General features: G+C 42.9%; 8 protein-coding genes, 2 long non-coding RNA genes and 2 other non-coding genes across 32 annotated transcripts; 8 read left to right on the top strand and 4 right to left on the bottom strand.

Moving 5' to 3' along the window:
• Positions 1-2,333: 2,333 nt before the first annotated feature.
• On the top strand, positions 2,334-28,270 carry LOC117752248 (B-cell scaffold protein with ankyrin repeats-like). 3 transcript variants are annotated; one of them, XR_004612012.1, is made up of 17 exons: positions 2,334-2,434; positions 2,884-3,279; positions 4,918-5,051; positions 5,150-5,288; positions 5,365-5,507; positions 6,364-6,478; positions 7,565-7,761; positions 12,823-12,886; positions 13,114-13,329; positions 15,115-15,177; positions 16,267-16,451; positions 17,080-17,143; positions 17,310-17,339; positions 17,537-17,616; positions 17,764-17,798; positions 17,890-18,012; positions 28,259-28,270. XR_004612012.1 is itself a non-coding variant. In XM_034569489.1 (15 exons), exons 1-15 carry the CDS (start codon positions 2,422-2,424, stop codon positions 17,794-17,796), a joined length of 1,872 nt encoding a protein of 623 aa, XP_034425380.1. In that variant the 5' UTR covers positions 2,334-2,421; the 3' UTR covers positions 17,797-18,020. The 3 variants fall into 3 exon arrangements, 1 of the variants encoding a protein (XP_034425380.1); XR_004612011.1 differs by having other exon boundaries at positions 17,764-18,012; XM_034569489.1 differs by lacking the exon at positions 28,259-28,270 and having other exon boundaries at positions 17,764-18,020.
• LOC117752279 lies at positions 3,085-49,602 on the bottom strand. 2 transcript variants are annotated; one of them, XR_004612022.1, is made up of 3 exons: positions 49,415-49,602; positions 46,581-48,141; positions 3,085-3,212 (listed from the first exon to the last, which is right to left on the bottom strand). It is a non-coding gene; the product is annotated as an uncharacterized LOC117752279 (long non-coding RNA). The 2 variants fall into 2 exon arrangements; XR_004612023.1 differs by lacking the exon at positions 3,085-3,212 and adding an exon at positions 40,452-40,649.
• A 1,247-nt stretch (positions 49,603-50,849) lies between these two features.
• On the bottom strand, positions 50,850-117,991 carry LOC117752251 (nuclear factor 1 B-type-like). Of its 11 annotated transcripts, none has more exons than XM_034569517.1 (12): positions 116,022-116,729; positions 112,899-113,430; positions 79,065-79,121; positions 77,159-77,227; positions 72,784-72,904; positions 72,173-72,294; positions 69,346-69,477; positions 68,951-69,135; positions 66,245-66,380; positions 65,687-65,769; positions 60,872-60,960; positions 50,850-56,983 (listed from the first exon to the last, which is right to left on the bottom strand). In XM_034569517.1, the coding sequence occupies exons 1-12, from the start codon at positions 116,046-116,048 to the stop codon at positions 56,851-56,853; spliced, it is 1,686 nt and encodes a 561-aa protein (XP_034425408.1). In that variant the 5' UTR covers positions 116,049-116,729; the 3' UTR covers positions 50,850-56,850. The 11 variants fall into 11 exon arrangements, with proteins under 11 accessions (XP_034425408.1, XP_034425397.1, XP_034425400.1 ...); XM_034569506.1 differs by having other exon boundaries at positions 69,346-69,480; positions 116,022-116,647; XM_034569507.1 differs by lacking the exon at positions 116,022-116,729 and adding an exon at positions 117,612-117,991 and having other exon boundaries at positions 56,597-56,983; positions 69,346-69,480.
• On the top strand, positions 92,277-111,700 carry LOC117752282. The gene is made up of 3 exons (XR_004612026.1): positions 92,277-92,444; positions 92,593-92,753; positions 110,547-111,700. It is a non-coding gene; the product is annotated as an uncharacterized LOC117752282 (long non-coding RNA).
• Positions 117,992-128,024: 10,033 nt separating the features above from the next.
• On the bottom strand, positions 128,025-135,572 carry zdhhc21 (zinc finger DHHC-type palmitoyltransferase 21). Of its 2 annotated transcripts, none has more exons than XM_034569550.1 (8): positions 134,509-134,646; positions 133,408-133,585; positions 133,129-133,227; positions 132,748-132,859; positions 132,316-132,454; positions 131,956-132,072; positions 131,471-131,514; positions 128,025-130,918 (listed from the first exon to the last, which is right to left on the bottom strand). In XM_034569550.1, exons 2-8 carry the CDS (start codon positions 133,559-133,561, stop codon positions 130,786-130,788), a joined length of 798 nt encoding a protein of 265 aa, XP_034425441.1. In that variant the 5' UTR covers positions 133,562-133,585; positions 134,509-134,646; the 3' UTR covers positions 128,025-130,785. The 2 variants fall into 2 exon arrangements, with proteins under 2 accessions (XP_034425441.1, XP_034425443.1); XM_034569552.1 differs by lacking the exon at positions 134,509-134,646 and adding an exon at positions 135,568-135,572 and having other exon boundaries at positions 130,780-130,918.
• Positions 135,573-136,597: 1,025 nt separating this feature from the next.
• On the top strand, positions 136,598-142,085 carry plaa (phospholipase A2-activating protein). The gene is made up of 14 exons (XM_034569467.1): positions 136,598-136,819; positions 137,227-137,420; positions 137,520-137,620; positions 137,767-137,887; positions 138,135-138,302; positions 138,415-138,550; positions 138,768-138,937; positions 139,556-139,707; positions 139,786-140,005; positions 140,136-140,201; positions 140,294-140,365; positions 140,622-140,729; positions 141,061-141,231; positions 141,388-142,085. Exons 1-14 carry the CDS (start codon positions 136,677-136,679, stop codon positions 141,954-141,956), a joined length of 2,391 nt encoding a protein of 796 aa, XP_034425358.1. The 5' UTR covers positions 136,598-136,676; the 3' UTR covers positions 141,957-142,085.
• Positions 142,086-142,670: 585 nt separating this feature from the next.
• haus6 (HAUS augmin-like complex, subunit 6) lies at positions 142,671-149,923 on the top strand. 2 transcript variants are annotated; one of them, XM_034569465.1, is made up of 16 exons: positions 142,671-143,161; positions 143,330-143,425; positions 143,651-143,729; positions 144,212-144,344; positions 144,533-144,677; positions 145,274-145,336; positions 145,422-145,479; positions 145,767-145,940; positions 146,429-146,625; positions 146,855-146,984; positions 147,157-147,259; positions 147,336-147,399; positions 148,004-148,145; positions 148,279-148,377; positions 148,521-148,656; positions 148,759-149,923. In XM_034569465.1, exons 1-16 carry the CDS (start codon positions 143,022-143,024, stop codon positions 149,445-149,447), a joined length of 2,448 nt encoding a protein of 815 aa, XP_034425356.1. In that variant the 5' UTR covers positions 142,671-143,021; the 3' UTR covers positions 149,448-149,923. The 2 variants fall into 2 exon arrangements, with proteins under 2 accessions (XP_034425356.1, XP_034425357.1); XM_034569466.1 differs by having other exon boundaries at positions 142,695-143,161; positions 148,521-148,653.
• On the top strand, positions 146,002-146,132 carry LOC117752325. Its single transcript, XR_004612065.1, has one exon.
• On the top strand, positions 147,441-147,571 carry LOC117752324. The gene has a single exon (XR_004612064.1).
• A 1,254-nt stretch (positions 149,924-151,177) lies between the features above and the next one.
• On the top strand, positions 151,178-184,037 carry dennd4c (DENN/MADD domain containing 4C). Of its 4 annotated transcripts, none has more exons than XM_034569440.1 (34): positions 151,178-151,490; positions 164,425-164,735; positions 167,937-168,189; positions 168,281-168,350; positions 169,925-170,094; positions 170,268-170,509; positions 170,625-170,691; positions 170,781-170,839; positions 171,811-171,955; positions 173,195-173,370; positions 173,544-173,644; positions 173,741-173,965; positions 174,483-174,628; positions 174,820-174,858; positions 175,170-175,300; positions 175,434-175,566; positions 175,682-175,888; positions 176,048-176,176; positions 176,833-176,980; positions 177,108-177,257; positions 177,815-177,934; positions 178,038-178,163; positions 178,324-179,414; positions 179,549-179,744; positions 179,867-179,964; positions 180,061-180,236; positions 180,409-180,561; positions 180,676-180,874; positions 180,981-181,091; positions 181,190-181,327; positions 181,425-181,542; positions 181,737-181,893; positions 181,997-182,061; positions 182,244-184,037. In XM_034569440.1, the coding sequence occupies exons 2-34, from the start codon at positions 164,437-164,439 to the stop codon at positions 182,378-182,380; spliced, it is 5,775 nt and encodes a 1,924-aa protein (XP_034425331.1). In that variant the 5' UTR covers positions 151,178-151,490; positions 164,425-164,436; the 3' UTR covers positions 182,381-184,037. The 4 variants fall into 4 exon arrangements, with proteins under 4 accessions (XP_034425331.1, XP_034425332.1, XP_034425333.1 ...); XM_034569441.1 differs by having other exon boundaries at positions 180,409-180,555; positions 180,673-180,874; XM_034569442.1 differs by having other exon boundaries at positions 180,409-180,550; positions 180,668-180,874.
• Positions 184,038-184,846: 809 nt separating this feature from the next.
• Positions 184,847-187,752, top strand: cdca9 (cell division cycle associated 9). The gene is made up of 10 exons (XM_034569553.1): positions 184,847-185,073; positions 185,152-185,283; positions 185,880-185,920; positions 186,009-186,060; positions 186,159-186,226; positions 186,563-186,624; positions 186,712-186,795; positions 186,908-186,989; positions 187,382-187,468; positions 187,616-187,752. The coding sequence occupies exons 1-10, from the start codon at positions 184,974-184,976 to the stop codon at positions 187,658-187,660; spliced, it is 753 nt and encodes a 250-aa protein (XP_034425444.1). The 5' UTR covers positions 184,847-184,973; the 3' UTR covers positions 187,661-187,752.
• A 113-nt stretch (positions 187,753-187,865) lies between these two features.
• On the bottom strand, positions 187,866-191,873 carry plin2 (perilipin 2). Of its 3 annotated transcripts, none has more exons than XM_034569534.1 (8): positions 191,823-191,873; positions 191,671-191,702; positions 190,925-191,120; positions 190,538-190,620; positions 190,147-190,399; positions 188,905-189,083; positions 188,694-188,828; positions 187,866-188,334 (listed from the first exon to the last, which is right to left on the bottom strand). In XM_034569534.1, the coding sequence occupies exons 2-8, from the start codon at positions 191,698-191,700 to the stop codon at positions 187,918-187,920; spliced, it is 1,293 nt and encodes a 430-aa protein (XP_034425425.1). In that variant the 5' UTR covers positions 191,701-191,702; positions 191,823-191,873; the 3' UTR covers positions 187,866-187,917. The 3 variants fall into 3 exon arrangements, with proteins under 3 accessions (XP_034425425.1, XP_034425426.1, XP_034425424.1); XM_034569535.1 differs by having other exon boundaries at positions 188,694-188,810; positions 191,671-191,705; positions 191,823-191,863; XM_034569533.1 differs by having other exon boundaries at positions 191,671-191,705; positions 191,823-191,863.
• Between the last annotated feature and the right edge of the window lie 10,735 nt (positions 191,874-202,608).

Here is a 202,608-nt window from a genome sequence, read left to right on the forward strand (position 1 = left end):
TTTGTATAATTTGACGTGGGTAATAAAACAATATCAATTATTATTGGAATATAATTTTCATCAAAATAACACATCTTATAACAAGATAAAAAAAGTCCCAAAATATTGCTATAAATTAAGTACACATTCATTCTGTCTGTGGAATACGATGGTTCATATGCAATCCTTTCACTGAACATATTCTCACACTGCACATATGTTTTTGTTTTTACACTGTATATATTAGTTTTTATTCCATTCATATATTTTTTATATTTCCTTACACTTAGGTATTGCATGTGACTTATTACATATTAATACATATTCTTGACTTTTGCTAATATTATTAATAAAGGATTATCTTATATTATCTTAAGTATTTGTCATTCGCAAATTTGCTTGATTTTATTTCTTAATTTATAAGGACAGTGCAGACTAAACTACATTTCTGTAAATTTACTAGTGTTAGACATTTGGCAGATGATAAGATGTTCTAAAAAACCTACCAACATCAATGGCTTTCCTTACTATGAGATAAACAGTTACATTTTTAAGATGGGAACTCAAAATGTATATATTTTGAGGTAGTAACTCAAAATGAATACACGTAAAGCACAAATAATGAGATAATTAATAGTTAACCCTAATTAATAGCTAACCCTAACCCTTGTGAGACAATAAGTAATAATTATGAGACAAAAACTTTAATTCTGGGTTTAATCAAAATTATAACTAAATATCTCGTCGTTTTAATTTTCCTCCTGACTAACCTCTAAATTATTTTACTGGCAAACATGAACTTCAATATCTCAGGGCCAGATTTTGCTCTGGATATTGTTTGCTCCCTCAGGGTGAATCCTGATACTTTTATGACCCCCTGACCTTTTCATGTTGAAATTTCCAAGAGCTCTTCTCAAGCGCCACCCTCAGGACAAAGCCATGGCACTGCACACATGATATTTCACACTTTAACAGGCATATCTCCATAAACTCTGCAGAGAATGTTCATGCTCCCATGGAGATAAACCACTGTACATTAATAGCCCTCGTCCTTTACTCCAGCACCACCCTCAGGACAAATTTAGCAGTTTCAGTTCTTTTGGGTTACTCTTATGATCAAATTGTCAATGTTGTATTTGAGGCCATGGTTAACCCCTCACCTAATGTATCGCCGCGTCACTTGATATGTTAAAGTAGCTTGTTTTGACGGCTCTGGTGTCTGCTGCAGACGACTTTCAGCTTTGTTGAACTCACAGCAGATCCACAGGATATCATGTCCTGTCTTTGGAGGCAAAGTGTGTGGATCTGCATGCATGATCTATCACTGGTGAGTCACCAGGTACACAGCGGCGGCAATTTGCAAGAAGACGACTGCAGCTTTCACCCACTCATTTTTTCTCAACGCTTGTGCATTTCAGTTACCCCCGCCACTGCTGCTCAAAGCAAGCAAATTAATAAACGACGGCAAACTGCTATTTGCGAGACAGGGGGTATGGTTAAGAGTCAGTTGTTTGGCAGGGGGAGGCAGTTAATGAAGGCCTGAGTTTCACATTTCTCTCAATGTGTGTGGTTATGGGTGAGGTTGTGTGTGGTTATGTGTGTGGTTGTGTGTGTGTGTGTGCCTGTGGTAGGTCAGACAATCAGACATTCACACCAGATCATTAGTTTCTGGCTCCAGCCTCAGGCTCCGGCGCTTTGCTTTACACTGATGGCTCTGCATACTTCATTAAACTCTGGTCAAATCTGCGACTCAGGTTTTTCACTTTCCATTCACCTGTTGTCTGCTTGACAGTGACCTTTACGTGTCTTATTTGCTTACACATAGAGCCACCGTGTCTTTATATAATACAGTACTAAGTTATGGCCATGAAAGGAATGGTGTGGGATATATATTCTTTTCTTCTTCTGTACATGTGGTTGTTTTTAAACTCCATAAAAACACGAGAAAAGATGGAAACCTTTCCTCTCAAAATGATGTTTTCAAACTGGAAATCCTTAGTTACACTGTGACCTTTTTCATCTTTCCTCTTCGCTACATAAACATTAGCGAGACATCAGCTTTTTATAACTTCATGTTTTATTGCTTCACGTTTATAAACCCCCATTTATTTTTTCATGAGGTTTGGTGGTCTCAGCACCAGTGAAATATTGACAGCGAACTAAATCAGTTTTGTGAATTTCCATGACATTCAGTTTGCACAAATTACTTTTAATTCTGATCAAATTACTTGGAATTGCTGCTTTAATTTTTGAATAACAAACCGTCACATCCAGGCTTGTTCCTTATCACCGGGTTAGCGGACAGGCCTTTTTGTTCCATCGAATTATTTCTTTATTCATTGTGACGTAGCAGGAAACTCTCTTATCTGAGGTCCTCTATATAATAGGCGTGCTGTTTGAAATAGTTAGTGTGAAGACCTGCAGGCACACCACACTGTAGCCATGAGCCACACAGGTAAGCTTTACTTTGCTTGAATTTTTCAGCGAGTTATTACAATTTTTCTGGGATAATGAAAATGATGAATTGGTTTAATTTTGTATATGATGCCTCAGAGCAACATATATATAAATAATATTAGTGCAATATAGCTTGGATTTAAGTATTAAATGTATTTAAATAGTTTTGCATTTAATGATAAAGCAGCATCAAGAGCAAGATTTACTCTGGTAGTGAAGTTATGTCACTGCATCCTATTCATTCAGTATTTTACATATTAATATGCTGCACTGACAGTGAGAGCAGAATCATTTTTAAACTACTTGGGTAAGTTTCAGATTTGTCTTGAAACTGTTTCACTGTGGGTATGTGTTTGCAGACTAAATATGTTTAAACGCAATAGGAGGAATGTGATGTTTTTCCATAGAATATTAAAAACTGCACTCACAGATGCCTTTTCCTTGTAGCGGAGGAGCTGCTGATCATCTATCAGACTGAGGCAGAGCAATGGGCAACGTACCTGAAGTCAGTCTTCACCGGTCCCATCCCAGAGGCTGGCATCTGCTGCTACGACATCGCCACGGCGTCTAGTCGACAGGACGACTTCCTCAGGCTCACCGGCTACAGCTGCAAACTCCTGATCCTCTCCAAAGGCATGCTGGACGGCCTCAGCCAGATGTGGCGCTTCTTCCTGGCCCGCGTGTTGAGCCCCGCCGCTCAGGTGGTGGTGCTGCTGTGTGGCGTGGAGAGTCTGACCCCGCTGCTGGAGCTGGTGCCCCTGAATGGTGACGAGTGCCTGCAGATTTCCAGCGAACAAGACCTTCATGAGTACCTATCCACTGTCACTGATATTGTGAGAAAAGGTATCATATTTTTTACTTTTCTGAGGACCCAGAAAAACTGTATAATTTCTGATAAAGACACAGTGTCACCATCTTAAATACCCATAAACCAATTTGAATAGAATATATGAACGAATATATCTGCGTGGTAGTTTTAAAGTCTTGATACCCACATTACTAAGTGTAGATACGATGCAGATGACAAGATATTAACTTTGTGCTGATAAAACGTCACTGGCAAATAAATCGTTTAAAGGGAGTTCTAAGTGTGCAGATCTTCTCTTTTTCAAGCGTTTTGTGATGTTTTGTTGATCCAGCACCCATCAAAAGATATTTTTACTGGATGTGTGTGTTGTTCCTATTTTTGGGGGGTTAAAAGAAACAAAGCATTGCTTCAGTGGCCACCTATTTAACACTATATACAAATCTTCTAAAACATAAGGAGTAAAACAGACTGAAATTTGGACACAGTCTGCATCCCAGTGTTGAAAATCCAGAACACAATCTGTACATCTTTAGCATAACAAGTTCACATGGCCTTGCTGTTCATCTGCCATGAAAAAAATGCTCATGATTTTTGAGAATCCTCTTGGAAACCTGTTTACAGACTTTTTCCTTCTCCCTGAGAATTATGTGTGCTGAAGATCGACATCCAATATTTTTTAGCACCGGCTGCAATGAGATCTTTAGTCTGACTGTGTATATCTGGCATGTCCACATCTTCCTTGCCTATTACTCACTGCCATCCCTGCTTTTCCTAATTGTGCTATTGTATGAAGTAGTAAAATAAAAAAGCAGAGGAGATGATTTGAACAGGTGTGTGTGTGTGTGGGTGTGTGTGTGTGTGTGTGTGTGTAACATGTGATGCAAATGGCTAGTCTTTTCCTCTTCAGCCCCCGCCACTGAACGCAAGCCATGTAAATTCGAGTGCACTCTGCATCACTTCGTTGAAGTGAAGTGGTTGAGGCCCGGACACCACAAACAGTTATATTTTAACCCAGAGGTGGTTTTGCTGTTCATACCGAGTGATGGTGTTTGTTTGTCAGCACACGTACCAGACATGTAGGAGTTGAGGAAAAGAACGTACACTTCATGACTCAGCCACTACTCGTTTAAATAGAAATTACAAGAGCTGACAATATAAAAACTAATGTGAAGTGTTTAATTTAAATAATAAGGCCTAAATTAGAGTCATGCTAGCTGCTCTGAGGTTCGAGGTAAAGCTAAAACATAATTTATCCTTCTCACTATGTTACTTTAATGTAAAAATCTCACATGGGCTTACTCAGATATTTCACGAGGAGGCAGGGGGAAAAGAAAAGCTCCAGAAAAAGTCAGGAGCTTTCTGGAAATGACTCAGACATTTGCATTCTCACATACAGCCCTTCTGGAAAATTTCAGGAAAATGTCCGGAGTTCAGTGGATGTCTTCGAGCAGCTCAAGTGATTTGAATTGTTTTACCAAATTCTTTTAACAGTGATTGAGACATTTCACTTGAAAGAAAAGATTCATCCTCTGGGGAGCATGAATGCCTGTAGATAAATTCTTGGCAAAGCATCTGATAGTTAGTGGTGGATCAACATTGCCCCTGGGTAGTTGATGCTGTCCAAAACCCACATCACTGGTGCATAATTCAGTGCAATGTCTCGTTTCTCATAGGTGTGTCAGCCACAGCAGCAAATGTCAACCCACTGACACATAAACCCTCTGGATCAGAGCAGAAGGTGCAGTCAACTACAGTCCACAGCGTCGGTTGCAGAGCTGTGGTCGTTCCTTCCAGGGTTCCCTGCGGGGTGAGACACCCGTCTGGTCAGAGGCCATTTCTTATTTCTTCCACAAAGCACCACTAACATTGGCTACACTGCAGTGCACTGTACTGTCTCCCTGGCAGACCTCTATGGAAGTGTTCATCCTTTTGGAAAATGAGGCTCCTGGCGGCGACACTGAGGTTGAGTTTGCTGGTGAAAATCAGACACTGCGAGTGAAGCCTGTCCACTGGAACGACAGAACCCTGTGTGTCAATGCACCAGGTGAGCAGCATGATAGCAAAAATAATCAATGTATCTGCTCTGCCTGTGTTTAGCTACTGTGTGTTTTCTGTTGCAGATTTTCCTGCTGGAAACGTCGGAGTGACCGTGTATATCAACGGAGTGCCACTGAGCAAGGCACAGCTGCAGTACTACAGCAGCATGGAGGAAATCGCTTGCCTTCTTTCCAGGGCTGCAGACCCTGTAGATTTCATGTGTCAGGTAGAGCTATTAAAGGGCTGTTTCAAACAATATCTACTTTTTAGTTGTCTCGGTCAGGCTGCTCAGATTGGAGGGGGAATTAGAAATTTGGGGTGGGCACCTTTTCACACAGTGGATTTAGTGTTAGGCGTTTTTCCAAGTTTTAAAAACAATAGGAAATTCAACCAAACCGTATAATATATCATAGTAACGGTAATAATAATCAGTATTATTAGTAAATTATAATTTTTTATACGTTCCACACACAGACTAGCGCCACCAGACTTTTTTACGCCAGCGCGGAAGCGAATATGCAGGTCATGAGTTCCAATAAGGAAGCTGTGAACGGACGACGCTGCAATTAAACACAACACTGATGATTATTTTTAATGATACAGGTGTCATTCATTTAAAAAACAAGTTCAACAGCCCACTTTGCTTTGGTAAAAAAAATAAACTGTGAACACCTGGAGACTTTAGCTTGGTTGTCCTCTGTGAGAGTTTTGTTTTTTTGACAGCACCTGCAGGCAGCACCAACAACAAAACGTAGTTTCCCCCCGGGGGACCCGAGTGTGATCGATCCGTTCTTTTTATGAATCGATATGGGAACATTCACATTAAAATCAATTTTAATCAGAGAATAGTTTTTTGAAACCCAGCACTATGTCCAACCAGCAATTCAGAAATTAAATAAATGTGATGTGGCAGATTCAATTGCCACAGAATAAAGTTGACCAATTAGATCTGGGCCACGGCTCGGTTAGACATTTGTCGGAAAAAAGGGTTTCCTAATTTGTCTGTGTATTCTTTTCTCAACAAATTATTCAATTCAATTAAATCTGCCTGTGGGTGAGCCGTGTGTCTGTCTGATTTTCAGGCTCTTCAGGTGCCGTCTGTGGACAAGCTGGACGACAAGTTGTCCTCCATGCTGCTGGAGGCGATGCCCGCTGGAGGCTTCCCTGCACTGCAGTGTGAAAACACGCCTGAAAGAGGTACAGCTTCATCTGAACTTCACTCTGAAAAGACATCTGCTGACCAATCACACTGAGGAAACAAAACAAACCTGGTTGAAGTATTTTAAAGTTTATTTAGATTTTCAAGGATATTTAACCACCTCAAACTGTTCTTTCTTCCTTCCTTTTTTTTGCTCCTCAAATTAGTTGTATACTTGACAGGAAATCGATTGAATATTTTTTTGATTACGGTATGAATGGATGCAAGGTGAAGCCAAAAGTGATCTCTATCAGCAGACTGTGTGTGAATATGCAAAATCTGTAGGTGAGGGACAGGATTTCGGGACTGGAAGCATCTGGTTTCCTGTTTAGATGGCCAATCATGTTTGAGCTAGACAATAATGATGGTAAAAATGTTATTGATATAGTACTTTTCTAGCAAATAAGCACCAAGTGCTCTCCAAGGAATAAAAATTACACAGAACATTAAAAGGTCATCACAAAACATATGCAACACTAACCAAGTGGCGTAAATAATGAAATGTATGCATTAAGAACATACATAAATACATGAACACACCAGAAGCCCCAAAATATTGTTTTCCCCCAGACGCAAATTCACCCTAAGACAATAACCAATCAGCTCCGAGATTGACCCAAAGAAATCACGTTATTTAAAATACAACACACTAGCAACATATATGCTAATGCCTGACCACAGACTGTGCATTTAATTTACTCCTTCAGCGTTCCAGCTCCATGATGCACATTATCCACTAGGAACAAAAAAGTCTTCCATTATTTCTTTGCTCATTATGTGGCAGATTGATGGCTTCATCAGCTACTGAGATTGATCCTTAACTCTGTTAAAAAGGGCACGGGGAAATCCATTTCCACGACAAATAGGTCAATAAGTGCCTCCGAGCTGTCTTTCTTCGACTCTCCTGAATGTGTTAAATTGCTCACATTGCACCGGGTCAGGTTATTACCTGGATAGGAAGTGGAGATATCTTCGCTGTGAAAGAAGTATTACATGCTCAAATACTGTTCATTTTCAGGCCTAAATGGACTTTTGTGAAAATGTCTGAAAATTGCTTTTCCTGCACTTTCAAATGTTCACATCAGAGCTCCACCACGCGGGTTCGCCAACCTTACTTCACTTTGCCGCCCAGTATGGACTCATGGGCGTGTCCAGCCTGCTCCTGCAGTGTCCTGGCGCCGACCGAGCGCTGCACACGGCCAATCAGCGCGGCCAGACTCCCGCAGAGATCGCAAGGAGTCACGGCCACGCAGAGCTGGACGTCTTACTGAGGGAAACACTGGTAAACACATCCTCATCTACAGTTTATTTAATATTCAATCTTTTTGACTGCTGCCTGTTGATTTTCACCTTCCTGCAGTTGACATTCATCCTTGCAACATGCTATATAATATTATTGATCCTCCGTACAATGAAGACGTTTCACAAAAATACCAATATCTGATGACAGCTTCTCATGTTCAGTGATTTGTGAGCCAATTAAAAGCAGCCAGTGACATTATTAGTGTGTATGGAGCTGGCTGGATGTAATATCGGCTCAGTGGAATCCTTTAGTTTTTAGTTACCTGCTGATGGCTAAAGAAAACAACACGGTGCACCTGGGCTCTTGAGGTTTTGCCGCCAGAGGATGTGGTGTAGCACTCAGGAGTGCTCTTGCTAACACCAACAATGCCTCAGCACTATGAGCGAGTGGGGCTTTATCAATAATGAACAGAATGGAGAGGATGGAAATGTGGAAAGCAGGGAGTGGGGGGACCTCACTCCCTCATAACCAGCGACGAGACATTGACCCTCCCTTCTCTCGCCCTGAATATGTTTGACCTGCGAGGTTCCTAATGGAACACCCCCACAGACACCAGAGAGGCCGTGTTTGTTCATGCATGCCCGATGGCTCACAGTGCAAGTCGTCTGCATACATTCAGACAATTAATGCAGCCTCTAATGTTTGAGATTTCCCCGCATAATAGCTGCCATTTTCTCATGTTAATATGGAGAGCCACTTCCCGTGCAACCTTCCATTTCACCGCGCGGGATGCAGTAACACAAGAGCAGCGTGTTGGCCACTCACTCGCTAATGAGTAGCAATCCAGATTTAATAGATCCCGAGCATGCATGCACATCCCTTTATCTGATAAAGCTGGAGGACACTGGCTTCATAATGTTCTTTCCGATGCTAATTTCATTAGGCAGTGAGGACATTATCATTAAAAAAAATGTGATGCACCAAGTGGCATGGCTAAGATGGTAGGTTGAAAACAGCACATGCATTTCTGTTGTGTTCAAAAACAAAACCAAACGTAACAGATGCATCTGCACATGGAGAGGATCCTTTTTTTTTTATTCATGTAGAACTGAATATTTATATATCAAGAGGTCACTCCAGAAGAACGCAGTAGTACGGTGATTTGCAGGGTGTTGTATGATTCTTTTGGAACCAGGTACGCAAAATATATTGAGAGGGAACCCAACGTAATTATCAAACAAATTCAAACTGTGACCCATAGGGGGCTCTGTAGCATATAATTATGAACTATACCTGCCAAAAGGAGTTCAAAAGTACAAAGTACAAAATATTATATGATGGAAATACTACAAAATTGTTTGTTTCCTACACTGGACACATCATCTGAAAAGAAATGCTGCTGGGTTTTTTTTAAGTATAATTTGTCACTGTACAAAGATGGATATCTCAAAACCTGTAGAAACAAAACTGTCTGAATGGATAAACAAGAGGCCATTTTTGCCTAAATTGGTAGGACAGGATAACCATGAAATGGAGAGAGACAGTGTGAAAGCACTGCAGCAAAAGGCAGTCAGAGCCAAACCTGCGGTCACTGCAGGAGGACTCAAGCCTCCAGATATGGAGCAACAAATGTTATTGTCATTATTATCAGAGTTATAATTATTATTTTGTAATTTGTGTGAACTAATCCTTTAAAGCTTGTATCAGGTGTTATAATCCTTGTATCACTTTCTAACAGATAACAGCATCATTCTCATTTAATATCCAATAAAAACCTCCATAATAGCGCCAACTTCTAACTTTTCTCTGATGCCTGGGACCAACCTATGGAGGATTCCCTCTCGAGGGAAATTTAGACACTCCAACAGCTGTCGCAAATGTATTTATCCTCCTAGCAACCCTGCTAATTGAGAGCGACTGCAGATGGAGCGAGGTCTGATCCGACTGCTCCAGTGAGTCGAAGTGCTCTCTGTGAACCCTCGGTGAGTTGGCTGAGCTGACAGGGAGCAGCGGAGTCACGCAGAGGTCTCCCCGCAGGGACGTCAACAAGACACAAAAGACAGATTCGACATGCACAAACAATTGCTGTTCTCCTGGAGTGTAGTTAATGTTAAAAGTTGAAACCTATGTACACACTGTGCTCGGGTGGGTTTTTGCTCCTGCTCCTTTTTTTGTGCATGGCGGTTTCATTAACTCATCGGCAGTGTCCCCCCCCCCCCCACCTCCAATTAATCAACCCATGATGCATCAGTGATTTGGGCGTCAGTGTAGCAGCTCTGTCAATAAACCCTGGATGGATCGGTCCCTTGCTTCATACACAGGCTGAATCACTCACAGGGCCTGCGTCAGATCCACCAGTCTGCCCTGGCAGCGCACTTCTTTGTTAATTAGCTGTGAACTGCTCCAGAGGGGGAAGCTGAATTATTCAGGGGGAGCATAACTAGAATACAAATATAGAAAACGCTCTGCTGTTAACTGCAATGTTTATGTCTTCAGACTGCAATATTGTGCTTGCTCATAATTACCAACACAAACACACATTGTCCTCATTGAATATTTTAATACTGGGTCACTTGGCATTAAGATGGACTCGCCGCTCCAACTAAGATTTAACCGTGTGCTCTCAGACGGAGAGGGAAGCTCGATAAATACAAATTAGCCTGCAACTGTACGAGACTCACCACAGACTACAAAGAGCTGTGTGTGCTGCACGCTGTGTTTGTGTACAGTGGAGTCCAATTCAAATCAGTTGACACCCTACCCTCCAGATGACGGATCCGCTGGTTCTCCACAACCTTGTTTTGCATGTTGTGTGTGTTTGGTCAGAAACTGTGCTTTATCAGTAGGATCCGGAGATTTGTTTATCATTTGAATGATTTAGTCATCCTTGTTTGAAAAGGGAAGCTGCTAGCTGCTAACTCTTATATAAGGCCTATATGCTAAAGACATTGGTGTTGACTGACTTCTCATCAGGGACGAGATGACGAATCATCAGTGTGTCTGTGATCCCTTGACTTTTCCCCCTAGCGCCAGCATGAGTTTGAGATTTGTGGTTATCTTTACATAGCATTTTTCTACTGTTGTCGGCCCCCAAAGCACAACACAGCACAGTCACATTTACCAACACACACATTCATACGACACTTCTAGACACAACAATTTTTCTGTCGCACATTCATACACTGCATCCAGGAGCAATTTAACGGTTCATGGACACTGGGAATCAAACCACCAATCTGCTCTACCTCCTGAACCACAGCCGCTCTGTTCCAGCAGTAGCTTATAGCATGCTGTTAGTCATAGTAAGAACATCATACATGCTAATTCAGTATGTTTGTGATCTTACACTGACATTAACATTTAGCTCAGAGCAGCAGCCAACTCAGTGTGGTTGTAAGAGCTTACTATAATAACACATGTTTGGTGTTAAAGAAAACTACGAAGATCACACTTTGCTGAGTAAATATAGTTTGAAGTGTGAAGTATTTCTTTCCCTGCTGAGCGGACCACCTCTTATTTTCCCATGCCAGATTAACAAGTTGGAAGGATTTTGACTGCCACTCAATCTGCCGTGTATCAAAGTCCTGAAACCATTAAAAGACACAGAGCATGGCGGCACTAAAGAGCCCAGACCTGCCAACCTGTGAACTGACCATCTCAGCAGCTGAAAACAGATTTATACTCCTTATCCCTCCCTAGATTCACTCGAGATTTTGTTCTCCCTCTAACAAAATCACGCCTACTGCTTTCGTCTGAGGCGCTGCTGCAATTTGAGCAGCGGCGAAAGCGAATTTGTCTGGAACGCCTGGGGGCTCCTGCCGTTTCAGACATCTGTAAAAATGATTTAGCGTTTCGTGGCTAGTAAATAAATACACCCTCCCTCATACGGGAACGACCTCTGAAAATACCACATAGGGCTTGAGTGCAGCATCTGACTATTTCGATTCAATGCTAAGGCTGCACGAGAATCAACCCATCCTTTCTACCTGTTGGGCATGTTATAAAACACCACTGTTCAGTAATGCATTCATGGCAGCCGGTAAGTAATTTACAGTAGGCTACTCGGAACAGTGCAATATTGTAATTGAGTCATGAGTGCTTGTGTTGCTTGGAAACTGCACACAGTGCGTGGCAGGTTATATGGAGGATATTTTGATCAAAGTGGGCTCTGTCTCATATATTCTGCAAAGACTTATTATTGTTATTGACTTTTCTCATTGAATTCAGAGTGTATGCTCTTAATATGACACTGGAATCTAATGTAATACTGAAGCATTATCATATGTATTATGTGTGGCTCCTGTGGGCCGTAGTTTGCTCATACAAAATCAGCAGCTGTACTCATACATTTTTTGTATCTTCTTTTTCCTTTTGTGTTGTTCTCAAAAGAAATACTGTTAAAAATGTCTGAGGCAACTCCAGTTCTTCAAATCTGTATCAGTTAGAAATATGGCAGTAAAGTAAAGTATGTATCCACATTCTAATTGTGGATCCAGTCTAAATATCTAGCCGAGGGTCTTGAGTTGCTCACTAAATGATATGTTTGGAGTGAAAGGGGAAGATTGTCTGATTTCATAATTACCCTGATCATACTCCCGTCCCTCAGCGTGCTATTAGTGAGTATAGGGCCTCAACTCGGCAGAAGCGTTGCAGTCACAGGGAAAGCTGCGTTCTTTCAGCCAGCAGGCAGGGTTGCAGCGCGCCTCTGTAATTCCTGGCATAGCCCTGAAATTGCTTTACCAAAAGTGAAATCCTAAGAGGTGCGTCTAGGAACCTAAAATAAATATTCTAAACATGACAACGCCACATTAAAGGCTGGCATGGAGGCGGACATCAGCCTCCATGCCAGCCCATCAACCAGGAAGTGGTCACCTCTGCTTTATCTTTCATTTTTATGCCTTGGATACAGGGGAGAATGAGAAAATGAGCCAAAAGAAAGGATGTAGTGAGCCAACCAATGAGCAAGCCATGTCCTTTACTAAATTACAAGTCTGCAATGCATCAAGAATTTTTCAAATGCATGAAAAATCTACTGTTGTGTATGAAACCATCAGCATAACAAATTAAACACTAAATGGTCTTCACGCTCTCCTGTTGCAGAATATTTCCAACCCCGGCGAGGAAAATGTAGATGCCGGTGTGCACGAAGTGATGTGCGCTGCAGGTGAGTGAGGGACTGGTGGGAAGTGGAAGGAGGCCAAAAGAGAACAATGGAATTGTTTTTTCCAGTGTATCATTAAGCTTGAATTGCTGTTCATTTCCAACCGCTGAATGTTTTTCCACGTGCTGATGGGCACACCATGTAGCCGTTGCTTCCGAGTAGCCGAGTAGCCAAACACAGCATGCAGAACTTCATCGTGACACTCAACCAGTAAACACTTTGGTCATTAGGGAGTCCTTCCACCGCAGACATGCAGAAAGAGGAGCGAGGAGAGGATGAATGGGAGGAGATGGAGGATCTCTATGCTTCGCTGGGGGGGGATGATGAATATGACACCATCCTGAACTCAACGAAGGCGGTGGTTATTGCCAATCGCCCACCAGCGCCCACTCCGCGGCCTGAGAGCACCGAGGAGGAGGAGGACAGAACCCCATACATCACTCAAGGTAGCTCCCTACTTTTCCCTCCAAATTATAGATATGATGGAGCTCATTTGGCGTAAAGACAACACTGAGTTAATGCACAGCATGTGAAGGGGAGTTTGGGAGCTCATGTGGGAGGGAGGAAGTGACTGGAATGTGCATTGCCTTTGTCAGTGGAGTGCTGCTGGATTGAGTGGAGAGGATTTTATTTTTTTGTGGTGCAGTTTTGTTTTGATCCTATAAACCACAAGGACACAGTCGCTCCCTGCTGCAAAACAAACAAAAGCGAGGGGAGAGAAAGAGCCATTTGCCTGCGTCAAGAGCCGACAGGCCCTAACTGTTCAATTTCAGCGGCGTGAATATTTCATGAAGATGAAACATCCAAAAGTGACTGGTATTATTAAGGCTTATAAATCATTAAATCGGCCGGGACTTCTCTTTTTCATCTCGCAAATGCAAACACGATCACATGCATCCATAATTAATTGTTATTCCCATTGAGAAAACAGTCAAAAATTGTAGTTGGGGAACAACGTCATTATGCAGCCTCTTATTGAGCTTGTTTGTATCCCGTGAGCCAGCTCCCTTCCCAATGGGCCTTACAAAGCAAAAAACTAAATTGAACGCACCACTGAACTCCCTGCATCCCGACCATCCCCTCAGCAACAGAGAGGGAACTTACTCGGCTGCCATCTGCAACCAATCTTGGCCAGACCAAGGCCAAGTCAGCCAAAATAAGTCATTACACGTGTTTTCCATCGTCCTTGTCCCCAGAGCGCACGAGAGAAAGGAGAGGGATTTCGAGGTTTCCATCTATCGAGACAGTGGAGCTTCAAACCACACAAGGATCACATTTTGCTCCTCACTCCCACTGCCGCAGTGAGAGATGTGAGAGGGGAGATGAGGCTTGGTGGAGGATTAGGCGAGGAGCCAGTTATTGGAGAGAACAGTGCACAAGTGGAAATAATGAGGAGTTTTCCTTTTGTTAGCAGCTCAATGAGACTGAAATGTGAATGAATTGTAGTCCTATAGGGAGGAATTGCTGGCCATGTAAATTGCACAGATAGCAACGCACCCGCTCTTCGGGGTAGGTAAAGTAATAGCAACAGAGAGAGACAGATCTGCAGCAGTGCTCTTCATTCTGAGTGTAAGCCATAGAGCCAGACCTGTGTTGTGAGCGAGGTTGAAAAAGAGAAGCTGTGTGTGAACGTGAAGTGGAAAAGAGAGATGCTGTCATGGAGGAAGTAGTCAGAGGCAGGATTATCTCGCAGGGTGGGGATGTTGAATTTTCATCCGGCGTTGGTCACACAGCCGCAGCTCCACCGCCTCTGACAAGCCCAACAGTGTAGCCTTTCATTCTGAACACTCACTACCAAACCAAAGGCATCATTCAGAGCGACTAATTTGATCCAGAGCTGAATGTGAGTCTTTTTCTCTGAGAGGAACTGAGAATTTAGCTCTGGATGATCACATGAAGATTCCTGCTATTTCACAGACATTCATTATATTCCATTATGTATAATATGTATTCTGGATGGAAAGTAACAGGTTTCAATCTGCAGGCAATTCACATTTGAGCAATGCACAACCCACACATAGTTAAATGCTCTTACATTTAGAGTATGGCTCCATCTTGTGGCGAAATAGTTGAAGTACAGGAACATTTTAGAACTAACTAACTCTTACGGCAGCTGTATATCAAGTGTTATGTAACTATATTAAAAAGGTTATATATTCAATTAAAATAAATCAATAATCTAGGCATGATATAATATACAATATTTACAGTTAGGTATTCTATATTTACAGTGTTCCAGAAGAAGAAAACACCACAAGGAAATGCTGAAATATATTCGCTTCCAACTAAACAAGGTAAGTGTGAGATCGTAAAGATGTTAACATGTCAACTCCACAAAAACAAGCTTTATCTTATATATTTGGAATCTATTACACTCAGATCAAACCTGATATTTGTGCTTGAAAAAGAAGTGGAAGTAAAATATTGTCAATTTAAATACATTTGTGGTTTGGTGTTCAGGTTTTTGCACTTCTTCATTAAATCTTTGGATCGCCTTTCTACAACTTTATCACTTGATTTAAACATGCTTATAAGAGTGCTATCTCAATAAACATGTGCAGTATGCTCAGATCCATGCAGAGATCCTTATAGCCACAGGAAAATGTTTTAAGTTTTACCGCTTATTTATAAATCTCCTAATGGAATTGGCAATAAATACATAACAGACATGATGGTGCTATATAACCCTGCAAGATCTCTGAGATCAGTGAGGAGTGGCCTGTTAGTGGTACCCAGGGCAAAGTATTCTGCATGAGTATACTTCAGGACACAAACTGAGAAAATCTTTTTTGCTGACTTCTCTCTTATGATTTCCTGTTGGAATTACCTGCTGGATGGTATTAGTCAATGGTGAACCTCTTAGTAAATAATTTATGGTGTTTTGTCAATTAAAATTAGAGCAATCACAACGGGGAAATGAGTATCACAGCAGCAAATTAATGGGCAAACACAGAGTAAAAAAAGCTATAAACAGAGCAGGTAGAAGATTTAAACACAGTCAGGTGCCGACAAGATGAATACAAAATCTTTAAAAATGTGTAGAAGAGAGAAGGAGCTGCTGCGTTGGCACTAACACAGATACAGAGCCATTTGTCTGCTTCGCCGTAGTGTTGGTGACACTGAATGACAGGTCCATAGATCATCCGTAAAATGACTTACCATCCCCATGACTCACTGACATTACAGATGTGCTGGGGAAAACCACATCTTATCCTCTGTGTCAGTGCCATCTGGACGAGGTTTAAACTCTGCCTCTTCTTATTTCTGCCTTACAGTTTAATTTGTGATATTAAATGTGAAATCCACCTTGTTAACTTGTCGTCCCCGTGTGTGGCGACTGTTTTCTGCTAAAAACGTCAGATTTCCCCGCTTGCTCTTTGCAGCACGTCGGCGAGAACACAGAATCTCTTCCACCTATGACAACTTGGTGCCAGAACAGATACATGGGCTCCAGCAGCTCGCCGAGCTCCAGCAGAGGGTGAAGGCCGGTTCGCTCACTGTGGACGAGGCCCTGGAGCGTTTCAGTGACTGGCAGCGGGCTCAGAAGGGCATGGACGCCACCCAGAAAGTAGGTCTATCACACATTGTCATCATCCCACACACTGGATTTGGAATGAATTAGCAGTCAGGACCAAACCCTAATAAAATGGTCTGTGTTATATGCCACCTGTTGCTTATGCCATGTCATAGACTGTAAACAAAGAAGGACGACACGCCTCCACTTCCTCTCATTGTAGAAAAAACAAAGCAAAAATACCCAGGATCTCCGTGTGCTGCCATCTTGAACTTTTGATATCTTTAGGAGGCTCACGCCCAGCTGTCAACCGCACGTTTCGCCTCAAAAAACGAACTTAATGGGAAAATGAAAACTTGATCATACGCCAGTGTGATGAGAATTACCTACAATGACAGAACATTTTTTGCACATTTACTTTAGTTTGGTCCATGTCACATCTGATAACATGGAGGATCCAGATGATTTGGCTTCACTTTTTGCGGAGCTGTCATGTCGTCCATCTGTCTATTTGTGTTACAACAGACATTTAATTTTTTACTGGACCTCCAAAAAGGCAACAAAATATTTATGACCCAACTTGTACAAACATAAAACAGATCATATATAGAAATCTCATTGTGTCAGTAACTGCATGTGGTGTCAGTGTGATATTGAAGTTAACTGATGTTTGTGTGTGCAGGAGAAGTTGAGTCAGCTGAGAGACATTATGATCAATAGCAGCGAGGACGATGACAGTGTCTATGGTAAATATTCCTGCAGCCTGGACATATGGACTAAACTTTGCTGCACAGAGACTATAACAATAATATGCAATGTTGTAAAAGTTAAACTGACACAAGCAGCAAACTCACAACTGACTGTATGAAACTGTATCGCTTAAAGGGCTTAGAAAGTCTTCTCTCTCCCCAGATAATTTCAACATCGTTCATCACGCTCCAAGTGAGTCTTTAAAAAAACTTGTCTCACTGTGCACAGAGAAATCCTTGTTTCAGTGGTGAGGATCTAATCCTCAGGGAAGGGTCTTTAAATCAAATCCCCACAGCTGAGGTTCACCTGAACTAAATGGGAGTTTTCATTATTGTCTTTCACTGAACAATTCTCTGTGTGACTGTGAATGTTGGATAATTTCCCCTCAGGTAATACGGTGAAGGAGAGTCGCAGAGTAAGCCAACCGGTGGAGTCTGAGGTTTACAGCAAGCCGCTCAAAGGGCAGCACGTCTTAAACAAAGTTAACGTGAGTGTACTAATATGAAGTTTACATGATACTGCACGCCACTGGAGTTGAAAGAGACATATACACATAAATATGCTGAAGTGGGACAAACAAAACCAATGACAAATATCCCTCTGAATTATTTTGCAGTCACATTTCTTTTGGAGAGCCAACAAGCGGTGAAGGTAAGTCTGAAAACAGAAGGAATATCAATACTAATACTTCATTTTAAGTTATTTAAGATCTTCTAATGTGTCACAATTTCCATATTTACAGGCTCCATCACTCCACAAAGATTCAGATCTTCCAGTAATTATTCTGATTTAATCTGAACACACTACTTGTTCAGCTGTCTCGCTCAAAATATATGCATGTTAATTCTCTGATAAAGTAGAAAAAGTTGATCTAACTATTTTTAACACCATTGTCTTTATTGTATTTTACTTTATTTAATTTTTTATACCTTTTGCTAGTTTTAGGATTGTTTTCATCCCAAGTCTTTGTTTTCTAACGTGTTCTTACGAATCTATCTTATTTCATGTCTTTGATTTTATTGTAAAGCACTTTGAGCTGCATTTTATGTATGAAAGGTGCTGTATAAATAAAATGTATCATTATTATTATTATTATTTGTGTAACTTGAACTAGAAGAAAAAACACATGCTAAATAAAAAAAAAATTAACTATGTGATATTTCAAGATGTTTAACTTTCATGAAGCTGTAATCCAGGTTGGGTCCTGGCCTGAAGAACCCTCCCCATCTTTGCCTCTAGAGGGCGATGTATCTCTAAATATTCATCCATCTGGGGAGCACAGACGCACCTGCTGACCTCCTGAGGGCTGGGAGGCAAGCCATGGTTAAAAAAATGAATCCATACATTTTTATGAATGTTACCAGAAAGTGAAAACACTCATTCAGCAGGTGACAACATGAATGACTAATGGCAAACTGCACCCAGACAAAAAAGGTGTTGAATCTTGCTTTGCATCAGCCAATACTTGTCAAACCGACTCTATGAATGAGGCACAGGGAAAATTTGTTGAAAGATTGCAGCTCAGCTCAGTGGGATGAATAGAACGTGGCCACAGAGTTGTTCTGTAACAGCAAGTGAGATTAAAAGTCAGAGGCTTATATTCCTTGGAAACTGAATAATAAACTTGTACTGTATAGATTTGTTAAAAAGCAGAAATTGCTGCGGTTCACAAAACTATCCAGGAGCTGGCACAAATGCACACACTCTTTCTCACATGTTCACACACATGCACAGATACCAGTTTGTTGGTACAGCCCAGCCTGTGCCTGAATGAATGAATAAGAGCTGCATGGGGAATTCAGTGAATGCATGGCTAAATCCAAGCTCAGTCTTGAAACCCAGGCAGAGGCTGAGCTGTGTGCCAACAAAGCAGCTGGGTACACGCCGGGCACATTTTTCTGTTCAATGATGCTCTTTGTGAATAATATGTATTAATGCCGTCCCTACTTAGACCTGCCAGTTAGCCTTTGGAGATGATCCGGCTTCGGGACCCCATGGCATTTGAGGCATATGGTTGCCTGTCACCTGCTGAGTATATTTCGGTCCGCGCGTCGGGCACAGCCACCGAGATAGGCCGCGATTCATCACGTATGCAGATATCCGAGCGCCGCCACAAGAAATGATTCCCCCTGTCACAGAGAGACGGATCGAGAACTTCAGTGGCATACGTCGCCCACGCCCGAACATGCTTCTATATGTGGGCAGCGCAGCATCAAAGACAAGGGATCAAAGATTCACTGGTTTTCAGAACCTCGTGCTGCAAATCCACAACGAGAGGGAAAAAATGATCTGAAATGTAAATGATCCAAACTGTCAATATTATATAACTTGATTGACCAAACTCTGTCAAACTCTGTCTTGACCAAACTCTGTCAAAGAACACTTGTTCAAATTTTGTATTTAGGTATAAGTTTATAATTACACCATGTGGGAACTAATTTGTACTTTTTTCTACACTTACTGTATTTATTGTGGCATTTTACAAATTATCTTAAAGCAATATTTCATGTTACCATGACATCAAAGAAATATATAATGTAGATGTACAGTGTTGCCATTCACCCACACACACACACATTCATACAGTGCATCTACGTGCAGCAGTTCCTCTATCGTACATCTCTCAAAGGCCATCAAGGGCACTTTAGGGTTCATGCACATGCATAGGGGGAGACTGGGATCGAACAGCCGACGCTCTGGTTAGTGGATGACCTGGTCTACCTCCTGAGCCACATATCGCCCCCAAAATGAAAAAAAATTCAATTGCAGAATATTCTTTACAGCAGCTATCATTAATCTTCGGGTCCCTGGAGGGCAGGGAGCAAAACACTGACATCCCATATTACAGATCTTAAGCCTATATAAAGTGGATATAACAAACAAAGTTGCCTCATTACACATCTGGAAATCATGAAGCAACCTTCTCATTCATTTAGTTTTTCTGCCCAATTGATGAATATAAGTCCAACATTCAACCCTCCTTTTATATTTAGTTTGTCTGCCTCCCACTTGGCTCCAGGCAGGAGGCCTGCAGTGTAATCGTCAGAGTTTTTTTCTTGGTTAAAACAGCTGTTTGCTGAAAATGTAAACAAGGTTAATGAGCGAGGTACTCATGAACGGTAAGTTGGGGTCAGACAACCTCAGCACATGACCTTAAAGACACGCTTTGTAGCAAAGAGAAAGTTATGTGATAATTCTCTGTGGGCAATAGTTATTTGTGCAAATCCAAGTTTGTTTTCAGCAGCGACTAGAAGACAAAGTTTTATGTACTAACTGTCTGTGGTGCATAATTTGAAGATTCTGTAAAGAAAATATGAAACGGACACACTTCCCAATTGGATGTCCTCCTCCTTTCTCTTCCAGCATCTGGCTTGGTGAGATCGTGGAGAGACAGGATTATACGGTCAACGCATCAATAATATCGTTATGACACAGCTCTTAACCGGCGATGGCCTCTTACCAACTGAAACATGAAAAGCCGAGCTGTTGCCGCAGTCGTGTGCCGAATCCTCCCTGCGACCCGGCGAGTTCCACGCTGCTGCGGAAACACTCATGAGTGCACAGACCCTGGGATAACTTATCAGGGATAACTAGTCTACTGAAGGGGGCATGCATAAACACAGCCACTCAGAACTCCTCCATTATACACCTTGGCATGTATGCAACACACACAGGGAGGCAAAGCGTGCACACACACACACACACACACACACACACACACACACACACACACACACACACACACACACACACACACACACACACACACACACACACACACACACACACACACACACACACACACCTCCTCTCCTTGCTCGGTCCTCTCTCCGGCCCCAGGATTAGGGCAGAGGATTGTGCACAGCTGCTCTCCAACATCCCTGATAAAAATCAGGCAATTTCACAGTCAGTGGCATTCTTTCATCCCCTAATCCACACCCCGCATACAGTAAAGATGAACCTCGCTGCGATGAGAACAAGCTGTTCTGAGCTGAACCCCCCACGCCACCCGGTCAATGCGGACACCTTCGATTGTATACAGAGACATCGAGCGTCCAAAATGTGGGGTGCCGCAGAAAGAAAGAAGTATCCGGTCCAATGCGGCATATTGACCTTCCCTTTTTTAGCCACTAATTAAGTTTGTTTGTGTCCGACCAACAGCCATTAGCCTTGTTAGCATGAATTACAATGACTTAGGTCTATTAAAGAAGAAAAATAAGAAAGAATTGTCTTTCAGTGAATGCTGAATTTTCAAAATATCAAATAAAACAAACTTTCGAATAATTTTAAACCACTTTCAGAAGAGCTGATAACTAAATTCCTAGTAGCCATCATTTGCGAACTTGTTTAATGCATTTCCTTAATCATTGCAATTATTCTTTTATAGTTTCCTCCCCCCCACTTCTCAACTCTCACTTTACCCATTTTGTCTGACCCCAACCTCCATTTGCGGAGCGATTCTTCACCCAAGTTCAAACAGGGGACAAGAAGGTACTTCAGAGCAAAGAAAAAAAAGAGAGGAGGAGAAAAAAAGAATGAATCAAAAGGCGAGGAAATGGAATTCACTGTACAAACGTCAGGGGAATTTCAATGTCCGCTGAGGCACAGTGGAGCTCTGTTCAGCCCTCGCAGGCTATCGGGTGAAAAGAGCAGCAGCCACAGCGGGGAACATCTATTCTGACAAGTCCTTACACACACACTGAAAATCCAGAGCAAGGTCTATTTGTTTAAGAGGCAACAGAGCCAGCAGAAGGATGCTGAAGCTTTAACCTGATAACAGCACTGTTTAATGATTTGGCTTTTTGGCATGATTTGATAGTAAATACATTTTTTCCCGTGTGCCGTTTGGGTATTTACAGTTCAGAAAGGTTTTTGATTTCCTCACTGACTAAAAAAAAAACATATCAAACACAACTTTTTGTAAAGACTATATAACTCAAGTTTAATCAGAGATAAATGTGATTCCATCAGAGTGCGGATGTGAATGAGTCTTCTGGAGAGAGGAGCGAGCGTCAGTTCACATGCTGTAAAATATTAAGCATGACAAAACCACCATTAAGACTTGTTAAATTACTTGAGAGCACCGAGTTGCCATCGTCTCCCTTCCTTTAATTATGATTTACGTTGAGAGTTTGAAAGTCTGTCTTGAAGAGGGCAGCACCTTTCCTATATTTTCAACAGCACCTCCTTTTTTACTTTGAAATGGTTGACTGATATACATAATGTTAATCATGTGATCTCTTTTCTTTTAATCTCTGTGATGTGAAATTCTGGTTTCTCTTCAACTCCTCCACAGAGGTCAAAGGTCAGTGATGGATTCAGAATCTCTCCCTTGGGACTAGAAGAGAACTGCTCTTACTCAAAGACACCTCATGAACATGTGTCAGTAGCAGAAATAATCAGATTACATTAATATTGTGTAACTTATTAAAAACTTCCCTACTTCTTAGCCTACTGGGTTTATGGAAAAAAATATATATTAAAAAGAAACATTTTCCACCATGTATATGGTAGATAGATGGTGATAGATGTACTGCATATAAGAAACAAGCCATTAAACTTTATTAGGATTTAGCGCAGCGGAGGATTTGTTGGTGTTGTGCGGGTAAAGTCCGGACCCAATTCTCCAGACTTGACCTGTAGGTCAAGTCTGACAACAGCTTTGGTTTAGGGTCATTTTCAGGACATATTTAGATGTTTTATCAAATAAAATAAAATTGTATTTGTATAGCACATAATCACAAATCAGTTTGCCTCATAGGGCTCAACAATTTGTACAAGGTGCAACATCCTCTTTCCTTAACGGTCAACAGGGATGAGGAAAAACTTCAACAAAAAAGGGACGTCAGAAACACAAAACATCAAAATTGGAATACTCGCAGGACTCCAAGAATTCAGGAAATTTATATTTCACCATTTTATTTCATTGTAAGAGGAGATTTTGAGCCTTATATTAGAAAGGAATTATTACTAAGAAACTAACCTGACCATGGTATTCTTCAATATGAACTCGGACCAAAAGCCCAGAATCTACACGTTGTGCAGTCACTTCATGTATCAAGAGATCAAACTGATACTAAATATATGTCCCTACGTGATAATTTGAACTACAAACGCAATGTTGAAGGCAACAGGTGCAGCTTACACAGTCAAGTTCCACACCGGGGAGAGCTACACTGCTTTCAGACGGATAACCTTCCATCTATCTCCTCTCTAATGATGGAGAATCCGCAGCTCCGTCCTGATTGATGTTGCTGAAGCCCAGCAGCACCAGGACTGATCCTCTCACCTCTCCCTGGAGCAACGCCTCAGCCTGGCATCTGTTAAAGGGCACAGGTACACCGTCCTGTGCCCTTGTCTCGCCCTCTCCTATTTGATCGGGGGCCAAGCGTGACCCCGCCGAGCCTGCCAAGGACCCCTGTCTGTGGGGGCCCCAGGCACCAGACTCAGGGGCCCACACTGACTCCTCTGCTTTTTTGAGGCTTTGGGAAGATTAATAGGCCTCCTCAGCAGAGCGCCTTTGTGAGGCAGCGCCCAGGCGTGTTCAAGCTGTTGGGTTTGCAGGAGACGAAAGCAGCAGCGGCTAATTCCTCTGCAGGTCAGTTTGTCTGTTGCTACTCTGCATTTTCAATGACTTGGATAGGTCACATCCTCACTGGATAAGCCAGAAGAGGAGCCCCACAAACAGCGCCAACTCAAGAAACACATCCTGAGATCAGAAGAGTAAACACTTCTGCCTTTTCCTGATAGAGCTAAACAGAATTCTACGTCAGGAAATGGCAGAAATTCTAAAATCCATCTTTATCGATGCTGCAATCTCCACCCTAAAGCCCACTGGATGATCCCGTGACTGCAGCTGAACAATCAAACACGCATCCGCACAATGCTGTTTACCAGCAGTTTAGTTTGGATTATGGATTAATGGTCAAATGAATGACAACAAACATGCAAATGTACATATCATATTTGCACAGCCGTTTTCAGCAGGGGGTGCTAATCATACGCAAATACACGGGTCACCACGGCGAGTTGTGAGCATCGCCGCGGCCTTATCTGCATCACCCAAAGTGTCTGCAGAGCCCTGCAGATTGCAGACTGGGGAGGTTTTTCTTCTCACATATTCCCTCACACACCTGCTGCAAAATACCACAACCCAAGCCAAGAATTTTCTTGAACGTACTTTTGAACTTTGGAGTTTAACACCGGCAGAAAATGCTTCTTAAACTAAAAGTTTTGGGATTTTATGCAAAGGCTTTTGGCCTGAAACCATTTTAATGATTTTCCTTCTCACTCGGTTGCAGGTGAGGGCCTTTGATTCTCGTCATGTCACGCCTCCAATAGTGCAGCCACCAATAACACCCTCTCCCTCTCTTACTCACCCACACACACACACACATGCGCATACACACAAACATACACACACTTCTGGCTGCTCCAGGTGCCAGGGTGTGAAGGGATCAGCCAATCCCAGTGCTCGTCTGAAACTGGATGGTGGCCATCATGTTATTAAAAGCTACGGGTGAGCTTTGCTGCTCGCCTCTCCTCTGCACTCTAAATACTTTTTGAAAAAAATACCTTACCATACCGAGCAACATTGGGTTGTGGGTAACCTTCCAACACGGAAAAAATAAATTTAAGTTTTACTTTAGTTGTTTAATAAGCCAATGCACTGAATCGCTCTCACCATCCATTTGAATGAGCTGATAAGGAATCAATTTATGGGATATCATGACGTGATTGATGTCTCCATCTCGCTGCTCTCTGTGTCCAACGATAATCTGCAGTGATATTATTTCCATAAACATCATTATCAGATCCGAGGCGCACTATCTCTTCACTCAGGACTACTGGTGGAGCTGAAGTGTCTTTGATGAGATGAGATCACTCTTTGCCTGTAGCCAAAAACAGCCTAATTGTGTTTTGTCCCATATGTGAATTATTATTAACGACGATTCATTTACCACACTTCCTTTGCCAATTTCCTAAATTAAAAAAATACCATGTTGAGATTTATAGCATACCCCCCCCTTTTTAGCGCTGGCTTCCAGCATCGCCATGGCAACTTCCAATCAGCGAGGATGCTAGAGCCTGCTGGCCGTGTGTTTGGCGCGAGGCTCTGAGAGGCGCAGGTGGAGCACATATGGAACAATGGCCTAGCAAAAAAAAAAAAGAGAAAAAAGAAGAAACACCCTGCCCGCCTGTATGTGCCAGCAGTGCCCAGTTTAATCCCACCGTTACCTTCTAGTGCTCTCTGATGGAGACGTTCTGCTGCAATCACAGCCTCAGATTGCTGCTGGGCCCATGCCAGCCTTCTCTTGACAAAGCCAGACCCTGTGTGCTTTTGTAAAAACAGTGTCTCCAAGACGTCGTCGATCCACCGTTCTCTTGATCATTTTGCGTAGCTGCTCCTCGCTGCTCTGCCCTGAAACATCGCTGACCTTGGCTGATCTTGATCTCTCCTCCGGATTCCAGCTTCACGAAGCTTGCTGGTGTTTTTGGGAGCTGACGTGCACCGTAATGGGTGTTTTACTGGATGTCGGTGCATTCATGTCCATACATACATTGAGGCTGGCTGTTAATGACTTTTGTGCCTCATATGGCTAGTAATTGGGGTAGTAATGTTATGGAAATCACTAGCATGTGCAGTAAATAAATCAATCATCCAAGGGGCCTTATCTATCACTGCACATTTAAGCAGTCAGCTCCTATGTAGGTTAATTAAAGCACAATGGCCGAGGAGAGGACCTGGCACCAGTCCTGCTCATGTTTAAGCCTCCTCTAGGCCTGCTGGGCTGGAGCTTTCTACAGCCAGATGAAATTTGCCCATTTTATCCACCCCCATCCCCAGCTGAATACATAAATCATCTGTACGGGCCTCCGCTTCGACCCTAAATTCCATGAACAATGACGTTTGTCCGCAAATACCAAACCTAATTGCTGGATACTCTTCAAAGCAGAAGCCATGTTTCTTTGCACTTATCTAGGGGCATATAGTGCAGTTTTTTTGCGAGTCACTTCATCTGGTTTTGGAACAAATCAATTAAGATGTTGTGCCACATCCAGCATGGTTATTGGGTAAACTGTGCCACCACTGATTCGCTTTTATGTTTGGTCTGAGCTGCGAGATAAGAATGAATGGCATCTGTGTGTAGGGGGGAAGGTTGGTCGGGTAACACAGAAATGTCAAAGTTGAAAGAAAAGGTATATTTCAGATCAAAACTTCTTATTCTCAGTGGTGCAAAAGAAAGGGAAAGGAAAAAGTAATCAAGGAAATATAATTAAAAATTCTGTATATTTATTACCCCCGGTAATGTTTCCGTTACGTGAGCTTATATTTTCCGTTACATGAGCTTATATTTTACTTATTAAACAGGACAGTTAACTGGTTCTATGAGTTTTGTTGTGGCCCCTTTAATTTGCAAACTAAACAAAAGTGAGAGACCCAGAGGATTCCGCACGTCCTCATTGACCAACTGATTAATTACAATCTAAAATTCATGTCATATCCCCTGTACAATTTTATATGTCACAGTCACAGAGTATGTGGTTTCTACTCAATTAGAAAAGCTTTCAAGTCAACACTGTCCTCACGTCATCCCAATCTCCTCTCTCACCCTGGGAGGATCAGATGGGAGGCACAGGGGCCGACGCGGCTCCTCGTGGCCCTCGGCTGTCACTGATAACAACTGTATCTAATTATCCTCCTTGTGGGGGCCACGAAGGTAGCGGCGACCGTAAACACCATCCTCCTATCCTTCCACAATGGGCCGCTCGCCGACAAAAGGGCGACTCTCATACGCTTGAACCCGAGCCAACAGCCCTATTCATGCTGCCATGAGCGGCAGATGTCTCGGAGAGCCTATGGAAGGTTCCAGATCTATGGCGCTCATACTGACAACTGCGACGCAAGTTGGCGTCTTGAGGCATCCGAAGGGTGAGGAGTAGAGGTATTTTAATTTTGCTATATGGACATGGTGGGTTTGTTAGTTTATTTAATTAGTTTAAATCTTTGTTGAGGAAGAGTTGGAAGAGACAATTTAGAGAAATCGATATGTCTTTCACTTTCCTTACAATTAATAGTATAAAATGTAGGGTATTACCCATACTAACATTGCACGTGATATTGCACTGTTGGGATATTATTGCACTTGTTTAAGTTCTCCTTGGACAAAAGCTTGTTAAGAGGAAGCGTCGCAGTACAAGTCTTACCCAACCACACACACACACACACATTCATACAGTGCCTCTACACACAGCACTTTTTCCAATACACCCCATACACTTTTGGCGCAGGCATCAGGGGCAATTTAGGGCTCAGTGTCTTGCCCAAGGACACTTTGGAAAGGCAGACTGAAGGTGCCAGCGATCGAAGCAGCGACATTCTGGTTAGTGGACGACCCTCTCTCCCTCCTGAGCCACAGCCAAGAGTTTGATGTCAGCGTTGCAACCAGATAACCAATACGCAGGCAGAAGGTAGCTGAGCTGTCTGTGGGATTGTAAAATAGAGTAAACGATCATGTGGCGCAAACTGTATGTTAAGAGGAGAGGGTTTGGTTGGAGTGCAAGGTCTTTGGGCTATCTTCCCAGCTTTAGGTGTGCATGTACTGTTGTAGCTGCAGTGTGCAGGCTAACGACAAACTATTGAGACGGTGAGAGTGACAGAGCAGCAGTGTGGCTGCTGTCCAGAATGTAACTTTACTGTTGTTGTCTCTGCACATAACATCCACTGTAAGCTTCTTCCTTCCTTTAAAGGGTATTGTTTGTAAAGAAAAGTGACTTGATTTGACTTGACAAGGTTTCAGTATAATCTAATATTTAATAGACTACTAGAATAGCACTCAGTATTCCCGCCCCACGCTTTCACAAATCTGTTGGAAATCCGTTGAGTAGATTTAGCGTAATCCTGATAACAAACTAAACAAATGCAAAAAAAAAGGTAATATAAGAAAAAAAACTTAATTCTCATGAATATAGGTGATATACTGTATCCATTCATTTTCTTTACCTGCTTATTTCTATTCAGGGGGGTTGAATGCATCCCAGCATGCATTGGGTGACAGAGAGGGAAACACAGTACCACCATACTGTATATTCTTCCAAACAATGTGGAGTTTGCATTTCACCTAACACGCATCTCCACTTTGAAAATGAACAAAGACAGATTATCTACCAACCATATCAAAACGTAAACTACAACAGTGGCATCACTTACAGTTTAATAAGAGCCTTTTTAATCCTCCATACAGTGTGTATGACTTCAGTCATAACTGCAGACAAACACTGCTGAGAAATATTAAGACGCAGCGCTGTATGAATTTCAGAAAACAATTGCATCACGATCAGCGCACAGTTAAATGTCTCCGTCAACAGCGCAAGCCATTATTAAAAATGCGAACAAATCAATCATTACTGAGTGTGGTAGCCCTGCTTTCATGAGAAAATCATATAGATTAAATGTTAATCACAGCTAACTCTAAACCAGTGGGCTTCTGCCAAGATGACAGATGGACAATTAATGAGAATAATGAGGGGATCTTAGTCTATACACGGATATGGGGATGCAACGACAAGCATAACACCACACTTGGCTTCTAAAAAACTGTTATTTTGACAGAAATAGAGGAGGATAATCAGTATGCACATGCAGAACTGCTTCTTTCCCAAAGTCAAAGAGTATGTGTTCAAAATGTGTGAGATCACTACAATGTGAGTGCACACATGTGTTTTAAGATGTTTTCATAGCGAGTGCTGCCACAGGAGACTGGGGGAAATTGGTGGTAACACCTGTCACACACATTCAGCATCAGATATTAGCATCCGTCTCTTTTACTGGTCTGTGAGCGATGAATAATTACTCTTGTTTAAAAATCTGCCTATTAGCACTAACCAGGTTATATTGGACATCTGTCTCAGAAAGCTGACGGATATAATTGGCTGCCATCATATCGCGCTTCGCTATAGCAAAGCACGCTGGCATGGCAGGCGCTCAGAAGTGACTCCGCCGCTTCTTCGTAGCTTCGTGACGTAGCTCCCACATGTCAGCTTCAGCAGTGAGTCAAATTAAATTGTACGAGATGAAAGTTTGGAGAAAACAGAACACATATGTCCATGTGTGGCGCTCAGTGGCATGTTATTGGCACTGTGTTTTCATCAGGTCTGATAACATATGTTTAGAACTCAGGAGGCTTTGGGCAGGAGGGAATTGCGTGGCGTTTGAAGTCAACTGCCGCATTAAGCAGGGACGCTGCGCAGTAGTGTGGAGATGCTCTCTTGTTCAAAGGGATGGAAGGAACCGCTCCGGGGAGCGTCCAACATCAAGAGCTGACCCCGGCACTGTTTCCCGCTACCTTCTGCCATGCGTGCCGCCGCCGTATGCTGTGATTCCCAAAGACCGACAGGCCTGTGCCATCTGGCCTCACTTCGGATTCCCCGGACCCATATTGGGAATCCAAACTATGCCACCTCCCCGTCTCTCCCTTCCCTCTGCACACTCTCCCTCTGGGTCGTCTCTGCGCCTACACTTCATCCCTGCTTGAGTGTTGGCTCAAGTGGAAGGGGTCTGCTCTCCAAGTGATCCTAGTTGCCCTTTTCCTCTTTAATCCCCTTCTGACGGGATCCAGTAGGAGCCCTTTAAATTCAGAGGGAAACGGTCGATAGTTTTTAAGATGAAGGAAAATCCCCTGAGGTTTATCCACCTAGTTTAGTCTGTCTCTGTTGCAGGGTGCTTGGTTCATCACATAACCTTCAGATGGCTTTTTACTGAACTGCTGCTCTCTAAAAAAGCCTAAAATGTCATTATGCCTTCGTAAAAAAAAACAGATTCATACACTTTCACACCTCAGATAAGAACCTATGTTATATATTGTATTACTGCCTCAAATATTTATACCAACTTTTGATTTCCGAGCACTGACTGTGGTGTAAACGTGTTCATAGACACACACAAAGAAAGAGGAGGCTCCAGGAAGAGAGCAGTGGTGGTCTGTACAGTATGTTCTGTAACGCTGCCACGGATTTCACACTCTTTTTGTGTGTCTCTTTCTCTTCCTCTCCTCTGGGCGTCGCCTCAGTGGGGAATTTGATTCCCTAATAACTGGGGAATCAAAGTTGGACAGCACCACTGCTGAGAGTCATAAAGGAAGCAGTGGAGTGGCTGGCCATTCATTCATCCGGGCCCTTCACAACATATACCAGATGGACGCTGCACGTCACCGGGTGACATCTCAAGACAGCCACGGCCGCCTGCCCAGCTTGGAGAAGATGAAAGTTACGAGGGAGATGGGAGGCAGGTTGCGTCAAACAGAGACAGATCTGATCAACAACTGCACGGAGACGAAATCAAAGTGGTTGAAGCATGTGGCGTGAGGCATCTGGTATTCTAGCAAACAGAAGCTAGCGTAGCTGCCAACGCTTTCGGGGGAGAGCGGCCCTCCCCCCACTCGGCGGCCTCAAGCCAGTAGAAATGCTACTGGCTTGTGCTTTAAATCCACAAGAGGTGTATTTTTTAGCTAGTTATATTTTTTTCGGAGGGGAAACGATTTTTTGTAGTGTAACAAAGTTCCTGGGCCGAATTCAAACCAGGAACAAACCAAGTCATGTTTGCATGGTACACACAATTTAGACCTCAATGCTGCCAGGATGCTCCATTTTCTAAATAACTCACTCATCAACTCTAAACAGGAGCCTGTGTTTTCAAAGTAAATCAGTAGTAAAGGTGACATTAGGAATCTGGCCCCCAAGAACATCTGGCTACTTTTCCAGTCTGGAGAGCAAGCCAAGATCTGATAACCCATTTTTATAATGCTCCTTGGGTTTCTTCCACAACAGCAAATATTGCATTTTCATTTGAGATAGTGGAGTCTTAAAAAAAGGTAATTAAGTATCCCCACACATTAAAACTGAGTTCATGTGGCGTGGGATTACGTGCTCTGTAACATCATTATAAATGGTGTATCTATGTACATCTGTACGTCAAGTGTAAAGAACCTGTCAAGCCCTTTTGGCATTGATTTTACATTTCATACTACTTCCTGCAAAGAGCACTGTGAGCATCTGATCCCCTAATCTCAGAATGCCAGCTTTCACTCAATGTCATCTGCCAATGAGCTGCAACCAGGCGCCCATCCTGCCTCTGGCACCAGAACTGCACCCATCCAGCTTGTGTGCGCTAATACCCACCGTTGCTAGGCTACGACGAGAGGAATCAAATTTAGGTGGCTTCCACAGCTGCGCTGTACTGTTGTGCACCAAGGGATATACATGGCAGCGTTCCCAGTATGCACCTGGATGGAATGAAACAGGAAGAAGTAGAGGAGTCTAATCTACTAAACACAGTGGTGGCTGTCTGTCCTGCGTTTGTCCCAAAAGTATGTCCGGAAACAAGAGGAAATCACATTTCACATTATGGATTTTCTGATTTTTTTAAGACGCTGTGCACCGTTGACTGGGTAAATGTGTGTTATTAGTATTACTGTCAGCAGGGGGGACTTAAAGTATTGAGAGAAGTGGGATTTTATCAGGAAATTGTTAGCTTCTAGTCTTAATGCAAGCACTTCCTTTAATGGTGCCATAAGGTGCTGAACTGAGCAATGTCATAAACAGCTTTTTGTGTTTTTTTAACAAAAGTTTGAGAAATCCTGTGATAACGCAGAAATCCAAAAGACTCAAGTTCCCTCTGTGGAGTCATAATTACGATTTTCAGGCTTTCACTTATCGAACTTAACAAACGCTGTGATCTCGGCCTCTTTGAATCACTTCATTGCATCACTGAACGCTCTTTACTCAGATCTGTGAAATTGAAAGTTTTTGAATATTTGGCTGCGAACACCCTCAACATGCCAAAACCCATAAAGGGCTTCTCCACAGCTGACTTCCCACATCTTAGTTACAATGTAATCAACGAGGCGCGCCGCTCCGACATTGTTAATTTCACAGGGTTCACGCAACTACAACAACATCTTAACAATCGCGTTTCTTGGATCACATGCCAGTCTGACATTAAGAAGACACTTAAGAAACAGTCATCAAAAAGACTGGCAACACTGGATCCAAACACATTATACACACATACACATATATATATTTATGTATAACTTGCACATTAAAGAAATCCTCTCCATTTTGGGGAACTGTTTTCTTGACAAGTGTGAAAATTGATACCACTGCCATGTCTGCATAATTCAATATGAAGCTATACAGCAGGTGAGCAAGTGGAAATTGTTACTTTTGGACAGCCAAAGATTCGATGATCAAACTGTGACAGTGTCAAGTCAACTGTACATACAGATACACAGACTAGAGTTTTTGAAAATCTGCACTTTCTAAGGTGTTTGGAAATAGTTTAGTGACTTAAAACAGCATTTGCATGCGGACGAGAGGATCAAATGCAGAGGAAAAAGTTTCTATTGCAAAATATCTGCATTAGTGTGGACAGGGCATAAAGTTAGGTAGTTTAACATAATTCAACTGGAGGTTACAGAAAACTAACTTCCATTTGATTCCTTTGTAAAGGCATCATTCAAGTTGCTTGTTTGACTTGACTTGTTTGAGCGAGAGTGCTCTGCCTTGACACGATTGCTAATCCTTCCACGTGTGACTTCAAAGCTGGACTTCACCAGTGGGTGGAGAACAATACGCAGCCTGTCAATGCACACTAATAATTACATAAATACACTGTTGTTTGAAAAAGGGCCAGGGCACTGGACTAGGATCCACCCACTCAGATGTGCGCCTCCTGCACTGCACATTCTGCACCCACACTCACACAGACCAAAAACTTGCTCTTGGAGATGCATTGTGGCACCAAACAAAGCATGAAAAATAGTCCATCATGTCTAAAAATCAGAATCCAATAGAAGCATCATATCTAACAGATATTTAGTGTCAAAAGTGCTAAGTACACTTCCCTCCTCCCATCTAACCCCTCCTTGATACTGCAAGCCAGAAACAGATGCTGGTTCCGCCATGTTGCCAATGGCAGAGGAGGTGACAGAAGCTGCCAAATATTCAGTCTCCTTCAGTAGAAGGAGGCTCAAGTGATGTTCAAGTGCATCCTCTCGAGGAATCGCCTCATGTGTTAAAGGACCGGGATATTAACGTGGACATACATGAAATAATACTACTGCGTTTTTGGCATTATCAACACATTAAGTCCCAATTTGAACAGAAGGCGCAGATGTGATTCATTTCCTGTCCTCACCTCCCTCCTGTCGCTGCTTCAGGTCCATGGAGGAGAAACTAAGAAAATATTTCTGACACGCTTGTGACTTTTCCTCTCATCCCCACTCATCATATGACTTGTTTTACTGTCGGTGTTTCGGGCTGTTAATGGGCAGGTGGACGAGAGCTGGTGATGTTAGCTCTATAGGCATGTGGCAAACAAAACTTAGTTATTAATGTCCATAACAAATCTCCTTCAAATACGGTAATACAATAACTGTGTGGATAGAAAACCACATATATAATAGCTGAGGAGACATAATAGGGAGTCATAAAATACTTTTACTCAAGAGATATGAATTATTTGACTACATTTTTTCCATTTTGTCCACTTTATGTTTATATTCCACAGAGTAAAATATTGAACTTTTACTAAACTACATTAACGTGACAGCTCTGGTTACTTCTAAGAACAACATTTTACATGAAGAAACATGATCAGCTCATAAGATATTGTGCATTATTATAGAAGAAAATCTATAGAAGATATGTAAACTATATAAATATATTTAAGAAAGTTCAAATTAAAATCACTTAATCAAGTTGAAGCTTAGAAATACATCTTAAGTGTTCAACCAGTACTAATAATCTAATATGCTGACAGCTATTGATTCTGAAACATTTGCTAATTATCAATGCAGGGTTTTTACTTGTAATTGAGGATTTCTGCATCTTGACACAGACGCAAAATGCATCCAGGAAAAGACCACATACAGTAGCTGTGTGCCCTGGATGCCAGCTGACAGCTGAGTCATTCCTGCCATTTTCCTTCTATTTTTTCCCTCTGCTGGAAAATCTACTGTTGAGGTTTATCTTTACATAAATAAAAACACCTTGTTGTTGTCTTTTAAATGAAACATGAACCACAGCTCAGCTTTTCATTAAATGTACTAAGAATTCAAATGTAGTGTTAAAAAATAATGAGTTCTTCTCAATGACTTAATGGATGAGGTTTATATTTTGGGGTTACTTTCCGGATTTAAGAAAATAACAAAAAAAATAATGTGTCTTAACTTTACTTTGAACAGGACTGAATATCTTTAAAGGGTGGAAGCATCACTAACATGTATACATTAACTGCTGTTGGAAGGCTTATGAAAACAAAAAGCTTTATATATTGCCTGTGGGAACCCGCATATCTGAAGTCCTACAAGCTTCTCTTTCTCACACAGACGCACGTATACACACACTCCGTCTCACGCCCCATGCGAACACTCATCTTTAACGAGGGGAGAGCTGAAACCGTGCGTGATTGTTTTAGAGAGGCTGCCCTAAAGGCACGTTATCGCTCAGTGTGGGACTGCTTCTCCCAGTCATACATCCCTCTCTTGTTGATTGTGCAGCGCAGATCAGCAGCAACAAAGACATCATTAGTGGGCCTTTGGTCCCCACCAGGCCCGGGCTAATTATGAATGGGGGGCCCGGTAATAATTCAAGGGCCCATCGGTGCAGATTGAAACTGAAGAGAGAACTTCACAGATTCAGCGGTGGCGCACACTCGGCCCATCTGCCTCCATTTCCCTGCCACCTGCCTGAAGATCTGACCCACGTCAACCACAAGGATGGAGAACCATTACACACAAGGGAGAGGCAGAGGAAGCATATGGGATTTATACGTCGCTTTCATGAATGATTTGCAGTAGTCATTAAAAGCGTGAGACAATTACCTGGTTAGAGCATGATGGCCTGCCTGGTAAACTGTCTGACAATTGTTAATTTTGCATATATTCCTCCCGCATCCCGCACGCTGGGGTGAGGAAAAATGGTCTCCACATTTCTTATAGTAGCTTGGCTCGTGAACACCCAGAAACTCTCACCCTTATGTGCATTCAAATGGATACATTTGTGGAAAATAATATTGATATTCGCTGAGAGGAGAGAGAAGTACATTTTCTGTATAAATCTATACGGCCTGTGTAAATTCTAGTCAGAACAAACCTATTAATTTCGTTTTGAGTTGCTCTGATTACTGTAGTAATTGTGTAATGGTTATGGATTCATATGGAGTGATCATTGTTTCTGCCAGAAGAGGGCAGTATCCATATTCTTAATCACATCAACACTCCAGTGATTTTTTTCCCCCTTGGCCAGAGCAAGCACAAACATTGCTCCAATTCCAAACCCACAAAAGAGGGAATTTGAAAGTAAACAAATGAGCCCGATGGGACGATCAGCAACTCTGGGAGTCGTAGCATAAACTCTTTTCCCATGGAGCTGCCTCGTAATTTCAACACAGGCCTTGGATTCATCTCTGAGTGCTTGATTCATTCAGTGATGAAGCTCTGATTTATAACAGCTCTCGGATTTGACATCTTCCAAAAGAAAAAAAAAAAGAGCCAAAGATGAGATGAGGCGGAGATTAAAATGCAACTTATAAATCGGCTGCAGAGCTGCAACGAGCCAGAGTCGCTCCCATTATTTATAGACACTGAAGTGTATGTTGTATCATTTTACTGTCTGGTCAGATACTGCAGTGAGTTCTACTAATTTGAAATGTGAGCCATTTGGACAAACTGGAGACATAAAGTATTCATGAAATCATGAGATGTAGCATAAAGTGGGACGGCTAGAAGGCAAATCAAGGATACGGTTTTCCTCCCAGATGCTGATGAATAACATGGTCAAGCAGACAGATGCATGCTGATACCAGACCTGATAAAGAGGAAAATGTAATTCTTATGATGTTATCATCCGAGAGTTAACTAGAGTGTTGTGGAGTTTGATGGAAAGTCGGTTTGAACAGTAAAATCTGAATTAAATGTGACTATGTCAAGTATTACCAGTTTGTCCAGGTCAGTCATTAATATGCAAGCTCTAATTTGGGCCTGCACATGAAGAAGTCCTTTCCTGAATAGAGCTGCTAATTTGAAAATAATCTAGAGTGGCACGCAGCTTTTGTCGGCGATGACATCACCCTGTGGATTATTCACGCAGCTTTCCAAAAAAGTTTCCCAACGATGGGTTCACAAGCAGTTTTAAGTGCTGCCTTAGGGTAATGTGTCCTTTTGTTTTCTATCTTTTTTTTTTCTCCCCCTCAAAATTCTTACACCGCAACCACACGGCCCAGGATTTTCTCTTAACTGCTCCTCCGTGCGTAAGAAACATTTTACAAGAACAACAAAATACTGTTACAAATAAAAATTTAAGACCCGAGCACGCAGGATGTCATGTTCTGAACGTGGCTGGCCGTGAGTCAACGGAGCCGGTCGTATTTGTGGCTTGTAATGCAGAGCTGCGGTGAGGATTCGCCTCCCGTCTCAGTTTCCAGGAGCAGTGAGGGTCTGATTGTGAAGAAAAAAGGGGGGAGCTGAGCACAGAGTCACAAAAACACAGGGGCTGGTTTTGATCTGGATTCAATGGCCTGGAATAACTGGCCCCTGAAGAGCTCTTGTGTCAAATGGTATCTGTGACAGGGAACAGAGATGGGGGATAAACATGCTGCATTTAACATGTGGACATAACACCTCCCCCCTCACACCATCTGGAGGAAAACAACCTCACCCACAACTACTAAAGAAGGTCTTGTTTTGGTTGCATTTCATAAACCTCGAATTGCCGCGGATCCCGGCGCTCGTGAATGAGCCGCATCTTCTGGAGGAATTGAAGGCAACGCTACGATACGAGCATCAAGATCTTCCCTTTAAACAGCAGACATGCTATAGCGGGGAAGATGCATCGACAAGTTGGCTGACTTCCCTCTCCCTTTGAATCGTCCTCTGCTTTGTAATGTGAGGGTGTTTGGAGGCAGGTCAAGAGGCCCTTTCAACCCAAGGCCTCACCTACTTCCTAATGAATTCCCAGGGTCCATCAACCTGCAGGCGCTCCCATACAAGCTAACCAATGATTACACCTTGAGGGGGAGAGGAGGCGGGTGTTCGGAGGAGGAGGAGGGGAAGAGGCTGGTGAGATCCCCAGTACACACAAACACACATGCACACGTGCATACACACACACAACCTCGGAGAAAACCACCACCACCACTACCATCACCCCCCAGATTGGAGGCAGGTGCAGCAGCAAATCAAGCCTCATTAGCTGCACCTTCTGCTAGCGTATACCGTGGACAGATGGAAGCTCGCCCTCACATGTTACCTCACATCAGATGGCAGTTGGAAGAGGGTGGCTAGGGGGTAACGGGGAGGTACTCTTGCCCCCTTCTGCCGGCACTACTTCCTCCGAGTTACACATTGCCCTGAAGCGCAGACGTAGCACCAGAATGCTCCTTAACCTTAATCCTGCTGGCAACTACTAGTTTACAGAGACTATCTGACATCCGATCAGTTGTAGCTCGTTCCCCCGTCAGGCATGGCCCTGGTTGGAGAGGTGCATTCCTGGCCCAAGGAGGAATCAAGGGCCCACAGAGGCCCCTGAGGCTGTGTTCCGGCTGAATCCATGTAAAAAGAGCCGCGAGCGTGTATGCATTAGCATGCCCCAGCATATGATATGCTAAGACACACCATGGGGCCGTCAGGTAAGCGACAGAGCCTCACCTGCAGGGTATCACATCACCCGCTTGTCCTCATGGCTCTGACATTAGATCCTGAGCAGCTAATTGAGGCAACAGTGCAATTCATTGGTGCTGGGCTGTGTGTCAACACCTTTTTCAAGGTAACAGCAGATTTATCCCGATTCCACTGGGGACATGGGGGAGAAAAAAAAGTGTAACGGGGAGGCCATGTGCAAATTGATGCTGTCTGTGTGATAACAAATATTGCACATGTGCTTCTCAGCAAAGAGGAGGGCTGTCGGAACTGGATAGATTTAGGATGCTGGAATTTCCTGTTGGGCCCCCGGAGGTGTGGGTCTAATTCAGAAACATCTGTATAGAAAGATGCCCCCATGACGACATAGAGCAACCCAATCTATCACCTGGTCTCCTCAATTATCAAGTGAGAGTTTCTGGTTGACAGATAAAAAAAAAAAAGCATCTAAAATCAACTTCATCAGCGGAAAGTTGAAGGAGAAATGAGTCATCGGAAAGTGATTGGAAAGTGCAGAGCATTAACACCACAGGTAACTTTTAAGTGCTTTATCAAGATAATGAGGTCAGGCACAATTTTATGACTCTGATAAGTGCTGTTTGCACAGCTCATTATGTACGATTAATCAAAAATATATATATTCTCAAACTTAAATGTAAATCCATTTGAGAACATGTAGGTTTGGCTTCAAAGGGGTGGGAATAGGGAGATGTGGTGTTGCAGGAAGAATAAGGGCAGTCGTACAATGGGTACTTTGTCTAGACTTGGTAGTAAGCAGAGGGAGGGGTTACTGCAGTGGGGAGGGAGCATTAATGGATTGAACTTAAATAGATGGCTTGGAAGTACATGTAATCCTAAGGTTTTGGGGTTTCTTGTCACAAACCACAGCAAGGTATTTATTCCTTTAAATCCAGGCAATTCTTTCGAGGGAAAATTGTAATTTTAAAATGCTCCATGTCCTGGAAGTTAATCCACTTTAAAGCTGCTCTAAGGAATATTTATACATAAACAATGGAAAGGTGTCACAGGTGATGGGGGACTGCAGGGGGACTGCAGAGTTGTCCCCCTGTACAGAGTGTATTTCAAGCTCATTTCCTCCGGCAAGGAGGTTACTTTTATGCAGATTACGCAAAAACTACTGAACGGATTTCCACGAAACTTGGTGGAAGTATGGGATATGGGCCAAGAAAGAACCCATTCAATTTGAGGGTAGAACCAGACAAAAGGAGTGGATCCAGGAACATTGCAATATGTCATTTTTGACATTATCCCCGATTCCCAGAGAATAATTAATTGATCTTGATGGAAAATCAAGAGGACTGATATCTATGAGAGTGTATGATTGGCAGAGGTGGCAAAAGTCCACACATTCTTTACTTGTAGTAGTAGGACAAATACTTGTGTTAAATATGACTCAAGTAAAAGTTTTACCTTGTTACTTAAGTAAAAGTATAAAAGCATAGGCTCAGAATGTACTCACACTGAGGGAAAGAGGGAAAGTTCCCCTCTGAAGGCCGTTTCTACCAGGTCCATCTGTGCAAAGCAAAATGAGACTCATGTCACATTAAGTTTGAAGACTATTTAACTTAAACCGCTTTCAACTCAAGTCAAATAAAAAAACAATCCACTAAAAACAGGGGTTAAGGCAAAAAAAGATTTATGAGCATGATAGATATACAACAAGGAATTGTCTTTTCTGTGTTAGTGTTCACCACATCAACTTTATAAGGTGATATGTCAGTGTTTTGTTCACAGGATATTGTACTGCTCCCAAATGACCAAAAATATTGACGAGCACAAGTTTTAAGTTTTAGTTTGCAATAATTCAGTCTCAAGGTCATGTTGGGGGTAGTTAAAGCCTTTCTTGTTGTTTGACAACACCTGTCTTCATATTTTAGCAACAGCAATGTTAGATAGGAAAGTGAACTCAAGTGAAGGTATATAAGACTGAAGGGGGAACTTGAAAATTACATAATTCATAAATTTAAGCCTTTTCTCTATACAATGTCAGAATCTCTGCGAACATTTGAGCTTGTGATGTCAAGTCCTTGTGTAAATGAGCTGTGTCCGTCTTGACATCAGCAGCGTTATTTCAATCGAGCTGCTGAGGAGGTACTTCTGCTTGGCTCGGAGCTAATAAGGAAAACAGACACACATATGGGACTTTCTTTTTTTTTTGTCTCATCCTTCGATCCACACCCAGATCCATATGCCATATGGGAAAGTGTGGATGAGAAGATCCGAGAGCTCGGTGCGTGTTCAGTCTGTCTCCAAATGCGGCTCAAAGAATCAAAAAGTCTCCCTCTCTTGTCTTGTCCGCTCCCCTGGGCACATGAAAGTGAAGGTTACACTTGCGAACCCTTTTTAATGATGGTCCTTTTTTTTCCGGGGTTTTGTTTCATTTAGAAGAAATCTTCGTTGTTAATCCGCTGCCTGTTGCCAGGTTTGAACGTGCAATGCCATATGTTGTGTGCTGTCTCGCTACCTTACTTCTAAACCAAAGATTTGTCATTTTGATATGCCCCAGCAGACACCCTGCTTCAGGTGGGCTGGTGGTTTTTGTTAATAACAGTCGCAAAACATTTTAAGACTAGGATTGAAACCCTGATTCAGCCTTAATCTTGAAGGTAAAACCCTTTAAAACAAGAGCACTCACACAGAATCAGCCTCACCTCGAACATGCAAAAATTTCTTAGCAGAGGTCGGACACGCTTTCCAGCTTCAGAGGAGGGTTCTCGCTCAATCACGGCAATGTGCTTCAGCCAAGATGAAGTCTGGAAGCCATTAACGGAGTACAGCGGCGCTTTAGCAGAAAAGTACAGTAAATGTTAAGCAGGTGAGGGATTCAAAGGCTATAATGACGTGAATATTACTCATCAATCTTACGTAAAAGATTTAGTAAAGTCTGCAACTTTTATTCTCAAAATTGGATCCATGAACTTTTTAATCTCACACATAGGAAAATATCTGGAGTGCAGGAGTGACATCTTTACAGAATACTGTGTACACACAGCAGCAGAAGCAGAAGTCTGTATGAGGGTATGTTTAGGCAGCTTTCATGAGGCAGATGTTTATGGATACCATACTTTAGATACTTATGCAGCACTGCCTGCATAAAGTAGCCTCCCCCCAACATAAACAATTATTCCAGCTAGTATTTTCACAGGTGGGTGTGCAATATTACGGTGCCAGAGCCTATACATCCCACCATTCATCACATAATTAGATTTTCATGAAGTAGATTGCCTCCTTATTGGCTGTCACTTTCCACTCTATGCTGTCAATGAGAGAAGCCCCTCCTGTGGTCCGTTCCGTCGGCCCATCTTTACTTTGCATACCTGCCAACACAGCTATAAAGAAATTACCCTAATCATCATGGTAATTAACATCAGTAATTATTGACAGTGCCACAGACGGCGGCGAGTGACGGACAAAAGAGTCGGTTCCTTTGTTGAAGCGCTTTGATGTCAGCTTCCAGGAAGAGAAGCGTCGCTTCCGCTGTTAAAGAGTCCCGCCGACGTGCCGTATACGGAGCGAGGTAAAGGGCCAGGTTGACATCATACACTCGCTAATGCAGAGTGCCAACCGGCAACAGCAGTTGATCCCCCCCCATCCGTCCACCCCACACACACACAAACACTCCAGTACTACCCCCCCCCCCCCCCCGCTGCATCTCCTCTCTGTTTGCCAGGAGTGCACCTGCAGCTTATTATCCAAGCCTTTAGGTTTATAATGTAGCGCAGGTGCCAAAGTGCCAAAGCACCATTGCAACACACACACACACAAACACACTAGTCAACAAACATAGCAGGCACCAAAATGGGCATACACACTTACAGATGTGCAATGATTAATTAATACTATGGCAGGAAAATCTGAAACATTGTTCCCTCCCAATGTTGGGAAACACATGGAGCACAGGAAGTAAAGTCAAATTGAAGTGGAAACGCTCGCTTTAAGAATTTATACATAAAATATCTCTCAACGCAAAAAACATAATGACAAGATTAAAGTCTCCAACATATTGATTTAGTCTTAAAAGGAGTTGAGTTGTTCCACAGATGGTGACCAGAATAATCAGATTTGTTTGTTTTGTGGTCCCAGATGTTGTTTTTTTCACTTGCATGACGCAGTTATGGATCCATCATGTAGAGAAAGTGGGACAGAGACATAAATGAAATGGATGTGTATATTTTTCAGACACACTCTGAGTAAAGTGTAGTGAGAAGTAATTAAAATAATAGTGTGACACGATTCGTCATGACGCAATCTGATGTGGTTTAAGGTGATAAGATATGATGTAAAAGGATGATGAGTGATGGGATAATGCACAATAGAGGTGGATAGGATGGTTCCTCTGCACTTTATGACTTTATGATGCTAAAGTTTTCCCCCCATGTGTTGACTGCATCATTTGTCCGATGGAGGAAAACCATAAATTATATAAATTATATAAAAGAAAATAACAAACTGGTGATTTGATGTGGTTTGACGTGATACATATTCATATTATATGGTGTGACATGATGACAAAATGAGGGAAAACACTGTTGTAATGAGGCACTGGCTCACAGGCAGGCATTCACTACTTTAACTAAACAATCAACATTTTGGAAAACAGGATATGGACAATAATCACCTGACCATCACTTATAAGTGTTACACAGCCAGTCAGTCAATTGGAGGCAAATAAAATAAATAAATGATCGTCAACATCAATCGTCAGATTAATTCTCGGGTTACACAACATTTTACGGCTTTTGAGCCCTGCAAGCTGTCCATGTTAATTCATCATGACCACACCAGGCATTCTATTGGTAAGGGAATTTTGACTGACATAAAAAAATTCAAGCACAGAAGAAAAATATCCAAGAGCAGACGTTTCATGTGTGAACAGAAGCAGTGTGAGCGCGAGGAGAAGAGCTAACGCTGGAGAGCAGGACATCTAAACACAAGCAGGGTATATGTGAGTGCCAGCGCAGGGTTTTGAGTGAAAGCGTTACAAAGTCAATTAATCAATAAGTCCTGCTCTAAAACTGAAAGACCACGCTCACCAATATAGAGAGGACAAAATATCCATGCAATCCTAAAGAGAAGTGCACAAGAGATTAAATCAACCACCACATGGTCATATACCAGGTTCACCAAGTTCACCAGCTGCCGCATGAAAAGTTGAGTTCTGCTCAACTTGCACCACATGCAGCGCGACGCAACGGAACCACAATGCAGTTCAGCTACACACGTGGTCATCCCGTTCAAAATGAATGAGCAGCATCTCCGTTGAAGACTCCTGCTTGAGAGGTCAAAGGTCAGATTCGTGTCCAGAGCAGCAGCACTCGAGCTGTTGGGGTTGCAATGTGTTGCTCAAGGACGCTTCAGCAGTTCAGGATGCTTGTACCAGCACACGTGCGTGACGGCTGGTTACCCGCCTCTCTGGGAGCATTCAGCAATAATAATTTGAACAATAATAAATTCTCCTTATTCCGAACTCGGTCTGGTGCAGCCCTTGGCATATGTACTTTACGGTGCTAAATTCAATAAATAAATTCGCTTTACTGTAAATTTTTCATGCCAGGCGACAGTATTGTGCAGCGGGGGAACATCTGCTTGAAGTCTTTTAATGCCTCGCACACTGTTTATTGATATTGTATATGTTCGGGGAAATAGAAACATACAGTGATTTAAAAAAATAAACCACAGGGAGCTACAGGCGGGCTGAGACACTGACCACAGGCACCCCCGATCCAGACGCAGTGACAGACCTTGTGGTGACATCTGCTTTTACTCAGGGAGAGCACTTCAGCACTTAATAAAGCATGTAATCACGCTGCTGTAACTTGGGAGCGGACAAAGCGACGCAGGAAAGCTTCATATGGCGACTCCCCCCCCCCGTCTTCAGAAATGTCTGTTTCTGCTTATCTGATTTTAGTTTATCAGCAATTTTACATTAAGACCCAAACAGCTAGTTGGCTCTTTATGATTGATTACAGGTCTTTAGTGCACGAGCAATAAAGCCATTAACAACAAAAGCAGCACTGAAAAAGGTGTTGGTCTCCTTTCCGACATACACCTGCATGCAATTTTCTACATGTATGTGGACAGGAAAGAGGAAGGACTTGTAGTTTTTAAGCGCAATGTAATTTAGGAGGGCGAGAGCTGCATGTCACGACCAACAAAGGGGGGGGGGGGGTTTCACGACAGCTGGGTTACAGTTCTTCATTGTTATCACCCAACAGGATATGCTGATGAGGCCATGCCACATTGCTGGAATATTTTGCAAATCGCCCAGGTCGTCTCTCAGGTTTTGCACAGACGAACATTTTTGCAGGCAGCTTCGCAGTGCACGGAGCAGGCCGAGCTGAAACTCACTTAGAGCGTGTTCTCTGCATCTCTTCTCATATTTCAGCTAAACTGCCTCCTTACCAGGGCCAAGGAATGCATCAAGCGCCATAAATCAGCCGCTTGATAGGAACTTGGCGTCCGGACAGCAGCGCGGAGAGCTGTGTTATGTAGCTACAGTACAGTAAAGATGTTTTAAGGTGAACATTACCATCTTGGAGGAAGAGAGGAGGAAAAAAACGAGGGGGAGGATACTTCGATACAGGGGAGTTTTGTCCAAATGACAGAGCATTGAAAGCCCGTCTCACCTCCTTCATCCAGCTGCATTCCTTTACTTGTGAATCACTATGATCACCCGGCGGAATACAGGCCTCAACCCCCACCCCCCCAGTCTGGCCCTGCCTTTAAATTTGTTTACACTGTACAGTTCGGATTCAGTAAATAGGTCATGTGTGGTGGAAAAACGTGTGCGCGCAGGTGGGTTCGCTCGGGCTCTGTATCGTGTCTCTTTTCCTCGTCGTGGCGACAGAGGGAGTTCATGTGAAGGAGGCAGCCGGCGCTGTGTGTGCCAGGTTTGTTTGTCACATCTCCGCCTGTCTGCGCCTTATGCAAATGGGCAGGGGGCTGGGAGGGGACGGCTCCATGGGAAACTGTTGGTGCTAATCCAGCATGTTGAACAGGGGAGGAGAGGAGTACTTTTCAATAAAGCACCCCCACCCCTCTGTCAAGTCACACACACACACACACACACACGAACGCTGTGTTCTCATCCTGTGCGTGTGCATGCTTTTGAACAAACAAACAAGGCACACACATGAATTCAGTCTCTCACACACACACACACACACACACACACACACACACACACACACACACACACACACACACACACACACACACACACACACACACACACACACAGAACACCTGTTTCTTTTCTGCGCATCCAAACAGACATGCTTTAATATGTGAACAAATCCCACGATCTTAAGACCCACTCTCAATCCACCGGGTGTAATACCAGGGTGCATTCAATGAGATAACAACAACCCTCAGTGTGATCGGCCTGTACTACCACCTAAAGATAGACTAATAACACGCTCCAACCACAGTCCATGACTTAGACTATGAAATTTATGCAAATGTGTGTGGGAATACACAGAGCCTGAGTGTACTATTTAAGACTAGTGCACTTTCAAAACAGCCCTCTTTTATTCCCCGGGCCCTTCTCAGCAACGTTTTTCCAAACAGACGCGGGCTGTTGTCTGAGATCCCGCACGTCCCTTTGCAACGTCCTTCATCCGAACAAAATTCTCTCCCATTGGAAATCTACAAAATATATTTTAGTAAAGCACCCTGCTGTCACTACTGCAATTAACAAGTTAAAAGACTTTTTCTTTTCACTTTCTTGCCAGGGGACGTGAAGATCAATATCCCTCTCATGTCTGTAAACTAAATATGAAGCTATAATCAGCAGCTGGTTATTTTAGCCTAGCATAAACACTGGAAAAAAGGGGGAAGAGCTAGCCGCAGCTTGTCTTGTTAAACTGTGGCTTTTGTACGGATTAAACAATTAAGACATCATGTGTTGATTAGCGATCTGTACAGGAGCTGGTTTGATACCAATAGGGCTGTCATTTTTTCTAAATATCAAACATCTTTGACATTAAAACACAATTACTTCAAATATATTCAAATAAGAGAATGAAAACTGGACGTTGTTCCATTTGTCTGTGGTTTCTCACTTGGGTGGAAACGTGAGCCCACGGATTGCATGGGACCAAAGTCGACATACAGCCTCTCCTACGTTCGTTGCTTTGCTGGAGTGATTGTCGGCTTTGCTTGCCAGCGGCCTCCATTTTCGTAGCAAAAACAGCGAAACATTACTTGCTTACTTCACTGATAGGTCAAGAGGACATGCAATAGGTCAAGCTGATAGTGAACGCCCTCTGCTGGATCAGGAAGCAAACTACTTGAGATGGTCTGATGGGATTTTTTCTAAATGAACCCGTCATTACAGTTCGAATATGAACTTTTCTGTGGACTATGGACATTGCCTGGTCTTTGGGTGATGTGAAACTTTTCATTGAACACTCAGAAAGAGAGCAAATGCACATATTAACCAAAATGCACAACTATTCCTTTAAAAGAGGACGTAGCCACTGGAACGTCTGCCCTTGCAAGATTTTATCGATTTCAAAAAAGACGTTTCCTTTTTGTATCAGAATCATGATCATTGTCTTGAGCACCAAACACTGTCAATATAAATCTTCCCCTTGGTCATAAACCAATGAAAAATCTGCACAAATTCTCCCTTAATGACTCCCTGCTTGATTAAGTGCATCACATTCATACTTTGATGCCAAAAGGTGAAAGAATCAGATTAATTCATTACCTTGATTCCAACCGCATATAAGATGAATATTATACTCCTGCCATAAAACCCGGAGGATGTGACAGAGGTCTTTGTGCCGGCATTGGCTCGTGTCCAACGGCCCAGTCCAGCCTCTGCACTCGCAGGTCTGTGTGAGAGTACTCGCCGTGCCCCCCCTCCCCTCTCCCCATCCTCTCTCTGGTGCACAGTCAGAGAACCGCAAGGCGCCGTTACCTCTCCTGGATCCATAAGGAGAAAAAGAGAGAAAAAAAAGGGGGGCGAAAGAACACAAAGGCAATCAACAAATCCCCTTTGCTTGAGCCCTGAGAAACATAATAGGGCCAAATCATCATCTATTTAGCTTCGTCAAATCACTGACAGCAGGCCTTGATAAAAGAGAGTGGAAAATATGTAGGGTGCAAGACGCTGCCAAGACCCTCAACGACTAGAGCCCCCCATTGAAGCCAGATGTTGACTCAACTGGCCAATTTTGATAAATGGCATAATGATTACCATTATAGATCTGGTAATTTTATATCAGCATGCCACATTGTTGGTCCGCTTTAATGATAGCCAAATGAACTCTGGTTTGTGCCTGAGGCCAGGTGGGCTTTTCTGTGCAGCATGCAGTGCCTCAACCGGCCATGAGGAGGGCACCCCCGCTGCGGACAGGGCACCTGGCCTCGTGCGCACCACTGATGCGGCCCGTTGTTGTCATCACATGTCCAGCAGAGCCCTGAGCCCATTACACAGGTCCATAATGAGACTTAATTGGCGCCTATGCCTGACTTTTGCCTCTTCCAATGTCCTCAATCCCATTAGAAAGGCTTTACTAGATCAGAGCTTCGTGTACTTGACACAGTGACCCAGATGGATGTTACCTTGCATGACCCTCCTTGGTCCCAGCAGACTGATTCCGCTGTGGTCCAAACACTGTGGACTATTCCTCTGGGATTGGGGTATTACAGTAGATTAGCTGGAGTATTACCACGATGGAGCACGGGTATGTGGGGTCATGGGATCGCTCCAGGACAAGAAAACTAATGTTTGCTTTCAGGGACAACTGTCACAGACACGCATGCGAGAATCAACGAAATCCAATTAGTTAAATGCTTAAAGTCAAATAGTTTCCTCTGCTCTGATCTGACGTTGTCCTCATTCCACCCCTACAGCAGTCCCTAACTTTGTTTTCCTCTTCCAGCCGGGTTTCCGAGAATCTCCTGAGCAAGGTGATCGTGGATGTTGCAACAGTTGTTTTGTACCGTAATACTTTATGTCCTCATGAGTCTAAGGTATTGAAAAAAGTTCAGCCTTATATATATTTTAGAAAAAAGAAAAAAGCAACACCCCCTCTTACTTTATTAATATCTTCTGTGGACTCTCGCTTTACACCCTTTTTACTATCAAGGGCCATTTTAATTTTTATAACATCCTTTGCAGACCGTACTAAATTATTGAACACATATATCACACTAACCTCTAATGGGATGGCTGGAACTGCTTCTCTTTGCCGACGAGCTGATGTCTGATGGTGGAGATGATGATGATGATGATGATGCGCTCAGCTGGTTTTAACCACAGACTGTGTATAAAGATAAATATACCTCATTCAGAAGGACAATTTGTGACCATAGACTGAGCATAGACAGAGACGACATGACAGCTCCCCAAAAGTGAAACAAAGCGCCAACTGATGGCTGGCTACCATATAGGTCATAAATCTAGCCTCCTTCATGTTAATGGATGGGACAACAACTAAAAAGTAAAATCATATGCTCTCAAAGATGATTTCTGTGATTTAGGTAAGTCTTTTTACACTTACATAAGTCCAAGTGATTATTTCCAGTAAGTACTTACATACTGATATAGAAACAGGTTGAAAGGTCATGATTGACAGCTGAGACTGACTCACAATCGTGACGTTTCAATAGCATCAATTAACGAATTAAAACCAAAATCACCAGAAAAATTAACACTTAGACATATGTATGTGCTTTTGTCTTTTTTTACCGTCTGGTCTATTGCAATCCACTTTATACAAACCCTTTGTAACTCGTTTGCAGCTTGTTCAAAATGCTGCTGCTCGTACTTTAACTAAAAGAAACGGGAAGGTCTCATGTCAGGCCAATCAATAGATCCCTTCACTGGTTGCCAGTTACATTCAGGATTGATTTTAAGATTCTTTTAATAACCTTCAGAGCTAAACGTGGTCTGGCCCCTACTTAGCAGCTCTTAACTCCCTACAATCCCAGTCGCAACCTGAGATCGGCCAGCCTGCCCTTGTTAGCTGTCAAGGCTGGCTACTCAGGGTGACCAGGCTTTCTCTGCCAGGGCCCCGAGGCTCTGGAACTCCTTGCCTGACGAACTACTTGTCTTTAAATCACTGCTCAAAACTTATTTTTACAGGAAAGCATATTTAACATGTGACTTGTAACTCGGTTGCTACTTTGTTGATTTAATTCCTTTTAATCCTTTTTAACTCCGCTGCCTATGACAGTAGGTGTTTAGTTTAAAAAATGCAGAGGTCATGAAGTCTGATCTACTAAGCGAGCCACATGGCTTTCATAGCCAGTAGATTTATAGTCAGATTTATCTTTAGCCGCAGCTTTATTTTTATTAATATTTTTACCATGTTTTTTGTGAAGCCCTTTGTAACCTTGTTTAGTGCTATATAAATAAAGTTATTATTTTAATTATTATTATGCAAGTGTGACAAGAACAATCTACGATGACAGAAAACCTCTCTGTGAATAATTTAATAATAATCCTAAACGTAATTTATACTGGCTTCAGTTTTGGGGGAGCTTTAAATACAGTTTATTATTGTGTTCACATTCTGAAGGAGGTTAACTCACCACAAAATTAGCCTCCATAGCATGAAGGCCGCTAACTTCCTCCATTTGATGCAGGAGTTTGGACTTTTGTCTTCACTGCTGTTTTAGTCCCATCAGGCCAGACAATGTATCTATTGTTTAACTTCCACAAAAACATGAACAGTTTGTCTAGTTCTCCTGAAAAGTCTCACATTCACTGCACCTGAGTTTCTTTTCTCATGAAAGCCGCCATTTTGCTTTTCAGTGATGACACGTGACAGAGACCCGTGAGTTTTCTTCACCCTGACCGTGACCTGACAGGTTCCCCCGAGGCACCAGCCTGCACAGGGCAAGGCACATCCTGCTCGACTCCACTGTTCCACAAGCCCTTCAATATCACCATCAGCTTTATTATTCCATATGTAAAGTGTTTAAATCCTAAAACAGACCTTTTCTAAATCAATTTTCATCTCATACCTTCAAACTTAAATCACCATTTCTGCTCTTAAATCTATTAGACAACAAAAAGAGCCTAAAACCCTTTCATACACATGTACCCCTACTTTTATTTCTGTGTATGTATTTTATTCGGATACTTCCATCCTATCTTTCTATTCTGTATGTTCCAATACTATGCTTTACCTGTGCTGTTAATGTTATACTTGAATTATTTGTATGTATATCAATAATAATAAAAAATCATACACTGTAGTTTTGGTATTTTAATTTTAACTGAAAAATGATTAGCTTTTCTGAGTTTTTATTTTTATATTCATGAATTGTAGAGCAGGCTGTAGAGGAGAAGGAGGCCCCTGCTTTAAGCTACATATTAAAATAAAGTTTCGAAATAATGTCCTATGAGCAAATGTAACAAATATTAACTATCCATTCTTTAAATGTTTTAAATAAAAAGCTCCTAAATAAATGTCCATGCAATGAACCAGCACAAGTGGCAGGTCTGTAACCATTGAGCACTGCAGTGTTTACCCCCCACCCATCCACTCCACTTTAAAAAACGTACATATAACTTATTTCAGATGATCTCATGATCAGATTAGTGACTGTATGTCAAAGCAATTGCATGATGCTTGATTTGTATAGTCATGTGTCTCAGCTTCCATTTTTGTGATGTAATCTCTGCAATCCCACTTTAGGAAAACTGTGGGAAAAGTTGAAGGACCCTCTCCTGCTCCAAACCCCCAAAATATTCAAACACTTCTCCCTTCAATGAAAAGAAAAAATACAAAACCCCCCCTCCTCTGTGACCCACCTGATAATTATCAAAGACACTAAATCCCAAAGTGCTTTTTTTTTGTTTCCCTTAAATTTCCAGTCCACGGGCTTCACTACAGAACCCAATCAGATGTGTCTTTTTCCCTGAGCGTCAGTAACAAGAAGATTCAATCTGAAATCAGACTTTAAACCGGAGGTCATACATAAGAAAGAAATCAACACAAGAACGAGCAGCACATAAAAGTCATTTTTTGTAGCATAGCTCATTTTATTGTTTAAACAGTTTTGCATAGGAAATATATCCACTTCCAGTAATTGACTGCAGAAAAACAGCTGCTAGCAGTATAGGCTGGATATAACAGTAACAATCACAAAAAAAGTTGAGCCTTTATTTACACTGATTTTAATCTTGTGGCAATTTTAGCCCCTGCACCAAATGTAACCAGCTTGAAGGCGTCGCCAAATGCTCGGCGTTTCTAAAAATCAATAAAAAGAAGGGATATCAAGGCCTTCGCTATACAGTTCACAATGGACACCTGTGACTCCTAAACTGTAAATGAAAAGATTAAAAAAAAAAAATTAAAAAAAAACAACAGAAAAGGTTTCCAAAATTCCTCTAAAACGTACATTCAGATACATACATAGACCTTTGCACACACTTGCAGTGTAACTACAATCACTACTGGAGACTGTTTACATATTGTTTTGTTGGTGTTGTTGTTGTTGTTCGCTATATAGTCATTCCAACACGATTCATAAAGTAGACATGTGTGCGCAGAGGGAAGTAAAAGTGCCACAAGACCCGAAAAAAATGAGAAAGAGAAAAAAATGAAAAACTAACTCAGCCCTGCAGAGAAAACTGGTGACGTATTTTTAAGAAAAGACATTTCATCAATTCACTGCGCTTAAAATGTAGCACTGAAACCCCCCCCACCCCACCCCTTCTCCAAGCAAAAGAAAAATAAGAAGGAACCTCAAACCTTTCCTCTCGCAAATTTAGAACAAGCTTGATGTGGGTATTGTGTGCTGACATAATTACAAAATTAATAAATCACAAAAAAAAACACCAAAGATAATAAAGAGCTTATTTCCGGATGAGTTTGCCACATTCTGTTTTGTGTGATGCCGGTTTTTTTTTTTCTCCCCCCTGTCACATATGAAAGTAAGTCTATCACATTTTACAATTATATACAACAGACACTTGGACAGCTTGAACAGGCACTGCATTGCTATCTTTTTGTCTTCTTTTGGTGAGTGTTACGTCCTGTAAAAATGCTGGTTTTCATGTGTTACGAACAACCTGATGCCAAGTGACTAGCAGCTAGCCAAAGTATGGAAGGTGTGTATTGCTCATGTAGGGTGAAAGGTTAAGTTTGAATGTCTCCTTTAGGTCTGCGTGTAAATATATATACATACAGTACATATCTATATATAAATACACGCCCGTTCAGTCCCTACAGGATGTATGATCAGGTAAAAAAGGAAAAATCACACATATTGCATGAGTGCCACAAGTTCTCCTTGCATAAAGTCGTCCTGCCTCTCAGTGATCGTGGTGATCAACGACATAATACTTTCTAAAATATACATGGGAGCGTCACAATCTGCAGATGGGTGGAACACAGATTCAGATTTCATTACGTTTTCTAGAGCTTTTCCGCAGGTGCCTGAAAACACTTATCAGCTGGAAGGTACAGTACCCTATTCTGGAGCACCTGTGAAGAAATGTTTGTTTCGTAGTGTACACCGAGGGTCTCCCTACATCGCATTAGGCATCGGACAGCATGTGGAAAGTGCAAAATGAGCGATGCCGTGATGATTTTACAGATTAAGTCCAAGAAGAACAAAAGCAAACGGCCCAACATTGGCTGGTCGATTCCAAAATATTGCGAGATCTAGCACCAGTCGTCTCGAAACGTTTCCTCTCCACAGAAAATAAAAAAAAAACTATATCTGATAGATCCATTGAGGACGTTTGTCACTGCAGATTCTACCCTGCTTCTCGTTTTAAGGTCAGGTGCATTCTGGGGCCTTTTTTTTTTACATTTTTTTTATACTGGATAAGTGACATCACCTCCCAGCTGCTACAAGAAACACGCTCACACCACGATCTTGTTGGACAAGAAATTCACACCCATTTCCAAAAAATAAAAACAAAAATTAAAAGAGATAAATCACATCACACTCGCTATGGCCACACTAATGAAAGAACAACAATTAAAAATATTCATGAAGTGTTTCCCAAATGGAAATATCTAAGCACTAACCAAGTTCAGAAATAATAATATTAATAATAAAAAAAACCTTCATTGCTGTTGTTTTTATATTTTCGACGTTACATACAACAACTGATGAAAACATTTTAGATTCTACTAATCGGGGAAACCTGGAGAGTTCTAACTCAAATCCAGCTTCCACAACAAATAAACAAAAACCCAAATAATTTTTTCCTAAAATGGAACTGACTCATTTTTTCCCCAGAATTGAAGATTAACAAATAAGGGCTTCAGAGAAGATCTCTCGACAAAGTTTACAGTGTACAAACTCCTGTCCTACCGCAGGCTTTTTTTTCTCAATAGAAAGACCCTCATCTTCTCTCATTGTGTAGTGTCAGAGGCACTCGATCACAGACTCTCACGCACACATGCACACGAACACTCGAGCTGCCAAAGCAGAGTTCAACCCCACGGACTGCTGCTATTGACGCCATCGGGATATTTACCTTTATGTACAGTCTCCTATTCAAATAAACACCAACAGCACAGTGACCCTGACACATTTTCTATCTCTCTTACACACACACCCATTCACACACTTGGGGACAATGCACTTCAGTGGGGTTTCCAATGGCCAAAGGCTGCAAAGCACTTATAGATATTCTTTTGAGATCGAGAAAAAAAGAACTAAATAAAATAACAGTGCACATAGAATGGGGTGACTTTTGAATTTTTTTCCCCCTGGATAAGAAATCTGGATGAAGACAGAGAGATTGAGCTTGACTTGAGGATTATTTTTCCTAAAAAACAACAACAACAAAAAAAAAAAATCTGCTTCTTGGCCCTCTGCTGGCGTCGGAACGTTTCCGCGCTAGTGCCGTCTCTCCGAGGGAAACGCGTCTTTCACGATTGTGGGGAAAGAGTGCAAAAGGTGTCGTAGCAGCATCGGAGGCGCTAATATTCGATTGTGATTGATATAAATAATGCCCTGTATACGCCTGAGAGATTTCATTTGAGACTATAGGGTCAAAACATCGTACGGGGGAAGAAGACGATTGCCTATGTGCTATTTAAGTGCTATTTTTTTTTTCTAGTGGATTCTATTTAAGCCTCTGCTGGACCACTGGACATGAAGTAGGAAAACACCACGCGTCTAATATTGACTTTAGCATTCTCTATGGGGGACGTATCTCAGGAATTGACATATGTGCATATCATATATACATTTATACAAATCTACTAGTTATAAAATACTTTCTAAAGGCTTGCTTGAGCCTGTCTGGAGCTGATTTGGACAGGTCTCGAGAGCATTAGTCGGTGTGTGATTGTTGCGCAGGTTACAGGCCACTTCACTGATGTGTTTAAGGCATCTACTTGGGAATTGCATTCGGTGATGTCTATAGAATAGTAGCGTTTCGATGAGAGCGCTCAGCGGTGATGCGTCCTCGGCTGCAGCTCCAGGGTGATCTACACGACGGGGGGGGGGGGGGGGGGGATTGTAGGCGAAAGGATTTCTTTTTTTAAATGATTGTCATACTCAAGTCAAGCCGTCTCTCCTGTGGAAAAAAAAATGAAGTTCCTTCAAGGTCACGCGCTAGCACCCCAAGTGGAAAGTTGAAAGTAAGAGTCACAGTAGACCAATCAGTGACTTTGCAGCCGTAGAAAGACCAAGGGTGCATTTCTTTTACAAGTACTTCTAGAAAAATACCGCCCCTCCCGCTAAAACTTCCAAATTAAAAAATACACTGAAACATGTCTTACTGTCGCTCGGTAGGCCTGTAAGCTTAAGAAAGGAGATTTTAAAATTAAAAAAAGACCTTGTCATACACTGCATAGAAAGCAGTCCCCACTTTGGTCAATAAAAAAAAGGAAAACACCCACAACAACAACAACATCATCAACAACAACAACGACAAACAACGATATCAACAAAATAAATGCATTACAATATTGTCTATCTCCAAACTAGCCTCTAATAATTGACGCATCTATAAGCACTACCTACATAGGCAAAACTTGGTATTGCATAATTTTCATAATTCTGACATCCACCCTCCACAATAGTAACTGGAAGATGAACACAAATGAGCATTGAGAAATAAAAGAAAACAACAAAATAAAAGATGACAGGTTATTTGAAAAACCACCAAAATACTGAGGAAAAAAACAAAACAAAAAACGCTGGTTGATTACAAACTTTAAAACGGCAACTATACACAGCCTTGATATGCAATGTAACTGTGAGATAGAGTAGTACATGAAGTTAAAAATCAACAATTTCATTCAGAGTACAAAACAATTCTTATCATAAAAATGTTAATTTTTTTTTTCTATAATGATAAATGCAGCAAAAACAAGTGTAGTGATGTCTCTATATTCAAAGGCAAGGCACGTAATGTGGACTATATGTCATCGTGCAAATTAAGAGTATTTGAGAATTTCTTTTTTCCTGGTATAAATACGTCTGGACTTGGAGAGGCAATGGCCGCGCGAACATGCCGTGCACAATTCTAGATTTCAGGGATCTGCCACCACCTGGAGTCGATAATTTCAGTTTCCAACCTCTTCCACTTGCAGAGTTAACCTTGCACAAACTGTAGCTTTGCACATAAGCCTCATGTACATCTCCATGGATTCAAACTTTGCATTCCATATTTTTTTTATATATTCTGTAAACATAAGCTTTAGAAGCTGATGGCCAAATGCATATGCTCTTGATCTTATCATGAACATTTAAAATAAAAACAAATAAAAAGAAATGCCATTTTTACACACTATGTGCGTCTCATTATTTATGTTCATTTTTTCTTCCTCTAAAAATAAATTAAAATTAGAAAAAAAACAACTCCCCATATTGACGGGAAGGGCTCAAGAGGAAGAAGTGCTGGTTTTGCTCATCAGCGCTGCACAGGTAGCTTAGTGCTTGCCTTCACATGTCTTTCATGCTCTATGTTTTTCTCGTGTGAGGAGACGGTTACGTGCCTGAAATCAAATTCCAATGTTTTCTAAAACATTTTTTTTTTTCCCATAAAACCATTTAATATTTATCCCCCTTCCTTTAGAGTCTTAGGGCTGACAGACTGATAGCTTCCCTTCAAAAATTCAATTGCACTTGCCTCTATTCGAGATTTTACTTAACTCTCCGTCTTTTCTTTTTAAGTCCTTTTGTAAAGGAGTTGCAAATTCTTTAATGAGGGGTCCAATCTCAAGCCAAACATTTAGTGTTTTTTGAAAACCACATAAAGAGTTCTCAACTCTTACTGTAAGTGTTTTTTTTTCTTATACATTAATTCTTGGAGTAAGTAGCAATAACAGAATAAACAAAGTCAACACATTTTCTGAACAAAGAGTCATATCACAGTAAACTGAACTCAAAACGGAAGAAGAAAAAACACTCTGAATTCACAATTTTTTTTGTTCCTATGGTGTACACAGTGAATCGTTTGACATGGGAACGCCTCTTTTCAAGAGGTCGCAGTTAAGAGAGCTTAGAGTCTCGGAGCCATCCACCAGGCAGAGGTTGTTTTTACACAGACCTCTTCACTCGTGTGTACGTGTGTGTCTATGCATCAAGATTTTACATCCTTCCCCCGACATGAAAAAATAGTGGGAATTGCCGCTAAGAGACTAGAGTGTCATGCAATGAAACATTAAGGCATCTATACATCACAGTATTTGAATGAACTGAAAAGTTCTGCAAACACAACAACTGACTGGTGGGTGCTGGGTGTGGGATGGGCCGGGCCGGGTCTTTCTCTTTTTTTTCTTCCTTTTTCCTCTGAACCAACCCTCGTCTTCACTTCACGGACAGGGTCCATCTCGGGGGGGGGGAGGGACGGGAGTCGAGGGGGGATGTGGGGGCACAGAAGGGGTGAGATCGAGGTTGTGCAGCTCGTGCTGCTTTGCTGGTTTCGTCCATGGGCTGCGGACACCTGTAGTGCGAGCTCTGCACCACCGACACCCCCCAACCTGCCCGTTCGCCCACGGGGGTGTCATCTGGCCTCTCGTGTGTGTGTGTGTGTGTGTGTTTCAGTTCCCTGTCTCAGCGGGGACCAGGGGCTCACCAATGATGTTTATGCTGTAGTTCTGGTGGACATTTGTTGGCAGAATCGGAGTCCCGTTCGACACTTGGAATGGAACTAAGCTCGCCCAGGTACCAGGACTGCGGAGAGAGAGAGAGAGAAAAAGAAAAGACACAGACGGAGAGATTAGTCATATGCCAATAATCTTGTTTGTGCAGCATGCAATCAAATTCTCTCTTTTAATTATCCTGAACGCCAATGACCGGCATCACTGCTCTGCTGACAGTCATCAAGATTCAAGGTCTTATTTTGATTATTTCCCCCCTTTTTTTTTGTCATTCAGACAGAGAGGAATAGCAGCACTCGCTCGTTAATCTGAGCCGAGGTGATGCCACTTGATTCCCAGTGAAGGACGTCGTGTGAGAGGGGCCGTGGCACAGGCCCTCGTCTTTGCACTGACGGCAGCATTGAAAAAGAACAAGGAGGGGGAGTGTGATCGGTGGTGGCTGCGGTGGAGGAGGGTGGGTTGTGGGTAAAAAGTGGAGGGGTGTGTGTGGAGGGTGGGGGGCCTACACAAAGCTGTCCCATCCCTATTCATCTCACGCTAATGGCAAAACAACACAGTGATTGTTCCTGGTGAGCAACGGTGCTAACTGAAAACGCGAAGCGGGGGAACAAACAGCGCGTTGTTCCCGAGGGGTGCCGTGCTACGTAGATGTCGGATAATTAGCCCCCACCCCCTGCGTTCCACCCCCCACCCACCATCACCACAGGTCCCCAGGGTGCGCTCATCTGACACCCTCTCCCACCTCTCGCACCACCCCGGCTCAGTCTATGAATACCTGTGTCGCACACGTTACAAACTTTTTACTCTGTCCTAAAAGTGTGTTGGATGGACGAAGAGGGCCGTGGGGAAGAGAGATGACTGAGGGACAAAGAGGAAGAGGACAAATGAGGAGGAGAGAGATGCAGAGGAGAAGATAAATGATGAGAAGAAGGGAAACAAAACCCAGACAAGGCTAAAGATTCTGGTTCGTAGAGTTGGAAAAAAACCAGACTCGATTCTGTGGAGCTTCAACAACAATGTCTGCGTCCATGAAAGCGACTCATCAACCAGTCTGAGTTTTCTACAAATCACCAGTCACTGCTCTTTTTACTGAAAACAATGGAAGTGCAAATTCAATTCAACTCATGGCCTAAATAGTGAAAGAAAGGAAGGACAGAGAAGAAGAGATGTGTTCAAAATAAAAATCATTCAGAGTTTTAGACTTCCGTGTGCAAAAAGGAAAAAAAGAGAAAAACCTCGAGGCTGAGCTTCTATATCAGTTTTTTTGTCCTCGTGCTATCCTCTCTCTCCTGCTTCCCTCCCTCCCTCGCTCTTTCACTCTGCCAAAAATCATCGGACAGGAAACGGGGGATTAAGTTTTTCCTACCTTGCTGAACAAAGAGCGCACAGAGTGGCCAAGTGCTGCAGCTTCTCTCTCTATTTCCCCCCGTTCACCCTCTTTCTTTCTGTCTTTCCTCCCTCTCTCCTTCCACCACTCGGTGCTTGAAACTCTGCTCAGGTAATGGTTCGCATTAGGGGGACCACACAGCCACAAAAGCAGACGCGCGGGCCTTTGTGAGCGCTAAACCGCCAGATCGGTTTTAATCTTGTTAGAATTGATGGCTGTCTGTCTGTATCTGCGTCTTATAACATAAAGCTGCGCTCAGGTGGAGTTAAATAAAAGTGTGTGTGTGTGTGTGTGGAGGGGGGGGGGACTGAAATCATCTGATCTTGTACATTAGTATGACTGAGGACCCTATTGAAAGAAAGTTAGACCCACCAAATATAAAGACTTGTACTTTTAAAATTAGTTGCATTAAGAAAGCACATACGTATAAACTTTTCAATATGCTATATTACAGGAATTCTGGGTAATGTAGTTCAAATATGTCAAACACTTGATCCTCAAAAGGCTTTAAAATCCCTCTATTCTTATGACTTTATGTTTTTGCACTCAAAGCAACTTCGGACGGGACTAAATCCTGACCTCCGTCGTTGCATTTCCTCAGGTAACCTTCAAGACGGCCTTCCCTCACCCTGTCCGGCTCCCAAACCTCACTAATTCTACTCCCCGCAAGCACAGCCCGGGCATACAGCGTGCTTCGTTTAAGGATTAGCTCCCTAAATTAGATTATCTAATGGCATCTTAATGGATTGCTGACCCATTTCCTGCACAATGGCAACATGCGAGTCTGGCAGCGTTTTAATTTGGGGGCTAGCACTGAAGAGGCATGGCAGAGCGCAGCGTTTAAAGGGCAAGCGAGATAAAGAAGAGAAATCGGCGCGATTTCATCTATACGTCTGACGGTTTTGTGAAGAGGAGGGTTCAAAAGAAATATAATAAAATTACCATCTCCATCCTTGTAACAAAATAAACTAAATTCAGTTGGAGTCTGTTTTATCTGCGCTCATTAGTGTACACCCACATGGAGAAAAGTGGAGGCGTTCGCTGCTGTGTGAGAGGAATAAGAGACTTGGAGCTGCTGCTGCTGCTGCTGCTGCTGCTGCAGGGGACATTTTTCTCTGCTACCTCCACTGGCCTATTAGGAGGCCTGTTGAAGGGGGCTCTGCTGTGTGCATGTGTGTTTGTAAAAAAAAAAAAAGTAACTTCAGCGAGCACAAAATGAGCTGTACACACACTCACTCGCATGCACACACACACAGATGCTCTACACTTCCAGGGGAAAAAGGGGGGAAAGGGAGACGTAACAGGAAAAGGCTTAGCTCAGCTTGCTCCGTGGTGAAATGGTTCAGGTTTTTCTCCCCCCGAGGAGGCAGAGAGATACAGTATGGAGGCAGGGGGAGACGAAGGAGGGGAGGGGGCATTCTGTAACTTTAAGTTAGGGAGGGTAAAGCATGACCTCAGCATAAAATTAAACAAAGCTAAGCTTGTTCCAACATAGAGACTTAATGGCTGGAAATCTGACCTGAAATGACTTTTACTCTACATGATTTGATTTGGTTCTAAATGGCTTGATCGAACTTTAGTGTTTTGAAATATGAGCGTTGTGTGTTTGTCTGGTGTGAATCCATGAGGAGCGCTGCAGTCATTTTGTAGTGAAGAATCACAGAGCAGAGAAATTAAATCATAATAAATCGGACTGAAATCAAGCTCTAACATTTGCTAGATTTAGTTTAGGGTGCATTAAAAAACCTCTAAATCACATAAAAGTACAAAGACCTATTCTGGGGGAAATTGCTGGCTGAAAGAAAACATAAAATATAGAACTTAACTAGATCCAATGCTTGCTTAAGGTGCCAAAAAATAAGAAAAATCTGCTAAAGTAAGAACTCTTAGAAAGTATTGGGAAAGATGAATTGCAGAAAAAGTTTACTTCTTCGTCTGCGTCTTCTACGTGTATGGCTCCTCTTTTGAATCCTGAGATATTTATATTCTTTTTGTTTTTTCAGTTTTCTAAAATAAACATCATCAACACGCCTTCCTCCATGATGTGAATTCCCCGGACATTTTCCCCCTGTATTTTTGCATGGGCTCGCTCAGACATTTGTCGGACATTTTTACGAGGGGGGGGGGGGGGGGGTTTCGCAGAATGTCTGGAGGCACTGACTCGGGACATTTGTATTCTCACATCCAGCCCCTCTGGAAAATGCATGTTCAGCACAATGTCTGAAAGCAGCTTTACGGAGAGAATGAGATGAGGGAACATAAAGGAGGGAACAGAAAGCACCAGAGACATAAGGAAATAAAAAGTGAGTTACGTTCATCATAGAAATGCATGACCTCATCTCAGGAGTCCAAAAGGTCAACCTGTGAGATTTCACTGTAGGAATAACATTCACAGCTACTGGCCAGAAAATTACACTTATATGTGAATAGATATGTAAGATATGTGAATTTCTGAGATGTGAGAGGAAGACAGTCAGGAAAAACAGACATTATATGGCATTGTCAAGCATTTGTGTGTGTGTGTGTGTGGTGCGAGGGAGACAGAGAGATGGCGTGAAAGAATGAAAAGGTTACCTTTGCCAAGCAATCCCCAAAGTGTCGTCAGTGGCACTGGGGCCATAATGCCTGCCGTTTTGAGTCACGCTCCAGTCACACTTCCTCAGCTGTCAATTGAAACCTAGCAGTCAGATCACTGGGCCAAGACAACTTCCACTTCACATCACACTACAACTCAACACTCTATACAGACACAGATGCATGCAAAAGGGCCTATAAAGCAATAAGCAGCACAGATACAGACACAATGACTCCAAAACGAGTCCTAACGGTTACTGACAATCATGAAAATAGTGAATGGAATCAGCATATTCATTATTTAATTGGTTACAGATAACAGGTAAATCAAAGCTATGGCTGAAACACATAGAAAGAAAAAGCATGCAGACAAAGTTAGAGGCTAACCTGGAAGTAAAAAAACAAAACGGAGTTAGTGACATAATGTGAGTGGCATCATATCGGTAGTTCATATGTGAGTGGTTACTGCTTTTGTTGCAATGAAGCCATGCAATCCGCTGGATGCATGCACCCTGTCGATAAGCGCCGCTCCGCTGTAAGTGCACTTTCAGATTCAGGATGGAGTGCGCGAGCATGCCCTCAAACATTCAGACGCTTTTTCATTAGCTAACTGTTTTTATTGATTAGGGGTCAAAATTACAATGGAGTTAAACACTCACGCACACACACACACACACACACACACACACACACACACACACACACACACACACACACACACACACACACACTCACACTCACACTCACACACACACACACACACACACACACACACACAAACCCGTTCCCCTCCGCTTCACTCGAGACATGCAAACCTTACATACAGATTACAAATTACTGCAACCAAAAAAAAAAGGAAAACACGCCACACACAAAACGGCGTCTCCTTTGCATGCATTATGCGAGCGCACGTGTCGGCAATCCAGCTGAGAGCTATCTCTGCCAATACCAACCTAACCTTGCCCTGTGGTCAACACATTCATTTAGTAATGTATCGGGCTAAAACTGCACTGTTAGCACTCTGCGTGCACTGGCAGACGTTGTGCAGAGGCACTTAAGAGGGATTTAATCAGATATACGCGCACGCTGAATATTCAAAGACATTTGCAGCGGTCAAGAACTGTGTTCTTTTCCTTTTCCTCCGTGCACCTGGATGAACACATCAAGAGATGATGATTGGTTTCCGAGTTTTTGCCACATTGAAATTCAGTTATGTTCAGTTTGTTTCTGCTGCTTTTTTCTGGAACAAATGTGAAGTAGTGGCAAGAAACGGGAGGATTAAGAAACAAACTACCACAGAAAATTAATCCTAAAAAGCTTTGCAGTGATTTAACTATGCTGCAATTTGATATTTTTATTCTCCAACTCCTGATGATTAAAACTGAATAAGAAGAAATGTTGTTCCATCCAGTGTGTTTTGTAATCATCGAAGGTTGGGAGACTGAACGCCACCCCCATGCTGCTCCCGCACTCTCCAGCCTGACAAAAGCCTGGTAGAGAATGTGCGGGTTGGGCCAGACGCTCGGTGCCACCGCTCCTCGAGGGGCTCGCCATCTGTCCGCTGGCACCGGCACATCAGAGTGGCACAGGCAGTGGGGAGAAGGGGAACGTTAGCTAAACAGATGCGGGCAGATTGTGGATTAGGATCCTTCCTTAGATAATACCAAATGACATCTGATCACGGATCTTTCCCTGCGGAATGCTAGATGGTGGCATTCCCTCGAGGGGTTAACCAAGGCGAGAGATGAATGGAGGGGTTTTTCACACATTCGCTGCCTGGGAATCGTAGAGCAGGTGTGGGAGTGTGTGGTGGTGGTGTTGTTTTGTGTGTGTGTGTGTTTTTTTAATTTTCTGAAGCCTACTGTGCCTGTGTGTGTGTGTGTGTGTGTGTGTGTGTGTGTGTGTGTGTGTGTGTGTGTGTGTGTGTGTGTGTGTGTGTGTGTGTGTGTGTGTGTGTGTCCAAGGATTTCTATATTTGTGGTGCCACATCTTAAAATAGGCTCTGCATGGAAAAGTAGGTTTTAATACAGAGTCATCGGGCAACTTTCAAGTTATTTTAACACCAAGGCCCAACAGACCCCTTAAATTCTAATATAAATCAGTTCCCTAAATATGCCTGAAGTTTTTTTATTAAGATCCATTAATTATTCTCTAGGAAAATGGTGAGAATGGTGAAAAACGCCCTTTCTCGCAATGTTAAAGGAAGGGGGAAAAAATATTCTTGGATACGCCCCCTGATCCGGATCAACACCAAAATTATTGGGTTCCTCCCGGACCCATACAAGAATCCAGGGGATCTGTACATATGTGATATTATAGAAACAATGATTACAGTTTCCCAAAAATGTAATAACTTTCTGAAACTCCTGTTTTTTGTCTGTTTAAAAGAAATCAAAGTTGGATCTGTCAGCAGCAGAGCCAGATGCAGAGCAAGTCATGGCCTCCATCCATCACACAGACGGACAGACAAAGAACAGTCCACCTCCGTGGCACAGCCCCAATGCTGACCACATTTAAAAAAAGAAAAAAAACTCAGCATCCGAGAATCTCACTCAATTCTCCAGGCATGTGTGACGTGTTTCCCTTTCCTACCCAGCCAGGCGGCGCTAAACGGCCGAAACAAAACAACTCAAAGTGCCAGTAAAAGCCTCGTGGATCCCACATAATAAACATCCCATCGCCACATGAGGACAATGACGGAGCGTTCAGTGAAAGTGTTTCGTCCTGAGGGAGTTTGGCTCAGCGTCGGTGCTGCTCGGCGAGCCCAGATCCCAGGCTGTTAAATCATACCACAGCAAACAAAAACAACTGAGACAAGCAGAAGTGTGATGAATCAATGTGGAGACTGTTTAGAGTTCCTTAAGTCGACAAGGGCATTTATTCATCTGTATATAGCAAGTAATCACCTTCTAGAGAGGTGTCACTGTTGCGCGTACAAATCTCCCATTTTTAATTTCACATCTTAAGCCGCCAAAACTCTGAATTGAGTAAATCCAAAGATATCCAAGATGATGTGTTCTCCTCTGCTAGGCCAGAAATAATTCATTTTGGCAAGCGGGATCACAAAACTCTGTTTTAGGATAATTCAATTTTGAATCATTACTATTTATCAGATGAAAATAACAGTAAATGTTTTTTTATTATATTATCCAACTGTATTTCTTAGGAGGATATTTATACGCGTATCGGGCTGATTTACACTTCAGATTCTGGAACAAAAAGTCCTCACAGGCTCTCGGGGCAGAGCGTTGGACAACATTCAGCGGGTCATGCAGCTTCGCTCAGACTGCTGCTGTCTTGTGTAGTCACTTTGTACCCCGCTGAAAGAAGTAGCAAGGCTACTAGAAAATGTGGAAGACAAACTGTGCGACATCAGCCAAGTGAATCCTCCCTCTCCTCCCTCTCCTCCTCCTCCTCCTCCTGCGCCGAATAAAAGCATCCCACGTCTTCTGACAAACATTTAGGTTTTTCTTTTTTTTTTCACCTACTCTGATTTTAGGAAAATGAAAGGCAGAGAGAGAAAACGAAAGACACAGAAAGAGAAGCGAGGATACAGAGGCCAGCTTTGTCATTTTTTTTACTAAACATAGAAGAGGGGGAAAAAAGCGAGCCGAGCAGAAACCCAGCGATCATGGCGTAGCCGCGTGCAGATGCATTCAATTAGTTGTGGTTGGAAAAGCCTTGGCCTCAGACCAGCTCTCTCAACAAGACGGGGTGGGGGGAGAGGCACTCTCTCCCGTCCGACAACACCGCAACACTCCTCGCCTCGCAGACGCACAAAAATCACACACACACGCGCACAAAACCCACACACACAGGGTCACCACATCTGTCCTAGGAGAAACCGCGTGACGCCAACTCTAAATATTCCTGCTCGTGTACCGTAAATGAGGGAGTGCACTGATTACAAGTGGTGTGTGCATGTGTGTGTGTGAGTTTCTGAAGTAATGTGCGAAGGAAATATACAGTTGAGCACATTACACTCTCAAAGATACCCACACGTCCCATCCATCTTCTGAGTGGTGGCCACACAATGACAGTGAATTTCCTGACACTTTCATTTCTGTGTTTAAAGTCACCTCAGGAAACAGATGCCCTTTTCTAGTCTAGACTGGGAATTAAATTAAAATACAGTCACTAAAATGTAAATATTACTTTTTTATCAGGACTAATAATTCAAGAGAAAATGTAGCAGCAGTGTCGTTTGTGAGATCCGTGATTTTTTAAATCTATTTTAAGGATGTGTCACTAACATGTGCTTGATTCTACACTGCCTACAAAGCGTTTTGTTGTTAATATACAATAGATATCAAATTCAAATTCTGGACACAAATTGGAAATATTAAATTCTAGGTTGTTTAAGGACCTTTAAACATCAAAGTTAAACCTGAGCTGTGGGTGAAACTAAAATTTACAGCAGCAAAGAGAGAACAGCACGGTAGAATTTAAAGCAAGCAACATTTGAGGATCAGTATGAGCTGCTATCTTTAGCCCCGGTAAGCCTCCGTTCTTTTGAGGTCTGACGAAAAAAGAATATATGTTGCTATTTATTATGCCAACAGTGAGTGCTACGCTTGACCTCAGCCAACCAGTACTCTAATCTGATCTGGAGGTGCTCAGGACTAACGAGAAAGTTTAATGCTTCCTACAAATCAAATTTAGAGTGTGACTGGCTTTTTGCGGAGGGCAGGGGATTCACATCTGATGTGCGGAGGGACATTGGGGGTGACAGAAAATGATAGGATAAGAGTAGCGAGTGAGCTGAGGCTGAGTGCGGAAGGGAGGGGGTCGGATGGGGTAAGGGTGAGCTCTCACCTGTTGCTGGTGGAGGAAGGTAGGATCTCTGGGGCTCAGGCCTACAAAACGATTAGCCGTCGGGGTGCCAGGGGATGAGTAGCCTGGGTAACACACCATCACAAAAACACAGAAAACCATGATTGCATTGCAATGAGCATTTCAGGAATTCACCATGTAGCTGTCAGTTACTTACAGTTGACTATGAATTTAGAGTCATTTATCAAGATTAAAAACAACCAGTCGTAAAAGCAAAGTGCATGTGGGGTCCCACAGGGTTCTATTTAGGGCCCACTCCCATTTTAATTTCTTGGTTTTTTATAATGTGACATTTTGAGGCTACTTTACAGATTTTACATTGAAGATGTTAAAGAGCAAATTTAATCACTTTTTAGCACTTTACTAGCATCTTATTTTTAAACATCACTACCCTTGTTAACATTGCAAGTTCAGAACCTCAGTGCCCCTACGACAAAATCTGCAAACCCTGAGCTGTCATGTAAGAGACACACAAAACTTTTAATAAATTGATTTTGGGAGTGCTGGATGATTGGTCGTGGGTGTCAGTGGGAGACTCACCTTCTGTGGATGTGGTGATGGGCTTGGTGTCCGGCATGGAGAGCGAGACAGGTCGCACGGCGCTGTGATGCGGGGAGGGAGCCAGGACTGGGGTGAAGTGGCCTGGAACCTTTCCTACCTGACCACTGCTGTTAGGCTGCAGGTGGGGGATGGACAAACGGGGAAAAAATATTTTTATATTTTATTTCAGACAATAATTTATTTGTTCCAGATCTGAAGGATGTTCATGACAAACATGTGGAGTGGTTTCATCTATTTCTGGAGTTTATCAGCTTTTTTTGTTTGGTAAGATGAGAACAATGTGTCGGCTCTCTTTTGAAATGAGTTGTAGAGTGCTGAACTAGAAGTGAAAATATAATCCAGGGCATGTGCAGGAAAAAGAGCCTTCAAATGTATATTTTAATAGTAATTACAACTGAATGTTGTTATCTGCCAGGAAATCATACACAAAATAACACAATTGCAAAAGACGCTTCTGTTTTACAAAAGGGGCACATATGAGAGGTGCACTTGTTTTGTCTTCCATCAAACCTCTAACCTCACAGAAGATAAGGCACACTGTGTCCGGTGACACACGTTTAGCAGCTCTTGCTCACTTGTAAATGTGCAGTTGGGCAGAACCCACACGTAAAAAAACTACACATTTCTAAAATGGTTAGCAGCACAAAACAAACTAAATGTTCAATCACACCCTCATGTCCAACCCCCCTCATATCCCTTAACTGCTCAGTTTGCCCTCAAAAGCCCACTCACTCTTGCACTTAATGCTCCGCCTGAAGAAAAGATTTTAGTACTTGCAGTCGCTGCATTGTCACAGTTATTACTAAAAACTCTGGGGGGCACAAGCAACAATAGATCCTCAGTCCCCGGCGCTGGATTTCCTACATGATTTTAAACAATGATTTTAATGGCAGCCATAAATGAAATTTAAGAGGACGCGGGTGTAAAAAGGCTGAGAGCGCAGGCAGGAGTGACCTGCTACAATGGCGTGAATGAGAGAGTATTGGGAAAGCGAGTCGGAGAGACTATATATATGGAGGACGAAATAAAGGAAGCTAGTGGGAGCTTCTCTTTCAGATGGCTGGAGACTGTCTGGGGCGTTCGTTTTCGGGGGGCCGCCCCGGGTTCAAAACTCAAACAGGCCTTTTCGGGAGAGAATTGTGTCCACAGGGTTCCCTCCGATGTGAATAGAATGTTTAATTAGAGTGTAATATAATCTGCGTTAAAGCAAGCATAAAAACATTCTGGCACTTGTCCATGGGATTATAAGCGCTGTGTTATTTGCTGAGCCCACCCCACCACCACCTCCTCCAATCCTCCTCCCCCAGCTGGTCTTCTAGCTCTCTCTTCCCTACAGGACCCCATCTCTGGCTCCCCCCTCCTACCCTCTTTTCGCTCCCCTTTCTCCAGCACCCCAGCAGAGGGCCAGTTAATTCTGCACAAGAGCCGGGCCCTGGCAACGGCAAATATTTACAACCTTTATCATTCCCCGCGGTTTCTCTCTAGAGTAACAGTCTCTCCGCCTAACCCCCCCCCCCCCCCGCCGCCGCCGCCCACAACCCCTCTCTCTAACCCGCTCCCTGATCTGGAGATGGAGCCGTCTACGAGGCCTTTGTTTACAGTGAGAACAGCGGGGATATAAAACTCACATAAATATCACACACAGCTCTCTCATCTATAGAGACGCCTTTTTCTCTCTCTCTCACACACACACACACACACACACACACACACACACACACACACACACACACACACACACACAGGCCACAGTGTGCACCCAGAACGTAAAGCCCTCAGCTATTTGATTTACAACAATGACTCGATACAGTTTTGCGTATCACATGCGGCTGCGAGAGCAATAGTTTGGTTGACTTCTTGGTTGGAGTCAACTGGTTGTTGTCTTTTTTTTGGGTGAAAATACAAGGCTGTAAAAAATGTGCTATAACATTTGCCATGAGAGTTATATCAAACTCAAGAAGTGGCCTTTCAGTCTGGGGATGGCTGCAAAATGAAAACTGGTTTAATGTCAGTATTATTTCATTCTCTGTAAATTATGCTAATAATTAGCTCTCTATTGGAATTAGAGGTTTCTCTCTGGCCAATATTAAATCTCCACATGAAGGGTCTATTAAAGGGTTCCCAAACGGTGGTCACCTTAAGGGTGTAATATGTATATATATATATATATATATATATATATATGAACTTTAGGGCTTGAGAATAATAAACCCAACACATTTACATGTTTCTTTTATAGACATTGCCTTACACTGTGTCTCATTCACAGACGTATTCATACACAGCATCTGGAGCAGTAAGGGGTTCAGTGTCTTGCTCGAGGACACTTCAACACAATCTGTAAGGAGCCAGTAATTGAACCAGGAACCAAGAATTTAAATTTAATTGTAACCTATGCCGTAAATGAAGAGAATGACCGGCAGCCGGTTTCACATAAAAGAATAAAAAACAAACAGGAAAAACAGGATGATGTTTCTCTACTTGCAAATGCACTAGTAATGAAATAATGACAAATGCATGCTGTAACTTATTTAATCGTTAATCTCTTGAGGTCAGATGGAAGTGAAGCCAAACAAGGTAACAAACGACCACTTGAGGCCACGAAAAGTCGAGCCAAAGCAGTCTTAGACTGGCTTCTTCAAAGACAGCACAAAAAAGAAAAGGAAGAAGAAGAAGAAGACTGACCTGGTTGCTCTGTGGGCTGGACGGGTCGTATGACGGCACGTAGCTCTTGAGGGGATCGGCAGGGTTGAGGTGGGGCGGGTAGCGGATGGTGGTGTGCGAGAAGTAGGGTGACGGCGCCGGGGGCAAGATAGCCGAGGCCGGGAACTGCAGGGGCGAGTGTGGAGGGGGGCTCCTCGTCGATATAACTGCCGGAGAGACAGACAGGAGAGTTGAGAGGGAGATAGAGATTGAGTGTGTGTGTCTGTGGGGTACAGAGGGAGTTAAGATAAAGCGATCATCATCGATTTGCTCGGCTAAATTAAGTATCAACATCGATTTTTTTTTTCAACTGCGTTTATGAGGAGAAAGTCCATTAAAGCTTCAGATGGTGGTTTTTAAGTCAGCGGGGAACTCACCACTGTGTCCTACACCTGTTAGGCCTGGGTGATGAGGCTGAGGGAAAGTGCTGAGTCGTGGTGAGGAGTCCTGCGGAGAGGTCGGACTGAACAGCGTCTTCTCCGGCTTCTTCATGGTGGGAGAGGACATGTCTGCTGGTAGGAAAAAAACACAAAACCATATATGCTTAGATGCCTTATAGTTCTTAAATGTACAATATGTAACTTCAGGCGCTAGGGGTCTCTCAATCAAGTCAATAACAAAAGACGTAATTTGATGACGTTAAAATAAAATGAAGTGCCAAAAGTGAATTATGGCTGAAATTAGGCAAATTTGAACTATATTGGATTAATATTATCAGGGGACACATTTCTTCTACAAATGAAGTAGGCAATGAAGACAGAGTTTGCAAATAAAAGACGTTGCAAAGGTTCAAAATCAAATATAATCTGTGGTATCACTACAAATGTACTGGACATAGCAGAGAAACGTAAGACCTGTGGAAATGTTGCTTTTGTCACGTCCCAGCTGAACAATGTAATCCAGCGATCTGACGCACAGTTAAGTTCACCGTGGTGTACAGTTGGTCCCTCAAAAGAGGATTTAGGAATTTCAAGACCCTGACGTAATCTTTAATAGACTATTACAACATAACATCTGCTCACCTCGGCCTAACACGCTGTCGGACAAGCTATTCTAATTCCCCATGAATAATCTCGGCTAAGGCTCAGCTAAAGATAAGAAATTGGGACAAGTTGCTCATTACTGCGGCTCGACACTTTCATGAGCAATGCTCTGCTGCAGTCACGAACGCGCGGCTTTCAATTTTCTACGGTGTCCGAGGGGAACGTGATAACAAAAAGATGCAAGGGTCAGTGGCCTGGGAACATTCATCAAGTGCTTCTCTGCCACATCACAGTTTCTCAGGGAGTATAACTTTCAAAATCTCTGTCCCTGAACGTGAGCTAGATATCTGCGGCATAAACTGCTTTCCCACAACAGGGGAAGGATCCACCCGAGAGACGGGAAGAATCACTCACTTCCAGAGCGGGGAGAGAGCGACAAAAGGTGGCTGGAATTCAGGGGGATTTCCCAGTCTGAGGTTGCAAGAGGATACAGGCTTGAATGTTATATACATATTTGTGTCAGACGGAGAAACAACTCTTCAAAAGATTGACAGTTTTTCCATGTGAAAATAGGAAATATTCTCTGCGTTGGAGGTGTTCGGGTTTAGCTCACTAATTAAATCCTTCAGAGAATACGTTGGACTGCCTCTGGGATATTACACAGGACAATTAATTACCAGGAATCAAACACTTTAATTAGTTTAAATAAAAAAAGGACCAAAGTGTTCTCGCATTGAAATCAGATTAATGGTCATTTTTAATCTGATTTATTTCGTATTAAATGGGTGAATGTGTACGAGAGCATAAAAATGACATCAACAAAAAAAAACTCCAGTTCTTTAAGCGAACAGAATTTTCCCAGAGAAAAATGCACGATAGAAACTATGTCTTCCTACATGGTGAGGTTTTGCCGAATGACAACCATGTGCGAGGAATGACCGCTTGGCACATGGAACGGCCTCATATGGGTTTAATATCACCCCACTTCTCATTTATTCTCCCCTGACAGAATAATGGCTGTCTTTGGAGAGTTTCCTACCCACTGCTTTCCCTTTCTCCTCACCCCAAGTGTCTAAGTTTACGCAGAGCAACAGTCAGGCCTTGTGCAATGGGACGCACTGAAATTTCAATGTACCCACATTGGGCTGTGGTTAAATCCCACGAGTGCCTTTCTGCTTATTACATTAAAACAAAAAAAATTGAGCTGCAGAGAAACACAACAGAAGAGGTGTACAGAGTTCAAACAAAAGCTAAAACCACAACACGCCCGGTTGAGGGAAATGTCTGGACGTTTCCGATCATTTTGCATGTCCCTGTCGTCGGATGAAACGTTCCAGCAGCACCGGGAGACGACGTAATGAGACTTTTTCTCTTGCAAGCACACTTGTTTCTCCAATAGGTGCGTCTCTCTCTATGTATGAGCTTTATTTTGAACTCCTCTCCAACTGGTTCTGTACAGTACAACTGGCACAAGATCATATAAAGTCAAGCCAAGACGTAGAGCTCTGTTTCCTGATGAGAGAGGATCATGTGACGTGATTTGCCCCGCAGGCCCAATAGCTCTACAACAGTAATTTCTCTAAAAGAACAGCCTCTCACAAAGCAGTCACAGCAATGCCTGTTCATAAAGAAGACGCTACACCTGACAGTTGAAAACGCACAACTTGTCTATCAGTAATTCAAATAACCAGTGTGCTTGTTTATGGGTAGCCAAGTCACGAACATGGCCGGGAACAATTTGTTCTCAGCGGACACTCTGTGCACTATGTATGCAGCAGGTGTGAAAGAATACAGATTTACATTCGGCAGTTCAAATGGGTTTAAACATTTATGTGACTGGCTTTGCCTGGGGCTATCTCTGTCACGGTATGTATTTTAAGAGGGTTGAACAAGTTCATGTGCAGATACAGCCAGATGCAGTTCATCCGCAGTGAACAGGGTGGCGGCATTGACATACAGTGACTCATGACGAGGCTGAGAGTTAAAAAGAGTTCAGTCGACAGTAAGAACACACAATGAGAGGTGTTCACTTTGATCCCGTCCGTCTATTTGCATGCGACGAGGATGGGGAATCAACACCCTCTGCTGCGACGTTGTGTTTGAGCATTTGTGCAAATGTGCGAGCGCGGTGCAGGGTGTCGCTGACGAAGTGCGTCCGTGCGAGGCTAACCTCCCATGTAGGTAAACAAAGGCGGTGAAATTAAAAAAACAGGAAAATCACCTCCGTCTCTGTCGTGCCAGTTTGCCCGACTGCTGGCCGGCGAGCTGGGTGACGAGTAGAAGTCAGGTCCTGTCGGGCTCGTGTCCATGTTCTCCTCCATGTTGACGGTTTTGGGCCTTTTGCTGCAGACATGAAGAAGTTTGGCTTTAACATGTTTTATATCATGATTTTTACAATTACAATTGCAAATTTAGGACAGTTGTTTTTAGTTTCCAAGGAAGTTATGTTTTCACCCCTGTCTGTTTGTTGGTTGCTTTGTTTAATTGAAAGGAAGATTACGCAAAAACTACAGGATGGACTTCTATGAAACTTGGTGGAAGGATACGGTATAGGTCAACGAAGAAGCCAGTAAATGTTGGTGCAGATCCGACAGACGAGAATGCTGTTACCAATTAATTAGTGAGTTTTTCGAGTTGTTGTTGAGTGGAGAGCTTTTTAACCTTTGGACAGAGCCAGACTTGCTGTATCCAATTGTTTCCAGTCTTTATGATAAGCTAAGCTAATAATAATATCATAAAACACTGTCAGTGCTGTGATGTTATAAAAGAAAGAACCTTTCCACCCCAACTCTGAGCAAAAGAGCTTATTTTGCTGCCGTGACTTCAACTGACCTGCCGGGAGGGGAGGACAGGGAGCGGTGCAGCCCCACGCTGGAGTTCAGGTCGTGGTAGTAGGGTTGGCTGGGCATGTCGGCCATGGAGAAGTTTACCGCCGCACCGTGGGTGATGGGCACTGCAGAGGACACAGAGAAGAGAAAAACAAAGGGAAACAGTTACGCTGCGATCGCAGTTCAATGTCAGCAGCGTTGTCAGATTGAGTGCTGTCTTTTCCCCCAACCTTGCATCCGGAGACGCACAATTAATTACAAGACGGCGTGACTGAGCGTTATTGATGCTTTGCATTTAACAGGCGCAGTGTATCAAATTAAGCGCTCCCTACCCACAGGTTAACTGTCTGACCATCACAGGCGTTTCTGCTGAGCACGGATTAACAAGGCGACTGTTTTCACTTGGCTATGCACAGGGAAGAACATTTTCTCCAGTATGAATGAATCTTTATTATGAATAAATGAATGTATATTACTGTTATCATAATTATATCTAAAGCCTCTTTTCCACCAGTCAAAAAAACCCACTAACATCTGGCTTTTGTCTGCAAAAATGACAAATGACTCCGCAGCAGAGACGGCTCTGGCTCAAATCGACAGCGGAGGAAACATGGCACCCGGACATGACGCAAAAACAGAAGGGCAAACTCCTCTGCATGCAAAGGGAAAGGAGAATGGGAGGGAAAATTGCATTTTTAGCACGTTTTACCCATGTTTAAAAAACCTGCATATACAGTACCTGCTAATTTTGGTGTAAAAGAGGTATAAGAACACAAAAAGAATATCCACAGTGTATTTATTGCTAAAAGCCAGCACCAAAGCAGGCTATTGTTGCTAAACAGAATCATTTGTGATGCATCAAAAGTTAGATCTCAGAAAAGTTTAAATCTAATACCCAACCATCAACTTCCTTCACTTCTCTGTGGCTCAGTGCAACACTCAGCAGTTTTCTCGCACAGTGATTTACGATGGAAAAGGTGTTGTTTTTCTCACTGCGGTCAAGGTGAGGGATATTGTTTCAAGGGAGGCCAGGCCAGTGTTTACAGAACAAAAGGAGTTCACCACCCATCCTCACTCTCTCTCCCTCTCTTCTCTGTCTCTCCATGTCTCTCTCTTTCTCTCTCTCTCTTTCTCTCTCCAGTGTGTGGCCCCCGCGAGGCAGCCGGCAGCTCGGAGCGGTCGGTCGGGTTTTGCAGTCGATGAGAGGACGGAGTGTGTGGCGCCGTCTGTTGTGGTCTGAGGTTCACCACTGGCACGATCCCTCCGCCAGCCTCCGCCCTGGCAGCCCACTGCAGCTCTGGCAAAGGCCCCTGCCCGCTGCCACCCGCACCAAGCTGTTTGTGGTGGAATGCATCCGGCCTGAGGACGCTGAATACAAGACCATTGTTTTGCTTTCTCATTCATGGCTGAGCTTACCGTCCAATCATCTCTCTCTCTCTCTCTCTCTCTCTCTCTCTCTCTCTCTCTCTCTCTCTCTCTCTCTCTCTCTCTCTGTGCTGGTTTCTCTCTATCTCTCTTTCTCTCTTCTTGGCTTGGAACAATATTTGCGATGCCACTTGGCCGCCCTGCCAATCATCTCATTTAATAATCTGGGCTTTGACTTTCAAGCTAAAAAAACTGTGAATGAAATAAATCATTCCGCAAAAAAAAACATTTGGCAAAGTGCCTCTTCCAGCAGATTACCTCATCTTACTGTGTACTATAAATTATGCTATAATTGCTGTATAAGAGAAAATGTAGTCCTCACAAATTTAGATCAACTGTTTAATTTGCCCGTGCTTGCCCCCGTTTTCTGTTGACAAAATATTTTTACGCTCGCAGCCGAGGCTCCTGTTGCATTAATGAGTGTCCTCGTCGAAAAACGCTGCCTTGAACTCGCCAGCTCGCTTTGATGGACTTCAAAGAATGTCTCAACAGCCTGGAGAGTTTGGAGAGGAGCGTGATGACGGACGAGTGGCCGCTCAGATATCTTCCTGGGGAGTGACCGGCTGAGTGAGTGACAATTCCTGTGCGTCCGTCGACCTTTTTAAAATTCCAGCCCGACTTCAGTTGAGTCTTTGGTGGAACCGGGCTCTTGGTCGCATGAGAGGCAGGCACGCCGGCACAACGGCCATCTGGTCGAGTGTGTGTGTGTCGGGGGGGGTTGCAAATTAAACACCTTACAAAAACACAGTCTTTCAAAAGGATATTCAGTTGTGACGCGAGGTGGTTAAGACAACCTGGTCCGTGCTCCTACATCAGAGCCACTTTGATACAGTCAGGAAATAGAAACCATATTAACTAATAATGATATTTGTATTTCACGTATGTTGTGAAATGTTAAATGCTGCTTATTAGGATGTACCTGTTGTTGAGTTTTGACGTTTTAGAGCATTTTTTCTGTAAAACGTACAAGTTCAAGGAGGGGATGTTTTCACCACTTGTTCAATGGTTTGTTTGATTGTGAACAAGACTGCACAAAAACAACTGGACAGATTTTCACGTAACTCAGTTTAAGATGTGTTATGGGTCAGGGAACTACCCATCACATTTTGGTGCAGATCCAGATCAGGGGGCAGATCCAGGATTTTCTGTTTCTTTAACATTTTCAAAATGGTTGTGAAATTTGAGTGCATTTGTAGTTGAGTAAGACATTCACTTGTAATGTGAATGACTTCATCACTTTAACATTCTGCCGAAGATGATGTGGTTAATTTTATTGATTTGTCTGACAAACTGTAAAAAAAGATGTCCTCAATTTGCTGTCATTTGACAAATACCTCTTTTACACCACAATTAGCAGATATACATGGGTTTTTTAAACACGGCTAAAAAAAAGCGATGGACTTCTTTTCTATCGCCAGAGTTTCACTCTCAGTTATGTTCGATGTCATTAATGCACCCACAACTGAGGCGCTCTCTCATCTCACTGTCTTGACATATTAGTGCATTCATTGCCGTCTCTACTGCATAATTTGACCCGGGAGTGAATGCAGATTGAATCCATTCCCACTGCAGACAACTGGCAGATGTTAGTGGGTGTTTGTGTTTTTGACGAATGGAATTTTTTTAAGTAAAAACAGACTCAGAAAAGTTGTCGATTCATTTGCCATGGTTCAAATAATCAATTAATTGGCCTACACTGAAGTATTCATGACTGATGACAACTCTAACCACAAGACCAGAATAGACTGGTACACTCAGTTCAACAGAGAGCACAGTGCTGTGTGTTTCTTCCGAACACAGGGGTTATTGTTTACCACAAGCATGTTCCAGCTGAGGCTGGGGACAGCACAGGTAAACGGTGCCTCGGGGTGCCCTCAACTATTAGAGGGAAGAGGACTCCTGGAAGAACAACTGTCAACGACTTCGCAGAGGGCAGACATGTTGATGCAGACACGCGCAGGTCCGTGCAGATGGCTGTGCGCTCAGGTATTCTCTTATTGCGAAGCAGACTTGCCAAACTGGATCTACTGCCTCCCTAAAGTTCTATAGCGGCGGATGTCAGTAAACACACTGATTGAGGTGACTTTTTTTTGTGAGATTTTAAGGTAAATCCACTAATATATGTTCTCAGTTGTTTAAATACACGAGTTTGTGAAACGTAAGGAGAGATTTATGGGCTCTGCTCATTCACACAGGTGTTTTCAGTTCTATCACCTGGTTAGACCTCTTCTCATGGCTGTGTGGGCGTGTCCAGACTGCAATTGATTGACACCAGCCTGACTCACATTATAAGACAGGAGCCAAACTAGAAAAGATGGCGGCTGCATGGCACAAAATCCCACCTCTTCCCCCCCAAAAAGCCAGTTGTCTTCTTGTAACAGCTAAACCACATCGAGCCAATGGTGTTGTTCTGCTGATGCGAGCGCACGGCTGAGGTTTAACTAATCTGCACCAATTACCAAACACATGCGGTGATAATTCATCTTTATTTATTCGAACATCGAGATGTTATCTCAGACTTAAAGCGCATTTGTTTAAGTGCCCTGGTGGGATGAGCTGACAGCGTCATGTCACGGCTGCTCTGGATTGAGCCGTAAAACAAGCTGGTGTCATCAAACGTTGCACGAGTGCAGCATAAGAGTGGCGCGCATGTTGTGAATCTTACTTTAGGGCAAAGTCAACAAACTTCTGAGGTGGCTTTTCTTCAGATTGGACTGGTGATTCGACCCTTTTTTTAACGTCCCGGTGCTCAATGAAAGTGCTGTTGTGCCTCGCTCCCCCATTCATTTAGGCAGGAGCCAGAAAATAACCATCAAGGGACTTCGCTTAGCTCGGGGCCGATTGCTGATAACTGAAAGAATAACTGAAGAACACTTCTGTGTGTGCGTGCGTGCATGTTTGTGCATGTGTGTGCAGGGTGCAACTAAATAAGAACGTGACAGTTATGTTCTTACTTCTGGACACTCGCACCAGTTCTGAAACACTGAAGACTCCTGATTTGATGAAGCTGTCTTCCAAGTAGACTGTGGACACAGGCACATACAGGGAAATATTAACAGAAATACAATAATCATAAGCTTGAGCATTAGTTAAACAAATCAGATATCCTTGCAATTTACTAGATACATAATAAAAATGAGTAGAATTAAATTAGGGATAAGGACTTGCCTCTGTATTATGTATTTCTTTGGGTGTTAAATGAACAATAATTTTGTATTAAATGCAAAATAATCCCAAAATTAGGGCTGGATCATTCTTTATTTTGCCATTAATAAAGGTGCTTGTCTTTTATTTTTATGTATTTCATATTCATTTTTAACTCTCTTCTTTTTATTACATTTTAAATCTAGCAGTCGAAATGAGACGCAGAACGAAAACTTTCCCTTCTCTTTTTTTTAATATTTATATTATATAAATATGCATTACATTACATTATGTTCTGTTCCGCTGGACCAAACCCTTCCGTGCAGTACAAAGAAAGAGACTGGCTGGTGTGTGTGTGTGTGTGTGTGTGTGTGTGTGTGTGTGTGTGTGTGTGTGTGTGTGTGTGTGTGTGTGTGTGTGCGTGTGTGTGTGTGTAAGGACGACAGAGTGACGCACTTTTTGAGTCAGACTCAAACTCCTGCCACTGAGTGGAACGAATGAGCCTCTGTTGAACACAGTCGATCAGATACACACATAAAACTTAACTGTCGACAATTACACTATTATCCTTGGATACACTATCACAGCAAGAAGCATCCACCTTGCAGAGTTATTAAATGTGGTATTAGATTATTCTGACAAGGGGAGATTGCTTCGGGAGCAAGATGAGGCCGTTTCAGCACAGTCAGATTTTTCCGCTCCTGTTTTCAGAAAAACTATTTTTAGAATAATAATTATAATGTGTATTTCTTGCAATGTTGAAATGTTCGGTGCAACGCTAATCAGAGCCTGCCAGTCAAGTGAAACAGTCAGATGTGTTATTGACACCCAAATGACTCCGGCTCTGCTTTGATGCTGTGCCGAGGGCTCTCGGGCCGTGCCAGAAAGATAGGCAGCTCGACTGGTACCTACAAAGCCTAATGACTCCTGTGAGCCAACGGCTTTTGCAGGGGGGGTGGACCGTGCCACTGCCGAAGGCCTCCCAGGCCTGAGTCATTGGCTCACTGGCATGTTTTCGTTGGCACACGCCTCGGCAGAACCTGCTCTTGAGGTAGAAAACTAATTATACTTCTGGAACTATTTTCATACCAACATTGTGACGACACAGCTCGGGTCAGTTCAGGGAACAGCTCTGTCAGAGAATACTCTCCGCTGGCTCGACTCACCTTGATGCACTCCACCACCAGCCAAAGTTGCAATCTGCTGTAACACTTTACGCCGTGTTTGATGTTGCCACTGGGATGATGACAATTCAAATTTAACGATCCTATAAAATTTTAATTCCTCCTGAGTCCACGCAAAGTTAAAAACGACAGCCTTGGTTAGTGGATGTCACAAAGAAGTTGAATAATAGTTCGGATTTTAATTTAACACCTTTTACAGTAAATATGTCAATTCAGGTTATGTAGTGTATATTGATGGACCCTTTGTATGCAGTTTAATAACTACACTATTAGCAGGAGTGTTTTTGTCATTTGAAAATAGCTGCTTTTACGAACTTGACAGTAGAACACATGGTTTGTGACGAGGTTGCAGCCTGGTTTTATTACAGTGAAGGCTTTGCTACTCTGCAAGTCACCGAGTTCACAGCAGCTCAGCACTATTCAAATGAGGCAAGTTATGCTGCGCACAGTTTACTGTGCAGCGGGTGCGCTGCAGAGGAACAATGGAGTAGTGACAGATGGGAAAAGGGAGGACGAGTGATACTGTACATACCTGGAATAGGGTTCTTGCCTGGCTCATTGTTACTGGGACTTCCTGACTGCTGTGAGTCTGCAAACATGTAGAGAGAGACAGAGAGGAGGGGCCACGTTAGTTTAACATGAGGACAACAACATACCTTCTCTGGTTTTTCCTGTCAGAACTGATTACTTCCAGTAAAGAACCTCATGGCCGCATGAAAACATTGTTTCCTTATAATAGAAAATACGTAAATCTGAACTATTACTTTATTCATGAGTATTTATTTACTTTCAATCAATGCTTGCTTCCTACTGTCACTTTGAAATTAAGAAACACATTCTATCATAATGCAGAAGAGGACAAAGTGCAATTCAGGACTCAGGTTGTTTCCTTAAATTTCCTTCCGGGATGACTAAATGTTTTTCCTTATCTGCAAGTCGAGGAAAGCATACCTACTGTACGTTACACAAGACGGCTTTGTTTGAACAGTATTATCATGAATGGGAGGGTAAACCGAAGAAGAAAAAGCTCTGTGTCTGACACAGGATAGCCTGAATGTTTTTTACCGGCAGACCTCGAGGTAATTTTTCAAAGGGGGCCGAGGGAGTGTCGAGAGGGTACAGAATGTGTTCAGTCCTGCTGTGCAAGGTACGAGCACAGAACAAAATGTGGAGAGAGGACAAGAGGGGCGGGAAAACACAAGGAAACATGAGTGGAATTCTTTCCACCCGCTACGGTGCACAGGCTTTGGTATGAGATGGCCCGGATTGACGTCTTTTACCTCCGAGCCCCGCTGGGAGGGGAATCTATCAGTCCGTCAGTAGCTCCTGCTCTCGTTCATGCTGACGGACCCAGGGGCCTTTTTGCCTTTTTTAAATTGTGCAGAGTTAAAGTTGTGAAACATCACAATTAACAATATGAAACAATGTCTGATTTCCACCCATGCATGAGTTGATGGCGTTTTTGTGAGTGCAGCGTCTTGAGTGGAGCCCCACACGGATTAAAACCGGCCCGAGCCGAGACGACAAGGTGGAAACAGTGAACTCAGATACCCCTGTCGAGCAACAACACCCATGTTCCTGCCACAGCTCTCATGAGCTGCATTACACAGGCAACGGAGAAAAGGGGGAAGAGAGGGGGGGCGAAGAGAAAGAAGAAAAAAAAAGTTGAAAGATTTATCCCTTTCTTGCTCTCCCTCTATGTCTCTCTCCCTCTCACTCTTGTTCCCCCTCTACTAAATTTGACTATTAAACAGCGCTGCAAAAACAGAATGTTCTTGGCCGAAGCTCAACAATGACAAAGTAGGGAGGGAACAGGACCATACGTTAAGAAGAAGAAGAAAAAAATCCCCCTCTTTTCTGGGTGTTTAGCCCCCAAAACGCACGAGAAGTTATGGTCCTACGATATATCTCTGCTCTTAAAACTTGACTTGTGCTTTTTCGAGGTTTTAGAGGATCTTTTTACGGTCTCTCAGAGCAAAAGAGGTTGAAGAATGTTTCTAAGTCTTAAAACTGTACGTCTCAATTTCTCAGAACCTAAAATTGTGTCTTAAAATTGCTCGTTTTGTCCAATTAGTAGTCCAAAACTCAAATAATGGTCTTTATACAATTAAATATAAAACAGTGCCGCTGATATAAAACAAAGCATTAGAGGTTTCAACACATGAAAAGTAAACGAAAGGAGCCGAACCTATTCACTACACTGTTTAATGTGAAACCAGAGGATGTACAATGTGAAATCCTTGAGCTGCAAAAGTTCGGTCCAACAACCTCGCTCTGCTCGAGTTCTACAAACAGAACCGACTTTCGCATTCCAACAAGACCATGTCAGCAGTTCTTGTCAAAACTGGCTCGCTCAAGACGGACTGACCCAAACCAAACTGGCTGCAAGTAGCATCATCATCATACCATCTGACATCAGATGCCTCGCCAGAGAGTTCCAAACAATCGCTGTAAAGAGGTTATAGGGATATATGTGTTTAGTAATTTAGTATGGCCCACAAAGGATGTTATAAAAATGTAAATGGCCCTCGATACTTAAAGGTTCCCCCACTCCTGCCCCTGACACACACACACACACACACACACACACACTCAAAGTCCGTAAAGCAGCTTTTGTGGGTGAGCTGAGGTTTGTGTGGATTTGGCACAGCACATGTCCACAGAGTGATTGCAGAGAGCTCAGTGGCCTTGTCTCCCTGTCTCCTCCCACCACCACCACCACCCCCATGCCACATTGAGAGTCATCCATCAGTCTAGTTATGACTGCCAACCCCAAGCTCGCTCCCCGAGAACTGCTGAGAGGGGAAGAAACGGATTGAGGGATGGCGGGGGGGGGGGGCACAGAGGAGAGGAGAGGAGATAGACCCTGAAAAGGTAGCGAGGGGAGAAATGGAGTGAGGAGGTGGAGGTGGGAGAGGTGCACCGGTTTGTTTTTTCCTCGTCTTCGTCGGGGGCTGAACAGGCAGCCATGACAAAAAGAGCAGATGGTCGTGGCAATTAGAGATCCCAGGAAGCATCCTCCAGCATGAGGCCCCACTGTAGCACCAGGAGAGACCACCTGGATGACTCAAGGTGGGATGCAAGCATATGGAGCATCTGCCAGGCCTGCGCCAGACCTGGAAACACCTCCTCTATTGCATTACATTTTACCTTTGACCCAGGAAGGGCTGCTTCATGCTCCCTGTCCTTCTTCTAGTTCTAATGGGATTTTATTATTGAGTACCCAGGTGCATATATGTCAGCCAGGCCGCGAGTTTGCTCTTTTTATCGATTTAGGACGGTTTTGAAATCAACAGGTATTCAAATAAAACCTCATTTTTAAATCATACACAAGTAAAAAACAAAATTATCCTGGATTACAAGTTGTTGAATTTAAGTGCAGATATAAATTAACTGCAAATGTTATATTTAAAAAGGTAAGAAAGTGGATACAATAAGAGGAGCATGAGTCCTGTTATCTGTAGCACAGAGGTGTCCTGTGCAGAAGCCCGGGCCAATCTGATAGTCTTCAAATAAACAGTAGTGTAACCTGCAAATAAACAGTTGCGGCCGAGGAGACTGAGCTTTGCCCTGGAAGCTTGGCAGGGCTCGATCACAGAGCCAGACACCACACACACACACACTCTCTCTCTCTCTCTCTCACACATAAACACACATAAACACGCACGTACACACACGGCCCTTTTCCAAAAACAACATTTCTTGGCACCAACCGTCCCTGCCACTTGTTTAAATAAACAAACCGGTTCATGAGGGAAGTGAAAAAAGCTGTACCACGTATGAATCAGATAATCTGTTGTTACTCAGCAAAAAAAAAAGAAAGGGAAAAAAGTAGCAGAGGGGGCTTGTGGATATTTTGGATGTGTCCATGAGTTCTTACACCTTCTTGTCCGGTGGGATACTTATCATTCCACAGTAACGATTAGGGCAATTAGGGGTAATGGCAACAGAAATCTGGCTCAGCAAGAAAGTTTCTCAGTACTCGTGAGGCGTCTCCACGCCCAAGTGTGTTGCTCGCCTGGATTTTATAATCACTTAAACACTCACACACACTCTCACTAACCCACCCACTCATTTTTTGGCATGATACCCATTCTGTTCACACTAAATTGCGGAACACACATACACATTCACAGTGTGGATTAAATTAGCCAAATACTGTAGTATGTGAAACTTTCTCCTTCTTCTTCTTCTTCTTTTTTTTTTTTTGACAGCGGCGATGCACGTTCCCAGCCCGCAAACACTCGCAGACATGTACAGATATCCTCCACAAAAAAACAGTGCGCACGCGCGACACGCACACCCTGCAGATGCATACCGCTGTCGACATTTCAGGAGGAGAAGCCTGTCTGGCAGCCATTTTATGCCGAGCGGGGTTCTGTGCACATGTATAACACTCTGGCTGCCAGAGGCATGGGTCCCGAGCCAAGACGCATTTCAGCAGCCCGGGGAGGCGAGGGGAGGGCAGTGTGGAGGAGAGGTGGAGAGGGGTGGACTCGCAGAGAAGTAGGGAAACAGGGAGAGGGAGTAGGGGCAGAGAATATCGACCTAATTACGGAGCAGCTCCGATGCGTAATGTTTCGACAATACAGCTGCTCCTGAGTAAATATTTGATGTGGCCGAGCACACTTTCTGCTCAGTGTCCTCCTGCTTTTCTTTCCTGTTCCGCTGCAGGAGACTCCAGCGTGTCCCTTGTTGGAAATGCATAAAAAATGAATGTGTGTCTGTGTGTGTGCACGGCACAGGGTCATGCAAGTCTTGACAGTATGCATAAATGACTGTACATGTGCCGTGTGTGTGCGTGCATGTGTGTGTGTGTGTACTTTGTTCCATGTCCTCCCCTGCTCCTGGTTTCTATCATTCGCAGCTTTGTTGATGACCTCACACTACTTGGGCTGGCTTCCAACAGCCGGCAGAACCTGCTCCTTTCTCCAAATCTCTCTTTCTTTCTTCTCCTCACTATCTGTCTATCGCTGTCCCTGCGCCTGCAACAGTATCTGTCCTCCATTGTACCTTTTCATACCCGCCTCTGTGTATATCTACTATTCAGTGTGTATCTGCGACCATATCGTCTTATCTGGTGAAAAGTGTATCTTTTTTGTTATTTGTAAATTTTTTCCCCCTCATATCTTCTTTTTCTTTCTGCGTTGGCGCTCTCCCCGCTTTGCCGCCTTTTTATGCCCCCTCTCTCTCTTCTCTTTCTACCTCTTTGTCTCTCTATCTCTCTCTTCTCTCCATCCCTCGCGCTTTGTTGTCTAAACAAAGTGGCCTTTATCAGGATGAGCCGCAACCCAAACAAGCCAAACAAAAGATATGGGCGAGGAAATCTGCCCGCAAAAGAGGGAGGATCTTATCGTGCCAGCCATTGTGTGCCAGCCTGCCAACTGGCGATGCCCCCCGCACCACTGACCCCTCCCTGCAAACACATTCACACACACACACCAAATGCTGGCATCCCGGCACCCCCCACCCGGGCTCGTGCATGGCATTCTGCAAAGGGGCTGGCACCTGACCTGGCCGAAAGGAGAGAGATGTTGCCGCCGTGGGTGAGGAGGAGATAAATGTGCATGGGAACAGGACGCCATCTTGGGGTGGCACTGTCTCACAAGGAAGACGAGCTATGACAGCAGTGAAATAAAAACTCAAATGCAGAGAGTCTTCTTGGTTTAACTATTTTATATGTTTTTTAGTATGCCTGGATGTTAAACTAAAAATTCCTTAACCCCTCCCATGCATTACTGTTCATCATTTATTATGAGTGATACCTCTGCACAGACAGATATGGAGAGTATTGTATTGCTGTGGTGATGTTCTACCAGTAGTTCACATACACTGTGTGACACTGTAATGATTATCTCATAATTGGAACAAGGCTAGTTGACTTGTCTTATTGACTTAAAGGAGCACCTGGTAATCCCGATAGCTACCCTATCAAATGACTGCCACTGATGGGGAATGCAGGTACAATAGGATGAGTTACACACACAGGCACACTCACACACACACACACACACACACACACACACACACACACACACACACACACACACACACACACACACACACACACACACACACACACAGATTCAGACGAACATAAGAGAAAGGCTGGGGGAAAGTGAGAGGGGGCAAAGTTGAAACGTCTGTGAGAACAATGACATTTTGCTTCTTTTCTCCAAGACAGACACCACAGACTTGTTCAATAGAGCAGGAGGACACACACACACACAGACACACACACACACACACAGTAGGACTGTCAGGGTTTTGAGACTTATGGAATCAAGTGGGATCCCAGCCCAGACAAGAACAATGACAAGCCAGGCAGAGTGTGTGTGTGTGTGTGTGTGTGTGTGTGTGTTTTTGTGTGTGTATTTGTCTGTACGTGGTTGACTGTGTGTGACCCGGCTCACTTGTATCTCCCTGTGTGCGTGTGTATCTGAACACACACACATCTGCGTGTGTATGGGTGCGCACGCATGGAGATCATCAGTGTGTGTTTGTTTCTAATCAGTGCATACTAATGCCGGTGAAGAGCGGGCCCTCTTTCTCTGCGCCGGGTCTCTGTGCCTTCTCCTCCGTAAACTCTCACGGCAGTGAAAAGAGGAGAGCGTTTTAACCGAGCCGGGAGGACAACAGGCTCCTCATTGAGGTCACCAAACAGTGTGGACGGGGAGGGAGCACATTCAGTGGCGAGTGGGCCTTGAACAAGGGACTGAATGGACTGACGGATCATTAGCCACACCGGCCCGAGAGAGGAGACGCAGGAACCTGGCTAGCACAAAGAGATACACAGCCACAACACCAAAGATGCAGATGAGGGTTAAGCCATCTAGATTCAACTTCTCCACCTTTTAATTTGTGAAATGAAGATTACTTGCGTCGACGACTCGATCACTGTGCATACAAAGCTGAAAACACTCACTCTGTGTAGTCGTGCCACATGTAAACACACACACACACACACACACACACACCTCCGCACACCCGGCATCCTGCGGCGAGCTGTGCCGTACATACGCGATGCAGTCAAACCGAGCTGCAGACAAACTGCACAACGCGACACGGTGGATCATCTATCCCATGAAAAATGACCAAGCTGGCCTCCAGTCAGCGCAGCGCCCCACTTAATGTTTCCACCTCCTCCCACTGTGTTTGTCCTATTCTCACAATGCTGCCTTTCCTTTTGCCTTTTTTTTATTACATTCCTTTCTTTTTCTATTCCTTTTACTGTGTCCCTTTTCATTCTCTCCCTTCCTGTCAGCTTGCTGCAATAACTTTTTATCTCCTCCATGGCACCTGGCACCTTCCATTGCATTAAGTGTTAAGACACATCCCTACATGGTCGTCAAAATAATATGTGCTAAAAAAGTGACAATGAATGACAAACCTAATCCTTAAAGTAAGAAATCTGAGGGATATGGGGGAACTATAGGCAAAAAAGTTAATAAATTAGTGGGTAAAACAAATGAACAGGTTCATCGATAGTGAAAATAATTTGTCGATGAGGCCTTAAAATGGTTTAGACATGTATTAGCCGATTTTCCAAAAGTGTAGACTCCTCATTCACAGGTTTAATCAGCGTTAAGTCTGGCCTGTGAGAAAAAGGGAACTTAGCATCTGCGCTGAAACAATGGGCCCATCAATGGCCAACCTCGGCATCTTTCTGGTATGCACCAAACAAACAATTAGCTTTGTTGTGGCGTAATTGACTGGCAGGACCGGGTGGCATTTACATTCGCCCGCTGTTGCCACCCTGCCATTCGGCGAGCCCGGATAGAAAAGAATGGGTCCATACGAGGGTGGAAGGTTGGCCACATCGTTCGAAGACACTTTTTTTTTTTCCTCCACGGTGGCAAACTTCCAAGCAGGAGCGTTTTTTTTTTCTTTTTCTTTTTTTTAATGCACGGCTGTGGCGGAAGGAGGGAATGGAGGGCGGAGTGAGGACGAGACTATAGATTTCATTATGCATGCGTGTTTTCTCATTCATTGTAGTGGTGGGAAGGGGAGAGGGGCAAGGGGTGCGTGGTGGGAGGGTTGGTGAGGGGGGGCAAACCAATGGCATTCCGTCGTTGTAGTCCTCCTCCTACACACACACACACACACACACACACACACAGACACACAGACACACACACAAGGAGCAGTCTGGGAGCGAGCCGCTATAGGCTAATGAGGTGACACTCACCGTCTGGAGACTAGCCAAAACAGTCCATTAACTCCTAGCCAGTAGTTAAGAGGAGAAGAAGGAGAAAGGTGGTGGCGGGGGGGTGCAGGGGAGAAAAAGAGGAGGCGGATAAGGCTGGGGGTGGCTGGGGGGGGCACGCGGGTGAGGTGGGCGGCTAGCCGATGGGCTGGTGGGCGGAGCATGTGAGGGGGAGAAAAAAAAAGAAAAAGAGAAGAGAGTCTGAAGTCTTTCAGGATGTGAGGGTGGGGGGTATTTCTGCAGTTTTGTAGTTGTGAATGAATCAGCGGGGTAGCTGCTGGGGTGGGGTGCGGGGGCCTGTGCACGAGCGTTCACTGTCGGCGATTAGGAAAAGTAAGACTGTGTGTGTGTGTGTGTGATGGAGTATTGTGGTGGGGTGTGCGCTGGATGCCGCGAAAGAGAGGGGGACAAGGGAGATAGATCCAAAACCCCCCAGTCAGGCAGACAGACCTTTGACAGAGGAGCTCTGTGATTCGCCTCTTTCATCTTCAGAACCCCCCTATCCACTCGGATAATTATGAGACAAATGCACCGGACCCCCGCTGCTTGAGTGGCAATGGGCATGGGAGGCCAGAAACACAGAGAGAGGGTTCAAACCTGCACGTCTCGACTGGTCCAGAGGGAGGGGTAGGGGGGGAATGTTCACTGGTGGGGGTGTTTCGGGGGTCTGGGAATTTCCCCACTCTCCCAAGAGAGACGAGTTGGCCCACAGATCATAGTTCAGGGACAGCCTGGTTGCGATACTAGCGAGGTCTCAACTGCTTTTTAGCCACCAATTTTCTTTCTACTCCCACAAACACACACACACACACACACACACACACACACACACACACACACACACACACACACACACACACACACACACACACTACTGCATTGTTTGGTTTTCAAACGCACTTTTCTGAAAATCATCTGAAACAAATTTCCCAGATTTTCTGACACGCAGCTGGCACGTCTGTCGTTTTATTAATGTATTGATGGCGCTCTGCTCTGCCCTGATAAGGGAGCACAGTTAGCAACTGCAACGGCACCTACATCTTTATCTCGCACCCACCACGCTTATACCCGTGCAGCCTTACCCCTGAAGCAAACAGGCAAGGGACATTCAACTGCACTCAACAACTAAATGCCAGCAAAAATCTATTTGTAAATCTGTTAAAAAAACGATGTAAAAATTATTTGAAATCTTGTACATACAAAAAAATAAGAAGACAACCTGTTATTACATTATGTCATTCTTTTTTTTATATCAATATTTCTATTCCTTTTTCTTGTCTTATTTCAGCTGCAGAAGCAAGGCCACTTCATTTTGACTGAAGGCCTGTGTAATGTTGTGTCTGTGAGTCCTCTGCCAGTGATGTGTCAGTGATTGTCAGCGCTTACGGAGGCGTCAGGCCTCAGCCAAGAGGAGTTCCCACTGGCTGAGAGCAGCAGGCCAAGCCAGGGCGACTGGGTGCTCCCTCGCAGGGCAAAATGGCTCTCCTCCAGCTGGGCGAGAGGCCACCAAGGATCCCTGCCACCCATTGCCACTGTTTGCACTCTCTGAGCTCTGCCAAGGGAGCAGTGGTGAAGTGCACACACACACACACGCATGCACACACCTTAAAACTGGGGACGTGGTAGGAATTATCCGATCATAGAATGCCACCACATCTAAGACCAGATCTTGGCCCAAAACAGACAAAGAAAACAAAGCGTGCACTCATTCAGACGATTTTGCTGGCACTGCTCCCCTGGAACGGGACATCGGGTGGAGAAAGGGGGAGAATCAACCACAGAGTTTAATGTGTCATTACAAGCATAAAAACAGACTACTGACATTGCCAACAGATGTCGAGCCAGTTTATTTTTGCCATTACAACTCCAGTAGGGAATGAAGCAGCAGGTGCAAAAGAACGCAGTCTTGTAGCTTTCTTCTTTACTATCCCGGCTACTGTGCTGCTGCATCATCATTTCTCCTCATCTGTTATTCCGAAGTGCATCATGGGAATAGGGCTCGGTATCAAACCTAAACCCTTTGCCCAGAATCTGTCCATAGCAGAGTATTGACAACTATCAAGTAAAGAAAAGCTTCCTATTTGATCAAGTAATTATTATGTATTGAAACTGAGGTGTTGGCCTACATGTGGATTAGATATTACGTATGCACCACATGGGTGAGGACTGTACCCCCTGGCAAAGTGTGGAGCCTTATTTCTAATATTGCCCACACTTTTCAGAACTCCCAACTCCCAAATAGTGCAGTAATGATGGAAAGATGTTTTAACTCTTTAGGCTGTGAGTCTTTCAGATGTAGGAGACGAGCTTGTTGGTGGTTTTTAATGCCGGCTGCCTGCCGCATGGCCAGTAAAACCCCTCCTTTCCTGTTAATGAGCCCGGAGACAGGGCTTTCAGAGGCCCCCAGTCGGAGCTGGCCCAAATCAAAGCATCCGTGGGGATCAAGGCTCGGGGCCAAGAGGGTTTCTTGAGGGAGTGGAGCTCGGGTCTGTTCACTGGCACAAGACCAGGGCGTGAAGCTTTTAGGGCAACAGGGGAAATTATAGGAGTAATTTGACTAAAACCACTGCTCTTACAAAGAAAAGCATTGGTGGTTCTCACTGCTCCAGGTAAGTGCCCGTTTGGTGAGGCATAGTCAGATATGGAGCAGTGGTTTAAAAAAAAAAAAAAACAGCATCATAAAACAGGTTCTCACATAATTCAAAAGGAAGTGACCGCCACAAGGTCAAAGTGTTGGCAGCGGTCCAGAGACAGTGGAGCTCCTCCGCTCCTCGTGGATACTCCAACTGTCTGGAGGTATCCAACGCACAGCGGTGAAGGTGCAAGCCAGGTTTTACTCTTTGTGGTTGTAGGCCCCCCATGCACAGTTGAAACACAAACACCCAGAGACTCAATGCAGTCAACAGCCCGTCACTTACCACAATGAAGCACCGTATAATCATGACTAAACATCTCGGTCTTAAAGGAGATCAAAATGCAAATCTTATCTCTCAGGGTTAACAGAGTATTCCCACTGCCACACCACAAGTGTGTGATTTATAAATCATACTTAAGTGCATGCTAAGCAAGATATTCACAGCCAGAGAGAGAGACACACAGAGAGAGAGAGAGCTCTATTCCACATTCCTGGCAAAAACACAGGGCAAATCTGTTCTGTGCTACTAAGGCCTGCTGGGGCAGCCCCCTCTGCCACTGCAGCAATAACAACATGTGGTTTGGCTGCACAGCACCAGTTTACAGTGGGAAGAGGGGAGGCGCTAAATTAATTTCAGATTCTGTTGTTTGAGAGTCGTAAACAATGTTGCAGCAAAGCATGGCACCAAGAGATGCGGCTGCAGTGTTTGGTCACATGTTGGGATGATATGACATCGGCAGCTTCTCTGGGTTCTGGGGTCATATTATCAGATATGTTACAAATCAAATTTGCATTGCAAACTGTGGTAACATTGAACACAATGTACGCGGAGCAGGCACGTTGTGTCCTCAGGCAAGGCAAGCCTGGTCTTCCTTTGCTATTTTGGACGAGAACGTAACAAGCATTTGTTTCGTCGAGCATAGAACAAAGACATATGTCAGTGTGACTCACATGTCAGGTTTCTGTTTGTCTGCAGGTACCCCGAACATAGTGGTTCTGCGGTTACATTCTTGCTCTGATAAAGTTAAAACGGGAAGGCTTTCCTATTAAAAGCAACTTTAAGTCGGGCTGTCCTCAGAGCTCGGCTTCAGCCTTTCCCACGAGGCTCCCAAACCATAATCTCTTGAAATATTTGCACAGATGACGGCAGCGCTCGGCTGTTTTGACATGGAGCGGCATGAGCGAGATCTCGCAGTCACTTTTTCCATCACTTTTCAGTACAGGAACAGGAATTCCCCTTTTCCCGCTTTTCCCTGTAAGCCGCTCGCAGATCTCTTCCCGACCCACACGACCCTCCCTGCACTCCTTCCTCCACTTCCTCAGCCTGCTAGGATTCGTCCACTGAGGGCCACACGGCTGGGGCCTTCACACCCGCTTCACAGCCGGCTACCACAGTTCATGCTTTCCACTCGTTCAAGCATGTTGTTTTCACTTTATCGGAGATGCCAGAACGCTTGTTCGCTGCAGATCAGGGGTGTGTGGGAGGGCCAACAGGGTTTATGGTGAGTGCTGCAGGGAGGGATGAGGAGAGCGATGAGTCCTGTTCTGCCTGGTTCAGCTCAGGAAGGCACACAGGGCTATCAGGGCTGTCTATGTTTTATATTTCTGGAAAAGTCGTCTCTGTGCAGCGATTCTCACCCACACCCCTCACTGATGCTGGTTCAAACAGCAAGCGGCACAAAAAAAGTGCTCATACACTTGTGCAGAGTTTCCATTTTTCCTCTCCTAAACACTTAGTGGTGCCTCCCGGGCAGACAAATGTTAACAGAAATATTACATGGATGTCAAATGCATTGATGACATTTGCCTCCAAGTGATTTTCCATTGTCTGAACTCCTCCTCTACCGATGTCCTTCAACAGGATCTTTCTCTGTGCTCACTTATCCTGAGTTCCCTCCTAAAACGATTCATATAGGGGACTTTTTTTGATAACTGGGAAAATGTATTGAGTTAAATCAATATTTGCATTCATCAAAATTATACAATGTCTTCAAACTGAGGACACTTGAGGATTTCAGTTGTTTCACTTCACTAAAGATGCACCGAATACAGTGTGAAAACTGTCCGAAGGCTATAAAACCATAATCTCTTGATGCTAGACACAGCATTGCATCATGGGAACAAGAAAGAATAATCCTCCTTCTGGCAAACATCTACATACTCTTTAGTTTTTTTATTCTCCTTGAGGCCTGCTTGAATAAAAAAAAAAAGTATCTCTTCACTGACACTGACGGCACAACAGGCTTGTTACACTCGCAGAGGTTGGCAGCCCTGAAGGAAACACTTCCCATTTGCGGTGCGGGGCATGGTCCAAGCCACTTGAACTTGGCATGGGCTCACCTGGAAACAGCCTACCCGTCGGACTGCCACACACCCTCCACCTCAGCCAAGGCAGGAGGCCTCACTGTAAACCACGACCAGCCGAAGTCAGCCACAGGAAGAAGGAGGTGGCAAGTTTTCTTATCAGCGTTTCCCCTGTTGAGCTGGTTGAACTGTGATAATTAAACAACACGTGTGTGTTTAGTGTAAGCACTTGGGCAGAACCTCCAAATATAATTACATGTATCATACATGTAGATGAACTTGTTTGAGACTGAGAGAAAAGAAGCTGATTTAATGTTACAGGGCAGTACATGCAGTACAGAGGCTGCACTACCTTTCACAAAGGACAGAATTGTGCGTACAAGGTGACTTTTTTTCTATCAATTGAGAGAGAATTACACAGATCATATGACACCATATGGAATTCTTTTTACACATAATGTATTTCCTTTACAGGCGCTGTGAAAGGCGAGGCCTACAGGGAGTCCTCTTTAGGAGGAGGGGAGAAGGAAAAAAAAGCTGTATGTATGGCGAGGAGGGACAGGGGGGGTGGGGGGGGGGGGGGGGGGGGGGGGGGGGTCGAGGGGTTTAGTGGGGCGGTCCAAGCACGCTCAGCGAAAATATGCCTCATGCACTCGTTGAACTTGGGGCCTGCGCGGGCTTCTCTCAAGGTTACAGGAGAGGCCTGTGCGGAGAGGAGCAGGGGAAAGAAACCCTGCAGCAGAAAGCAGCAGTCCACACGCAACATGGTGTGTACTGGACTCTGGTTTGTGTCGCTTTGACAAATGCTTTATTTTCAGGGGAGTTTTGTTGTGAACACTTAAATGTGTAACAATTAAAAAAAGTGGTGACACCTTTTAATAAAACTAGTCAATAGTATCCAAACAACACATTTAGGCACTGACGGACACCGACACTTACTGCAAAGTGTCTGTTACTCAGATAACAGGAGCAGCTCGCGATCACCTTTGACACCAGGTTTCCTTCCCTCCTCGGAGCCTGCCGGGACCTGGGCCGTGTATCCGCTGCCGCACCCCTGAGCCCTCGACCACACAAAGGTAGGAAGCGGCCGCCGGAGCAGGGCGCATTGTGACGAGGCCACTAAATCACCTCTCGTTTTATCCACCGCTGTTTACGCACGTTTTCGCCGGAGGAAACCATAAAGACAACAAGGCCTAGTAAAGCGGCTTGCTGGAGAGAAGGGAGCACAGGCTGTTAGCTAATTGAATGATATGGATAGTTAGATATACAAGCTTTTGAAGTGACACATGTGCGCAGAAAATAAACTGTAATATCTCGTATAATAGCACTGCGATAAATACAGCTTATTTTACTTTTTGGTGTTCAATATATGCCAGAGACCTGCTGATTGACTCATGTAACTTTTAAAATCAAAACTTTAAGCGATGCATAACATTTAATTATGTCTATGTCTTTGTTAATCCGACTAATTCATGGCTGAATTGTATAAGATGACAAAGATGTAACTATAATGTATCCATGGTCTTGATTTCATGACCATGAATCACTGCAATGCACGGTAATTGCATATGTGATGGTGCACAGCATTCAGGACTGTAAAATCAACATGTCAGCAGAGGGGTCAAAGGGCAATAGGTAGTAAATGCTCGGCTGAATGAATTGGTCACTTGCCTTTCCCCAAGAATTAGGAGGCCATTAGCACCTCGTAAAAAAGGGCCACTTCTCTGTTTTACAGCAGATTAGGCCGGCTTTCATACAAACAGCCAAGCAAAGAGATTCAAAGCTATCACGCAAGAGTGTGGAAAACAGGGTTCTGGCATATGTAGAAGCAGAAAGCCACAGAGGAATTATGTCTGCATAGCCTACTTCAATGCACAGATATTACTTTGATATGAGCTTATACAAGGCAGCAAAAACACTTCTTTAAAGTCACTTATTTTCCAATAAAAAAACAAAACAAATTAGCAAGAGATGAAGTGGGTCATTCTCATGTCTTGATTAAAGTAGGCCTCAGCTTTGCCCAAGTGGCCGAGCGGCAGACTGCAAGTTCAAGTATGGCGCGCAGTGAAATGCCTTATCAAGACGCTTTCGTAAACAAGAGGAGGGAGGGAAAAGAAAATTTGCCAAGCATAATAAAGGGAGCTTCAAAGCAGCCGTAAGAGAAGAATCAGTCGGAGTATTAGAAGCCACTTGGGGTTGTCAATGTGATGGCTTAGATGTCACTGGAGAACATCTTCATGGACGTAAAGCGGGCAAACAAATTAAGAGGGATGAGCTCGCACTTGGTGGATTAGTTTTAGATTTATGGAGGCAACTCAGAGCCGGAGCGGAGCTGGGAGAGAAAACAAGTCTGTCAAAGCTGAGACGACGTCCACATAGTTTACACTGACTTAACCACCTTCCCACATTTGTTGATGAAAATGACTGAAGTCGAAGCGTGTAGCACAATGAGAGGCATTTTATAGAGTTATTAGGCTGTGGAGTCGTTCCAACAAAGAGTATCTGAGGGTACATTACAAACCGGCTCGACTTGACAGAGCACTTCTCATTAATGAAGACAGCAACCTCATTTCCCTTTGTTAACCTTGGCAACTGTAGTACAGTCTGTTTGGTAAATACAAGAGTATGACAGCGTGTGTGTGTTGTGTGTCCCGATAGCGGGTTCTGCATACTGAGCAGCAGTCCTGCCGCAAGCACTCTCGATCCCATGGGCAATTCATAAGAAAAGGGTGTGGTGCAGGTGCTACGTGAGGACTGTGGGGGAACCTATGGCCTAAACTTAATGTTAAGGCCGTGGAGCTTGTTGGCGTCGATGCAGAGCAACTCACGAGCATGTAACCTGAATGGCAGAGGGCGCAAAATTCACCTCCAATGAGAAAACATACGAGCAGGCCTCAAAACGTTTCGTGCCTTGATGACTTAAGCAGTTGAATTTCACTCTTGGCCGCGGCCCGAGACGCTCAGCAACTCAAATGTGAGACGATGGGAAATGCACATGCGAGGGTATTTTTAGACCAGTGCAATTTCCCTGTGACACATTTACTGCAAAGGACCTCAAGAGTGATAACATGCCCAGACCGCAGTGTGCTGAGGAAAAGTGACAGTGATACTTGCTGCCACAGGAGAGACAGGCCAATTAATGCCAAGAAGAAGTCCTCCAAGTACAGCCCCTCTGTATAATCCCCCCAACCTACTTTGTGGGGGGAGCGTTCCCGCCTTTTGCTGATGTGTGGATCATTAATCACATTTCTTATCAAATGCACGTCCCTCGCCACAAATATTCAATCCCAAAACTCCGAGCTATGTGTGTCAAATGCTCCTCTTCACCCGAGCGAGCTACTCAGACTTTCCATGACCAATCATCAAGAGAGATGAGCTGGTTAAAGTGAATGTAATGTTTATTTTGTGAGAAAAAAAAGAAAAGAAAATCAACAGTGCTAAATCTGGAGACTTTTGAGTGCCTTCAAGTACCTCCACACAAGTATTTCAGTGCTACCATGTGAAAATGCACTTACTCATTAAAAAGAGGAAAAACGTGTGATGGCTTTAACTCCAATTTAGCCAATTCCACTTAAAGCCGGGCTCGCAAAATTCTCGCTCAGCACGCAGAACTGGCACTTGAGACATGAAAGGGCAGCTGCGACGTTTGGTTTACATTATATCTTAGTGGTTTCCACATTGTGGCCAGGGGATAAGCATCAGGAGAGGTTTATCTCTGTCACTGTGCTCTATGGAATATGTAAACACTATGTGTAATCAGCGCTGCAGTGAAATGGAGTGCAGGGGGATGTGTGAGAAAGTGAAGTGCTTTAGGAATAAGCCGCCATCTTACTCCTTGAGCTCGGGCGAAGATGGCACATGGGAAGCAAAGATGCAGAGGGTCGAGCACTATTTGTCGGGTCTATACAACTTTCATCCACTTTTAAGTCTGATGCAAGAAGTATTGTTGGTAACTTCGGCATCAACTTTTACTGAAGACCTCCTCTCTCATCTCCTCCTCATCTCCTCTGTCTCTTTGGCATCGCTCTCTCACTATGTCTTTGTCCCCGTCACCCACCCCCGCGAGGCCGCGCCGCCCCCTTTTTGCAGAAGACGGGCTCCTCGTTTTAGACGCGGAGCCTCTCTCCCTCTCGTCTAGAGCCCAAGTTTTAATATGGTGTCCAATCAAAAGTGATTAAGCATCGCGGAGCACAAACAATGCTGGCCCTTAAATCTCTGTGAACCCTCTTTCACTGGAGCGAATGAAAGAGCACTCTGTCTGCAGCAGCAGATGACAGACGCGCGCTTGAAGATAAGTCTTCTCCATGAGCCCTTATCCTTCGAACACCCCGCCGTCGTACGACCAAAAGAAATACATAGAAAAGATTACAAACACGGCCGCATGGGATCCCACCTTCAGGGGCTTCAGTGGGGGTATTTTCCCAGTAAATGTTCCCTTTACAGCAGAGTGCCTTGAGATGATACCTAAACCCAGTGGCACCAGACAGGCAGAGTTGAGTGCGTGAGCCACCACGGATAGCTCAGCTGAAAGGAATTCGGTCGAGCGTGGAAGAAAAAACACAAACTTACATGCACATATGAAGACAAAGACAGTGCAGGGAACGCAAAAGAACACGCAAAGAAGAACAAGTCCTTGCTAATAATATCTGTATTTCTCATGAGAAAAGAATTATTCCCCCCAAAAAAACTTTTTTAAACTTGGCAAAATTTCCCTAAAATCATCTTGTCTCGCACATAAATTACCAACAATCACAATGCATGATGTATGCCGCGTGTAACGCTATACCCTGAACTAATGCGTTAGTTGCATGTGGTTCCTTCAAGACATATGGCAGCATGAAGGTATAAAAGACGCTGGATACCGGGGGCAGCAAACAAACGCCAAGAGGATACTGTTCATGCTGGCCCTTTTAAAAAAACGCAGAGAGCAAGAGTAGTGTTGCAGCTTACAATGACATGGCAGCAGGACAAATGTTTCATCATTAATATAAGATGAACATGAGACAGTGTTGCGTAAATAGTTTTCAGCTCATGTAATGTAATCTTACATCTGCTAAGCTTCCATTTGTTGTTGGGAGAAAACACTGGCTGGGTACGGTCCCGCCTGGGTCTAACAATTAAAATTAGATGTTTATTCTTCATAAACCCAAACAACTTTGCATCCACATCATTAAAATACAACAACATGCAAAATGGAAGCATTAACCGCACACACATGCAGACGCATTTCCAAAGTTGAAACAGAGAGGAGCAGACGAGCGTCATCACTCAGGGGTCGTGAGAGGGAGGAGCTGGTGCTATGACAACAAGACATCAGCCGTCTGCAGCCTGCTGCCGTCAACAAGTCAGCGTGAGCACTACCATCTGACTGGGCTTTCCTGACACTGCCCCCATGCACTCAGCCAAAACTAGCTATTGTTGCTGCTGCTGCTGCTGTTGATGCTGGCTCCTGCTTTCAATTTCACTAGAATGGGCCAAGTAATGGCTTCAGCATTTTGTGGTCTTGCCGACACATATGGTCCATGTAGCGATCTGGTCCTGTTTTTTTCCCCCCCACCTCTTCCCATTGATGGGTTTTTTTTGGGACGTGTAGGGGAGATGTGGGCAGAGGGAGACCGACACACAGCCCCAGGGTGCTGGCCACAGTTATGGGGAGGAGGCATGCACGGGCCTTGTTATGACTGCCATGTGGATTGGGCTCCATCGGGTCACTGCTGCAATCAGAGTGTGGGATCGGCCAAATAGTGCTTGTTCACTCGTACCAGCAGGGTTCAGGTCTTCGCGTTCAAGAAATAAAACGTGCAGGAACTCTTGTTATCTACAAAAAAACTCCCTGTTTAAACAAGTCACACACTATAGTCGAAAAAGGTTAAGCTTCCTTCCCAAGGATACTTTAGCAGATATGACCATATGAGGAATAAACCCTAGACCTTCAATTAGGCTATCCATCCATTAACACAAACAGCCCCCTAGAAATAATCATTACATAAAAAAATTCTAAAACTCAGAATAACCATATTAACCTTCTCTTTATCACTTACTGTACGTCACCGCTAATGTCGTCGCTGGTGATTAGGCTACCGCTGCTGTTGGCCCTATCTGGCTGTGTGACCTAGATTAAAGGTTATTTGCTCAAGTCGCAGAGGTTTGCTCCTTCGGCTCACCCTTGTTGGGTTTCCTTATCTGGTTTTGGCTGGACAAATCTTGAGACACAAAGCGCCCATTTTGTGCTCCTCTCTGGAGATCCTGTTACAGTGTACCAGACACGGAGCGGTCCACCAGCGGTGCCTCTGGGAGCGTTTGGCGGTGGGGTTGCGCTTTTAGCTGCTTCCTCAACTTCGAGCATATGATACGTGTGCACCCCTCTTTCGTCTCAAAGCGCGCTTCTTTGTGCGACTGCGCAGTAAAACGACGGCGGGGGTCAGATGATGTCATGATGAGGCAATTCAGATAGAGCAACCTCCTGTTCCCCGTTACCAACTAAAGAAAATATACAAGTGGAATTGAACAGATTCCCCAAAGCCCCACAGTTCTGACTGCTATGGTAATTACAATATTGCTCAAGCACATTCAGTGCATTACAACTTCAGATGAACCAGGTTATTTTCTGGTCAGTTTCCTGGAAAGTTCAATTTGTGATTCAAAATATAAATTTACAGGATTATAAAAATAATCCTGAACCAAAACATGACAAAAATAATTCTTGGATATGAAGAAAAATATTGTTGTTTGTCCCTGATGGAAATAACTGAGCCTCTCTACCCGGCTACACACATGCACAGTGAGTGTGTGCAGATGCCTTGAGGTTGATCTGGTGGCCTTATTCCTCCTGTGCTCTAGAAGTACAAGTAAAGAGCGAGAGAGGCAGTGAGAAAATGAGGGAGAAAGAGAGAGACAGGGAGAGGGAGAGAGAGAGAGAGAGAGGGAGAAAGAAAGAGTAGTGTTCGCTGACCTCATTCTGACAACAAGCCCGGGAAGAGCCTTTCCCTGGAACTGTTTCGCAACACCACTGTTGTTTATACAGGTGGTGGGTGAGTCGAGCGAGATATGCAGAGAGCATGCATTTTGCAACACCTCATTATGGATACTAAACACAGGCAGCGTGTCGAATCACACGGGCACAAGCGCTCTGTACCAAAAATGTGACTCGAGTGTCATTTCGTTCGTGGCATTCGCAGCGAGCGCGTCATTTTCAGAGGCGGCGGCCAAATCATCGCTCTCTGTTTGAATTTCAAAGTCTAGCTCCTTCTGCGGCGATCCAAGTGCTGTCAAACACCACTATCTTTGGGTATCGTCCAGTGTAGTGCTCGCCTCCTGGAACGGAGGCCTCTGGTTGGCTCGTATGTTTTGGCCGCGGCGCAGTCTCCTGCAACAACATCCTTTTGGCCAGAGTTCAGGCCCGTGGAAGGGCTACAATAGCCCAAAGGTGGCTGCCCAGACCGTTGTTTATGCAACAGCGCACTACTGCCAGGTTAAAGGGAAAAGTGGATAAACATGGAAGGCCGCACAGACAGAGTCATGCTTTCTCAAGCACAAACAGCAGATTTTATTTTTTCACATTGCACATTTTAAAAACTAATCTCTTTGTAAAATGCTCCTGGTTTCAGTTTAATTGGACATATAAGAATAAGGCTGTTCATAAATTATATATTGTAGGTGATGACCTATGACTTAGAATGTGTTTTGAAAAAGAAATCACAAAACTTTGCAGTCAGACGAAAGGAAAATCAGGCTACTTAACCAAAAGCCATTTAATTTAAATAAAATTGTAAGTTAATGTAGCGCCAACCATCTTATTTTCCCACTAACCAGCGAGGTGAACCAAATCCATTTAAATCTGAGAGAGAGATCCACACAACAGCTGCTTGGTAAACATACCAAAGTAATTGTGTCAAATGCCTTACTTTAACACAGATTAAATGCAATTAGAAGCTGTTTATCTAACCACAACAGGTCTCTCTGCCAAACGAAAACCCTCTGTCATTGTTTCGAGCAGTTCTACTCAGAGGGATTACAGCTGGGAGCATGATGACTTTTTTTTTTTTTTCAAAAGTCGCTTCCTTATGTACAGGAAGGAACATTTATACAAATAAAGCACACGCTCATTGCATAGGAAGACTATAGGGACGAGGGGGGAAAAAAAAGGTCGGTTGGCTAAGGGTCTTCTGAGGTGAATATGTGGAATTTAGGTCAGTGCAGCCGAGACGTTTAACCAGCTCAAGCCGCTGCAGCCTGGGTGGAAATAGCATGGGAGGCCAGGGAGAGGGAAACCAGTGCGTCACAGCTCCCGGCCCGATTCCAGCCCCCCACCCCTCCCCACCCGACGCAAACAAGAGCCATAACTTCCCTAATGATCCCAGATCATGTACGCCTCGCACACATTCCGCCAACGGGGAGCGCCTTCCTCCTCACCTTTGACCTCAGAGTGGGTGTGCCTACCTTCGACTGTGCCACGGCGTTCAGGGCGTGCGGGGCATGGCGCTAATGTGGCGGACTGAACAGTTGGCGAAGAATTAATCTTTGTGAAGTCTAAGTGTACAATTGTGGAGAAAAAAATCTTTAATCCAAGTGTACACAAGCTCTTACTGCAACACCCCTAAAATCTGCAAAATCCTTTTTAAGACCTAACAAATCTCTTAATATGTTTGATATTTGCCAGATCTTGCACACTCCTGCTCTCTTTTTCAGTTGCCCTGTTGCACACAATTTCGCTGTGACACACACTCACACTCGCACACACACACACACACACCCACACATTGTAAACAGTCTTTATTGAGACGTGAGTGCTTATATAAACATAGACAAGCCCTATTGAGGGTCTGGGCCGGGGTTGAACAATAAGAGGGGGAAAGTTGCTGGACGTTCCTCACAGACGGTGTGTACAAAATCCAATTATCAGAGCCACGGCATTAACATTCCAGCAGTCTGGCAGGTGACGGCTCCGTCTTTTCAGCTCCCCAGCCACCCTCCTCCTCCGCCCTCACACGGCCAGCATGGGACAGAGTCGCCCGGCAGCACCTCGACAATACACGCACACACACACACACACACACACACACACACACACACACACACACACACACACACACACACACAAGCAGCCCTCTGCAGCTCCCCCCTTTCTAGGATCCCCCCCATGTATTGAGACATATATAGAGGGAAGAAGGCAAAGAGTGGGGGGGGGTAGTTTTGTGGAGGGGGGTCTGCCAGCGACACTGGTCTTTTCTTTAGGAGATCAGCGCGACCGGCCTCGCAGGCAGTATCAGTCAATGGGGCATTCTTCTCTCTGTCTCCGGGTGAGAACATGTTGATCGCTGATAACACTGCTTTGATTGCCATAATGGGGAAACCACTTTTTTTTGTTTTGAGCGTTTGCCTCCAAACAGTGAGAGCTTTGTCGGCGCGGGGGTGATGTTCGTGGCACACAAGATGCCGATTAAGAAAAGGTTTAACGGTAAAACAAAAACGATGTTCTTGGCTGCAGCGGGAGTCGATAATGGATTAAAATACATTTCTGCGCCTTTGGGCCTCTTCAGATACAAAAAAAGCAATTGAACCAACCCGAGGACCCGAACACTGCGAGCTGAAAGTTGAACCCTGCATGCATTTAAAAAACATTGCTATATATATAGTTTTAAAACACAGACTTTATATTGTGAGTTGGTTAATTATACCCTCTATCTCCGATAATAAGCCTATGTACCTTCTTCAAGTATTAAACCCTCTGGGCATATGAAGCTCGGGCCATCGGGCATCATTACCAGTTGTTCTTTCCTTTGCTTTACATACAGTACATGTAGTTCTTATCACTATGGGATGTGGTGTACGTGAAAGGGCACATGTTATATACAGCGCCTCTGCCTGGTGTCCTACCCTGTACCCTTGTCAGGTCCTATATATGGTATGTACATCTGGCACACATTCTGATCTTTCCATCGTGTCATCCTTTCTACACACTGTAACAAAAGGCTGTAAGAGATACAGACACTATGGTACATTATGGTACAGGATGCAGCAAGTTATTATTTATATTATGGATTCATTTACTTTTAATTTGAATGCTATTTACAAAGAAAATAGTGAAAATATCCATCGTAATTTCCCAGAGCCCATGAAGATATCTCTGACCAACAGGCTTAAGAGAATTTGATTTCTAAAGATTAAAAAACAGAACAAAGAAGCAATTCTGTTTGACATTTTTACATTTTAACGATTTATCAATTATCAAAACTGAAATAGCTTTTTGTCGACCGAGTCACCAACTACTCGCATCAGCACTACAATATAATACATGATGATTGCTGCATATTCCTAATGCCCTGTCAACACACACCCTGAGCTATGTCCATTGTATATATATACATACATATAATATATATTAAAATTATGATATATAATTATAAACATTAAAGAGAGATGTGATAAGGTATGTCAACAATCATTATGTACATTTCGGGGTAACAGAGTGTATTAAATGGTTTTATATGTTATCTGCAAACAATGAATATTTAACATCATTATGTTTAATCTGACTTCAGGCGCTTTTATTTATTTTCTTTAATAAAGTCACAGTGTTAAAGAAACACATCTTGACATTTTTCAGTTTTTACTCCACTTTTGGATTCACCTGCCCTCCTTATATATAGCTACCAGTAACTCCTCTACTTTGTCCCCCAACAACACAACTTTTTTTGCTTCTGTTTCTCCCCCGTCTTTGTGTTTCACTGTCCTCCTGCGCAGCGAGACGCAAGTCAAGTGTCTTGTGGCTTTCTCCACCCTCACCAGAAAGCCTGCACGCAGTTAATTATTCTTGGATGGCGGATGAAAAAACGGAGATCTTTTCTTCTTTCTTTTTTTTTTTTTTCATTAGCTCAGCAGCGGTTTCCCATTCATAATAGTTGGCACTGGTTTCGCACTGCCTGCCAGAGCTCACACCCCAACCATTTTCATTTTCCTTCATCCGTTTGTTTCATTCATGTCATAGATTTGGCAGGGGCCCCGCACCGTTTTCCTGGTGGCCATCGACCCTTCAGCACTCTTCTTTTGAGTGTCAGGCTCCTGTTTGTGCATCAGAGTGAAGAATCAGAAGGAAACAGCAATTCACACTGGTTTGCATCCAAGTGACATCTTGAAAATTGCATTATTTCCACTTTGGTCTTATCAGTTGAAATCTAAAATTGAATTTTAGCAGGGCTGTGAAAAGCACTCATGACGTACTTTTGGGCAGAGAGAAGGACTTCACACATTGAAACCTATCCTGGAAAAGTGCATGGATTTTGTTTTTAGTAGCAGTGTTTTTTTGTAAAAAAAAAAAAAGCAGTGTTTTTTTGTAACTCTGGATAAATCCAGAGTTACAAAAAAACCATGAAGTAAAGAGTGTGGGTTAACATCCCCCTGCCTTCTTATTGTAAATTATCCTATAAGACTGCAGAGGAAGTGAATGCTCTCTCCCCCACACTTGATGTGCATTAAACAATGCATCGAGCTATACGAGGCCCAAAGAAACAGCAGTTTATCATCATGCAACTACTGGAAATATGCACACTGACAGGAAAGCTACATCACACATACATTCAAATGCAAACCCACCTGTTGAGCCCCTCGCTTTGCTAAATCTATCAGCTGCATGCATGAGTTTTAGTGCATTCTCTCGAGCTGAATTTGCACGTGAGCTCATATGTGCATGTGATCATCTGAGTCCAAACGCTCAAATGTACCGTACACACTCTCAAGGCTGCAACCTAATCCCAGTGAACTCCTAAGTGACAAATAAAACCCAGGCTCTTTAGCGTCGGGAACCAGGATTGTCAGCACGGAGACAAACAAGGTGACTACCGTGTCTCCACCAACGCCTTGTGGCCTTCGCCACCTCCAATCTGAATGGAGTTAGAGGCTGGCGAGCTGGAGCGCAGGGTAAAAGAGTCTCCTGGGGCAGTTGGCTCGGCAAGCGGGACCAGAGGATGGCTGCACCGTGGATTAGGGCCCCACAGTGGTCCATTGTTAATTGGGCGCCATGTGTGAAAGCAACAGAGAGATTAGTTTGTACAGCTGCTGCCATTTGTCATAACTGCCCTTAACAAGACACACATGGCAAACCAAGTTACAGCCAGTGGTTTTACAGAAAAAAAGGGGAGAGAAAATGTCTAGTGAGCATCTAATAGTTTGTAAAACAGAGCTGCATAAGCAGATAAAGATGTTCTTGGGAAACACCACGCAGACTCAGCTGGGATCCCATAAGAGATGATGAGTTTGAGCATTACTCATTTAGCCATCTGTAGGTCAACTGGGGCCATTATCATAACTGCTTAAAAAGCTCTGTTAAGCCTGTAGAAATCCCAGACCACAGGTTGCAAACAACTCTGTGAAAACAATGAGGGAAGATCAACTATTACATCACGGCCCTACTGGACACAGTTCAAATTATCCAGGGTCTGCGTTTTATTAGACAGGCATCAGTGGGACAACAAAAGAGCTAGTGACTGTTATAGCCTGCTGACCCCTCGTTGGCCAAACCTCCCTGGTAATGTAGGCGTTTTAAGAGCGGGATGGTGGAGTAGAGTTATTTTTTGGTAAGAATCCACAGTGTAATTGTGGGTTGTAGGTCTGAGCACATGTTGGAGGCCTAATTACAATCTTGACATGGTAAATCCGGAACAAGCTTTTAAAGCAGCTCTCACTTTCAGTTTTTTTCTGCCCGCCAGACGCTCGAGCACCGCTGTTGTTGAGGGGCTGCGGTTCATAGAATCTAAATGTAGTCTTTTTGAGCTGAAGTGAGCAATAATCTGCAGCGTGTGTGCAGTAAATGACTTCATGATTTTGTTTTTCTGCATGCACGTGTATCTGGGCGTATGAGTGTAAACACGTGTCCCCATGTGTTTGCATGTAAAAAAAAAAATTTGAAGGGTTTTTCAAAAAAGTCGGCGCAGCTAAAGCTACCAGCTGCAGCCTGGTGCCAGTTGAGAGAGTTGGGGCAATTTGAAAAGAATTCAAGCTATCTGGAGAGCGATCATATAGGCATTTCAGAAGACACCATGGTAACAAGGCCTGTTCTTTCCCCAGTAAAAGTAATGGGCTTCATTAACCATCCTGCTGGTGCTGCTGCAGACTTTAATCACAAGATCCAGACAGCACTGGATGAGATTGTCCAGTTTCGGAGGCCAAACTATTTCATCATTGCTAAATCAGAAAAGTGTTTCCCACTAGATAAAAAGAATCAAAATATTTAAATCCAATGAGATTAGTCATGGCAATAGGGATTAGTGTTAAATCTTACTGTTTATCTCTGTGACAAACTTCAACAGCACAAACTTTGGCAAAAGTTTTCGTTTTATACTCGGTTTGCTGTATTAATGCCTCACTACAAAGATTTAATGTGAAAACCAAATCTCTGGTTACACATACGATAATTTTTTTTTGGAAAGGCGATTTCAAACTCAACCAATCTCTGTCCACACGAGCATTTGGCTCTGCAGCAGTTTCAATCACCTTCCGTACAAACATGCCTGAAAACGCATATCACGTGACCGCCCACGTACGTTGCGCATGCACGTGCCGATGTAAACACGAAGCATTCGATTGTTAGTTGCAGATTGACTCCTACACATGCAAGAAGTTATATCACGGTTAAATGCTGAATTTAACTGCACAACAGCTGTTAGCAACGTCAACAGGGTCAGCAATGCTTTTAATCGATTATCCATGTTGCGCTCTGCACTGATAGCCGAGGACGAAGCCGGCTGTTTTCTTCCGGAAGCGGGTCCTGTGATAGGAGCCTGACGAATCAGCAAAGGCTACGCCATAACCGAAAAGATCGAGTAGCAGTATGGATGTAGCCTTAATCTAATGAAAGAAGTCAAGGCAAAAGGGAAGTCTTGTTAGAGTTCAATTCAACATGTGTAAACAAAATCTGTGTAACGAAATCTAAAATTTTCATTCACAGCAATTATCATTTGCTGTGGAATTTCTGTCTCATTTCTTTATGTGAAATCTTCAACGGGAGAACATTTGGAAAAGGTGCATTCCACAATTTTTAAATGTATTCACTCCATCACGTTGCTGTTTTAATGCCTGGATTTAAAGACGCAGTGTGAGAACCAAATCTCTCTGTCACAATGGAGGAAGTGCTTGTATAGAAAATCTGTAACATCTGCTGGTTTGGGAGTCCTGAGATATGAGATTTCCATGCTGTTGCAATCAACATCGTGTCCATATTTCCTCTCCTCCTGCCACTCCCTCTATACGGCTCACTTTAATCACATACAGCCCCAATGTTGCCTTTCGTAAACGACAACATGTTTGTTAGTGCTAAAAATGTAAATGCTTGATTTTCTTACCCGACTTGCCTTTTTTTTACTGTTCTATAACATTTCTTACAAACAAGCTGGGGGGGTCGCACTGTTTACTACGCCAAATATTATGGCATCTTCTGCTGATCGAGAGTTGGTTTCTAAATTTGGGAGCTTTTTTCAGACGTGGACCTGACATATGCGAGGGAGGAGTGGAAACTCTTTGGCTCGCTTTGACAACTCAATGGGGCGCTGATGAATCCGTCCCCGAGCAGGCCATTCCCAAGCCCCAGACGCCACATCCCTACTTTGACCCGCTGCACTGACATTGGGGAGAAATCCTCTGGGGATTCAACGCCAACCCCCCAACCCTAAAAAACTGCAACGCGCCCACCCAAAAAGTACATTTCGTGCTGCACCGCCAGGCCTTTCTCTCTCTCTCTCTCTGTCCCGCTCAGGTCTCGTCGAGCCAACAGTGATGAGACGTACTGTACCCGCAGACAAAAGAAGAGACAACCATCACTCTGGGCCACTGATCGGCCCTGTCTGGACTGAAAAGACTTTGATGGGGCAGAGCGGGGCGGGGGGTGCTGCACACAGAAGTTAGTGTCTCCTGGGCAACCACTCTGATTGTCTGTCCCTGCCCAAAGTTCCCCATCACACCCCACCAACTACCCCTTCTCATTTTTTTTCTCCCCTTCATTGGTTCCTAACAAGCCTTCTTCCTGGGTAAAGGGGAATGGCTTTTTACATGAAAGTCTCAGTCTTGCACTTGAGGGTGCCTTTCTCTCCAGGCTGAGTTGTAAAAAAAAAACGCAATGTAAAAAAAAAGATGAATCCTCAATCTAAAAAAAACTAACTTTCTCTCGTCTGGAATTAAATCCTTGTTTCCACTAAAGACCCTGCTCACTAACATAAAGTTGTTCTGGCAGTTACTCTTGTGTGATGTTAAAGTGAAGAGAGGGGAGCAACTGGATGGAGAAACTCAGGCAGCAGGGAGAGCCTGCTTTGTAAAAGCAGGACAGTGAGGTACAGTGTAGTGCCTGGGATAGGGGGTGAATGTACCCATTTGTCTTCATTTGGGAGGACCGGCAGACAGGGTGGGGGTGGGGAATCTATCCGCGAGGAGTGGGAGGTGCCGGTCCTCCAGTCAAGTGGCCTCAGGGGGATTTGAAATGCATTTGGGGTCCTCCCCAAAAGCCTGGGAAAGTGTGGTGGAGCTGAGATCTTAACCATAGACTAATGACACAAACTGCAGTGTAGACACCGACGCAAAACCGAGTCTCCTGCTGAAACACACAAGAAAAGCCCTTTTGGACACAATGCCCGAGCCTCAGAATGCCGGAGAAAGGTCTTGTCTCCTTTTTTTTGACGGATGCAACAGTGCAAACTGTGACACAAGCGAATTAAACACACTGCAGCCGAGCAAAAAGAGAGTTGTAAATTTTGCAGAGAAAGAAAGCATCCACATTTCTCAGTGGCCTCTGCTCCGAGTTGCCTTGTTTCCATGGAGATTTATGTACACATGGCACACAAAAGAGGGCTAAGGAGGTAACACGGCCTGTTTAAGCCTTGAGGTATTTGCTCGAGCAAAACCCTGCTGCTAATAACACAAGCTTCACACTGAGCCAGGCAACCTGGATGCACTGCACCCAGGTTGGTGTTTGAGAAGGAGCAGGAGGGGAGAAAGAAGAAGGCAGAGGAAAGTCAGACGGAGATCACAAACAACCAAAGATCCCGGGGAGGAAGCGAAGGCATTCAAACAGAAAGAACTGACGCAAGAAAGAAAGAGAGAGGAAAAAAAGGAGGAGCGCAAGAAAGAAAGAAAGAGAGAGAGCGAGAGAGAGAGAGAGAGAAAGAGAAATAGAGAGAGAAAAGAAGAAGAAGCAAAGACGAAAGCAAGAAGTAAGCAAGAAAGAAAGATCACTGCAAAACATAAATAGCTCCCGGGTTAAGAGAAAAAGGACCGGGAAGACATTTAGTGGGAAGCGGAAATCAATAAGGCAAGCGGTGAAGCTGGGAGGGAGTTCTAAGTGGATTAGATTGAGAGAATGTGTTCGATAGGTTATGGCTCTGAGAGAGAGGTAGCCAGACACCGCAGGCTCTATTGCATACTAATAAGGGAGCCAGAATGGAAGCTAAGCACAGGGTTGTGCAGTTCACTCTGAAGAGTTTTTCTATATGGCTCTGGAGTCATCGGTTAAGGCTTTTCCCAGGGTTTTTTATTTTACGGTCCCGCTGAATCTGCTCTGAACGTACGCGCTTAAAATTTATGTCCGTGAATAAAATTCCACACAGCTTTTGAAAGAGCCATCCCTGAGATTTTCTTTCCCAATATCATCTCCCTCGGAAAAAAAAACTTCAAATTAAAAGGAAGCTGAATAACTCGACTTAACCAAAATAGAGAGAAGGCAAACAGTAGCGTCCTTAACGCTGTGTGCTTACAACAAGTTTTGTTTCACACTTCTGGCACAAACCCAGCCGCTATTTCTCTGGCCAAGCGCCTGGGCCTTGGGACAGCTGTCATGGTCGGAGTCTGGAACGTGAGGGGAAAGCCGGGCAGTGGGAGAAGAAAAGAGACTGGGAGCGAGAAGGAGTGAGAGAGTCATTTGGCCGGGCTGTGTGCCGCAGGGGTGATTCCTGATGGCAGAGGAGGATAAGGGGATGCAGGGAGGGAGGGATAGATGTTGTGCTTAGTCACAGACCTCCACTGTGACCCAGAAGGTCAGGCCTCTGCCACTGGCCGCCTGACCAAAGCCTCCGAGGCAGCCGGGCGGAAAACAAGATGCAAACAGCTACCACACGCGGAGTGGTGGAGCGGGCAATGGCCAGTCTTGAAGATAGGGACCAGCCAGACTACGCAGCCTGAGGGATCGGAGAGGGGAGTGAGGATATGTGGGTGTGGGGTGGTGCATGGGGTCACTGGTGAATACTCCCCCTCACTTAGGCCAGCGAACCAAGGGACCACCAGCCAGACCAGGATTGGCGGGGGAGAGGAGTAAAAACTGTTGCCAAGAGACCACCGGTGATACTGCAACCGCCGCGGTTTGACCCCGATTGAGGAGGTCAACAAGGGGGCTTACGCCTCCCTCCCCTGACCGCCATCCCCCCCAGGCAAAAAAAGTCCCTCTCCTCCACGTGCCCTGGGCCCACGACGGTGCGTTTTCACTGATCTGATTTGCTCAATTAAACTTCAGAGGACACCCGGCCACATCTCTTTGCAAAGGTCATGACCCGGGGGCCGAAGGTTAAGTCGGACACTCGTAAAACAGGGTCTCCATCAACGTGGCAGCATGTACGCAGGGGTAATCCTCCATTTGCACAAACTATCATGACAGTGTGAAAAAAGAAAAAGTTAAAAGTTGCGTTACGGATGGGGGGGTGGGGGCGGGGGTCAAGGTAATGATGTTTTACGGCCGTGTTAACTTTCAGCACCAGAGTAATGGTATCGCTGCTTGACCTTGACTTCTGCAGTCTGCCATTGGACATTCCCTTTCTGTCACTGGTTATGAGGTAATCCCCTTTCAACTCAATATGCTAGAAATGATTTGTATTTCCTAATACCACCTGCTACCACTCCTTGTTTTCTAAATTAATTTATAGCTGAGGTTGTTTAAGACCATTTCCAAGATTCCTCTAAATCTGATGACATGATTGATTATTTTTTTTAATCATAATTATTTTATCCTCACATTTTATTAATTGTGCGCATGTGTAACGAGAACAGGACATTTAAATAAGCAGATCCGAGACTTTTCAGTAAGAACAATACCTACATTCCTTCATTTGTCGTAGAGATAGTGACGAGCAGCTAAAAGCCGATTCAAGCGAGGCCCACAGTGCTCTGACATGTCCTAACATGACGATTATCTTCATGCCTTGTTACAGCTATTCCATCAATCTGTCAAACTGGATATGCAAAATATGAATCTAGTGGGCAGAGGCAATGATTTTTAAAAAAAGAATGGCACCCCTTGTTTTATCCGTTAAAGATAAAATTGGTGTTCAACGGCAGTGTGTGTGTGTGTGTGTGTGGGCGTATATGTGTGTGTGTGTGGGCGTATATGTGTGTGTGTGAGAAGCCAGGGCCCTGTATTGAACACAGGCAGCCAGTTGGCACAATGGATGCCACAACCCCCACTCCCAGCCCCCAGCCTACTTCCCAGCGGGCATTCATCTGGGCATGCACATGGGTGCTACAGCCCTGCCTGGCTAAATGCGTCTGTGCCCCAGAACAAGGGGGCTGAGTGCCCTCTCTAAATTCAACCCGCGCACTCGCTGCCAACCCGCCGACCTTTCTCAGGCAGCAGCAGCCCACCAGGATCAGGGACAAATGTGCTCCGAACTTTTTGATTTTTGCCACGAAAAAAAAAAGAACAAGAAAGAAGGGCAGGAACATATTTTGAGTTATCTAATTACACAACACAGCAGAGGTGCCAGAGAGCAGGGAGAACAATTTTTAAACCACGCTAGGGCGCTTTTATTTTTTCTAGCACCTCGCACAAACGGCAGGTTCTGTTTCGGCCAGAGCTGTTTACCACTTTCTTTGTGTTCGATTGTGTGTTTGTTTGTTTCGTGCAGTTGCAGCAGAACAAAGGCAGCAGCTTCCATTCTGCCACTGTCTAAAAAACTTTCCAACGTGCCCACTGCATTGCGGATGCCAACCAACGAATCAAAGGCACGCTGCAAGCAGACAAAGAGGGTTTGATGCCAACCTCCAAACCTCTAACAACCATTACTGGTGAGTTGCCTGCCTCCCTGGCACGGTGCAAAACAAAATGGCGCCGTGCCGCACGCTACCACACAATATGGCTGCATTGTCTGGAAGTGGGCACTGCTTGGTAGCTTGCAAAAAACGGAAAAGGAGACGGGGAAAAAAATCATCGCTTTCACTGCGATCCCGGTAAAAGAATGCTATTTTGTATTTGCCAAAGTTTCGGTGATAATCGCTGTGATGTGCGATGCGATGTTGAATGAGAACAGTATGTTCACCATCCATTTAAAACACTAAAATGAATCTTCTTGCCAATAATATGCCCTTCCTCCCGAGCGAACACATTTTTCCTAAAATAAAAGCTGGTGAAATATCGTCTGTAGCCTAAAATGCGAGCGCTAACTTACCGTCCAAATTGTGCATAATATGAAAAAAAAAAAAAAAAAAACGGCACGGGAGAAGCGTTCTCATGTTGGTGCTGAACAGTTCAAAAATGCAGCAGATGCAAACCAGAGAAGCGGTGGTGGCATCCGACAAAAGACACAAAAGAGGGTCTGATGCCAACCCCGGTGCCAGTGGCAACCATTATTGTCTCTGTGCTGTGCCTTCTGCTTTCCCTGGCACTTATCAAACACAAAATGGCGCTCAAGGTTTGATGACAATGAGCTAGCTATAGCACCGTGTCTCCCTCGATGGCAGAGCACTGGTGGTTGTTCAGTGTTGCTGCGACAGATTTTAACGGAGGGGGAATCTCACAGAGGAATACGATTGGAGAGGATTCCTATGGTGACAAGAGATTAAGGGAGGAAGTTCAAAACTAAAAGACATTAATGACTGATATTTATTTATGTGCTGCCACAACCTTGTTTTATAGGAAGCAAAAATAATCATTTTGAATGAGTGGTTCAAGGGGCCTTTAATTCAGAAAAAATTATCTAGATCTGATGTGTAAATAAGAATTAAAAAGCAGCATTGATAAGGTAATTCATCATCTATCTTAACGTTGTTTTTTTTGTGAAGTACTTGTGCAATATTTGTCTTTTTTTTTGTGTTCCTGACATCATTTTTGTGTTCCTGGCTTAAAATGTATATTTCGGAGGACAAAAAGAATGTCCTGTGATAGACTTTGGCTCGAATTGTCCGTGTTGGACATCACCTCATGTGCTCAGAATATGCCACGACATCATGAGTATGCAGGATTCTTTTGGCTGCATGTCGATGCAAAAAATACAATTATGACAATTCAATTCTGAAAAATAAAAGAAATTGCTTTAAAACCATAGTTCAGAAAAATGAGCACGCGTCAAATACTATTCCAGCACCAGGATTGTTTAGTTTTTTCAACCTCGAATTTCCCACTTTGCTGAAAAAAAGCACAATTCAGATTTCACAAAGACTAAAAGAAAAGACAGGTTTCCATTTGCTCACATTACAAGCATATCTTTCGTTTACTTAAAGAAATTACAACTGATCTTTACTGCAAATATTAATGGAGGCTTAAAGGTGATTCACACTTTGAATTGCCAAACTGGCATGACTTCTGTCAGTAATCTGTTGGTTAGTAATTTAGTTAATATGTTTGCTGAGTGTAAAGTACCTGTTTTAGGGGAATCTGATTTTAAATTGTTCTGAGGACAACAGGACAGTTTTAAAATGACATAATGTTATATAATGGGCACTATGGGGATGGAGGCTATATTTTTTAACCCAGTAAGTACAGCTTCAGATAATTTTTTTTAAATATGCTGTTTAAATACATGTAAAAAACTAAAATTACATTATGAGTTATGAGTCTGGGCTGCAACTTTACACAAATGTCTCTATTTAATACGAGCTGTGCAGTGTGTGTGTGTGTGTGTGTGTGTGTGTGTGTGTGTGTGTGTGTGTGTGTGTGTGTGTGTGTGTGTGTGTGTCGACCACAACTGAATAATAACTGATCATGAGCAGGCGCTAGCAGAGCAAAGATACATTTAAAATATGTTAGTATTGATTACAGATTGGCTTTTTGTTTCACCATGACACAGTTGAACCACATAAAAATGTACGCTGTATATTTACAGCACTAAATGTCACGGTTTTTATGTTTATGTTTCTTTTAAATATGTGTAGTGGTGATTTTTAGGCTGCCAAAAAGTAACATGTGTGACCCTTGACCTTGCCGAGGCTTCATTCACACCCACAAAGTGACACAAACACAGACAGTGTGAGCTGGAACCTACCTTGGTCCTGGACATAGTATGCTAGAAACAAGTCCAGCTCCTTGACCGATACTGTTATGTGGTGTGGCTGGACACAAAGTGCTGGGTTGGTGCAATGTAGAGACTTGACTAGGCGCTCGCCGTCTGTACTTTCCAGAGGGATGCCTTTGAAGAGGATGACCATCACCAGGTCCAGACGCCAAACTTTGTCGGCTTGCCGCAAACAGTCAATCCGGCGGATCTTGCCCTTCTGGTCCGGGTTGGACAGCACGCAACACGGGTGCTTCTTGCCCGTCACACTGAGGACAAAGTCCTCCCGGTACTCCTGCCGAATGTCCTTACGCAGCTTGGCCAGCAGCCTGGACGCCCACTTCTGCTTTACCTCGGCCTTCTCGCTCAGGAGCTCGTCCTTCACCGCACGCTCCTCATCCTTGGACATCCGCTTCTCGTGCTTCTTGAAGTACTTGCGCTTTCTGGCCTGGAGGTTGAACCACGTGTAGGCGATGGCACGGACGTGAGGGAGAAGTGCCTCGATGAAGGGATGAAATTCATCCTGGAGCATCCAGAGGGAGAGGAGAGGGAAAAGAGAAGGAGAGAAATTTTATCAGAGACTCATGTCGTCAAACGTGAAGAAGAAATATGGGTTTAGTCAGCTACTAATCTGAGGCAGAGGGGAAGCCAGACCACAAATAAACAATTCCTCATCATGAGCCACATAATTTCTTATTGGCAGTTTCAGCGGCTTTAAGTCCAGAAGTTTCTCTTCATACGGCAACAACTGATTTTACCATTCTGGATGTATTTGGATGTACTGCGGCTATGACAAGGAAATTCCACTGTTTATACCAACTGCCAGCACTACAATAGCACCGAGCCCGGTGACTGAATGCACTCGAGTCTCCGCTCTCATTTCCCGAGCATGCTCTGAGCGGGACGCCTGTGCTGCTGCTGCAACAGAGAGCATGCGCCCCTTGCAGTTGTATTTCTCTTATCAAACTATTCACAATCCAACGTGAATTTATCGCACTTTTCACGAAGGATGGAGTTGAAGCCGCGAGGGCCAAGAGGGTTTGCAGTCACTTAAATAGGAGGTTGAAGAGATTCCCATTCTCCGGGGCACTATACAAAGAGCATCGTTGTACGCATGTCGAACGTACAAAAACTGTATTAAAAACACAAGCAGAGGAGCGAGGCGGTGTGAAAGGCAACCATGTGAAAGGTATTCTACAAAGGTTAAATTAGGATTCATTCTGAAGTTTGTGCCAAATCATCTCAGGCGTTAAGGTTAACACACGGAATGACACTCGCCCAGCTTCATTCCAAAACCCTGAGGTGTGACAGTGAAAACCCTAGCCTACTTTCAAAATGCTTTCTCTTTCTTTTAATTAAATAAGAAATGTCTTTGTGAAACTTATTCTCCTCATCAATTACCAGATATTCATCTCAATTTAAGGGGAAATATTTTCAGCCCTTTTTTATATGGGTTTTCTGTGTATTAATCCTCAGTACACTCTGTTACACATAATCTTTAATTCTAAACTGATTTCTTTTTTAGCAAATATGAGTCAAAAGAGAAAACGTTAGCCGTGCTCATTTGACAGAATTTGTCTTGATCCTAAGAGCTAAATGCAAACATTAATTTCCACAACAAACCAGAAGTTCACTGGCCTACAGGCTGTGCACATCAATAATACATCAGTAATTCTAAAACAAATTATAGTAATCTCTTAGAGCTTGTTCTCCGTAGGTGTAGGAATGTACAGGATCGCGGAACGGATGATTTAGGAGTCGTCAGAAATTACAGCAGCTGCGAGAGGAGTCGAAAAACTTTGACTTATCTTTGTTTTAGGTCGTTAAAATGTCAAATCTAATAAGTGTAAGCGGCCCCCTTTTCGGAGCAGGCTTTTGAAGAGTTAAACCACATATTGTTCTTTTTGTAGGCAGCCAGACAGGCAGGGGAAACCACAGAAATCCACTCCCTATCTGTGACCGCTGCTGGTGCTCCTCTGACAAGACACATTTCCAGCTCTGGGCCAATAAAATTCTGCTCCCGGTTACAAATGTTAAATCATAATTTTTAACAAATGTTTTCTCTATTCAGTTTTTTTCCTTGTGTATTATATTTACTGTGGATGCTACCGATCCACATTCTTTTAGAGATGTTAAAAAATAATTCAGAACTGCTTTTAAAGTCAGCTCTCAACTATAAAGTGACCAATTAAACTGACAGAAGTGAGCAGTAAATGTGATCTGCAGTCACAGTGACTTAAATCCTTTTCACTACTGGCTTCCTGGTCAAAAAGACTAAATAATACGTTTAATTTTTTTCTTCTTCTTTTCACCCAGTCTAAAGCCAAATGCTGTAAAGATAAATGACTTGGCCAGGGCCTACACGGTGCACTTCAGCTGGGGCCATAAAAGCACAATCCTCTTAAGTACAAACTAAACCACATCTCAGTCAATCACTTACTTATGCCAAGTAAAATATAAACAGTAAAACTGAGTCAGCCAAAACAGTCAGCTACTCTGGTCCAACGCCGCACCAAGCTTATCGTGCGTTTGATCTTCCTACAGTGAAAGTGGCTTTATCTGCCTCCAACTCTCACTTCCAAACTCAAAATATAGGGGTTCTACTCTAAATAAAAATATACACGTGGAGGGGAAAAAATACAAACACGGCTCAAGCAAAGCCGGGGAGTGTGCGTGAGGTTATTAGAGGACGCAAAGAACCTAAATAAACCAGAGATACCTGTGTTAATTATACAGGGTCGCTAAAAACCTTAAAATTCACTTTTACGCACAACTTTACGCACGAAGGGAACGCAGGAATAGAGAGGAATCTTTTACTTTAAGGTGACTATAGAGGTGTGAAATATTTTCTTCGTTTGGACTTTCACAAGAAAATAAGATCTCGACAGTGAAACCCAACACGAACACGAGCAATGTGGATTACAAAGATAAATGTTGCGAAGTTTCATCGCTTAATTTTCGCGTAAAAGGCTAAACTTATTTTTCACACGCAGAGGTGAAACTGTGCAATCCTCACACACACACACACACACACAAAACTTTCAATTACCCTATTTTAACATAAATGCGCAAGCCATTAAATGTACATTTAATTAAAATAAAAGACACAAATACCTGAGTGAGACAAATTGGAGAGTACATGACGAGACGGCTACACACAAAGTGAATGTACTAGGACTGATTCCTCTGATCACTTTATCGCGCCATTCCTGGACCGACGTGCACCGTGTGAGACTGTGGAGGAGCAGCAGCTATCCGCGTAAAACAAAAAAGATTATCCAATGACATCCATGAAATGTTTTTTGCGATCCAAAGATTGTCGTCTCCGCTGAGAAAAAAACGTTTTTAAGCAGGAGATTGTTATATATTTTCGGACATGCACGGGGAGCTCTCTGGCAGTGGAGCCGGTGCAAGCGGAGCGGCTGCGGCGGCCGTGCGCACTCCTCGCTCCGGTACGCGCGGCTCGTCTTAACGGCGCAGCGGTGCCTCGTTCTTAAAAAGCATCACTTCAGCAGAGGCGGCGCAGGAGAAGAAGAGTGTGCGATGTTCACCCCTGCGTTCACCAAAACTTGATGTGAAACCGTTCGCTGCACCTTCGGCTCCTGCGCGATTCCAGCAAATCAGACCCAACTTTTTTTTTTTCCTCTCTCCCCCTCTCTCACTCTTTTTTTCTTGCAGCCACGTAATTACACAGTCACACTCCTCCTCCTCCTCTTCCTCATCCTCCTCCTCCTCCTCTTGCTGCTCCTCATCCAAAACGCACAACTTTTAATCTAACCACCCAGCACCTTCCTCTCCTCCTCGGCACAATTCATTTACCACCACCACTCCACTCCTCCTCCTCCTCCTCAGACACACTCACTCACTCCTGCGGGATAATGTCTAAAGAGCCTCGGGGACTTTGGACTGCACAGACGCGGAAAAAGGGAACGTCTCCCTGCGCAGATTTGGCACCGTGCGTCCCCCCAACCCTGGAGCTCCCCTGTCAACAACAACATGCGCTCCCTGCTTATTCCCATCCAAGTTCAGATAATTCAGGAGTGTGTGTGTTGCACAGTCAAAAGCAAACACACACTCTTATTAGTTTGTCAGCCACATAAGGGCCAAGGAAACATGAATTTCCCTGCTTATAAAAATAAAAATATTTAAATGCTTTAATCTCTAATATAAAGTGATAATTTCTGAAGATAATAATGAACTTAAAACATTTATTTTAAATGTCATTTGTCTTCATCGATAACAATTAAATCATTTAAATGGAATAAAATGTAAAACACCCACAAGGAAAGTGACATTGTGGCCTGAATGCTGAAAGGAGTGGAAGTTAAACATTGTTACTTTGTGGCTACAGTGTGTGTGTGTGTGTGTGTGTGTGTGTGTGTGTGTGTGTGTGTGTGTGTGTGTGTGTGTGTGTGTGTGTGTGTGTGTGTGTGTGTGTCAACAGTCCACATAAGAGTTAATTTGCCAAATTAAGGGGAATGGGATGTTAACACAGGCTGCCGTGCCAAGTTTAGTGCAGTTTTTTTTTTCTTTGGCCCAAACCGTGCCAAAAAAAGTCATGTTATGGTCCATGTTTAAAAAAAATAAAAAGTTTAACCCACGTCTCAACATATGCCCTCAATCGTCAAGTATAAACCACACAGAGCCGTTCACTTGTTATAACAACATTTGGAAAATAAACAACAACAATCCACGTTCACGTACCATTGCACTGTACTGCATGGATTACTGTGGGGTCCTGGAGGCGGGTTGAAACACACAAGCCGGTAGCTTCACATATTCTCACGTTCAACTTTGTGCTTTGCAGGGTTTTTCTCTTGCAGTGAAAAAAAAAAAAAGTCAAACACCGGAAGACAATTCTTGGCAGATAGCGGTGAAAAGAAGTTAGGAGCACCTCGGCTTTTTTTTTTTTTCTCCCCCTCTCTCTTTTTTTCTTGTCTTCCTTCCTCTTCGGGTCTCACTTTTTTTTGGACCGCTCTTTTGGGGCTTGTTCAGCGGAGTTGAACGGGATCCAGAAGAGGCTGAGTTTTCGGCGCTGGGCTGGTCTCCGCCTTCACTTTCACTGTCTGCCGGACTGCCGCCCCTCCGCTCGCAGCAGCAGCCACCATCAAGCAGCACGGTGCTTTGACTCGCTCACATTCCGGTGGGGCTTTTCTAAATAAAAGCCTCTTTAACCCTGCTTGTGCACAGTCTATGTTGCTGTAGAAACCCACTTTAGCTGCTTTCAGACATGCACAGAACTCCTGAGAACCACTTCGTCCGGAGGGGCTGCAAAGCCGTTTTCAGAAAGGACCTGTGGGTAAAATCCAAAGAGTTGTCTACGGAGTTTACCCAGAGTTTGCCTTTCACACATGCACAACACAGCAGGAGGTTCTCTGCACAGACTTGTTCACAACAGCAACAAATCCACTGCATTATTCAGGTGAGAGGTGGAGCAGCGGGGTGCAGCAGACAGAGGCAAGAAGTGACGTGTAAACTCCGCTGCAGAGATCATGTGATATACTTGACAACACACACTGGTGTCAGCTCTAATCCCCACAAACTCTCCAGACAACTTTGTCAGTGTCTTCTAAGTATGTCGCTGCTTTTTCACTGAGATGTATGTGTTTTCTTTTTGTTTTTTTAGTCTTCCGTCTGTCGTGTGCTAGAAGCGTCATTAACCCCACCACTCGCTTGCGGTGAATGCAGCAGGGATCCCCTGCTGTGTTCTCACATCGACTTCTCCTGGATTTCTACAGACCTTATACTCTTGGGAGGCCAGGCGGAGAAAGTCCGAAGAGACTGTGGAGCGTCTCACTCGGACATTTGAATTCACACATGCACCTCCTCCAGAGAAAATACGCAGGAACTGCATGTCATGTTCAGTGTCTGAAAGCAGTTTATGTGTGAACGCATATGTCCGACTGAGAGCCTCCGGACCTTTTCCGGCTGGCCCCCTGGTAGAAAGTCTGCAGAAAGTCCGGAGGAGCCGATGTGAGAACACGACAGGAGATCCTCCGCAGGATTCGCCGCCAAGGAGTGGATTTGATGATGATGTTTCTAACACTCCACAGAGGCAAACATGTAGAAACCAAAAAGAAATCAAATATCTACGAATGAAAAAGTGGTGCCTAACACACAGAGGAAAACAGCTATATCAAAATTGTTTTGGCCCAGATTTAGTCTACATCCCACATCTGGCCTGCATACCACATGGAATGATGGCACTCGGGCTGCCTGCTCCTGTTTGCCAGATCTGGGCCACAAGTGAGCCATAGCAATACCGCATGTCAACCAAGAAAGGCCTGAATTTGTTTTGTGCTATTTGGGCCATAATCACCATTTACCACACGTGAGGTTCACAGCCAGTTTACACCTTGGCAAAAAAAATCAACTACATTTGTTTTGGCATATTTGGGCCACATTTGCTATTTTTACACTTTCTCTGACCTCCAGACGTGACAAAATAAGGCCTCTTATTTTGAAATTTCCCCAGCCTATTTCCCCTGGTCGACCATCGAGCTGTTTCTCTGCAGCTTGACGCAGCAGAGTTTTGTAATGGTGTTTGCATTCTGGCCTCTCATTGGCCAGCGGTGGTGGCCCCGGGACTCTGTACCCTGGGCCCCTCATTTCCGCTCCTCTGACGTGCTGTGGGGGGCTTGACAGAGCCGGACAGTCAGTCAGTCTGTGTTGAATAGCGATGGAGAGCCACTGACTGATGCTGCCAATCACAACACTGCTATGATTATAGCTCCATAATATATTATTATTATTATTATTATTATTATTATTATTATTATTATTATTATTATTATTATTATTATTATTATTATTATTATTTGCAGTAGAAATATAAGAGGTGGCATTACTAATACATATGTCAATTCCAATTTGTATTTTAGTTTAGCTGCTATGAGTTATTCTTAAATCCCTGATATCTATATTATCCATATTTTGTCCTCTAAGATTTTTAGAGTCAAATTTGAGCAATTCAATTTGCATTGAAGGCACTGATATAGCTGCTTGCGCAAACTAATAGGAATTATGGTATGATATACGAATAATTTCTATGTTTACATAACATTTTTAAAGTTGAAGCAGAAAGTCCTCTCCAGATGAAATGATTTGGAGGGTAAAAATTCAAATCAGTGATTGCAACAATGGTAAACAGTGTTGTAATAGTAAAAGTATTTCGTATGGTAGTAATGGTGCCAGGGTGAATGACTGATGGGATATTTAAAAGGGGGGGGGGGGGGGCAACCTTGACTAATCATACATTAGATGCTGTATGGCAGCAGCAGTAGGAAATGTGATTGAATGTTTCATCTTACAACAGAAAATGTCCCTTCCCTTTCATCACTGTGATCGTGACATTAACACACTGTTCCCACAATGTCTAAACATGTCACAGTGGTCATGTGGGTCCATGTGTCTGCATCAAGCGCAGCCATCAGCAGTTGTGATTCGATGCTCGGAATAATTAAGCTAAGAGCTTTCAGTCCGACATGATTATAAAATGCTAATCAATAATCATCTCAAGTAAAAGTTCAGGCCTGGTCTGCAGTCTTTGTGTGGCATCGTTGAGGCAAAGCTATTTCCAGGGTGAAGAGTAAATAAATCTTGTCTGTCTGACTATTAAGCCTTTAAAAAAACTTATTTCAGGCTCCTATAGTTCACATTTTAATTAATAAATTTCGATTTTTTTTTTGTTCCATACTCATATCATCAAGTATTCTTTTAGTAATGTGTCACTTCAGATTTCATCCATTTCACATCTTAATTGTTGTTAATAGCTAAGATGCTATGAAAGGCTCGATTATTATCTCATGCACTGACTCTTTAGTCTCTTCCTTTTAGCCCAAAACTATATGACACCAGTCTAATGAATCAGATGGGACGATTCAGTCCTCTGAATATGGATCTACCGCCCCCACGTGGCTGCAAACACAAGCCACAGACTGAGGTCCTGCACATATGGCAGGGTTTTTTTGCGCCTGTTTTAAATGGCATTTAGACTATTAATTTATTACTATGGCCACCTCTGTAAGTCCTAATGAAAAGACAGGTTTATCCTATGAAGATTAAAAATTCTTAATGTGGTGATAACAGGTAGAATAACGTCCATATCATAAAAGTTCTGCCTTATTAGAAATTTGCCAGCCAAAAATAAAAATGGTAACATTTGAAATAATACTAAAATCATGTTGAGTGCGAATACTCATAATTACCACAATACTTATCTAGTATGTTGATACTTTGTCCCAGTAGCTACAATACTCGGCCTGTAAATTTGCCTTTTGCCCTTAAATGAATAAATAAGTAAAGTCAATAAAATAGTATGAAAAGCACAAGTGAGAGTATAAGATTGGTGCCGTCATATTTAAGCCCCAGTAAGACATGGCAGTGGCACGAGTCATTTAGTTATAACCTTGTCCCAAATATTATAAGTTTATGTTCATTTCTATTTATTCAAAAGTACAATCCATATTAATTAACATGCACATTTAAGTCCAACATGTAAATGTGTCATATTTACCATGCAGTCTAGTGTTCATCTGCAGACACATGTATGAAAAACACAGAAGTACATACACAGACACATAGCATTCATAATGAATAAATGAATCTCACAACTTTATGACGTATGACAACATGGACCCAGGCGTATCAAGCACAGCCCAACAATGCTCAATCAAAACACACATGCACACCACATGTAGTGAAATGAGCAGTAAAACGATGTCACTGCAGCCAAACCACTGCTGATGATGACTTGTTGGAATATTGTTTCATAGAACGGGGAAAAAGCAGTTTATAGATGTGATGTTATTTAGTTCTTTGACTGACAAAGATACTTTTTCAGTATGGTATTATACAACTCCAAATATCAGTACGTTTGAAAATAAAGTTAATGAACCAAAGTAGACATGTCACATGTGACAAATAAAGCTTGAACTTGCAGAAAGATATCTTGTGACCTTAGATGCCGCTCTCCTCAGTATACTATGAGAGCTTTAGTGTGTGTGATGCAACTTCCTCCCATTGCACCATTTCCTCTGGGCCTTCCTCAACCAGTCAGTATCTTTTCCTAACAACACAGCCCATCAGCTGCTAAATCCCTCAATCTTTAACCTTAATATGAAATTTTGATTAACGGCTATTTTTGACCATGATGCGCTTGCTGGGGCGGCTCTCTCTTAGTCCCTCCTGCATTCATTCTTAAAAGCACCTAGCCTCGGTTTTAATACCAAGCTGCAGATATAGGAGGAAGCTGATTCTGTGTCATCCTTTGAAACAACATCAGTTAAGGGCATAAAGTCAAGTAGCCAGTGCAGCAGACATTGGCTGAAAACAGGGCAGAACAGAGGAGCAGATAAGGAGCAGCAGGGCCTGCACTGAATGGATCATTTCTCTCAGCCTACATGCATCGAGACAGACAAACAAACCTCGGGTCAAACCCTGGAGATGGGGCACAATAAAAGCACGCCTGTTGTCCGGCGAGTAAATAAATATTCAGAATGAAATGTCAGCCCGTGTTGCCTCTTCAGCATGGGAAAGGCGCGGGCTGGACAAGGATTCTTTGTTCGGCACTATCAAATCAACACTGCGGAGGGTGCACAGAGAGGTGCAATTGAGGAACACGCTTCTACTGAAGACAAAGTGGGTCTCTCAGTCGTTCGTCTCAGGAGAATACATAGCCTTTAAGCACATTTTGATCAAACACATCTTTAAAATCGTTGATTCTTTGCCGGTGAATCGAAGAGTAAGAAAGTCACGACTACTGGCCTTGAGGATCACATGATCGTATAGACAAATTTTACTTTTCCGGTCAAACAATTATAGAAATTGAAAATTAAAAAGTAGCACTCACTGGCATGCTAATCGTTGCTGTAGTGAACTATATGGTTACTGTATATGCATGTCGAAACCTTTTCTACAAAATCCCTCACAAAAGTCAATGTGGTCAATCTGGACCTGGGCAGAGATAAATTGAGACTCAAACCAAAGTCCCATTAGCAATAAAATAATCAAATAAAAACAAAATTAGGTTAAAATTAAAAGTAAATTAATTTATGACAGGACTGTTAGGGAGGTGAATCAGACTGGGTTGCCGTCCCAAATCAGCCAAATACTGATGTATTCACAGAGTCTCCAAATGTGTCACCACACACTTTTAGATTTTGACAATTTACAACCGAGAGGAGGCAGACGAGACAAAAGAGCTTCACCACACTCACCATCCACCACGTCCTGGCTGACACGTCATAACAAAGCTGCCATTTGATGGACCTCTCTGTCAGTTTCCCGGCCATGGCTGCACTCACTCCCAGGCTCTCATCCGACACCCGGCCAGTGGAAGATAAGAAAACCAAATCAGAGGGGCATCAGCAGTGGAGGCATGCTGTGCCACATGAAGGCTGGTCCTTGACAACACTGCATTATGGAGGGAGGGGGAGAGGAGAGAGAAGAAAAAAAATCAGCAACAGCTTGACCAGGGACTTGGACCTGACTGTGGTAATTACAAGAGCCATGACCCCTGCAACCCTCGCCACCCCCCTCCCCCTAAACTAACCTCCTCCCCCTGCCCCTAACCCCCTACCCCTCTCCCCTCTTTTACATTTGTTCTGCAAAGGAAGTTACACACAACTTTCAGATGAATTACAACAATGTGGATATGTAGTGTCAAAATGCAGTAGTCATGGGAAATTAGATAGTTTTGTTGTAAAAAAAAAATGGATTTGATGGACTGTAAAGAATCAGTTAATGTTCAAGTGGCAGAGAGCAGGAGCAGATGGATCTATCTATCTATCTATCTATCTATCTATCTATCTATCTATCTATCTATCTAAAGTTACTCAGAAAGAGTCAGAAACAAGCTGGTTGTTGGTCAGTGCAGACATCTCTCAGTTTTAACCTCAGTTTTAACCTATTTTCGAGTAAATGAAACCCGCCAGTACTGTGAAATATCCAATTTTGTGACTGACACAAAGGTAATTTCAAACACTGAGATCCTCTTGACTCCTGTGTATAAAATGCTGTGTTGTGTTAAAGGATTATCTAATGTCACTGAAGAGTATTCTTCACATTTAAAGGTGACCCCAGTCTAATAGCACCAAAACCAATTCTGAAGATCAAGCAGTTGTCAAGAGAACTGTTGCATTAGATTTCCCCCTCAGCCACTGCGGGGGCTTCACTGGGGCCGACTGTATTTTGATCCATGAATTAAGACGTCTTGGCGTGTCCATGTAAATGTTATCTGAACGCCGGCTGAAAAGGCCTTTTCTCCACCGCCGCATTCCGATCCTCCTCGCCGAGGCCGCTCAGTGGCAGCTGGATTTCCCCACGGGGACGGTGGGTGGACTTAGCAACAGTAACTTAGCATTACTTACAACAAATAGATGGAGATAAAGGGAAAACTGTGGAAATGAAGACAAGGACTTCACTTGATTGTGTTGCACACTGAAGTCAGAGGTTTTACGATGTATAGGGTTCAATCTTACTTTGTTAATTTCAATTGACCTAAAGTTAGAAATATTAAGTCTTAATCACACAAATTGTGCACGTGTGGTGCAGACAGCAAGCTGCATGTTGTGTTGTCATGGGGCTGATTACTCTGTGTAGCTGCTTTTTAATAAGTACCTGCTCAGGTTTGACCTTTTCATTGCACTTTAATAAAGCGATAATTAGGAGCCTAATTAGGAGCTGGGGAATTGAATTGGTTCTTAAGCATGGGGAACAATGAGACACTCCACAGTCGTCATGGAAAGCAAATGTCTGCTGCTCATGACACAGAACAGGCAGATGAATTTTACTCTGTGGGGGAGGAAAGACGACAAATATAAACTCTCACTGAACACTGTGTGTGTTAATATTATCAGAAGGAAAACTACGGAAACAGCTGATGGATAAAGCAACAATACATCAGGAACTGTGTAATTGGAAGAAGCATCTTTCGAGGCTTATGGAACTGTTTATTATTCCTTAAGTAATAATTTGGAGTCAGACCATTAAGTTCCTCGTAAGTAATTAAAATAACCTTAAAATCAATTCTAAAATGTACTGGAAGCCAAAGTGAAGAGGCTAAAAACCAGTCATCCATCCAACCACTATATCCTAATGGTCGCAGGGGGTCCTGGAGTCAGTCCCTGCTGACATTGGGCGAGAGGCGGGGTACACCTTGGACAGGTTGCCAGTACTGACATACAAGACAAACAACCATTCACTCCTACAGTCAATTTAGAGCCTCCAGTCAACCTCACCACAATCTGCATGTCATTGGATTGTGGGTGGAAGCCGGAGAAAACCCACACAAACACTGGGAGAAAATAGAAACTCCACATTGCCCTCTCCAAACTGGAATTCAAACCTTTTTGTTGTGAGGCCAACTAATACATTATTAATGTAAAAATAATATAAAAAATAATAATTTAATTTGGAATTAAAGTGTTCTTTAATGTGTTATAGGTCATGAGACCCAGTTTGAAGAGTTTGATCATTTCTATGAAAAAATTTGTTGAGCAAAGCAAAAGAACAACATTTCTGACACGTTATTCAGCTGATGCCAAACGTGCTCCATGATTATGGAGAAAGGAAAATGTTTGGGCCGAGCTCATAGACGAACGCCGCATGCACCTTATTGATTTTGAGGGTAAAATCGATACGTTTCATCGTCTTGATTGGATTAACCGTTTCAAGTTCAACTTTTAATTGGATTTCTACTTTCTACAATGAGAGCTTATTTGAAAATCAATATGCCAATCAATACCTCCGTGTTCAGAAAGTTCAGCTGTGGAGCTGCGAGGGAAAATGGAGGCCCACACATGTGACGCAATGGAGTCTGACAAACGTAATCATGCTTTTATTAAGAGCGGGAACAAAATACTGTATTAGTTGTAAAAGTTGGAATTTTAGTTTTTAATTAGAAAACTAAATGTAAAAGAAGTTCTGATAATTGTATGTTCCTTCGTATGTATAAAGAAAGTGGATCGTTCTCAAATTATAAGAAGATACCGGTCAAATGTACAGATCTCTAGTACGTCACAAGCATCAAAGTAAAGCATAGCTGATGATGGGGGTGACCCTAATCACCAAATCATACAGGAAATATGGCCCATATGGATTGAAATAAAAAAAATGCGCTACCCATAATTAGTGATCAGATAATAAATTCTATGTTCCATCGTGTAGACTTAATCCGTGTCTAGGCTTTGGCAAAAAATGGCAGCAGAACACGCCAAGCCAATAACTCCAATCCTAGACAGGTAAACAGCCTTGTATGTGAGACATAACTGTTCCGAGCGCAGTTTATGTTTATCAAGCATGTGGCCAATTATTTCTTTTGTTCGGCCAGATGTCATAGACTGTAAAACTAGCAGGTGGTCACTTATTTAATTAGTTGGGTTGACCAACCAATTGCCAGAGATTAAGAGCACATTTAACTCAGGCTGCTCCCGCCTGCTATTATCTAGACAGGACCTCCCTTAATTTTTATTATCGTAAGGCTCAAATTGACAAATTAAATTTCAACCCAGGCACATTAAAACATACTAGAGGTTCAGCACTAATGTAGATATTATCTCTATTGCAGATATATCTAATATTACTTTCTTTGGTGTGATATAGGTACTTGCTGGGACTTCTAGAAACACCACTGATATTAAAACGGATCAATTTAAAGACACAGCCAGATTTAAAAGTATAATAGACATGTGATAATTTAGGGAGCATGTTCGTCTCTGTTTGTCCTTCAAATGAACTATCACCAAAAAAAATGCAATAAAGCACATACAATAGGACCAAGCACTGAGCACAAGGTTAGTATAGAATAACTGGCTCAAGCTTTGTATTTTATGGTGATGTTTAAAGCTATGTTTTGTCATATTTACGAGATTGTTTATTTCAGGGATGCTCCAAGATCTACAGGTATCCTATGGGGAAATTACAAAGTTTCAAAAAAGAGACGAGTCAGTTTCATCATTGGTACAATAACATTTTTTATTCTAATTTAAAAAAAAGCTTTATTTGTGACGGGAAAACAATTTAAAAGCCCTGTAGTTTAAGATTTTGATTTAATGTTGGAGTTGCTGAGGGAAATACTGTGCTTGTGTGCGTGTGTGTGCGTGTGTGTGTGTGTGTGTGTGTGTGTGTGTGTGTGTGTGTGTGTGTGTGTGTGTGTGTGTGTGTGTGTGTGTGTGTGTGTGTGTGTGTGTGCAGATAATGTTAATAAAATGCAACCATTTTAGACAACACTCATAGATTATGTTCACGGATCATGCACACATTACGTACGCCTCACTGGGACTTAAGGACTTTTTAGGACAATGGCCATTTGTTATGAGACAACTGAACTGATGCTTGGGCTCTTAATGTGACACGTAGTGCAGAGAGAACCAAACAGAAAGTGAAGCATTCATGTAGTCAGACTTTTATGCTGCAGTCATGTATTTGATGTAAACAATTTTAGTCTTCACGTGTGCATTTTAATAGTTTACATTGAATATTAAACAGCTAATCAAGCTTCTTCCCAACAACATTTTGACTTATAATAGCAGGAAAAACAGGACATGTCATTACAATGACTCATGTACATGAAGCTTCCCAGCAAGCCATACCTGTAGGACAGCATGCACAATACCAGGACCCAGGATCTAGGTCATCTAAATGGAATGCATTTACCGTTTTTACTGTTATCATTCACACCCACATTTTTCCTGCTATGACACGTCAACATATTTGCTGCATAGACTCAAGATATTCTCTCATGTTGTAGATTAATAATAAATAGTGTTTGATGAGTCAGAAGGATCACTTTTGCCATATTTGACTGTGTGTAATGTATGTCATCACATTACACATTTTAAAGTTAAAGATAGGACACCTTGTTGAGTAGATTATAATGTAATATTTTTGGAGACATTTGCACTTTAATTGAGTATTTCAATTGAATATATACTTCTACTTAATCTTATTATAATACAATACAATAAATAAATGTAGATGAAAATAGAGATATCGCATCCTATAGGTTATTAAGTACCCTCCTCATTTCCATGAAATGGAAATAAAAGTTTCAGCTGTGGCCGCAATTAGAGCTGCTGTAGAGAAAGTTGAAAAAGGAGAAAAGTAAAAAGCTCAGACCTATTCAGAATCTAATTTATTTGGAACATGAATACCAATATGATATTTTCTATAATCACAAATAACACACTTTTCTGATATAATTAACTGAAAATGAATTTTTACAGGCTTTCTAGACATCATTAGGGTATAACATACTGTGTTCATGGTGCATTAATTGAGTTCACAAAACGTAGGTGTTCCAGTGAATGAGGTTTGAATAAAAAGTATATACATATACAGCATGAAAACACAATAAACAATGTGAACAAAAGCGAACAGATCCTAACAGAGAGCCCTGGGGGACACCATATAATGGCTCCGATATTTTTCCACCTCCAGTCTCCTGCAGTTCTTGACTGATTCAATAAATGAATGTGGCTGACGTGTTATAATTGAAGATATGCTTTACAACTACACACAGCAGCTACAGTAGTCTTGGCTGAGGTTAAAGAAGTTTTGACAAACAATCAAGTAGTTACAACGGTTTAGTGAGTAATGAGCGAAAACCTGCTTCCACCCAGTTCGTATACTTCATAATACCTATCAGATTTTCAACACTAATATAACAATAAAGATGGCTTTACAAACACACAATGCTTATTGCTTTTTAAAAAATCATATAAAAGAAATAGAGAGTGTTATTTATCAGCAGTACCCTCTCCTTTTACCAATCACACCACTTATCCCACGAACCCCCAAAAAATTCACAAACATCCAAAAACCTGAATCTGATTTATAAAAACCACTGAGCAAAGTTATCAACACACACTCATGCAAACGTGATAAACTTGCCTACGAGGTATGAACAGAGCAAAGCATACACGTCAAATAAAACAACTTCAAGTGAACACGTTTCTTCTGAGATTGATGCAGTGGAACAGACTGCATGCTAACGTGAAAAATCAGTGCATAATATTCAACCACTCTGAAGAAGTTTGGTGAAACATGCATTTGCTGAATGCTTGCTGACTATTGCAACATTTCCCCAGGTCTTTGGCTTTTATGGAGACCAACATGATGGTGATGATGATAATGATGATGATGATGTACCGTGAGCATAACAAGAAGACCTAAACAGGCACTTAAAACTACTTGGATATTGTAATTTTTCCAACACATGAAAAGCTTTGTTTACGTATAAGCGATTGCCAAGTATTATAGACAATGACAACCATGCTATGCTAGTATTATTATGCATATTATGCAGAATCGTCTTATCCTGTGAAAGAATTCATAAAAGATCTCTAATCGTTACCATAGAGTAACAGCAAAATCACCATAAGTACATTTTCAGTTTGTCAATTTAACAAGGTGTATGTCACAAGCAAATATGACAGGGGCAGCACTAAGAGGAGAAGGAGAAATTACTCTTGATTCGAAAGTTGGTGCCAAAGATTTGTTAGTGCTGTGGTTGATAGAGCAGATTTAAGCTAAACAGACAAAATCTCTTATTAAAAGTTAGAGTAGGGGCTCAATGTCATTCTCATGTCTGTTCTGTCAATGTGAAGCTGCAGCTAGCAAGTGATTAGCTTAACATATCCTGGCTACGTCAAAAGGAAACAAAATGTGCTTATCAACAAGTTACGTCTATGTTGAAACATAGACTGTATATGAAGATGGACGACATGGCTGCTCCCAAAAAGTGAAGCCAAAACGTCTCGAAGTCATAAACCCGCCTCCTCCATGTAAATGGATAGGGGAAGGACCAAATAAAATATACAAAATACAAATCAAACACATTTGTATAAACTAAACTAATCAGCTGCTGGCTGTAGCTTCATCTTTAGCGTATAGGCAGACAGTGGAATTGAACTTCTTGACTCTACCCCTCGACCACTAGTCCATTAAGATAAACAGAGTGATTTAAGGGATAATGATATTAATTGGCAGTGGAGTGTTTGTTATACTCAGTAACAAATGGATTATACACTTGGTTGGTCTATGACATATACAGTTTCTAAATCTGGATTATTTTTCCCATGGCATGATAAAGGGTTAACCTTCTGCTTGTGATAACACATCTTCATACCCGGCTGTTCGGGTGTCATCAGCATTCAAGTTATCAACTTTGTTCTGTGACCACACTTCATAAAACATCACTTCATAGATAAAACATTCAAAGGACAATGCAAAGAAACATTCATGAATCATTAAATGATCACGGATAAGTGGAAGGCAGCTGACGCCAGATCCCTTGTCCCAAATTCTAGTGGATAAACACCAACCAGCAAACATAAAGCAAAAACACTGCTCATGTGTAAGCAATAAAAAGGACATAGCTAAAAGAAACAAGGCACAAACTTTATACAAAAACTTGCCTTTCTGACAAACACACCCGAGTTACCCTAGTTCTGTCTGTGGTTGATTAACGGTCAGTAGTAAAGGCTCTTTTTATTAACGTAACCTGAGAGGGGTCCCTTTTTCGCCAGCAGCTTTCAGGTGAAGACTTCCATCCTTCTGATGCAATTAGCCATTAAAGTGGTTTCCAAATGCTGAAAGTAGCCGTCACAGTGAGTAAAAAAAGCAAAATGTTCCCATCACTCCCAAAGGGGTTTCTTGACCCTGTTTACTGCCAGTCTGGGTCTTGTAGAGAAAGGCAAAAAAACAAAAGAACACACACAAAAATAAAAGCTTCCAGTATCCACAGACAAACCAAGCTCCCATAGCACAAAAGAGGACAGTGAAGGCGAGCAGATGGATTCTTTAAGTGTGCATACAGTGTTTCATCGTGGCAGCCTGTAGCATCTGTGCAGGCAGGAGGTAGTGTAGCGCTGCAGACCTACACGTGGGTGCGGAAGTGGTGGCTGGCTAGAAGCGGCTGCCTGACTCGGAGCGGGAGCAACCACAGGAGTTTCCAGCGTGTGCCGCAAACTTCGGCTAGTGCCCACTGCCAGGACCTCTTTGAGCCACATCTGAGAGGAGGAAAGAAAAAGGTAATTACTGATGTAAAAGGGACATTACAACAACATTGGAAGGGGCGAGTACAACGTGTTGGAAAACGCGCTTATTTGCTTTCTTGTAATGCTAAAAAGACAGATACCACTTTCATGTCTCTGTTCAACATATAGACTGTATATAAAGATGGGTGAGGGATCACCAACTATCCAGTGATTAAGCTAAAATATCCCGGATATGAACGCTGCCGTCTTCCGTATTTGGAGCCTGAGTCTGCGCGGTAACAATAGGGGGATACAGCTGCAGTAGCGAGGTACAAACACTAAAAAGACAGAAACCATCTTTGAGAAAAAAAAATATTTAAAGTGTAATTTGACTTCTTAGTTTGACTCATTTCCCATCCATTAACATGGAGGAGGCAGGGTTTCTGACCTATACTCCAGCCAGCCACCATCGCGATCAAGACGCTTCATGGTTCATGGTCATGGTTCAACTTAGAGCTGGAGCCAGCAGCTGGTTAGCTTAGCTTTGCATAAAGACAGGAAACAGAATAAGTAAAGCAGACTCACACTTCATTTGACAACTGAGCCATTTTCTCAATGGTGGTAGTATCCTGTAAAGACAGAAAAGCAAAGATCAATACAAAATAAATGGGTATTTTCACAAAAGAAGCTCCTTCATGATGAATCTTTAGAGAGTCACCCGATCAGCCAGAACAACAAACTCCTGTTGACAGCTCTGATCATGGAGGCTAAGTTTTGACGTTACAACTGTGAAAGCTTATAAATTACATTTGGTTGTGAAAAAGAAAATTCACTCATTATCTACTCACCCCTATGTCGATGGGGGGTGGGTAAAGTGTTTGACTTTGACATTTCCACTGTGTTTTAAGGCTAAAAGTCCACCAGAAGTCACTAAGCTAGCGGTTTTAGCATTTCAGCACAAACAAATGATGCTGTGAATAAAATATACCATCATTACATGAACATAAATGCATTAGAGAATGTAATTTGAAACAAGATAATAAACCCTTTTGTCGTTATTGAGTACTCACAGACAGGATGCCCGTCATCTGGGTGTAAAACAAACTCGCCATGCCACCAAACATGACCAAACCCATGAGCGCCGACACCCGCAGCAGAGCCAGTTCGTGGCGTGTTGTAAACTTCTCCTGAAAAGAGAGCGGTGACGCTTTCATGTTATATGCTATTATCTGATGCATTTTTCTGAGTTGATTCTTAACTTTTATATTTCACAAGTGCTATGGACGACTCTTAAGGCATATAGCAAAGCATTCAGCTCAACTATTGTGGGTAATGTTGACACACAAGCTTTCAGATAATTAAATAGAAGCAGCACATGCATTTTTCTGTCAATTGATGATATAATTTACTAATATTCCAGCAGAACGTACCTGGTCCAATCCCATCAGTGGCTGGAAGTAATAGTACTGGCAGAAGTCCAACACCAGTGTGAACAAACTTAACACCTGAGTGTAGAGACAGAGCTGCAGGAAGAGCCAGTGGTTGTCTTCTCCCACACAGTTATTGATCCTGGAAATAAACTTGATTTAGGCAATAATCTTGTATAATCTATGTTTATATTGATATATAATAAGATCTGGTCTGACGTAGCACAAAACTACGTATGAATGTGTGTGTGTGTGACTGGGTGAATGCGACTTGTTGCGTAAATCTCTTTGAGTTGTTGATTCGACTGGAAAAGTGCCATATAGATACAGTCCAGATGCGTAAATCTCTTTGAGTTGTTGATTCGACTGGAAAAGTGCCATATAGATACAGTCCAGATACAGAGCAAGAATGTCATTAGTGGTGTGCATCCTTACCAGGGACAGTGGTGGTCCATCCTGCGCACACAGTGGCCACAGCGACTGCAGTGGTGGGACCTTTTGGGTCTCATTAAGTTGCATTTATTGCACAGCTCCCAGTGCTCCCGCTCTGTGACATAAAGACAACAACATGTACTTTATTACTGGTTAACAAACTGGCTAACCAATGACAAAGGGACACAATAAATCAACAATCTACAAACAATCTATTTTGACTAAGGAGAGACGTCACTTTTATGATCATAGTCACTTATTTACAGGTGTACTGATTTATGGGTAAACAGTAAAAACATGCATTATCTGACACATTGGAACAATAAAAGATTTGCTTTATAGAAAAGCAGGAAGAAAGTAAGGTGGGCTTTACTGTTTCCGCACCAGAGTGAGGTATGTGGGGGTCCACAGGAAGGCGACCAGGATCTGCTGTGGAAGCTCTGAAGAGGGCCGCTAGGCAGAGGGCTGATGACATGTAATAACCTGAAGAAATACACAGAGTGTGATCCACGCACTTTCAATCCAGAGTAATTAAACTGCGTTTTTACACGAGTAATCCTATGTCTATTATTTTTTGTGGCCACAATATGTCACAACTGTCTGTGGCCCCTAAGCAATGGATGAGACACCTTCTTTGTTCATAACAAAAACAAGGACACTCACAAACAACCGTGGCCCAGGGGATGTGTCCTTCATTGTAGTGGGGAAGCAGAACCAGCTTGGGAATGAAGAAAGTGTTGTAGAGCCAGATCCCAAATACCACACTGATGCACAACCACCCCATGGGGTCCACCACAAAGTGCAGTCGAAGCTTCATGGCTGCGGGGGGCTCCGGGGAAACCTACAGAAGACCACAGCACACACGTGAAGATTCAAACGTGTGTTTGGTATCTGGTAAAAGCGATGGTCCCCTGCTCTCTCACACACATGCTTAATAAACATGACATATATGTTTTATAGAGGAGTGTGTGTGAGTCCTCAATTACTATTAGTGTGGAGTTCGTAGAAATGATATGTTTTAAATAAAATATCTATCACAAAGCCATTATTTGATTTTATATTTTTTATATCTCTAGTCTTGATTTGGAGTTGTACTCTTGCAATGTTTTCACTTACAAAAAACAAAACACTTACATCTGCTGTGCCATAATTTGAAACGCTATGTTGGTCTAATGAACAACTTTGTATAGCTTCAGTCATTTATCTTTAAACCTGTATTTATATTTGGCTTCAATACTCTTGCATGTACTTTACAGCGACAGCTTTGTAGTAGTTCTGGTGGCGAGACTTTAATCTATATCTATCTATCTATCTATCTATCTATCTATCTATCTATCTATCTATCTATCAAACACATTGACTGAGAACACCACTGCCTGACACGTGCTCAGGAGGTAACAGTAGGTCATATTTAGCTGTAAATTAAACCTTTTTAACAAAGGCCTTAGTACTGTGTTATACAGCAGGTTAGTGTAAACAAGCTCAGCCTCAGTCCCCTGCACAACACAACACACCTCACATATCAACACAGTCTGAATCAGCCTCCACATCACTGCCGGTGTTCATTATGAGCAGGTTGCTCTATCATTATTCACACACACAGGAAACACTGTGATGGGCTGGGCTCTGTAGCCCTGCTGTGCTGCTAGCTAACCTCACTGAGCTAACCGGATTCAAAACACACGCCTTCACGTACAAACAGAAACAGTCCCACTTGCTGACCGCCAGTCATGGTTTTAAACCCTTCAACGGGAACAAACCTACTTCTATGTGATCGCTGTCCTGTTCAGCGCAGGAATCAGTGCAGCTACTTCCTCATCCGAGCCTCTGTGGGCTGGACAGGACAAGTGTCGTTACCTGCAGAGGAGAAACTCACTTCCGGTTTATTACTGCTGTCAAATCAGACAACTCTCTATGGAACTATAGTGATAATAATAATGATAATAAGAAGAAGAAGAAGAAGAAGAAGAAGAAGGAGAAGAAGGAGAAGGAGAAGAAGAAGAAGAAGAAGAAGAAGAAGAAGAAGAAGGAGAATTATAATAAGCATAATAATTGAAATAATAATAATAATAATAATAATAATAGTAATAGTAATAATACTACCAATAATAATCACATGAATAAATACAAATGTATCATGTATTTATCATTATTAACTGTTTTTTAAATATAATGAATGATGGAAAAAGTTAAATCCACCTGCATGTATATCGAAATATTAAGTGTTCATTATGTCCATACAGTATTCTTATTATATGACATACTATGATTTATTTAATTTTTTAATTTTATCATTATTATTGTCTGCCTTTATTGCTTCTTCTACAATTAATAAATCATTTTCTTTTTATGGTAATGAAAGCGAAATTGTTTCACTTGTTCTTGTATAAACAGTGTGACAATAAAAAATCTTGTGCATGAATTTTCCAACAGCTTGGTAATTTAATTCTGGTACAGGTAACAATAAAGCAATTATTCGATTAATTGATTGGTTGATCAAAAGCAATAAACCTGCAGCAAGATTCTTTTCAAGACATCATTCTTGAAGCAAAATGACCTCAATTCACTACTGTTATCTTCTCAGTTTACCTTTTATTTACTTATTTGTATGCTGTTCATTCATTTTTTTGGTATGTTGTTGTTTTATCCATAATGGCAAACTGATGCATATCGTATATAGTAGGTATATAATATACGACGTTGTTGTCGAAGGGCCCTGTCATTTAAAAAAGGGGTTAGGGTTAGATCAATACCCAATATCCACACATGTATTTAAATATATCTATGAGTTCGTGGGGGTTAATATAATATTTTGTTGTAGACTTTTTTGTGATACTATATATCAACATCAGCAGTTGTATCGTGGTGGTTGACGCTAACTTGACGCAGCAGCTGTGCGCAGGTGGGCGGTGCGGCGAAGTGCGGTGAAGTGCGGCACCTGCTACCGGGGAAACAAACTGCCTGTCAAACACGGTTACTACCCGTGAGGGTGCGGCGTGTTTTGTAACTTCCTTGGATTTTAAAATGTGTCTGATCCACACACTGTATATAAAGAGGACTGATCTCATTCATATTGATCTGCATCCACCGCCACGTGTTTTTAATCCAACTGAATGAAACACTCATTACATAAAGGCGACGGAAGTAGCATAATTCTACTTCCGTTAGCATTAGCAGCCGGTGTTTGTTGACAGCAGCGTCACCTAGCAGTAACACCGCAGTTGTCGCTTCGCCGTGTTGTCGAGACACAAGCGAGCTCAAATCGTGGCAGCTCGTAGAGGCACTTCCGGTGGCAACAGAAACTGCCACTGAATTGTAAAGGCAGTTGCCCCTGCTGCCACCCTGTGTGATGACAACTACCGCTGTTTGTGACTTAGTCCCTGAGATTTATACGTAGTTTATGAATGTTTATCGGCGTGTCACTGCTCTGAGCACCATGAATAATTGATCTGTATTTCTCCACTTGTATTGTGAAACATGCTCGTTTATATCTGATTTGTTTGTCATATTTGTACCGATTCTGCTTAAATGCTGTCAATGCTTTGTGTCATTGAACTTATGGTGTCATGGTGTCATCCCTTCACATCTGTTTTATTATTTTCTACTTTCTGTGCTCCTATGTAGTGTATTTCAATATGTCATTCTGAGTCCAACCCCCCGAGAGCTAAACAACTATCCAATAAACTTTCATAAACTAGTAGTGACAACTGCCCCCACACACTAGTGGTAACTGTGACAGCTGCCTCGAAACAGTGTGGCATCAAAAGCCACACTGTTTGGCAACCAAGGCAGCTGCCTCGAAACACTGTGGCATCAAGGGGAGCTGCCTTTACATATCAGTGGCAGTTTCTGTTTCCACCGGAAGTGCCTCTACGAGCTAGCGCTGCCACGATTTGAGCTTGCCCTTACTGGAGGTGTTGTCGGGGGTTGAAATGGCGTCTTCAAGCTCGTACAAACTCCGGTGCTCCATACCGGGACACGAAATGGACGTCAGGGGACTCGCAGCTGCTGTTTTCCCGGAGGGAGCTTTCGTATCCGTGTCCAGAGACCGAACCGGAAGAGTCTGGGTACCGAGGTAGCGAGCATTAGCCTGCTACTAGCTAACAAACCGTGGAAGCCATCTGCTGTTTATGCGAGTTTTCCCGTAACATTATCCTCAGGAAAATATACACTGGTCACAAACGCTTTAATAGCAACCATCACGCAAGTACCCACTTATAAGAGGTGTCATCTAACGTTGGTAGCCGTGTTAGTGAGCGCAATGCTAACATGCACTCAAATTAGCCTTGTCATTCATTCAGCTGTAACTCAGGGTTGTTGTGGTAACAGCTTTATTCACCGGATCTACATTGGTTCATGTGTCGTGCCTGTTAGTCCATTTACTGTGTCTTCTGACTGTGATCAGCAACACCATTATCAGGTACTTGTTCCCACTTTTCTACACCTCACACGTCTGTTTGCTCTGTGCCCTCCTCTTGACAGCCCAGACAAAGGCTTCACAGAGACGCACTGCGTGTCTGGCCACTCAAACTTTGTATCCTGCGTGTGTATGATCGCACCCAGTGAAACATATCCCCGAGGACTCATCGCCACAGGTGGGAATGATAACAACATATGCGTCTTCTCACTGGACCGACCGGAGCCCCTGTTCACTCTCAAGGGTCACAAAAACACAGGTGGGTCAGGCTAAGCACACAAGTAAACGTCCTATTTGCTCTGCGTGTCGAGAGTTTGTGTCTCCTGGTTCAAGTTGTATAACTTTTGATGTTTTTCAGTCTGCACTCTGTCATCCGGGAAGTTTGGGACACTGCTGAGCGGCTCCTGGGACACCACGTCCAAAGTCTGGCTCAATGAGAAGTGCATGATGACCCTGCAGGTATGTCAATGCGTCTCTTCTTTGACACTGACTGTAGCTGACATTTGCACGTTTTTTTAATATGTTTTAATGTTTGTTTTTCCTAAGTAAATACATGATTAGATATTGTGACAGAGGATATTGTCTGCTTGTTATTTTGAATACAGGGCCACACTGCAGCAGTTTGGGCAGTGATCATATTACCTGAACAAGGCCTCATGTTGTCTGGATCAGCAGATAAGACCATAAAGCTTTGGAAGGCTGGTCGGTGTGAGAAAACATATACAGGTGAATGTTTGCAAAATGTTAAAACTGAGTAAATTACAATGGAGTATTAGGGCCATATTGAAGAAAACACATTGAGAAGAAGTTTGTAATATAATACAAATTCAGTCATAGTTTGATGAGAATAAACCAAATGTCCTCCTCCACTCCATTCTCCACATTCCCAATTTTAACAAATGTTGTAGGATTGTACAGGAGCTAAGTGTTTACAAGCCGCAAATGCAACAATCTTTTCTTTCTTTCATTTTAGGTCATGAGGACTGTGTCAGGGGACTCGCAGTGATCAGCAACACTGAGTTCTTCTCCTGCAGCAATGACGCTAGTATCAGAAGGTGGCTGGTGACAGGCGAATGTGTACAGGTCTATTACAGCCACACCAACTACATCTACAGCTTAGCTGTCTTCCCCAATTGCCAAGGTGTGTTTTCATAGTTAAATGCCTGAAATGTGGGTGTTAGTAACCACTGCAACCAACATCCATTTTCTTCTGCTGTACATCCTGACCACAGACAATGTTTTTTCCCCGTCAGATTTTGTAAGCACAGGAGAGGACAGGTCGTTGAGGATATGGAGGGAGGGAGAGTGCTCCCAGACCATCCGCCTGCCTGCCCAGTCTGTCTGGTGCTGCTGTATCCTTCCTAATGGAGATATAGCTGTTGGAGCCAGGTAACAGAACTGCATGTAGCATATTTAGTCAATAACCATTTCCCAAAACACATCCATTCTCCATTTGTCACATCATAAATACTTAAACACCTTTTCATACTACTTTTCACAGCATGCATTTTCTTTTGGTTTGTCCAAACAACGTGATTTAGATTCTCAGGTGAACTTCGAGTAAGTAGTTTTGTGACTAACCCAGATGCTGCCTCTCTGCCCACAGTGATGGAATTATCCGTGTTTTTACGGAAGCTCAGGACCGCATAGCCAGTGCAGAGGACATACAGGCCTTTGAGGATGAGCTCTCCAAAGCCACCATTGACCCAAAGACAGGCGACTTTGGAGACATCAAAGTGGAGGATCTTCCTGGAAGGGAACACCTTAATGAGCCAGGTAAGGAAATATCACTGAACGTTTAAAAAAAACGAGAAAATCTGCTCAACTAGAAGCTTCGGTTCAAGGATTTTTTTTTGACGTAGTGATGTTTCTTCTTCTAATAAATACGAGTCGCTATCTTAAACTCTCACTATCTATGTTAACCAACACACTGTAATAAAAATACATGTAATAGTTAACATCAAAATAAATGTATACAAAAAAGCAACAAAGTTAAATTAAACTTGGTGACATATATATATATATATATATATATATATATATATATATATATATATATACAAAGTACGTGAGGAAAACACATGATACAAAATAGAAAAATCGTGTCATACTAATAGTTGATATTCCATCAAATGTTTGGGCAGAATAGCCATCATAAATACAAACTACTGGAGGTTCCTCTGTCTAATTAAAACATATAATTCAATGGGACATGTAGAGAAACATGTAGGACTCATGATGGAGGAAGATGGATACCAGAAAAGATATTGTCAGAAAATAGACATGTATTTTATCATGTTTCAAATTATTGCATCTGGTGTCACTGGTTCACAAGTCATAAAGAGAAAGTAGCCTTTCTGCTAAAGGATAGTTTTGCTCTCTTACTTCCTCCAGGAAATCGTGACGGACAGACACGGCTCATTAAAGAGGATGAGAAGGTGGAGGCATATCAGTGGAGTGTCAGCGATGCCCGCTGGGTAAAAATCGGGGACGTGGTCGGAGGCTCAAACCAACAGACTTCCAAGAGTGTGATGTACGAAGGAAAGGTAAGGGCACAAGACAATTGACCAGGTATGAACTCTGCAATGAGAAAAGTCATCACTGACTCCTGATCTTGCCCCCAGGAGTACGACTACGTCTTCACCATCGATGTGAACGAGGGAGGGCCATCCATGAAGCTGCCTTACAACTTGTCAGAGGACCCCTGGCTGACAGCGCACAACTTCTTACAGAAGAATGACCTGAGCGCCATGTTCCTTGACCAGGTTGCCAATTTTATCATCGAGAACACTAAAGGTCACGTGGTGGGACCAGCTCAGCCTGCTGGTGGTGATCCATTCACTGGTGAGACCAAAAAATACTCACTTGTTTTCTACTTGTGTTTTGTGATTTATAAACTGTACATTTTTCATATTTTAATTATCGTATTTAAGACGAAATTGTCCTTAAAATGTTCTGTCTTTTCATCTCACAGGAGGAGCTCGGTATATTCCTGGGGCTTCTGATAACAGGCCAGGCTTTGGAGCTGACCCCTTCACAGGTACAGTATTTTTACTGAAAGGTTTTCCACAAGTTGAACATCATCAGTGATGTTATTTTTTTACTGGTGTGTGTGTTCTATTTTCACCGCAGGCTCTGGTCGCTACATCCCGGGGTCTGGTGACAACCCAACTGCTCCTGTAGGCGGGACAGATCCTTTCACAGGTGAGTTCATTGCTATGGAACCTGATCGATTTTGGACATTTAATGTTGACACAAAACAAACTAGACAAACACTCTTGTGAGATAATGAGGTCATGAGGCTTCTGGGTTTGTTTTTACTGGAGATCAAATTGTGGCATTTGTCTCAACTTAACCGATGAATAAAGATAGGAGTAGATAACACAAACCCATGTCAATTGCATGTCTACAATATTAAGAACGGCACAAGCACAAGGCAGATCATTTTCTTACCTGGCAGGTGGAGATGCCTACTCCTCAGCAGCCCTCAGGCAGATCGGAACCAACATCTATTTCCCAAAGACTGATGGTGTGACTTTTGAGCAAGCCAATGTCATACAGATCATTGGTAAGTATTCTGTGTGCTTGATGATGTGCAACTACAGTCTGCTTCAAAACATGCTGAATGAGTTGTAATGATAAAACGTCTTATTAATTCATTTAGAGATACTGGAGATTTAAAATGCATCTGTAAAATTTGAACTTATGCTAATGTTGGCTATGTAGCTGTTGTAAACACTTGCATATAGGACCTTTTTAAACTCTTGATAAATTATAGTGAACTGTGTTTCTTTAGGTTTTCATAATTTTAAAAAGTAAACACTACACTCACACTTCTTCTCGTGAGGATATTGGACAAAATACCATCACCATATAAGCTTCCTAATTTTTTTTACCAGCCAAGCTGAAGGAGCTGAATGAACATGCCCCTCAGGAGCACAAGCTGTCTGAAGAGATTCTGGAAAGCCTTGACCGGCTTCTGGTGTCAGTCTGTGCACCCAACTCCTCTGAAGATCCTCCAAACCTGCAGCAGATCAACCTCCTCTGGAAGGCTTGTCACTGGCCTGAAGGTACAGCAACAGCTTTCTAACCCAATCTATGATGGTCTTTGTTCATTGGTTTTATGTTTTACTGCAAAGTTATTCCAAAATATTAGAATCCAAAAGTTTCTCCAGTACAATAATATTCACTAACCAAACGCCCCTTTCCTCTCCCCTGGATTGTAGACATAGTGTTTCCTGTCCTGGACATTATGAGGCTGGCGGTGCGCCACCCGCAGGTTAACGAGAGCCTCTGTGGCGAGGCAGAGGGAGTCCAGCTGTGCAACCATCTGCTGAGCCTCATGAGGCCTGAGGGACGTCCTGCCAACCAGATGCTGGCGCTGCGGACTCTGTGTAACTGCTTCAGTGGCAGGCACGGCCGAGCCCTCCTCATGGCCCAGCGTGAGACTGTGCTAGCACGTGCCGCTGACCTGGCCACCGTCAGCAATAAGAACATCCACGTTGCCCTGGCCACTCTGGTGCTTAACTATGCCGGCTGCCTGCACAGCCAACCCGATCTTGAGGCCAAGGCCCAGTGCCTGTCTGTGGCCAGCAGAGCTCTGGAGACGGTGCAAGACAAGGAGGCTGTGTTTCGACTGCTGGTGGCCTTGGGAACCACAGTGGCATCAGACCAAACAGCCAAGGACCTGGCTCGCTCTTTGGGGGTCAATTCTCAGATATCCAAGTACTCATCAGTGTCTGATCCATCTAAGGTGGCCGAGTGTTGCCAGTTGGTTTTAAAAGAAATACAATGATATAAATGATTAGAAAACAAAAAAGAGCACGTCTTTCTTACTGTTGCTCTGTTCTGCTTGATCAGTTGTGGTGGAGACTTAAATAAATGTATGTTCTGTAATATAAAAAGGACAAATGAAGTCACTGCATATGCTTAGTCTGTGTTTTTATTTCATCTCCTCCTTAACTAATTTGTTAGGTATATGTTGGTTGAATGCTGTAATAATGGCAAATAGAAGTGTTAAAGGCACGTTGTGTAAAGATGTTAAGACTAAATATATATTTAGCCATATATATGTTTTATATTTTTCCTACTGTCATGTTACACTACCACTACACATGTTAAACTGGAGGAACACCTCAGTGAAATATCGTATTTCAGGGCAAGTGAGTTCAAATTCTAACTTTGGAAAAGAAACTGCGGTGACGCACTTGTGGACAGTGAGATTGTTTATCTCAGCTTTATTATTTAAAATATTTTCCAAAACTTGTTAATGCTGCATGTAAATCTGTAATATTTCTTATTTCTTTGGGGGATACTGTGGAACCACTTAACATTATCCAACTCTTTTATATAGTTATGTTGTATTATATTTAAAATATATATTTTAATAAATATAGGTAAAAGTTAACATATTTTTAAATATGTATTAATCAAAGAAATTAGAAAAAGCACACAGACTATGTAAAATTATAAATAAACCATTAAAAGAAGAAGAAAAATACCTCTCAGCGGAAGTACTTGCTAACAACTTCCGGGTGACCCCAGGAACAGAAATTGGCGGGTGGCGTTCGAATCGCTGCGTTTCCCTGTTTCCCGACAGTTTAATTAGTTTAATTAACTTTAATAAACGTGTTATTCAACGTCAACACAACTTTAACAGGTCTTGTAACACGCGTTGATTTTACAACGCTTTGTAAAATATGCGCTGACGAGCTCTGAAGCTAACTCAGCTAACGGTAAAACTTTTGTGGCTAGCGGCTAAGCTAGCCACAAAAAAACTAGCTGTGTGAATTTAGCCATGTTGGCTCTCTGCTAAGTCACCACCGGACGCTCACGTCGCTTCTTCTCACGTCTGAGAATAATGGCGAACCCGGCGTCGTTGCAGAAGAAGAACGGGAGACATCTGTGGTTGTCTCTCCTCGGACTCGGATTTCAAGCGGACACTGCGACGTCGTCCATCGCCAAACCCAACATCAATGCTAAACACATCAACCTGGGGCCGTGAGTCCGCTTTTAGTATTGACAACAATAACAGGCTTGTGTTGTTTGCTGTATTCTGACCTTTAAACGTCATCTACGTTACTTTAATTTCAAGTTACACGTAAAGTGTCATTCACGATACTCTACGTTCAAGTGTATTCTAACTGCGTGCTGTGTTATTTCCAACAGGAGCATGTTTGACAAACCAAACAAAGACGCTTCCTACATAGTAATCCATTTCCTGTTGGTCAAACTCAGCCCGACACGATTTCACGACGCATACAGGTAAATATATGCATGGTCATGTTTTCCCAGTCCTACAGAAACGTGCAGGATTCACTGTTTATTATACACACTGTTTGTATTTTCTTTTCTTTTTATTCTACTTCACTTGACTTCTTGTTTTGGTTTCTTGGCTCTGATCTCGTTGGGACAATCTGTTGCTGTAACGAGTGAATTTCCCAACTGTGATCAAACAAGTTGATCTAATCTTTTTCTTTCTTTCTTTAGACACTGCTGGCCTATTCTGAACCCCAAAGCAGACGCCGAGTTCCGCAAAGTTACCTGCGCCTGGCTGCGAGAAATCATGGTGAGCTCTTGAGGGTGTTTCACTTTTATGTTCATGTTTTTGGTCTGTTCAGAAAGATCATTTCACAGATGATATAATCCAGTTACGAGGGTAACGATCAGCTTTTCTATGTAGCTTCATTCCTTATGAATTCCTGTAATCCATGTCAGGTCCTCGCCCTTTTATTTGTTGCAGTTTTTGAACAACATATAAGTTACATTAATTAAAATGTAGATATTGGGGTGTAATTGTGGCGTAAGAGCTGAGACGCATACAACGCAAACAGCTTTGCACAGAGTTTGAATCTGCTGAGATCTTTTAGCTGCAGGTCATCCCATTCTCAACAGACATTTCCTGCCTTCCTCTCAGCTGCTTCCTGCTCATTAAAGCCCAAAACGTCTAAAATTGTTAAGAAAAAATGGATCTAACTTTACAAATACAGGTTTTGTGGTTTAGTGTACTATATGATACATAGACATTAATTTGTTTTTAACCTTGTGTAGGATGAAACTGCAAATGCGGGATCCAAAGTTGTTGCTTCCTTGTTCCTTTCCCCTGGAGGCCCCAAGTTTATCGGCTTGATGCTTCAGTTGGCGAACTATGTCATGCTGCAGGAAATGAAGACGTTCACCACGGGTAGGTCTTCATAAAAGAACATTTCACCACCAGTAGCAAGTATTCACAATCTTAACACAACCTTAAAGTGTAGAAGGAAACAAAAATGGCCAAGCTTTCTTTCTTTCATCTCATTTAATTTAATTTGTTACAAAGTTGTTATGCAAAGGAATTGTGAGTCTATGAATCTTGAATATTGTCATTGGCAGAAGACAGTTGGGTTCCTGAGGCTGCCGCAATGCCCACTTCCTCCCTGCACATGGCAGAGAAGAGACTCAACCTGACCAGTAAAAGGTTTTTGAAAACAGCAGTGGATCAAGATAATTTTCTCCAGGAGTATCAGAGACGAGCACAGTAAGTCCTGTGTAGTGCAGCTGGACACAGCTGGTTGTTTACAATTACATCTCAGGAAGCAAGCTTTGGTCGAATCTGAGTCGTGCATTGCAATTACACGTACGGGCAATTAATCCAGTTTATTTTTAATTAACAAAAATAAAATACACCCAAAAAATGGCGAGGATCACTTAAAAATTCAACACAAAATAGATACACTAAATATGTGATCATAGTATTTCAGTTTCTCTTAATTTCTCTGTTTCGCAACAGTGTTACTTTTAAATAAATAATGTCAAGCATTGTCTGTCTATTTATTATAAAACGTTGGCTATTTCACTTTAATTTTGTACGATATTACAAGCTGCTGTTCATGTTGCATGTGATTGGCTAGTAGTGTCATGCCCCACCCCTTTGCACTAATTGGTACAACCCACCACTGGAAGGTGTCTGCAATCAGTGTAATTAAAGCCATGTGCACAGGACTACTTAATGTTGAGGAGGATAGAGGTTTGCACATGAAGCATGCGTTTGCTGTGGAGGAATTGGTTTGGCTTCGTGTCCCATGGAAGTCTGATTCTACTTATTTACGCCGTTTTGTTTGTTCTCTCCTGAAGGCTTCTGGTGAAGTCTATGAGGGATCTTAGAGAAGAGGGTGCCAAGTATGGTGACCTGCTCAAGTATGTATGGCTTTTTCCCCTGTCTGTACTTCTGACTAATGCTGTTAGACAAATTAAACACTTTGTAACAATTCTCTTCTTTTAGGCGTTACAGCAGCGATTCTGCACAGGAGGGAGCTTCTCTCGCTGAGAAGACGAAGAAGGTATGTATTCCCATGTGACATGTTTATCATGCGTTATATTGTCTTATCTGTGGGTTTCCCATGTTGAAATCTATCTATTTGGGTTGATCTAGGGGACAATAAAGTCTAAAGTGTACAAAATTAGTGTTATTAGTCTTAATCATACATTTCTGATCACAAGCTTCATACTATGACAGGATGTATGTTGGGGATTTAAATTCTAGGAGTTAAAAGGGTTTTAGTAAGTCCTTCTGTGTTGAGACCTTGGTATTTTTTCAAATAACTCACAGAAACTTAATCATCCAAAGGTGCGCTCCTTGTGGTCAGACATTGATCAAATGCTGTCCACTACCAAAGAGGAGCAGAATGCGGTGGCAAGTGTTTTGAAAGGAGACGGTGATGAATATATCCTGGATGGGATGGATCGAAAGCTCAAAATTCCCCGTTGTCTGTTGGAGAGAATCGAACGACTACCGCATCAGGTGAGAGTGACGATGATTGGCCGGTGGGGCGCCTGTGAATTTTCTATACATAGTACATTATTGGGAGGCAGATACCTGGGCAGTTCTGATCTGTGATCTGTCCGTCACTAGTCCTCCCTATAACATACGTGCTCTCTGATGACCGATGCGAATTGAGAGAAATCGCCACGGACAGATACGGAGCAGATATGTTTTGTTTCTGTTGAGACATAGACCGGATGATTGGCCGGTGGGGTGCCTGTGAATTTTCTATACCTAGTACATAAGTATATTTAGTTTATATTATTGTTTGTGGGCACACATTTTTCTTGAGACTGTCAAATCTCCACATGTCTAAAAAAAGAGAGAAATTCTGTTTAAAATTAAAATTTGTCCTATTTAATTTTGACCTCAATTGGGATTGAGGTACTTGAAGAAACTATTGGTGGCTACAGGGGGATGCACTGCAGCATGAATAAATCACTGTTTCCTGTGTGTATGCCTTCCAGTTGAGTTCAGGGAATGTCTATGAGGCCGGCCAGCTGAACCTCCTGTGTGTGTTGGAGCTGATGACCCACGCGCTGCAGATCCTTAAGGACGAGCGTTCTCAAGTCTCTCATGTCCCGAAGTTTCAGCTCAGTCCTCAGAACCTGCAGGAGAAGTGTCAGCAGATGGCCCGTGTGCTGCAGGACCTGCACCTCATCAGGTATACACCAACCCACAATCACATAAACCTACAACTGGTGCTGAGATCTAGGATAAGGCTCTTACGGGAGTTTGCCATACACAAATGAAGAACGCAGCGAGATTGTCCACGTCAGACGCGTTCACAATAAGAAATGTCCAGAACAGGCTGTATTCTCATGTTTGAAAACTTAATCTGAGATGAATAACATGAGTATCTGTGTATTGATGTCTTTATTTTCTTTCCTCAGGCAGAAAATTTCGAAGGAAGAAATTCCTGAAGTCAGTGGTACCATCAGAGACTTGGAGGCTGAGTGGGACAGGAAGTGGATGGACACCCTCAACGAAACGCCCCTAGTCTCTTTTCTGAATGAAGATCCTGTGAGTGTTGAAACTAATTAAATCCAAGAGTTTCTTCAGGCAAAGGCTAAATTGTGATGATTTGAATAGGGCCAGATCTCAGTTGGTGGCGATCTTGCTCCTCACCACAATACCACCTTTTCCACTGAAGTTGCAACGCTTGATTTATATATAATCTCTTTTTGGTTTCTAGGCTCTTGGCTTCCTCTCACCAATGGCGCCGTTGTCATTTAAGCCGATGACTGAAGCTAGTTACAGAAGAAGTGTCTTTTCCCAGTATCCTGCTAAACTTCTTGGTAAGCAGGACCAAATTATACCACAGTTGATAAAAGTTTACATTTTGTTTGTAATTTTACTCTATACATTTTTCAGAGGAGAAGCCTGCAGAGAGTAAATCACATGAGGCCGCCACCCCAAGTTATTCAAACCTGAAAAGGTAATGGAATCCGGCTTTTAGAGGAAATGAATTTGCTGTATTGGGAGGCAGATACCTGGGCAGTTCTGATCTGTGATCTGTCCGTCACTAGTCCTCCCTATAACATACGTGCTCTCTGATGACCGAGGCGAATTGAGAGAAATCGCCACGGACAGATACGGAGCAGATACATTTAGTTTCTGTTGAGACATACAGAAGACATTAAATGTTTTCAATAGTCAGTTTATTGATGCATAGTGTATTGTAAAGGAAATGTGTGCATGTACTTTAATTTCTTTATTTATATAACAAAATAAATATTAATGTACTTTTAACTTTTGTTTTACTCTTAACTTTTAAGTTCTGTGCAGCCGGGGGTGCTCCTTGGGTCAATTATTAGATATATTTTTATAAATCACAAAACTAAAGCTTGGACGTTCCCGTCCTACATCTGAAGTGAAGTCAGGTGCAGGACAAAGTATCGACCTAACAATGAGCCAAGGCCACGTAGCAGGCTGTTCTCTGCTCTAAGATACTCAATGTAACTTTTACGTGAACTGGACTGAATTGTGAGGAAAATGAAACCTGTTTAGTATTTATATATTTTTGGTCTCTCTTGAAACAGCTCTTGCTTTGCACTAGCTGAGGGGACTGATAGTCCCGTTGGCACCACTGAAGCTTCATCACCAGCGAACACCTCCCTCGACTGGCTCTTTGACACCCCTCCATCCCCTCCTCACAGCGCTCCAGCCGCACCACCACCTCAGGCGAGTGTTTCATTTCCACTAGCCTTGATTCACCCCGTCCTTGATTTTGTGCGCACAATTTGTTTTAGGAGTAAATCATACGTAACATTTGTTGGTTTTTTTGGTTGGTATTTTTTTTTTTTTTTTTTTTTAGACCAGTGTGAGGAAGACGACTACAGTTCATGAGAAGGTGGCCCCCATGAGGACCAAGACTCAGATATTGGACATGGAGTGTGATAACCTCGCTGATCAGGTATAACAATGACTCAACTGAGTGTGTGACAAATAGTTTGCATCCTCAAATAAAAACTGACCATTTTGACTCATCGCTGTTAATCCAGGCTGTATTGATCTCTATCAACTTTCTAAACACTAAAGTATGTTTGCATGTGTTAGTTTGCAGAAGCTGTAACTACCACAAGTCCTTCAGAAGTCCGAGTCAAAGGTCTGGACTTGGAGGGTCTCCTCACCACTCTTCAGGGAGATCCCTTCTCTACAAAAAAACAACTGACACGTACACCTGAAAGCTTGAGTAAGTCACGGGATGTTATTTACCTTTTATCTCTATGCACGTGGCGTAAAGTGTTTTCTTCTTTAAGGAACTCAAATGTTTTGCTCTTGTTTCCTCAACAAGTAATGGATGTGAAAACCTCATGGCGGAAGGCAGTTGAAGAGGACCGAGCAGAGAAGCTCCGACGCTCAGCCAAGTTTAATGACAGCGTCACGCAGCTGCTTGCTTCCTCCCAGGAGCCTCACGATGTCTCGACGAGCTCCGACACCCAGAGCCTCTCCCGCAGCACTGACCCTCCTGTCGTGAGCCACAGCAGCCCCCCTGTCTGCCAGCAGGGGGCCTCATTCAAAACCACTCTGCTGTGGGACACCTTCGACACCCTCGACAGCCCGAGCGGCACCGGCAGCAGCGCGGTGCAGTTCACCCTTGACCAAGAAACGCTTCCCGAAATGTCGAGCTGCGACAGTTTACTGAGTCTTGACGATGATGACAACTTCCTCATCCCCTCGCTAAAGACTGAAGCGACACTGTCGCCGCAAACTACGCCTCATCGGGCTCACATCCAGCAGGTGTGCGATGGTGGCTCCTTTATCCAACGTAGAACAAAGACACCGGAGTGTCTCCTCTCGGGCGACACGGTGTCTGGTGTGGACAGAGGCTGGCTAATGGAGCCTGTACAGTCGGTGGAGGCCTCGGACAAGGTCTTCTCACTGGACCTCGACAGACTGGAGACGCCCTCGCCTCCAAAGAAACAAGAGTTCAGCCTCCCCCAACTCATCACGTTCTCTCCCATAGATGACATGAAGTGTTAACAGACGTCATACAGATACACACATCAGCCTTTAATGTCTTAAACTGCCTGACTTGGTTTTTGATAAGAAACCTGAAATGTAAAAATATCAATATAATAACTGTTAAATAGCCACTAGTTGCCTGTGTTGGAGTTTATTGGTTTTAATTTAAAATAAGACAATGAACTGCCTTAATAAAATTGTACAAATGTGTTTATTTCCTTTTTTTTTGTCAATTTGAAGTAGATTCTTAACGAGAGTTTGTTGCTAATCGATGTGCTTGTCATTAACATGTAGGATAACAGCAGTGGTTCTAAGTGAGAGGAGAACACTTGTTCTCCTTTCCCCTCAACATTTCATTGTATTACGAGCGTCTTTTCTTTTGTGAAGAGATGAAATGAGAGCAGTCCAGTTGATGAGTGAGAGACATACCATGTATCTGTCTTGGATGACTAAGATGTCAATTATAAAAGCTAAAATTAAATGGCTCTAAGAGGTGAAGTTCGTTAATGTTTTTTTTTGTCTGTTTAGCATCAGTTTACTCTTTTGCACCATCTTGAAAACCTGAATGCCGCTGAATTAACAGCTATGAAGCCATCACATGACCATGTACTGAATTTCAAAGCATCATTAGACACCATGAATTTATATCAACATAGTAACGTGTTTGTTTTATTAAAGTGAAGTTTCTTTAATAAACTAAGATTTCTCACATTTATCATGACAACGTGGTACAGAAATGTTTGTGTTGAAATGCTGCCCTCTTGTGGTCAAAGTCCGCTATTGAACCAATCACAAATACAACCACATTCAATTCAAACGTCTCATTTATTCTTTCTGCTACAGCACAATAAATCTTAAAACCATGAAATTACTATATAATAATATTGCATTTATTGAACGGATTAACTTAGTTTCTTTATTCAGATAAAATCTCCAAATGTCCAAAGAGCAACAAAAACTAAGAAACTCACCTGTTTCTTTTTAAATTGGTGTAATTGCTACATTTTGACAGCAGAGGGCGGCAGAGACCGATCAACAACAAAATAAAAATCAAGTTAGTCAAAGCAACATTGAAAACCGACAGAAGACCGGAAGTCATTTAATATACACAATAAAACATCTTAGTAATGTTAGTGTTTGTATCAATGTTAACACAAAATATATGAACAAGCAAAAACACATTATTCACTAAACACCGTGCAAATATAAATGTAGGCAATACACAAAATAATATATGAACTATCGTAAGATATGATGCGACCAATAATAATAATACATGTAAATATAAAGAAAGATCCACAGAAACATTCCCCCCACAAACTAGTTTGAAAGGACACGCCGGAAGTCGGTGTCCTGCTGCGGGAGTCTGTGTGAACAGCAGGGACAGACTCCTCTCTCCTTCTCCCGTCTCTCCTCTCTCCTCTCCCCTCTCTCCTTCTCTTCTCTGTCCTTCTCTCCTCTCCTCTCTCCTCTCCTCTCCTCTTCTCTCCTTTCCTCTCCTCTGTCCTTCTCTCCTGTACTTCTCTCATCTCCTTCTCTCCTTCTCCCCTCTCTCCTTCTCTTCTCTTCTCTTCTCTCCTCTCCTCTTCTCTCCTCCCCTCTCTCCTTCTCTCCTCTCTCCTTTTCTTCTGTCCCCTCCCCTCTCTCCTTCTCTCCTCCCCTCTCTCCTTCTCTCCTCTCTCCTTTTCTTCTGTCCCCTCCCCTCTCTCCTTCTCTCCTCCCCTCTCTCCTTCTCTCCTCCCTCCTCCTCTGGGCGGGTCCGTTTGGTTTCGGGAGGAAAAAGCTCAACAAGCCTGTAAACTCTCAGACACCAACATGGCGGCGGCCTCCAGCCCCAGCAGCGGATGAAAAGTGAGGCGGGAGAAGAAGCGGCCATCAAACTTTGTGAGGACTCTTCCGGAGCGGCGGCTCGTGTGTGTGTGTGTTTGATTTCCTGGACGCTGCTTCCTGCTTCGACCTGTTGTGCGCAAAGAGAAACACGGAATACAACAAGCGGAGGGAGACGAAGCCAGCAAGTTGCCTTCATGTCAACAGAGTCCGCGGCCGCAGAGTAAACAGCTGGTGAGTGGATCGAGGAAGACGCGGGTCCGCAGGTGAAGTGTTTGTGTGACTTTCGTGTCGCTGAGGTCTCGCGCTGAAATGTCGCCTCCACGTCCTCCTGCTGCTCCTCTCACCGTGTGCTCTCCAGCCGCGGAGGGAGAAAGAGCCACGTATCACTGCACGGGCTCAACACAGGAGGACATGTTTGTGTTTATGTTTATCGAGTTGTGGGTCAGATGCAACAGTTGGAACACCCCCCCTACTCCTCTTCCTCCTCCTCCTCTTCCTCCTGCAAGCCCCCCCTAACCCTGCAGGTCCCTGCCCTCAGTGCAGCCTGGTCGATATGGCCACTGGTCATATACAGATAGTGTTCACATCGATCGATTAGAGCCTGATCGATCGATGCGAAAGGTTCAAAGATCTGTATTGTCTCTACGCTCGGGTACAAAGAGGCTTCTCCCTCCAGTCAAAACAACAGTAGAGAAATATACGCATGAAAAACAACAATAATGGCAGCAAATAACTACAGGCAGCAAATAGAATGAGTTATTTTTACAACTAGTCCAAAATGGTGCAAGATCAATTCATTTATTTTGCAGTATGCTATCCTCAATATAAAAAAACAAGCCGTATGATTGATTATAACTTTTAAAGGTGAATTAAAAAAAACAACTTATTGCTTAATTTAAAATTGGTCAAACTTTCACCAGAGTTATAGTTTATAATGTCATCAAGACCTCCAGAAAGCTTGGTCCTTGGTTTTTAAAGTTGCTGAGATATCATTGGTTAACTCCATACAATGCTGTTGAACAGGAGTTAGTGATCAGTGCATGGTCAGACACATGCCAAATACCAATGCACTGATAAAGAGTTCAAAGAAATACAACATGGAATCATCATTTTTAATATTAAGTAATACATTTACCGCAAAAGTACCAATACATATTGAGGTTTTGATGAACCGTTAAGAAGCATTGGCTATTCTTCATTTCTGCTCCTTCAGAGTCTTTGATGCTGCAGTTGTGTCTTTTGTTTTTCGGTGACCCCCAACCCTAGGACATGCAGTTGTGTTGTTTTTTGTGGCTGTGTGTGTGTGTGTTGGGGTGAGAGCTAATGCCACTACATGCAATGCCAAGCTGCTCACATATCTGCACCTCAGCACTTGACTGTTTGCCAGCTGACAGGAGCCTATAACCCCTAAGGGTAGCAGCGTTCTCCCTGCTCCAGCTTCCCACCATGATTCACGGTGTGCGTGTGACGTTCCTGTTGTGACAGCGTTGGCACGAGTCCCAGCAGAGCCCAAAGATGCCACTTCCGCTTGCCATGAACCGGTGGCACTCATCGAAGTGTTTTACCACCTGAAGTGGCAGCAGGGATGTCAGGCTGTGAGAATAACCGAGGCCGGTGGAGCAGGAAAATCGTGCAAGTTTTAGTTGCATCAGCACTGAGCTGCTGACACACAGCAGAGGAAAAAAATACTCTTCCTTGACCTTGGCTTGGCCTGACAGCCGCTGGAAAAAAGGGAGTGGAATGACTGTTGCCTCTACTAACTGTTGCAGGCAGGAGGTAAAAAAAAAAGTGGGTCATGCCTGCACTCGCTGTGGCTGTGTGTACATTGACCTCGCACTTTGTCACTGCTCCTGGTCGTCCACGGGCTCAGTCAGCTGACCAGGAGGAGGGAGCTGCCACAGGCCGGGGAAGAACTTTGTGTTTGCCGAGGCAAAAGTCAAGTAGGATTTTGAAGAGTGTGAGAAAAGCTGCAACAAGTGTGACTGTGTGAAATGTCTTCTGTAAACGATTAGTACAGATTTTTTTTAGGAAGGTCAGTCCACTAAGAGTTAACTAAAAGTTATCTTATTCTTCAGGTGACATTTCAGCTCAGACATTAACTGTGTTTAGAAGGACACCAATATTCCGATGTTAACCCGATTTTAATACAATAGTTTGAATAAGACACTACCATGGAAACAGCATTCTCTGATTATCTTAACCTGAATAAGATCATACTTGGAAGAAGCAATAATCAAATTAAGAAATGTAGAGTATTCTGACCTTTGTCGCAATATGTCTTAATCGTATTATAAAGCCCTGTTGAACTTTTCACAGCATTTTGCGTCATCGACATACAGCAGTTACCAAAATGCATGAATGACACATTTCTCATTTGCACATCTGCGTCCTTGCATACAGCCCCTCCGGACAATGTCAGGAGATTATTCAGAGTTCAGTTAATGTTTGAAAGCAGTTTATGTATGTTTTTTTTTTTTTTAACCTGGCGTTTCTACTCAATTACCCAGAAGTAACTGCCGATTTGATGCAGAGACGACCGACGTTACAAGCTCCTGGGCTTGCTGAGTCAATGCTTACCTGGAACACCTCAGTGCGTTATGCTTATCAGTCTGTTTGCTTGTCTTAACACACATTAACTCCAGGCAGACATCTCTAGCCAAAGAGCAACGATGAGAATCTTGTAATGCAGCCAAAAAATCTATCCGGTTACCCATTTTCTTCCTCCGACCTTTGAACTTAGGTGTGATGTGCCGGTAGTGTTTTCAGTCGTTGTCTTTCAGTGAACCTGCGTCTCAGCTGGTTTAAGCCCAGCTTGTTAGCAGGGGCAATGAGTTTGCCCTCTCTGCCTTCTCCTCCAGAGTGGAAAGAATGCTCTGTGTCTGCCGGGCTGTCACGCTCCGGGAGGGAGGCAGTCTTGTGACGTTGCTGCCGAGTCTGGCCTCTCCGCTCTGAGCCGCTGATCAGCGTCCATCTCCCCAGGATGTTTTTAACTGAGAGAAAGTTGTATTATACGTGGAGGTAAAGTGTGTCGTCCACTAATCAGAAGGTCGGTGGTTAGATTCCCGTCTCATTCAGTCCACATTTTCAAGTGCTTGTGGGAAATAATATACTAAACTAGAGCCTAACCATATCGATCGATATATACAAGATGTCGTTATCAAACCCTTATGACTAAAGCTGCTTTCAGAGATGCACTGACAGTGGGCATGTCGATGGCGTGTCGTCAGACGAAAAACTGATAGAAATGAAGGAGATGTGAAAGAGGTGTTTTACGCGTAGAAGACACAGACGAAAATAGAAAACACAAATACAGCCTAATATATAGAACTTGAATTAAGAAAATAACCACTATTTATTAAGTACATTTTAAACATGGTTTATTCTGTAAAAAAAGTTTGAAGAAATATAAACGCTGATACAAATATGTCTGTGAAAGGTTGATGTACAGTATAGGTCAATATCTTCTGCCAAAAGATAAATTGTGTGTGTGTGTGTGTGTGTGTGTGTGTGTGTGTGTGTGTGTGTGTGTGTGTGTGTGTGTGTGTGTGTGTGTGTGTGTGTGTGTGTGTGTGTGTGTGTGTGTGTGTGTGGTACTGCACAATGGTTCGTTCGATTGGGAAAAACCCTCCATCAGTGAAGTCTCATGTTGTGGGAGACACAACCTACCTGCTGCTGCTGTCGGCTCTTTGCAGGCAGCAGTTGTTTTTGACACAGCTCAGCAAATAAATGTGCTCACATCAACAGCAAATCAGCCAGGAGGAAAAATAAAGAAGATCAACCAGAAAGGAAAAAATTAGCCTAGTGGAAAAAAGTTGTAATCTTCAGCTTCACTTATTTGGATTTGTGCCATTTCTCCCCTGATCTCGCTTTTAGTCACCGGTTGCCGCCCGCCGTTCGCTTTGATGTTATCTTGAGAAAACACTAAACAATGATCCAGTGCAGTTAGGAGTGCCGGGGGACTGACAAAGAATTACAGACATAAAACACTGGAGGGGAACAGACAGTTTGACTCGTGTAAAGAAAGACGGTTTTGATAATTATGTATAAAGAAGCTTTCTAAAATGTAAAAAATTTAACTTTTTATGTTTCAGTTGGTGAAATATGGAAACTTAAGTTAATGGATATTTGTTATTGTTTCCAATGTGATAATAAATTAAGTAATACTAGTTAAAAGTCATTGATTTAAAATAGTGTTTTGCAGTTCAAGTATACTCCTTTTGCTTATGTTTTATTTTTTATTTTAATCAGATGTCAGAAATGTTTCGCTCAATTAGAGCTTAAGAAAAGTCATACACAACCAACAGCCTATGCCCAAAGGGGGGGAAATAAATTAGATAACCCGTAGAAAAAACAACCATCTGTTGATTATCCGTCACGTCTGTTGTCGGTGTGATTTGGCAGTCAGATACCCGCTCTGAGAGCCGTGTTGACAGCCGTCGCCAGCCCCTCGGTGAAATTGGGTTTTGTGTCTGTATATAAAAAAACAGCTGCCAGGGTTAAACAAACACGACTGAGGAAAAGGGTTTCACCGTTGGTCTTTTTGCTTTGTTGAGGCGGTGCAGAGCGAGGGAGACGCTGTTAGCACATGGATGTGATAATGCCAGGGTATTGCACAGGCTTATCTGGAGCCAAACGGGCAGATAGACCGTGAACGCTCCACCTCTCACTCTAGAGCAAATATTGAACAATACGTTTCCTGCACTTGAGGATTTTTTTTTCTTCCGAGTAAACGTCAAAGTCCATTTTTTTTTCTTCTTTTCTGCGTTGTAAACTGAAGGCTGATGGCTCACTCTGACAAGTAAGGCTGGGAGTCTCCATCGCGACAAGCTGTTGGGATTAATTAGCAGAGTGAGGTATTTACACACCACAGTCACAGCCAACTCTGTGCACACACACTGCAGCTTGCGCCATATGAGTTCAATCAGACAAAAACGCCAATGGCTTTAATTTGAGTTTATCCCTCCTCAGAAAGCCACGCTCCACCTCAGGGAGAAAACACACACGAGCGTTGTTCTTTTTCCCCTCTGTGGCCGTCGAGGTTTTGTCACCTCATTGGCACCTTGTTCTCAAGTCTGGCCTTCACCACGGACGACACGTCGTGTTGACAGGTTGCAGGGAGGGCCACTTTTGCTCTTCAGATCCTCCAGAGCTACAGAGTGGCACTTAAGGCAGTCGCTGGAGCTGCGGAGGCTGACACGCGGTGTGTTTTAGAGCCTTCCACTGAAGCTCAATGGGTAATCTTACAGTCAAATGGAAGTCACCTTTTCCTTTTGAAGATGTCGTAGTGCATCTCTGAACTTTCGAATGATTTTAAGTGCACTTTAGCAGCACTGTAGCCAGAAGATGAATTTTAGCAGACGTGCAGAAGCTCATATACATGTACACTTGTCACAGGAGAGGGATTGATCTGAATAATCAGCCTGTCCTCCTCTTAAAGGCTGGTTTAGCTTAGAGCACTGCTTTTTATCCTTATTTGCTGCTGAAAGCTGCTTTCAGATATGACCTGAAGTCCGGACATTTTTCTGCAATATTCTGTAAAGGCCTGTATGTGAGAACGCAAATGTTTGAGTCAGTTGGTTTGTACATTTCCCAGGACTCTGGTTGATGGCCATATGAGAATACAGCAGGAAAGCAGCAAGAGAGTGGGTGTGTTGATGTTGTTTCTAACACGCGATGGACGGGAAACTGGAATGTTACAAATATCGCAGGATGAAAAAGAGGTGCCATACACGTAGAAAGATGTCAATGGGGAAAGATGACAAAGATTCAAGAGCTTATGGCAACGTTGGTGTCAATGTGCTGTTAACAAAAACACTGTGCTTTCCACAGCAAAATGTATGCGTCATGTTTTGCCTCCTGCAATCTGTACCCAGGTGCCACCCCCTCGTCTGGATCTTACATACATTTTCCTGTTGTGAACGTGTCTGACCTGGAAAGTCTCCTGCTGCGTTCCTCTTATGTGAAAGGTAAACTGGGGCAAACCGGAGTTCATGTCTGATGGTACAGTACCCGGCAGAGACGTGTGTCATGCTCAGCTGCTGTGTCAGACAAGCTGCAAGTGGGTCTGCCTGACAGGGCTCCTGCAGAAATAAGTGAGACAAACACAGCACTGTCTGTCACCCAGCATTACACACACAAACACACACACACTTGTGCATGCGCGCACCCGCAGGCCAGCTCTTTTTCCCCTGGGGAACGAGCCTCCAGGCTCTTTTGTGTGAAAGGGATGAGATCATTTTGGGGCAGACCATGGGGGATGGAGTAAGGGGTTTACACTCACTATACTTAAATAGAGAAATCTCTGTTTCTGTTTGAGTCTCTGTAGCTTTTCTTAGCTTTGCCTAAATTGAACCTGGCACGCCGCATATTCAGCAGCTTGCCAGTGAAATGCCATTAACACCAGACAAGTGCTAAAAATGTACAAATATCAGATTTGGTACACAACAATGTAAAGACTAGGACCTCCCCAGTTTTCTTCTACCCTCAGGGGCGCTTGTTCTGCACAGCCAACCTCTGGCACGTTTGCAAGCAAGTTGAGACCAGTGACGAGGAACAATTCTTTCCAGTGCAGGAAAACCAGAGGCCTTGACGAATGGTCCAGTCAGGCCCAGGCAGGATTTCAGGAGGAAAAGTGATCACACATTTCATTTTGATCACCGGTTGTGACCTGTATTTAATATCTCACGCATTACATACCTTTAATGGTGTTAATCATGTTAAATTTGCTTCTCTAAAGTATATATTACTCTGTATAGTTACTGATTTAAAAATAAAAGAATAGGCTATTGTGACTCATTACATCTTTTTGTGTTGCATTACTCTTCCGGTGTCTCTCTAAATGAGCTGAAATTACTTTGTTGAAGATGACGAGTTCTGTTGTCACTTATAATTCATCTGATTTCCAAGCGTCTGTTTCCATTTAGAAAATGTATCACTCAATTAACAGAATTTGTATTTTTTTCAAAAGACATCCGGCATCAGATGTTTGTGTTGGAGATCAGTGAGCTCTAGATTAGGCAGTGAGATCATGATTCAAATGAATGAATGAATGGTGGTTGGTCCAACTTTGCATGGTTCGACACTAATGGGAAATATTTTGAGTTAAAATAATTATTTTAATAAGCCACAATATTGGTATTTACGAAGCTGGACCTGGTCACAATTGTTTGATACTAACTTAGTAAATTTCACAGTATAAGCAGCATGAAAAACTATTTAACATTGGATCTCATTCTAGTAACAAATAATCACTTATTACAGTCTGGGCTGTCTGTGCACTGGAGACTCACTTCCAATCAAGGCCTTAGCTTTTTGAATTTAGACTGTGTCCACTGTGGCTGCGTAGTATCTTTCTGTCATGCCTCGCAGTGACCTTACTCCCTGAGTGTGCAGCTCAGACAAAGAGGCCTGACACTCGATCGCCGGGGCTCAGGAGTAACAGAGGAACAGGTTCTCACATGGGAAGGGAGGGGCAGAGCACAACCTTTAGAAGCTGGGGCTCAGGTTACAACACAAGACTTCACGCACTGGAAATTGAAGGGACTAGTTTGTCTGCCAGTTTGACTCTGTTGTTTTTACTGCATGACCCAAGAAGCGTCGCTGTTCTTTGCCTGAAGGGTTAAACGTTTTTCTTGATGTGATTATTGTCCGCCCTGCTTTAAAAAGGCAAGAGATACTGTAATGTTTGCTTGTATTTACAATAGTCTTAAAGCTTTTAGTCTAATACCCTGTCAGCACCATCTCCGTTTATGGCCACCACCATGTTTTGTTTACTTGCCAGACATAATGTAATAGTGGCCATTTCAGCCGTTTTATTTACTGGACGTCCTTTGACTCAGACTACAGAGAACATGTCAGCAATACTAAAGGTACCCTTGGAAAGAGATCAATTTCCTCAGCTAGAATAACACAAGTCATGGCTCAGGGTCGGGCTGCCTGGCATTGTTTGGGCTGGGTTGCCATGGCAGCATCAATGTTAGCCTATCATGGGCTGTCACAGATAGATATTTGTGTGGTTGTGAGGTGTGCGGTGGAGTTGGAGGGGGCTGCCCCACCGGGGGCTCCAGCATTGAGAGCATGGCCGCAACAGACGTAATGGCACTGGCTGGTGTAAAGCCTCGTAAGGAAACGGGATGACTCATTTCAGTGTCAGTGATGTTAATTTTGACTCCGTTACAGTCCAGAATATGGCAGATACCTACAATTTGGTGACCCTGTTCGTTGTCCCTGTCTGCACCCAAGCGATATTGCGTGACAGACGCGTATCACTGACTAATCCTACTTCTAACGGCAACAAATAATGTGTTGTGTTGCTGCTGTAGCTCCAGTTTTCTTAGAACACAAAATGATTTTCAGAACAGCCTGCCAACATTAGTACTGTAATACTATAGATGAGTGAGTTCACTTACACCTACACCTGATGCAGTTTGTGGTTGGGTTTTTACATGGAAGCAGGTGTCAGTGGTTTTGTATGCAAGTGTATGTGTCGCTTATATTATTTATATATATTTATTTATTTATTTATATATATATATATATATATATATATATATATTTATTTATTTATTTAGTTAAGATGGAGTGTTTTAAGTGAGTTTCATTGGCTTGGCCAACATTCATGGGGCAGTATTCAAAGTCCAGTCAGTTCCTAACAGATCTGCTGATTACTCAGGATAGTGTTTGCTTTTCTTTTCTTTCTACGAACATTGCTTTGTTCCTTGCTGTGAGGTTTGTGGTGATCTGCGCCCCTGCTGTCAGGAAGCCGTGTGACTCACAGACTTGATGTTTTTCTTACCAGCATTACCATTTTAGAGCAGATGAAAAGTAGAGGCCACTGCTTTCACGACAGAGATTCAAATGTGCATGGTACGCAGCAGAACGGATTTCTTTGAATGCAGATTAAGAAAATACCAAAAATTACAAAGACAGAGGAAGAGGCCCATAGGGGTGTCGGTGTTACTGAATCCAGAAAACCTTGAGTTGCTTTTGAAGATGAAAAACTGATCAAGGAGAAGAAAAGAAAGATGTCTTAAGGCCCTTTGCAGCGTAGAGTGAGGAGATTTATTAAGTTCCATATCTTCGTAAGTCAGTTTTGGCTTGACAAAGGTGACCTGTTGAGGACAAAACTAGTCAGCATCTTAACCAACATGCCCGACTGAATAAAGGCTTATAATACATATCCTTTGCTATCCCTACAAGCGCCTGAAGGAAAGTTCCTTTATTTTCCTCACCATGAATATTTTTTTTTCTGGGAGGCACTGCACTTACATGATCTGCTAATACAAAAGAATCTGGCTTAGAATTAGGGAAGAGTTGGTGATCTAATGGTTCCTACAGCTGCACTATATGCAGTTACATTTCACTTAAGGTATAGCAGCTTTTAAACTGCTTAGAATAGCTTGCATTCAAGCTCCATTGTAGCACAATAACTTATTAAAAAAGCTACAGAAATATTAAACCTAATCAGTTGTCTCATACAAAGCATTACATTCAACATATCTATATTTTTTTTGTCTTGTAGTGACTTGAAATTGTTGGCTTTGGGCAGTCTTTGCTTTTGTGACACATATGAACTGGCCTGATTCCCTCAAGGCTTTTAAAGCGGCTATAATAAATGTTTTTATGTAAACATTTGATCAAATGAATATGTATCATGTCATAGCTTTTCTTATCAGCTTTAAAGCAGCTCTGTTATTTTATTTTTCCAGTCGGACAGCTAACAGTGTTGGTTCAGCCTCGCTGTTCACACAGTGGCGTTTATGGCAAGAGGAGGAAGGAAAAAGATCTTAAAAACCCACTGTACGCAACGTGCTGACTCCGAGCAAGAGAACGAGGTTAAGACAAAGTTAGCTTCTATCAACTAAAGAGTCAGATATTTTCCTCAGGATTTGGTGGAGACCAAAAACAGAGCTAAAAGAAGAGTAAATATTGGACTTAATCATCAAGTAGCCAGTATATGAATGCTATTTTATTTTTCCTCAACTTAAATGATGATTAAACAAATCAGTTATTTCAGTGTTGTTTATGTCGTTCAATATACTATAAACACACTTGTTAGCTTATATGCCACTGGTTCAGTTACTTTAACATTTAAATCAGGGAATAAAATCCACAGTATTCTTCTCTGAAAATAAAATACCAAAGGAAGTGTTGGAAACAGGTGGAATGCAGGCAACTGCCCGATTGTGTTCCACTGCCTGACCTACAGCCCCATCATGTGTGCACAACTGGACATGGAGACAATAGAGGTCAGCAGTTCAGTGTAAAAGAGAGGGCAGATTGAAGGTCCTTAGTGGAACAGTCATATTAGAAGCTTGTCCCCCCCCCCCCCAGAAGTCATACTTACAGACTGATATGAACTGGGATTGAAGTGGAATTCCAAATACAGTTTATATTCACTTAACAACCACCGTTTTACATTAAGACCCAGACACAGAATTGCAATTTATATTTTATTGATTTTCAAAGGGTCTACCTCATTCATACTCTTGTGAAATTGTGTAATAAACTTGTTTGCTAAGTTTTGTGAGATTTGTTTTAGCTATAAACTGACATTAATTCACCCCCACCCCCCCACACACACACAGGAAGACCATCCAGTCCCTGGTTAAACCACCAGAGTACATTTGCTGGCCAGTCTTTTGTGAGAACCCATTTACCAGTGAAGTTTATTATAAAGTGAATGTAGAGTGAAAAGAAAAATCCAGCATTTTGCTTTTGAATAGGGTTTCAGATGTAACCATGGACAACGGTCCGATAAATCTCTTCAGAGCAATAAGTCTCAACATGGCTCTGTGTCTGCATTGCTGTTGTGCATCATCACAAAAACGAGCTGGATCCAGTCTAAAGCAGTGTGGCTTTTAGATGAGGCTACATTGTATTGTCAAAAACCACATCTGGAATCATTTTGTGCACATTTTATTTATGAGAACAAATAAAACCTTTAATTTCATTGACATTCCTCAGAACGAGTAAATGTCCCACTCTGGAAAACAAATTGTGAAATAAAGCAAATTAATAGGGATGGCCTCTTTTTTAAAAGTCAATATGTACATTACACCCACTTTGAGCATAATATTTATTTTACCTGTGCAATGAAGTTTACCCCCAACTGAGCTTGTCTCCCCGTCTTTACTGCGTAAAATGCGTCCACCCCATCTTCAGCCATGCACTTCTTTTTGTGGAAAAATAAGGTCATTTAGACTCTGATTGTATATGACGTCAAACTGTATTGTTTCTGCTTCCCTGAGGCTTTTCCTCACAGAGTTACACTGCATGCTCTTTGATCTGAGTGTTTTCACGACATACTTTTAAAAAGGGCAATGAGAAACGGGGCCACATTCTGGGCAAATGTCCAGCTACAGTTCTTCAGAGCTACCTGGACTGTAAGGTCGGCCGTACACTTGAAACAAATACATTTTGGCATGTTCACAATGGGGAAAATGCTAAGTTCAGGACAAAAAGGGGACTGTGTGTATCATTCAGATAAGGTGCGATATCCTGGTCTAAATAATGACGTTATCTTGGTAATTTGTCCCGGAATCATTGAAAGAAATCAACGGCTAAAAGTCTAGAGAAGTGTGTCAGCTGTCTACTGGCTGAACAGTTTTCCTCCCAGGCAGGTCACTCCTTGCACAGCTCAAGCCAATGGATGCACTCCCCTGTACTGCAGCCCGTACACACCATCATGCATTGTAATCATGCAATTGTCTAATGCACACAGATTTACTTCATTCCTCACTCATTCTTTCAGATTTGCCCTACCTGTTCTCATACCTTAAATGTGGCATCACAGTGATGTGATATAATTTGTGATTGCATGGTTCAAACTAGAAGGGTGTGTACCTCTGCAAAAGCCCAACAGTCCCCTTATGAACCCATTTTTAAATTCACTAGATATGGATGTTTATGTGGTTTTCTCTGAGAAATCAACGAAAAACACGCCATCTCGCAATTTCCTGGATCCACACTAAAATGGAATGGTTTTTTTTCTGATGCATACTGCATCCTTCCACCAAGTTTCGTGGTAATACATCCAGTAGAGGAAAGCATATCCCCCCTTGGTGGAGTCCAGGATATAAATGAAAGAACTACAATGGTTGATATTAGTGTGCGTCATGAAATCCAGGGCTGTCTGTTCTTGCTGTGCCCTATAAAGAGCCTTCTTCTTTTTTCTTTTTTTTCCTCCTCCTGCCACAGCTTACTGACTCACTGGAAAAACTGAACTTCCTGTGTAGGTCTGAACCATAGACTGGTCTGAACAGCTCTGAAATGTAGACGTATCTGCTTTGAGTTGAAGTTTCTCTCTCTTCTTAAACAGCCAGTGGTATTTTGGGCCAGGCTTGATAAGACAAGTGCTTTTCTTTGGCAACAGGAGCAGTATTTCTTTGCAGCTTAATATATAGAATATAAAGGATGAGATTTATTGTCTCTTTTATTGCACACTAAAATATTCTGTGAGCATGCACTAGAAATAGAACATTTCTGGTGATTAAAATAGGACATCAACTTCCAAAACCTTTTACCTCAGACCATTTCAAAAGGAAATGACTGTAGCTCATCTTTTATTAATACTTTTCATTAGTCAAGCTTACTTCGTGGCCCTATTTCAAGTGTTTAAAGACTTTGGTGATCTGCTCTGATTTATGCTCTCGGTGACATTTCCGAGCATTCCTCCGGGCTCAGCGCTTCTCCCTTGGCTCTCCGCAGGCACCAGAGCTTTTAACTCTCCCAACATGTTTGGAGCAGTGCACTGATATACAATGACAAGAGTGTTTGTGAACGTCAACAGAACCAGTCCCTTCATTACCCCTTGTGTTTTCCCGCAGTTTGTTTGCAAAGTTGTTGTGCAGCAGCCTTAAAGGATCCTTTTATTTCCTTGGCCACAGTATTATTTAGCATTCTGTGTAGACTCGCATGTGGAGCCCATCCCACTATCCCAAAGTGAGATGTAAGAGCATTGCTTTCGCTCACATGCCGTGTATAGCCTGTAGGGAGTGTTAAGTAATACACTGTGCTGTGTGAGATGTTTTAACCAGAGCACAGAGTTGCTTAATGTCTTCTACAAACGTTGTGCGAGAGGTTTTATTGTCTAAATGAACAAATTTACACTTGGCTGTATTAATATCGTTCTAAATTCATCGCATCTCTCTTCTCTCACTTCCAGGTACACACAGCCATGCTCGAGGACAAGGGTCACCGTGTGACCGACTACTTTGTGGTGGCTGGGCTGACAGACAAGTCCAAGCCCTTGGAGCAGGACCTGTCGGAGGCCAAGTCCAGCGGGCCCAAAGCTCCCATCACAGACCTGGCCGTCATCAACAGGTCGGCAGGAGAGACAGTGCCTGAGGGCTTCACGTGCATCGACAGCACCTACAGCGGCCAACCGGCCAACCTGAACCATGGCAGCCTTAAGAGCCCCGAGCTGTTCCTGTGCTACAGGAGGGGTCGGGGGAAGCCTCCCCTTATCGACATCGGGTGAGTCAGCAGTTTTGTTTTGTAATCAGGAATGTTGCAGCAGCAAAATGAGTCATTATCAGTCGCTGAAAACGTGGATCCGCCACCTGCTAGCACGTAGACACAATTTCACCCCGATGAAGGCCCTTATTGTTAGCCGCATGTCTGAATGGAACTTGAAGGAACTTTCAGTTTGTCACAGTCCGTTCAGCTTTGATGGCGCACAACAAAACATTCTTTCAGAGGTGGAAGGAAGTAGGTGTGTTGACGGCTTCATTCACTCTGCCTTGTTTCATCATGGAGTTGTCCCTCTCTGCCACACCTCCTGGCTCCTGTCCATTCATATGAACTTTACTGCTTCCCTTTATTGTCTTATAATAAGGAACTCCATTTTGATCTCTCTAATCCAGTAGAGTTACCTTAAGGTGCCATGGCATTTCATCATCGGGGGTTTATAACTTGTCTGCAGTAAATACAGCAACACTATACCACTCAATAATGTCTATTCAGAACCATGACACAACAGTCTGTGGCTTTTCAGTTCCTCACACACACACACGCACACACACCTAAGTCTTTGTCTGAAGCCTTTTTGTGTCTCCCACTAACAAACTGGAATTTCCACTTCATAACTGTGCTCACTCTGAAAGACCCCCCAACCCCCACACACACACACACACACACACACACACACACACACACACACACACACACACACACACACACACACACACACACTATGTAAACTGTTTGTGAAAGATTTAAAATGCTGGCGTTTTATAAACATCAACACTTCTGACTGCCTTCTGCTGTGTTCTGCATTGAATTTGGTTGTTTTCATGTGATTTCCTTCTTCTAAATGCAGCTTTAAACTGCAGAACTACACAAAACACTGCAGCTGTTGGTGCACAGAGCATACACAGAAGATCATATGTCAAGTGATGTTTTCCTTGAAGAGATTGTGCAATCCTCACGTGTGGGCTGGAGAAAATACTACATTCAAGAGTTCAGTCTTTCTGAAGCTAATATGTGTCGCTGAAACAACAAATCAGTCAGTCATGCAGCTTAATAAGGCAGAAAAATGGATTTCACTAGCTTCTTTATGGCTGCAGACAGATATTAAGAGACTCTTTATGTGGAATTCATGCATGTGTAGTCGATTATTAATCAGTGATGTAAGGATGGTTATGTGGTTTTCTTTTTAAAATCGTAAATGCTTGCATTTGTTCACTTGCTCACTTCAGTTCCGGGAGGGGTAAACTAATAAGGAAGTGGGCAGGGGGAAGTTCATTCAAACTAGTAGGTTTTTATTATGATATTTAATAGTATTTATTCACGGTGGTTTGGTGGATAAATGTTTATTAATTGTATATGTAAATATTGATTGTATATTTATACTTGGGTATGTGCCTGCTGAATTAATTGACAGCCATCTGTATATAAGGCAGCCAGTCTGAGGATGTGGGTCGTGGCTGTATCACCTGTGCACCAGGGTGACTATAATAGCTTCAAGCCTGAACTGAACCTGTATCGTGTGTTTTTCCTCTGTGGACGCCTCGACCGCTCAGGCATTCTAACACAGTGAAACTTGCATACCCAGCCCCGGGGCTGCGCAGCGTCACGACTCACTGTGCCCATTAGGACTCTGTTTTTGTTGCCTAAATGAGAATTTGCTGCCAACTGTCCTCCTGGCCTCTTTAGGTTTGTCCAGTGCCCCTTTTAGAGTAAATGGAGTGTTGCAGGACTATTGTATCTGCACTGGCTGCCCTGGACCCTGTACAAGATGAAAAATGGGTTTTGGTGTTCGGTTTTGTTTAAAGAGGGGAGCAAACAAAGGTTTTGGCCTCCCATATGGCATTGTCCAGATGGAAATAGAGGACGTGGAGGTTTTTTCATAGAAGCCGTGCAGTTGTGCAAAGAAGTCCACCTCAGTGGCACACTGACTTCTTTCTTTCTTTTAGTTGTGTGAAGTTCCATAGCAGGAGTGAAACGATTAAGCATTAATCCATATTAATGCCTGCATGTGTTCTAAGTTGGATTTCAAAATATTGATTTACTACGTCTGGAACTGGTCTGAGTCAGCTGGGAAATATGTCTGAATCACGTCATCCAATGAAGACGGGTTTCTCACCAAATCCTAAAAGAGAAACCAGAGCTTTGAAGAGAAAGCTCTGGTTTCTCACCAAATCCTAAAAGAGAAACCAGAGCTTTGAAGAGAAAGCCGGCGATGCTGAACACTCATGGATTGTCCCTGTAAAACCAGAGATTATGACGCCGCCAAATCTGTTTATGGATCAAATTGCCATAAGGCAGTATTGTATTATTATATTGCACTTTCTGTCTTTGTGTCGGTTTCAAACTTGTTTTTTACAGTTTACATTCAAACTTGAATGGTAGTGCCATGAAAATGTTGCATCATTAGAATGCGAGTTATTTGTCTTTTGGCAGCACGTAATGAAGACAGGAAGGACAGCCCTCTCTCTCTCCCTGAGCCACTTAACTCTCTAGAGGGCTTTGTAATTTGTGTGGGAATGATTCCAGCTCTTTGCACTGCTCTGCTATCTGCCATCTTAATTCCGCACCACTTTGAGTTATGTCTGAGGCTACATCCATACCACATGGCTTTAGTTTGAAAACTGCATTTTCAACCTAAAACGATCTCCGTTCACACAGGTGTTTCAGCTCCGTATCAGTAAAAATCCCAGTCCATGCTCACACGCTTGAACATGCATGTCACATGACCATTCACATACACTGGGCATGTGCGTGCCGGTGTAAACCGCAAGCAGATTGTCTACTCTGCAGTTGTTTGCATAATTACAGCTAACACTATAAACAAGAAACAACAATGGTTAAAAGTAAGAGTAGGGATTACTTTTCTTAGACCGATGACGAGGTGGAACTGAAAATAAGTGTTTACAAAATTTCGCCCCCACCCGGTGGTTGTCGAGTCATGACTGATAAGAACCAATCAGGGAACAAGTGCGGGTGACACTTCCCCAAAGTTTTTAAATGACAACGGGTCCTGCAGCAATTCCAAACTTATCCGTTTAAAGCAATCGAAAACTCTTAAGTAGTGTGGAGGGCAGGCGTAAATGGAACAACTCTCCTCTGTCCTTTTCCACATTATCTCCTCTTCATTCTTGATCAAGGCACAAAATGCGTGCTGCCATGTGACGTGTCAAGCTTACATTTTTGCTCACTGCTTGTTGTGTTCGTTAGGGTTCTTTATGAGGGCAAGGAGCGTCTGATCCAGGGCTGCGAGGTCATCCAGGCCACCCCATACGGCCGCTGCGCCAACGTCAACAACAGCTCGGCCACCTCGCAGCGCATCTTCATCACCCTCCGTCGAGCGCCACCCGTCCAGCCTCAGAATTCCCTGGCAGTGACGGACATTTGCGTCATTGTCACCAGCAAAGGGGAGACGCCGCCACATACCTTTTGCAAAGTGGACAAGAACCTCAACTGTGGCATGGTAAGACTCATTTTTATTTTTCTTAGTGGACACTTTTGCATCATCACTTCTAATTTGTAAGATTTATACAACTGTGTTTTTACCTTTTTAGTGGGGCTCCAATGTGTTCCTGTGTTACAAGAAATCAGTATCTGCGTCCAATTCCATCAGTTACAAAGCCGGTGAGTAAAGATCTAATGGTTTCTAATGTCCTGCAATGATAAATTCATATTTGTATATCTTTTTATAATATCATCACATCTTCAGCTGTCTGTCATTTTCTGTACCTACGGAGAAATATTTGCTCTTGTGTTATTTGTCTCCCTTTTAAAGTTTCAGTGTGTAGAATTTAGAGACATCTAGTGGTGAAGTTGCATGTTGCAGCTGAATAACCCTCACCTCACCCTCCCCTTCCAAACATGAGAGAGAACCTGTGGAAACCTTGAGTTGTCATCAAAACTCAAAATGCGTTTGGTTTAGGTGTTAGTTAGAGAGGACCCGCTCCTGATTTAAATATAAAGTATTTAAATATAAAGGGCTCATTCTACGGTAAAGGAAACAATAATTTGTACAATTTAGATGATTAAACACACATTAAACATCACTAGTATTATTTTATATTAATTTTCTACCAATAGATCCCTTTCACCTAAATCTTACACACTGAACCTTTAACACTTTTATTTTATAACCTGCTTTACTCAGTGTAATTTTTTTTTAATGTCATTCATCAGATTTCACTTCCACTGCCTTTCAGATGAATCATACTTAGTTTGCTTTCCTCCTCTGATTATGTTCCCTGCAAGAGTCACCACTAAGAGCACTTACAGTAGTGATTATATCTTCCAAACTACTTTAAAACAGGCTACTGTTTTCATGTTACCCTGGATTTGCGGTTTTTTCACATTAGATAATCTAATAAATGATTAATAGAATTTGACATGACTGAAAAAACACTCGACTGTCAACGTGTATGGACAGGATGCAGCGAGTAGTAGAATAACAATAACGCATTTTGCAGTTCATAAAAATACAATACAAAATACAATAAAAGATGCAGTGTCTTGATAAATAGATATGCAACAGTTAGAAATGGTTGCAGCTTTGTGTGCTGTTGCAGTCTCAGCGAGCGACACCATCATTGTTTATCTCTGATCAACCAGTAGATGGTAATAGCTGCAGCTGGCATCTCTAAACGGTTGCGTGGCATTTTCACTGACTGAATGTTTCCTGAACAGCTTGGCCTTTAGGATAATTAATTGTGTTATACACATATAATCAGTGCTCATATGAATGTGGACACACACACATGCAGACTCACACATGCTGGCTTTATCTTCTTGGCCCGTCTTTTTCCTGCGAGGCGACTGTTTATTCATGTCAGACAACAGCACTTCCTGCCACGCCCATGATTTTCGTGTCTGCAGGCTTGTTTGGGTACGCACATGTGAGCGTCTTGTCAGAACGGCAGCTCACCAAACAACAAGTTAAACTGAAAAGCAGAGCACCTATTTCCTGAAAATTAAACCAGAGTATGCAGACAGATGATTGTTCTTCATCTGAGCTGAAAAATAATGATCTCCTTTTTCTTAGAGAGTCTTTTCTCTTACAGAGAAATAAAGTCATAATTGTCGGCTGTCAGGAAGTTTGAGTTTCGATTGTACCTGGTCTTTAAACTGAAGTTGGATGAGCAATGCTGCTACATTACATTATTTGAATCCTTGAGTTTATACTCCTGTTTTCTCTCCCTCTCCAGGTCTAATCTTTCGTTACCCAGAAGAGGACTACGAGTCTTTCCCTCTGTCCGAGTCAGTCCCCCTGTTTTGTTTGCCTATGGGAGCCAATATCGAGTGTTGGGCACCAAACACACGCAACCCTCTGCCTGTCTTCTCCACGTTTGTCTTAACCATCTCATCTGGTGAAAAGGTAAGACACAGCTCGCTCTGGGACAACTGTCATAGATGGAGAATTGACAAGGACAACAGCTAAACATCCTTTTTTATAAATGGAGATTTATGTTGATTTAATTGATGTACTCTTTTAAAAGCTGGCAAGGAAACCAAGATATACTGAAGAAACTTGTCCATTTCTGGTTCCAGGTGTACGGATCAGCCATCCAGTTCTACGAGCCGCATTCCGTGGATCTGTTGAGTGAGAAACAGAAGATCCAGCTGGGCCTGATCACCACCGTGGAGAAGAAGATGATTCCTAACCGGCATGTAAACACCAATAAGTGCATCTGTCTGCTCTCCCGTTGGCCCTTCTTCGAGTCCTTCCGCAAGTTCCTCATGTTCCTCTACAAACTATCTGTCTCGGGCCCGCACCCGCTGCCTATTGAGAAGTAAGAAGTGTGGACATTTCGACAGACTGAATGTAGTTGCTGAATATGTTTGTAAAGAATTTAAAAATGTCACTTTGTGTTTTATTGAGTTGTCTTTATATATTTCTGTCAACAGGCACATCTCACACTTCATGCACAATGTGTCATTTCCTTCCCCTCAGAGGCCAAGAATCTTGGTCCAGGTGATTTCCCCCCTTATATCATTGCCAATCATATATATACTTTTATTTGTGTTTTTATATATTTTCTCATTATTGAATTTCTTCTTCAGCTCTCAGCACATGACAACTTGATCCTCTCCCAGCCCGTGTGCACACCTTTACCCCTCAGGTACAATGAGCGCTGCGATGCAGAACATTTCTCAACATGTATGTTCCGATATGTCCTTTTTCAATCATGGTTTCTTTATTCTGAGACAATTTTGTTCCCATTCGAGCCAAATTAAGCTCTTATCCTTCACCTGAAAAAATATTCAGTGTGTTCATTGCTGTAATTTTTTTTCTTGATCAAATCCTCACACTGAAAACAACCTTGGCCCAAAAAAATAATTGAGTCTTTCTCCGGTGCCTCATTGCATAAGTTTACTGTGTTTGCAAAAGCAATTCAAGTGGTGACTCAATATTTGACTTACCTTTTCATACCTGTCAAGGCTGCCTTATGCAACATTAAAAACTCACAAAGACGGTGACTGCCAGGCCTTTGTCAAAACTCCCACAAACTGCTAAATTAAGTTCAACTTAATGTGACCTGCTGCTGTTGCTGCTGCCTTTATGATTGTGATTCTCAATGGTTGGATTGAAACATTAGATAAGAAAGTAAATTAATTAAGTCTCAATTACCGAGGCTTTCGTTTTAAGCTCTGGAAAAGTCTTCACAGGATATGTAAACATAAGAAAACTTCCTTAGCAAATAACATCAGTGGATCAAGTCGACTCTTGGCTTCACTGAGCATAAGACACTTAATGGTATAATGTCTTAACAACATTAGAAACTACTGTGCATTTATAGACACGACTGTCAAATTGAATTAGTGCAACACAGAGTCTCAAAAGAGATTTTACATTGTAAGCTTCACTATATTGTAAGTTGATTCTATTATATTTCCACTACACTGTTATTTTGCATATTTTAGTGAGGTTCAGATATTGATATCAAAATTGCTCAAGCATGTCTCACTATAGTTTAGAGCCCTAGTCCTAAAATTTTACTCCGTTAACTCCTGTCTCCCATTTTCCTATCATGAAACTTCACTGCTCTTCCTGAACTCACCTGTCTCCCCTGTTTCTTTCCCTCCCCGTCAGTGGGGCCGACTACGGCACGCTCCTGATGAACCTGGGCGCGGAGAACTGCGCCACGCTTCTGCACTTTGTCCTCCTTGAGAGCAAGATCCTGCTGCACTCGCTCCGGCCCGCTGTGCTCACCGGAGTGGCCGAGTCTGTTGTGGCTGTGAGTAGGCTCCAAACACTTCTCACAGTTTGACAGTTTGTATACAGCTTTTAATGCCTCGGTTGGGGAGTTATTTGTCGTGTCAAGTCTGCACATTTCTATCATTCCTGACATTTGAGTATGTTTAAGTTGAGAAACATAAATTTAGCGTCTTAAAATCCCAACCCAGAAAATAACATTGTCAGACAGCATTGATGTAAGAGGCTATTTAATCCCTGTATGGTCTTTTTTATAATTACCCCATAGATGAAAAGTGTTCAGGAGCATACAGTCGGCCATTAAAAGCCAGACCTTCCCTTAAATTCATCCTATTTGTTTTTCAATTGACCTGCTCTGTTGGAAGGTAAAAAATACTGTAATCAAATCATCTGCATACATATAAATAAAAGCGTCAATTATGAGATAATAAAAAACACAGTTTCATAATCACTCAGCTGTCGAGTGGAGATAGAACCCTGTTACTGACATTAAAAGAGTATAATACAGCACTACCTCATTTAACCTGCTCCAGATATGAGATCACAAATGGATAAACCTCTCATAGTTGATTTAAGCACATAGATGGGATGGAACTGGATTATAATCATCACTCGCAAAATCAATTGCTCTACTTTATATTAGATGAGAGTAATTAACAATACTGTGATCACACAGTTTAGTGCGATGAACTACAAACACAGTAAAACATGCAGAGAGAAGAGGCTTGTGATGAGAATTTTGTAACACAGGCTCATTTGTGCAGTGGTGCTCCCTTGTATGTTGTGTATTTTTTGTAATTTTTTCAATAATGGTGGATTCTTTTAAACAAAACTGTGTTGCATGTAAGAAAAGATTGTGTGAAATAGCTGGATTGAAATCCTCTATACTGGACCTGTGTTGTTTTGCGCTGCTATCACTTGTTTACTGGCATCTGAACTTTGTCTGCATGTCTCTTTGAATTCGCAGAATGTCACAATCCCAGAAAATCCCCCAAGGGCATTTGAATTGACACAATAACTTCACAATAACACATTAATATTCACAATATTGAAGACAAATATGTCTTACAGAGCTGGAATTGTGGCCCAAATGTTATTCTGCTCAAAGTTTTTGTTAGTTAGGATTTAAAAAAACTTGTTGGACAATGTTGGATCATCATTCAAACATAATTAGATGTTTGATTTATGGCACTTTTACTGTTTCTACCTTAAGCTTTCCCTGCCTCTTTTAATTCTGCGCCTCCCTCTTGTCTCTCCTCAGATGATCTTTCCCTTCCAGTGGCAGTGTCCCTACATCCCCCTGTGCCCACTCTCTCTAGCTGGTGTCCTCAACGCTCCTTGTCCGTTCATAGTGGGTGTGGACTCGCGCTACTTTGACCTTTATGACCCCCCGCCAGATGTTGTCTGTGTGGACCTGGACACCAACACTATCTACCTGTATGATGTTGCTTTGATACTAAAACTCGTGTTTCTCTCTGCCTTGTTCTGTTTATATACATCAGTGTCAAACATTGCTGCCACACATTTGTTAAACTATGAGCATGTTCCATATTTTGTGCAGCTCCCCTGTTTCTCCAAGCTGGGTAAGTCAGTTGTATTGTGTGTTACAGGTCTGATGAGAAGAAACACAACAACTGGAAGAACCTCCCAAAAAAGCCTGGCAAGAGCCTCATTAGCACACTGACCAACTTGCACCACCAGCTGGCCACTGGTACAAACAACATCTCGTGTCTGCATAAGAGCATAAGACTCCATAGTTGCCATGTTAGCTAATGAACAGTAAAAATCCCTTTGGTTTGTTGTTTAGTTTCCGTGTGTCAAACAGTTGAGGAGGACTCGGCAGTGGTTATAACCCCCATCGAGGCGGACTTCACCTGGCAAAAAAAGAAGACGGCCCTGGAGATGGAAATCCAGGAGACCTTTCTGCGCTTCATGGCCTCCATCCTGAAGGGCTACCGCTCCTACCTCAAACCCATCACCCAGGCACCCTCTGTAAAGGCCACAGCTGCCGACTCTCTCTACGACCTACAAGGTAAACACAAGTCACTGACTCAAGGTGGAGATTTTTCATGAGGAGAGAAATAACTTGGATAATGTGTAAGAACCTTAAGATATAGATAATGATCCTTTTCATGGAGTTGCTTAATGGTGTGGATTTATTAATGACCTCCTGGCTTTGTAACCCGTGCATGATTTATAGCCTTCACTCAGAAATCCTTGACTAATGTTTAATTTTATTGGCTACTCATTTTCAAGGAGCATCTCAACTTTTACTCAACCTAAGTGTTTTTAACGATCAATCACCTTTTAAATTCGGCTATTATAAGACATCACTAATGCTTGTTGCTGGGAAACTGGTCCTCACTTCAATTAGCTCCACATTTTCTTTTTAGCACTTTTGAAAATAGCTGCACATCGATAGACAAAGGTCACCAGGGATAATAAATCCTAAAGGAGGATGCTCAAACAACAAATTTACACACTTTTAAAAATATTTATTTCTCCTCTAAGTGAATCAAGATGATCAAACTTTCCCTGTCTTCCTGCAGGTTTTCTCAAAAGCAGAGACCGTGCCCATCAGAAGTTCTACTCCCAGCTCACCAAGACCCAGATATTCATCCGCTTCATCGAGGAGTGCACCTTCGTCAGCGACAAGGACACCGGATTGGCGTTTTTTGACGATTGCGTGGAGAAGGTGATTAATGACGTCAGTCCAGTCTTCACGCTGCCTGCTGGTTTCATGTCTGTTTCTTCCTCTGTAGGTTTCTATCCACGGATAAGCCTTTGTTTTATGTCGGGTTATTGGCAAAGTAACATGTGTCCGCTGGGAGACCAAGTTTCCTCTGATTCATTCTTCTGCCTTTGCTCTATTTCCTCTTTTTGCAGCTTTTTCCCTCTGATAAAATCACAGACAAGGGCACCAAGGTAATCTTTTACACCGTAATCAGGTTTCCTCGCATGTTGCTTTTTTTGTTTGACTAACATTTAAAGTTAAATAAATTAACCATTTTCCCACTGCTGAGGGGCTTGAGGATTTCCCATTTTCTTCTATCCTTAAATCCAAACCACAATGACAAAAGCATGTTTTACTTCCTGCTTGTCTGTTATCAGAGTGTAATATGCTGGTACTGGTTTACTCTCATCAGAGAGGAAGTGACCTGTATTGTGTTCTGTTTGTAAACTTCAAGATAAAGATTTCAGTATTAGTAAAGCTCCGGATGTGACATTCACTGCAGGTTGAAGGCGAGTCATCGGAGGACACAAGACTTCTGGAGCTGGATGAATCTCAGAAGAGTGAGCACACCGTGTTTGTGATGCCCGCCGAACCTTCACCTGACGATGGACCTGGCCCTGCCCCTCGATACACGTAAGTCTTTTTTTCAAACTGCAAGTTATGAATGCTTCAATAAATAGAAGTAGAAACATGTGTGATGCTTCCTCGTGGGTTTATTTTAACTGAAAAACATGTTTTGGGTGTTTTCATATCTATCATCTTCCAGCTACAAAAGTTTCCCCAGATTGAATATGGATCTGTTTGACCGTCCCAGAGGGTTACGTCCAGCACTGAGCACCAGAGCAGCGGGGGCCAGTTTGTCCAGCAGCCCTGCTCTACTGGCAAAGAGGACGAAGCAGGTGTGTACATGCTCACAGAGTCACTTAAACTTTCTATTCTTCTCATCCTCTGTCTCCATCACCTTGTGCATCGGTCACGTTTTAAACAAAATGCCTTCAATACTGTACCTGACAGGAGATCAAGCTCGCTTACAAGATGGCAAAGCGTTTCTACTCCAACCCTCCGCTGTGGGCCCGCTGTCTCTTCAGTCACTGCTATAGCCTGTGGTTCATCTGCCTGCCAGCGGGCGTGCGGCTGGCCAAGTCCAAGAGCCGTGCCATGCAGCAGGCGTACAACGTCCTCCTGAAGATGAGGACCACTGAGGTGGAGGTGCTGGATGAGGTACGTTTACATTATATGCAAGAGATTTTCGACTTATCGTTAAAAATCCAAGGTTCTTCATTGTTTGCATGTTCAGACTTCATTGTCTCATGCTCTAATGATACATTTCTGTTTTCAAATGTCTATTTAATGTCAATGTTTTCATGTCTTTGGCTTTAGGTGTGTTACAGAGTAGTAATGCAGCTCTGTGGTGTGTGGGGTCTTCCTGTTATGGCTGTGCGAGTCCTGGTTGAGATGAAGAAAGCTGGTGTGCACCCCAACGCCATCACATATGGATATTACAACAAGGTCATATATCAAATAATAATTGCATGTCATGTTAAAGCAACACAATGTAACTTTTACTAAGCAACAGCGCCCTCTGCAGCTACATGTGGTGATTAATTCTGTTGGGCTCTTATTCCAAACGATCTGACTGTGTAGTACGACTCACTGAACTGAAACTCAACTAAACAGTGGATATTCTTCATGATCCCCAGCTTCCTCAACCTGAAGAGCTGCTGCTGTAACAAATACACCAAACTCAGTTTAGAATTTTTCATATTTAATAAATTTCCTCGCTGAATATCGGAGGGTTAGGGTTAAACCCTGGTTTTTAATGATGTCTGAATCTTTTTAGCTCATTACTCTTGAAATTGCTGGACCAGTTTATGGCAGTTTAAGCTGTGACTATCATTTACACACTTTTCACAGGAGATCATACCCGATCACCAAAGTTACACAGAGCAAGAACAGATGTTCAGGGTGAGAAGTGGGAATGAAAGCGACATCATTCTCTCTGTTTCAAATCAGTGAACCATCAAACTAATTTTAATGAAGCTGCTGTTTTTAAACGGACCTCTTGCTCTTGTATTCTGTGAATTACTTCACTTGAATTACACAATCTTAAGTACCAAAAAAAAATGTAAGAAGCAGACTCATCCTTCATCATGTTCCATCTGCAGGCTGTCTTGGAAAGCCCCTGGCCAAGCCGAAACCGCAGCGGCCTGTTTATGTGGACCAAGCTTCGCAATGTGCTTCGAGGAGTGGCCCAGTTCAAGCAAGCTCTGGTCCCAAAGACTTCCATGAAGGGACCCACACTTAGTGGCACAGGTGGGAAAGGAACATACAATATGATAGGGCTATACAGTGGGAGAGAAAAATCTGCCTAACTGATTTTATGTGTCGTGTCAATATGAGATCTGATACACTTCCTTTCGTCTTTGTGTTTCTACTCCAGCTGCATCAAAAGGAGTATCAGCAGACGCTGACGTTGACGGTTTGAGTCATGGCAGTGCTGACAGCTCAAATGGCGTCAATGGGGAGGAACATAACCTATTTGCCCACAGCCATGGCATGGAAGATGCAACAGTAAACCACTGTATTACAGGTACGGACTCTGCAGAGCTTCAGGTCTCAATCTCTAAAGCCTGATGGTCAGGAAACGCTGCACTGGAAACATTTTCGAAGCTCTGACCATTGCTTAATTCTGGAGATGCCATGGCACGGGTAGTCACAGCAGCAATCCGGTTGTAAACAAATTCCCCATTGAACCCAATTATACCAACCATCTAGCAAAGTCACTGTAGTCCCATATTTAGTCATGGATTAGATAAAAATAGATCGGTAAAATATTCATTGTGTCTAAAAGAAGAAAATGACAAAACTATTAGGTTAAAAAAGAAACTGATCTCCTTTAAAGAACCATAGTGTAGAATGTAGGGAGATTTGCTGGCAGAAATGTTGTATAATATTTATAATTCATACGTTTTCTCAGATAAATATCTATAAATATAGAAAACTGGCTCCCTAATGTGTTTACCTTACCTGACGTCCACAATAGGTACTCCTACGCACTTGGAAATGAAGGGGTGAAGGGAGGGGTTTATACCGCTGCAGACTGGTTGTATAATAATATACTTATTATAATATATGTGTGACCCACAGGGAGGCAATCTGATCAAGGCTACGGCTCCAAGGATGAGCTACACCAGGAGCTGGCAGAGCCTTCACATGCAGCTGTCCTGTTGTCCGAACAGAGTAAAAATACCAAAGCACAACACAACGGTGAGAGAAGCTACTTTCATTATCATGTGCTGTATGTGTTATAAATACCTCCATTTTACTTTTTGCACATCAGCATTGAGTGTGTATTATTATGTACAACCAGGGGGCGACATTGCCGGCTCAGTGGACAGTGCAGTCACAGTATCAGAACCCCCAAGTCCTGTTGATGTGCCCTCACCTGTCCCGAGCATTGTAAAGCCGTCTACAGGGAACTATGATGGTGAAGCAGGTGAGGAGGAAGATGAGGCTTTAACTTTAACTGAAACGTGACTTTGAATTGTTTAAATGTGCTTTGTCACTTCTCAGCCTTTTTAAAAAATTTCTATGTAGATTCTTTTTGTTTTTTCACTTTTCAACTCTTAAGTTTCATACCTGCACATATTCTACAGTTACAGGGAAGCTGTTCAGGAGACACAGCAAGAACAATAAAGTGTCTCTCCCTGATGACGACGCCCCTCTAGCATCAGGGGACGTGGCCAGCCAGTCTCAACAACAGCGGCAGAAATCCTTCTCTGAGCGCAGCTGTAGCTTCAGCGCTGAAAGTCGTGCTGGAATGCTCCTAGAGAAAGGCGTGGACCACATGGCCAGCCAGATGGGCGCCGATGCTCGCATCCTGGCTGCAGCGCTTTCTGCCGGTCAAACTCCACCTCCCAGCAGTGTGTCCAAAGCACTTTTTAAAGATCTGGAGGAGGAACCTGAAGACGATCAGGGCTTGATGCATGGGAAGCTACCAGCGGAAGACGAGCCAGGGGCATCAGAAAAAGGGAAGGAAAATGACGAAGATGTGGAAGGGAGTGAGGAACAAATAGAAAAAGAAGAACTAAAGCAAACTGAAGCACATGAAGATGAATCTGGGGTACGAGGAGCAACTCTGGAGAGGGCAGACGTGAAGGTGGGTGCTGACCCACTTTCCCTCCTGGTATCAGAGAGTGAAGAGTCGGCCTCTGTTACCAGCCAGGAGCCACCGCGCTCGGTGCCAGCCGTGGTGTCCCGCAACCTGGCTGAGGAGATCGAAATGTACATGAGCCTGAGGAGTCCTATGGGTGCCAAGTCCTCCAGCATGGAACTCCAGCAGTCCCAGGGAGACTCCACTGACCCCCCTCAGCCCACAAAGACCATGGAGCGCAGGTCCAGCCTTCCCGTGCCTCCTGTCAATACTCCGAGTGGCTCTCCGGGCGACACACCCAAGCGCAGCCCCAACACTGTCACTCGCTCCAAGACATTTGTCGCAAAGACAAAAGCCCATGCCCGCACCACGGCCAGCCCGAGTAATAGGTCGTCCTCACTGACAGCACTAGTCAAGTCCTCGCAGGGAGGGTCTCTGGGCTCAGTCATAAACTCTATTTCAGGCATAAAGATGGACACTCTGTTGTCGGGCCCTAAAATTGATGTGCTAAAGTCGAGCATGAAGCAGGCGGCAAATGTAGCCAGCAAAGTGTGGGGGGCAGTGGCATCAGCTTACTCCTACTCAGATGATGAGGTGAGGCTCCTTAAAGGATAATTCTAAATATTTAAACCCACTTTTATTTTTATTTTGTCAAGGTTTTGTAGCCAAAATCAAGATTTTCCTCATTCAGTCTGTAAATATGTGCTCCATCGGTCTTTATTCTGCAGGATGAACAAGCTCAGGGTGGTGGCGGTGGCTTCCCATCAAATCTGGATGAGCACACGTTGGCTGCACACGATGTCGATGAGAGCCCTGATAGAGGGATCATCCCAGGTTTGGTGGCCAATGGTTTGAACCAGAGCTGCACCAGCCTAGGCAGCAGCAGTGGCAGCAGCGACACAGGCAGAGGGACCCACCAGATGCGTAAGCACACACTCTAGCGTAGACATGAGAGAAGTAGAAGAGATGGGTTTAATGAGGTGCTGTCTCAGGTGTGAGAGCTGCGGTATCAGCTGTAAAAAGTCTAATTCTCTCTCTGTCTGCAGATCCAACCCCAGGACGAGCAGGCAGGGGTCCCGACTCTGAGCAAAGCTCCTTACATCACGCTTCCTCCTCAAGCATCTACCAAAACTGTGCATTGGAGGTCAGACTTAACATATACAACCAACTACTGTGGTGCGGCTTGTGCTGCCCTCCTTGTCACATTAGTAACCGGGATGTTATATTTCTCTGCTGACAGGTGCTGATGTCGAGCTGCTCCCAGTGCCGCTCCTGTGAGGCTCTGGTGTATGATGAGGAGATCATGGCAGGCTGGACAGCCGATGACTCCAACCTCAATACCAACTGTCATTTCTGTCAAGCAGCCTTCCTTCCCTTTTTGCACGTCGAGTTTCATGACTTGCGCACGTTAACCGGGTAGGAATATCTTGTCGTCCATCATATCCATACCCCTGTACTTATTTTAAAGTAGCGTTAAGATGAATTACACAAACTTCTTCCTCTTGGAATAAACGTCTTAACGAATACAAATGATCGATAATCTGATCTATCTGATAATGATCGAAAACTTTTTTCTTCTCTCTTTCAGGTTCTATATGAATCCCAGTGCCTCAGGAGACAGTATCCACAGCGCCCATCCCACAGCCAGCGGTTCAGCTGACATTAAGACACAAGACCTTATCAGTTTCCCTGAGGAGGAACCTAGAGAGACACCAGATGATCGACCCGGAACTCATAATAGGTACGGCTTCATGGGAATCTCTTGCATGCTCCACTAGGGACACTTGGATTAACCCTGCAAAAAGCTTAATATCTGTATCCTATATGAGTTCTCTTTGCCTTTTTCTGTTTCTAGTCTGATTCCGGAGCCGGTGCAGTCTGACCCTCTGGGTCTGCTAGAGCACAACTCTGCAGGGAAGCAGCAGAGATGCAGCGGGACGTCACTGACGCGCAGCAACAGTGTTGGAGGACCGTTGCAGAGCCTGGACTACTCCCAGAGACCTGGTCACGGTGTATCCACAACCAGCTTGCCCTGCAGCCTGCAAGAGGTGTCGGTCAGTGTCACAAACTAACCTTATCACTTTTAAATGTGGCTGGTAACCCTGTATTTGCAATGCAGTGAAACTAACTGGTGCAATGCAATGTGCGTGTGATTGTCAGGATGGCATGGGGACCAAACGGCCCAACCCCAAGCCTGTGTCTGTGCCGTACCTCAGCCCCTTGGTGCTACGTAAGGAGCTGGAGACCCTGATGGAGAATGAGGGGGATCAGGTAAGCACACATATGTATCCAGATGTTCTGACAGTAGGGCTACAAAGCTTTATAGAAGTTTGTTGTCTTGTAATTCTAACTTCTCTTTGTCCATCCAGGTGATCTACACCCACAAGTTCCTGAGCCAGCACCCCATCATCTTCTGGAACCTGGTGTGGTATTTCCGCCGCTTGGAACTGCCCACTCATTTACCCGGTCTAATTCTGACCTCTGAACACTGCAACAATGGAGTACAGGTTGGATAATTAATAATTTATCTATGACTATTGTTTTGTTTGTTCTGCACCAGTCTGATAGAGCAAGCTGATACTTTCCCACACAATGTCTTTGCAGCTCCCTCTGACGTCACTGTCCCAGGACAGTAAGCAGGTGTATGTCCAGCTCCTGTGGGACAACATCAACCTGCACCGGGAACCTAGAGAACCCCTCTACCTGCTGTGGAGGAGCTTGTGTGAGTGTGCACACAAAGACACATATTAGTTTCAGACCATGTTGTCCACCATCACGTGTTCAACTTTTTATTTTATCTTCTGAAACAGTTTTATATAACTGTGCAAAATCTTTGCTGCAATATCATTGTTGGTCAGCAGGGGTCAGAAATTTGGCTAATTCGTTAAGGGATCTTTGTGTGTTTGTGTTTCCTAGTGGAGAAGAAGGGAACGCTGGCTCCGACCGACCACCAGGAGATCCGCACCCTCCTCAACACAATTGTTCGCAGCATCCAGACCAATGACGTCTACGGACCAATCAACCTGTTGATCCGAGAGATCAAGCGGTGCCCGGAGGGGACCAAACGGCAAAGGTCAGCCCCCTTCTTTGTTTTTTACTTTCCCACATTTGTGATTCATGTAGTGTCATTGAATAAAAGTATTCTGCCTCATTTGTGTGGTGTGACTTTCTCTCAGGAGTATCTATAGAGAAATACTGTTTCTGTCACTGGTGTCGTTGGGACGGGAGAACATCGATGTAGGTGAGTGTATGACCTCAACACCATTTAGGGCGTATTCACTCCTGAAGGTTCAAACCAAACTCTTTGTTACATTGTTTACATATTTTTAAACTATCATTGATTATTATAATGCAAAACCCCAGACAACCACTGCTCCTCTGACTTTGTGAATCTCCACACCCCCGTCTCTTTTAAACCTGCAGAGGCCTTCGACAGGGAGTACCGCATGGCTTACGACGAGCTGAGCCCCGAGCAGCTCAAGTCGTTGCACCGCATCGATCAGCCACCCACCCCCAGCGTTCAGTGGTGCCTTAAAAGCTTCGGAGCCCCGTTCATCTGACGGGCCAACATGAGCAGCAAAGATGAAATTATCGGAGGGAAGGATCGGTTGGTGGCGCGGGGTGTGAGCGGAAAATAATTTGTAATTTAACACCTTCAATTGTCCAAACATGGTACTTCTTCTTCCCTCTGTCTTGAAAGATGCCTACTGTCTGCTTATTAAGCTTGTCGTGGCTTTTCTAATCAGATGGTGTATAGAATGATGAATCACTGTACAGAATGTATTGACTGCCCCTGTGGTGTAGATATATCTGCTGTGTGTGTGTGTGTGTGTGCCCGTGTGTGTGTGTGAGGGAGGGAGGGAGGGAGAGAGAGAAAGAGACATCATGGCGTCAATTCTCTTGTAGCCTTTTCAACACTTTGCTTATGCCCACATTAGTTCAGTGCGATTTGTTTGAGACTGTGTACAGACCCCAACTGTTCCTTTCTGCACTTTCTAACAAAAACAAAAAAAAACACAAACAAAACGGTAACTCAAGTCCACCTGTCTTTTTGTACATATCTTTTTTTACTTGAGGGAAATCTGAAACCGGAGTTGCCTATTATTTTTTTGCAACGTCTAAACTGTTTAATCCAAGTCTTATTGAATGTTTCGTTGCGTATGTACAGGTCGAAAATACGTGTAAATACGTGTCGGTAGCAGACGTGTCCGTGGGAGACGACTGTCGATGACAATCACTAATTAATCGTCGCTAAAACCGATACACGACATTCCACATTCCCTGTGAGCAAAACAGGTCTTAAAGAAGCAGTGATCTCTTCAACCATACCCATGTGATTAAAACCTGCTATTTGGAGAGAAACCATTAACAAAAAGATAAAAAAATCTATCATAAGTAAAAACGTGTGCCACACTACTGATCCCCACACATTAAAATAAGACACATGCTCTCTTGAGGTGTCAGTGTATTTTTAATATCTTTTTAACAGTAACTCACTGTACTTGTCCAGCTTACACGCCTCCTTGTTATTATGAATTAGAGCTGCAATGTAATAATTACATGTATTCTTCACTGTAGCATAAAGTAATTTTTTTTTTAATTAGTAATATTAATTGCTGACAGGATGCTTTGAATATTCGTGGTAACTTTTTTGGGGCGTTCTGCACAGCTGATACGGCGTCAAAGAAGAAACGTGACATTCCACTAAATGCCGAAAGAGACGGAGAGAAAGTCAAAGTAACGTGCTGCGATGAACTGTTGGGAAATGCCAGCAGATGGTCCCACTGTAGATTTGGGGACTGGGACGATGACTTGTACAGATGTAAAATTTTCAATTTGCACTGCATCGATGAAAACCTGACCTAAACCCGGGGTGATGCCGGGACGAGACCTCCTCAGAATATTAACGATAAACAAAGCAAAAAGAAAATTCTCAATTATTTATTTTTGTATTATTGACATTTGGATTGCAGACAGTTTAGTAACTTAGCATTTTTAAGACTAACAATCCCCTCTTTCCCTTTCAATCTGTCTTAAGGGCTTAAGGGCCCCCCTGTGCTGACTTTGTAAATTTGTTCTCCTCGTGGCAGAGGGTGTACAGAAAAGACTGTTCTTTAACAATGATAGATTAAGTGATCTCTTACCGTCCTGTGGAAAAGGAATTGAATGTCTAAACTTAAATGCGCTGCAATAAATGAATTTGTGAACTGATTGAAACTGAAATGTGTCTTGTGTTTTTGTCTCTGCTCCGGCTTTGTGCTTTACTTATTTCCTCAGCTCTGTTCTCAAGCACACAAATATACTGTCTTTATATGTTTTCAATATATGTTTTTATGGCTCACGTTAAATCGGCAGACTGGAAAATCTTGTAAACTTTCCCTTCCGTCAACATTCATTTCCAGGTCTGCATCAATCTGTATCCTCCATCTTGCTCACCTCATTTCTTTTGTCTTCGTCCTTCACCATCACATCTGCGTCAATCCCCTCTCTGAAGTGTCATACCTGCTCTTCACACATGATTTCTCTTCAAATCACAAACAGTCCAACGGGTCTGGACTTGACGGCTTTAGTTTTAAGCAGATTTTTTGCGGAATATCATAATATAACATTTAGAGATTTTCTTTTAAACTGCAGGGCTAATTTTACTTCAGCCCCGTACGTTTCCCTATATATTCTTTTATTTTTTCGGTCATTTAGGATGTTTCTATGATATGCTATCCCATATTAAGTCCCATGTGTACTCACAAGCTTGTATGTAGTGATCAAAAACCACATCACTATATCTATCTGTCTATCATCACTCTCTGTATTACTACATTTATCTATCACTATCTATCGCTCTGTTTTTATATATCTATCAATATCTATAATAACAGAAACAACACGTTTAGTTACACTTAAATAATAGATATTAAATTATAATTAAGTGATCATTTGAAAGGCAACGTTTTCAGCCTGTGTCTAACTTAAACTAAATTCCTTTCTTTCTGATGAAATGATAATCACCAATATCCTTCCGCCAAGCAACATAGTTCTCGGAGAGCTGCAGTGTTTCCGGCGGGGCGCGTGAATCCGGTGCAGGTGTTCCCATTAAAGCTGCTCCACGGTTACCCACGCGGACCCTCAGGTGAGCCGGCGGGGAGGAGACGGAAGATGGCGCCGAGACGCACAAGGAACGCGGGGAGCGTCCCGAACAACGAGCAGATGAGACGCAGCAGGCTGGCTCTGCTCATCCAGCAGTTTGAGAAAGACGGTGTGTTCAGCTTGGTTAATGTCCGCTTCAACATGGTCCTACCGTTGTCCCTAAAACACCCACGTTTATGTCCTCCAGCCCAGGAGCGCATGAACGAGCTGGAGGCCAAACTGGACAACATGCTGTCCACGGTGGACAAGGTGTTCGAGGTGGAGCTGATGAAGATGCCTCCTTCTCTTCAAAACACCCACATCAGAGATTTAATCAGTGGTCAGTGGTTTTTATTTAGTTCCTAAAATGTATTTGTCCTAGTTCTACAATATACTGTGACTTTTTTATTGTTTGTGTGCAGATTGAAGTTGGAAAACCTTGTGTTCTTCCTACCTGGTTTATCTGCAATGAAAATGTATTTTTTTTTTCCTTTTAAATTAAACTCAACTTCCTTTTATTCCTGTTCATGTGTGTCTCTAATGTAAGTTTGAATCATTAACTTCAATAATGTTATGTTCTTTCATTACATGCCGACTATTTCAGAGGTCAGTTAAGTCAATCTTCAGATCAGTTCTAATTTTTTTTTAACTAAAAGCAACAACATTCATAGAATAACTTCCTCTTTAGCAATTGGTGTACAAAGTACAAAACAACGTTCATTGTGTTTTGTACTTTGTACACCAATTGCTAAAGAGGAAGTTATTCTATGAATGTTGTTGCTATGACAGAGATCAACAAACTGCCAAAATATAAATGATCAACTCCCCCGCCCCCACTGACTGTGCGCTTTTAAATTTTATTCATATTGAACTCGTCGTGTGTCCAAATCCCAACAAATTAGATTTTCTCACTTCTCAAACGGTCCTGTGTTACAGAGGAGGAAATCTCAGCCAGTGATGTATCAATTGCCATGAAGGTGAGCTGACAGAAATCTCACCTTTTTTATAATTTTATTTTTTTTATTATTATAGTTATAACCGGCTTAGCTGTCACCCTTTTTGCAGAACGAGTCCCTCGAGCTGCACCAGCCCCTCAAGAGGTGTCACAGTAAACGAGGTGACTTACTTTTTTTTTTAGTTACACTACCTTTGAAAATCCTGCACAAAATCCAATTTAAATAGTTTTAATGGTCATTTGTGCTTTTATTTTTGTAGTCAAACCAACTGCTTCTACCACAGCTCAGTCTGCTTCAGTCCAGAGGGCCTCACACAAGACCTCTAAGGTAGCTGATGATGGAGCAGGTGATGTGTGGACATGCACGTTAAAGGAGACGACAGCTTTTCTAATGTGTGCATTGAGTGATGCGACTGATCTAATACTTTCATATGCTCAGGGGTTTTAAATATGGACTGTCAAAGGTCAAGATAACTGTTGCCTCATAAACTCTTTTTTTTTTTTCCATCTCAGCCTCGAGAGAATCCTTTCAAAAACGTGTTTGGCCTCTTGAACATAGCTCAAGTTTGCCTCAGCGAATTTAGTCTTACTTTGGACCACTCGCCCATTGGACTCAAAGATTATAACTGCAGGTTTGTAACTCTAGATTTTTCTTTACTCGCAGGCAGTAAATGGCATAAACAGGACACGGACGTTAGCCGGCAGTAGCAGCACAGGAAATATCCGGTAGGAAGTGTAGAAATGTGTGACTTCTGCTGAACTTCGTGCAGCCTGCTGATGTTGCCGTTGATTTTATTTATTTTTCTTCTACAGGGGCTCCACAGTCACTGCCAAGAGGACTCAAAGCCGCTTGACAAAAACCAATGAGCAGACACCAGCCACCAAACCCAAACTCAGGTTTTGGGGGGGGTTATCATTTCACCTCCGCTGATATTTGTACCTTTTTTGGCTTCTAAAGGCCAGTTCATTTTGAATATGAGGAGCTGATGTGACTCTTGTTTTGTCTCAGGTCGGTCGTCTCTGCTGGTGATCTGCACTGTTCAATGGCCGGCTCAGCTGCACACATCACCGTCACCACAGCACAGGGGCAGGTATGGTGCTAAATGCAGGATTACGCAAAAGCTATTGGACTGATTTTCCCAAAACTTGGTGTGAGGGTGGGATATGGGCTGAGGAAAAAGGGGAAAAAAATCTGGCATATTTTGGGAACTGATATCTTTGAATGTGTGCAGTCTGGTGCCGCTTGATTGATTTTATGGGGATCCCTTTGAGGGCCATTTTAGTTATTTAATTTAATGCATGTAGATTTGACCAAACCATGTAATACCCGCAGAAATGCTTAACCCTCTGTCATGATATAAAGTTCCGTAGATGAGACATCTTGCCTTCCTGCTAATATTTAGCTTGACTGTAAATACTGGATGTGCGTGTTGCCAACGTGTATGTACTGAATGGATTCTACATGTGGTTCTCTTCCTTCTAGACCGTCAGCTTCTCTGAAGAGACCAAGGAGGAAATAAACCTCGACATGCTGGATGACGTGGCGTGGTGCCAGATTCAGAAGCTGACGGTAATGGTGAACTTTACATTTTTTTTAAATGTGACTTATTGGTGTCAGTAAGTTCATTACCAGAACAAAAGGAGTTAAAAGGCTTTTGACGTCTGAAAGCATCTTGAAATGTACCGTTTTCCCCTTTGTCGGATTTTGGACTTTCAGAATCTGATGGAGTATCTGTCCAGGCGAAATCGCTGCCACCGATGAGTGAAGATGCCTGAACACGTCCACTGAGACACTTGGATTTTTTTTACGTGTTTTAAAACATTTATAATAAAGCTTATTTGCGTTATATGTGACTACACACTGCATTTGTATGATTTAGTCCATAAAATGACAAAACAAAGGCCTGTAATTAAATTGATCATGTTTGTAAAATGTGTCAAGAAAAATAGACCCAGTCACAACAAACTACCTACTTCTTTTTAATCTTAAAAAAGGAATTACACCAAAGCTGTGATGCGTCACTGTAGCTGCTTCATCTCCACTTCCATGGGCGCCGCTCTGTGTGGCTGGGTGGAGGGAGATCTGGACGACGTGGACAGGGCGTGCGTCTCCTCAGGAGCCATTCGTGGATAGAAGGGACCGACCAGCCAGTTGAGCGGCGTGTTGTTCACCAGATAATCCATGACGTTGTCCAGAGAGCTGCTCATTTTGCCCAGCTGTGCTCTGCTGCTGGTCAGCATGCTGTCGGGCAGGTCTCCCAGCACCTTGGCCTTGCTGAAGTTGCCGTAGACCTGCGAGGCAGAGCGGCCGAGGGAGAGCACCTCCTGCTGGACGTGGTTGGGGAGGCCCTGCAGGCCGGAGACGATGACCAGACAGGTGGTTTGGAGCTGCTGGGTGAGGGAACGTGCCAGGGCCAAGGTGTTAGACTCAATATCCTGCGAGGAAGGAATGGACAGATTCAGCTTTGATGACATTTATGTCCCCAAAAAAGTTTTTTACATGTTCAGATGAAATTGACAGAATTAGTTTTTTTTTTTTCCTTTTTTAACTGCACAAATCATTCCTTCAGGCTGGAGATTTAGAGCAGCCTGTTAGAAGTTCAATAGAAGTAGAAACATTCCCAATGCATCAAATCTGCTCAATTTGCACTTGATGGTCTATATTAGAAATTAAAATAGAACACGTTTGTGGTGTTGCACTTTGTTTAGTACGTAACAAGAGACATTTGATGTTTTGTACTGTTGCGTTGTCTTTTATTTTGTGCACCGGCCGGCAAGCCAAGTTTCCTCCTCACCTCTGCGTCATGACCATGCTCCTGGGTTGGACTATTGGACTTCCACGCCACCAAAGAGTTGAGCTTGTCATTAACCATCTGGTTCGCCCCGCCAATATGCTTTCTGCCGTATTCAATCTGGGAAAACAAACGCAACTGAGCAATTGATCCACCTTTTGTAGAGACCACAGATGAACGGAATTTTTCATATTGTGAGAGCCAGCGGACCCACCATGTCAACAGTGGAGTTGAGCCCCGAGATGAATCCCATGCTGCGCTGCTTGCCATCTTGGATTTTGGCCACAGCCCTGGTGTATGCCCGCTTCCTCAGCTTCGTGGAGAGAGAACCCAGTCGCACGTAGTAGCTCACATTACTCCTATCAAAGCCTTTCACAGTTTTGGCCTCCAGCTCTGTCACGAGGGAGGGAAAGGTAACATGTTTAGTTATAAAAAAAATAAAATCTAAATTGATGGCAATTAAGTCATTGATCCTTAATCGTGACGTGTGAAGACGTCTGCTACAAATTGCTATGATGTTAAGTAACTGGAAGCATTAAAGCCATGACGCATATCAACTGGTTAATTTCGGAAAAGAGAAGCACATAGTGTACAGGCTTGTTTGTTATAATCTTCTGCAGGTCACAGTTCACTCTAAACAACTGCTCCTTTTAATGAACGAGAAAAACAGGCCACGCAAATTTAGATCCTCAGAATTTCCCCTGTAAACCCCCCCCCCCCCCCAAACTGGAACAAATCCAGTTTAAACAACGTACTCCAAGATAACTGGCCCCTGATTCAGCTTGTTAGAGATAAACAAGCTGTTTCACCAGCCGCTCTCATTTTGAAAAACAACTCTCTGTATAAGCTTGTGTATTTTCAGCCTGGTATTTAGTATTCTATAGATGATTGTAGGATATTTTTATGGAATAGGAAATGAACTACACCTTTCTATTGAGCAGCTTTTAATATTAATTTTAGATTAAAAAAATTCCTCCTATGAAATCTGATCCTAGGCCTCTAAGAAAAGTACTGAAACAACCTATAAGCGTAGACCAGTCTTTGTTTGAGTCTTTAACTGCCTCGTCTGAAGAGGGGCCAGTGCCTGAAACATTACCAGGGCAGTAAATACATTTGTGGGCGCTGCCAATGGTGTGTGGACTGGGCCAAGTTAAGTGTTTTTATTCTTTTATAACTGGGATTTTATTTGTTGTTTTTTTAAATGTAATTTTACTTGTAATATTTTATTAGTGAAGCACCTAACTTTGTTTTAAGAAGTGCTATATAAGTAAATGTTTTATAAGTTCTTGTCTTCTGTGTCCAGCTACTAGTGCTTATCAAGTTCGGATGTGCGAGCTCTTGTACACTCTCTGAATGGGCCTTTAACCTCACTAACGGAATTGGGAGAGGAGCAGATGTATGCGTTTCAAGGGGTTGATGTTGCTGTGGCTTAGTTTGAGTTGCCTCCCCCACTCACCCAGCTCATCCTCCGTCAGAGGCAGGTACTGCTCCACCAGGCTCTCGGACGTACTGAGCGCCGTGTCCACTCCGCTGCTGACCAGCTGGGCCACTCTGCTCTCCAGCACTGTGCTGACACTCCCAGTGACCACAGTCTTGGTCCTCTCCATGCCACCCTGCACCGCGTCCCGAGTCCTCCCCACGACACTGGTTAGTGTGTCTGAGACCGTGTCCTTGGCCGTGATCACCACATCCTTGGCACTGGAAACGATCTGGACGGGGACATAAACATGGACAAATAAATAAATGATTAAGTTGAGAAAGACCAGACATCGGACGTGGCTGAACTCTGATTAGCCAACATCAATTGTGAAATAGGAACTTGTGAAATTTGGAAATCCAGTTAATACCTGCTCAGAGGGCTGGTGCAGAATCGGCAAAGTTTTCTCAATCTTGTCCAAACCTTTACAGGCGAGGTCATTGGCAATGGCAACTGCAAGCAACAAATAAAGCAAATAACATGAACAGATTTAATCTTTAAGCTTTGCAATTCTATAAAAATGTTCCCCTAGATTATACTGTACATTTATGCTCATTGTAGTGTGATTATGAACTGGGTGAAAGTTCAGAAAGGGCCAGAGCCAGCCGCCCCAACTTGAACATCCTGTGTGACTCACATAGTCATAACTATTCTCTTAGTTTCACTTCACAGGCTTTGTCATCAGATAAAAGTTTGAAGCCACGTCTACGTACATATGCTAGCCAGTTAAGTGAAATTCACACCAAAGGCTTCTTACTCTGAGGCTCCAGTTTGTCCATGATGGGCGAAGCAGTGGTGAGGGCCACGGAGGTGATGGTGCGGACTCCCTGTTCGGCGGCCTCACACACGCTCCTGATGTAAGGGTGGGTGTCCTTGGTGGTGCAGTACATGCTGGACACCAAGCCGTAGGTGGAGCTCACCAGAGGGAGGTTGGTCACCCTCTCCACCACATTCTGTCAGGACATAAACAGGAAACATTAGTTTATTCAAATTGCTCTATTATTTGGTCCGGAGGTGCCTCCTTTTACAGATACATATCTATTTTTTTTATGTTATATACTTATTCCTATTGGTTAATTCATATATAATTCTGAATATTGTGTGGCAGGAACTTCTGATATGCTTTACATACATTATTTTTGCATTGCTGAACAGATACATATCTATTTTGTTATTACTTTATATTTATATTCTTGTTTTTGATTCCCCCCCCAAATTCATTTAGCCTCTATATGAATAACATAACATTCAGTATTTAACTCAACTAAATCATACACATTTAGGGTTTACAATGTAACAGAATATAATAAAAAGTGAAAGCAATAACCAGATGGATTGACAATTCTTCAAGGTATATTAAGATTAATAGTAATAAGGCAGAAAGGTCTGACTGTTCCATACTTTGACATGGACGTTTTATTTTGGTATTTGTCAGCTGACAGAAATTGACCTACATAACCAGTGTGATGTTGAAAACAGGAGATCAAAGTCTTTTACACTCACCTGATGTAAGATGACGTCAGCTGCTGCCATGTCTCCTGAAAGAAAAACTACTTTTAAACGTTTGATAAACTAAACAAATTGTGTGAATGCATCATTGCAAAAGTTACAATAGGTTAAAATAAAATATAAGACGATCTGTCATTAAAACTCACCGAGTGTTGTCTGTCTCTGTTCCTTTCAGTGAACTGATGCCGCATGAGGAGCAGCAGCTGGATTTATACAGTGCGCAACTATCGCGAGATCTTACACAGCGTCGTTTCTGGGCCAAAGGTAAAGGGGCCAAAAGTTGAGTTGGGGAAATCCTGTGAAATCATTCGTCACGAGTCTGTGACACATGACTGCAGACTGATTCATCATGGTTTCATAAGACATTGGCTTCTCCTGCTCACAGGAGGATTAATAACATTTTCTAGAGGGGGCGTCTGCTCGACAAAAATCTGGAAATAACATTCTTAAAGACAACAGTCTTAAATGTTCTTTAAGTACACACAGAAACTTCATAGGGAAACGTTTAAACTTTATTTCAAACTCCTGGGTCCACACCAGTATGAAAATATGAAATAAAAATAAATTTAGGACAAAATACAGAAATAAAATCCTGAAATAAAATCATCACACTTTACAAATAGACCTTTGTCTCAGTTAGGGCTCTTATGATCACATTAAAAACATTGAAGTAAATTGAAACTGCTATGATTAGAACATCATTATTAATTTACAATCACTAATTACATTCTTAATTTTCTATTACACCTAAAAGTGTAATTGTAACCAACACTGTCATACAGTACGGTTGGTAGAATAAATAAGATGACTGACTTCCTATATTAAACATCCATAATCTTCAAATTGGTGAGATCTAAATTGTATTGTATTTTATATAGACTCCTAAAGAACAACATCCTGACCTTGAATATTATCTGAGCCCAAATTAGTTATTTGTGGATAGTTCCATAACTATTTTTATCTAGGTTATAAGACACAACAGCTTATTTATTAAAGTCCGCTTTGAGGTCCTTTTTTATTTTTAGATGATAAAAGGCAGCATAGTGTTTTGAAACAGATTTGCCCTTTAATCACAATCTGTGTTTTTTTGCGGCCCCTAGAGGCAGCTATTAATGTTATTTGTAACTAATAACATTGTCAACACTGTTCACGGGTCTCACGAACCATTGATCTTGTTTTGTGGTTGTATAATCGTTGTTTTGATCATCCACTGCATCATCGCCACATCGGCCTTTAAAATAATCTCTTTCTTTATTAACGTAAACTCTCATATCCATGACAATCATCACACATTTTTTCAAGTCATCAGTCATCCAGTGGTTTACCCACAGATCAACCATGTCTTTGTTTGGCAGCTCTTCAGTGAGAGTGAGAAAATGTGACTTACAACTTGTGACATTAACAGTGTGGTTGATTTATAATATCTGATTTGTAATAAAGAAGCTATTATTAAAATATCATTACTGCTATTATAATACTAATACTAATAATACTACTTTATAATTTTGTTAAACTTTCTTCTTATCTTTCTTCTTATTTTTCTAATATCCAAAATCTCTATTTTCATGCTGCACTGATAGAAACATCATTGTAAAAACATTCCTGACATTCAACTTTGTTATCGTTCAACTATTTAAAAAAAAAAAATGCTCGGACATTCACTAATCACTAAATGTTAGTTGAGGTTATGTATCAAAGTGTTCACAGTCTGACTGTACTCTATTGTGTAGACACACACACACGCACACACACTGGACATTGATCTAATGATATTGCATCGTCCACGTCATATTGTCGTAATTGATTTTCTTTTATATGATTTTATAACAATCAAAGTGCATCTGATGTGGACTCATGACTCATCAGGATGACTTGATGAAACATATAATATATCTCTATGGCTTTCAGAGGTGTAATGTGTCTTATAATTTACCTTCTTGAATAATTGGGCTTTAAGGGTTACTGTAGGCTCAACATCCCTCTACCTAGAAATGTTTATTGTTTATAAATGATGCATAAAATCAACATTTTCAGAGAAGAAATGAATTAAAGATGGACCGTAGAGTATGTACCAGTAATAATACAACTGCCTTCCATTAATGAAAATCTTTCATTTTACACCAGAAGCACTAAACGTTGGGATTCATTGTTAACACATTTACAGAGCAACATACCAAGTAACTGTGAATAAAGTGATACTGGATCTTAATACACTGCTACTCCTTTCAGATGAAAACAGAAAATGAAATTTGTATTTTATAATCTGTTGAACTGAGTAGTTTTATTAACAGTCGAGTAGCAAATCTTCCCTCATTCTCCTTGGATAGGAAAATAATAATAATAATACAGAGAAATAAAATGTATCGCTGGGTCTATTGCTAATATTTTACTATGAGCATATTTCCTAGTATTTGCAAATGTGAGCCACAAGATGGCAACAAAGTAGGTTCTTTCTCATCTTAGGTGTAGCGTCAGACCTGTGCATGACATGTTGTCACTGGGGATGTTTCCATGATCTTTAATGGGCTCAAATATCTGTTAAAGCAAAGTCATAACGTCATTACTTGTGTGACACCTTGTGGTGTTTCCACCAAAGTGGACGTCAATAATAATAATAATAATAATAATAATAATACCTGATGGCTAAACCAGTCAGTGCTGGTTTATTGCTGGTATTTTGTGAGAATATTTTCTTGTAGTTACAAAGGTTAGCCACTAGGTGGCGCCAAAGCAGCAAAGTTCTGACTCAACTTCAACATGTGGAATTAAAACCTGTGTATGAGTCGGTATGAGTCCATTACTTTTTATGGAGTTATGTATTTTTTAAAGTGTTTTTATTATTATGATCATCATCATTATCATAATTATTGTATCTAATTTATTTTCATCTGGTAAAATTGATGTTTGAGTGAAACGGTAGAGTGATGTAAATAAAATACAAGTAGAACACAATTAAATGAGGGAGTAAATTCTTCAATACAGTATTTTGAACAGACATATGCATGGCTCCAAAGAGGAAAACTCTAGTAAAGATCTAAGCCCTGTTTTTTCCCCTCTTCTCTCATTTAACAGACAGTAGAGATGAAAAGACAGATCAGTCATGGCGGCGCTGCCCTCCTGTTTCCCATGGGGTCTGCTGCAGTGCAGGTGGCACTCATAGATTCTGGCCGGACTGCAGAGGAGATCCTCGGCACGGCGACCCACCATTGTGCTCTCTGAGATAGGTAGGGCTGTGGGCTGCGTGCCATGGCTTCCCTGTCTGGGTAACAGATATCTGAGGGCCACTGGGAAAGTGTCACACCTCCAGTTCACACACCGTCAGCGGCCCTATGTGAAGACAGAGACAGAAGGAGGGTTGGGGAGAGCGGCTGTCCCTTTCACGCTCTCTGGATCATGGGGAACGGAGGAAGGCATGTGGCTTTAAAGCAGGGGAGAAAGAAAGTGACAAGTCTTTGGTTCAGTGGTATGCTTTGGTGAACTCCCACTTCAAACCCTCAAAGCTGCTGCTGCCTCAAATATCGGCCGCTGTCAGGCTGTGGCCTCGTGGCTGCTCTATTCACCAAATGTAACTGGGACCTGTGGATTAATTTAACACACTGGGATTCGGAATCAAACTACAGATACACACACACATCTTTTTTAATTACAGCACCCTCCTACAAATCTGACATGCAAATTACAGAGCGACAATTTTATATTTGATTTTTGTGATTGCAAATTAGGCCAAATTTAAATTACTGTATTTACCCATTAGTAATTTATTAGTTAGATTACAGAGCCAGAAAAAGAAAATAAAAAAATCAACAACATAGCAGCATACAAATAAAGAATTTCACAATTAGCCAAATTAAAAGCCATTACAAAACATTAAAAGAAACAATTGAATCAACATGATCAAAATGCAAAGTCGACCTGTTATTTAAAATAACTAGGCCCAAAAAATATAAAATATAAATACAGTTAAACTAATGCAAATAGTTTTAACATCACAGCTCTCAGGATAGGTACAGATCCACAGATGTTAAATACCTGAAGCCACCTCTTGGGTGAGAGGTGAGAGGTCTAAGTCTAATTGCCTACGTGCACATGTTCAATTGTAGCACATGACCTGGATGACTGAGAACTTTTCTCAGATAATGCAACTTAAGCATGCATTATGTTTTTCCTTTAATATTTGTGTCTTTTGCCAGGTTTTGGATGTTTTTTTTCCTTCTCTCTCACTTTTCAAGGTCAATTTGATAACCCCTTGTGACTTGTGAAGATTTTGTCTGTTGTGAAAAAATAATAAACTACTAATTAAAAAAAAAGAAGATACATAAGCATCACAGGCGTCAGCCATGGCTGCAGCTGTCTGCTGAACTCTGTTCACTTGGGTTAAAGCATACTTCTTTGTTTTACCTTTTTTAGAATAAAAAAATATTTTATTATTATTATTAGTATTATATTTGCACAACCAAAGCACGGTAACGCAACACAGAAAAAAGTATTGCAGTTATTACAGGAACGGCCTGGAAAAGGACAGGAAATGAATATCGTTGCCATCATAAAGAAAAGTCTGGGTGTCATTTTGATCGAGTGCAGGCAAAGCAACTATTGGCTGTGTTCTTGTCAGAGTGAATTTACGCCGTCATTTCAACATCTGGGGCTGAAAAATAGCTGCAAATCGTTTACTGCCAAATCTGGCACTATTATTCTTCCCAGCTTCATCCCAACCCCGGAGCTGTGGAGGTCATGCATGCAAAAATGAAATACATCTTATCAAAATGATGGCTGCCCTCTTGAAATAACCATTACTTTAGCTTTTTAATAAATCGCAGATCCGCGCAGACAATATTTCTTTAGGCATTAACCGCAGATTTGCAGCGACAATATAGACAAGGGTCTTGTTAAGCAGGGCTCTGTGCACCTGTCAGATATAATCCTCTAATAATGACTTCGGCTCATTAGCTACACCATCCGAGTTAACCGTCCACATATCCCACTGAGAGGGTCTCATCAGAAAGGGAGTCAACAACTGCACAGGGTTAAAAGTGTGAGAAAAGGTCAGCATGTGGCCAGTCTGGCTTTGAAAGTGAGATCTGTGTTGCGTGCAGGGCCACACCCTGACCCCACTTCCACCGTGATGATGATTTTCAGTAATGGTTTTCACACCGAGGAAAAAATAGATTTGAAAAGCATCGTGAGGTATAGATATAATTGGCCGCTCAACGAAACGTATACATCGAATGGGTCACATCGGGGGTGAGACAACACCATGCTTCGAGCAGTGCTGGGATAAGCAGGCGGGCTGTTTGTACTGGCATAGGGGGGGGGAAGCAACTTATAGCTATATTTCTGCGTTGCTGTTGCTGTCAACCAGACCGAGTCAGGGTAATTATGCTATAATTGAGCATGATCTGAAACCAAATGTCCGAGTTGTGCCGTCTGAGCCAGTGTTTACAGAAAACAGCTGCTCAAATAGGCTCTTAGGAGGAATTAGAATAACATTTCTTGTGTCCCAGCGTCTGAGTGTGTCTCTGTCTCTGTGCGCAAGTGTGCATACAGGCGTGGGTCGGCTATTTGGGCACCTACACAGACAATCTCTTTGTTTTGGAAGTGTTCGCCCGAGTCTTCGGGTGTAGACAGGAGCCAAGAACAACGTGGGAAACGGGCCCTCGCTTCATTTCTGCTTTCTCTCCGGGCTTTTCTTTTGCAGTGTCTTTGTCAGCCGGATGTTCAGCTGGCGTCTAGCACCGTACCTGAGGCGTGCCGAAGTGCGGGGAAACCAAGGAAACGGGGCACCTGGACATGGGAGAAGCCATAATGGGGAAAGCGAGTGGCAGCTGACAGCCGGGCCAAGCTGTCTGTCATTTCTTTGTCTTTGACACAGATAGGTCGTGCACTGGAGCAGAACTCTGCCCAGGTGGTCTCCGTGGGTAGCCGGTGGCCTGCAGTCCAGTACAAGATGCTGGAATTTGAAAAACCACACAGGAAGCAGCAGAAATCACTGTGAGGTCTGGTTTGGTGCAGAAGTGTTGCATGACCCTCAATGTGGTCATCATCTCTACTCAGCAACGGCTCGTTTTTCTTTCCTATTCAAGGAAAGGAAGGAGATGAGTCATGAATTGTGATGTACCGACACAATATGAAGCACTCGTGTTTATCACTGATTCATGTACAGGAAGTCAAGAGACTTCAAGTTCAAAGACAAAACACAGAAGCTGAATATTTGTTAAAAATCAAGGTAAGACCTGAAACTGACTTTTGGGTATCTACTTTATTACAGTATACGAAAAATATGAATATTAAGTAATCCAACCTGCTCACCAAAGTTAGATGGAGCAAGAACAGACGTTCAGGGTGAGGAGTAGGAATGGGAGGGGCTACATTCTCCCTATTTCAAGTCAGTGTACCATCAAACTAATTCTGAAGGTGCTATTTCAAGTTAAAAAAAAAGTTGCATAGTGTTGCTTTAAACTAATTAAAATTGACCAAGAGGAAGCATGGAAAAAACAATCCCCCAAACAGCACCGAAGATGAAGGTGAAACAAAAGGTGAAGAATGTGCTTAGGCACTTATTTGCCCTGTTCTCATGGATGAAACTGATCCTGGGGGGTGTTTAGCTCTCTAGGTCCTACATTTCTCTGTTCAACTATTTTACCAGCAACCAGCCTGCAGCATATTTACTGAAACAATAGACACCCTCATCTACAACATAACAATGTCCTTTTCTGCTCCTGCGTCGCTCCTTTTTTTTTTTACGAGCTTCTTGATTGTTTTCTTCTGATTTCTGCTGAGCTGTAATATCCTCGGAAAATCGGACGAGGGCCCCATCAGATACAGAATCTCCGATTAACTTTGTCATTAGATAATAGGAAATCCTGGATTTGTGTAGTATACTGCTAATCTCATTGCATGGAACTTGATGCGGAAAGTTATTCATCGCTAAATATTTTAGGCAAATTTATGAACCTTCATCGAGCAGCATATTTGGTTTGAGCCGTAAGCGAGGATTTGTATGAAATTAGATACTTCCCTGAAGAAATAGGAAAAAAATTATACCCTTGGGTTATCAGACAAGCTGACTGATCGCTGGCAACAGAGTGAGGAGTGTTGTGTCCGCTGTGCAGGCTTTTTTTGACTGGCGGTCTGTGGCACGATGCCCTCAGACAGCAAGCAGTGGATGTGACATGCCTGATGGAACGCGATGACTGCAGCTGAAACAGATCTGCGCTGACAGACAGACAGGTTACTGTACCCTTAGCAAGCCTGGCATTCCCTGGACACTGCGGCCCGGCGATGGCAAGAGCTTTCGTTTCCTCTGGAGTCTCAAGCATGAGCAGACACACGTACAAACACATGGTACACACACACACACACACACACACACACACACACACAGGTTGTGTGCCAAATTCCACAGAGCAGTAAAGGCAATCGGGGACAGATGAGAAAGGCAACCAAGTGGTGGTAAACTGCACGCCGAGGGAGTGGGAGCTATAACAAGGTGCCACAACAACACTCGTAGGAGTTTGTGTGCTTTGAGTTAGAGGACATTTCTAATGCTCACTAATTATCACTTTGGGGTAGATGTTCTTGGATCAGTGCAAAAACTGAAGGAATAGGATGTCAATTTGTACTCTTATTTTTTAATAGTGCAGCTTGTGATTTGTATCCTGTTTCCAGTTTTTATGCTTAGCTAAGACCCCTGACGGTCTCTGAATTCATATTTAATAGGCAGACATTGGGGCGGCTGTGGTTACAGGTCGTCGTCCACTACCCAGACGTTCAATGGTTTGATCCCCGGCTCCTCCAGTCTGCATTCTGAAGTGTCCTTGAGCCAGATACTGCAGAGCGCTGGGTATAGAAGCATATTTTAGTGTGTTTAAGATGTTTACAGTCAAGCACTTTAAATGATGATAAGAGTGGAAAAATGCTACACACAGTCAATTTGCATCAGTTTTCTCACCTAAGTCTTGGAAAAACAGCAAATAAGTATATTTTCCCCAAATGGCAAACTTTTCTATATGTTTCATTCTATTTCTGCAATCACCTAGTGTCAGATCTGGAGATGTTTGCATTTGGGAGCAAAATCTGTTGCAGTAGCTGCCTCTTTAATGCAAAAACAAGGCAGCTGGTGTCCCGTGAAGGGCATTTTCTCTCGCTGGTATCTGGCAAATTCCTGCCCTCTCTTTGAACGCATGTGACAAGCAGCGCTTTGACTCCCAGGCCAAATATCACTGATCAAACGGCTGTGTTTGGTGTCAGCTACAGGGAGACAACAAGCTTACTCATAAGGGGGGCACTGACCTGCTCTGAGTATGTTTAGCCAGGAAACCAACACATGTACAGTACATACTATGGCCCTGTTTTGGACCTGTAAAGTCATACCTGAATGCTTGTGTGTTCAACCTGCAGAGTGAGAAGGTGGTGGCTGGGTCTAAAAAGGCCTAGATGTGTGAAGCAGTGTCACTGAGTGTCCAACATCCAGCCCATCATTACATTCAAACAGAATATCTCCGCTGAAAGACGGTCATTAGCTGCTGCCTCAACCCTTTATTTGTCTCCCCGCACAGAAAAGTCCCTGGAAGATGAGTTGAGCAAACAACTGACAGATGCTATTTAAGCTCGTCTAGTCCCTAAAAATACATTTGTGCCCGGGGCAGTGATTTTGCAACTCTGCTGATGGGTGCCCCGAGCGAGTGGTCCCGCTGAACACGTCCATCAATAAGAGCAACAGCGTTTGTAACATGAGGACGTGACTTTAGCTATGCACCGCCGGTCACAGTGAATGTAAACTATTCATGTCTCGCAGAATTATCTCCTGCTTGCTCGGGCTTTGTCAGGTGTCTGTGGCGCTCTCAGGGTGCCGGGGGTGGTCAAAGTTCAACAAGAGGCTCCCGGAGTGTTTCCTCTTTCAAAGACACTGAACTTTTCACGATGAGTGGCATAAGCAGGTAGGCTTTGAATGTCAAGCTATTAAGGATGACGATTTAACCCTGAGGTGGAAAGGAAATGAATTCAACCCCCATCTCAGTGTTCAGGTGAAGATTTCCCCCCCCTCCTGTGGAAATAAACATTAACATTCCTGTGTTCGCTGTGTTAATGGAGATTAAGCTGAATTCAAGCCTGCGTGTCAGGCAGCAATTCAGGTGGCTCATACCATACATACCTGTTCCCTATTGTGTCTCCGCACCTCAGCCCTTAGAATTTGGCTGAGGACAGTTGACATTTTCTAGGAACATTGTTATTATGGTGGTGCTGGACAGCTTCAAATGCCACAAACAAGGCACAATGCCCTACAACTGTGGGCTGAGCTTCAAAGAACTTCCTATCTCTTAGTTTAATAACTGCATGAGTTGAACCCAGCTATCGACTTGAATGGCACTCAAAAGAGCGCATACCACCACTAAGGCCCAACAGTCCCCTTAAATTCAATTGAGCTGCACCAAATTTCACACACTAATAGAATTGAGTCCCTTAAATATATACCAAATTTTTTTTAAATCAAGAGCTATGAATTATTTCCTGGGAAATCAATGAAAATGTTTAAAAAAATGCATCAATATTGGATTTGATCCCTGATCTGGATCTGCATCAAAATTTTAACAGGTTCTTTCCTGACCCATATCGCAAATAAGTTTTGTGGTAATGCGTCTAGTAGTTTTGGCATAATAATGATTATACAAACATACAAACCAACCAAGAATCTAATGGACAGGGGTGAAAACATAACCTCCTTGGCAGAGGTGATTATAACACAAAATCCCCTTCTGCCCTGTGACTGGACAAATGTCCTTAAATATAATATGAACAAACAAGTTTTAAGTTACAGTCTATGAGTACGGTTAATTTACTCTACTCACAAAATGAAAATCAGGACAGGCCAGCACGTGACCCTAATTTGGACCTGTGTGTAGTAAGTGTTCAAAGATACACTGTAGACCTTTATTAACCTGCACGGGGGAGAGAAAAAGAAAAGAAAGATCTGCTTCAAAATGAAAGGAAACTGCTATTTCTACTGCAGCTGCCAAGAAATGACATAGATCTCATCAAAGTAAATCAGAAACAACAGTTGATTTCTATCTTATGCCAGCGAAAGGCCAAGAGTGAACATTTCGTTCCATCCAGTTGATCTCAGTTCATAAGAAAGCCGGAGCTTGATTCAGATAAAAAAGCTCTTCTTGGCCTTAAATGGCACATGGTTGGCGGCGCGGGCACCCGGCTTGAAAGGCTAATACGTTTCATACTTGTGACTTGACTCAAAGCTGTGAAAAGTGGTTACAATCCTCATCTGGCGCACAGATCACAATTATGTGTGTGTGTGTGTGTGTGTGTGTGTGTGTGTGTGTGTGTACATATGGCGGACGTTCTGCCTGCAGAATATATGCACATGACATTGTCCACGTGATGCAGCAATTGTTGCGTGCGTTTGAGAAGTTGCCCCGGACCAGAGAAGAAACTGAGATGAGATATTATAGGCTGTATATAAAGTGTTGCCAAAGTGTCTCGATTGCCACCTGGAGTAAAGGTCATAAACCCCAGCTCCTCATTGTTAGTGGATTTGACCTGGCCCTTACAAAAAAAGTCAAAGTACACGTCCCGGATATTTTGCATTAATTTCTGGATAGTGGGAGGAAGTGGAGACGTGTCATCAATGTTTATATACAGTTCATGTTGGAAATGCATACACCTAATTGCAACCGACTATGACTAGTTCTGCAATATATTTCAAATCCTTGTTACACGCTTTTGTCAAAAAACACAATCTTTATAAACGTGGCTTGTTTACACATGTCCTGATCAAACTGGTCTGTGCATGGCCCCCTAAAAAACATAGTTGAATCTGAGCAAAGACTTTAAGTAGAAGCAAAAATCACAACAGCAACCACACACAGAAGTCTGGAACAATCATCCTGAGTGGGAGCAGATTCAAAACAGACATTTTCTGCT

Source organism: Hippoglossus hippoglossus, chromosome 18 (assembly GCF_009819705.1).
Source record: "Hippoglossus hippoglossus isolate fHipHip1 chromosome 18, fHipHip1.pri, whole genome shotgun sequence".
In the NCBI taxonomy this organism is placed as follows: domain Eukaryota; kingdom Metazoa; phylum Chordata; class Actinopteri; order Pleuronectiformes; family Pleuronectidae; genus Hippoglossus; species Hippoglossus hippoglossus.

Excerpts from the sequence above, each read along its gene's own strand:
- LOC117752248 (XM_034569489.1), top strand. Across the intron at positions 5,508-6,363 it reads CTGTAGATTTCATGTGTCAG|GCTCTTCAGGTGCCGTCTGT; the intron begins GTAGAGCTATTA and ends TCTGATTTTCAG. Across the intron at positions 16,452-17,079 it reads GCATGGACGCCACCCAGAAA|GAGAAGTTGAGTCAGCTGAG; the intron begins GTAGGTCTATCA and ends TTGTGTGTGCAG.
- LOC117752251 (XM_034569506.1), bottom strand. The coding sequence starts at position 116,048 with ATGTACTCTCCAATTTGTCTCACTCAG. Across the intron at positions 113,431-116,021 it reads CTCCAATTTGTCTCACTCAG|GATGAATTTCATCCCTTCAT; the intron begins GTATTTGTGTCT and ends TGGATGCTCCAG. Across the intron at positions 60,961-65,686 it reads CCTTCCTCCACCAGCAACAG|CTGAGGAAGTGTGACTGGAG; the intron begins GTGAGAGCTCAC and ends TTCAATTGACAG.
- zdhhc21 (XM_034569550.1), bottom strand. The coding sequence starts at position 133,561 with ATGAAGCTTCGACTGCACTTTGTGGTGGACCCCATGGGGTGGTTGTGC. Across the intron at positions 133,228-133,407 it reads CCCCTGGGCCACGGTTGTTT|GTTATTACATGTCATCAGCC; the intron begins GTGAGTGTCCTT and ends GTATTTCTTCAG. Across the intron at positions 131,515-131,955 it reads AGATGACGGGCATCCTGTCT|GATACTACCACCATTGAGAA; the intron begins GTGAGTACTCAA and ends CTGTCTTTACAG.
- plaa (XM_034569467.1), top strand. The coding sequence starts at position 136,677 with ATGGCGTCTTCAAGCTCGTACAAACTCCGGTGCTCCATACCGGGACAC. Across the intron at positions 137,621-137,766 it reads AGTGCATGATGACCCTGCAG|GGCCACACTGCAGCAGTTTG; the intron begins GTATGTCAATGC and ends TTTTGAATACAG. Across the intron at positions 138,551-138,767 it reads GATATAGCTGTTGGAGCCAG|TGATGGAATTATCCGTGTTT; the intron begins GTAACAGAACTG and ends CTCTGCCCACAG.
- haus6 (XM_034569465.1), top strand. The coding sequence starts at position 143,022 with ATGGCGAACCCGGCGTCGTTGCAGAAGAAGAACGGGAGACATCTGTGG. Across the intron at positions 143,730-144,211 it reads CCTGGCTGCGAGAAATCATG|GATGAAACTGCAAATGCGGG; the intron begins GTGAGCTCTTGA and ends AACCTTGTGTAG. Across the intron at positions 146,626-146,854 it reads CAGGACCTGCACCTCATCAG|GCAGAAAATTTCGAAGGAAG; the intron begins GTATACACCAAC and ends TTCTTTCCTCAG.
- dennd4c (XM_034569440.1), top strand. The coding sequence starts at position 164,437 with ATGCTCGAGGACAAGGGTCACCGTGTGACCGACTACTTTGTGGTGGCT. Across the intron at positions 168,351-169,924 it reads TTCCATCAGTTACAAAGCCG|GTCTAATCTTTCGTTACCCA; the intron begins GTGAGTAAAGAT and ends CTCCCTCTCCAG. Across the intron at positions 181,092-181,189 it reads TGGAGAATGAGGGGGATCAG|GTGATCTACACCCACAAGTT; the intron begins GTAAGCACACAT and ends TTGTCCATCCAG.
- cdca9 (XM_034569553.1), top strand. The coding sequence starts at position 184,974 with ATGGCGCCGAGACGCACAAGGAACGCGGGGAGCGTCCCGAACAACGAG. Across the intron at positions 185,921-186,008 it reads ATGTATCAATTGCCATGAAG|AACGAGTCCCTCGAGCTGCA; the intron begins GTGAGCTGACAG and ends CCCTTTTTGCAG. Across the intron at positions 186,227-186,562 it reads CCTCACACAAGACCTCTAAG|GCAGTAAATGGCATAAACAG; the intron begins GTAGCTGATGAT and ends CTTTACTCGCAG.
- plin2 (XM_034569534.1), bottom strand. The coding sequence starts at position 191,700 with ATGGCAGCAGCTGACGTCATCTTACATCAG. Across the intron at positions 190,621-190,924 it reads GGACAAACTGGAGCCTCAGA|TTGCCATTGCCAATGACCTC; the intron begins GTAAGAAGCCTT and ends TGTTGCTTGCAG. Across the intron at positions 188,335-188,693 it reads AGCATGGTCATGACGCAGAG|GATATTGAGTCTAACACCTT; the intron begins GTGAGGAGGAAA and ends CCTTCCTCGCAG.